Here is a 288358-nt window from a genome sequence, read left to right as displayed (position 1 = left end):
CCTTAGCAAGCATAGGCCTGGGTTAGAACGGCATCACCAATAAAACAAACTCAAATACAAAGTCTCCTTAAGATGGAATCTGAAAATTTCTACAGCCAGTTTGTAAACCAAATTATGACAAACTACACATACTCTCTCATTTCATATTTCCTATACTCAGTGAAAACATTATGGTGGCGAAAGCTATCTTATTTAAATTTGAAAACTGTAACACAATGGAGGAAAATAAGAAAATGGACCTTTAAGAGTCTTTTAGAATTCTCTTCCATTTTGAGAAAGGCAGAAAGGAATCAGGCTCACAGAGTGTATGAGAGAATTATCTGAATCAAAGTGTAGTTGCACCCATTAAACAATCCAAGAAAATGTATTTGAACTTGTAGATAGCAACCAGTTGTCTAGAAATGGCATACAGCTCTTTTGTAACTTACCCTGTACCCCTTCAGGGTTTCTGACACCGTAGCCCAGTCTGACCTCAAACTCATGGCAATCCTCTTGCCTCAACCTACCAAGTGCTAGGAAGACAGACATGAGCCACCAGGCCTGGCTCACATTTTATCCTAAACATTTATTCTTTAAGCATTTCTCACATAGCTACAAGACAAAAGCAAGTAGAACCACCAAACTAGAGTTTCTGCAGTCCTTAATTATTATAACATGTGAGAAAGCCAAAACTGATACTTACTGCAACTTATAAAAAAGTTAGCCCTACAGCCCTAGAGACAAAACTGTTGTTAAGTTTTCATTCGTATCATAACCTTCATCTTCAAAGTACTCTCAACTCTAACATTTAACTTGTTCAAGGTTAGTAAGTCAATCTATTAGTGTCTTGACACACAAGGTGAAAAAGACTTAGGCCCTTGGGCTGATAAAATGATTCAGCAGGACAAGGCACTTTGCTGCCAAGCTTGATGACCTGAATTCAATCCCTGGGACCCACATGGTAGAAGTATAACCAACTCCTGCAAGATGTCTTCTGACTTCCACATGCATGCTGTGGCACATATACCAAATGTAAAACAAAACAAAAAAACTCAACAAAATCCAAAAATCTTAGGACCACTAAAATTAAAAGTTCCTCAAGATCAATTATGAGTGTTAGCTAGGTATGGTGGTGCACACCTTTAATGTCAGGAGGCAGAGGCAGGTGGATCCGAGTTTAAAGCCAACCTAGTCTATATAGGGGGTTCCAGGCCAGTTAGGACTACATAGTAAGACCTTGCCTCAAATAAATAAATAATAAATAGATAAATAAATGAAGTCCATTATTAGTGAGTATGTTAAAGACATTGAAATCATCTTCAACTCTTACCTGAATCATCCTGCATCCTATCTTGTAGCTATCCAGCATTGTGTAAATCATATTATTAGCTATTTTTAAAAGAGCTCAGGCCCAAAGCAAACCCTTAACTGAATCTTAATTACGCTGTATTATATGATTCCATAGCCAAATAAGGAAGGAGTTTTAAATACTGAACCAAAACAAGACAACTCACAGAGCCCAGAAGTTCAAGGGCAGGGTAGGCAACTCAGCAAAGCTACACATCAAAACATAAAATACTACCCACTGTATTACTATATTTTCTCTGTATGATTATGAAATGTAGTAACAGATTAAGTTACCCACAGAAAAATGTAAGATCAGTGTTACTAAAGGGATCCCCCACCAAAAATGTTAAAAGGTCAAAGAACTCAGCATCACTGGGGAAGAAAAATAAAGCCAGTGTATTTTAAGTATTCAATCTTTGGCAGTCTTTTCTCAATCATGATGCAGCCATAACTAATTGCGTTTTGATATAGCAATTGTTGCATTATCATTCATACATTTTAAGATTCAAAAGTGCTCAGAGAAAATGAAGATAGAGGTAGCATGTATTCCCCTCAGGAAAAGAATAAACAAATAACTGCCTATTTAAATGCAAACATACCAGGGAAAATAATGAATAAACAATGCAATGAAATTGCTAAATTCTAATAGCTATTCCAATAAACCCTGAAATACTCATGGACCCAACCAAAACCCAGCTAAGTAAAATACTGCATTTTATAGGGGTGTTAGTAGACGTACAACAGCCACGTGCTATAGAACAGACCCAGTCAGCAGTACAGAAGTTCACAGCTTCAGCAAAGTTGTATCCCTGGTTAAATCCAGAGTGATAGGCACGAGGAAATGTCACAACGAACTCTCCAGCACACTGATTAGTCCTGTACACCTAAATGCAAATTAGGAACAGGGATTAAAAGAAAAGGAAAAAAAAAAAAAAAAAAGACAGGTCCACTCAGATAATTTTAAAACTATTTTCTAAAACTGGAAATAACAGCGCTTAACTTCTACATATCAGAAATAATAACAGGATTTAAGAAATAGCTAGAACTGCTGGGCAGTGGTGGCGTACACCTTTAATCCCAGCACTTGGGAAGCAGAGGCAGGTAGATCTTTGTGAGCTCAAGGCCAGCCGGGTCTACAGAGCTAGTTCCAGGACAGCCAGGGCTACACCAAGAAACCTTGTCTGAAAAAACAAAATGAAACAAAAAGCTAGAACTATTTTCTTAAAATTCTGATTAACATTACAATATATAACAAGAATTAGCAGCCAAAAGAAATTCTCAAACAGAAAATGGCACTCTCTTTCTAAGTAAAAAGCTAGAACTATTTTCTTAAAATTCTGATTAACATTACAATATATAACAAGAATTAGCAGCCAAAAGAAATTCTCAAACAGAAAATGGTACTCTCTTTCTAAGTTAAAATTTCTACACTTAATGGTGAATGTCTATAATCCTAGCACTTGGGAGGTAGAAACAGGAAGAACACAGAATCCACATCATTCATTGCTACAAGCTTGGGCCAAATAAGATCCTGTTTAAAATTATTTTTTTTCTTATCGCTTCTCGGCCTTTTGGCTAAGATCAAGCGTAGTATCTGTTCTTATCAGTTTAACATCTGATACGTCCTCTATCCGAGGACAACATATTAAATGGATTTTTGTAATCGGGAGTTGGACTAGGAGCTTGCTCTGTCCACTCCACGCATCGACCTGGTATTGCAGTGTCTCCGGGAACGGTGCACCCCTCGGGGGGGGGGGGGGGGATTATTTTTTTTCTTTAAAAACTAAGAAAATCATTTTTTTTTGTTATAAACAGAAATAAGTAATTAAATTTCCTACAATCATCATATAATTTTTAGAAACTAAATCTATCAATTAATGTCATGAGATATCTATCCCCCAATCAGTTTTCTCAAATGTTACTATGTTTTGTGATAATACTATGAGTATTGTTTAATTAATTTGAATACCAGTTTCTTTTTTATTTTATTTATTTATTTAGGTTTTTCAAGACAAATTTTCTCTGTATTACAGCCCTGGCTGTACTGGGACTCTATCTGCAGACCAGGCTGGCCTGGAACTCAGAGATCCATCTGCCTATGCCTACTGGGACTCTATCTGCAGACCAGGCTGGCCTGGAACTCAGAGATCCATCTGCCTATGCCTCCAATTGCTGGGATTAAAGGAGTGTGCCACCAAGCCCAATTTAATACTAGCTTAATTAGGACTTTCAAAAATATCTTCTGACATTATAACCAAGTGATACATGTCAGTTTTTTAATTCAGGCAGAATTAGTATGTAAAAATATGAAACCTATTTCAAGACAGTGGCAATAATTGTTTTAAGTAGGTTTAACTTTAATAGGCTAAGTCCTAGTCTAAGTACACCTTTGGAAGACAACAGTAACATAAATTATTTTATCTACCTTTGCATTACAAGTATATGAAATAAATGTGGTAGCATAAACTCAGAACCTGGGAGGCAGAAACAGGAGGACCACAAGTTCAGTGCCAAACCTGCACAAAATAAATAAGTTCTGAGGGAATGTAGCTCAGTGGAAGAACAATTGTATAATGTGTACAAGGCCCTGAGTTCCAGCCTCAGCAGCTCAAAAAATAAAGAAAAAGAAAAGTTATAACGAACCGCAAACTGTATGTAGCAAGCTTATATAGCAAATTCCAGGCCAGCTGCTACCCAAGACTAGGTCTCAAAACAAAGAAAAACTCAGTCACAAACAAACAAACAAAAAAAGAAAAAACAAATCTGAGTTAAAAGGAGATTCCACAGTACATTTTTGTCATTATCTCCCCCATATACACACAGGGTTTCTTTTTTGTTTTTCGAGACAGGGTTTCTCTATGCAGCTTTTGAAGTCTATCCTGAAACTTGTTCTGTAGACCAGGTTGGCTTCGAACTCAGAGATCTGCCTGCCTCTGCCTCCAGAGTGCTGGGATTAAAGGTGTGCAGCCACCACTGTCCAATTATTATCTTCTATATAAATACATAAGTTAAACAAAACAAAATAAAATATAAAACCTGAAATCTCTTGGGCATGGACTCCCTGACTGGCATGCAGTACCATGCCCAGCTTTAAAAAAAAAAAAAAAAAAAAGAATCCTTTCCTAGTTAGCTTTAACTGTCAACTTGTCACAACACTGTCACCTGAGGAGTGTGTCAACTGAATAATGTCCTAGAATAGACTGGCCTATGGAAGAGGACTGTCTTGATTAATATAGGCTGGCCAGTGCACTACCCAGCTCCTACCATGTGATGGTACCGTTCCCTGGGAAGATGGTCCTGGGCTATATAAAAAAGATAGCTAAGCATCAGCCTGTCTTAGCCAACAAGAGGTATCTTCCATGGTTTCTGCAGTATTTTTTAGCTTTGATTTCTTTGGCCAGAGGTAATGCTGTGTTGTAACAGCAGTGCAGGGTTCTCTTTAACTTCTTGCCTTGATTTCTCTCAATGATGAACTTTGTATGATCTGGAATTTTAAGTTGATATAAACCCTTTCCTTAAGTTGTTTTGATCAGTTTTTTTTAATTACAGCAACAGAATGAAACTAGAACAGCTATCACTTTAAAGAACTTGATTAGTCTAGTTATGTAGGGAGAACACAGAACATCTGGGAGTCATGAGATAGTTCAATAGGTATAGGCCCTTGCTACCACTACTGATGACCTGAATTCTCCAGGACTCACATGGTATAATTAGAGAACAGACTCCTATAGCTGTTCTCCAAACTACTACACATGCACCATGGCACAAGGCATGAAAGATGGCTCAGCTGTCAAAGGATAGGCTCACAAACAAAAGCACAAAAAGCACAAAAGAAAATGCAATTAAAAACAACAACAACCCAGCACTCGGGAGGCAGAGCCAGGTGGATCTCTGTGAGTTCGAGGCCAGCCTGGTCTCCAAAGCAAGTTCCAGGAAAGGCGCAAAGCTACACAGAGAAATCCTGTCTCGAAAAATCCAAAAAAAAAAAAGTTTTAAAAGGGGGCTGGAGAGATGGCTCAGCAGTTAAGAGCAGTTACTGCTCTTTCAGTTTCCACCACCTGTTGGCAGCTGACAACAAGCTGTAATGCCTATTCCAGTGTCCTCTTCTGGCCTCTAAAGGCATCAGGAATGCACATAGGGCACATACATACATGAAACAAAACACTCATACACATAAAATAAAATAAACCTTAAAAAAATTCCCAAGGGCTGGAGAGATGGCTCATTCATTAAGAGCACTTACTGCTCTTGCAGAGGACCCAAGTCAGTTTCCACCACCCACATGGTGATTCACAACCATCCTCATCTGCAGTTCCAAGTGATCCATCCAAAGCCCTCTTCTAACTTTCTCAGGCACCCGCCATGTACATGGTGCACATACATACTTGCAGGCAAAACATTCATATACATGAAGTAAATCTTTAAAAAAAAATTTTGAAATCCCAAACATTTGGAAAATATACACAATACACATTTAAATATATATATGTGTGACACAGAGAAACATGTGTGTGTGTGAAAACTGAATGTCTTAATGAAAACAAAAATGTATTTTAAATTGAATGAAAATGACCATACAAGATATTTTTAAAAACTTCTCAAAGTCACAAAGAGTTGGGCATGGTGGTGTACACTTTTAATGCCAGCACTTGGGAGGAGGCAGAAGCAGGTAGATCTCTATGTGTCAGAGTCCAGCCTAGTCTATACAGTAAGCCCAGGCCACACAAGAGAGAGCTACCAAGTAACATTCTATCTAAAAACAAACAAACAAAACCCAACAACAACAGAAGCTTAAAAAGAATAAAGAATTAACAGTTTTTATTAAAAAACAGCCTATTCAAATAGGTAGCTGTAAGACATAATATATGATTCATACTTTAAAGCATCCCTTCTTAATCAGATTAAAGTTCTATTCAAGGTATAAATTCTAATTCGTCTATACTACAGGGACTTTTACATAGTTACAACCCCCCTTCCCAAATCAAAACAAAAACACCCTTGTGATTATATCTAATCAAAAGCTAGAAAATCTTTGAAAATGCTGAAAGAAGACACAAAAAGACTCACAGGCACACCATGTTCCATGAGCACATTTGGGTTCATGATGGTTACTAACTGATGTAGGAGATCAGGCTGTGATTCAAATAACTCAGGGGCCAGCTCCCTCATCACCTCCTCCAGTTGTTCTGCAGCATGAGATGGTACACCATACCATGTCTTTGGCTCGCCCCTAGCAAAAGAAATAACTGTTTAGCTAGGTAGAACATGGTACCAATGAAGCCAGGGTCTTTCATTCAAATCCACTAAATTATAATTAACCTTGTCATATTCCTGGCCATAGGTTATATGACCAGAATCCTGGCAACCATCCCATAAATATATGCTACTATTAATAACAGGAAATAAGGCAAGACTAGATGGACAAGATACACACTCACTGCCACTGGGAAAATCATCCAAAGCACATGAATGGGGTCTAGTAAAAGTACCTTTCAAACAGAAAAAAAATACCACCCCTAAGCTGGTGGTAAGAAAGCAGGCTGAGTAAGCCATGGAGAGTAAGCCAGTAAGTTCATTTTGAATACTAAATAGTTATAAACTATTAGGAAATAGTGCTGACTAGGTTTTACATAAACCTAACACAAGCTAGAGTCATTTTTGGAAGAGGGACTCTAAATTGGGAAAATGACCCCACCAGACTGACCAGTGGGCAAGCCTGTGGTACATTTTTCTTGATTGATGACTAAGGTAGGAGGGTGCAGCTCACCATGGGTGGTACTACCCCTAAGCTGGTGGTAAGAAAGCAGGCTGAGTAAGCCATGGAGAGTAAGCCAGTAAGGAGTACTCCCCTACAACCTCTGAATAAATTCCTGCCTCTAGATTTCTGCCCTGACTTCCTTGAATGACTGACTACAAGCTGTAACATGAAATAAATCCTTCCCTCCCCAAGTTGCTTTTGGTCATGGTATTTTATTACAGCGATAGAAACTCTATTTAATTAATCAAGCTATTTACAAAATAGCTATACTTCCTAATTCTCTTAAGTCAGAAGACTTTAGATGTCAGATCCCTGTTCCCTATAGGATTTACTGCAATGATAAGAATGTTTGGAGCAGGAGACTAGAGAGATTGCTCAGCAGTTGAGAGTACTTGCTGCTCCTGCAAGAATACCCAGGTTCAATTCCCAGCATCTACATAGGGCAGCACTCAACTTTCTGTAACTCTAGTTCCAGGGGACCTAAGGCCCTCTTCTGACCTCCACAGGCACCTGTACTCTTGTGGTGTACGCATGTGCACACACACTCACTCACACATGCACAGATTCATATCCATACACATAAACAGAATAAAAGAAATCTTTTAAAAAGCAGTATTTTAAAAAATATATTTTGTAGCCAGGTGGTGGCGGTGCATGTCTTTAACCCCAGCACTCAGCAGGCAGAGGCAGGTGGATCTCTGAGTTGAGGTCAGCCTGGTCTACAAAGTGAGTTCCAGGACAGCAAGGACTAAACAGAGAAATCCTGTCTTCAAAAAACAAAAACAAAAAACAAACAAACAAACAAAATTTTGTTTGTGCTGGTAAATCAAATAGCTCCTAATCACATATGACCATAAAGCACTTGAAATGTGCCTACTCCAACCGAGGTAGTAATTTTCAATTTCACTTACTCTTAATTAGTATTAGAAATGAAGACAGACAGACAGACACACACACACACAAAGACAAAAAAACACAGCCAGTTAAAATAGTATTAATACTAGAAAAGAGATTGGTTAAGTGAATAAAAACCTTTCAGAGCCGGGCGGTGGTGGCACACGCCTTTAATCCCAGCACTCGGGAGGCAGAGCCAGGCGGATCTCTGTGAGTTCGAGGCCAGCCTGGGCTACCAAGTGAGTTCCAGGAAAGGCGCAAAGCTACACAGAGAAACCCTGTTTCGAAAAACCAAAAAAAAAAAAAACAAAAAAACAAAAAAACCTTTCAGATACAAAAACAAAAACAAAAAGAAATTTATTTACTGCTTATTACATTTTAGGCATTTTTAGAGGAAAAGTTACTAAAATGAAAAATGTTTCAAGTTCCAAATACCAAGTCAAATCTTTCAACTGTAAGTTTAAATATCCCATTTTGCCTGTCAAGATATATCAAAACTGGAGGAATGGAGACGAGTTAGTGGCTGAAATCACTGCTTTTTCAGAGGACCCAGGTTCAGTTCTAAGCACCCACATGGTAGCTCACAATCCCCGAAAGCTCCAGCTCCAGGTGATCTGAGCACTCTTCTGACCTCCACAGGCTTATACACACATAGTACAAATACACATACACTCAAGACACACACATATATACACATAGAATAAAATATAAATAATTAAAAATACATATCAAAATTTGGCTGGGGATATAGCTCAGAACTTCAATACTAACATGAACATGGCCTTTTAATCCCTAACAAGCAAAATAAAAATCATCATTAATTATTTTCTCATATACTACACAAGCATCATTTAATTTAAAACTTGGGGCTGGAAAGACGGCTCAGTGGTTGAGAGTACTAGATGCTCTTTCAGAGTGTCTGAATTAAACTCTCTGAACCCACGTGGCACTGCAGAACTGTAACTCTGGTTCCAGAAGATCCAGTGCCCTGTCCTGGCCTCTCTGTCACTGCACACACGTGGGTCCACAGACACACATGCAGGAGAAACACCCATATACATAAAATAAAAAATAACAAATAACATCTCAAAAAGCAAACCAAAAAACCAACTCTAGCCTCGGGTAATTAAACACATTTTCAGAGAAGATGGTCTGGGACAACTCCCCGCTCCTCCTCAATACACTATCTTGCTTTTATGTAAAAATACTTTTGAAGCCAGTTCTCTGTAATATATGAGCTATTATGATTACATCTTAAAAATAAAATACCAGGCCTAGTGTGGTGACACATGTCTACAATCCCAGTACTCTGGAAGTAGTAGAATCAGGAAATCCAGAAGCTCAAGTTGAGCTAAACCTAAATTTGAGACTAGCTTGTCTCAAAAAAAAATCAAAAATTAAACGACAACAACAACAAAAAAATCAGGGATCAGGGTATAGCTCAGTGGTAAATCAAGTAGTCGGCACATATGAGTCCCTGGATTTAATCTGTAATACCAACCTCCCCACCAAAAAAAAGTCACTAAGTACATATGATATAACAAGATTAAACATACCAATGCAAGTAGTTAATGGAATAGCTCCAGTGATCTTCAATATGCCAGCAAAAAGAAGAAAAACACATCCCCACATACAGCCATGGCACTTTCATACCAGAAATGTCCACATTAATATGTGCAAGAACAGACTGTTCCAGAACAGGCATGTTATTCAAATTCCAACCAGAAAGTGCATATTCCTATAAAAGAAAAAAAAATCAGAGTTTACAAGTGTTAAACAAAAATCTTTTTTTAAAAAATATTTATTTATTATGTATATAGTGTTCTGTCTGCATGTTTGCCTACAGGCCAGAAGAGGGCACCAGATCTCATTACAGATGGTTGTGAGCCACCATGTGGTTGCTGGGAATTGAACTCAGGACCTCTGGAAGAGCAGCCAGTGCCCTTAACTGTTGAGCCATCTCTCCAGCCCCTAAACAAAAAACTTAAGAGAATCTTTCGAAAAAGGCAAATATTTCATAATACATACTATCATCCAGTGCATATAATCTACTCTTTGTAACTCACAGCAAATCTACAACTCATCTACTAATCTAACTAATGCACCTACAATTAATTTAAATAAATATTTGGTATCTAAATATCTACACAAACTTTTTAAGGTTCTAAAGACATATCCCGTTATTTCTAGTTTACTCTGAAACACATGAGCAAAGTTACAGTAAAAAAGTGTGCCCCATGTAAGCAGATTGCTTTTATATTTCTACTATACCCCAGCAGCATAACTTTCCAGAATGATTATTACAGTATACAGAATGCTAGACACTGACAGGATATATAATCCTGAATTTATAGCACTGTATGAAGTTGGTATAATGCAGAATGTCATTATACTATCTTCCTTCACCAGAAATACATCAGGAAAAACTGGATAAAATTTAAGATTAACAAAGAAACTTATGGAGCTGGAGCAAAGGCTCAGTGGTTAAGACCACTGGCTGCTCTTCCAGAGGACCAGGTTCAATTCCCAGCACCCATATGGCAGTTCACAACTGTCTGCAACTACAGGTCCAGGGAATCCAACATCCTCACACAGACATGAATGAAGACAAAACACTAGTGTACAAAAAAATAAAAAACAAACACACACATGAAACTTATTTCATAGATGAACTTGAAAAACATGAAAATTCCTAGTTTCTAGAGACAGAAATGAAGCAAACACAGAATATAAAAGGTATTGTCAGCCAAGCATTGGTGGCACACGCCTTTAATCCCAGTACTCTGGAGGCAAAGGCAAGAAAATCTTTGTGAGTTCGATGCCAGCCCAGTCTATACAGCAAGACCTAGGAGATTCAGGGCTATATAGAGAGACCCCGCCAAACAAACAAACAAATAAATAAATAGTTGGTAATTGAATGTGGATATGGGTAGACAGCTATTATTTCTTTTCTTTTCTAAGTTTCTATAAGAACAAAAAATTTAAACTCTGAGTGAAGTGGCATATGCCTATAATCCCAGCATTTAGGAAGCTAAGGCAAGAGGATCACAAGTTCAAAGCCAAGAAAAACTGTATAGTGTAACCCTGCCTCAAAAAAAATAAAATAAAAAATAAAAAAATCCCAAACCCTTAAAGTAAGAGGGAAAATAAATTATCCATCACAAAGCTAACCAGAAAACTTGTCAACTCTAAGACAGGTATCAGAAAGTTACATATAAAACAACATAAAGAATAGAAACCAGGGGCTGGAGAGATGGCTCAGAGGTTAAGAGCACCGACTGCTCTTCCAGAGGTCCTGAGTTCAATTCCCAGCAACCACATGGTGGCTCACAACCATCTGTAATGAGATCTGGAGCCTTCTTCTGTATACATAATAAATAAATAAATCTTTAAAAAAAAAAAAAGAATAGAAACCAGGCCAAGCAGTGGTGGCACACACCTTTAATCCCAGCACTCAGGAGGCAGAGCCAGGCAGGTCTCAGTGAGTTCCAGGCCAGGCGCCAAAGCTACACAGAGAAACTCTGTCTCAAAAAAACCAAAAGAAAAAGAGAAAGAAAGAAAGAAAGAAAGAAAGAAAGAAAGAAAGAAAGAAAGAAAGAAAGAAAGAAAGAAAGAAAAGGAAAAGAAAAAAAGAAACCAGTATTATAGCAGTGCATGTTAGTAACTCCAGCAAACAAAGTATAGGTAAGATGAATCATATCCACATGGTGTTTTAAGTCACCCAGGAGTATATAGGGAGACTCTGGCTCCAAACAGAATTTTAAATGAAAATTAAGGAAACGACAAAAGTATACTTAAGAATCAAAGGGGATAGAATATGAAAGTCCTACATACATTTAATTAAGAATAAATCTCAGTGAGAAATATCAAAGAAGATGGGCAGTGGCATCCATACACCAGAGGCTGAAGCAGGAGAGAATCCTGAGGTTGAGGAACTACAAAATGGTGAGAAAGGCAAGAGGGAGTAAGCCATTTCTCCAGCACTACAATAAAAATTCTAATATGCTAAAATAAAAAAATAAAGAAAGGGAAAAAAGAAAAAGAAAAAAAGAAATTGGAGGCCAAGTGGTGGTGGTGCATGCTTTTTTTTTTTAATGATGTATTTATTTGCATTGGTGTTTGCCTACATGTGTGTCTGTGTAAGGGTGTTGGATCCCTTGGAACTGGAATTATAGACAGTTGTGAGCTGCCATGTAGGTACTGGGAATCGAACCTAGGTCCTCTGGAAGAGGAGCCAGTGCTCTTAACCACTGAACCACCTCTCCAGTCCCGGCACATGCCTTTAATCCCAGCACTTGGGAGGCAGGGAGTTCAAGGGATACTATTCACTAGTAAACCTAGCTGAAGAGAAAAAGTCTATAAAAAAAAAATTATTAACACAAGGCAATTAATTGGAAGAGAATATTTTATCTTCAAGAGTCAATGAAGAGTAATTAACATGGGTTTGAGGTACAGGAAAAAATCATGGAAAAGCAAGGACTAGAGTTGAGTCTTGAAGGATCTATGAAGTTTGAATAGGGGACTAGAGGCATTGTTTAGTGGTCTAACACATACTTACTTGTATATATAAGACTCTGGGTTCCATCTCCAGTATAAAAAAAAAATTTTTTTCAGTTACCATTATAGGAAAGAAACAGACTTTGTGTGCACAAAGTACTGATGTAATCACATCACTTGAGCTAGAAGGGAAGCAAGAGGATCTAGAGCAGTGGTTCTCAACCTTTCTAATGCTGTGACCCTTTAATACAGTTCCTCAGGTGTGATGACTCCCAACCATAACTAATTTTTCTACTGTTATGAGTAGTAATGTACATATCGGTATTTTCTAATGGTCTTAGGCGACCCCTGTAAAAGGGTTATCTGACCCCCAAAGGGTTTGTGACCCACAGGTTGAGAACCACTGATCTGGAATTTAAAGTCATCAGTCAGTTTCAAATTCGTGGTAAATATTGGTTATCTTTCTCAATTGCTCATCATCTCATCATATTTATTATTTATTTATTTATGAATGAGGTGAGGTTATGTAGCCCTGGCTATCCTAGGTCTTGCTATACCAGGCTGGCATTAAGTCAACACCACCACACTCTGTGCCACCTTATTTTTGGAGATGAGGTTACTTGCTGATCCTGGAGTTCACAGATTGGCCTAGACTGTCTGGTCATCAAGCTGAGGGGTCCTGCTGTCTCCACTAGTGGTGGAATTATAGGCACATTAAGCTATTTCCCCAGTCTTAAATTACTTCCTTCTAACTGAAGGCAATATGCTTAAATTATTGCCAACAATGGAGAAAGAGAAAGTGATCAGTTAAAAGGAAAAAGAAATGGATCTCAATTCAGTTTTATGAATCTTTATGGGGCAAAGATCTAAAAGTAAAAGCATACATGAAATCTTACCAAGCCAGCTCTTGAAAAAAACTTACTGCTGTGGGATGGTCTGTATGTCAAATGTGTTGTTGATTGGTCAATAAATAAATCACTGATTGGTCAGTGGCCAGGCAGGAAGTATAGGCGGGACTAACAGAGAGGAGAATTGAGAGAACAGGAAGCTGGGTGAGGGAGACACTGCCAGCCGCCACCATGACAAGCCGCATGGGAAGATCCCGGTAAGCCACGAGCCATGTGGCAAGGTATAGATTAATGGAAATGGATTAATTTAAGATATAAGAACAGTTAGCAAGAAGCCTGCCACGGCCATACAGTTTGTAAGCAATATAAGCCTCTGTGTTTATTTGGTTGGGTCTGAGTGGCTGTGGGACTGGCGGGTGAGAGAGATTTGTCCTGACTGTGGGCCAGGCAGGAAAACTCAAGCTACAACTTATTTCAGAAATTACCAATAAAACTAATTTTAAAAAATGTGTCACTTTCTTTTTTTATAAAATAATGTCTTACTATATTGCTGAGGCCAGACAAATTCCTAGTGCAAGCAATATTCTTTGCTCAAACGCCTAAGGAGGATTACAGAAGTGCAACAACAAGTACCCAATTACATGCATCTAACTTTCTAGATTTTATTTATGCATGTGTGCCTTCATGTATATATATATATGTGTGTACCATATACATGTCTGGTACCCTCAGAGGCCAGAAGAACATGATGGAGCTCTGGAACAAGCATTCTTAACCACTGAGTCATCTCTCTGGCCCACTTTCTGGATTGGAGAACAGAAAGGCACAAACTTTAAACTAGGGCCAGTGAGATGGCTGTGTGGGGAAAGGTACCTGATGCTAAACCTGACAACCTGAGTAAGAGCCTTGAAATTCTCTCTACAGAAGGAGAGAAGTGACTCTCGTAAGTTGTCCTTTGACTGCCCCACACCATCCTCCAGCATATGGCACACACAAACACAAAACAAAAATGTTTGTGTTTTGTTTTTCCTGGAACTCACTATGTAGACAAGGCTGGCCTCAGAAAGATCTGCCTACCTCTGCCTCCTGAGTGTAATAATTTTTTAAAAACAACTTTCAAATTAGATTAAAATTCTAACTAAATTAGCTTTAACATTTAGAGATAAAATAATTCTTAAGAGATATGTTGAATTTGCTTGTATATGACAGTCTCAGTATGTACCTCAAGCTGACTACTTACAACTTTCCTACCTAGGTTTCCAAATTACTATAATTCTAGGTATGTATACCCATGGCCAGTTCAAAAATCATTGTTTATAAAATCAGAGATTAGCCGGGCGGTGGTGGCGCACGCCTTTAATCCCAGCACTCGGGAGGCAGAGCCAGGAGGATCTCTGTGAGTTCGAGGCCAGCCTGGGCTACCAAGTGAGTTCCAGGAAAGGTACAAAGCTACACAGAGAAACCCTGTCTTGAAAAACCAAAAAAAAAAAAAAATAAAATAAATAAATAAATAAATAAAATCAGAGATTATTTATGTTGTCTAATATTTTTTTTTAAAGATTTATTTATTATGTATACAATGTTCTATCTGCACATATGCTTATAGGCCAGAAGAGGGCACCAGATCTCATTACAGATGGTTGTGAGCCATCATGTGGTTGCTGGGAATTGAACTCGGGACCTCTGGAAGAGCAGTCGGTGCTCTTAACTGCCGAGCCATCTCTCCAGCCCTATGTTGTCTAATCTTACATATATTTTAAACTGGCATTGTCCCTCAACATTAGAGAAAGAATGTTTTCTATGAAAATGCAAAATCAGCTTCAGAGAAAAAAGTTACAGAACGGTATCCACCCACACCTCTTCTTCTGGCAACATCTTTTTCTGACCATCCTTTACAGGAAATCCACTTCCAAAATCTTTTGAAGAGATATCAGCTCCATACTCTACAATAACATCTTCTTCAATGCTACTCACTAGCCGCCAGAATTCCTTTTCTACTAGTTCTGTAGGAACCATCTATAAAAAAAAACAAAGATGATAATTAACTCATTGTAACTATAATCCCCTAAAACATAAAATATACAGACCAACTGTACAAAAACATGATATAAACAAACGAATCACCACATATATCAAAGCAGAATTAATTCCTGTATTTCTCCACTGAGAAAAGGGAAAAGTAAAAGATAACTAAAATAACCAAAGATAACTAAAAAGCTAAAGATAACTAAAATTTAAACATCAAGATGCTTTTCATACTGGTTGTGGTGGCACACACCTTTGATCTCAGCACCAGGAAGCAGAGGCAGATGGATCTCCTTGATTTCGAGGCCAGTCTGGTCTATATAGTGAGTTCCAGGACAGCCAGGGCTACACAGTGAGACCTCTATCTCAAAAACAACAAAAAAACAAACCAAACCAAAGAGAATGAAATAAAAAAAATAAAAATAAAAATAAAAAAAACAGATTAGCAGGTCCCTAATTTTAAGATTTGGTGTTCTCTAACCTTTTTTATATTGTTCCTGATTTCTACAAAACCTGACAGAAAAAAAATCTTTGTTTCCCTCTAAATGACAGCTACTCACATGGACTGGCATATTGAAATAATCAGATTTAAAATTATCTGCCATCTCTCCAAAGCTTTGAAGTGTATATTCTCTTATAGCTTGCTCAAATCCAAAGGCTTCTCGAGGTTTGTTACATTCCTGGGGGTGAAAAGATATCTGAGGTAAACTCACTGAAATTAAAAAAGAAAGCATTAAAACCCTCACATACCAAAGATTTGAATGGTAGCTAAGTGGTATAATGCTCTCAGGTTCTGGGTTCAATAACCAGCAATACAATAAATAAATATGTCTCAAATATGGCTTTTCTTGATCATTTCTCTAGCTGAAATAAAACTAATCACCCTTACACAGCAAAACAAGTTATCAGTTACTTGCAACACATTAGTTACTTGAACCTAGAATTTCAACTGCATGTTCACTCTTCCAAGATAATGAGACTACTAGAGCTAGTATTATGCTTTGCCTCCAAGATAAACCCCAAGAGGAATACTAACTTGGAATCAAACATAAGGATGCTGACATTCTTAGCATTCATAAAGTAAATAAATACTCACAGAGGAAAGAAAGGCTTGTGTAATTATTCACTGGACTGGTAGGCTATAGCTTCTTCACACTACCAGTCACCAGAAACTCAAATGCCTCTACGTCTTCCGATAGTAATTGAAAGACCATAAAAGCCTCTGACTGCATCTAGATATCCCAAACATTCCCTCTCTCCAGAGACTTATATGACATTTTGTTAAAATAAATACAGACAGGGCATTTCCTAACAACATTATTATCTTTCAGTAAGGCCAGACATGATGGTGCATGTCTGTAATTCTAGCACTCAGGCAGGAGGATCATAAGTTGCAGGTCAGCCAGGGGTACCTAGAAGATCTTGTGCCACCACCACCCCGTTCTGGAGATTTTTTAACAATAACAAACAAGAGACTGGGACAAGCTGTTGGGAACATGTTTACATTACATGCATGGATTACAGTCCTTAGTTTTAAATGGATCTATAACGTTAAGTTTGTACCTCAGCAACACATTTAGGACACCTCCAGTCTCCTTTGGGGACATCAGGTAGTGGTGGAAGTAGACAAAATGTATGATAGCTGTCATCACATCCATCACACAAAAGCAATTTATCTTCATTGTTTCCCCGACCACAAAACATACAAACATAGAGATCAACCTATAAAGAGAAATAAAAATATTTTCTATAGTATATTGTATTTTTTCTCATGAACTACTCCTTAATTAAAATAAATAAAACAATGTACACTAAAAATTAAACAAGCTTAATCCTAAAAAAATCTATTTCAAACAATTCTCCCGAGAACTTCTACAGGTCAATTAGTAAAAATATGAGCAGGTATCAGAAGCTCCACAGTCGTGGCACATGCCTTTAATCTCAGCACTCAGGAGGCAGAGGAATGGATCTCTGTGAGTTTGAGGCCAGCCTGGTCTACAAAGCGACTTTCAGGACAGCCAGAGCTACACAGAAAAACTCTGTCTCAAAAAACAGAAAACAAACAATAACAACAACAACAAAAAAGGTGTCAGAATCAAGAAACACTATAATCTAGGGAATGGAAAATAAGTTTATACTTCAAAACCATCATTCATTCTACATACAAATACTATAATACAGAATGAATACTGAAAACTGCCTATTAAATACCCCACCTTAAGGATTTTTAAGAATCCTTGGAGGGGGGCTAGAGAGATGGCCCAGCGGTTAAGAGCACTGGCTGCTCCTTCGGAGGACCCAGGTGAATTCACAACACCCACATGGCAGCTCCCAACTGTCTGAACTCCAGTTCCAGGGATCTGACATCCTCACATAGACATACAGACAGGCGAAACACCAATGTACATGAAATAAAAATCCATCCATCAATCAATCAATCCATCAATCCATCCATTAATCCTTGGAATCTCCCAGGGTTATCCAACCACCATTAACCGCCCCAGTAGATACCAAAACCCATGGGTGCTTATATCCTTTTCATAAAATGGCTTAATATTTGTTTATTTCTGTACATAGCCTCCCTCAGAGTAAGTCATCTCTGGATTATTTATATAATTTTATGTAAATGCTTTTGAAATTGCCACACTATGTTGCTTAGTAAATAATGCCAAGAAAAAAAAAATTGGTTATGGTGGGCTTGTTGTGCATGCCTGTGATCCCAGCAGCCAAGACGTTAAGGCAGAATGAGTTCATGTTTAAGGCCACTTAGGCTTCACATTGAGCTCTAGGCCAGCCTGGGCTACACAGCCAGAACCTGTCTCATTTTTTTAAAAAGTCAAAGGAAAGAAAGCAAAGAAAACAAGCTCTGTATTGCTCAGCATAGAGACAATTGATTACTATATGTTTAATGTGTATGGGTTTTTTTGCTGTGAACCACCTGCATGTCTAGTGCTCTCAGAGGCCAAAGGCCGAAGGCGGCATCAGATCCCCAGCAAGTAAAATCACAAACAGTTGTGAGCTGCCGGGTGGGTGGGGGTAGTCAAACTCAGGTCTTCTGGAAGAGAACCCAGTGTGTTTAACCACTGAGCATCTATCCAGCTCCAGAAACAATTTTTAAAAGTTTTCAATCTATATTTGGTTGAACCCATGAAGGCAGAACCTGAAGATACAAAGGGCTAAACTAACTATATACAGATTTACATTCACTTCTTTAACTCAGTCACCCACAGGCGTATGAATTAGGGGAGTGTAGACAAAGCAAAGTTAAATGCTAACCTGAGATTTTCCACGTGTCTTCTAATCAAATGATCTAACTGAACACCATCTATCTATCCAGACACAGTAAGATTAAAAGAGACCCTCTCCCTCCTGACAAACCCCAAAGACTTACAAAGTTAACAGAGAGAGCTCCTTTACGTTGTCGCATCTGCATGTTAAAGGCGTCTGACCTGTTGGTAACTTTTCGTCTTCGGGTGACCTCATCTTGAAATAAAAAGTTATATAATAAAAGTAAAAACTAAAGCTGAGCACTTACTATGGACCACACATTATTTAAAATTATTTAAATTAGATGAAGTCTCACAACATTATGAGGTTGACTGTTACTGTCTGCAGCTGAAGATAAAAAACAAATCAGATAACTTGTTCAAGATCATATAGCCAGTATACAGCGGATTTGGAATTCGAATCTAGCCAAATCCAGGGAGTTAAATCTTGAATGACTGCCTACATGCAGTACTTACTACATACTGTCTGCATGTATGCTTTAGAGGAGCTCCCAAGTTAGTCCTAGCTTTTTCTTTAAGACCACCACAGACAAAACAATAATTTTAAGAATGGCACAGGTCAGGAATGGTGTGCACACCTTTAATTCCAGCACTCAGGAGGTAGAGCAGGCAGATTTGTATGAGTTTGAAGCCAGACTGGTCTACAGAGCAAGTTCTAGGACAGCCATAGCTACCCAGTAAAACCCTGACACAAAATACAAAAGAGTAGAGCTAGGGAACAGTGGCTCACATCTGTAATCTCAGGCTTGTGAAGAGGATTGCCAGAAAGAATAAAGAAAAGAAACCCACAAAATAAAACAAAGGGTTTTTTTTGTTGGTTTGTTTTTTTAAACAGGGTCTCACAAGCCAGTCGGCTTGGTCTACAGAGGGAGTTCCGGAACAGCCAAGGCTACACAGAGAAACCCTGTCTCAGAAAAAACAAACAAAAAACAAACAAAAAACACAACAAAAAAACAAACAGGGTCTTATAATGTCAGAAATTCTTAAATTCCTTTTTTTTTTTTTTTTTTTTTTTTTTGGTTTTTCAAGACAGGGTTTCTCCATGTAGTTTTGGTGCCTGTCCTGGATCTCTGCCTGCTGAGTGCGGGGATTAAGGGGATGCACCACTGCCTTCAGCTTGAAATACTTAATTCTTAAAAAGAGTAATTTCCGGGCAGCGGTGGCACATGCCTTTATTCCTAGCACTCAGGAGGCAGAGCCAGGCTAATCTCTGTGAGTTCAAGGCCAGTCTGAACTCTACAGAGCAAGATCCAAGACAGGCACCAAAACTACACAGAGAAACCCTGTCTCCAAAAAAACAACAAAAAAAAGAGTAATTTCAAAAAGTATGTCTGGTATTATTATACTGATTGCATGTTGTTGTTTTTTATTTTTTGTAGTACTAGAATTGATTTTGTATATGGTAGGCACATATTCTACCACTGAGCTACATCTCTAGCCTTTTTTAAACGCTACTTTGTATCTCCAAATTGCCCAGATTGGCTGAAAACTCACTGATCTACCTGTTGAACTCAGAGATCCGCCTGGCTCTGCCTCCTGAATGCTGGGATTAAAGGCGTATGCCACTGCTGCCCAGCCTCATTAAATTCTTATAGTCAAATATGCCCAGTATATTGTTCATTAATACAAGTTTTTAAATTAACATGTTATATAAGAATAGTACAACTTGATTTTTGCATCAAGAATTTTACTCACAAAAGTTTTGAATATGGTGCTAAATTAGGCTTTAAAGAAAATTTATTTCAATGGTATCATACCATATAGTGGACAAATTATTTAAAAATTTTAAATGATGGTCAGAGTTTAAAATTCTAACCTCCTCTCAGTATGTTTTCATACTAAAAGTCTGAGAATCCCTTTAATTTAAAAGTAACAACTTTTAGAACACTATGTGACAACCAGTAATCATTATTGAAACTTAACTAGCCTTTAGACACTAAATGAAATTTCCATGTTGTATGATAGACATGGAGGACGATTCTTCTAAAAGTCAAAAAATGCAATGTAATGTTTGTTTCTTACACATTAAATTTAATTATTTGTACCATTAAAAAAATCCAGTCTGCCTACAAACTATGTAGCAAGTTCACAAATGTTAAGAATTCCCAGCACAGAGTGAAATTCAAGCAACAATGTCACAGTACTTCATTTTATACAAGTAATAGATTTTACCTTCTTTATCTTTTGCTCCTACTGCCAGGCCCACAACTTTGGGTCCAGCCCCAAAAATCTGAAGTTTCTTCAGTTCTGTGTTCCTGTTTACTTCTCCAGAGTCTGACTAAAAAGAAAAAAAAAGTGAATATTAGCATAATTACTCTGAATCACACAACTAGTTTTCTTTAAGAGACAGGGTATCGGCCAGGTGGTGATGGTGCACATCTTTTTTTTGTTTTTGTTTTTTTTGTTGTTGTTGTTTTTGTTTTTGTTTTTTGAGACAGGGTTTCTCTGTGTAGCTTTGGAGCCTGTCCTGGAACTCACTCTGTAGCCCAGGCTGACCTTGAACTCACAGAGATCCGCCTGCCTCTACCTCCCGAGTGCTGGGATTAAAGGTGTGCGCCACCACCGCCCGGCAAGCATCAGGTACTCTTAACCTAAACCATCTCTCCAGCCCTAACCAGGCATCATCAGTGCAGAGGGCACTAGATCCCTTGGAGCTAGTTAGCACTGGGACCTGAAAATAAAAAACGATTCCAAGTCAGGGAGACAGACAACAATCTTCCACAATATCTAGGAAGAAGATGGCAGTTGTGGAAAAGGAGAGGGAAAGGGATCACACTAGAACAGCAGACTGAGAGTGTGGAAAAGCCACTGGCTGTATTTCTTTGATGGGAAGCTGTAACATATATGTCAGTAAACTTTCATGTATTGTTTGAGCTCACTTCTTAGACACTAGCTCTGGAAACAGGATTAAGTCATCCACTGCAAATCCAAATCCAATCACATTTGTCTCAGTGTTCTCTAATGTTCTGTCTGGGATGGGCTATCATCCTAACTCTGCGACAGTGACTGAAGAGAAAAGCAAACACCCCAAGAGTAAATCATGTCCTTGAAAACTGCCAGAAGAAATCTTATAAGAGATATTTATCTCATAATATAAAAGTACCTGCAGTAGGACAAAGTAACCAGAATTTCAACATAAGCAGCTCATCCATGGAGAGGGAGAAAGCTCAATCAGGAACTCCACCTGACTTGCTTCAACTTCCCCAGTCAGGTTCTCCTGGATGTTCTGAGCACCCAATTTGAGGATGCCATCTCTAGTTACTATTTGTTCTTTTCCTTGGAAACCTGACCTGAGGGGATACTGTGCTTTGAGATCCTAGATGGGTAAAAGCAGCTGCCTGCCTTAATGGGGCTTGCTCAGTCAGCTTTTTCAACACGTTAGGAAGTCCCCAATTTAACTCTAGTTTCTACTGTTATTTGTACTTTTACTCAGAAGCCTCACCTGAGCACCCACTCTGCTCTCTCTATTGGGAACTCCAGATGGCGGCCTCAATGGGGCTTCCCCAGTCAGTTCCTGATGGATTTTTTTTTTTTTTGAAGACTCGTTTATTTGTGTTTCTGTATACATGTACATGTACATATCCTGAGAGGCCATCAGAGGGCACTGGATCCCTTAGAATTGGAGTTACAGTCATTTATGGAAGCTGGGATTCAAACTCCAGTCCTCATGACTGAGCAGCAACCACTCTTAACTGCTGGATGTTTTGAACATCCAAATTCATGATGTTTTGCTATCAAAACACTTGCTGTTTATTCTTTTATTTTTGTTTGCTATATACTTAACAAACTGAACTCACTCAAAAACCGAAGCATGGACATTGTAGATCATTCTCAGGACCATACAGAACAGAAGCAAACCCCATCTCTGGGAGATAAAATCTGAAATCAGGAACCTGTAGCTAGTGAACGGCTTAGCACCCAGAGTAGGCTATCAGCAGGACTGAGAACACTGACCTAGCACCAGCTGATCACTAGACTGCAGCAATCTCTGCTTTCCTCCAGTGGCTCACTGCAGGCCAGGCTGGAGAGCACTGACATTAGCAAACACAAGAAGGGTTCTTCAGTTCTCTCAGGCCAATGAAGATCTCTGTGCTACTCGCTTTTCCCTTTTCCCAAGGAATTGACAGCACCCTGGCTTGTGATATAGACCATTCACAGTCAACCTTAGTCTCTGGAGAGAATGAGAAAGGTTCACAAAGGAGAGATGTTGCCCCTCGCTCCACTCCCTTGGTTTTTGGAAAGCATCTCACTAAACTGGCTTATAAATCACGACAAACTTCCTGTCTTAGTCTCCAAAGTAGTATATGCCACCATGTTTGGCTTAAAGAACTGCTGTTTGTCAATACTGGGTTTGTCAATACAAGGACCTCCTGCAGCATGCTAAGCAAGCACTCTGCTACTGAACTAAATTCTCAGCTCTGAGAAAAATGCAGCCCTAAGGGACAACTGACTCTTTACCATCCCCAGGTTCACATCAAGCCCGAGCAGTAGGTAAAACAAAACTCTGACTTCAACAACATCCCACCTCACCTGGCAGAAGCTACTCAGAAGGCTGAGGCAGAAGAATTTCAAGTTCAAGGCCTACTTGTGCTTTAGATATTTTCAATGCCAGGATAGGCAATACAAAAAGACCTAGTTTCAAAATAGTGAAAGAGAAGCTGGGAGAGAGATAGAGGCTACAGAGAAGGTTCAAAAGTTAAGAACACTGACTGTTCTTCCAGAGCACCTAGATTAGATTCCCAACATCTGCATGGCAGCTCACAAACATTTGTAACTCCAGTTCCATGGGATCCAACACCCTCACCCCACCTCCAAGGGAACCAGGCAAGCATGTGGTGCACAGATATACACGCCATAATTAAATTAAAAAGAAAATAGGTTCTGAGACCTAGGGAGGCTGGTTCAGTGTGTAAAGAGATTTCTGTACAAGAATGAGGATCTGAGTTTGGATCCTTAGCACCCATGTAAAAAACTAGGTGTGTTGTGGTGGATTCCTTTAATTCCAAGGCTGGAAAGCAAAGAAATGAGGATACAGGGCCTGCTGACTAGCTAATTTAGTCAATTTGAGGGCTACAGTTTCAGTGAGAGACCCTGTTTCAAAAGATAAAGTAGCATTTAAAGGTACTGATATACACCTTTAATCCCAGCACATAGAGGCAGAGGCAGGTTATGAGTTAGAAAGTTCTAGGAAAGTCAAGGATACATAAAGAGACCCTGTTTCAAAAAAAAAAAAAAAGGGTGATATTAAGTTAGAGTAACTACAGAAGATCCAACACTGGTCTCTGGCCTCCACATACTTGCATATCCACCAATATACATGAGCACATTCACACATATACATGCACACAGAAAAATATACCGCTTTTAAAAGAATAATGGGTGAAAAAAAATAGGGCTGTGTGTGGTGGCACACCCCTTTAGTCCCAGCACTAGGGAGGCAGAGGCAGGTGGATCTCTATCAGTTTGGGAGGTCAGCCTGATCTACATAGTGAGTTTCAGGCCAGTCAGAGCTACACAGTGAGACCCTACCTCAAAAAATAGAACTAGTGCACGCCTTTAATTTCAGCACTTGGGAGGCGGAAGCAGGTGGATCTCTGTGAGTTTGAGGCAGAGTTCCAGGATAGCTAAGGCTGTTACACAGAGAAACTGTCTTGAGAAACAAACAAACTAACTAACTAACTGACTAAACAAAAATAAATAAGTAAAATGTTCTTTTCTATTGCTAACTATGGAAATTAAGATATGTAAAAATTCATCAACATGGCGGGCTGGAGAGATGGCTCAGAGGTTAAGAACACTGGCTGTTCTTCCAGAGGTTCAATTCCCAACAACCACATGGTGGCTCACAACCATTTATAATGAGACCTGGTGCCCTCTTCTGGTGTGCAGGCATATACACAGAACACTGGATACATAATAAACACGCCTATGAAACTGGCAGTATAGTGACCCTTTGTCATCCCTGTCAAAAACTGCCAAAATTAAGTTTTCTAAGTCAAATCACACTGAATTTCACAACTTCTCCATTCACTTGAAAAGGGAGAAAATATGCCTTTTCAAGTATTAAACAACTGTTTATGAATGACCTTCTATGACCAGAAAATTACTCACATGGTCAAAATGCACTGAAAACTTAAACTTTAGCCAGGCGGCGGTGGCGTGTGCCTTTAATCCCAGCACTCGGGAGGCAGAGCCAGGCGGATCTCTGAGTTTGAGGCCAGCCTGGTCTACAGAGCAAGATCCAGGACAGGCACCAAAACTACACAGGGAAACCCTGTCTTGAAAAACAAACAAACAAAAAACAAAAAAAACAAAACTTAACTTTAGGCCAGGAACAGTGGGACATATCTTTAATCCTAGCACTCGTGAGGTAGAGACAGGTAGATCTCTGTGAGTTCGAGGACAGCCTGATTTACAAAGCAAGTTCCAAGACAGCCAGGGCTCTTACACAGCGAAGCCCGGTGACAAAAATCCAAACAGAAAAAAATGATCCATGGAGTCAGGCAGTGGTGGCGAACGACTTTAATCCCAACACTTGAGAGGCAGAGGAATCTCTGGGTTCCAGGCTAGCCAGGTCTACAGAGTGAGTTCTAGGACAATAGCCAAGGCTACACAGAAAAACCCTGTCTCAAAAAACCAACGGCAGGGCTGGAGAGATGGCTCAAAGGTTAAGAGCACTGGCTTCTCCTTCCAGAGGTCTCGAGTTCAATTCTCAGTTCACATGGTGGCTCACAACCATCTATAATGAGATCTAGTACCCTCTCCTGGTGTGTATACATGCAGGCAGAACACTGTATACATAATAAATAAATAAATCTTAAAAAAAAAAAGTTAAAAAAAAAAGACCCAAAACATCCCAACAACAACAAAGGGCCATGGGGGGCTCCTGAAGATGGCTCACCAAGTAAAGGCACTTCTCATCAGGCAAGCATGACAACCTGAGTTGTGTCTTGGGACACACATGATAGGAGAGAATTGACTTTCAAAAATTGTCCTCACATTATATACTATGGTATGCACGTGCACGCATGCACGCAAAACTTTTAAACAGCCCATGGACAGTGAAAAGTACCTGAGACTTGACGCGTCTTGTTCTCTTTGGTGGAATATTCATTCTTGTTCCCCGCTCTGGGGAAGGCTGGATATCAGTACTGAGAACCTCAGCCTCAACTTTTTCTTTAATATCTAAATCTGGCATTTGTACACCCTTAAAGAGAAGGACACAAAACGAGAGAAAATTTACTAATAAAACAAGTTTGAGAATGAGTGGAAAATTAGCAAATTTCCAGTAAGTCCCTAACACTACATTAAATCAGATGGCAATCCTGACCTCAAATTCAACTACAGGCTCAAAGCAATTCCTGACAAAGCCAACTTGTGTTTTGCTTTTCAGAGTGTCTTATGTATTCCATAAGGCACTGGAACTGGCCTGGAACTCTCTACGTAGCAGAGAATGATTCTGAAGTTCTGATCTTCTAGGATTACAGGCATGCACCAATACACCAAGCTACCAACGGGCTTTGTTTGTATTTTTCAACATGCCCAGCAGGATTTCTTTTTATGGAAATTGAAAGCAAACACTAAAATATATATAAAAATGCAAACTGTTTGAAAATAATGAAAAGGAACAAAATTAGAGAACTTACACTACTAGGTATCAAAATTTACTATAAAACAACAATACTAAAGAGAGTGCACTGGGGGCTAGAGATGGCTCTGCAGTTAAGACCATGTACTGTTCTTGCAGAGGACCCAAGTATGGTTCCCAACAACCACAGCTCTCAACTGCCTATGACTCCAGCTCCTGAAGGATCCAACTTTTCTGACCTCTGTGGGCACTTGCACTCATTTGCACATACTCACATACAGACATACACAAACAGGACTGGAGAAATGGCTCAGCCATTAAAGGCTAGGTTCACAACCATTACCGAACATGAAAAGACCTTTAAAAACAAAAGAGTATAGTATTGGTAATGGGGTAGACATATAAACAAAAGTTCCTCCTATCTATGGGGAATCTGTTTCAAGCTCTCAGTAAATGTCTGAAACCCTCTATCCTTTTTCTGTACATTTATACTTAGGATACAGTTTAACTTGCATTTTTTTTTTTTTTAATTTTATGTGTGCTGAATGTTTTGCCCTGCATGTCTGGTGCCCTTGAAGGCCAGAGAGAGCACCAGATCCCCAGAAACTGGAGTTTCAGATAGTTGTAAGCTGCCATGCAGGTGGCTAAGAACTGAAGCTGGGTCCTTTGCAAGAGCATTCTGTGACGGAACATCTCTCTGACCCCAAAACTCCAACTTGTAAATTAAGCACAGTAAGATAATGACTATTGCTGGGCATGCAGGCACAGAGGAAAGTATATCTCTGAGGTCTATAGAAGGAGCTCCAAGACAGCCAGGACTACACAAAGAAACCCTGTCTCAAGCGCGCACACACACACACACAAAATCTATAAAAGAAAAAGAAAGCAATGAATTAAATCTTCAAACAGACATCACTATAAAACTGTCAAACAAAGCCGGGCGGTGGTGGCGCACGCCTTTAATCCCAGCACTCGGGAGGCAGAGGCAGGCGGATCTCTGTGAGTTCGAGGCTAGCCTGGGATACCAAGTGAGTTCCAGGAAAGGCGCAAAGCTACACAGAGAAACCCTGTCTCGAAAAACCAAAAAAAAAAACCAAAAAAACAAAAAAAAAAAAAACAAAAACTGTCAAACAGCTACATTATCACAAAATATTTACAAATAATATATTTGAAAAAAAAAATGCATCCAGAATAAATAATGAATCCTTACAAGAGTAGGTCAACAACCCAATTTTAATGAAAAAAGGTATGAGGAGACACTTCATGAAGATTACAATAATGTGGGGGAGCTAGAGATGGCTCATTGGTTGAGAGTACTCTCAGCCACTTGCAGAGGACCTGAGTTCCATTCGCAGCACCTATATGGCAGTTCACAAACCTCTCTAACTCCAGTTCCAGGGGATCTAACATTCTCTTTGGGCTTCCACATGCACCAGGCATGCATGGTGCACATACATTTATATAAGCAAACACTACTACACATAAAATATTTTTTAAAATGTTTTAAAGAAGATTATAATAATAGCTAATATAAACATAAAAGATGCAGTGATATCACTACTCTTTGAGAATTAAAATCAAAATTGCAACCAGAGACCACTACATACACACGAGAATGTTTTTAATCCAAAAAAGTCAATCATAACAAATGCTTGCTAGAACATGGAGAACCCAGATGCCTCTACACTATTGGTGGATGACTACAACACAGCACAGACACTTTAGAAAACATCTTGGCAATTTCTTAAAGACTTAATCATAGAACTAGGGAGATATTTGTCAGTAAAGTATTACCTTTCAAGCAGGATAAACTGAGTTTGATAACCAGAGCTCTCTTTTTAAAAAAAAAAAAAAAAAGGCAGCAGCAGCTGGACAGGGTGAGAAGATAGGGACAGGGACAGGTGACTACTTGGGGCTTGTTGGCTAGCCAGTAAAGCCCACTTGGAAGGCCAATGAGGAAGAAGAGCAATCAAGATTGAGCCATCATACCACCTCAAAAAGTTTAACAAGTTAAAATAAGTTAGACCTGAGCTAGAAGCCTTCTTCGGTTGGCTGGTTTTCACAGTGCTAGAAGGTGCTATACATGCTGCTGCAGAGGCTTATCATCAACAATCATAGGACATGCTTGACTACCAACTTGCCAGACATGATGGGCCTACTAGTATAATAGTGGCATGACAGCTATGGTGGTAACCAATCACTTCATGCTTCACACTTTTTTTTTTTTTTGGTTTTTCGAGACAGGGTTTCTCTTGTGTAGCTTTGCGCCTCTCCTAGAACTCACTTGGTAGCCCAGGCTGGCCTCGAACTCACAGAGATCCGCCTGGCTCTGCCTCCCGAGTGCTGGGATTAAAGGCGTGCGCCACCACCGCCCGGCACTTCACACTTTTTAGAGGACTGTTCCACAGAAGGGAAATCACCTTTGATATTATACAGATAATCAGAACCCTATGGCTGGAAAGGTGTTAGATTTCCCTACTGAGGAATTTACTGCTGTTATTTTGCCAAATGGTCAGGACATGCCTGTCAAATTGCATTGTAAATGTTTATAATCATATATTAGTGCTGCTATCTGCTTTGATCAGAAAAGCTTCCCTTTGCAGTGTGTGGTGGTTCCTGCAAAGACTCATACTTGGTCAAAGTCCTGAGAATAGAGACTATTTAAGGCTTAGGCTCAAAATGAACCTCTGAAACGTCCACTTTAAGGTCTAGGTAACATTAGAAAAGAGGGGTTGGGTCTAGGCATAGCAGCTCACACTTTTAATCCCAGCACTCAGGAAGACAAGGCAGGTGGATCTCTATGAGCTAGAGGGCAATCTAGTCTACACAGTGAGACACTGTCTCGAAAAAACAAAACCAAACAAAACAGACGGAAACCTTTGTCCTGAAACCCTGATTATCTTAAATATGATGACACCCTTCATTGCCATTATCCTTTACCCTGTAAACCACTAGAAATAGGTAACTTTTAAACTTTTTCGTCTCAAAATTTGGTGCTTAGAGAAAGCTATTCTCACTTTGCTATGCATAAACCTATCACTTACAATGAATATCACTTGAAGTTTATACTTGTCAAATAAATTTATCCACTCTAAGAACAATGATGCATCTTACCATAAGGCTGACACCAGACTGGAAAAGCTCATATGGGTAGAGAATTCTTTCATAGTGTGACTTCAAAAGAGACCCAGTTCCTTTTCCTGGCAGATATCCCAAGCGGCTACCCACTTTAGACCATTTCTTCTCTTTGGTGACTATTTCAAAACCTCCTTTGCTGGCAACAATCTGAAAAGGAAACGGGAATTCTTTAGGAAAAGATGTTAGTTCCAAGCATCCCAGCTTCTATAATTTCAAAAAATAGAAGCTTTACCCCCAGAGCTGCTGGTAGGGTGTTTGCCTAGTATGCATAAGTATAGTGATATTTTACTTGTATTAAAATGTTATTTGTATGTTAATAAATAAAGTTGCCCAGGGGTCAGAGCTATTAGCAAGCCATAGGAAAGCAGGGCAGTGGTGACGTATGCTTGCAATCCCAGCACTTGGTAGGCAGAGCTAGGTAAGTCTCTGTGTGTTCAGGGATACAGCCAGTATTGGATACACACACCTTTAATCTCAATACCAACCATAGAAGACCTGGAGGTCTATACAGACAGGCCGTGACGAGGCAGTCATGTGGTTGGGTTTACAACCAATGAGAAGGCAGAACAGAAACTCTATATAAAGACTTTAAAACAGGAAGTAGCTCTGGTTCAGAGAGGTAGGACCACCGCAGGAGGAAGGGTAAGGTTTTAGCTCTTAGCTCTGACCTCTTGGCTTTCTTCTTTGCATTGGTTCTGTGTTTCATATTTAATAAGACGGTTGGTTACTTCTACACATAAGCCCTGAGTTGATCCCCAGTACCAGAAGACCTGGGTGTGGTAGTGCACATCTATAATTCCAGCTTTTAGGAGGTGGAGGTAGTAGGACTTTTGATATTCAAGGTCATCTTTGCCTACATAGTAAGTTGGAGGCCAGACTAGGATACATGAGATCCTGACTTTAAAAATAAAAAAGTAGGCCAGCAAGACAGTTCAGCAGGTAGAATCTTGCTGACAAGCATGTTGATCTGAGTTCCAGCCCTGGAACCCACATGGTAGAAGGAGAAGCAATTCCTACAAGTTGTCCTCTGACCGCCACAAACACTTCATGTCCACCATCGTACAGGTACATACACACAAAATTAATGTTTTAAAGTAAAGTTTCACCAAGTAAGTAAAATTCCAGCATCCTAATTCTATATCTTGTCTGCTAAATATAAAAATTATTCTGGACTTAAAAAATGTATATTTCCTTTTAGTAAACTGATACTCTGTTAACATACAAAATACAATGATTTTTACAAATATCAAACCTTCAAATTAGTGTTATTGGATCTACTTTCAAAGAAATACACTCAAAAGTATTTAATAAATTTTTTTAAGATTTAATTATTTATTATGTATACAGTGTTCCATCTGCATGTATGCACGCAGGCCAGAAGAGGGTACCAGATCTCATTAGAGATGGTTGTGAGCCACCACGTGGTTGGTGGGAATTGAACTCAGGACGACTTCTGGAAGAGGAGCCAGTGCTCTTAACCTCTGAGCCACCTCTCCAGCCCTGTATTTAATAAATTTATACATTGTATATTATGCTGAATGAAAAAAAATACACTAAACTAAAAAACTAATCCTACCCCAAAAAAAATCTCAACTGACAACAAAAAAATTATTTCTGAATCAAGCTATGAGGCTGGAAACATTTCTGTGGTTAAAAGAGCTTGCTGCTCTTGCAGAGGAACAGAGTTTGGTTCTCAACACCCACACTGGAAAGCTCACAAATGCCTGTAAACTCCAGCTGCTCTGGGGATCCACATGTGCATAATACACACAGACACAAACACACACATACATATATGTGTATATATGTATATAAATATATATACAGACACACGAGGGAGGGGATAGTATGCTCAAACTTTGAGCTTATCAGTTATGCATACTCCAACACTCAGGTAAAAGAATCAAAGTTCAAGGTTAACCTCAGCTACATAGTGAATACAAAGCTAGTTTTGAGTCACATAAGACTTTGTTTGAGTATAAATATATTTATGTAATAAAAACCCAAAAATCCTAAAAAAGAGGGCTGGAGAGATGGCTCAGTGTCAGTGGAAATAGGAAGATCAGAAGTTCAAGGTCATCCTGGGCTACTCATTAAGCTGGAGACACATGAGACTCTGTCTATCAGGGAGAAGGGGGGAAAAAAGTTAATATAAGGGACATAAAGTGTTCTAGATTTAAGGTCTTTTTATGCGGAGTATGGTGACATAGGCCTTTAATCCCAGCAGTGCTTGGAAGGCAGAGGCAGGTGGATCTCTGAATTTGAGGACAGCCAGGGCCACACAGAGAAACCCTGTCTTGAAAAACAAAACTAAACAATCTTTTTTATTTATTGGATTTTTCTGATAAAGGGGTGCATATGTACCACAGCACTAACATAAAGGTCAGAGGACAGCTTTGTGGAGCTTATTCTTACTTTCTACCTTCCTTCCTTCATTTGGGTTCCAGCGATAAAAGTCAGGTCATAAAGTGGCACCTTACCCAATGAGCCATCTCATTAGGCTATATTTATTTTTAAGATTTATTTATTTTATGTATACGAGTCCTCTATCTGCATGTACACCTTTATGCCAGAAGAGGGCATCAGATCCTACCATAGATGGTTGTGAGCCACCCTGTGATTGCTGAGAATCGAACTCCGGACCTCTGAAGAACAGGCAGTGCTCTTAACAGCTGTCACTGGGCTATATTTTTAAATATAGCCTGTAGGTCTTTTAGACCCACAAGTCAGAGTAAAAAATTACTATATTACATAGAGCTGAAAAGGGAAAAGCACCATAAACCATATTATTTGGAAACGTAAGAGTTCAAAACCAAAAACATCCCAAAGAACTGCAAGTAATTAGTATGAAGAATATGAATGGGTGTTGAGAAAGGGAATGATTTTCATTTTAAGTCTCATTTATTTTTGTAAAAGCCATCAAGACGGCTCATCACATAGAAGTACCTGCTGGCCTATGCCTAAGAGACTTTGATTACATGGCACCCAGAGTAGAAGGAGAATCAACTCCTGAGAGTTGGCCTCTGACCTCCTCATGTGCGTCATGGCACACAAAAACACGATTTTGTAAAGTAGTGACATTTTTAAAAAACTGTATTCTTTTTTAGAAGTATTACCATGACGAACATTAACAAAACGTTGAGGGATGAAGAGGTAGATGAGTGGTAGCAGGTCTGTCTAGCATGTGTGGTATTTGATTCTAACCCCAGTAACAAAAAAACAAACAAACAATGAATAAATTTGTTGTTTAAAGGGCTAAGGGGCTAGAGATGGATCAGCAGTTAAGACCACTTACAGGAAAAAACAAAACAAAAAACAAAAACAAAAAGCACCAGGGAACCACGGTATTTAAAAAACAAAAAACCACAGAGAAACCCTGTCTCGAAAAACCAAAAAAAAAAAAAAACCTTAAAAGGCATATACCTAACAACTTTGAAATTTATTGCTGGAAGTCAGTATTTTCTCCAGTTTTTTGTTTGAGCCTCTTACCAGAAAACATATTAATTAAATAATCACCCAATGATTGAAAAGAAACAAGACGTTGGACTTAAAAGAGCCCAGTAGAAGCTATAAAAATGTTCTGGATCTTGATCTGGGTAGTAGTTATACAGATGTGTAATACATGAAGATTTACTGAAATGAACATTTCACATCTGTGCACTGTGCCCTACGTTCCATTTAAACGTAAAAGAAAAAAGCTAATGTGGTGAGAAGCAGCACGTGAAGCAGCAGTCTCACAACAGCATTTAAGGAACAACTGTACTATAGCGTATGAACAAAACAAAGAGGGTCTACTTCTGCTTCCATTGTAAGCACTCTCAACGGTTAAGGGAAGACGTCCACTAGCACCTAAAGAATGTACTAAGTATTCTTTAGGTGGGAGTACTGGCTTCTTCCAGAGGCCTCAGGTCTGATTCCTAGCACACCCCCATGTGTTGACTCACAACTCTCTGTTACGGCAGTTCCACAGGATTGGAAACCTTCTTCTGATTTCCAGAGGCACTGCATGCACATGGTACACAGACTTACATGCAGTAAAACACCCAGATACGTAAGATAAAAATATTAAAAACAAAAGACAAAACCCCAATAAATCCTTACAAATTTAACCTTCAACAATATTTTTCTAGTAAGTCCTCGTCAGTATTTAAACAACATACATGAAGCCAGGCATGGTGGTATGGCAGCACATGCTTCTAATGCCAGCACTCAGGAGCAAAGGTGAAAGGATTACCATGAACACTAAGCCACCATAGGCTACATGGTGAGTTCCAGGCCTGTACTACAAAGGTTCAGGCTTTAAAAAAATAAAAAGGCCAAATCCCAAATATTTTATAAGATTTATTCCTAACAAAAGGAATTAGATTTCTCAAGATGCAATTAAAAAATATGAATGACAAATGTGACACTGGCATTCTGATTAGATTACCTCTAAAGAAGAAATGCAATCTAACCTCAGATTAAACCTAGTATTGACTTTTTAATTGGCGGGGGAGGAAAAAAAATCACTGGAAGTTAAATTAAATTTTTTGGTGGGAGTGTTTGGGTTTTTTTTTGGTTGTTGTTTTTCTACAAGATTTTTATTATTATTTTTTTTTTTCCAGGGCTGAGGACCGAACCCAGGGCCTTGTGCTTGCTAGGCAAGCACTCTGCCACTGAGCTAAATCCCCAACCCCTGATTTTTATTATTTTTTTAATCATGTGTATTGTGTGTATCTGTGTGTGAGTATATGCATGCACATGCAGGTGCCCAGAGAGTCTAGAAGAAGGTATCAGATCCCTTGGAGCTGAAGTTCTGAATGCTGGGAACCAAACATGTCCTCTGCAAGAGCAGGAAACTCTAAATCATCTCTGCAGCCTGTTTATTTTAGAGACAGTCTTACTATTTAATAGCCCAGACTGGCAAAGAACCCAATGTAACTCAGGCTGACCTTGAATTTGTAGCAACACTCTTACCTAAGCCTCTTGAGTCCTGGGATTATAAATGTATAATACCATACCTGGCTAAATGAGTGTGTGTGTGAATGAGAGAGACAGAGAGAGACAGAGACAGAGAGAGAGAGAGAGAGAGAGAGAGAGAGAGAGAGAGAGAGTGTGCAAGCGAGCGGAGAGAGCTCGAGGGAGGAAGGGAGGGAGGAGGGGAGGGAGGGAGGGAGGGAGGAGGGGGAGGTGGGAAGGATGGGGAGGGAGTGTGTATGTGTATGTTCCTTTTTTTTTTAAAGACAGGATCTCACTATGTAGCACTGGAACTCACTACTTAGACCAAGTTGGCCTCACTCTGAGAGATGTTATGAGATACTTGTACACTGTGTGAAGATGTATTTGCTGAGACTGGTGTAATAAAAAGCTGAACAGCCAATAGCTAGGCAGGTGGTACAGGTAGGATTTCTGAAGAGAGAAAGGAAGAGATGCACAGAAGATGCCATGGAGACGCAGGAAGTCGGACATTACAGAATAAAAGAAAGGTAAAAAGCCACATGGTAAAATGTATATTAATAAAAGCAGGTTAATTTAAGTTCTAAGAGCTAGTGGCACAAGCCTAAGCTAAGGCTGAGCTTTCATAACTAATAATAAAGTCTCCCTGTCACTTTTGTGAGCTGGCGGCCGAAAGAAAAATCTATCTACAGAGGGAGAGCTGCCTCTACCTCCAAAGTGACAGGATTAAAGGTATGGACCACCATGCCTAGAAAAAAGAGAACTCTTCTTTTTCTTTTTAATGATTTCATTTATATATTTTATGTGCATTTGTTTTTGTCTGCATGCATGTCTGTTGTATGAGTGAGTATCAGATCCCCTGGAACTGGAGTTACAGTTATGAGCTGTCATGTGGGCACTGAGAATTGAACCTAGGTCCTCTAGAAAAGCAACCAGTGCTCTTACCACTGAGCCATCTCTCCAGCCCCAAAAGAGAATTCTTAAAAGAAACTTTTAGGGGCTAGAAAGACAGCTCAGTGGTTACAATCAATTGCCATGCAACTGTGAGGACATGAGTGTGTTACTAGTACCCACGTAATAATCTAGGTAGGGTTTCAAGTGTACCTGTAACTCCAATGCTGTGGAGAACAGAGACAGGAGGATTGCTAGGGCTTGCTGCCTTCCAGCCTAGTCTAAAAAACTAAGTTCCAGGTTCAAGAACTTAGTTTTCAGGACCTTGCCTCAAAGGAGTAAGGTAGTGGTTCTCAGCCTTCCTAACGCTGCAACTCTTTAATATAGCTCCTCATGTTGTCTTGACCCCCAACCACAAAATTATTCCATTGCCACTTCATTATTTTTACATTTTACTACACTTATGAACCGTAATGTAAATATGTGATATGCAAGTTTTCTGGCACATGACTAGTGTGGGGGTTGCGATCCATAGGATAAAAACTGCTGGAGTAAGGCAGAGAGTGATAGAGAGGAACACTCAATGCCCTCCTCTGCTTCCAAATGTATGCACTGTCACACACACACACACACACACACACACACACACACACACAGAAATTTTATAGGTCAGGCATGCTTCTGTATGCCTATGTAAATTTGATGCCACTGAGGGCAGGGTTGGGGACACAGTTCAGTGGGCTGTGATGTGACCTCCACATATGTACTATCCTGCATGTGTGTGTACAAACACACACAGTCTGAGGCCAGCTTGGTCTAAATAGAAAATTTGAGGCCAGCCATATAGGAAGATCTTGTCCCCCCAAAAAAGAATGAATGAATTGATCTTTTAAATAAATAAATAAATAGGTGGTCGTGGCCCATGCCTTTAATCTCAGCACTTGGGAGGCAGAGGCAGGCGGATCTCTGTGAGTTCAAGGCCAGCCTGGACTTCAAAGTGATTCAAAGTGAGTTCTAGGACAGCTAGAGCTACTACACAGAGAAACTCTGTCTCCAAAAACAAAAAACAAACAAACAAAAAACAAAAAAAAACCCCACCAAAACCAAAACAAATAAACACGAAAAAGAAAGAAAGATTATTTAAAATTCTTAATTTAATGAATCACAAACCTCTGCTCAATTTCTTCATGGGAGGACCAGGCACAAACCAAGCATCTACTCACTATCACTGATCTATATTTCAGCTCCTGTTAAACTTCTAAGCTAAGTATTAGCCTCACCTTGCTTAAAGCATACAAATCCAGGATTTTTCTCTCCACCACGGGGATCTTCAATGTAGATCCTTGAAGTTCCCAAAACTTTGCCAGTTGATCCAAGAAGTCCAATCTCACTCTAGTCATTGCCTGACATTATTAAAATACAGAAATGAAAAACACAGGGCTGGGATTAGTGATAGACCATTTGTCCAGCATGCTCAAGGTCCTAGGTTCAATTCCCAGTACTGGGAGAAGGGAGAGAAAAAGCAAGGCCAGCAAGGGGGCTTAGCAGGTGAAAATGCTTGTCACCAAAACCCGATGACCCAAGCTCAACATTTAGATCCCCAAACTGAAGGAGAGCAGATCTGAGCATTGAACTTGGGTTGTTTGGCTGCCTGAAAAGATTTGGTAAACTAAATGTTAGCAGGCTTGGACACAGAAAACAGCCAACACAAGTGGAGCTTCTACTAAGTACAATGACAACTGTGAATAATGATAAAATAGTGAACAACGATCAAGTTGTAACACTTCAACACCTCACTGGCCAGCAAAAGGCCTGAAACCTTTTGTTATCTTTGCCTCCAATCCAGAGAAAAGTACCAGTGCCTCAGTTATTTGTACCTCAGTTTCACCTTCTTCCCCATCACCCTGTGGTGGCTGTCTCTCTTACTTTAAGCTATCTATTATTATTATTACTTTATTATTATTACTATATGTTTTAAAGATTTATTTTTATGTACATTGGTATTTTGCCTGCATATATGTCTATGTGAGGGTATCAGAACCTCTAGAACTGGAGTTACAGACAGCTGTGCGCTGCCATGTGGGTGGTGGGAATAAACCTGGGTCCTCTGTTAAGAACAGCGAGTACGCCGGGCGGTGGTGGCGCACGCCTTTAATCCCAGCACTCGGGAGGCAGAGGCAGGTGGATCTCTGTGAGTTCGAGGCCAGCTTGGGCTACCAAGTGAGATCCAGGAAAGGCGCAAAGCTACACAGAGAAACCCTGTCTCAAAAAACCAAAAAAAAAAAAAAAAAAAAAAAAAAAAGAACAGCGAGTACTCTTAACCACTGAACCATCTCTCCAGCCCAAGCTACCCTTCTTTTTTTTTTTTTGGTTTTTCGAGACAGGGTTTCTCTGTGTAGCTTTGCGCCTGTCCTGGAACTCACTCTGTAGCCCAGGCTGGCCTCGAACTCAGAGATCCGCCTGGCTCTGCCTCCTGAGTGCTGGGATTAAAGGCGTGCGCCACCACCGCCCGGCTCCAAGCTACCCTTCTTAATAAAATTCTTTGCTAGATGTTAAAAGAAAGCCTCTCAGCCGGGCGTTGGTGGCGCACGCCTTTAATCCCAGCACTCGGGAGGCAGAGCCAGGCGGATCTCTGTAAGTTCGAGGCCAGCCTGGGCTACCAAGTGAGTTCCAGGACAGGCGCAAAGCTACACAGAGAAACCCTGTCTCGAAAAACCAAAAAAAAAAAAAAAAAAAAGAAAGCCTCTCTTTCCATTTAAGGTCCTGTTTATGCAGTTTTGGTTCATTTTTGTTGTTACTATTATTTTTAAAGTGTATGGTGTAATGCCTACAGATACTAACTAGAAGAGGGCATCTGATTCCCCTGGATCTAGAGTTCTAGAGGGTGGTAAACCACCATGTGGATGTTGGGAATCCAACCCAGGGCCTCTGAAAAAAACAAGTGCCAGGGTTCTATCCCTAGCATCATATGAACTGGGCACAGCGATGCACACCTGCGATTCCAACAGACAAGAGAGGCAGGAAGATCAGGAGATTCAGGGAGGCCTGGGCTATATATCAAGCTAAATGACATCTTGGTCCATATGAGACCTTGTTTCAAAAGAGAAAGACTTCCACTTCTCTGAAGGTAAGCCCTGGATTTTCTATTATGAAAATATGTTTTGCAAGTGGCATACACCTTTAATCCCAGCACTCAGGAGGCAGAGGCAGAGGCAGAGGGATCTTGGTGAGTTCCAGGACGGCCAGGGCAGCCAGGGCCATACAGAGAAACCTTATCTCAAAAAACTAAAGGGAAAAAAAAAAAAAGAAGAAAGGAAATATGTTTTAAAAAATAGTTTTCTATTATCCCAGTTAAGTGTAGTAACTACTTGAAACAGTCTTAAAGATACTTTTCTCAAAATATCAAATGACTGTTATTATATTAAATCCTAGTTAACATAAACTCTGGGCCCTAGCACACGAGCTTTTCAAAGTTCTATTTAAAATCCTAAGGCAAGCAATCAGGAGGCTGGAGCTATAAAGCCATGGTAGAGCATTTGCTTAGTCTGTGTGAAGCCCTGACTCCCAAACACCACCACCACTAAGAAAAAAAACAAAACAGAAAGCAGGAATATTGGTCTAATACTCACCTCAAGTTCATTCAGGCGCTGGACTCTGGGAGTGAAACGGAAGGTTTTTACTTCACATGCAAACGGAGGTTGCCAATCCTAAATGAAAATAATTATTCTGGTAATTTAGCATGGAGTTGCCACAATTAATAGTGACACTACATTAGAATATATGAGTCTTCACTATAAAGACAGAAAGAGCAATATTCTTATAGAAAGCTTTCGTTTTAATGATACTTGGAAAAGCAATTCTCAAATCTCACAATTACACTCGCCAAGGTTATCCAGAAAGAACACAAGATAAACACACGAGTTTACCAAGTAAAACTTAAAAAAACAAAAAAGAACTCAGTGACTGGGTATGGCACATGCCGGTAATCCTAGTACTCAAGAGGCAGGATCAAGAGTTCCAAGTCAGCCTAGACTACATAGCTTGACCATCTCACCAGCAACAACAAAAATCACCTTCTTACTTGCTAGAAAAGAAAAACAGACTGTAAAATGTTCACACTCAAAACTGGTTCTACTCTTAACGGCACAGGATCTCATTTGAACAACATCCAATTGACCCTGGTGCTGACTGTCCAGCAACAATTGGACAAGGTTTTCCTCCCATGTTGCTGGGGATCGAACCCAGGGCCTTGTAGCGCTCTCCCCACTCCAACGACATTTGGAAAGCACTGGTCTAATGAATAAAGGAAAAAAACTTTTGACCTTGAGCATATAACTTAACCTCTTGGGGAATTAATTCCGCACACAAGGTATTATCTGCTTTCCTAACCTTAAAAGGCGAGGATAATTAACCAACTTACAGGCAAACTTGTTTATTTATATCACAATTCTGAAATCTTTGTCCCTTACTTTCTTACATCGAGATTTCAACGTTGTCCTCCATGCCCATTTATTGACCAGTTCTCCCTCAACCTCTACATTTTAAAAAATAATCAATGAATGCTCTTTTATCTTCCCAAGGATGCCTTCTCTAGTTGCTGTAGTAATTAGCTGGGGGCGGGGGCGGGGGCGGGGGGGGGGGTCTAGTCTAGTGACATCATCATGGGGTCAAGTACAGCTCGGATGACATTTTAAGAAACCTGAGCAGTGGCCTGCAAAGGTCTGATAAACGGAGCATTAGCAGGCGTGGACACAGAAAGAGCCGACTGAAGCGGAGTTTTAGTACGCAAACACAATGATTGTGCATGAGCGTACGACGTGACACGTCAAACACCTTTCCTAGAAAGGGCCTGAAGCCTTTTGTTACCCTTACCTCCGAGCCAAAGAACAGTATCCGTGCCCAGAGAAGTTCTGAAAGGAAAAGGCCCCAGAGACACTACCTTCTCTCGTTCGAGGGTGGACCTGAGAGCTGGCGAGATGGCTCAGTCGTAAGGTCCAAGCCCGACGATCTGAGTTCGATCCCTGAGACCCACACAACGCAGGCGACAATCGACTCCCACAAAATGTCCTCTGACCTCTCCGCGCGCACGCACACGCACACACACACACACACCCCAATAAATGTAAAAGTGGACGTGAAACTTCCTAAGAAACCAAGGCGAGACATCCTCCAACGTGGCCTCGGATCACCAAGACGTGAGGGAAGGGCCACCTGAAGGCCCAGAAGGCCCGAACCAGGAAAAGCGACAGCAAGAGCAACGACCCTCCCGTCCCGTCCCGTCCGTCCGTCCGTCCCCCCCGCCGCCACACACGCCTCCCCCGACTCCGCTACCTTGGGAGGACGGATTTTGCAGATGCCCGTTTTCTCAGCCAATGGCCGGATGCGGCCGATGAAGCTGAGGGGGTCTGAGAACTCCTCCCAGCTGGGCTCAAAGACCGGGCACTCGGGCGGCGGCACGAACTCGGCCGCGTAGCCCCCCGGGCCCGCGCCCGCCATGGCCCTGGCCAGGAGGGGGTCCCCGAAGTGCACAAGCGGGGGCGAGGCTGGCTGACGGCCACCGAGCCCGCTCACGTCCCCTCGCAGGGGCCGCAGAGCATCTTCTCGGGAGAGAACGGTTCCTCACAGAAAACCCCGAAGCGCTTCCTCCGGTCGTTTGTTATTGTTTCCTTCAGGGCTTTTCCTCTCAGGGCCAGGACGCTTCCGGAAGTTAACGTACTGCCAAATCAGTCCGCCGCCGCAGGAAACAGAATCCCGCCCCCCCCCCCCTCCACACCCCGCCGCGACGTCTAGTCCGGGCCTTTCTCCCGCCTCCCTTTCATGGCAGCCTGGCGTGGCTCCTCCTCGGCTTGCCCGCCAAAGTTCTGCGCCCTCCGTCCAGGCCGGGTGCGTGGCCTCGGAAGGCTCCACGACCTCGCCTCGGGGGACGGCGAGCGAGAAGCCAGCCCGCAAGGCGGAACGCGCTCTTCCGGCGCGCGGAGGAATGTGTAATGCCTCGGAGAGCAGAGGTTCTGTTTCCGGGGAGGAGGTTCCTCTTCCTCTTTGTGTCGGGCCGCGGCGGGGCCGCTCGACCTCGTCGGCTCCCGAGAGCTGTGTTTTAACACCGTTGGCTCGCGTGTGGCCAGGTCGCTGACTCTCGACGGAGTTCCCGCGTCCCCAGTCTCACCAACGCTAGTCCGTTACGGCCAATCTAACCCGGTCTCTCTCCTACGCGGCTCTCGCTTCGCCATGACCGGTTGGTTGGTTTCAGCCCTTGTCCGTCGTCGTCAGACCCGCGGGCCGGCCGGAACCAGCAGCGGCGAATTGCTGTTCTCACCACGCAGGGAACTATAGAGCCCTTGGCCTTGCTTGGCTAGCTCTTGGCAATCATCCTCAAAGCTCTTATCTGAGAAGTAAGCAGGACCTGAAAACACCTGCTCTAACTCTTTTTTTTTTTTCCAGTTTGCTATGAAACTGGTCACCTTGTCAGGCCGTGCATGACTGCGCACGCCTAGAGTTCCGATCAGCAAAGGCTGAATAGTGAAACCCTGTCTCAAAGAAATAAAAGCCATGTTGCTGGTATACGCTCCTCTAATTCCTTTGTACGTTTAAGCTTGTTTCAATAAGATGGAAGGCAAGAACGGGCTCCCAAAAGGTGTCTTGTGGCCTCCACGTGCCTGGTGTGTGTGTACATAAATAACGCCCACAACAATGATAAATGATTCAGGAGCAGTCCGAACTGCATATGAATTTGAGGCCTGGTTGGAGACCTTGTCTAAATAAGAAAACACCCTGTGTGGTGACACAGGACTATGAACTCAACACTGAGGAAGGAGATGTAGATAGAGTACCACAACTCCAAGGTCCACCTGCTACACATACTGAGTTCCAGATCAGGCAGTTCGTGGCAAGGGCCAGAACAATGGCTCAGCTGGTAAGGGCAGTTTGCCGCTAAGCCTGAAAACCTGAGTTTCATTTCTGGAACCCACATGGTTGACTTCTGCTAATCAGAAGACTGGCCCACCTTCTCAGGAAGGTGGTAAAATGGACTCTAGTGTATTCACTTATTTATCGGGTACTAAAAATTGAACCCAAGTCCTTGAACATACTAGGCAAATGTGCTCCTGAGATTAACTCCAGTCTGGTCTCCATTTCTTGCTTAAAAAAAAAAAAAGTGATGTACAGATATGGACACAGGAAGGTATGACATTGTATACAAGTAATTATTTTATAACAAGACTTAGATTGTTTAGTACTTAGTCTGGAAAACCAAACTATGCACATAAAATAGTGGAATTCAAAATTTAAAAGTCATCAAAATAATTGCTTTCATTAAGCATGCAATTAAAGTAGTTTGTTAGTGAGGTTTGATCCCCAGCAGCACATAAACCAGGTCAAGGCCACCCTGGGATAAAAGAATGACAACAAAAGCAACTTTTTTTTTTTTTTTTTTTTTGGTTTTTTCGAGACAGGGTTTCTCTGTGTAGCTTTGCGCTTTTACTGGGACTCACTTGGTAGTCCAGGCTGGCCTCGAACTCACAGAGATCTGCCTGGCTCTGCCTCCCAAGTGCTGGGATTAAAGGCGTGCGCCACCACCGCCCGGCAAAAGCAACTTTTGAGGAAAAATAAATCATATCAAGTGCCACATATTTATCTGTAATTTGCTTTATCGTTATTAGAGTAGCATGAAATAAATATCGAAGTCTGGTAGTTAGTTGGCAAGATTGTAAAATATGACCTCTGATTTATTTTATTTTTGAGACAGGGTTCTACCTGAGTCATCCAGACTATTATTGTACTGGGACTCAAAGGATCTCAGCCTCCCCAGTATCTGGGACTACAAACATATACCACTCCTGAATTAATTTTTTAAATTAATTTTTTTTGAGGCACTGTTTCTGAACCCACTCTGTAGACCAGGCTGTCCTTGAACTCAGAGATCCATCTACCTCTACTCCTGTGCTGGGATTAAAGGCATGTGCCACCACTGCCTGGCCAATTTTTATTTATTTTTCTGAACTTATTTATTTTTTAATATAATAAAACCTCAAAAAATCAGAATAACAGGTGAGATAAATCTCACCGTATAACAAAGGTTTAAAAGTACTGAATTTCTGCTGGGCAGTGGTGCATGCATTTAATCCCAGAACTCGGGAAGCAGAGGCAGGCAGGTCTCTGAGTTCGAGGTCAGCCTGGTCTACATAGCTGGTTCCAGGACAGCCAGGGCTACACAGAGAAACCCTGTCTTGAAAAACAAAAAACAACTGAATTTCTGAAGAAATGCCTTTAATTTCAACAGTACTGGGGTAATTTGATTTCATAATTCTAGGGATTAACTCAGGGCTCTTACATGCAAGCACTCTGCCACTGAGCAGTAAAAAAAAAAGAAGAAAAGAAAACATTATTATGTTAGTGTGTGTGTGTGTGTGTGTGTGTGTAGCGCACCGTGCCAAGATGCACATGTGGAAATCAGAGGACATCTTGCTGGAGTCAGTCCAGGAACCGAACTCAAGTCATCAGGCTCGACAGCAAGTGCCTCATTGGTTAAGCCACCTCAGCAGCCCCTCACCCCTTTTTTAAAACTTTATTTTTGAATCAGGGTCTGGCTAAGTTGCCTGTGCTGTGTTTGAACTCAATTCCTTCTGCCTTACTTTCCATACCTGTTTGGTCCTCAAACATTTTGCTAAGAGCCCATTATAGCCAGGCAGTGTAGCCTTTAATCCCAGCACTTGGGAGGCGGAGGCAGGCAGATCTCTGGGAGAGTTCCAGGACAATGGGTCTACATAGAGAAACCCTGTCTCAAAAAAAAAAAAAAAAAAAAAATCCCATTACCCACACTGAGTGGCTCACAACTGCCTGTAACCACACCTCCAGGAGATCTAATGCTCTCTTTAACCTTCTGAGGGCACTTGCACACCTGCAGCAGATACACAAATAGATATGTAAATAAATAATACTTTTTAAGACCTCACTATAAGATGGTCATACCTGATAATCAGGCATTCAAGGTCCTGCTCTGCTAAAAAGTAAGTTCAAGACCAGCTTGGGCTACATGAGATCTTGTCTTAAAAGTGAAAATAACAACAAAAAGACTCCTTTATACATTTTAAAAGTATTGAAAGACCCAAAAGTTCTCACTTATATAGTTTATGTGGATGGATATTGATATTCTCCATATAGTAGCAATTAAAGCTAAGAAACATGGCATGGCAGAATAGCCAATAATTCCAGTAGAGTAGCATGTAAGACATGAGGATCCTGGGTTCAAGACCAGCCTGGGCCACATTGAGAGTTTAAGGCTCCTTCTCCTTTTTTTAAATTTGGAAATGTATAGGAATGACTGACTCATACTTGTAAAAATTAGTATTTATACTAAATTACACTAAAATTTTACTTTTAGATTTATTTTAGGTTTATGGGTGTTTTGCCTGCATGTGTGTATGTAAATCAAATGTGTGCCTAACACCCAAGGAGGCCAGAAGAGGGTATTGGATTCCCCTGGAACTGGAGTTGGGAATGGTTGTGAGCCACTATGTGGGTGCTAGGAATCAAATCAGGGTCCTCTGCAAGAGCAACAAGTATTTTTTACTCTTTTTTTTTTTTTTTTTTTTTTTTTTTTTTAAAGATTTATTTATTTATTATGTATACAGCATGTATGCCTGCAGGCCAGAAGAGGGCACCAGATCTCATTACAGGTGGTTGTGAGCCACCATGTGGTTGCTGGGAATTGAACTCAGGACCTCTGGAAGAGCAGCCAGTGCTCTTAACCACTGAGCCATCTCTCCAGCCCCGTATTTTTTACTCTTAAGCCATCTTTCCATTGAGTGTGTGTGTGTGTGTGTGTGTGTGTGTGTGTGTGTGTGCGCGCGCGCGCGTGCGTGCTGGGCAGATTCTGCAGGAGGATCTCTGTGAGTTCTAGACTAGTCTGGTCTTTATAGCAAGTTCAAAGCTGGCCTGACTACATAGTTTTCTCAAAACACAAACAAACAAACAAAAAACCCCAGAAAGAAAAGCATACACACACACACACACACACACACACACACACACATACACACACACACACACACACACACACAGACAGAGAGACAGAGACAGAGAGACAGAGACAGAGGAGTCTGCCTCCCAAATTCTTGGATTCAAGGCATAGGCCTAGCACATGGGAGGTAGAGGCAGGCAGATCTCTGTGAGTTTGAGGCCAGATTGGTCTACATAGCAAGCTCTAGGACAGAGCTACACAGAGAAACCTTGTCTTAAAAAAACAAATTAAAAGACAGCCCATCACCCCTGATGCAAAACACATTTTAATGGCTATTTGCTTGTTTGCTCATTGGTTGGATACAAGCTGGGACTGAATTTAGGGCTCCAGGAATGATGAATACCAAATAGCAAGCAAGTATTCTGCCTCTGAACTATACTCCTCACTCCAGCCTGACTCCAAGAATTTCACAGGGACTATGCAAAATAGAGTAACAAAGATGGAAAAACTATAAACTTTCCCTTTATCCTTTCCTATGATATGGATAAGAAAATCAATGTCATTTGAAATATCACATTGAAAATCTGAGGTTCCACTTATCAGTGAGCCATTGAACTTGACATAGACATGAAAGCTTCAAATTTTAAGCTTCCCAAAGTTTAAGGCAATGTTAACATGCATTGCAGAATTAATCCTTTTATGTATCCTCTTTTGTTTTGAGACCCTCCCCTCCAGTGCTGGGATTAAAGACATGAAACACCACTCTCAGCCCTTCATATATCCTCCTGATGTTTAAATGAGACTGGCTAGACATAACATTTGAATACGTAATCCTGTGACTGGAGACATCTAAGCTACCAAGTCATGGAAGTTTCTTTCTCCCTTCCTCCTGTTTTGGCTTTTTGAGTCAGGTACTTATATAACCAAGGGCTCTAAATTGCTATTTGGCGGAGGATGACCTTGAACTCCTGATTCTTTTTAGTCCCCTTCCCACATGTTAGGATCACAAGCTTGGATCACGATTCCATCGGGTTTTTGAAACTTTTCTTAAGCTCACCTGAAACGAAATTGAAGGTTACAATATATACAAGACACTCAGGTATTCCTGTGAGCCACTCCGTGATTATGTATGTCACTTATGCAACAGATTTCATTAAAGAAAAACAGTTAAGTGTGAGTTTAGACCAAGTTATCAAAACCGATGAGTTCTAACAGGCAAGAGCTACTTATCCGCCCACACACACATCCTGCCTATGCGGAATGCTATGTGCAGAAGAAAAACTACACTCCCCAGGAACCTCTGCCTGGTGAGGCGCAAGGCAAGATGGGAAGGGCTGCGGGGTGAACAACCGTCCTATTGGTGGGTAACCCAAAAGGCCGCCTAAGCTCGTGAGCGATTGGTAGGATTTTGTGGACGCTCGCCGATTTGAGTTGTTTTTCGGTTGCCTTGTCGGATTCCCAGGTTTAGCGTTTGGTGAGTGTGGATTTCGGGGTAAAGATGAAGGGATTTTAGGACAGACATTGGGAAGAAAGAAAATCTGGTGGGGAAAAAAGCTTTCATAATCCGTGCAGAAGGGAGCAACAGAAGACTAAACCTAGGTCTTTAGGTGACTTGGGGACCAATCATGGAAAGTTTGTCTGCAAAAGGAGAGGTCTCCGGGACGCGTAGCTAAAGTCTGGTCAAGAACTGGGTGAACTTGCAAGAGGAGAACCGAATCCAGAAGTCAGGGAGTTGGATGGAGTTCCGGCTCCGCCTCCCTCCCGCTCTGTAAGCTTCGATTTCCTCGTTTGTAAAATAAGGTTTAATAAAAGTACTTCAGAAAGTAGTTATGCGAGTAAATACCACATTTTTCGGAACAGGGTTGTGGCCAATATGTGAAGTGTTTGCTTAGCATGTCCGTGGCCTTGAGTTCGACCTCTACACCTCCAAAAAAGAAACCCGCTAACTTTTTCTTTCTTTCTTTCTTTCTTTCTTTTTTTTTTTTTTTTTTTTTTTGAGAGACAGGGTTTCTGTGTAGCCCTGACTGTCCTGGATCTCACTCTGTAGACCAGGCTGGCCTCAAACTCACAGAGATCCGCCTGGGTCTGCCTCCCGAGTGCTGGGATTAAAGGCTTGTGCCACCGCCGTCCGGCTCCACTAACTTTTATATAAACAGAGGCATCCCTGCCTTGGAAGGTAGTGTTAAGAAGGCTTCTGTCTGCCGCGAAGACCGGTTATCATAGTAGACCTGTAAATGGAATCACTTTCCAGTGAAAACATTTGTTTTCAGTTTTTGTTTTTTGAGAAGGGAATCTTAATCTGCAGCCCAGATGGGCTTGGAATTCACTATGTATTAACTGGTCTTGTGGCAGTACTCCTGTCAGGGCCTTCCAAGTGCTGGGAGTACAAGTGCACAAGCAATGGCTGGATCACTCTGACAGATCATTTTATGGGTTTTTTGTTGTTTATTTGAGACAAGGCCTCGTTCTGTATCCCAGGCTTGCCTGGAACTTAACTCTGTACCCTAGGCTGCCCTCAATTTTGGGTGATCTCCCCTCAGCTGGGTTTTACTGACACAAGCCACCACAATTGACTTGGTAGATCGTTTTGAATGGAAAAAACTCAGAGAAGAGATAAAGGAAATAGTATTTAAGATAAATTTTACATACATAATAGTCTTGATTAAGTGACTTTAACAAGGAGCTGAATTATAGCTGAAACCTTGTCTTGAAAAAAAAGAAGAAGAAGCAGAAGAAGCAGCAGAGCTGGAGGATAGTTCAGTGGTTAAGATTGTTTGTTACCTTTTTTTGTTTGTTTGTTTGTTTGTTTTGAGACAGGCTTTCTCTGTGTAACAGTCCTGGCTGTCCTGGAACTCTCTCTGTAGACCAGGGTGTCCTTGAACTCACTGAGATCCGCCTGGCTCTGCCTTCCAAATTCTGGGATTAAAGGCCTGCACCACCACTGCCTGGCTGTTACTTTTGTAGAGGACCTGTGTTTGGTTTTCAGAACCCATATCAAGTGGTCAAGCTATAGGGGACCCAGCACTCCCTTCTGGCCACTTTAGGCACCCACCTTCATGTGAATACACACACACACATGTAAAAATAAATAAATCTTTAACCATACTGAGTGTATAGTGGCACCCACCAATTACCTCAGCACTCGGGAAGTTCAGGTGGGAGGACGGGCCAGTCAGTCAGGTGCGGGCCAGTCTGGATTACATAATGAGCTCCACACCAGCCTGGGCTACATTGCTAGATCCTTCCTTAAACCAACACAATGAAAACAAACAAACCAACCCCCCACAAGGTTAGAGACAGCTCAGTTAGCAAAGTGCCTGCTCAAGTGTGGAGCCCAGGGGTTGGGTCTTCAGCACCCAAGCCTTGCACAGCTGTTCACAGCAGTAACCCCAGTGCTGGTGAGGAAGTGAGAGGGAAGGAGGCGGGAGGGAAGGATTGGGGAATGTGCTTTTCTGAGAAGAGGATCACTTGTTGCTCTTGCAGAAGATCACAGTTTGATTCCCAGCACCTACATGGTGGCTCACAGCTGTCCATAACTCCAATTCCAGGGTCTGTGACACTCTTTTCTGACTTCTTCAGGCACCAAGCACCCACGTGTTGCACATACATGCAGAAATACACTCATACACATAAAAATGAGATAAATCTTAAAAAGTTTTGGGGGCTGGAGAGATGGCTCAGTGGATAAGAGCACTGACTGTCTTCCAGAGGACCTGGGTTCAATTCTCAGCAACCTCATGGCAGCTCACAACTGTCTGTAATTCCAGTTCCAGGGGATCTGACACCCATGGCAAAATATCAATGCACATAAAAGAAAAATAAATTAAAAAACCAAAAATATTTGAAAAAAAGTTTTGGGTTTTGTTTTGTTTTGTTTTCCTTTAATTACAAATTGGAGAAACGGTTAAGATACCCAGTGTTGGTCTAAATGCTACATTCCCTTCAGGAGTCAAATGTGGTAATGTTTAGAGGGAACAAAGATGTATAGCCTATATATATAGGCTTTATAAATATAATACAAATATATAATATAAATATGTATTTTTAAAACTCTTCCTGGCCCTCATTATCAATTTTGTGTATTTGGTAGGTGCAAATGAGACAGGATGAACTTTACTCCGACACACACACCTGTCTGCAGAAAGTAAGATATTTGCTTATTTTTAAGTTAATTAATCAATACTTCTATAGGTTTCATCCAGTCAGTATAGGGACGTATATGCTCCAGGGACAGCATACTTTTGAAATCTTAGTTCTCTGTTCTTATTCAGAATCTAGAGTTTAAAAAAGTTTACCAGTGGTGGTGGCACACACCTGTAATCCTAGAGGGAGAGGACAGTGGATCTCTTTGAGTTTGAGGCCAGCCTGGTCAGCATATTGAGTTCCAGGATAGCAAGAGCTACCAAAACAAGAAGACAAAATGTGGCCTCTCTGTAGAAATGCTAGTTCTCATTCGGTGTGAATGGAGGAGCCACAGTGCTGGTAGATCTTGGGTCATAGGGAGCAACCAATCTGTAAACATGAGATAGAGTTGCTATATAGTGCTCATTCCTCACAGCCATAGCTCCCCTCCGTCTGTAGAATGCAAGAGTTGTTCTATTTTTTTTAATTAATTTTTTTATTTAAAATTTTTCTTTCTTTCCTTTTACATACCAACCCCTGTTCCCCCTCCTTCCTCTTCTCCTGCTACTTCCCCACCTACCCTTAGCCCACCCCCATCCCCTCCTCATAGAGGGTAAGGCCTCCCTTAGTAGTCAACACAGGCTGGCATACCAAGTTGGGGCCAGAACTAGCACCTCTCCCTGCATCAAGGCTGAGTAAGGCATCGCACCATAGGGAATGGGCTCTAAGAAGCCAGTTTGTGTACCCAGGATAAGTCCTGGTTCCATTGCCAGGGGACACACAAACACATCAAGCCGTGCAACTTTCACCCACATTCAGAGGGCCTAGTTTGGTCCCATGCAGGTTCCCCAGCTGTCAGTCCAGAGTCCATGAGCTCCCACTAGCTTGGGTCAGCTATTCCTGTGGTTTTTCCCATCATGATTCTGAACCCCCTTGCTCTTATAATCCCTCCTCCCTCTTCTGCTGAACTCCAGGATCTTGGCCGAGTGCTTGGCTGGAGTTGTTCTAATTTTTTAATCATTAATTTATTTTTATTTTATGTGCATTGGTGTTTTGCTTGCATATATGTGTGAGGGTATCAGATCCTTTGAAACTGAAGTTACAAACAGTTGTGAGCTGCCATGTCGGTACTGGGAATTGAACCTGGGTCCTGTGGAAGAGCAGCCAGTTCTCCCAACTGCTGAACTGTCTCTCCAGCCCAGGTTGCGCAAATTTTTTTTTTTTTTTTTTTTGTTTTTGTTTTTGTTTTTCGAGACAGGGTTTCTCTGTGTAGCTTTGCGCCTTTCCTGGGACTCACTTGGTAGTCCAGGCTGGCCTCGAACTCACAGAGATCCGCCTGGCTCTGCCTCCCAAGTGCTGGGATTAAAGGCGTGCGCCACCACCGCCCGGCTTTTTTTTTTTTTTTTTTTTTTTTTTTTGGAGGTTGCGCAAATTTTATTAGCCTCTTTCCCAGTCTTTTGTGTAGGATGCTAGGGATGTGTGCCCTGGGGTGTTGGCATTGTGTATGCCAAGCTTGTGCTGATGCTGAGCTATAGGTCTAGCCCCTAAAAGCTTTCAATATTTGAGGAAGTATCAGGTTTATGTCTTCATGCTAGTTGTAAATAGTTTGTGTGTGTGTGTGTGTGTGTGTGTTGAGGATTTAAACCAGCAATTTGTCACATATTCTACTGCTGAGCTACATCCCCAGCTGATAGTTTATTGCTCTTGCTTATTTACAAATGAACCTGCGTATTGTCCACATTCATTAGCTCTAACTCTGGGTGTCTTGTGCAAAGTTTCTGCACTCTGATGTCTATTTTGTTTTGTTGCAATTTTTTATGTGTATAGATATTTTGCCTACATTTGTGTCTGTGCACCTTTTGCACAAGGTGTTAGATCCCTTGGAACTGGAGTTACAGGTGATCGTGAGCTGCCATGTGGGTACTGGGAATTGAACCCGGGTCCTCTGGAAGAGCAGCTAGTGCTCTTAACTGCTGAGCCATTTATCCAGCCCCATATATTGTATATTTTAAATGCCAAACTAGATTGGTTTTCATAAGAGGACTTCTACACAGTTACTTTTATTTTAATTAACTATTGTTTGTTTGCTTGGTTCTTTTTATGGAGAGGTGCTTGGTTTTGGTTTTCTTTTTAGAGAGAGTCACATTAGGTAGCCCTGGCTTGCCTAGAACTTGCTCCATTGACTAGGTTAGCCTGGAACTCAGAGATATACCTGCCTCTGTGTGTGGAATAAAGGTGTGCACCACCACACCCAGCTCACTATTTGTTTTCTAGCTCTTACTGTGCTAGCTTAAGTCTTGATTATTAAGAACGAAGAAGCTAAACTTTCTTGTTCAGTCATTCCCTTTTCTCTCCCCTGGCCCCCATTTTGGACACAGGGTCTCCTGTATTCTAGGCTGGCCTGGAACTCAATGTAGCCGAGGATGAGCTTGAATTTCTGACCCTCCTTCCTCTACCTCCTGAGTACTGGGATACGTTTACCATTTATGTCATCGTCCCATATGATATGCAGTTCAGTTTCAGAAGCTAGAGATTAGGATCTGATGTTGTTCCTGTTGCTATGTATCTCTCTTATACTAGATTTTCTTTTTCTTTTTTTTTTTAAACTTTTTTTTTTTTTTAAGATTTATTTATTTATGTATACAGTGTTCTATCTGAATGCATGCCTACACGCCAGAAGAGGGCACCAGATCTCATTATAGATGGTTGTGAGCCACCATGTGGTTGCTGGGAATTGAACTCAGGACCTCTGGAAGAACAGGCAGTGCTCGTAACCTCTGAGCCATCTCTCCAGCCCTTATACTAGATTTTCTAATGGGCACTATGCAGTATCCACTCATATTGTATTTATTTATTTATTTATTTTGATTTTTAGAGACGGAGTTTCTTTGTGTATTCCTGGCTGTCCTGGAACTCGTGCTGTAGACCAGGCTGGCCTTGAACTCAGAGAGACACCTGCCTCTGCCTCCTGAGTGCTAGGATTAAAGTCGTGTGCACCACCACGACCTGGCCTTTTTAATTTTTCATATTGTTTTTAAAATGTTCTTTTTAATCTCTAATGTTTATTTTAGATAGAGTTTTAATCCATTGATAGTTAGAAAATAGTTCACAAAATTTTTCACTAACCTTTTGAATCAAACTTTCTTTTTTTTTTTTTTTTGGTTTTTCGAGACAGGGTTTCTCTGTGTAGCTTTGCGCCTTTCCTGGAACTCACTTGGTAGTCCAGGCTGGCCTCGAACTCACAGAGATCCGCCTGGCTCTGCCTCCCGAGTGCTGAGATTAAAGGCGTGCGCCACCACCGCCCGGCTGTTTGTTTTTTGAGACAGGGTTTCTCTGTGTAGTTTTGGTACCTATCCTGGATCTCGATCCACAGACCAGGCTGGCCTTGAACTCACAGAGATCCACCTAGCTCTGCTTCCCAGGATTAAAGACGTGTGCCACCACCGCCTGGCTTGAATCAAACTTTCAATGCATAAGAGTGCTTTAATTATAAGCACGTTAAGAGCATAAACTCACTGTATGTGGTGGTTCATCCCTGTAATCCCAGCACTTGGGAGGCAGAGACAAGTAGATCTTGGTGAGTTCAAATCCACCCTAGTCTACATACATAGCCAGTTCTAGGCCAGCCAGAGCTACATAGTAAGACTCTGTATCAAAAAAAAAAAAAAAAAAAAAAAGACCCTTTTATTTCCAGCAAAGGTGCCAAAGCTACACAGAGAAACCCTGTCTCGAAAAACAACAACAACAAAAAAGCTTTTATTTTAAAAAATTATGTTTTACAAGTGTTGTATTACAAGAGGATTTAATATGTGCTTTCTGATTTCACATAGAATAACATTTGCTTCCAAACGTGGTGCTGCCTCTGGCTTCAGTGATCCCAACAGGTGGAAGAGTATGGCAGACTCGGTGGAGTCAACTCCCTTGCCTTCAACCCAGGATCGGCTGGCCGTCCTTTGCCCTTCTCAGGAGCTCCTGGAGTATTATCAGAAGAAGATGGCTACCTGTGAGGCAGAAAATGAAGACCTGTTGAAGAAGTTAGACCTCTATAGAGAAGCTTGCGAAGGACAGGTAAAGAAAAGAAGGAGAGGATCCCTATACTGGGAATAGGGTCCCAGAGCTTGCTGAGCAAGCCTTACTGAATTGCTGAGCTCTCATGGTAGTGAGAGACCCTATCTCAAGTGATAAGTTGGAGATGCGATGGAGGAAGACACCGAGCATCAACTTCTGGGTTGCACATGTACCTGCATGCACACATGCACACACACACACAGAACAGGTGAGACATAGGGCATTCCTGGTGCTGTTGTATGTGAAAGGAAGGCTTAAGGGCTTTGTTGTTAATGTGTGAACTTTCTAATCACACTAATCCTGTAGCTTTGTCTGTCTCTACCTCTCTCCCTCCTGCCCTTCCTCCTTCCTTTCCTTTAGTGCTAAATATTGAACCTAGGGCTTCATGGCTGCTTACCAGATGCTCTACTACTGGGCTACGCCTCTGTCTCATCCTTTTGCTTTTTAGCTCAAATGTGTGCACAACCCAGTGCTGCCACTTGAATTCCGTATTGGTGAAGCCATCAGTTAGGAATATCCCTACATGAACTGACTCCTCTATATCCACTAAGAAGTTTTCTTTGAAACCTAATATGTTTTTAACTACTCTGTTGGTTTTTTTTTTTTTTTTTTTTTTTTTGAGACAGGGTTTCTTTTGTGTAGCTTTGCGCCTCTCCTGGAACTCACTTGATAGCCCAGGCTGGCCTTGAACTCACAGAGATCCACCTGGCTCTGCCTCCCAAGTGCTGGGATTAAAGGCGTGCACCACCACCGCCTGGCTCTCTGTTGGTTTTTTTGCAGCATAAACTTGAATGGAATTTGCAGCAGAGGGAGGAAGAGATTGCTGAATTGCAGAAAGCCCTGAGTGATATGCAGGTCTGCCTCTTCCAGGAACGGGAACATGTTTTACGACTCTACTCAGAAAATGACCGACTGAGAATCAGGTACTAAATAGAAGGAGGGAAATGTTAGAATTATAACTCTGAGTTACACTTAAAATGATGAAATTTATTGACAGTCATTCTCTTTGGTTGTGTCCCTGGGAAACAAACTTTAGGTAGAGATTTACCTGAAAGGCAATTACTGGAGAGGTTCTTAGAAAAAAACACCAATGAGCAAATTAGAACTATGATAGGGTGGTTAAAGAGGCCAGCCCCACAGCAAGCTCTAGGACTAGGGTGGTCGTTCAAAGGCAACGGATTCAGACTTTTGTATCTTGATATTGACCAGTTGTTGGCTACAGACGGCACTCATGAAGAAGTCATAAACTTGTGAGAGAAAGCCTTTATCCAATCATAATTCCTTTAAAACGAAACAACTTATTTTCTTTATTATTGTGTATGTATACCTGATGTTTGTGTGGGGGATGCGTGATTGCAACTGAGCACAATGTGGAGGTCAGAGGACAACTTTGGACACTTGGTTTTCTCCTACATAGCAAGTGCCTTTATCCCGCTGAGCCAACTCACCAGCCCCCAGTGATTTTTTTTTTTTTTTTTTTTCAAGACAGAGTTTCGCCGGGCACTGGTGGTACACACCTTTAATCCCAGCACTCAGGAGGCAGAGGCAGGCAGGTCTTTGTGAGTTCGAGGCCAGCCTGGGCTACCAAGTGAGTTCCAGGAAAGGTGTAAAGCTACACAGAGAAACCCTGTCTCGAAAAAACTAAAAAAAAAAAAAAAAAAAAAAAAAGACAGAGTTTCTCTGTGTAACAGTCCTGGCTGTCCTGGAACTCACTCTGTAGACCAGGCTGGTCTCGAACTCACAGAGATCCACCTGCCTCTGCCTCGAAAGTGCTGGGATTAAAGGTGTGTGCCACCACCACCCAGCTTAATTTTTAAAAATTTTTATTTTATGCCTATGGATGTTTTGCCTGCCTGTATGTCTTGCTTTCGTGGTGCCGGCAGAGGCCAAAAGAAGGCCTCAGGTCCCCTAGAACTCAAGTTACATGTAGGTGCTAGGAACCAAACCTGGATCATCTGGAAGAGCCAGTGCTCTTAACCAGTGAGCCATCTCTCCAGCCCTTTAATTCCATTTTTTTCTGACAGCATCTAGGCTAGCCTCAAACTTGCTTATGTAGCTTTGAATGTGTTGTATCATTTGGTAATTCTGTTTTTAACTTTTTGTGGAACTGCTCTACTGGTTTACATGGTGGGTGAGTCTTGAAGTTCCCCCCTGTGACTACTAGAAGAAATGTCCAAAGACCCTGTAGCGAGGTACTTGTGGAGACACAGGGTCTTGTCTCCTGGGAGAACAGGCTCTTCTTCAGCTTATAATCTAGAAAATTGGATAGAGGCTGTAAATGGGTTGTGTAGCCCTGCCTGGCCTAAAACTTGCTATGTAGACCCGGCTGACCTCCAACTCACAGAGAGTTGTCTGCCTCTGCCTCCCAATCCTGGGACTAAAGGCGTGCGCCACCGTGCCGGGTGTGATTGTTTGTTTGTTTATCATTGTGAAGTGTATGTGAGAGAAAGCACTCAAGCAGGCGCATGTGTGCACGGTGTGTATGTATGTGTGGAGGTCAGAGACAACTTTTGGGAGTCAACTCTTTCCTTCTATCATAGGTTTCAGGGAATGAACTCAGGCGCCAAGTTTGTGCAATGAGCATCTTAACTCACTGAGTCATCATGCTGGCCAGAGACTGTGGATTCTTGTTCATGTTTTTGTTTTTGTTTTGGAGGAGGGCAGTGGTACAGTCCCCAGCCTCATTTCCTTCTTGATTAGTCTAATTGTTTAAGCTGTCCCCACTACTCCTCACCTGTCTTGCTCTGAGGAACAGGATCATCATCAGTCATTAGCTCGGAAAAGTCCCTTTGTAGAGTTTGCTTCCTTGGACTCTTCCTGACACTAGCTGTGTTGGGTTGGATGCCTTGGGAAACAAAGTGCACAGTGAAGATCTTCTGGAATGTTTGGGGAGCACGCTAAGGAGGGCTGCCTCTGAGAAAATAAGGGGAGTCTGGTTGGGCAGATGGAGAACTTCTACTGTGATTTGGTTACAGCAGGTCCCAGCCAGTACCATGGGGACTCTGAAGCCGAATGGCTTTTCAGAGCCATGTGCATTGAGGCAAAGAGAACGAACTCTTGTTCCCCTTGAGCCCCACTGAGAAGGCACTAAATGCAGACTGTCCCTGAGGAATGGGAGGTATAAGCAGGGAAGCAAGTTTCTGTTTGAGCAGTTCTGAAGGGAGAGTGAACTGTGAGCCATGAGCGGGCTATATTCCTTATTGCTGAAGAGGAAGACCCACTATAGTTCCCTTCTAGAAACAGCCAAGAAATTATTCCCAGGCTCCTTCTCTGGATTCCTGAATTGAAATACCTAATGTTTTATTTATTTATTTATTTATTTATTTATTTATTTATTTATTTATTTATTTATTTATTTATTTTTCTGAGACAGGGTTTCTCTGTGTAGTTTTGGTGCCTGTCCTGGAACTCACTCTGTAGTCCAGGCTGGCCTCAAGCTCACAGAGATCTGCCTGGCTCTGCCTCCCAAGTGCTGGGATTAAAGGCTTGTGCCACCATTGCCTGGAGAAATACCTAATGTTTTAATAGCTGGAGTTGAGGTATAGATTGATCTTTTTCAGTATCTTTTTCATTTTTAACTTGTGGTTACAGTCATTTTTGAAACATGAGAAGCTGGGGATATAGCTCAGTTGTAGAGTGCTTACATAGTGTCTTAGTTGGGGTTTCTGTTGCTGTAGAGAGACACAATGACCATGGCAACTCTTGTAAAGAAAAACATTTAATTGGGGTGGCTCACTTACATTTTATATTTTTATTTGCTCACCTTGCTCCTTTTCATTATAAATCTTCATCAGAGTTAACACTAATAGCCATATGACAGAGTCAGTACTAGGCTGTTTTGAGATTTTCTCTGCTAATAGAATTAATCCAAAACTCTTCACTTTAGCCTCAGGCAGACTCTTAGTCAAGGGCAAAAAGCAGTCACATTCTTGACCAAAATATCACAAGAATGATTTCTAGGCAACATACTAAAATTCTCCTCTTCTGAAACCTCTTGAGCCAGCCCTGGACAGTTCAAGTCATTGTCAGAACCATTGTCTTCCATGCTCCTATTATGGCCCATTAAGCAGTGCTTTCCTAACCCAAAGTGCCAAAGTCCAAATTCCTCCAAACAAAAACATGGTCGGGGTGCTGGAGAGGTGGCACAGCATTAAGAACACTGGCTGCTCTTCCAGAGGACCTGGGTTCCATTCACAGCACATACATGGTAGCTCACAGCTGTCTGTAACCCCAGTTCCAAGGGACCTGGCACTCATGGCAAAACACCAATGTACGTGAAATAAAAATAAATAAATTTAAAACAAACAAACAAAAATGGTCAGGCCTACTACAGCAAAATACCCCAGTCCCTGGTACCAACTTCTGTCTTAGGGTTTCTATTGCTGTAAAGAGATACCATAACCACAGCAACTCTTATAAGGGAAAATATTTAATTGGGGCTGGCTTACAGTTTCAGAGGTTCAGTCCATTATTGTCATGATGGGGAGCATGGTGCCTGGGAATATGGCAACATGCAGGCAGACATGGTGCTGGAGAATTCTACATCTTGCAGACAAGAGGAAGTGAACTGAGTGTCACATTGAGGGAAGATTGAGCAAGAGACCCCACAGTGACACACTTCTTTCAATAAGACCACACCTAATAGTGCCACTCCCTTTGGGGACCATTTTCTTTCAAACCACCACACATAGCATGCACAAAGCTCTGGTTCAGTTCCTAGCACTGCATAAACTGGGTGTGGCATAGGCCTGTTATCTCAAAGGCAGACAGCAGGGTGAAGGATCAGAGTTATGTTTGGCTATATGACAAGCTCAAGTCCAACCTGGGATATGTGAGACAATTTCAAAAAAAAAAAAAAAAAATCAGAGAGGAAATCTTTTGACTCTTGTCTTTTGTTGTTATCATTGTTGGTTTTGTTTGTTTGTTTGTTTTTAGACTACTATGTAGCCCTGGCTGGTTTGGAACTTACTATGTAGACCAGGCTGGCATTGAACTCATAGATCTTCCTGCCTCTGCCTCCTGAGTGCTAACATTAAAGGTGTGTGCACAATTGTCCAGAAGGGAAATGTGTGTGTGTGTGTGTGTGTGTGTGTGTGTGTGTGTGTGTGTGAGTGTATGTTTGAGACAGGATTTTTCTGTAGCTTTGTAGCCTATCCTGGAACTCGCTCTATAGATCTATAGACCAGGCTCCCCTGGAACTCACAGAGATCCACCTGCCTCTGCCTCCCAAGTGCCACCACCGCCTGGCTCTTTTTTTTTTTTTTTTTTAGGTTTTTTAAGACAAGGTTTTTCTGTGTAGCCCTAGCTGTCCTCACTTTCGTAGACCAGGCTGGCCTCGAACTCACAGAGATCCACCTGCTTCTGCCTCCTGAGCTGGGATTAAAGGAGTGTGTCACCACCACCCAGCCAGAAGAGAAATCTTTTAAATAGAAATGGGTTACTTACCTGGGGTATATAATGTCTACTTTTTATGAGAATTGCAGGGAACTGGAAGACAAGAAAAAGATTCAGAATCTGTTAGCTCTTGTGGGAACAGACACCGGTGAAGTGACCTATTTTTATAAGGAGCCTCCCCACAAAGTAAGTAATCTTTGCTGCTATGCTATGATGAGTGTGACTTTTACAAGACATGGGTGAGGGTCTATAGTCAGAGCATCTCTACTTGTTAGAGATGCTGCGTGGAGAGTAGTTAGCAACCAGTATCTACTGGAAGTTTAAAGCTTTTCTCTGCAAAAAACCTTTTGAAGATTTTTTTTTCACTATTAAAAAACCATGCTTGGGGGCAGTGTGGTGGTGGCTGTAGAGATGGCTTAGAGGTTAAGAGCACTGGCTGCTCTTCCTGAGTTCAATTCCCAGCAACCACATGGTGGCTCACAACCATATATGATGAAATCTGGTGCCCTCTTCTGGTGTGCAGGCATACATGCAGGCAGAACACTGTGTACATAATAAAAAAATAAATCTTTAAAAAACAAAACAAGCTGGTCGGTGGTGGCACATATCTTTAATCCCAGCACTGACCTACAGAATAAGTTCCAGGACAGCTAGGGCTACACAGAGAAACCCTGTTTTGGAAAAAAACAAAAAGAAACCTATGAGGGGCTGAAGAGATGGCTCAGTGGTTAAGAACACATTTTGTTCTCCAGAGGACCTGGGTTTGGTTCCCAGCACCCACATGGCAGCTCACAACCATCTGTAACTCCAATTCCAGGGGATCACACACCTTCTTCGACATGTACACGAATGCAGAACATCGATACACATAAAATAAGTAAATTAAAATTTTAAAAGAAATCTCTGAATGCTCTCTCAAGGTATAACACATTTTCAGTGCAAAATGAGTCCTAAATAGTCCCAAAGTCATTTCAGGAGGGCTGTTACTTTACTGGGAGACCTGAATTTTTTTTTTTGGTTTTTTGAGACAGGGTTTCTCTGTGTAGCTTTGCGCCTTTCCTGGGACTCACTTGGTAGTCCAGGCTGGCCTCGAACTCACAGAGATCCGCCTGCCTCTGCCTCCCGAGTGCTGGGATTAAAGGCGTGCGCCACCACCGCCTGGCAAGACCTGAATTTTAAATTATGCTTCCTGTGTAGTTCTTTGTCAGTGCTACTAAATTTAGTACATTTTCTTCTTCCCCTTTTTTTGTTTTTGGGTTTTTTTTTTTTATAACAAGGTTTCTCTATGTAGCCCTGGCTGTCCTGGAACTTGCTCTGTAGATCAGGATCCTTATATTTTCTTCTTTAAACAAGAATTTTTTTGCTATTCAAAATAGGGATTGTGAAGAGAATATTGTTAGAAGGATCATATTTTGAAAACTCAGAATTCCAATGGATACTGATGTTTTTTTGTGTCTTTTTTTTTTTTTTTTTTTGGTTTTTGGTATTTTGAGACAGGGTTTCTCTGTGTAGCACTGGCTGTCCTGGAACTCACTCTGTAGATCAGGCTGGCCTCAAACTCCAAGAGACCCTCCTGCCTCTGTCTCTGGAGTGCTGGAATTAAAGGCGTATGCCACCACTGCCCAGTCTTGTCCCTGATTCTTAAAAAAGTAACTTGCCAGGAATTTGAAAACACTCAGAAGTGTTTATTTGTTTTCATTGTATGCTTTAATTCCACATTGTATCACTGTTGATGAATAAATGTACTTTTCTTTTGATAAAAAAAAAAAAAAAAAGAAAGTTAAGCCTGGGCTTAGGCCTTATCCAGAGTCCTTGCCTTGCTAGTGAGAGGCGCTTAGTTTATCTCCAGCACTACACCAGAGAAGAACAAGAAAACTAAAGCTTAGAGGGACAGAGGTTGCTGCTGAGATTAGAGAAGAAAGCAGTGTAGTCTTTGTGAAGAAGACATTTCAGTTCTTAATTTTTTTTTTAAATCTTTTTTTTTTTTTTTCTGGAGCTGAGGACCGAACCCAGGGCCTTGCACTTGCTACGCAAGCGCTCTATCACTGAGCTAAATCCCCAGCTACTTAAATCTTTTTTATACTGATTATAAATTAATAATGGTCTTTATCAAGAACACACAGATGGTGAGACATACTTTAGTCCCTAGCACTCGGGAGGCAGAGGCAGGAGGATCGCTGATTTCAAGGCCAGCCTGATCTATATAGCAAGTTTCAGGACAACCAGAGCTACACAGAGAAACCCTGTTTTTTGGGGAGTGGGGAGTGGACAAGGTCTGAATATGTAACCCAAGCAAGTCTCTGACCTCAATAAGTACCCCAATCTGGCCTCACACTTGTCATCTGCCTGTCTCAGCCACCCAAATATGGGGATCACAAGGGCACACCATCTTGCTTCTCTGCCTTTTCGCATTTGTAAAGAATTTCTCGGTAGCATTATCATATATATCTAATGTGCATATTTTTACTATTAATGTCCTTGTCAGAGAACACCTTACTTTTGTTTTGTTTTGTTTGGGGTTTTTTTGGGGGGGGTGGTTGAGACAGGGTTTCTATGTGTAACAACCCTCTCTGGCTGTCCTGGAATTCACTTTGTAGACTAGGCTGGCCTTGGACACAGAGATCCGTCTGCTTCTGCCTCCCAAGTGCTAGGTTTAAAGGTGTGCGCCACCACACCTTCCTCACAGAGTACTTCTCAAAATATATTTTATTAAGTAGCTCTGTGTTTTTATTTATTGTTAATTAGTTTGTATTAACACTGGATTTTATTCAAAAAATTATTTTGTACATGTTACTTTTCATATAAATGTCATGTGTTTGCATGATTATATCAGTTTTGAGCAATTTAATTTATAAATATTGGATCTGTAGAACTAAGGCTAAAAACTACAATTTCACACATATTGAGACTACTTCTATACCTTTTTTTCTTCTTTAGGTAAGCATTCTCCAAAAGACTATCCAGGGTGTAGATGTGTGTGAACAATATGAGCCTTCCGCTTTCAAAGCAGGTAACCACTGTTCTAGAAATTTTCACTGATGTTGAATTGAAAATCCCAATTAAAGTGATTAGAAGATTTTCCCTACTAGACAGAGATAGTAGTGTTCATAATGATGCCTCTGGCAGTCTAATACCATACATCTCTAGAACTATGCAAAGAATAAACTATTGTTTAATGTAAGGAGTTTTGTTGTTTTGTGTGTGTGTTTGTGTTCATATGGAGGCATGTGTGTATGGGTGTGCATTTGTGTGGATGCTAGAGGTCTATGTCAGGGGTCTTCACCTTTTTGAGACAGAGCTTCTCACTGACCCTGGCGTTCACTGATTTGGCTAGACTCTGTCCAGTGAGCTGTAGGGATCCTCTTGCTTCTGCCTTGCTGGTGTTGGGGTAACGGGTGTGTGGACCTGGCTGCTGTTTACCTGGGTGCTGAGGATCTCAACTTGGGTCCCCTTGTTTACACAACAGGCACTTTACTGACTGAGCCGTCTCCCTAGCTCCTTAGAACAACTTTCTTTTGCTTTTTAAAAAATACATTCTTGCTGGGTAGTGGTGGTGCATGCTTTTAATTCCAGCACTTGGGAGGCAGAAGCAGGCGGATCTCTGTGAGTTTGAGACCAGCCTAGTCTACGAAGCCAGTTCCAGGACAGCCAGGACTATACAGAGAAACCCTGTCTCAAAAAACAAAAAACAAACAAACAAACACAATACACTCTTACTAATTAACTCGACAGTTACACATATTTGTAGAGTACAGTGTGGCACTGTAATGTGTATATACATTGTGTTAGTGATCAGGGTAATTGGTAGATAGCCATCACATTTGTAAGTACTATGTAGCCCTCTCTGCTTCTAGCCATTTTCACATATACAGTTGTAGTTACACTATTGTGTCAGAAAACGTTAGAAGTTACTCCAGCTGTCTGGCAGCACCCCTGCCCATCAGCCATCCTCCCCGACCTTTCCTCCTCTGTACCTTCCCAGGCTCTAGTGAATTCATTCAATTTTTGTTATTTGTTACCCTTTCTTTTGAAAATTGTGTGGTATGTCATAACCAAAGTGTTTAAATTGGGCTTTTACTGAGAAAATATTCACAACTCCAGAGGAACATTTTGCCAGAAGATGAATATGATTACCAGGTGAAATGCTGCAGAATTCCCGTAAGAGATTCTGCCTGGGACTCAAGCGCTGTAGGTCTCCAGTGTGTCCTTTTCCTTCTTTCTCCTGCAGGTTAGTGCTGACGCTTGAGGAGCAGGAAGAAGAGCTGAGCAGAGTTTGATGACCTTTTGTTTTCTATTTTAGGTCCTAAAGTAAACAAAAAAAGAGTAACAATAAAAGAAAAGGAAGACATAACTGAGCGTTACCAGAGGGAAGTACAGACACTCATCCTGCAGGTGATACATTGGTCCGGACAGACCAAAGTGGTTTCTCTCCACACATTTAGCTGTGTGTAATGCACCTTTGCTATCATGAGAACTGTCTCTTTGCACTTGCATTGCGTTCAGGCATCCTGGGGCCAAGAAATTTGAGATTATTCTTAATGTTTGAGCACTTTTTTTTTTCAAGCAAAGTTAGAGATATTTTGTTGTTGTTGTTGTTGTTGTTTTGTTTTGTTTTGTTCTGTTTTGTTTTGTTTTGAGACAAGGTCTGTCTACACAGCTCTGGCTGTCCTGGAGCTCACTATGTAGACCAGGCTGGCCTCAAATTTAGAGATCCACCTGCCTCTGGGATTAAAGACATGCATCTCCACACCTGGTTTAGAGACAGTTTTAAAATATAGATTTAAATGTGAACATTAATTTCAGAGAGAAAGCCCTAGATAGTGGCATATTCCTGTTAATCCCAGTACTTAAGAGGCTGAGGCAGGAGGATTGTCATACATTTGAGGCCTGCTGGGCTCTATGTAGGGAACCCCAGGCCAACTAGGGCAACTTAGCAAAACCCTATCTCTGTATCTCCCCATCCCTCTAAGAGAGATGATGTCAGAGCGAGGAGTTCTGTTGTATGGCATACCTGAAGAGAAAAACTCCTGAGATACATGAATAAGTCATATGGAGACTTTAGTCACTGCCTCCGATTTGTTGGAGTTTTTAAAGGCAAAAACTGCAATTGTGACATATACAGAAAGGCAGTGTAGACATCTGCAGCAAGCAACTGTTGTTTACAGAAGTGGAGATACAGCAGTTCAGTGGTCAGGCAGTTCTCATAACCTTTAGGTTAGGGACACATTGTGTAGAATTTATGGCTGGTCCAGAGACCAGTTTACGCTAGGAATTTATGGTGAATTTATGGTTGATCTGAGTGACCATAGTCTAGTTTACCCAAGATAGTTTTAGCACTTAAAGTATTCTTAGGAATACTTTCACAAGATGGCATAACTATAGTTCAGTAGCCCATTACACTGCCTCTGGAAACCTAATACTGCACAGATCTGGAACTGTACAGAGGGGTTTTTTTTTTTATTGTTGTTAGTGTGTGTGTGTGTGTGTGTGTGTGTGTGTGTGTGTGTGTGTATGTATGAGATCATATGGACGTGGTATATGGTGCATATTTGGAATTTCTCAGGAGAGAATAGCCTCATAACACTTATACTTTAAAATCATTATTGTCTATTTGAACATTCTAGAATGCTTCTGGCAACCTTTGGTTTACATGCTAAACCCTAGCTAACAAAACCATCCTAAAGTAAGAATTCCCATTTGTTTTGTTCTTGTTTTGCAACAAGATCTCATCATGTAGCCTTGGCTAGTCTGGAACATGCTGTGTAGACCAGGCTGACCCAAAACTCACAGAGATCCTCCTGTCTCTGCCTCTGCCTCCTGAATGTTGAGATTAAAGATGAATACCACCATGCTTGGCTAGAATTTACTTTGTGATTGGCCTGAGGACTATACAGAGAGTAGCACAGGAAAGTTTGTCTGTATGACAAATCAACATTTGGGGTTATATTAATTTATTTAGTGCATATGTTCTAATCATTTATTTAGTGCATATGTTCTAAAATCTAGGCAAATATAAATCCTTAACTTACTACTGGGTATAGACAGATTTTTCTTTCACAAAAAACAACACAGAGACTTATTATTAATTATAAAAGCTCGGCCTATAGCTTAGGCTTGTCCCACTAGCTCTTCTAACTTAAATTAAACCATATCTTTTAATCTATATTCTTTTACGTGGCTCAGTTACCTTTACTCTGTAATGTCCATCCTGCTTCCTCTCCATCTGGCTGGTGACTCCCCCTTTCTTCTTCTAAGAGCTCTCTCTGTCCAGAAGTCCCACCTATACCTCCTGCCTAGCTACTGGCCATTTTGCTTTTTATTAAACCAATCACAGTGACATGTCTTTAAACAGTATAATCAAATATCTTGCAGCATTTCCCCCTTTTTGTCTGAATAAAAAGGAAAGAATTTTAACTCTAACATAGTAAAACTACATACAATAAGAATAATTATCAGGTAAGAATTAAACATTTACAATGTCCAGTCTATTTGCATTTGGCAAATTCATAGAAAATACTCCATTATTAATACTATATGGTGAGTCCAAGTTTTGTACCTAATTTACCTTCTGTCATAACTAAGGAAAACTATAACTATCTAGTCTTCAACTCTATCAGAGACTCCAGGAGGATATAATATTACCTGAGTAAACAGAAAGTGCAGACCAAGCAACTATGAAATGACAGAGACACTACAGGCCTAGAATATCTGACAGACTTTACTGTGAAGCAGGAAATTTTTGAAGGATTATCCTACCCTGTTTTGACAAAGTTTGGCAATCACTTTGTGTGTCCATATGGAGGTTCTTTGATGCCCATCATCCTTTTTTAAAGTAAATTGGTGCTGCCAGTTGCAGATGTGTCTGACTATCATGAAAAGCCATACATTATTAAAACATTTAAAATGCCATATTCTGTAGGTCTTTGGAGTGTTTAAAGATCACCTATCTCTCTAAAATATGTATCTGTATGACCTTGAAAAAATACCTAACATGACTATACTTTTGATAGTTATAGTTGACTAACTATTAACCTGTATTACTTTTTTTTTTTTTTTTTTTTTTTTTTTTTTGGTTTTTCAAGACAGGGTTTCTCTGTGTAGCTTTGCGCCTTTCCTGGAACTCGCTTTGGAGACCAGGCTGGCCTTGAACTCACAGAGATCCGCCTGCATCTGCCTCCCGAGTGCTGGGATTAAAGGCGTGCGCCACCACCGCCCGGCCCTGTATTACTTTTTTATCCTAAATAGCTTTCAAGGACTAAAACTTTACATTACATTTTTTTTTTTTTTTTTTTTTTTTTTTTTTTTTTTTGGTTTTTCGAGACAGGGTTTCTCTGTGTAGCTTTGCGCCTTTCCTGGAACTCACTTGGTAGCCCAGGCTGGCCTCGAACTCACAGAAATCCGCCTGGCTCTGCCTCCCGAGTGCTGGGATTAAAGGCGTGCGCCACCACCGCCCGGCTACATTACATTTTTAAATGAGCTGCATAGGTATAATACCTTAAATAAGAATAGAAGCATACATAAAGTATAACAAAAGTAACCTTAAATTTGTATGAATATACAAAAATATCTTTTTTTTTTTAAAGATTTATTTATTACATATAGTGTTCTGCCTGCATGTATCCCTGTGGGCCAGATGAGGGCACCAAATGTCATTACAGATGATTGTGAGTCACCATGTGGTTGCTGGGAATTGAACTCAGGACCTCTGAAGAGTAGAAACATATATATAGTATAACAAAAATAACCTTAAATTTTTATCAATATACAAAGATCCATACCAAAGTAGACGCAACAACCCACCCTTTTATCTCATCATTTCTATATTATATCTCCCTTTTTCCCTTTAGAAAGAGATCCCTGAATCTAATCTTATTTGTTTAGCTTTTTCTCTGACCATGACTAGTAACAATTTGTAACCAACCTCCCTAAATGATGACAAACATCCATAACCCACCAAACAACTAAAAACCATCCATCCCACCTCTTGGAAATGTGGCTGTTGTGTTCTCTAGAATGCTTTCTGTTGTCTGGGGGCAATGATAACTTCTGAGAAAATTGGGATAATGATCAAGCTCTGGGAGAGCTAGCTATTGTCCAGTCTCTGTGTGATGGGAAAGTGCAAGGCTTATCTGGAGTTCTGACTGGACAGTCTTTGAGGCTGGACCATCTTAGCCAGTGGCCTTGAAGCTGTTCTGGATGCAGAACTCCGAGGAAACTGCAATAGAGGCACTCTGAGAGGCTGAATCACCGGGGCCACCCATTTTCATTACTGTCTGGTCCCCTTGCTCTGAGAACATACAAACTTTCAAAGGTAACATACATATTTGCATTAATACAAGTATGGGCTATGTGTTGTGCACAAGCCAGTGAAAGGTGAATTTTTCGTTTTGTGTTTGAGCAGGTAAAATATACGTCACCTGTCTTGTAGTTTTTTGTTTTGTTTTGTTTTGTTTGTTTAAGGTTTCTTTCTTTCTTTTTTTTTTTTAGATTTATTTATTTATGTATACACTGTTCTGCCTGCATGTCTGCCTACAGGCCAGAAGAGGGCACCAGATCTCATTACAGATGGTTGTGAGCCACCATGTGGTTGCTGGGAATTGAACCTGGGAATCAGGACCTTTGGGAGAGCAGCCAGTGCTCTTAACCTCTGAGCCATCTCTCCAGCCCAAGGTTTATTTCTTTATGTCTGTAGCCAGGATTTTCAGGAGGTCTTCCCTGAACAAACCTGATCCTCTTTAACCTTGAATGAACATTTTGTTTTCTGTGGAAACAAAAGCATAACCTCTTCCCCAAAGTAATGCATTTTTTGACTTCTATTTTAAAGTTAAGACGTTTCTAAAGTATCTAGGCTGCTTAATTCAGCAGTCCCTTTCACAATCCAGTGTCTCTCAACAGCTGTCATTCTGTTCATTAGCAATCTGTTCATTAGCATTTAAAAAATTCAGAATCAATAAGACATCATATAGGGTCCAGACTCTCTGTGTATTTTCCATCTTTACATGGCTTATCTTTTTTATATTATTTTATTCTCTTTTAAGACTTTATCTTATTATTTATAAACTATTTTTTCTATGACTGTCTATACCCATTTTCTTTTCTTTTTTAAGCCTACACACATTTTAAAACATACTATACCTTTTTAGAGGTTTTATGTGTCTGGATCTGTCTTTACTTAGCATCTGCAGCATTCTCTGATCCTGTGAGACAAATTATAAACCATGTCAGCTGCCAGTGCTGCCCAGCTTAGCACATGTTGCTGGTGGCTGGCTCCAGCCCACAGGCAGCCGAGCCTACCTGGGAGACCTTAGTTACGAGGAAGTTGCATTTGATTTTGTGTTCTGAACTTTTTTTTTTTTTTTTTTAAGCTTTCTTAGGCCTTATGTGGATACTTGGTCCCACATTGGATGCCATGTGTAGACAGATTTTTCTTTGGTCCATCAGCTCACAAAAAACAACATGGAGACTACTATAATTATAAATGTTCAGCCTGTAGCCTAGGCTTGTCTTACTAGCTCTTATAACTTAAACCATATCTTTTAATCTTTGTTCTTTTATGTGGCTCAGTTACCTTTACTCTGTAATGTCCATCCTGCTTCCTCTCCATCTGACTGAAGACTCCGTTTTTCTTCCTCCCAGAGTGCTCTCTGTCTAGAAGTCCTTGCTATTCTTCCTGCCTAGCTATTGGCCATTTCTTCCTCCCAGAGTGCTATCTGTCTAGAAGTCCTTGCTATTCTTCCTGCCTAGCTATTGGCCATTTAGCTTTTTATTAAATCAATCACAGTGACACATCTTTACACAGTATAATCAAATTATCTCAAAACAAGTTATTTGTATGTTATATGAAATGTTCCTATCCTTATTGGAGCAGTGGTCCGTTGACTTGAAAATTTTCTGCCTTTGGCCAGTATCTCAAAAGTCCTAACAGCCAGACCCCAAGAAAGAAATTACATTACATCCATTTTGCTCTACATTTTCAAACCAAAACTGGAAGAGTCGCCTTGTTTCTGTATAACTAGGGCATCCTTTTTGTTTTGTTTTTTTGAGACAGGGTTCTCTGCCTGTCCTGGAATTCACTCTGTAGACCAGGCTGGCCTTAAACCTCAGAGATCTGCCTGCTTCTGACTCCAGAGTGCTGGGATTAAAGGCGTGCGCCACCACTGCCCGCCTAACTGGGGCATCTGAAAAGGAAGACAGTCCTCTAAGTCCAGAAGGAGACAGTGAGAAGTGAGAATAATGGGGTAGAGAGAGGAGACTACAGCTCTTACTTTGGGTGGTGTAGATGAGGGGCTGAGTGTGGACAAAGAGGTGGTTCTTGTATAGCCCGGCACCATTTATAAGGCATTAACTAAAGAGAACTAGGAGTTAGGAGATGGATCAGCTGGTAAAGTGCCTGTCAGAAAGCAGGAGGACCTGAGCTCAGATCCCTAGCTGGGCTGGGGACTGGAACAGTAGCTCAGCAGTTAAGGACACTGGCTGCTCCTGCAGAGGACCCAGGTTCAATTCCCGGCATCCATATGGCTGCTGATAACCTCCTGTAACTCTGATGTCCTCTTCTGACCTCCATAGCAGGCACCAGGCATACACGAGACAAACATATGAGCAGGCAAAGCATTCATACACACAAAAACAAACAAACAAAAATAAAATATATATTAAAAGAAAAAAAAAAACTGGCCTGACAAGACATGTCTGTAATCCCACTGGGAGAGTGGGGACAGGCAGGTCCCTGGAGCTCACTGGCCATTCAGCTTAGGCAGTTGGTTAGCTTGAGATTCAGTGAGAAACCATGCTTTAAGATAGAAGGAGGTGGGGAGTGATTGAAGGAGACGCTCCACTCACTCACATGTACACACACATGTGAACACAGCACAGGCACATACACACACACACACATAGAATCAGAACTGAGATCTGTCTGTTTTGCTGCTGTTTCAGGTTTTGCCCCCACCCCACCCCGTTTTACTTTGTTCCTAGGAAGGGCTCACCTTCAGAGATCTGAAGTCACAGAAGCAGGAATGGCTGACTAACTCACTCCTCTCGGCCAGTATAGGTAGAAGCCCTTCAGGCACAGCTGGAAGAGCAGACAAAGCTTTCCAGAGAACAAGTGGAAGGGCTCATGGAGGACAGACGGATCCGAATTGAGGAGATACAAGTTCAGCACCAGAGAAATCAAGACAAAATCAAAGAGCTGACTAAAAGGTGAGGACTCAAGAATTATGGTCCTAACAGGTATCCTGTTTTTCTGAATGTCTTAGGAGATGGCTCTGCTTACTGTTAAGAGCACATCTGGATTCAGTTCCCAGCATGCACATCAGGTGGCTCCCAACCATATGTGACTCCAGTTCCAGGGGATCTGGCACCGCCCCACAGACATATGTGCAGGCAAACCACCAACGCACACATAAAAGAGAAATAAATTACTGAAAAAAAAAAAATTGGTGGTTATGGGGATGGAGAGATGGCTCAGCAGTTGAGAGCATTCGCTGCTCCTGAGAAGGACCCTAGTTCACTTCCTGGCACCTGTGGCCTCAGCCCCTCCTATGTTGCTTCAGTTCAGTTTGTGCTTCAGTCAGACTAATAATTTGAGGAACAATTGTTTTAGCAAGCACGTCACTAGGCGCAGTAACCCCTGAACTGAAGACTTACTCAGACCAAATCCACATTCCCGTAATGATTATAATGATTAGTGTGCCTTTCTTTTCTTTTCTTGTTTTTTTTCGAGACAGAGTTTCTCTGTTTAACAGCCCTGGCTGTCCTGGAACTCACTCTGTAGACCAGTCTGGCCTCGTACTCACAGTGATCCACCTGCCTCTGCCTCCCAAGTGCTGGGATTAAAGGCGTGTGCCACTATTGCCCAGCTAGTGTGCCTTCATGATGGCCCTCCCACCATATATTGTACTTACATCTTTGTTCCCTAGGGTTTTTCTCTTCAGTCTGTCCTACCCTAAGTCCTATAGTAGCCACAAGATAGGCACGTTGCATACTTGATGATCCTTGCTAAGTCACACGTAACCATCTCCTTTCCCCATTAAACATGCTTAATTGGTTTTTATTTTATTTTTATTTTTGAGACAGGATCTCACTGTGTAGCCCTGGCTGGCCTGATACTCTATTTAGTGGAGGTTGGCCTTGAAAACACAGAGAGAGACCCTTCGGCCTCTGCCTTCCCAAGTACTGGAATTAAAGGTATCCATCAGCACGCTGGCCTCGTGTTTAATGTATGTGTGTGTATAAGTGTGTAGGGGTGTGTGTGTGTGTTGTATGGAGGCCAGAGGTCAGCCTCGGGTGCTGTTTCTTGTTCTTGAGACAAGGTCTCTCACTGGCCTGGAACACAGTGACTAGCCTCAGGGATTTGCTGTCTTTATCTCCCCTGCACTGGAGTTGTAAGTGTGTGCCACCATGTCTGGCTTTTTCATGTGGACTCTGGGGAGAAGTTCAGGTTTTCCTGCTTATACAGCAAGCACTTTACCAACTGAGCTGATATATATATATTTGTGTGTATGGGGTTTTTTTGTTTTGTTTTTTTGTTTTGTTTTTGTTTTTGTTTTTTTCCAAGACAGGGTTTCTCTGTGTAGCTTTGCGCCTTTCCTGGATCTCACTCCGTAGACCAGGCTGGCCTCGAACTTACAAAGATCCGCCTGCCTCTGCCTCCCAAGTGCTGGGATTAAAGGTGTGTGTCACCACTGCCTGGCAGGGTATTTTGTTTTTTTTTAATAAAAATTTATTTATTTTATGTATGTGAGTGCTCTATCTGCATTTATGACTTTATGCCACAAGAGGGCATCAGATTCCACTAGTGATGGTTGTGAGCCACCATGTGGGTGCTGGGAATTGAACTCAGGACCTCTGGAAGAGCAGCCAGTGCTCTTAACCATCTCTTGAGCTCCACATATGGGTGTTTTGCCTGCGTGTTTGTCTGTACACCACATGCATGCCTAGTGCTTGAGGAAGCAGGAAAAGGATGTCAGATTCCATGAACTGGAATTACAGATGGTTGTTAACTGCCTTATGGGTACTGGGAATTGAACCTGGGTCCTCCAGAAGAGCAGCAGATACCTTTAACCATTGACCCATCTCTCCAGCCCCAAATTTATTTATTTTTTGAGACAAGGTCTCTAGCCAGGCTGGTCTCAAAAACCCTATATAACCAAGGGTTTACCTTGAACAACCTAGTCCCCTCTCTCTACTTTCCAAGTGCTAAGCTTATAGGAATATTCCCCTGTAGCCCATTTATTTGGTGCTGAGGATTGAACCCAGGACCTTGTATATGCTGGACCAACTGAATTACATTCTCAGCCCTAATTTTGTTCATTTTTGGCTTTTTTTTTTTTCTTTAAGATAGGGTTTCACTATTTAGCTTTGGATGGCCTTAAACTCATAGAGATCTGCCTGTCTCTACCTCCCAAATTCTGGGATTAAAGTCGCATACCACCAGTCCTGGCTATTTTGGGGTGGAGGGTGGTATTGGTATTGGGTATTAAACTTGGGGCTTCATGCATGCAAGACAAGCACTATACTACAAAGCTATACTCCAGCTCATAATATGTGATTTAAAAATAAACAAAAAAGATTCATTTTAGTTATTAATTATTTGTGTATGGATGAATCTGTGTATGTATTAGTGTAGTTGCCCATGGAGTCCAGAAGAGATCAGAGCAGTGTGTTCTCTCAGCCACTGAGCCATCTCCACCCAAATAATGGTGACTTTATATTAGTTTTCCAGCATGTAAAAAGCCATCCTGTGTATTGTACAGTCTGCTCAGTTCCTTTTGTTAGATGCATCATTCTAAGGCTATTGAGTGGTCTGAAACCCTAGGCCATTAATGACTGTCCTTGGGTGTCACTTTTTTTTTTTGCTGTTATTTTATGTATGTTTACAGTGCTTGGTTTTGAATCTAGGACTACATACAAGCTAGGCAAGTGTTCTAGTGTGAGCACATCAGCCCAGCTGTGATAGTTTAAATGTATTTATTAGCATATATTAATTACACAAATTATATATAATGAATTTCATTCTGGCATTTTCATTCATATACATAATATAGTTTGATCATATTCATCCCCTTTACTTTCTCTTGTCCCCCTCCTACTCCATAATCTAGGTTTTTTGTTTGTTTGTTTGTTTGTTTGTTTATTGTGTATACAGTGTTCTGCCTACATGTATGCCTACATGCCACAAGAGGACACCAGATCTCATTATAGGTAGTTGTGAGCCACCATGTGGGTGCTGGGAATTGAACTCAGGACCTCTGGAAGAGCAGCCAGTGCTCTTAACCTCTGAACCATCTTTCCAGCCCCTAATCTGGATACTTTCAAACCAGTTTGTAATTGTGAACATAAAAGTTGCATATGTGTGGGGACTGGAGAGATGGCTCAGTGGTTAAGAGCACCGATTGCTCTTCCAGAGGACTCAGGTTCAATTCCCAGCACCCACATGGCAGCTAGCAACTGTCTATAACTCCAAAATCTGACACCCTCACTCAGACCTACTTGCAGGCAAAATGCCAATGCACATAAAATAAAAATAAATAAATTTTAAAAAAAAGTTGTGTATGTGCCCTGCTACTCAGGAAATAGCTATTATTTGATCAGCCGGGAGTTATAGTGATTGCTCTATGGTATTTAATGCTCTTGCAGGCAATTGCATCATTTACTATAGTAAATACTTTTCTAGATGTTGGTGTTAACCCAATAAAGTTGCCAACTTCTGAGGATATTCTTTTTTAGAGATACAAACATCATTTTTTTAAAAAATTATTTATTATGTATACAGTATTCTGCCTGCATGTGCCCTTGCAGGCCAGAAGAGGGCACCAGATCTCGCTATGATGGTTGTGAGTCACTATGTGGTCACTGGGAATTGAACTCAGGACCTCCAGAAGAACAATCAGCGCTCTTAACCACTGAGCCATCTCTCCAGCCCCAAACATCATTTTTTTTTTTTTTTTTAAATTTCAAGTATCAAGAACAGTCATCAGGACTAGTCAGTGCTTTTGTATTTCCAGTAGTTGGTACTGTCCTTGTTCTGGTGGTAAGGAAAAAATTCAGCTATCTTTTGCTCAGGAAAAATATGCTGTGTGTCTTTTTAAAACTGCTACTATTTGGGAGTTCATATTGTACAGTTTTTAAAGAAGCTGTATTTCTCTTTTGGAATAGTCTTGTATTTCAGCTAAGCAGTGTGAGCACCTTCATGTTCACAGTTGTGGGTTTTTTTTGTTTTTTTCATAGTCTCCATCATACCCAAGACCTGCTCTATGAGAGCACCAAAGACTTTCTACAGCTAAGATTTGAAAACCAAAATAAAGAGAAGGTATGGATGCTTGAAAAAGATCTCTTGATGTCCAAGATTAAGCAGTACAGAGTGCACTGTAAGAAGAAAGAAGATAAACTTGGAAAAGTTATTCCAGTTTTACATGAGACTCATCATACTCAGAATGAATATATTAAGGTAATGCCATTATTTTCTGGAAGAGTTGAAAACCTCTGGATTCCTTGGGGTTAGAATCGAGGCTCAGTTGGTGGAATGCTTGCATAGCTTAGAGAGACCCAGGGTTTGATCCCCAGCACTGCATAAAGCCAGATGTGATGGCTCATGCCTCTAATCCCAGCATTTGGGAGATTAGAGATGGGAGGATCACAAATTCAAGGTCATTGTTGGCTGAATAGTGAGTTTGAAGCCAGCCCGAGCTACACAAGACCCTGTCAGAGACTTGGAGAATTTCAGAGAGCCTATAAATTGTTATATAAGATCCATTCAGTTCCTGAAGCTAAGTAGCAATAACGTCATGAAATAGATAACAAAAAGTAACTGATCATGATGATATTTGAGGATTTGAAATACTAAGCTAGACAAGATTTAAGACCAGACTATGGAGTGAGACCCTGTCTCAAAACAAAAATATTACACTTCATTTCCTAATTCAACAAATGGACCAGACTCTGGGGACAGCACTGTTTTAGTAAGTTAGACAGAGTGTTTTCTCATTGTGTTTATATTTTAGTGAACAAGGAAAAATCATAGTTTATCAAGTAATTTTATATTAATAAGAATTATGTAACAATTGTATTACTTGTTGGAACCCCACTAGAAGGGGACCTGGGGGCACCCTCTTAAGTCTGGTGCTTTTGCTGAGACCTGCAATGTAGATTAGGGGGAGGGCATCCCTGGCAATGTTTAAGCTCCCTGGAATAGGTTTGAGGAAAGGGATGTTCTCATGGTTGTGAAATAAACAAGGAGAAGGGAGGCCTGGCAGTGTAACTCACTGGTAAACATCTAGTGTACACAAGGTCCTAGGTTTAATCCTTAGTACCACAAGAGAAAGAAAAAAACCCGGAGGAACTGACATGTGAGCCCTGGAGGGCTGGCAGAAACAGTCCTAGATGGCTGTGAGGAATATAAACATAGTTCTAGTGATTATGTCTTGGAAGGATTATATAAGGAAGTAACATAATCTGATGTAAAGGTTGTCTCTTATCTTCTTTTGGCCTCTTGAGACAGGGTTTCAGGTAGTCAGGCTAGCTTCCAACTCACTGTAGCTGAAGATGGCCTTAACTTCTGATCTTGCCTCTGCCTCCTGAGTGCTGGGATTCTGGGTATGTGCTACCACACCAGCTTATTATTTTGAAGTGGGTGGTTCATTGCTGTTTCCTGGGCAGAGCTTGAACTCCTGGGCTCCAATAATTCTCCATCTGCCTCCAGAGTAGTAGATTACAGGTGTCACTTGTGCATATGGATCTGATTTGGGGTTTTTTGTTTTCTAATTTTAAAAATTGCATTTATTTACATGTTATGTTTATATGTATGTGTTACTCTTGTGACACATGAACATACCATGACGTGAATATAGAGGGCAGAGAACTTGCAGGAGTCAGTTCTTTCCTTCCACCATGTGGGGCCCAGGCAGCGTGGCAAATGCCTTAGTCACTAAGCTGTCTCGCTGGCCCCTGGTTTAAGGTTTTGAAGGACTGATTTTTGGTTCCTCCATGGAGCATGTGTGATACATGTTGTTAATGCTTCTTTTCAAAGAGTTAAGACATATGATGTCTTACTTAAAACGAATTCTGAGCTCCATTCTGTGGTTCTTCTCAGCCAAAAATACTTGTATTTTTTGAGACTGGGTCTCATGTGCCCAGAGTTGGCCTTTAATTGACTATGTAGCTGAGGATGTGGTCCTCCTGTCTCTACCTCCAGAGTGCTAGGATTACAGGGATGAGCACTACATCTGGTGGGCTGTCTAGTTTTATGTCAACTTGACACAAGCTGGGGTTATCAGATGGGAGGAGGGGAACAGAAGGAGCCTTAATTGAGAAAATGTCTCCATAAAAATTGGGCTGTGTAGCTGGGCGGTGGTGGCACACGCCTTTAATTCCAGCACTCGGGAGGCAGAGCCAGGCGGATCTCTTTAAGTTCGAGGCCAGCTGGTCCACAGAGTAAGATCCAGGACAGGCACCAAAACTATACGGAGAAATGTTGCTAGAGTTTTTATCTCTGGGTCTCTTTATTTTATCTCTTTTTTTTTATAAGTGGGCCAGGGGATTGCCAAGCCCCAGCAATCCCATGGCCCACTTATAAAATAAACATACAGACGCTTATATTATTTAAACTGCTAGGCCATTAGCTCAGGCCTACCATTGTCTAGCTCTTACTCTTATACTCAGCCCATTTCTGTTAATCTATATGTTGCCACATGTTCGGTGGCTTTACCTGCTGCCTTTACATGATGATCTCTGGATGGCAGGCCGGCATCTCCTCCTCTCCGCTTTCCTGTTCTCTCAATTTTCCTCTCTGCTAGTCCTGCCTATACTTCCTGCCTGGCTACTGGCCAATCAGTGTTTTATTTATCAATCAATCATCTACAGCAGAGAAGCCCTGTCTCGAAAAACAAAACAACAACAACAAAAAAAATTGGGCTGTAGGCAGCAAGGTTGTAGGGTATTTAATTGTGATTGATAGGGGAAAGCCCATCCCATTGTGGGTGGGGCCACCTTGAGCTAGTAGTCCTGGATTCTATAAGAAGGTAGGATGAGCAATCCATGAGGAGCAAGCAGCACCCCTCCATGGCCTCTGCATCAACTCCTGCCTCCATGTTCCTTCCCTGCTTCAGTTCCTGCCCTGACTTCCTTCAGTGGTAGACTATGGTGTGGAAGCCAAATAAACCATTTCTCCCCCATTTGTTCATGATGTTTCATTACAGCAATAGAAACCCTAACTAGGACATCTGGGTTGTTTTATCTTAAAAATATCTACTTATGTACACTTGAGACAAAGTACAGAGAGGAAGTATGGACACGGCAGGGCCCTGGGTGTCTCCTCAGATCTGTCCCTCATATTTACTCTGGAAGTCTTTTCCTCCCTTCTTTACAAACACAGTGTTATTTTGAATTACCTGATGGGGCTGGAGAGATGGCTCAGCAGTTAAGAGCACTGACTGCTCTAACAGAGGACCTGGGTTCAATTCCCAGCAACCACATGGCAGCTCACAGCTGTCTGTAACTCCAGAATCCAACACCCACACACAGACGTACATAAACACCAATACACATACAATAAAAATAAATAAATTAAAAGAATTACCTGATTATAGATAGGGCTGAACGTTAAACCTTTTTGTCCCTTTGGCCTACAGTCTCTAAAGGATAAGCTAATACAAGAGAAAAAGCTGTCCAACATGTACCAAGAACAGTGCATTTCCCTAGAAGAGGAACTTGCTCGAATCCGGGAGGAAGAGGGGGTGAGGAGAGAGATCTTCAAGGTACGTAGTGCTCTCACACTTGTGACGACATGCAGGCGGCTCTGGGGAATGATTCTCTTCATAAACTCCTCATCACCCATTTTTAGGATCGCTCCAACAAGATGGCGAAGCGCTTACAAATAATGACAAAGCGCTACGAGGCCCTGGAGCATCGACGCATCCTGGAAGTGGAAGGCTTCAAGACGGACATTAAGGTTCTCCGACAGAAGCTGAAAGACCTGGAGCAAATGCTCTATAAGGTACTTTTGCTCCTTATAGAGTTAGGAGAAGGAGATGGGGGTGGTCAGGAGGGTTCCTCAGAAGATGGCCAAGGATGTGGTGTGGATTTCAGTAGAGTGTGTGTGTGAAAATAACAAGTCAGTGGCACTACAGAAACCCAGAAGGATGTGCCCTGGCCTTACTTGGACACCAACAGATGAGTATCCTTGAAATCCTTGAATCCTCTGAACATCAGTTCAACAGGAACACTCTGTTGGAAAAACAGACAAACTTACAAATTACCACTCTTCCCAGTTCAACCAGATGAAAGGAATTAGGTCTGTTTGGGGGAGGGGAGCTGGGCAGATGGCCCAGTGAGTAAAGTTGCTGGCTGTGCAAGCGTTAGGACGTGGGTTCAGATCCCTGGCACCCCTGTGAAATCCAAGCACAGACACACATCTGTAACCCGGTGCTGGGAGATGAAGACAGAAGGAACCCAGGATGTGCTGGCCAGCCAGTGTAGCCAAAGCAGTGACCTCCAGGTTCACTGAGAGACCATCTCTCAGGCACACACCTTTATTCGAGACCAGTGTGGTCCTCATAGCAAATTCCAGGGCAGCCAGGACTGCATAGTGAGACCGTGTCTCAGAAACAAAACAGCAAAGGCGGAGAGTAATTGAGGATACCCAGTGTCATTCACTGACCTTCACTCTCGTGTGCATGGGTGTGCACGGGTGTGCACACACACTCATTCTCTCAAAAAAAACTGTCTGTTTTTAAAGTGGGGAAAATAATTGAGTAATGATGTATTTTCCCAGACACCTTTTAGCATCCAGTATCTTGAGAGCTTTGGTGGAGATTTAATAATCACTGTAAGTCCTAACTAGTTGCTATGTTCTGAACAAAATTGATAGAAAAAAAAAAAAAAAGAAATGCTTTCTATCATTTTTGGCAAAATTACCAATAATGTTATTTATTGGTCATGTTTTTTTATTATTATTAACATTTATTTATTTTTGTGTGTGGTATGTATGCCATGGTACATGTGTGGAGGTCGGAGGACAACTTGTGGAAGTCAGTTCACTCCTTCCACCATGTGGCTCCTGGGGTCCAACTCAGATCCCCAGGCTTGGCAGCAAGTGCCTTTACTAACCAGAGTGATGTCACGATGCTGTTCCGGTCTTTCTGCCTGGGGTTAGTTGTTTATGAATCTCTATCCCAAAGCTTCACTGCCCTTTTATTTTATTTTGTTTTTGTTTTTGAAATGGTGTCATGTCACCCAGGCTGTCCTCAAACTGCATAGGTAGCCAAGGATGATCTGAACTCTTGATGGTCTGCTTTCTTCTCTGAAGCCCTTTGACTAATTAAACATTTTCATTTTAAAATTAGTCACTGAGGAATTTAGGATTGCATTTATCATATGTAAAAAAGGAGCCAGCCAGGATAGCCTGTTCTTTGTGACTTGATTTCTCTCCCTTAGCTGATGCCATAATTCTTTCTTTTTTCTCTCTTTGCTCATCTCCGTAGGCAACAGCGAATGCCCAGGGAAACCAGGACCTTGCCATTCTGTGTGAAGTTCGTGACAGCAATAGAAGAGCTCATAAGATACAGGGAGAGCTGAAGGAGCTCAAGTCTAAAGTGTTCGGTCTGGAGAACGAGCTCAGGCTGTGTTGATGTCTACTTTCTGGGGAGGTCGGCTTCCTGGGACCTGAGGCCCGGTCACCTGTTCCCAGGCAGTGGACAGGGAGTTAGCCAGAATAGTGGTATTTATTTTTATAAAGATGGTGTTAAGGGCATGATGGCTCACATCTGTAATCCCAGCTCTTGGGAGGCAGAGATTGCCACAAATTCCAGGTAGAAGCAGGTAGAGCTCTGTGATTCAAGGCCAGCCTGGTCTACATAGTAAGTTCTAGGCTATCCAAGGCTACTTAGTGAGACCCTGTCTCCAAAAAACAATAACAACAACAACAAACATCAAAACTAGAAAGGGAAAGAAACAAAACAAAACAGGATAAATTGGGATGCTGAAAGTCTGGGCTTGCACTGACCTTGCTGTTTCACTGTTGGACCATCTGAACTATAGCCTGGGTTATAGGAGACATTCCTGCTTTTCTTTTATATATTGACAGGCTTTTTGCTCTTTAAAAAGACAGTAATGGGGGCACTGGAGAGATGTCTTAGTGGTTAAGAGTACTAGCTGCTCTTCCAGAGGACCTGGGTTCAGTTCCCAGCGCCCACACGGCAGTCTGTAACTCCAATTCTGGCACTTCTGACATCCTCACACAGGCATACACACAGGCAAAACACCAGTGCACATAAAATAAATAAAAGGACAGGGGTAGCATGTAGCTTAGCTGGTGAAGTGCTTGTCCAGGGGACAGAACCCTGGGTTCTAGCCCGAAGGATACATAAAGCCAGGTGTGGTGGCTCATCTGTAATCAGCACTGGAGAGAGGTATAGGCAGATCTGCAGTGCACATTCACCCTGGGCTATATGGTGAGTTCCAGGCTAGCCTGGGCTACAAGAGACCATGTCTAAAAAACAAACAAACAAACAAAGATGACAAAAATTCAGGAAGAGATGTTTTGCAGAGGTTAGCTAAGTGTCAGTGGAAGAACGTGTTTCCTGCAGGATCAAGAGCATTCATTGATGTGCATTCCTTCTTGGCGGAGCGGGAAAGAGGCAGCAAATTACATACCCAATGGCAGTTATTGAGCTGTGTTTTAGCTGTGTGTGAGCATGTTCCAACTGATGACCACCAGGAGGCAGTACAGCCCCGGCTCTTAAGTAAACATGGTCATTAAGACAAAGGTGCTACTTTATCGAGAGTGGGTAAAACCAAAATGATACTTAAGTCAAAAAAGTTTGACATTTTATCATTTTTTTTTTTCAAAAATATGATTCAAAATATTTTCAATAAAATCTGTAGTTTAAAATATTTCAGTGTTCCATGATGTCTTATGCTTATGCCTTGGATAAGCATTTATCTCAGTTTACTTTCTTTTTTAAAAATTATTTTTAGCCTGGTGGTGGTGGCGCATGCCTTTAATCCCAGCACTTGGGAGGCAGAGCCAGGCGGCTCTTTGTGAGTTCGAGGCCAGCCTGGTCTACAGAGCGAGATCCAGGAAAGGCGTAAAGCTACACAGAGAAACCCTGTCTCAAAAAACAACACAAACAAACAAACAAAATTATTTTTAATTTATTTATTTAGGGTAGAATTGGTGAGTGCTATGACGTGTGGAGGCCAGAGGACAGCTTGAGGGAGTTAGTTCTCTTCCTTTTCCTGTGTGGGTTTTGGGATCTAACTCAGGTTGTCAGGGTTGGCAGCAAGTGTCTGCCTGCTGAGCCATCTTGCCAGCCCTTGTTTATACCATTTTTAATGTATAGTGTGGTGCCTGGAGATAGTGGACAGTCAGTTACAGTTAGCCTATGGTCTCTGCTCTGGTTTCAATTGGGTTCCTATAATTGCCCACTACTATCAGTCAGATTTCAAGACGTATTTAATACCATTCATTCCTTCGGAAATGTATTTAATTAAGCCCAGCATGGTGGCTCATACCTGTAATCCCAGCACTCAAGAGGCAGAAACAGGATGATCACCACAGAGGCCAGTCTAGTCTATACAACAGGTTCCAGGTCAGCCCAGGGCTGCACTGAAACTTTGTCTCTTAAAAAAAAGAAAAGGCCGGGCGGTGGTGGCGCACGCCTTTAATCCCAGCACTCGGGAGGCAGAGGCAGGCGGATCTCTGTGAGTTCGAGGCCAGCCTGGGCTACCAAGTGAGTTCCAGGAAAGGCGCAAAGCTACACAGAGAAACCCTGTCTCGAAGAAAAAAAAAAAAAGAAAAGAAAAGAAAAAGGGTATAGAGATGGCTCTGGGACCTGCCTGGGGGAAGGGGGAGAAAATGAGCAAAAACACCAAGATGGCATCTAATAATCAGGCGTGGTGGAGCAGTTTCTAGGTAATAATCTGAGGAAAGATGAGAAGCTATCAGAAATTCGACAGACACTAGAGAGCTGGAAAGGGAGCCTTGAACTCGTGATAACAGCAGCAACAGCAGCAGAGACAGCCGGGAACCCTCAGAAACGAGAGCCATTCTCAAAAGACATTTCTCACAGTTCAGCAGCCAGAGACCCTCGGAACCACACTCACAGGTAACTAAGTGGAAGTAAAATGCTACATGCGAGAGCCTGACAAATAGCAGCTCTCAAAACATTCAGGAAGCCAACAGTCTGGTGACATCTGAAAGATACACCAGAACTTTCACGGACTCCACATGCAGCATGCGGGACCAGAGGCTGAGGGGATTAACAGGCTTGAGCAGATCTGTGGTCCCTCTTGTGTGCACTGCCCACAGACTGGACAGCACTGGCGATATTATCAACCAAAGGAAGACTGAGAGCCGAACGGGACCGCCCATCACAGAGCACCCCCATCACAGAGCATCCCCCATCACAGAGCATCCCCATCACGGAGCACCCCCCATCACAGAGCACCCCCCATCACAGAGCACCCCCCATCACAGAGCACCCCCATCACAGAGCACCCCCATCACAGAGCATCCCCCATCACAGAGCACCCCCATCACAGAGCACCCCCCATCACAGAGCACCCCCATCACAGAGCACCCCCCAGCAGCAGGGAGGGATGTGAGAGACGCCAGTCAGTTTTTATGTCCTCTATCTCCACCCAGCAGGTTAGCGGCTGGCTTAGCCCTTCTTGCCCCATCTTGCTTTTGTCTTTGTACCTCCCCCCTCTCCCCTGCAAGAGCCTCCACCCCACCCTCCCCTGCAAGAGCCTTCTCTCCTTTTCTTTCCCTTGCTTTTTCTTCCTCCAGCGGATGCAGTCTGGCCTGGTTCGTAGAGTCTAGCTGCCTCAGCCTCCTGAGCGGTAAGACATTAGCTCGTCTTTTCCATCTACCTTAAGCAAAATTCTCTCAACCTCCCCCAACTTCCTTTGTCCCTGAAGTTCCCCCTTCTGTGACTGTTTCTCTCTTCTGCTTTCTAAAATCCCAGTACTGATTACGAGTCTTACTGTGTTTGTTTCTTCTGCTTCCTTTCTCTTTCCGTGTATACCCATTATCCTGGCTAGATCTGTTTGTTTTTAAGATCATTTAAGGGATGGGTGTGGTGGTGCATGCCTTTAATCTTAACGCTCCAGAGGAAGAGACAGGTGAAACTGAGTTTAAGGCCTGCTTGGTCTACATAGTGAGTTCCAGGCCAGCCAAATATACATAGTAAGACCCTGTCTTAAAAAAAAAAAAAGAAGCCAGGCTGTGGTGGTACATGCCTTTGATTCCAGCACTTGGTAGGCAGAGGCAGGTGGGTGGGTCTCTGCGAATTTGAAGCCAACCTGGACTACAGAGCTAGTTCTAGGACAGCCAAGGCTACACAGAGAAACCAACCCTGTTTTGAAAAAAACAAAAAAGAGAAAGAAAGAAAAAGAAAACCCAAAGAGATTATTTCTTTATTCATTTGTGTGTCTGTGTTTGTGTGAGTATATGCATGGATCTATAAAGGCCAGGAGAGGATGTTGTATCCCTTGGAACTGGAGTTACAGTCATTCATGAGCTGCCCGACACAGATGCCAGGATCGGAACTCTGGTCTTCCGGTTGAGCAGTACGTGCAACAGTCCCTGAGCTGGTTAGCTTTAATTGTTGACTTAACACAGTGTAGAGAGAGTCTCCTGAGGAGAAGCCACAATTGAGGAATTGCCTAGGTCAGATTGGCCTTCGGGTGGTGGTGGGGGAGTGCCTAGCCTACTGTGAGAGGTAATATCTCTAGCCAGGTTGGTCCTGAACTATATAAGAAAGCTAGCCTGCCTATGAGCCAGCAAGCAATGTCTTGTTTGGTTCCTGCCATACTTCTTTGTTGAGTGAGTTCCTTGGTTGGAAGTAATGCTATATGGAATAGCAAGTAGGCATGCCAGGAGTGTGGCCTGGAGTTGTATGCAAAATAACCTTTCCTCCTATAAGTTATTTTGGTTAGTGTTTTATCTCAGCAACAGGAAGGAAAGGAGAGCACCCACAGGAACTAAGAACTGGTATTAGTCCATTCAGTGCTATCAGTGTCTCTGTCCCCTAAGATCATTAGTCCTTAAAGGATGGTTGCTGTACTATTACTGTTTCCATAGTAGCCCTACCCCTGGACAGTGATAGTGTTTTATAGGCAGGGGAAGGCCGAGGATAGAGCCTGGTGCACTGAATAACCAGTTTATTAGGGGAAAACAGCACTTCAACCCTGCTCAACATATCCCTTCCTGAACATTGCAAACAAACACACTGAAAGATGATCTCAAGAAAATTCAACTAGCAATTTAATTTTTTTCCTTTTTTTTTTTTTTTTTTTTTTTGTGACAGAGTTTCTCTGTGTAACAGCTCTGATTGTCCTGGAATCTGCTTTGTAGACCAGGCTGGCCTCAAACTCAGAGATACTCCTGCCTCTGCCTCCCAAATGCTAAGATTAAAGGCATTCACCACCACTACCCAGCAACAATTTAGCTTTTTTTTTTTTTTTTGCAATTTAACTCTTGATGTGCAAGTTCCTATACACATACACACACACACACACACACACACACACACACACACACACACCATGAAAAACCAAGGTTTTTTCTCTGAAATCTAAAAACCCCAGATTAATGGCCCCCAGAGTCAATGTAGGATATACAAGTGGGATTAAATAGAAAGATACAAATACTGAAGAAAACCCAAACTGAACCGATGCTAGAAATAAAAGTTCAGTAAATTGATGTTAAAATGGCTCAGTAATGGCACACACCTTTAATCCCAGCACTCGGGAGGCAGAGGCAGGCATCTGAGTTTGAGGCCAGACTGGTCTACAGAGTGAGTTCCAGAACAGCCAGAACTGTTACACAGAGAAACCCTGCCTTGAAAAACAGCAAAAAACAAAACCAAAAAGGGCTCAGCAAGCCTGACCGTGGTGGAAAGAGGGAATCCATTCCTGAAAGTTGTTCTCTGACCTCTACATGTGTTCTGTGGCATATGCCCACCCCCATCATACACGCACAGTAGTGATCAATAGTGCAGGTGAGATGGCCCAGCTGGGTGCCTGCTGCCAAGTGTGACGACCTGAATTTATCTTGGGACCTACAGAGGAGAGAACTGACTCCTGCAAGTTAGAGTTTGACTGTCACATTTTTTAATAAACTGTTTTCTTCATTTTAATTATTACGTGTGTGTGTGTGTGTGTGTGTGTGTGTGTGTCTGTCTGTCTGTCTGTCTGTCTGCCTGTCTATGTAGGAGGAGGTCAGAGGAATGTCACATCTGGAACTAGAGTTACAGGCAGTTGTGAGCTGCCTAATGTGGTGCTGGGAATCGAACTCTGCAAGAACAGTATGTGCTCTTAACCAATCATCTCTCCAGCCCCCATGTGTATATATTGGCATGTGTGTGCACACATACAAATACAGATACCAAAGACATAAAAGCAATTGAACTGTTTTTAAATAAGTAAGTGATATGGACCAGCTGGTTGTTCTTCAGTGACAGTCTTCTGAGATGAAGGACCAGGAGATCAGAAAATAAAGAATATAGGAAAGTTTGGGATCAGGCGGTCTTGCACAAGCTTGCTAAGCAAGTTTATGAAGAAGCACAGCATCTTATGCATGGTCTGTAGGGGGGATGTGGGACCAAATCTGCAGAAAGCTTTCATACAGGGGGATGGAGTCAGCAGGAAGCTAACTGAGGCTGTTGCACAACAGAAACACTCCAGCCTTCAAGGGAAAAAGCCAGGTTCCTAGGAATCTAAACCTTAACTCCTTTGAGGCCCTGGCTCCAGCCCCAGACCAGACCTTTCCAAGACTGCCCCTGGGCAAGGACACAAAATTACCCTTCTCTTTGTCCTTTCATCAGGGCCTGGTTCCCAACAAGTAAAAACTCAATAAGCAAAATAAAAAGTCTCATTGGAGAGTCTCACCAATAGACAATAGAATGGCTCACAGGAAGGACGGAGTGTCAGATCTTGTCTTTCAAGGTTTCCACAATGAATTGGTACATTTAGTCAAGGGTGGTAATTTTTAAAAAACATAAACATGCCAAGTCTTTGGACACCATGAAAAGAGAATATCTATAAATCATGTGCATAGAACTCCATGTCAAGGGCATAGAAAATGCTTGCAATACAATTATAGTAAAGAAATCCCAAGGCTGATTGAAGCAAAAAAAAAAAAAAAAAAAAAGCATATATAATACCAAATAGACAAGACAAAAAAGAAACTCCACATTGTGTTATAGTTAAACACTGAGTATACAGAACAAAAAGAGAAACACCAAGTTGCTTTGCTCAAATAAACCTGTTGTTATACTTTTTCAGTTTGGCTTGATCTGGCTTGCTGCGTGGGTGGAGAAAACTATTATCAGGGGACAAAAAACCTATTATCTTGGTGCGGAAACCCAGGAGTTCTTCACCCATCCATTTTCTTTGAAGGAGACAGGTGCTGTCAGGAGCTGGCATGTCTTATTGAGGGTTAGGTCAGTAGATGCTGCAAGGGGGAACGGGTGTGTGCTGGGCACACAGTAGCTGGACTCTGGCTCTGACTCCCACATTGCAACAAATGTATGGACCAGACATTTAGGCAGTTTAGGGTAGGAGAGCAGATAGACATAAACAGGGAGAGTGGATTTGTTTTTGGGGTTTTTTTGTTTTGTTTTGTTTTTTGTTTTTTGTTTTTTCGAGACAGGGTTTCTCTGTGTAGCTTTGCGCCTTTCCTGAATCTCGCTCTGTAGACCAGGCTGGCCTCGAACTAACAGAGATCCACCTGCCTCTGCCTCCCAAGTGCTGGGATTAAAGGTGTGTGCCACCATGGCCCAGCCGAGAGTGGATTTGTTGCAGGTGGACCGGGTAGGTAGGATCCCAGCATGGTAGGGCGGGAGAGCAGACAGAAACAAACAGGGAGATTAGATATGTTGTGGGTAGAATGGGAAGAGTAGGATCTCAGCATGACCCGACCAAATACCAGGAGAGCCTAGTGAGTCTTTGGCACCAATGAAAAGAATTTAAAAAAAAAAAAAAAAAAAAAAGCGAAGTTGGTACCTTTCGGTGGGCCTCGCCAAGGTATGCACTAAGAGAGCACACCACATGCAACAGTGTTAGTGCAAGAGGTTTGTTGGGGGAGGGGAGAGTGAAAGAGCAAAAGGCTGTCTTGGAGTGGGGACCTGAGAGAGGCAGGTAGACAGAACAGGGAAGAGACAAGAAGAGAGGTGATGGGGGTGCCCGTGACTCTGGAGGGCTCAAGGTCAGTCTCTGGGTGAAAATGCTAAAATCTGTCTCTTGTTCCCCAGACCTCCCCGACTGAAACTTAAACATCTGGAGAGCAAGACTCCTGACCCCACAGGCAAAAGTGTCATCTGTGGCATTTAAGGTGTGCCAGGGAAGAGATCAAAAGCCCGAAAACAAAATTGCCAAGTGCTGGCACTCGCTGACTTCCGAAAGCTGTTGGGTCCCTGTTTTAAGTGAGGAAAAAGGCCAAGGGCTAGCGAGTGCCCAGGCAGGCCATCAATAGCCTTGTTGAAAGTGCCACCTAGAAAGACAACCGGTCAGCTGACTGCCGCAGGCACCAAGACGCATGGGAACATCAATCTAAGACCTCCAGCAGACCTAGGCTTGGCTACAGGCTTGCAGGAAACCCAGAACGCAGCAGGGAAGCGATCCATTTCTTTCCTTCTGGACACCAGAGCCACTGACTTGGTCCTGGTAGTTTGGGGATGTCACCTCTCCTCATTTCCCAATTGTCGGGGTAGGGAGGACAGCCTTACCCACCTCACCAGATTTAATTGCACTTTCAGGGTTACTTAATGGGAAAAGATTTCCAGCTAATATAGGAGCTTTCATCTCATTGCCTCACTCCAGACCTACTTGCCTGTGTTTCTCATATGCACACAGACAGGGCCCTGATCTTTGCCCTGTCCCTAATTCAAAAAAAAAAAAAAAAAAGTTCTCATGCACCACAAGCTTTTCTCTTCCCAGTTCCCTGTTCTAGCTCACTGTTAAGCTAATGGTACAGGACCACCACAGAACTGGAGTCTAGAGATCATCAACTCCAGAAAACAGCTTAAATTCATCTGAACAGGTCGGACCTACATCAGGCTTTTCCTGTCTCACCAGCATCCTGTCAGATACAAAAGCAGCCAGAGTGCCAAGCCAAGAAAGATGCACGGCTCCAGAATCACAGCCCATCATCCAACAACACCCATCTACCTCAGAAGAACCCCCCTTCCCTATTCCCCCAAGAGCCAACCGACGCCCTCCAAGTCAGCTGGAAGTATTTTTTTCTGGGAGAAATTACTCCCCTATTCCTATCTACTTGCTTTTTTTTTTATAATAAGCAAAAGTCTGGAATGTAAGAATTCTGGTATGCGCAGCACAGGGTCTCGTCTGGCACCTTATTATGTCGTCAGTGGGTGACTACATCCCAGCCTAAAAGACAGATGTGCACGCGCACGCCCTCTCTCTGCATCTCTCTTGGTCTCTCTGTCTGTCTCTGTCTGTGTCTCTCTGTCTCTGTCTGTCTCTGTCTGTCTGTCTGTCTGCCTCTCTCTCTCTCTCTCTCTCTCTCTCTCTCTCTCTCTCTCTCTCTCTCTCTCTCTCTCTCCTTCTCCTAATAAAGCTCTAAAAGGTACCACTGGGTTCTGTTGTGACTGTGACCTTTCTGCCGCCAACCAAACCAGCACCGCGGTAACCAGCGCCAGCCACCAGCGCTGTATACCCTTTCAGCTGTTACACCCTGGCCAACAAAACCTGTGCCACCGAGCACTAGCTACAGAGGGAGGGGCAGGAGTGCAGAACTTAAAAATCCTGGACATAAGTGAACTCAAACCATTTGTTTTGGGGCATATGTTGTGAGATAGCCCCAATTTGGATAAATTTCACAGCAGACACCACAGGGATGACTGAGTTTAGACTCGTCATTGTCCATTTCCAAGCCTGTGCCAGAGACCAAAGACCAGGGGGAGGTGTCCCATTAGATAGCCTGGGGTTGAGCAGTGGGGTGGGGTAGCCCTTGGGAAGGACATCTAACACAAAGACACCTCCGTCCCCACCCTGAACAGAGACTGTCTCTGCTCCGGAAAGGGATTGGGCTTGCCTGGCACAGTCATGGCTTGGCAGGGGATCCCAAGGGTAGTACTTGGTACTGCTTTAGGCGATGGCAAGGAAATGCATGACTTACCCTGAGTCGAAAGTCAATCATGTCTGGCGGAAAGAAAGATAAAGGGAGAGGAGCAGCCCCCCATGTGGCCAGAGGACCCGCTCCACTGGGTGGGAGAGCTCAACTCCTCCCAGGTTTCAGGACCAAGGTAATAGATTTTCTGTCCCCTGATGCAGATAATAGATTTTCTGTCCCAATAATAGGTTTCTCTGCCAACACAGTAATTCAAGCCAAATTGAAAAAGTGTAACAACAGGTTTATTTGAGCAAAGCAACTCCTGGGCAGGTTCTCCAGTCCCAGAGATTGGGGCCAGAGAAGCCACATCCTCAAACTAAAGCAGGGAGATTATATAGGTTGTAGGCAAGGGGTGATGGTGTGTTCACCACAAGCTGGGTTTCTGCCCAAGTATGGTCAAAAGCTGTGCACTTTAGGCAGGGCCTTGGGCGGACACAACTTCAGGGAAGGAAGCCGCAGTAGCCAAGAATGTGGAACTGGGCCTTTTGGTGCCTTCCCTGTGTTCGGAGATTCTCTGCGTGGGCAGAGTTTGGAGAGAGGGATAGGAATGAGTCTGGATCATGTAGGGGTGAGCTGGAGGTTCCAACCAAGGACAAGTTACATATAAAGACAGCCCCACCTGAATAACAGCTCATTTCACAACAGAAACTAAATAAAAGCCGGAACATGGGAAAATAGACTTCAGGTTTGGAAGACAATAATTGCCAACCCAGATTAGTATTGTAAGTAAGGGTTCAGTGAAACCACCAAACTGGACCACTCAGTGGGTAGAGAGCAAAGTTTATTGGGGGAGCAAACTGCCAGTCTGCCTCCAAGAGCAGAGGACAGGAGCTTGGCAGGAAAGCGAGAAGGTTCTACAGTCAGCAGGATGGGGGTCTTTGAGCTGATGCTGGCTGTTAGGATTAATTAATCAGGAAGTAGGTGCCCTTATCTAGGTAGTTGGGAGCGGGTGGATAAGGAGATAAAGGAGGTCATGGGTTTTCCTGGTGAACAGAAACCTTCCTTGGGAGACTCCTGAGGAATGCTGAGTTTAGGCTTCTATTTACCCAATAATAGTCCTTCTATTTACCTGCTCAGAGTCCTTCTGTTTAGGACATTGTCACACTACCAGTTTTAGGGCCTGCTTTGAACCTAACAAGTATACCCAGGAAAACTATCTGTTAAGAATGATAGAAAAGAACATCCTCTAATAAAAGCAGGCTAAGGTATTTATGGCCACTAGACCAGATCCTAGAAGATACTGGAAGGGATTCTTTGGACTGAAGAGCATGGTGAGCACATCTAAGAGGCTTTAGATGCTACAATGATAGCTAAACAAATAAGAATTTGGAAAACACCAAACACTACAGAATCAACAAAATGACAATAATTAATACACACCTTCCAATAATACTTCTGAATATTGATGGTTTCCAATCATAAGACACCGACTGGCAAACTGGATTTAAAAACAGGATCCATCTATTTGCTGCTTCCAAGAGACTTCTCACCATCAAAGGTAGATACTATCTTAGGATAAAAGGTTAGAAAAGGTATCCCAAGCAAATTAAACTAGGCATTGCTCCTCGAAAATATGACAAATAAGTAAATAAATAAAGGAACAAGCTGTCAAGAGGACATTACAATTTTAAGCATATATGCACCAAATACACAGTAACCTTAAAAACTAAACAAATTGGAATAAACCTAACCAAGAAAGTAAAAGGCCTTTTGTTTTGAAACAAAAGAGCTTTTTCTTCCAGTATTATACCAAGGTGCCCTTCCTATAAAAAGACTCTGACATGTGCTCCAGTAAACAACTCTGATGAACACACACACACACACACACACACACACACACACACACACACACACACAGAGTGTCACGGTGTTTGTACTCAAAAGTTTAGTGGGAATGTAAATACAGGGAAAATCAATCTGAGGAGAAAAGTAGTGTGCAAGGTACAAACAGCAGAAATTTAAGATGCTCTATTTGAGCTGATTTGGGGAGTGGGGAGCAGTTTCAGACAGGGTTTCTATGTGTAACAGCCTGGCTGTCCTGGAACTCACTCTGTAGACCTGGCTGGCCTTGAACTCACAGAGATCCACCTGCCTCTGCCTCCCGAGTGCTGGGATTAAAGGCATGCGCCACCACCGCCCCACTTGAGCTGAATCTTAAAAGCAAATTCACAAGAGAGGGTCTGAGTGTTAGAAATAGAGGGACAGCACATGTGAAGGCCTGGAGAACAGTGTGGGGGAGGGGGACTACAAGCATAGCAGAAGAATAAGTGATATAAAAAATTGTATGAAATCCATTTCATTCAATTATGAAAAGTTTATGAATTTTTGTGTGTTTCTGTATGTGTGTGTGTGTGTGTGTGTGTGTGTGTGTGTGTGTACATGTGAAGGCCAGAAGACAAATTTATGTGCTGTTCCTTACATGCTATTAGCCATGGCCACTCCATTTTGAAAAGCTATTCCATTTTGGCTAAATGGTGATAATTTCCTGAAGCCGCAGTAATTAGCCATAGGTAGACTTTTCTGTCCCACCAGCCTATTCCCAAATAACCACACAGAGACTTATTATTAATTATAAATGCTCAGCTGATAGCTCAGGCTTGTTATTAACCAGCTCTTACATTTTAAATTAACCCATATTTCTCATCTACACCCTGCCACGTGTCTTCTTTGCACTCTCTTTTTGTCTGCAAGTCCTGCCTTACCTCTGCCTGCCCAGTTGTTGGCCAGTCAGTTTTTTATTAACCAATGAGAGTAATACATATTTACAGTGTACAAAGATTGTTCCATAGCATTTCCCCTTTTTTGTCTAATTAAAAAGGAAGGTTTTAAGCTGGGCGGTGGTGGCGCATGCCTTTAATCCCAGCACTTGGGAGGCAGAGGCAGGTGGATCTCTGTGAGTTCAAGGCCAGCCTGGGCTACAGAGTGAGTTCCAGGAAAGGCGCAAAGCTACACAGAGAAACCCTATCTTGAAAAACCAAAAAAAAAAAGGAAGGTTTTAAGTTTGACATAGTAAAATTATATACAATAAAAACACTTATCAAGGAAGAATTACAGTTACAATATCCAGTTGATTTGTATTTGGCAAATTTAAAGAAAATATTATCTCTCTTATCTTTATGAGTCTAAAAGTTTTATACCTAATTTACCTTATCATAATTAAGGAAAACTTTAAGTCTAATTATTTAGTCTTTAACTCTATCAAAGACCCTAGAAGAGTATAATGGTACCTAGCGACAGGGACATCTGGCTGCTTGGATAGTCACCCAAAGTTCTTCTAGTGTTGGGGCATCCATCTTTGGCCTACAGGCCTAGTATATCTGACAGACATTTCTGAGAATCAGGGAAATTCAAAGGACTGTCCTACCTTGTCTTGGCAAAGTTTAGCAGCTGTGTTTTTTGTTTTTTGTTTTTTGTTTTTTGTTTTTTGTTTTTTGTTTTTTGTGTGTGTGTCTTCTACTGGTCCACTTTGGATAATACACTGTCAGCAATTGAGACAAGGGCAGTTTCTTTGCCCAAATGGCTAGTTTTTGCCATAAAGAAAGTAAACTCCATATGGAAGTATTTTGATGCCCATCATCTTCTTTTGAAGAAACTGGTGCTGTCAGGAGCAGATGTGTCTCACTGTCATAGAAGCCTTAGGTTACTAAACATATTAAATGCCATATTCTGTAAGTCTTTGAAGTATTTGAAGACTATCTATCTAAATATATCTGTTTAACCTTGAAAATATACCTAATATGTTTATTATAGATGACTAACCACTAACCTGTATTTTTTAATTATAATTACATTTTAAAATAATTTACATAAGCATAATACCCCAAACAAGAGTAGAAACATACATATGGCCAGGCAGTGGTGGCGCATGCCTTTAATCCCAGCACTTGAGAGGCAGAGGCAGGCAGATCTCTGTGAGTTCAAGCCCAGCCTGGTCTACAGAGTTCTAGGACAGGCTCCAAAGCTACACAGAGAAACCCTGTCTCAAAAAATCCCCCTCCAAAATAAAGAAAGAAAGAAACATGCATACAGTATAACAAAATTAACTTTAAATTTGTATTAATAAACCAAAATCCATACCAATGTAAACTATTTTGAGATTAATACTTGTCTTTGGGATTAAAGAAAATTCAATAATCTACCCTTTTATCTCATCATTTCTATGTCATATCCCCCTTTCTTCCTTTAGAAAGAGATCTTTGAATTTAACTCTTTTGTTTGGCTTTTTTTTTTTTTTTACTATGACCAATAAGAACTTACAACCAACCCCCCTTAAATAATAACAAACATCCATAATCCATCTTTTGGGAATGTGGGTGTTGTTTTTTCTAGACTGCTTCCTTTTGTCTGGGGGTGCTGGCATCTTTGGAGGAACCTTGAGAAAATCAGGATAATTGTTAAGTCTTGGTTGGAGAAGTTTGTGAGGCTGGACCAACTGAGCCAGCAGCCTTGAAGCTGTTCTGGATGCAGAATTTTGAGGAAACTGCAACAGAGGCATTTTGAGATGCAGGATCACCTGGGCCATTTGTTTCCATTGGTGTTTGGTCTCCTTGTACTGAAAATACATAAACTTTTAAAGGTAACATATATTTCTGTATTAATACAACTATAGACTGTGTGGTGTACACAAGTTAGCCAAAGATGATTTTTTTTTATTTTATGTTTGAGCAGATAAAGTATACGTTACATGTTTTGTAGTTTTTCCAGTTTTTTTTTTAATGCCTGTAGCCAGAATTTTCAGGGGGTGTTCCCTGATCAAACCTGATCCTATCAATCTGAAATGAATCCATAGGCTCTCATTTTCTGTGGAAATAAAAGCATAACCTCTCCCCCAAAGCAATACACCTTTTGACTTCCATTTTGAAGTTGTGATATTTAAAAAATATATAGGTTGGTTTAATCTAGCAGCTTTCAGTGTCTCTTAGCAGCTATTGCTCCTTTATCAGCAGTCAAAAAATTTAAAGAGAGTAACACACAGGATCCAGACTCTGTGTATTTCCCATATTTACATACACATTTTATTCCATTTTAAGGGCTTTACTTTATTATTTTTAAACTATTTTTTATTTTATAACTGTATATATCCTTTTTCTTTTCTCTCCCAGGCCTATATATATTTTTAAACACACTATAACCCATTTAGAGGTATTTTTTTTCCGTCTAGGTCTGTCTTTACTGTGTATCTGTAATCTTTTTTGTCTTCATGAGCCGAACTTAAACTGCTGTACAACTTAGCTCATGGCATACTGGTAGCTAGCTCCTCCCCCCTTGGTTCCCTGAGAGCCTAGACTCATGGCAGAAGTACTGGGGAGCCAAGTTTACTGCTTCCACTCTGGAAGGTTTTGGGTCCACGCTGCCACCAAGTAGTGTGCCACCTGCTGCTCATAAACCCCATTTAAATGTTTGGTAGCAGGGCCTCTTAAGAGAGCCACACCTGTGTGTGCTGCTAACACCAAGCCAGAAAGCCACTATTGAAGGAGCTGTGCTTCTGTTTGTTGCTAGCACTGAGCCTACCCAAGAGAAGGCAGTTACCAGGAATCCACTTTTGACTCTATTTTTGTGTGTTTAGAACCTTTTTGTAAAGCTTTCTCAGGTTTTGTGTGGATCTACATTACTCCATATTGCATGTCATTTGTAGGTGGACTTTCCTGTCCTGCCAGCCAATTCCCAGATAACCACACAGAGACTCATTATTAATTATAAATGCTTGGCCAATAGCTCAGGCTTGTTTTGAAAAGACAGAGAGCCTCACAAATGTAGTGAGTGTACAATACCCGAGAAGTGCAGAGAAAAAGACAGGCTGTCAGTGTACAGAAAAGAAGGTTCCTGGGTAGGGGAGAGGGGAAGTAAGATGGGTACCCTTCTGATAACAGACGGCAGTCCCACCCTCAGGGCAAGCCCACGACCCTCAGGACCAGTTGAGAGCTTTTGTGAGACAGACTCCCTTGGTCAGTAGGTGGCAGTGAGAAGGAATCTTATAGCACACACACACACACACACACACACACACACACACACACAATTATTATTAATAATAAATCTAAAATGTTGATGTACTACTGTCAAAGTTCAGTGGATCCCCTATTGCTCCCCAATCTTTACAGCATCCCAAACAAGGTCACTAAATTTATCATATTTTATAGGAATTTAAGAAGCCAGAAGCAAAGATAAAGATGAGAAACTCCACTTGAAACTTCCAGAAGGCAATGGACCCTATCAACTTAGAGGGTAGGGACCTCTGGACTACCCATACCTAGAAACATGGAGTCACATGTGTGTAGGTGAAGCCATGCCAGGAAGAGACTTTTTTGTTTTTGTTTTTTTTGGGGCAGGATTTCTCCGTGTAGCTTTGCGCCTTTCTTGGAACTCGCTCTGTAGACCAGGCTGGCCACGAACTCACAGAGATCCGCCTGCCTCTGCCTCCCAAGTGCTGGGATTAAAGGCATGCGCCACCACTGCCTGGCAGGAAGAGACTTTTATGACAGAAGCCCTGTGCACTGTGAGTCTAAAGCCTGCTGGCACAATCTTAATGGAGGTTGCAGGTTATGTTGGGAAGATGTAGTCAGGCAACAGGTGATAGGATTACTATGAACATTTGGATAAAAAAAAATCGAGGTTTAAAAATTTATTACATGTATTTATATGTGTTTGCATTTATGTATGGGCATATATTCAATTTTGTGTGCATGGAGGTCAGAGGACAGCTTGCTTTGTTATTTTACCATGTGGGTTTGAGGGATTCAACTTGGGTTATCAGGCTTAATGACAAGTGTCTTCTTTATCAACCAAGCCATCTCACTGGCTGAAAAACTGGGATCTTTGAACATACTTTGCACAAAGTAGCTCTGTTTCCTTTATGTAGATTTTTAAAGAAGATTTATTTATTTTATTTTATGTATGTTTGGGGGTGAGTTTCAAGACAAGAGTTTTTCTGTGTAGTCCTGGCTGCCCTGGAACTCACTCTGTAGACCAGGCTGGCCTCCAACTCAGAGCTCTGCCTGTCTCTGCCTCCCGAGTGCTGGCATTAAAGGTGTATGCCACCACTGCCTGGCTTGATTTCTTAAAAGAAAGGGAGAAACAAGATAAGGGGCTGTCTTTTCCACAAGTGCATGTTCACATTCAACTTGAGAGACATAGTGAATAAATCCTTCCACTTTTCTGGGGTACCTGGAGAAAAGAGGTAGGGGAAGGTGTTGATGGAGCTACTGTCCTGCCCCGGTCCCCACCACCTCCACTTTCTTTTTCCCTGTCCCACAAAGGCATCCCTTGTCTTAGTTTGGCTCACTATTACTGTGATGACCAAAAGCAAGTTGAGAAGAAAAAGATTTATTGGCTTACACTTCCACTCATAGTCCATCACTGAAGCAAGGTAGGACAGGAACCTAAAACATGACAGGAACCTGGAGATAGGAACTAACGCAGAGGCCATGGAGGAATGCTCTTTACTGGCTTGCTCCTCATGGCTTGCTCAGTCTCCTTTCTTATGGAACCCAGGACCACCAACCCAGGGGTGACATCACCCATAATGGGATGGGCCCTCCCACATCAATCACTAATTAAGAAAATAGCCTCCAGCCCAATCTTATAGAGGCATTTTCTCAGCTGGGGTTCCCTCTTCTCAGATGGCTCTAGCCTGTGTCAAGCTGACATGAAATTAGCCAGCACATCCCTGGACCAGTGAGGAAAACGTAGGTGTTGCAGGCAGAGGCAGTTTCCAAGCAGGAACCCAGAACGCTACATTTGAACCTCTAGTCAGAATTCCTAAAGGGCAGGTGGGCCAGTAATGTGGTAGGAGAACATTTAGCTAACACGTATTGAGGTCCTGCCTTTGATTTTTCAGCACCAGAAAAAAAACCCAAAGTCTAAAGAGGTGGATTGTGACTTTACAATGTGTTTGGAAGTTGGGGCTAAGGGAAATGCCATTGTAGTGCCTGCTGGTTGGGTAACCTCTGTAAATGGGATGGATGGAGAATTTGCTAGGTTGCTAGTATGGCCACCAGCAATCAGGACCAGCACAGAGACTGAACCCAAGGTTCCTTCCAAAGGCAGAGAAGGTTGGGTGTGAGTGAAAAGAGGAGACAGTAGAAGATAAAAGGGAAGGCAGAGCCAGTCGGATCTCTGTGAGTTCGAGGCCAGCCTGGTCTACAGAGTGAGATCCAGGACAGGCACCAAAACTACACAGAGAAACCCTGTCTCGAAAAGAAAAAACAAAAACAAACAAACAAACAAACAACTCCAGAAGATAAAAGTGAAGTAATGAGGGGCCAGAGAGGTGGTTCCGCAGTGAAGAGCACTGGCTGCTCTTCCAGAAGACCCAGGTTTGTTACCACCACCCACATGGTGGCCCACAACTGCCTATAATTCCAGCTCCAGGAAATCAGACACCCCCTTCTGTTCTCCGAGGGCACTAGGCTAGTGAATAATGACTGGGTGGGGTACTAGTAATGGAGCAGTATTTTATGAGTTTCATATACCTCTTCTATTTTTATCTTCTTGGCTTTTTTCTCTTTTTATATTAATTTTTATATTAATGGTTATGTGTGTGTGTGTGTGTGTGTGTGCAGGTGTCCATAGAGACCACACATCAGATCCCCTGGAACTGGAGTTACAGGCAATTCTGAGGCACCTGATGTGGGTGCCGAGAATTGAACTCTGGTCCTCTGACAGAGTAGCAAGCACTCTCAACCACTGGGACATCTCTCCACACCCATTTTTTTTTTTTTAAGATGGGATCTCGCCAGGCAGTGGTGGCACATGCCTTTAATCCCAGCACTCGGGAGTCAGAGCCAGGTGGATCTCTGTGAGTTCGAGGCCAGCCTGGGCTACCAAGTGAGTTCCAGGAAAGGCACAAAGCTACACAGAGAAACCCTGTCTCGAAAAACCAAAAAAAAAAAAAAAAAAAAAAAAAAAAGATGGGATCTCGTGTAGCCCGGGCTGGCCTGGATTTCCTGACCCTCCTGCTTGCACCTCAGGAGTACTGAGATTCCAAGCATGTACCACCACATCTAGGGAGTTACATATGCTTTTGATGGAACAGAATAGTGTTTGACTATCAAAGAGAGGGCAGTGATCTATTTTGTTTTTGTCTATGGTTCCTGGATCATCATTCCCTCCCCAACGAGAATCATAAATGTTCTAATCTTGTCCTGCCTTCTTCTTCTTCTTCTTCTTCTTCTTCTTCTTCTTCTTCTTCTTCTTCTTCTTCTTCCTCTTTTTCCTTTTCCTCCTCTTCCTCCTCTTCCTTTCCCTTCTCCTTCTCCTTCTCCTTCTCCTTGGTTTTTGGTGTTTCAAGACAGGGTTTCTCTGTAGCCTTGGCTGTCCTGGAACTTGCTCTGTAGACCAGGCTGGACTCAAACTCAGAGATCTGCCTCTGCCTCCCAAGTGCTGGGATTAAAGGCGTGCGCCACCACCGCCCGGCGATTTTATTAATAAGAACTTTTAAGATTCATGCTACCGAGGAGAAAAGGAAGAGAGGAGGACTTCTGGGGCTAGCCACTTAGCTACACAGCAAGGCACAGAGTAAGAAGTAAAGAAAGTTATGTAGAAAGGTAAAATCTCAGAGGCAAAAGATAGATGGGATAATTTAATTTAAGAAAAGCTGGCTAGAAACAAGCCAAGCTAGGGCTGGGCATGCATAAGAAAGAATAAGACTCTGTGTGGTTATTTGGGAATTGGGCCCCACAAAGAGCCAAAAGAATTTAAAAAAAAAACAAAACTACAGAAGAGTTAGAGTCAGTTCTCTGACCTATCTTGACCCTAATAGTAGGTCAAAAGTCCTTACTCTAGAGAGGTCCTTCCTGTACCCCTGAGGAAAAAAAATGCTGCACAAAGAATCTGAACAGACCAGTCTTGCTGGGTTTCCCCATCAGTCTGGTGGCAACTGTGCTTATGCAGTGGTGTTCAAAACACCAACCAAAAGGTAAGATTTGAGATTATAGAGGGCTGAACACGTGGAGGCTACAAGAAGGCTACTGAAAACTCAGCCACATGCCAGGAGGTGGTGTGTGTACCCCGCCTTTATGGACATGATAGTCCTACTTGGGACCCCCTTCCAATTTTAGGCTTCGGAAGACAGAGTCTCATTTGTAGCTTGAAATGAAAAGGCCAGAGAAAGGAATTTCAAGATAGAAGAATAACAGGAACTATTGCTGTGAAAGATAATGGAGCTAGGCAGAGGTGATGCATGCCTTTAATTCTAGCACTTGGGAGGCAGAGGCAGGCACATCTCTGTGAGTTTGAGTCCAGCCTGGACTACAGAGTGAGTTCCAGGGCAGCCAGGGCTACACAGAGAAACCCTGTCTTGAAAAAAACAAAACAAAACAAACAAAAACTGGAACAAATGAGATCAGTGCTGATAGAGACAGAATAGATGAGTTAGTGATCTAAAGGAGTCAATGCCCATATCTCCTAGAGAATAGATCAAGCTGTCTACTGAAAGAAACATGGCCTTTGAGATGATGGAGAAGAGTGAATGAGTGAGTGTTTGGATCTCTCTGTCTCTGTCTCTGTCTGTCTCTGTCTGTCTCTGTTTCTGTCTGTCTCTGTCTGTCTGTCTGTCTGTCTGTCTGTCTGTCTGTCTGTCTCTCTCTCTCTCTCTCTCTCTCTCTCTCTCTCTCTCTGTGTGTGTGTGTGTGTGTGTGTGTGTGTGTGTGTGTGTTTCTTGATTCTGGGACTGAGAACCAGCGCCTTGCACATGCTAGGCAAGCGTTCTACTACTGAGCCACAGGTCTTGATGCAGACTCTATTGAGTTGAATTGGTAGCCAGTGAAATCTGTCTGGGATTGCAGCATGTCACGGTTGGCTTCATCTGCCCCACCGAGTGGAGGGCACAGAACCAAAAGAGGTCCAGATGAGGCAAGATGAGGGGCCCGGGAGAAAGGATAATGATGGAGGGAAGACTTGGCTGCCATTTGAAAAGAGATGCTGCAAAAAAATGTTGTTTTTTCTTTTCTTTCTTTCTTTTTTTTTTTTTTTTTTTTTGGTTTTTTGAGACAGGGTTTCTCTGTGTAGCTTTGTGCCTTTTCCTGGAACTCACTTGGTAGCCCAGGCTGGCCTCGAACTCACAGAGATACACCTGGCTCTGCCTCCCGAGTGCTGGGATTAAAGGCGTGCACCACCACCGCCCGGCGAAAATATTTTTAAAAGAGTGTTAGATCTCCATATGAAAACATGTGAAACTCTCCACTTCTGACTGGGCTGGTGGCTTAGTTTCAAATTAGCCCTATACACAGCAACTGTGAATCCACCCTGGACTTCAGGAGCTGTTACTTAATCACCTGATACCCTAGTGATGTCACAGCATAGCCAAGTGGTTGTGGCTAGACTGTTCCTCATTTAGAGATGGTACACTGTGCCTTGGGATGACCAGACCATAATAAGCACATTTAAAGTGGCATGTAAGGGTATATGGAGTAAGACTGATCTGAGAAACACCAAGGTTTTTGCCTCAGTGGCCTTCAGGGAGCTTGACCTTCAAGTGGCATCTATGATTGTTTCTATTTGGTGACTTTCTTGACGTCTTGTCTTCTTTGCATCTTGGCTGGCATGGTCTCTCTCTCTCTCTCTCTCTCTCTCTCTCTCAACTGCTAGATACTCCTTTGCATAAGGTCCTGAGTTCAATCCCCAGCACTGGAAGAAAAGAAGTGTTGCTTGGCTGTGGTACAGCACTGTCTAGCATCCAAGAGGCTCTGAGCTCATCTCCAGCAACACACACACACACACACACACACACACACACACACACGCACACACACAGAGTTGTATTTTATCCACATATTAATTAAAACCAGATACTAGGTTATTATGATACAGGAATTTTATATTGATGACTAATTTTTTTTTTTTTTGAGACAGGGTTTCTTTGTGTAACAGAGTCCTGGCTGTCCTGGAACTTGTTTTGTAGACCAGGCTGGCCTCGAACTCACAGAGATCCTCCTGCCTCTGCCTCCTGGGTGCTGGGATTAAAGGTATGCGCCATCAGGCCCAGCTCCTAAAATTTTTTTTTTTTGGTTTGGCTAAGTATATATTTTATTATGCTTGATAATTCAGCTCGTTTGTCTCTATCTTTTAGATAATTATATATTTGTATCCAGTTGTAGTAAATAATACAGTGGTCCAGTAGACATTTTGCCCATTATCCCTGAGTCTGTGACTTCCTTCTTGCTGTGGGATGTATGGCAAATGTGTTGCTTATTAATCAATAAAACACTGATTGGCCGTTGGCTAGGCAGGAAGTATAGGCGGGGCAAGGAAGAGAATAAAGCTGGGAAGTGGAAGGCTGAGTCAGAGAGACACTGCCAGCCGCCACGATGAGAAACAGCTTGTGAAGATGCCGGTAAGCCACGAGCCATGTGGCAAGGTATAGATTAAAGGAAATGGATTAATTTAAGCTATAAGAACAGTTAGCAAGAAGCCTGCCACGGCCATACAGTTTGAAAGCAACATAAGTCTCTGTGTTTACTTGGTCGGGTCTGAGAGGCTGTGGGACTGGCAGGTGAAAGAGATTTGCCCTGACTGTGGGCCAGGCAGGAAAACTCCAGCTACACCTTCTGACATAGTTAGCTGCAGTGATTTGCATGCCCAGTGTTTCCTGTTGGCCTTAATGTTGGATTTGTGATATTGTTTCCCTTTTAACTCCTCACTGTCATATCCACCAATCACCTCAGCACTTAACAATTGAAATGCTAATCTTAAGTTAGTACAACTTTAATATGAGAATGCTGACTGCCTTAGAGCCTTTTAATTGTCAACCTTGCCTTGACATTTGGAGAGACAATTAAATATTAAATGCAGGACCCAGAATCTGAATGAGCTGAATGTCATATCATCACATAAGCTTTAATAAGATTTCATTTGGCTTCAGGCTCCGTGATATGTCTAGACTGATCTGTCTGGAGCTCTTTGACTTAGATTAGCGTGTTGGCCCCTCTAGCCCTGCGTCTGCTCTGTGACTTCCCAGACGAGCCCCTGATAGCTTCAGCGGGAAAGAGCTCTGTTCTCTGTGCCAGCATGTTCTCTTTCTTAGTTTATGTCAAAGCAATAAACCCTTTCCTTCAAAAACAACGTGTGAGATTCTTCCTTTGCTCTGTGTTCTCTTCTTGTTTCCTGAGGCATATTTTGTTCTCATCTGTGAAGTTCTGTGGTTCTGCCAAAGGCAGGCTGCCCGGTTGTCTCTCGGACCCCCCACCCCTTCTCCAATGCAGGTGCGTCTCTCCTGGTCTCTTTGCCCAAGCACTGACTCCTCCAGACTGCTGCCTGCATCATCTGGGTATGGACATGGACTCTGGCTCTTCCTGCACCCTAGACTGCTCCCTGGTCTCATCTCAGCATCTCTTGTACCTCCACACTCCTTGCTATTGACACCTTTTCTAGTGTTGGTGTTCCTGGGAATTTTTACCTGGGACATTTAAAATAAGATTTATTTTTTATGTGTGTGAGTGTTTGCCTGCGTGTATGCATATTCTCATATATGTCCGATGCCCTCAGAGGCCAGAAGAGATCTAGCACCGGAGTTCAGATGATTGTGAGCCACCGTGTAGGTGCTGGGGACTGAACTTGGATCCTCTGTAAGATCCATTATAACCTTGGATTTAAAAACAGATATTCTTCTTGGCCTACTCCTCTTAGCCCTCCGCCTTCTTTCTCTCTGTATGATATATCTGTGTGAGAGAGTGTAGCTGTACGTGTGCATGTGTGGATGTCAGAGAACAAGTTTTCGGGGTCGGGTCTATGGACTGTGGGTTCTACAGATTCAATTCAAGTCACTAGACTTGAGAAACAAGTGCTTTTATCCACTGGACCATCACACACGTGTGAGAGCACACGCACACACGCCACACACATGAACTGACTTTCTGTTACTATAACAAATGTCTGAAGCAACCAACTTACAAAGAAAGAAGTTTAGTTGGGGTCACTGTTTTGGAGATTTGGGTCTATTGTCACTTGGTCTTACTGCTTTGGATCTGTGGCAAGGCAGGACATCATGGTGGTAACTCATGTCAGCTGGGCATGGTGGCACACACCTGTAACCCTAGTACTTAGGAGGTAGAGGCAGCAGGGTCAGAGTCCAAGTCCAGCCTCAGCTACATGGTGGGTTTGAGACCATCTGGGGCTACATGACATTGTCTCAAAACAAAACAAAGCAAAACAGAAGAACAGGACTCAAAAAAAGAGCAACCAGTAACCCTTTCCATGACACATCTCAGTGACCTGAAGACACTCCAGTAGGCCTCATCTCCAAAGTCCCAGCACTGGACTTTTGAGGAGCATTCCAGTTCAAGCAGTAAGTTACCCACATTCTCTCCCCAGGGGTTCTCATGCTTTGACTCTGCTTACTGATGCTATGATTTCTTTTCTAAAAAGTCAGGGTTTCTTTTTTGTCTCACTATGTATCCCAGGCTAGCCTCAAGTGGGTGATTCTCTTGACCCAGCCTATGGAATGGTGGATTATGGGTATGTACTACCATGCCCAGCTTCCTAAGAGGTCTTCAAAGAAGCAGCAGTCTCCCTAAAGGGTAGCATGGCATTTAAGGGAAGGCTAAGACAGTGCTCAACGTGAGTGCCAGGATATCAGCGCCATTCTGAAATGCAGAGCAAACAGGCAGGCAACCCATGTGAGAAAGTAGTGCAGAGATTTCTGAGATCACTTTACATCCTTTGAAGAAGTCAGAAAGAGAGGCACACACCTATGATCTCTGTTATGGGGAGGCTGAGGCAGGAGGATTTCTGCAAGTTTGAGGCCAGTGTGGGCTACATAGCAAGTGTTAAGTACCAGGTCTGTTAGGAATACAAGATTCTGTTTTTTGTTTTTGTTGTTGGTTTTTTGAGACAGGGTTTCTCTGAGTAATAGCTCTGGCTGTCCTGGAACTTACTTTGTAGACCAGTATGGAGACATATTGTGTACCCTAATAAACTTCGCCTGAAGATGAGAGAACAGAACAGCCACTAGATTAAACCATAGAGGCCAGGCAGTGGTGGCACACACCTTTAATCCCAGCACTCGGGAGGCAGAGGCAGGCGGATCTCTGTGAGTTCGAGGCCAGCCTGGTCTCCAAAGTGAGTTCCAGGAAAGGTGCAAAAACTACACAGAGAAACCCTGTCTTGGAAAAAAAAAAAAAAAAGCCGGGCGGTGGTGGCGCACGCCTTTAATCCCAGCACTCGGGAGGCAGAGCCAGGCGGATCTCTGTGAGTTCGAGGCCAGCCTGGGCTACCAAGTGAGTCCCAGGAAAGGCGCAAAGCTACACAGAGAAACCCTGTCTCGAAAAACCAAAAAAAAAAAAAAAAAAAAAAAAAGGAAAAAAAAAAAAAAGACCATTTAAGATTTGAGCAATAGACCAGGCTGGCCTCAAACTCAACAAGATCAGCCTGCCTCTGTCTCCCAAGTGCTTAAAGGTTTCACACCACCATGACTGGCTTCCTTTGGTCTGTCTGTCTGTCTGTCTGTCTCTACCTCTCTCTCTCTCTCTCTCTCTCTCTCTCTCTCTCTCTCTCCCTCTCTCTGTCTCTCTCTCTCTCTCTCTCTTCTCTCTCTCTCTCTCTCTCTCTCTCTCTCTCTCTCTCTCTCTCTCTCTCTCACTCTCTCTCTGGCTGAGGACAGAACCCAGGGCCTTAAGCTTCTAGGCAAGCTCTCTACCACTGAGCTAAATTCCCAACCCCTGTTTTCTTTTTAAAAACACAGGATGATAGAATACAAGGCCCCACGATACACATCTGTCTTTAGCCTGCCCTGACAACCCTCGGAGGGTAAGACTCCTGGAGGAATAGCAGAAGCCTCAAGACAGAAGAATGTTTTGGGAGCTCCAAGGTAGCAAGTGCTAAGATGAACTCGGCCCTCCACTTTCTCTGGGAGGCCTCTGCTTATCCTCAACACATACAGACCAGCCTCCACTGCCACCCCCCCACCCCCCGCCCCGCCCCCACTGTGTATGCAGCTTGGTGATGAGGGAACAAAGTGATAGCTAAAGCCACCTCATTTCTTCAAACCTTCGCCAGATGCCGATGTCCAGTTTCAATGGGGACTTTCAAACTGACTTTACAGTGGACTTCCAGGGGCTGGGGTGTGGCTCAGAGATACAGCTCTTGCCTGGCAATGTAAGAGGTCCTAAATTCCATCCCTGTACTTCAAAGCAACAGCACACACTCTGTCAATCCTGACTTTTTCACTCGGCATCTTACTCTTCCCCTAGGAATGAAACGGGAGCCTCCAACTCTGTTGACAGGGTGGGAAATTTTGTCTTACCCCTGTCTCTTCCCCGCCTTGACAAGGCTTTAGTGGGGTTTACTGCCTGCAGAGGGCGTAGGGAGTCGGAGACCAATGTTGTTCTCTAATTTTCCCTCTCCAGGGCCAAACTAAATTCCAGAAAACCGCATACAGTGGGGATTTTTGTTTTTCTTTCTTCCATCCCCAGCCCTGGTGGCGGCAGGGCTCAAAGAGCAGTCTGTTCTGGGGCGAAGCCGGCGTCTGCCTCTCTCCCAAACCAGCCCTGATCAAATCCCAAGCAGCCAGTCCTTAGATAACATGGCTGAGAAACCCTAAACCAGCCGCTCCGACTTGCATCAGTGCCCAGCTTCGCTGTCTGGAAATGAGCCCCGCCGCTGAGATGCTGCTCTGATTGAGCGTCGAGCGGCACAGCTGGGCGCTCTTACTGGGTTTACAGCCCGGACCAGCGGACCTAGACAAAGAAGGTTTTCAGAAAGTCTGTCCAGGGCTTGAGCGTTGGTGCTGTTTTGTGGCCCTTGGCACATGTACTGGGTTTTAGGACCTTTGTCCATCCCCAGCAAAGCAGAAGGTAGGTTCATGTAGCAGTGAGGGGGCTGTTTGTCCAAGGTGCCTACAAGATCCTGGCAGAAGAGTGGGTGCAATTGTGTTTGAGGAACAATGTGAAAGTCAGAAAAAGAAAAGCAGGAATGGAGTATAGATGTGTTCCTTTCCTTACTCATTTTCTTTCTTTCTGTCTTCTTCTTCTTCCTTCTCTCCTCCCTATCCTCCTCCCCTTCCTCTTCTCCTTTTTCCTCCTCCTCCTCTCCTTTCCATTCTGGAATTTGAGTCCAGATCTTTGAACGCATTAGGCAAGTGCTTAGCGACTGAGCTATAGCTTCTATCTGGACCATTTCTGCTTTACTAGGGGAAGGCATTAGATGGGTAAACTGTCGAGGAGACAGGGACTCATGTGAATAGAGATGAAGCATAGTTTCCACTATTACAGAATGTTTATTGGTGCTGGGCAGTGGGGGGCACACCTCTCTAATCTCAGCACTGGGGAGGCAGAGGCAGGCAGGTCTCTGTGTTCAAGGCCAGCCTGGTCTACAGAGTGAGTTGTAAGAATGAAGATGTAAGAATGAAGAATGTTTATTGAATGATTTTTCAGCTGGATGCTAAAGAGGCATGCAGGTCACAGGAAGTAGAAAACAAGGTCAGAAGCCATGCCCATAATTGCAGCCTTTGGAAAGCCGAGGCAGGAGGATCGATGAGCGTTGAACTCCACAGAAAGCTACACAGTGAGTTCCAGACCAGCAGGGGTTAAGAGAAAGATCTTGTCTCAAACAAAACCAAACCGGAACAAATAGAAGATGTGCTCAGGTGACAGAAGATTTGCCTAGTATATGAGGAAAGAGTTTCTTTCCTCAAGATGAAAGAGTGGAGATAGGAAACACCAGAGGCCCAGTGCCCTCCAGTCTATTCTGAAAATTCTGGGAACATCCTCAGCAATGCAGAAGGTGGTGCCAGAGAGCTGAAGTGTGCCAAGGAGTTGCTTCTGGGTCCACGGTCTGTGCTGCTCCCTAAGGGGGAGTGCAAACTCATGTGATGAGCAAACTTATGAGAACTAAACCTGTGAAATAGGTCCTTGCAGGACAAGAAAAAAGTGTCAAGTCCTCACTGGAGGCTGGGAAGTGCTTAGGGGAACGGTGAACCACATAGCTCAATGGTAGATATGACTCGGGAGCATGCAAGATTCTGCTTAGAGTTGCCTCTCTTTAGTTTCGGCTTTGTGATTCCCCGCCATTATCTGTGGCGTCAGACTGCAGGATGCAGGCAGGAGAATGTCTTTCTGGAGAAAGGTAAGGGAGTGTCTTTCAAGTAGGGTTTAGAACTCCCGTCACCTCCCAGCCCTGCCACACACACACATACACCAGGATGGGACCCAGGGCTTCAAGCATGCTAGGCATGTGCTCCTCACTGGCTATTACCTGCAGCTCCTGAGGTAGGGGTTAATGATCAGAGAAACAGAAAGTAGAGCTTCAGGAGAAGCTCTTCTGACTTACATTTCAGCATCAGCTAAAGAGAAATCAAGAGTTTTTCTGTCCTAGGTGAAAAGATAAAGTTTCAATTGTAGTATAAAAAGAGAAAAGAGAAATCAAAATGACTTTTCTGGGGGCTAGGAGTGTAGCTCAGGGGCAGAGCTGCTTGCCATGCATAACCTAAAGACTTGGTGTCCATACCCAGCCGTAAAAAGATGAGGGTGGGTAGTGGGGGAGGAGAAAGAAGTACTTTTTACCTATATCCTCTGGGCTTCCTACCAACAAGGCAAACTTCAGTGGAGGAAAAAAAATTGATATTATTCTATGGAAAGCCTAAGCAAATAAAACTGTACTGCACCCCCATACGTGTCTGGTGAATTGCTGGGGAATCCCTTTTACTGGTGGAAGGCAGAAAGCATGGTTGTCATGATTTGGAAGCAGAAGTGCACAAAGTTCATCCAAACAGCACATAACCAGCCATGGTGGCATACTTGGGTCAAACTTGGTCAGCCAGAAGAGAAAACGTGGGCGTGTGGCTCAGTGATAAAATACTTGTCGTGTGTAGGCTCAGAGTTTGATCCGTAGAGCACAGACTAGTGAACAAGCCTGCCAGGGACACAAACCTATAACCCTAGCGTGCCAGAGGCTCAGGCAGAAAGACCTTGAGCCAGCCTGTTACACAGTGAGCACAAACTGGGCATGGTGGAACATACCTGTAATCTTAGCACTGGGGAGGGGAAGGCAGGCGGATCAGATGTCTAGGTCATCTTCATGTACACAGGGAGTTAGGGGTCAGCTTGGGCTACATAAAATCCTGTCTAAAAAATAATGGGTGTGTAGGGTGCATTCTCACTTTGGACTGGAAAAGGAAGTATGTCCAAGCAAAGGATTGCTCAGTGGAAAACTTCCAAGCACATACTTCTGCTCTGGGAATACCTCCTTACCATTCCCTGAATACTGTGCTGAAAACTGGGCCGGGGATATGATAAAGTCATGATCTCTTAGTATGTGAATTGCTGAGGATTTCCCCTAGCCCATGAAGTTTATTTTGATGTGAGGATAACATTATCACCCTTTCTTCTTTTCTGTAACTTCCTTTGTCTGATTTCTTTTGTTCCTTTTTCTAAAAGTACAGATTCATGCCAGGCAGTGGTGGCACCTACCTTTAATCCCAGCACTCAGGAGGCAGAGGCAGGCAGATCTCTATGAGTTCGAAGCCAGCCTGGTCTACAGAGTGAGTTCCAGGACAGCCAGAGCCACATAGAGAAACCCTGTCTCGAAAAACAACAACAACAAAAGTATGGATTTATTTATTCGTTTTTTGTTTGTTTGTTTGTCTTGTTGTCTTTTGTTTTTGAGACAAGGACTCATTCACTATGTAGTCCTGTTTGGAACTAAGTAAACTAGACTGGCTTCGAACTCACAGAAGTCTGCTTGCCTTTCTTCTTGAGTACTAGGATCAATAAACTGCCATTATGCTCAGCATCCTTTAACTCTTTATGACTTAATCTTGCACTTTATTTTCAGTGTTGGGGATTGGGTATAGGGCCCACACATGCTAGGCAAATCCTCTGGCTTTAGTCTTTTTCTTCATTTAAGAAAAACATTGAGATAGGGTCTCGATAAGTTTGCTGAGGCTGCCTTTGAACTCAGTCTGTAGCCCAGACAGACCTTGAACTTGAGATTCTTTTGTTTTAGCCTCCTTACTATCTGGGATTACTGGTCTGCACCACTAGACCTGTTACTCTTGCACATATTCATCCATGGAGATGGTAAACACTCATCACTTTTCCTATCTAGTAAGCAAACCTGTGTAAGGTCACAGCCATGGGGCATCAGCAGAGGTCCTGCTATTTATTCCATCATCCAGATGGAATGACCTGACCATACCAGAAAGGAAGAGAAGAAGCCAGGAAGGACGGTTCAATCCTGGTGTGGTGAAGCATGACTATGGTGCCAGCTGCTGGGGGGTGGGGCCAGGCAGAAGGATTATTTCAGTCCAGGAATTGAGAGACTAGCCTGGGTGACATTCTGAGACCCTTGCAATAGCACAACGAGAACTGTTAATTCAATCAGGGTTTCTCCCTGTTCCTAGAAACGATCCTGTAGAGGCAAACTCTGTAGAATTACTTGCAGATAATGGACCCAGGAAAACACGGATGGAAATAAAGATGTCCTCACTAAAGGACAGAGCAGGTAGCACTGATGAGGACGGGGAGAGGAAGGGTGAGGAGTAGAGCATGTCTGAATGAGTTGCAGATGTGCTGAAAGAGAGCTCAGAGTTTCCAGGGTGAATTTATTTCTCCAGGGGAACTTCCGTTTCCTGGAAGCAGCTAGTGCAAAGGATAATAAAAAGACACTGGACCTCAGGGCTTGGGTTACAGCTCAGAGTAAAAGCATTTGCAAGGTCCTGGGTTCCATCCCCAGAACTACAAAAACAAAATGTGTACAGGACCTGAAGTTAGAGCTTCTGAGTTGGAGTCCCATGTAAGATACATATGGGGCAAGGGATGCTGTTCAGTGGTGTTTAGCTAGCATTACAAGCCCTGAATTTGATTCCTCATCTCTAGCATCAGATTTTTTTTTTCTCTCAAGACAGGGTTTCTTAGTATAGTTTTGTACCTTTCCTGGGACTCACTTTGTAGACCAGGCTGGCCTCGAACTCACAAAGATCCGCCTGGCTCTGCCTCCTGAGTGCTGGTTAAAGGTGTGCGCCACCACCGCCTGGCCCAGATTTTTTTTTTTTTTTAACTCAAGACTCATGAGTTGCCTATACAACATCAAGTATTTAATATCTTTGAGCCCACTTCTTTTATCTGTAGAATGAACCAGTGAAATCTTTTGCTTCTCTGTAAATGATTTGCATGAGTTGAGAGAAAAAAAATGAAGCTTTGCCAAGACGAATAGCACTCTAGCACAGTTATTTATTTACTTACTTATTTAGTTTATTTTGGGTGACGGGGGTTTGAGACAGGCTCTTGCTATGTCGCCCAGGCTGGCTTCAAACTCACTATGTAGCCTAGGATGACCTTAGATGTCTGATTCTCCAACTTCCGCCTCTGGAGTGTGGGGATTGCAGGTTAGTTTTGTGTAGTGCTAGGAACTGAGCCAGGGCTTCGTGAATGCTAGGTTACCACTCCACCAACTGAGCTACATCCCTCGCCTGGTGCTTAGTGTATCTCTACGGAGTAGAATACTAATCATTCTACAGGGACTGGAGAGATGGCTCTGTTGTTCTTCCAGGGACCCCAGTTCAATTCCCAGCATCCACATGGTGGGTAACAACCACCTGTAACTCCAGGTTGCCCTCCTGTGACCTCTGAGTTACACATATGGTATACTTACATGCAGGCAAAACATTCACATACATATAAAGTAAAATAAATCTAAAATATATATCTTTCAAAAGAATTGTTCTGTATTAGGCATTGCTGCTACCCTACCTATAGGTTATTGGGCATCCTTTTCATCCTTTTTTTGGGAGGGGCTGAGTTTCTCTAGGTATCCTTGGCTGTCCTGGAACTTGCTCTATAGACCAGGCTGGCTTCAAACTCACAGAGATTCACCTGCCTATGCCTCCTGAATACTGGGATTAAAGGTGTGTGCCACTACCTCCCGGCATTATCCATTATCCTTCTCCTCCTTTTTAAAATAATTAATTTTTTTAGAGTTTAGTATACCAAGTGATGAGCTCTATTATGCTACACACACACACACACACACACACACACACACACACACACACACACACACGGTTCATTATGTTTGCTCTTATTCAGCCCTCTCCCACACTGACTCTCCTCATCACTTACTGCTCCTCTCTTACTCTTCCTTCCTAGTTTTCTTTCTGCTTTCACATCATATGTATTCCATCACCTTCTTTTTTTACCCTTCTTACTTTAGGGATTATTTTTTGGGGGTGGGGGTGCCTGTGCATGTTTGTATGCACACATGTGCACATTCATGTGTTGTGGGATGATCCTTCTGTATACTGTGAATATGTATTACTCTCATTGGTTAATAATAAAGCTGTTTGGCCTAAAGCAAGGCAGGATAAACTTAGGTGGGACAAAAATCAAACTGAAGACTTGGATGAAGGAGGGCAGAGATGGGAGAGATGTGAGCGAGCTACCCAAGAAGCAAGATGCCAGAGGACTGGTAAAGCCATGGGCCATGTGGCAATACATTTAATAGAAATGGGTTAATTTAAAAGTAAGAACTAGTTAATAAGAAGCCTGAGCTGTTGGCCGAGCATTTTGTAATTAATATAAGAATTTCCTAGTCTCCTCTACCCCCACCTCCATCTTTATCAGGAAGTTATAAGAACAGAACACAGGGCTAGGGTGCAGCTCAGGTGTAGCTTGTGTTCAGCATTCACAAGACCTGAGCCCAGTCCTTAGGAAGGAAACAAAGCAGAGAAAAAAACGAGATGAGGAGGGCACAAGGCTGAGAGATGCAAGGTGATTTCATTCTTCTTCTGAATTTCTTGGAAACTTATGGCTTGGGCCAGAAATTTGACCTTTAAAGTGTCTGATTTCTTTTTCTATGAAATATCTTTTCTCCTCAATGAGACAAAATGCTTCCTGTTTCCCATCTCTCCCAGTCCACCTACAGGTACTTTTTTGCACGAATCCTAAATGGTCTTATAATAAAAACCTGGAGCCAGAGATCAGGGTGAAAGTGAAAGATCAGAGAAGCAGAGCAGCCAGCCACCACCTCTTACCTCACCAACTTCTCAGCCTGAATGAGAGAGTTCCTGTCTCCTCCCGCCTTATATTCCTCTCTCTGCCCAGCCATATCACTTCCTGTCTCAACCTTCCTAGTGCTGGGATTAAAGGTGTGTGATCCCAAGTGCTGAAATTAAAGGTGTGTGCCACCACTGCCTGGCTCTGTTTCTCTTTTAGACTGGATTAATCTCATGTAGTCCAGTGTGACCTTGAATTCACAGAAATCCAGATGGATCACTGCCTCTGCCTCCAGAGTGCTAGGATTAAAGGTGTGTGCTACCACTGCCTGACCTCTGCGGCTAACTCTGTGGCTGGCTCTGTCCTCTGATCTTCAGGCGAGCTTTATTTCCTAGATTACAAATATATCAGCACAGTACTTTTAGCGTATGATCTATTGAAATGATTGCCAGCTTTCAGGAGAGAATCATAGGAGGGAACAGGCTACCACCCATTTCCATGACTAAGTGCTACAAGTGACTCAGTCTGCCGTCCAGCAGGGCCACTGCCAGTAAAAGAGACTTTCCAGGGCTCAGTCCCTTCCCACCAGACTCAGGCCAGCTTGAACAAGCTGCCCTTCTGCTGTGACTTTTGGTAAACAAACAAATGAACAACCATCCAAAGCTTTAGAACATCACACGGACACTTTCTAGGGAGTGGCTACCTACCCTTTGGATTCACCTTCTACTGGAGAACTAGAGTGAGGAAATACGCTTAGTCCGGTAGACTTCTGCCCTGTACAGCATTTGCATGGTATGTGCTTGATTTTAATGTCCTGGAACACATTGCGTCCTTCCACTTTTCCTCCTCTTCCAATGTGGTTTTTTTGGGGGGGGGGGCATTTTTATGTATCTTAGGCTGGCCTCAAATTCGACTATGCAGTTGAGGATGACATTGAATTTCAGGTCCTCTTTGCATTTACCTCTGATCCCTGGATTACAGCCGTGTGTCACCATGCCCAGCTCTCTCTACATTCTTCTGACTTGTTTTCTCCACAAGAGTGAAAAATTGAGCCTCCACCTGCTGGGTGACCTCTGACAATTCACTCTGCCCTTCTGGGTTTTTTAACTATCTCATTTAAATCAGATAATACTGCTTTCTCTGCCTAAAGTCAGGGCATTGGAATGTGGAGTATCTGGAGGACCCTTTCAACCCTAAGTGATTTCCCCCCTCCTTTTCAATGTGTGTGTGTGTGTGTGTGTGTGTGTGTGTGTGTGTGTGTGAAGTAGAGCTCCAGATTTTATTACAGGTATTTTAATAAAGACAGTGCATGCCCAGCAGTGGCATGGGCTCCTTAAGGAAGAGGCGCCTCTCCTTTTCTTTTTCCCCCTCTTTTTAAACTATTTTATTATAAATTATGTGCATGTGTGTGTCTCTGTGTGGGTATATACACGTGAGCAGAGGTTGCAGCAGAAGCTACAAGAGAAAGTTGGACTTACAGGTGAACCCAGCTCAGGTCCTGTAGAGAGCATTATGCACTCCAGGGATGAGCTGTCTCTGCAACTCCACCCTACCCTTTTCATCTTTTCATTTCCTTATTTCTTTTATAGTTCCGGGAATGGAACCCAGGGCCTCTGACATGCTAAGCACGTGGTCTACTATTGAGTTGCCTCTCCAGTCTTTCATTCATTCATTTATTTATTTATTTATTTATTTATTTATTTATTTATTTATTTATTTATTTATTAATTCTCCAACATCTCTTCCACTCAAAATGGGGGAAACTCTTTATTAAGGCTCCTCTGGTGTAGCTGTGGCCAGGAAAGAACGGTATTCAAATTTGACTTGGAAGACAGAGTTAAAGGCTAAGTGTCCATTGGGGCTAGGGTCATTTTAGGCAGAGAAAGACCCGGAGGCCGGCCGGGCGGTGGTGGCGCACGCCTTTAATCCCAGCACTCGGGAGGCAGAGCCAGGCGGATCTCTGTGAGTTCGAGGCCAGCCTGGACTACCAAGTGAGTCCCAGGAAAGGCGCAAAGCTACACAGAGAAACCCTGTCTCGAAAAACCAAAAAAAAAAACCAAAAAAAAAAAGAAAGACCCGGAGGCCAAAGTCACCGAGGTCACTCCAACAAAAATGAGTCTCAACTCCACACCAGCTTCGAAGGAGCACCGTCAAATATCTTGGCGGTGACTGGGTTTCCTTCGGTCACAGAGTCCACGTCTTAACTCACATCTTCCTGCATGCCCACATCTCCCTCATCACACATCCCACACTCCCTCCCACATAACCCCAAGGGGTGGCTGCGTCAGGGACCGGCTCTCTGGCCCCACCTCTCGCCGGCCCTCGGCCTCTAGGGGGCAGGGCCCACCTGTGCCTGGGGGCGGGGCCGAGGCGGGGGGCGGGGCGGGACAGGTAGGGTGTAAGGTAGTGTTTGGAGCCGAGAGAAAGCGCCCAAACTGCAACAAGCGAGCGCAGGAGCCGGCGGGCACTTAGGAGAGCCTCCTGGGCAGGGTGCAGGAGCGAGCGAGGAGGGAGGGAGGTGGCGGGCCTGGGACGGGGAGAGGCGTGGAGTGGACACTTGGGGAGGAGGAGCCGGGCTCCGCGGCCGGAGAGAGACCTGCGAGGCGCCCGCGCAGCCGAGGGACCCCAGCGCGCAGAGCATGAGCGGCCAGCCGGCTGGAGAGCGACCCGGGGAGACTGTTTGCGCGCTACGCTGAGCGGCGGAACCGGGTCGGGGCGGCGGGTGCGGGGTAGCCAGTGCTTGGGCGGCGGGCGGGGCGCAGAGCCATGGGGAGCCCCCGCGCTGCGCTGCTGATGCTGCTCCTGCGCCCCATCAAGCTGCTGAGGAGGCGCTTCCGGCTGCTGCTGCTGCTCGCGGTGGTGTCAGTGGGACTCTGGACTCTGTATCTGGAGCTAGTGGCGTCAGCCCAGGCTGGCGGGAACCCCCTGAATCGCAGTAAGTAGCGCCGGGGGCCAAGGAGGTGGCGGAGGTGGGCGGGCGCCCCGGGGCGGGGATCCGCCTCTCCCAGCAGACTTCAGGTGCCAGCGCCGCCCCTCGCTTCCCCGGGGACCCTGGCCGGTGGGGGCCGCCGTGGGTCGCTAATTCTGGCCTGCCCCGGGTAGAGTGGGACCAGGACTCTCTCGGGGCTCCCAGAGCTCTAGCAGAGGTTTGGAGCGCCTTCCACCGTGCAGAATTCGCAGCATCGTGGACAGAGACGCGCGATTAGCGAGCGCGGGCTCCCGAGCTGCGGCGCAACTCGGCCGCACGCTGCGATCGGCGCCGCCCCAACTTTGCCCTCCACTTGCTGGTTGTATGGTTGGCTTCCTGTTTCCCCTCCTGCAGATCTTTCGGGGGTTCTTTTTCAATCGCACCCCCGAGAGAGCCTCCAGGCCTTCCCGCATTGGGTGCGCTACTGTTTCCAAGTACCCACCTCCTTGAATTCTTAGTTCTCCGCTCATCCGGACTGCCACCTCCAGTGTTTGAAGCCCTTGCAGAACCCGCGGATCTAACAAACTCCCGAGATCCCGCCCAAGGCGACCACGCCATGGGTAGATTCCTACTTACATTTTTATTCCACCAAAGCACTCAAGTTTCTGCTTAGAAAAACGGGAGGAAATGCCCTTTCCCCTCTTCAATGGATATGATTATCCACAGCGACTTTCAATATACTTTTGATTGGCCTAACAAAGTAAAATATCATGTGGTAGCCAGAAAGGAATGGAGAACTTTCCAGAAGGGTCAGGTACCCTTCCCCAGCCTAAAGAGGAAGTTCTCATTTCTTCTCCCTGGGTTTTACTTTTCCTGTTTTAAGAGTCTCAAAGAATACCTTTCTGGTAGATATTTTGGTCAACAGCTTTGCCCTTGCCTGAATGTGGTCTTTTGTGGCTCAGAAGAAGAAATTATTGTCTCAGTAACTAAGCAGGTTTGGAGACATGAGCTTATAGCCCATCCTCTCTGTGGCAATGGACATACATAATTCTGGCTGTGAGCTAGGAGACTAGCTGTCACAAGAGATCAAGCTACTGTATGTAGCTAGAGATCAAGAGGCATTTGGCCTGCATGATCTCCAGGGTCCCTCTCAGTTGGGGTAAGAGACCGTATGGCCTCCGCCACTTGGGCATTTCCGAGGTGAGAGAGAGGCCCGCATCTAGGGAAGCAGGTTGCCCTTGGCCACAAGCACGTAACCCTGCATAGAGTCCTTCCTTCCCATGACCCCAGTCTTCCTCCTCGGGGTTTGTTTTTTGTAGAAGCCTTCACACTGTGGCCACGCAGGTGCAGGTAGCTGAGCTTTCTTGGAGTGCGTACAGGTGGGAGGCTTGAGTTCATCTCCTCCTTGGAACACCCTTTGCCAGCATGGTTAGTGGGATACTGCGTATAAATGCGACAGGGAGGCAGCTGCTTTGTGATCCCGAAGTTAGTGGTTGCTGTCTGTCCTCTTCGCTTTTCCTCTACCTCGGGTGTGCTTCCTCGTCCCAGACCAGGCCCAGCTGGCCACAATAAGCTTGCACTCCAGCTCCTACCAGCCTCTGGATCTTGTTGACTTCCTCATACCAGTTTCTGAATCTTATGTGTTTCTCTCCTCGGTGGATCTGACTTGTGGGTTTTTATATTTTTATTAAAAAAATTATTTCTTTTTCCAAACTGACCCTTCTCCAAAAAATGTTCCCAGCTTCTTATTCCAAAATTGACTTAGTGCTCCTTGTGATTTTTGTTTTTTTTTTTTTTTTTTTTTGAGACAGCCACTCGCTCTAGCCCAGGCTAATCTGCGGCTTGCTGTTGCAGGCAGGGCTTGATTTCAAGATCTTCCTGCCTCAGTCTCCCAACTGCTGTTCGTGGGCATCTGCCACATAGCCTGTCTTCTTCCCTGTGGCTTCTTTCTTTTCTTTCTTTTGTTTGTTTTTTTGAGACAGGGTTTCTCTGTGTAGCCCTGGCTGTCCTGGAACTCGCTTTGTAGACCAGGCTGGCCTTGAACTCACAGAGATCCACCTGCCTCTGCCTCCAGAGCTGGGATTAAGGGCATGCACCACCTTTTTTTTTTTTTTTTTTTTTTTTGTCGTTAAGATGCCCAGATGTTTTGCATCAAAATTCCCTCTTGTGCTGTGTCTTACTTGCAGGTCAGAGCTATTCCTCTGGGAATAGAGTAGGGCATTAGGAATGGAAAAGTGGGCAGAGGTTGCTAGTGTTCCCTCCTCCTGCATACCAACAGCTACCAGAGTAGTAAAGCTAACCCTCCCAGCTGTGCCCAGGACTTGACCACAGCAACCAGAGCCCCGTCTTAGCCCTGTTTCCCAGTGAGCCAATCTCTGCCAACTCAGTCCACCACCCGCCTTCCTGTCATCTGTGAGGCTGGCCTCCACTGCCCAGAACCTGTCATTTGCTTGTCCCTGTGTGAGGGTATATTGGTTTAGCACTGGAAAAGTGTATAGGGAATGGCAGTCACAAACTCTAGGGTGGCAGAGTAATGACAGGGGAGCAGACTTCCTGCTCCATCTTCACAAAATAACCTGGTAGTTTAAGATATGGATGGTGTGCAATTTTGGGCTCCATATGCAGAAAAAGCTATAACCAGGATTGGGATAGCTTTAAAAGAAAACAACTAAAATTATTAATACATAGAAAAGGGTTCTTGGCTGCAATAATGACAGCCATTCACTCAGTCATATTTGTTTAATGCATAGCTCAAACAAAGCACTGTGCTAGGTCATTTAGATATGATGACCAAGATATGGTGTCTTAGGTGTACTGATGCTATGATGAAACATTGTGGCCAAAAGCAAATTGGGAGGAAAGGGTTTATTTGACTTACGCTTCCACATCATAGTCCATCACTGAAGGAAGTTGGGCAGGAACCTGGAGGCAGGAGTTGATGCCAAGACCATGGAGGGGTGCTGCTTACTTGCTGGCTTGCTCCACATGGCTTACTCAATCTTTCTCTTTTTCCTTCCTTCCTTCCTTCCTTCCTTCCTTCCTTCCTTCCTTCCTTCCCTTTCTTTCTTCTTCCTCTTCTTCCTCTCTCTCTCTCTCTCTCTCTCTCTCTCTCTCTCTCTCTCTCTCTCTGTTCATTGGTGTTTCGCCTGCATATATGTCTGTATGACAGTGTCAGAAGCCCCGGAACTGGAGTTACAAACAGTTGTGAGTTGCCATGTGGGTGCTGAGAATTGAATCTGGGTCCTCTGGAAGAGCAGCCAGTGCTCTTAACCGCTGATCCATCTCTCCAGCTCCTAGCCCGCTTTCTTATACACCTTAGGACCACCAGCATAGGGATAGTACTACCCACAATGGACTGGGCCCTTCCACATCAATCACTAATTAAGAAAATGTCATACAGGCTTGCCTGCAGCCTGATCTTATAGAGGCATTTTCTCAATTGAGGTTCCCTCCTCTCCAATGACTACAGCCTGTGCCAAGTTGACATAAAATGATGAGCCAGCACATAATGGTTTCTTTGTTCTATAGCTTTCTGTCTAGGAGTGGAACAAGGTGTTGATATGAAACAAAAACAAAAAACAGGCTGGGTGGTGGTGATACACACCTTTAGTCCCAGCATTTGGAAGGCAGAGGCAGACAGATTTCTGAGTTCAAAGCCAGCCTGGTCTACAGAGTGAGTTCCAGGACAGCCAGGGCTACACAGAGAAACCCTATCTGGAAAGCATTCATTACATTTTTCAAAAGTAGAAAGCAGATGTTCTTGTGATATTTCTGAAAATGGGACACAGCTTTCAAATAATTTCATAGAAGTGGAGACATTTAGGGAGGTGGTGAGGAGTTGGTTAAATTCTGATGAATTGGGGCTGGAGAGATGGCTCATTGGTTAAGAGACCTTGCTGCTCTTGAAGAGGATCCAGGTTTGGTTCCCAGGATCAACATGGTGGCTCATAATGATTTTCGTCCCGGTACACAGGATCCAATGCCCTCTTCTAGCCTCCATGAGCATGGCATGCACACGGTGTACTTATTGATGCAGGCAAAGCACACACCAAGTAAAAACAGACTCTGATGAATTGAGGCTGGGGATGCAGCTCAGTTGGCAGTATGCCTGCCTAGTGTATATGAAGCTTTGAGTTTTATCTTCAAGACCTTATAGAACTGGATTGGTGTACCCCTGCAGTCACAGCATTCTGAGGTGGAGACAGGAGGATCGGAAGTTCAAGGCCAGCCTGTGCTACATGAGACCCTGCCTTAAAAAAAAAAAAAAAAAAAAGCTGAAAGAAGGAAAAAGAAGATTCTGATGGAGGACAGGAAAAAGGCTACTCACAGGAGCCAGGAAAAAGCTAGTGTTTGGGAATGTGAGCAGCTGAGTGTGGTGACACAGAAGGTATGTAGGTAAATGAAGGATGAGGCTCAACTGTGGAAGACTCTTGAGCTACATCCCAGCTCTTGTGCAAGACTTTGAATAACAGGAAAATGTGGCATCTGGTTCACTGAAAGCAGAAAAGCAGTTATGGGTTTTAAGGTAGGATAGCATTGCTGTGTGGAACAGGCAATCTTTGTAATAATACTTTGAGGATGGGTAGTGGTGTTGGAATAGGGTCTTCAGACCTCCTTGCTGTGCCCCCATAAGTCCTTAAGTTGCTGGATGGTAAAAGCTGCTCTGGAGTGTGTCATCACAGCACTGGTATTGCTCAGAGAACCTGAGGTGACTATTGTATTCAGATGTGCACCTAAGTATTTCAGTATTTTAATAACTGGTACAGCTATGTTGATGCGTAGTGGCTGAATAGCAGCCCTGAGAGCAGACTATTCAAGGTTCTCCATTCAGGTAGGCTTTAGCAAATTATATCCATTTGTCCACATTGTATCTGGTAAGGTTCTGCCAGAAGGCAGAGGTTGCACTAAAATGCTTTCTGTATTCTTTGCTACATAATGGACTTACAGTTGGGGGTCAACTTGGTGTCTGAGCCAATAGATGACATTTGGGTACAAAGCCAGCACAGAGAGACAGTGTTCATAGTGTATCCTGGTTTTATTTCAGAGTTGGGCCTGGCATGTTCCTTCCCAAGTACCAGGTTTACCTGCTGGACACCAAAGCCCTCTCAAGCCTAGGAAACTAATTGTCCTTTGCTGCCTCTAAGGTCAGCCCCACATTTCCAGTTGGCCCTTATCATTTTTGATTGGCTTGAGTAGACAGAGGGAGGGACACCCACTGATGTCGGACAGACAGGTTGCTCCCATATCACTACAGCAGGTCTCTTTGAAAGGATACAAACTTCCTGTAGCAGAGGTAACCCAGGGCAGAGCTGTAATCTGAGAAGTGTGCTTGGCAGGGAGGTGCAAATGAGGCAGATGTGTGGGCAAAGGAGGGATAGGATGGCTTGGAGAGGAACCTCACAGTAGAGTAGAGCAGAGCACACCACAGCTCCTGCTGCCTGCCGCGCTGTTCTTTCCCAAGAATCCACTGGCTCTTTTTCTTCTGCTCTGCTTGCCTCCCTGTACGTTGGCATTTGTTATAGTGCTTGGCTGCTGTGGGCCCCTTCAAATTAGGATTCAGTTCTGGGCACATACTAGGCGCTCTGGGGACTCTCCTAAACACCTCTGGTAACCACTGGGCAGTTGTAGATTTCAAAGCACCTGATAATTTCTATTAGCAGACACTAACTTATCAGTGACTAATCCAAAAATAAAACCCAGGAATTCTTGTCCTGTGTACCATCATACATGTACTCTCCAATGCCTTTGAATATGAATGTCAAAGATAAGAATTGAGCAGTCTGGGGCTGGAGAGATGGCTCAGCAGTTAAGAGCACATAGTCTTCTTGCAGAGGCCCTGAGTTTTTCCTAGTACCCTTGTTGGGCCACTCACAATGTTGTAACTTCAGCTCCGGGGGATCAGGGCCTCCGAGGGCACCTGGACTCATGTGCACATACATAGACCTATACACATAATTGAAAATAAAAGAATTATTGGGCAGTGGTGGACCATGCCTTTAATCCCATCACTCAGGAGGCAGAAGCAGCCAGATCTCTGTGAGCTTGAGGTCAGCCTGGTCTACAAAAGCGAGTTGTAGGACAGCCAGGGCTGTTACACAGAGAAACCCTATCTTGAAGAAGAAGAACAACAACAACAACAAAAAACAACCCCCAAACAAAAACAAAACAAAACAAAACGAAACAGGCAAAAACAAAACTAACAAAGAAAAGAAGAATTAAGCTGCTTATGCTGTTTGTGAGTGTTTTCTAGCAGGCGAGTGGTGTTTGACTAGAGGACACTCTCCTTATTTGTTTCTGCCATTTACCTGGACTCCCTGTTCCTGTCCTAATGGAGCCAGAGGGTATCTTGGCAAGACATGCCCAGCTTCATTCTGTTCTCCACCCAGGGATCCTCAGTCTAAGTTGGTGGCACTGGAGCTGCCAGACACTCCCTGTCCTCGGGGTTGTTCAGGGCACGACTCTCCTACTTCACGGTGCAAGGGCTTCTGAAATAACCAATTTGGTGCTGGTTCAACTGGAGGCTGGACGGTGCACGGCAGTAATTTTCCAGGCCACAGAATCTGGCCTGGCCCTCTAGTGTTGAGCTTTATGGAGCAGAGCAGAGCAGCCGCCATGGAGTTTGCCTTGGAAGGGGGCCTGGAGGCTGTTCTTGGAGTTGCTGTACAGTACCGTCTACCCAGTTCCACTAGGTCTCAAAACCCTCTCCTTTAAAAAATTTTCCACAAGCATTTCCCTTATATCCCAAGACAGTGAGGTCTAAACTAGGCCAGCCATATATTTACTCTTCGATGCAGTCCTCCTCTGACCTTTTGATCCACCTGATTCATAGATTTATAGATTAACTAACACAAAAGGATACTGCTGGGACAGATAAGTTTGGATGGTGTTATATAAAAGGTATTAGACCGAATGAATAGGTTGTGTATTCTGAGCAAAGCATGATAGGTCTTTAATTTTTTATACTTACAGGTTCTGCTTTTCTTTCCCCCTTTTTAGACAGGGTTTCATGTATCCCAGGCTGGCCTCCAACTCCCGATGTAGCCAAGGATAACCTTGAACTTCTGATACTTTTGCCTTTACTTCCTGAGTGAATTTGATACTTGGGATTACAGACATGCTCCACTATACCCGGTCCTTTTATGTGGTGCTGAGGATAAGCCAAGGCTTCCTGCTTGGTAGACAAGCACTTTACCACAGCTATATCTTTGGCTCAGGTTCTTCAAATGTTGGAAACAGCCATTAGATAAGCAAAAATGAGTATCTTAGTTATTTTTTGCCATGCTGAAGTTTGAGCTGTGACTTTGTACCACTGCATCCATATTCCTAGCTTAAAAAAAAAATTATTAGCCGAGTGGTGGTAGCTCATGCCTTTAATCCCAGCACTTGGGAGGCAGAGGCAAGCAGATCTGAGTTCAAGGCCAGCCTAGTCTGCAGAGCAAATTCTAGGACAGCCAGGGCTACACAGAGAAAACCTGTCTCGAAAATCCAAACCAACCAAACAAAAAGATTATTTATCTATATATCTATCTATTTATTTATTTATGACATAGTTTTACTATGTAACTCTGGCTGGCCTGGAACTCACTGTGTAGACTAGGCTGGCCTTGAACTCAGATCCTGCTGCCTCTGCCTTCTAGGTACTGGATTAAAGGCGTGTGCCACCATGCCCAGCTATTTTTATTATTTTAAGTTATAACTGTGTATGTTTGCTTGTGTACTTGTGGATGCCAGAGGTATTATACCTCGCTGGGAGCTGATGTGGGTTCTGGGAATCCAACTTGGATTCTCGGCAAGAGCAGTATACGTGCTCTTAACTACTGAGCCATCTCTCCAGCTCCCAGTTTTTAAAAAACCTTTTGATGAAAGACACAGACAGACAGACAGGCATGGACACATGCACGCACGCACGCACGCACGCACGCACGCACGCACGCACGCACGCACGCACGCATGCTTGCATGCATACCCACACACACATATACACACACAGGGCAGGGAGTTGCTCTATAAATGTACAGCCTGGTAAACAGTGTATCTGCATAGCCAATCATGGTGAAGAAACAATTCTGTAAGACACTTTGGACTTCCCTTTGAATCACTGGCACCAGCACAGATGAACTTAAGACTACTTTTATGTGTTATAAATGGAATCATTCAATATGTGATTTATTATACAAGTTACACAAACACAGTTTTTCTTGAGGCAGTGTTTAATGTAATACAGGCTGGCCTCAAACTCACTGTGAACCTGAAGCTGACCTGGAATTCCTGATCTTGCCTCTTACCGAACAAGTATTAGTATTACAGGTGTGTGCCACCATGCCTGGCTTTAAAATACAGTTTATGATTCTAAAAACAATGAACATTCCTTGTCCCGGATGACAGCTCTATAGCTGGACCATTAAGCTACAGTCACAGCTTTACTATTCTGTGCTTTAGGCACTCTAGCATATCTGATGTAACGGTCATCAGTGGCTAAGGCGAGGAGCCCAGCTACCGTGAGACAGAGCCCTGAGGATGTCCCACCAGAGCTGCTGTGAGACAGAGCCCTGAGGATGTCCCACCAGAGCTGCTGTGAGACAGAGCCCTGAGGATGTCCCACCAGAGCTGCTGTGAGACAGAGCCCTGAGGATGTCCCACCAGAGCTGCTGTGAGACAGAGCCCTGAGGATGTCCCACCAGAGCTGCTGTGAGACAGAGCCCTGAGGATGTCCCACCAGAGCTGCTGTGAGACAGAGCCGAGTTGGAGGCTGTTGCTTTTATTGTGTGTGAAACTCCCCAAAATGTTTCTTTCCAGTCTTGACACTGGAATAATTGTGTTTATCTTGAATAGTTTAGTTTTTATTGGTCAAATCAGTTGTGTAGCTACCCTGGTTTCTCCCTTTGTGTTGGCATTAGAAAAGCCTTAGAATTTAATTTTCCACCGGGCAGTGGTTGTGCATGATTTTAATCTTAGCACTCAGGAGGCAGAGTCAGGCGGATCTTTGTGAGTTCAAGGCCAGCCTAGTCTACAGAGCTAGATCCAGAACAGGCACCAAAACTACACAGAGAAACCCTGTCTCAAAAAAACCAAAAAGAATTTAATTCTTCCTTCACATGGAGAAAAGCAGAAGAAATTTTATGATTTGTAGCTTTTCCTTCCTTTCTTCTTCTCTTCCTTCCTTCCTTTTATAGGTGGAACCCAGAACCTCACATGTTAATCTAGTGTTCTACTACTGAGCTATGCTCCCAGATCTGTATTTTTCTATTAATTTCTTTCTTTGTGTCCTACAACTACTTCCAGTTTACACCATCTTAACAGCTTGTGGTTCTTACAAGCCATTTAACTTAATCAAGAAATAAATAAAAGTGCAACGGTATACATAGGAACTTTGAAAAATTGCCTCGGATCCACTACTCTGGCCGAGAGATTACTGTAAAGAAACTGCAAAATAAGTAAATAAAGTTCAATAAGCTGGTTGGCAACACTGCTAGTCACACAATCCAGGCACTATCCAGCAAGGCTAGAAAACTCATTTGTCACATGGGCACTAAATATTGAAGAAGAAGACCTGAGAGGGACAGAGAGATTGTGGAAGTGAAGCTCTGGGTCTGCAATGCAGCCTGTGGCTGACAGATCCACAAAGTCACAAACATCAGAGGTCCCTGCCTATGGACAGCTGAGAAAACAGGCGGGAGAAGAACCTTTGCTTGCTTCTGCCTCCAATTCCTTATCCTGTTTATTATTATTATTATTATTATTATTATTATTATTATTATTATTATTGCTTTGTTTTCTGAGATAGTCTCCCCATATAGCTCAGGCTGGCCTTGAACCTGTGATTCTCCTGCCTCCATCTTCTGAGTGTTGCAATTACAGGTTTGTATCATTATATCCAGTGCTGCTGCTGCTGCTGCTCCTCCTTCTCTTCCTCCTCCTCCTCCTTCTCTTCCTCCTCTTCCTCCTCTTCCTCTTCTGAGGAAGAGGCTCCCACTATATAGCCTAGGCTGGCCTTAGAATCAGAGAAATCCTCCTGCCTCTGCTGCCTGAGTGCCGGAATTAAAGGAGTGCAACATCATGCTTGGCCTCCATTTCTTTTAGACCATGTTTGTGTGTCACCTAGCAGAGGCTATGCTGTGTCCTGCTTTATAGTAGGTAAAGTTATGCTTTGTAGAATCAGGCCATTAGAAGAGGGATGAAGGATGGGAAAAAGAAGAAGGAAGAAAAAAAAGTATCACTGAGTGGTGGTGGCGCACACCTTTAATCCCAGCACTCAGGATGCGGAGGCAGGCAAATCTATTGAGTTTGAGGCCAGCCTGGTCTACAGAGCGAGTTCTAGGACAGCCAGGGGAACAAAGAGAAACTCTGTGTTGAAAAACAACAACAACAAAAAGGTATGTGGTTGTGTACACCTTTAACCTGAGTTCCAGGCCAGCCTGGTCTACATAGTGACTTCCAGGCCAGCCAGAGCTACACGGTGAGACTTTGTCTCAAAAACAGGAAAAAAAAAAAAAAATGGAGGGGCTGCTACTGGAGAGATGGTTCAGCAGTTTCAGACCTGTGTTCAGTTCCCAGCACCCACATGGAGGCACACACCTGTCTGTAACTCTGGTTCCTGGGCTTCTGAACTCATGCACATACAGGCAAAATATCCATGCACATAAAATAAAAATAAATAAGGAAGGAAGGAAAGAGAGATGGGATGGTGGAGGGTAGGAATAGAGAGAGAACTTCCAAGAGATTTTCTGTATAAGCACCCAGGAAATAGAATAATGTGTGTTTTTCAATTTTCAATTTGCAAATCTTGAATGGTAGCTGAGATGATTCATTTTAAAGCTTAAGGGAAAATGTCTATGGAACATTTACTTTTTTTTGGTGGAGAGCTGAATGGAATAAAGCCTTGATAGTTCCTGGAAAAATGTGGAATTTGAAGACAAGGCAGGGTTTTACTCCCAGTTCTGTTACTCACCAATTTAAGACCTCATGTAAGGTAATTATTCCTTTCCAAGCCTCCGATGCCTCATCTGGGTCAGAGGTCACACTGCTTGGTGTAGTAGAGCTTTTCTTCTTCCAGCCAGATTAATGAGTCTGCCACGCACAGGTGCTTAATTAGAGGTCGTAGAAGTTAAGTGCTCAGTGAATGGTGATTCCCACCTCTTCCTCCTTGAGGTTTCCAGTCTGCAAGAAATGTACAATGCCCAGGCAGGCATGGGTCAATAGGCTGTGTTCCTCAGCTGGTCCTTTGGCCAAATGCTTCTTCAGGTTAGCCTATGACAAACATGTGCCCAGCTCCAAGCATCTGCTAGATGGGCAGATGTTTGCATGGAGTTGGGAGGTAGGTCAGCTGCCAGAGACTTCTGAGAGACCGCACTGTTTGGCTGTAGTAGGACAAGAAAGCACAGCAGACAGAATACACCAGCCTGTCATCATGCTACATGCTCTGGAGTACATGTTGAGGATGGAAGGCGCTGTAAGGCAGGAACATGCACAGTAATCGTAATTTAAATTTTAGCATGGTAGCACATGCCTTTGTTCCCACCACAGGCAGAGGCAGGTGGATCTTTATGAGTTCAAGGCCAGTCTGATTTACATAAAGTGAGTCACAGGCCAGCCAAGGCTATATAATGAGACCCGGTCTCGAACAGTAAAATCAAATAAAAAAAATTTAAATCTTAGCTCTGATTTGCTATGGGTAATAGATTAGATAAGATAAATTTAAATGATTCAAAACAAAGGAAAACAAAATTTCAGAAGGAATTGTATTAATTCCTTTTCTTGTTGCTATGACAGAATCCCTGTCAATGCAACTTAAGGAAGTTTGGTGGCTGTCAGCTTGGCACAGCCGGGGAGAGGGACCCTCAATCTGGGAACTGCTTCTATTGGCTTCCAGCAGCTGTGTCTGTGGGGAATTTTCTTGCTTCGTGATTGAAGTAGGAGATGGTTTCATCTCCAGACGTGAGCCTGGGATGTGTGAGAAAGGTAAATAAGCAACCAGAGGGGACAAGCCAGAGAGCAATGTGCCTCTGTGGTTTGGCTTCCCTGCGTGATGGACTGTGATCTATTGTTGTTAGCCATAGTGTTTATCTTAGCGACAGGAAATAATAGGATAGCAAGTGTTTATTTTGGCTAATAATTTGGGATACAGTCCATCATGCTGGGAAAGGTCTGGTGACAAGACTGTGGAGACAAGTGGTCACTTGTGTTCCCACTCGAGAAACACTGAGAGATGGCTGAGGTTCTCCACTCAGTCTCCTTTGCACTCATTTCACTCATTCACAAGCACATGAGACGGGACCACCCATAGTCATTTGGGCCTTTTCCTCTCAGTTCAACCTTTCTGGAAACACTTTCATACCATGCACAGATATGTATGTATCCACGGTGACTTCAAATCTGGTCAAATTGACCTTGAAGATTAACCATTAAATCGAGGCAATAAATGTAAACAAAAACCATATAAATCTTGAAGGCTTTAGCTTTATCCTCCTTGGGAGTAGGTTTGGAACTCTTCTATGTTACTTAGGAGCTAAGGGGACAGTCATCTTTTTTTTTTTCAATGTTCTGGTTATAGTCTTGAAGACTTAACTGCCTAAACTCTTAGTGGTGGCCATTATCCCAGGGCCTCTGGCCGAGGTCATCTCTTATGTGGTCTCAATACAAGCAGTTGCCTTGAAGATTCAAGGTCTCTCTCTGCTGAGATCCCCTTACAAATACCTTGATCCACCCTTTCCAACTTGTCTGCCAGCCAGAGTTCACAGATGTGTGGCACTGCTCACATGCACCCTCCTTGTGCAACTAGCTCGGTGTCCTGGTCACTACTGAGCCAGAGATTGGCACAGGGAGTGAGGACCCTGAGGACTTCCTCCAGAACCAGAGACAAAGCCCAGCACTCGTTCTCAGTTCTTGGGTCTTTCTTCCCATTTTGGCTAAATGGGAAAAGGGAGAAGGAGAGGGGAGAACACCCAGTGGGTGACTTTTAGCAGTAGCGGTGAAGATTGTACAAGGGAGGAAGACTGAGCAAGAACCCAAGGGGGAGGATTTTATTCTTTTTTCATTCTAGTGACTTTTGTTTGTCTAGAAGTTTTATTTGATTCTATGTCAACAATTTTAGATCCTTTTAAAATGCTATATTAATTGTATGCTTTTGACAATTGTAAACAACTTTATAATCTAATATTGTTGATTATGCCCCAAACTAAGGGACCTGTATCTGCTGTTCTGATTGTCATACCTTATGTTTTGATCCTTGGATATTTCTTTTCTTTTAAAGATTTATTTATTTATTATGTATACAGAAGAGGGTGCCCGATCTCATTACAGATGGTTGTGAGCCACCATGTGGGTGCTGGGAATTGAACTCAGGACCTCTGGAAGAGCAGTCGGTGCTCTTAACCTCTGAGCCATCTCTCCAGCCCCGGATATTTTTTTTTCTATTATGAAGGGCTTAGCTGTGTCCTTAAAAAGAGGCTAGTAATATTGTATGCAGTACTTGTTAACATTTTGGTATGTTTTTCCAAAGAAGTCCTTTGGCTTAAGTGCCCTTTTAAGAGTTTTTTGTTTGGTTTGTTTTTTGTTTTTTTAAGGCAGGGTTTCTCTGTATAGCCCTGACCTGTCCTGGAACTCACTCTGTAGACCAGGCTGGCCTCAAACTCCCAGATCCACCTGCCTCTGCTCCCTGAGTGTTGAGATAAAAGGCATACACTGCCACCACCACCACCCATTGAGATATATTTTTATTAATTTTTTGTATGTGTGTGCCTGTGTGTCCATGTGCCTGCTGGTGCCTAGCGAGGCCAGAAGATGGCTTCGGATACCCCTGAGCTGGACTTACATGTGGCTGTAAGCTGCCTGATGTGGGTGCTGGGAACCAAACTTGGGTCTTTGTAAGTGCTGAGCCATCTCAACTTCCTCCTTTAGCTTGAGCGTCCAAGTGTCCTACTGTCTGATCTTGTGTGTGCGCGCGCATGCGTGCATGCAGAGGTGACTATTTCTGTGGAAGGCAGATAGCATTAGCTAAGTGTCAGTTGAGGGAACCAGCTTGTTGAATTGAGCCTGTTGTATAGAAGTTACCTGCGGTGAGGGAGATGAGGATGAGCAGCCACATGTGAAGCCTCTTGATGCCACACTCTGCAGAGTTCAGGCTTGGCCGCGGATAGGGTAGCAGCATAAGTTCTGTTAGGCAGGAGTTGGAGATAATGTAAGTCCCTTTTTAAAATCCACTAATTTAGCTGGGCGGTGGTGGTGCACACCTTCAATCCCAGCACTTGTGAGTTCAAGAACAGCTTGGTCTATAGAGCGAGTTCCAAGAACCCAGGACTACACAGAGAAACCTTGTCTTGAAAAAAAAAAATCCACTAATTTGTATTTCAATTCTTCAGACATTTATTGAATTTTTGAATGTTCCAGGAGCTGTGACTGTAAGTAAATAAAGCTGTTGGAAGTTTGCAAGGTGGCTTGTGATGGACATTTAGAGCTGATCATGATACCACATGTCTGTAATTCCAGTTCTCGGGAGACTGAGACAGGTAGCTACAAATTTTGAGGCCAGCTTTGCCCATGTGGTACAACTCTGTCTTTTATTTATTTATTTATTTTAGACAGGGTATCACTGTGTATGCCTGGATGTTCTGGAACTCATCATGTAGACCAGGCTGGCCTTGAACTCACAGAGATCTCCACCTGCCTCTGCTTCCATCATGCCTGTCTACAGCCCTGTCATAAAATAGCCACGTATGTGGCATGGGTCTTTAATCCCAGCACTCAGTAGGCAGAGGCATGTGGATCTCTGTGAGTTCCAGGTCAGATGGGGCGACATAGTCAGACCCTGGTCGAATGAATGAATGAATGAATGAATGAAAACAAATGACCTCCTCAACCCCAAACCACCTCTGTGTTTACTATAGTGATTCTAAGGGCAGGCAGTGAGTGTTTAGCTTGAAAGGGAGGCAGACAAAAGCTGAGCCATCTCAAGGAAAGATGTGATAGTTTGGTGGCAGAGTTGATGTAGTAAAGGAGAAAATATGAAGTTATGGGTTTCAGACAAGATTCTCTGTCTCCATTCTGTCATGATCATTTTTATTAAGGGATGCTGTATCAATCCAGTATCTCAAAAGTGTTCTTGTGAGAAGGAAGTGTTGCATTTCTTCTCCTGTTTTTGTCTCTGGGACTTGAGTCCTACAGTAGTCCTGGAGAACAGTGTTAAGGGATCAGGAGACAAATCAGCATTCAGCAGATGCTTCTGAGCACTTGTGAAATACCAGGCAAAGCCCTCGGCGTTGGGAGCATAGTATGGCTCACGAAATTCAAGAGTGGCCCGAAGAGACTGCGTGGAGGTGGGAGAAGGGGCTTCCCAAGCGGTGACATTCAGAAAGCAGGTGTCTTAGTGGTCCAGGGTGATTAAGCACCCGATGGATGGCGAGATTTAAGCCCTTTAGTGATTCAGTCAGTAGGAGCCCGGCAGTGGGTAGAACAGAGTTGCGGGTGGTTTTCTCCTTTCTACCCTTCCTGCCGTCCTTGAAGCTTTACCCTTTTACCTCCTGGCAGGAAGAGCCAGCCACTGCCTCCGAGCTCTCTACTCAAGGTTATTCTGGGCCTGGAGAGAGACCCATCGTAGCGTAAACCTGGATCCCCAAACAAATCTGGGTGGGGTTGGGTCCTTCGTCTCCTGCTGAAAGCCTGGCAGGAATTAACCTCTGCTCCCCATCCCCTCACAGCATTGTTTTCATACCTCCATTAGTGCACTTATCAAAGTCTGCTTGCATCAGAGTTATTTCTGTCTGGGTTTGTCTTCCCCCAAGAGATTGTAAATTTCTAGAGTGCTGAACTTAGCCATTGCCCCCCTTTTTAGCTCCCTGGGACAGAGATTTTTAACACTTTGTGGATTGTGTATACCTGTAAGAATCTCATAGAGAAATGCAGGCCCTTTCTCCAGAAGTTTATTCACCCCTTAAATATTTCCCATACTATCAGTCCCCCGACCCCTATCTCAGAATCCCGAGGCAGTCATTTTCCAAAGTGTTTTATCCAGTGCTCTGGTAAGCTCTCAGGGTCTGATTGATGGGAACTTCCTGCCAATTAAACCTCCTTTGGTTGCAGAGGATATTAGGTGGTCGCAGGGAAGCCAGGAAGAGCACCTCTGTACAAGGGAGCATGTAACCGGATGCGCCCATGCAGAGGGAAGGGCTGTTCAGAGGCTGTGGCTATCCCAAGCCGGGGGCAGGCCTTCTCCCACATCTTTGCCATTGTTATGCTGTGTTCTGTTATCAGTTCATCCCTTCCGCTTGATTCTCAAATGCTGCCCACCTTTGATATCATCCCGTCCTGAACCACCTTTGACTATTTCAGAATCAGCTGACCTATCCTCCTTGGAACTTGGTTGCAGTTCAGTTATGTGAAGCTTGTCCTCTGGGTCTGTCTCCTGTATCCACAGCCTGAGAGACTCCTGAGTGTCTAGTTAGGGCAGCTCACGGCACTGCTCTATAAGCGTGCGTGGAGCACCTGAAGAGGCAGCTGCTGTAGCTCATGCGTCCTCTGAGGTTGCTGTGATGCCGACCATACCATTGGCTATCATTGTGTAATAGCTCCTTTAAACTCACTCTATAGTTGAGGGTGACCTGAACATCTGATCCTCCTGCCTCTGCTTCCCAAGTACTGGGCTTGCAAGCACGGACTACCCAGGGCTTTGTGCATGGTAGGCAAGCACTCTACCAGCCCAGCTGCATCTCTAGTCTTGGGGGTTTTAAATCCCTTCTGTGTCTCTTTTGATTGGTTTCAAGGCGTTGCCTCTAACATATCATAAGGATACCTGTCCTCCAGCCCCCAATCTTAGAGTTGTTGAGATGGTATCACGTTTTTGTTCTAGACTCCTGGCAGACATCCACAGGAGAATGTGAATGAAATCCGTTGAGTGAGCCTCTGTGCAATCTGAGAATCTTTCAACATGATTCACCACGTCATTACTACAGTTGATCTGAGTTACTCTTTAAAATGGAATCTGTTCGCCCAACTTCAGGACTTGACCAGTGAAGACTGTTAGGCCTACAGAATTTTAATTAACTTGTACAGATAGCAGAACTGGGCTCCGAACTCCTGATACATTTTTTCACTCCTGCCAATTACCAATTATTCTGCCTGCTCATTCATTCCCCTTTTCTTTGCTAATGCTTTATTCTTCCTCCCCTTAAGTCAACAGTTCTCAACTCGGGGGTCACAACCCCTTTGGGGGTCGAACAACCCTTTCATAGGGGGTCTCTGAAGACCATTGGAAAACACAGATATTTACATTATGATTCATAAAGTAGCAAAATTACAGTTATAAAGTAGCAATGAAAATAATTTTATGGTTGGGGGTCACTACAACGTGAAGAACTGTATTAAGGGGTCTCAGCATTAGGAAGGTTGAGAACCACTGCCCTAAGTGATATTTTATTTTCTCAGTGCTGGGGATGGAGCCTAGTACATCATGCATGCTAGGCAAGTACTCTACTATTGAGCAACACCCTCAGCCTGTGTTTATCTTTTCTTACCAGTGAGGCAGCTGAAGTGATTGCCACTTAGTTGCCGGTGGATCGTGTTTCCAACTCAACTACTGTTAGCGGTAATCTGTGGCTTTCCTGAAATTTCTCTTGTGACACCTGCTTTGATATTAGTGGTTGAGAGTAGCCTGCAAAGATGTTCTTATTGATGTTGAATTCTCACATTGCAAGGGGCAGGTCAAGACTTGACGTTCTTCATTGAACAGATTCCTTTGCTTTAGGCTCCCGTCCTGAGAACAGAGCCCATTCAGTATCGAGCTCCTCCTCGCCTCCTCCTCTGGTCATTGTCTCCTCCTCCTCTGAAAGTTTTTTTTAATCATTATTTATGTGTGTGTGTGTGTGTGTGTGTGTGTGTGTGTGTGTGTGTGAGTGACAGAGAGAGAGAGAGAGAGAGAGAGAGAGAGAGAGAGAGAGAGAGAGAGAGAGAGGGAGAGAGGGAGAGAGGGAGAGGGAGAGAGGGAGAGAGGGAGAGAGAGAGAGAGAGAGAGAGAGAGAGAGAGAGAGAGAGAGAGAGAGAGAGAGAATGCACATGCCACAGCACACATGTAGAGATCAGAGGACAACTTGTGGAAGTTGGTTCTCTCCACCATGTGGGTCCTGGGAATTAAATCTGGGTCGTCAGTCTTGGTGGCAGATGTCTTTACCTGCTGAGCCATGTCACTGGCCCCTCAACTGGTCCTTTAATGGCAGCTGTTACCACATGTAACTGCAGTGGGCCCTGGAGTCTGTTTCAAGCAGTAATAAGATGGGACTTACATTCAGAACTGACTTAAAAAAATAGTGTGCCGGGCGGTGGTGGCGCATGCCTTTAATCCCAGCACTCGGGAGGCAGAGCCAGGCGGATCTCTGTGAGTTCGAGGCCAGCCTGGACGGTACCAAGTGAGTCCCAGAAAAGGCGCAAAGCTATACAGAGAAACCCTGTCTCGAAAAACCAAAAAAAAAAAAAAAAAAATAGTGTACACCTGTTATCCCAGCTGCCAGGGAAGCTGAGGCAGAGGAATTGCAAGTTCAAGGCTTGCATTGGGCACAAAGTGAATTCAAGGCTAGCCTGAGTAACTTAAGGAGACCCTGTACCAAAATAAAACCTAAAAAGAAGAAGAAAAAAAAGAGGCTGTGGATATAGTTCAGTGATAAAGCACTTGCTTGGTATCATGCTTGAGGCTCTAGTCTCACTCCCCAGTACTGACCCCCAAATAAATAAGAAAAAGGGGGGCAGAAAAGCACATAAATCTTTTCTCTTTCCAGCACATAGTAGAACTGGGCATCAGGGGATAGATTTTCTGTCTTGTTCTGATATGAACTGGCTGTACGTCTTTCAGTAAGTCAATTCTGCTCTTTGCTGTCTGGGGCTGAGTCTTTCTTTGTCAACACAGAGCTCTGACTATGATCCCTGGTCTTACTAATTCTGACATCGTCCTCAGAGAAATGGTCTTTGTCTCAGCTTTCAGTCTCCTGAGTTGAATGTGGCCAGGGAAAGATTAGCAAAAAGGAGACGAGGGGAGATGCCTGGGTTCAAATCCTGGCTCCTTACAACCGTTAGCTCTACTCAAGGGAGATGGGAGGCTGGGCTGGGGCCTGATCTTGTCCCTGAGACAGCGGCTGTCCCCTTCCTTCCCCATTCCCACTGGGGAAGGAAGGGTTGACCCTCTAGGTGGGGGCTCTGAGGGAGGCTAAAAGTTGGATGATGATGTGGGGAGCATTTGGGGGACATTTCCGTTAAGTCCTGGTCACCATTGTCATCAATCTCGTAGCCCTCCCCTAAACTTCTGAGCTACAGACGGGACTGGGTCCTACCCTAGGGCCTCACCCTCTCTTCCTCCTGCCTGCTGGGCAGCCATCACAAACACTGCTGTGTGCTTAGCTCAGGAGTGGGAAGACTGTTCAGGGACTGGCTGAGGAATTGCCCACTAATCTTGGCAGTTGCTGCCACAAGCTTGACCAGACCATCAGAAGTGGGGGAATCAGAAGTAGGAGCTAGTGAGTCATAGGTGCAGCCACGGGGAAGAAGCCCTTGGCAGAGGTGCCCATCCAGGAAGCCAATTTCCCTTGCAACTCATGGGGAGTCATAGTTCTGGATTCTTCCTTCCAGGCTTGCTCACTTAGGTAGCTGTTCTGGTGAGCATCCCTGTGGTGGTCCATTTAGTAGTAATAATAATCCTGACTGCCCAAGGTGAAACCCTGGCACATCTCAAGTGTTCAGCAAGCTCCTTTTCCCTTGGTTCCAGTGTCCGGAGTTCAGGACAGGGCTGAGTGCGACACCCTGTGAAGACGTGGAGGAAGAGTAGCAAGAGGGCTGACAGACTCCAGGTGGCCTGCTTCCCTTCATGACCACCGCGGAAGGGTGGGAGGTTACTTTGTGTGTCTCTCCTAACCCCTCGTTGTCCTGGGGCAGGGCAGACAAGCTCCCAGTCATTACCTCACCGCAAGGCCCTGTTTGCCAGAGCTGAGAGGAACTGCCTGGGTGGAGAGCTCCAGGCTAATTTTAGACTTGGAGACTCCCAGGCAGCTGGCCCGGCTGGGACAACTGGGGTCTGTGTCCTAGCAGGGAGCTGTGCCTATGGCTCTCCAGGTCTGCTTAGGGGGGCACGTTCCTGACTCAGCCTCTGTTGTAGAGAAAGCCTGAGGTAGGGTTCCTGTGTACCAAAGGTAGGCCCCGGAACCGCCACTTACTCCAGTCTCCTTTTTACTTGTGTTAAGATAGTTCCAGCTTTCTCATGCTGTGTCCAGGTGGCTTTGGAGACTAGAAACTACTAATATAGCGCCCCAAAGCGTGGGCCTTTGAGACTCCAAAAGCAGGCAGGAGGGGACATGAGAAGAGTGCACATCCAGGCTCCCACTCGTTACCGATCTGAGCATCTAATTGTGTATTTTTCTGTCTTTTTCCTTTTGGCACATATAGTAAATGGGGAAAAAAAAAGAAAGATTGGGTCACACATAGGGATACAGCCAGCTCCTTGCCTCTGCTCCCCCAGGTCCCAGGATTGGCTCCATTGTACTTTTACCCCCCATCTGAAGCCCACCAGTGAGCTGGGCACTCTGGTGGGGAAATCCCAGTGTTGTTCTCAGATATCATCTTGTCAACTTTCATCCCAGGGAACACTGGAAGGGAAGTCAGAAAGATGGAGCCTCTCTGGTTTTTTGTTTTGTTTGTAGACAGGGTTTCTCTGTGTAACCCCTGGCTGTCCTAGAACTCGCTCTGTAGACCAGGCTGGCCTTGAACTCACAGAGATCCACCTGCCTCTGCCTCCCAAGTGCTGGGATTAAAGGCGTGTACCACACCACCCATTGAACCTCTCCAGTTTTACAAACGAGAAAACAGGCCCAGAGAACTTTGTCCAGCCAAACCTGGTGCTTGTCTGTGATCCCTGCACTCTGGAGGCCAAGGTAGGAAGACTATGAGTTAGGGGTAAGTGTAGATTACACCTGTAGTGAGAACATCCCAGAACAAGAAAAAAGCCGGTTCTGGTTCTGCTCAAACAGCTACTCACACCCTCGTTCACCCAACTCCATCAGTTTATTTAGAGATGTGTGTAGGTCTCAGTATTTTGCCCTAGCTGGCTGCAAAGTCCTGGCCTCAGGCAAAACTCCTGTTTCAGTCGCTGAAGTACCTGGGACTATAGTCTATCACTCTGCACGCACCGTTTATCACTCTGCAGATACAAACAAAGATCAAAACTTGATGCTGGGAGCGTGGCCCAGTGGCTGAGTGCCGGTCTAGCATGCGTGACACCCTGGGTTGATCTCCAGCACTGCAAGCAGAATAAAACAGAACAAAAATCCAGAAAGCAGAGTGTTTGGGGAGGGGCCGTTTCTGGGAAGAGGGTTGGGAATTTGGGAATTTGAAGAGATGCAAAAAAGTTACAAAGTAATGTTATCTGGTTGGTAAGCAGAGGGGTAAGCCCCCGGGGTCATCCTGTCGGCCCTCTCGCTCTAGTTCTTCTGATGTATTTCTTTGCAAAAGTCGTGGAAAATTTGAGGACGTTCACAGGTTGGAGAAAGTGGTCTGGTTAGGTAAGGAGGAGAAACCTAAGTGAGAGGGAAAAGAAACGTAATTAGCAGGCAGGGTGCTAAGGGCTAGGCAGAGCCATATTAATAAGTCCGCCTGTGTGTGCTTGACACGTGAGCTCGATGGCCTTTCTAGTCTCGTTTACAGAGGACAGAACTGAAGTTCACAAAGGTCCCTCACCTTGTTCAAGGTGTCGTGTCGAATTGCCTGGGCGGTCAGCTGTGACTGCAGCTGTGGTGGAGGAAAATGAGGTGACAGAGGGGGCTGGTTGGGAGGGGGCTGGGCGGAAGGAAGGAGAATCCCTCACCTCTCCGAGCTTGTTTCTCAACTTACAAAATAGAGCTGTATTTTATTTCTCACTAATTTCTTACAAGTTATTCCTGACTTCAGAAATGATACGAGGAAGAAGAGAGTAGCATGGACTATTTAAAGGGTTGTCCATGAAACTTCAAAGGCAAAGAGGAAATGTCCTGTCTCGGATAACTGCAAAGTGAGGCTGCTGTGCCTATTTGTCTGCCTGACAAGACATTAGACGTTCTTTTAGAGAAGAAAGTGATAGATCAGAAGGTTGAATCTACATAAAGGCAGAGCACTGGAGCCTCAGTGAAGGTAAAATAAAAGCTTTTGTTTTTAGTTAGTTTAACTGATGTTAGGAATAACAGTGTATTTGACTCCACATACATACTTGTACTTGTGCATGCTTTTACATAAATAAAGTGAATGACAGCAGTAACACAAGCAATACGGGGGGGGGGGGGGAACTGGAGACATTTTATTCGTGGAAAGGCATAATTATAAGGGTCAGCATTGTTTAAAAGTGGATGTGGCCGGGCGGTGGTGGCGCACGCCTTTAATCCCAGCACTCGGGAGGCAGAGCCAGGCGGATCTCTGTGAGTTCGAGGCCAGCCTGGGCTACCAAGTGAGTCCCAGGAAAGGCGCAAAGCTACACAGAGAAACCCTGTCTCGAAAAACCAAAAAAAAAAAAAAAAAAAAAAAGTGGATGTGCGTTCATTGTAAATATATTTTGCAAACAGCAGGACACCACTCAGTGTAAGGAAAGAATGAAAGGTAGATGTGGGGACACAGGTCTGTGATGTCAGCACTTAAGAGGCACTGCTGTAATTTGAAGCCAGCCTGGCCTACATAGCAAGACCCTGTCTCAATCAAAAAAGGGACAGCGAGACGGCTCAGTCGGTAAATGTCCTCTGCACACGCATGAGGCCGTGAGTTCTGATCCTCAGCACCCATGTAAAAGCGGGGCTCAGTGGCACATGTGTTCAACCTCAGCACTGTGGAGACAGAGGTAGGAGGACCCTCTATCAATTAGCAGATAGCTGAATCATTCAGTGAGGGACCCTGCCTCAAAAAGTAAGGAAGATAACTGATTCATCCTCTGGGCTAGAATGGAATATTTGAAACTGCAGAAGGGGGCTGGGAGTAGTGGCACGTGATTCTAGTTGTAGTTTGAGGTAGGAGGCTCATGGGTTTGTGGCTAATCTTGGTTACCTAGTGAGTTTCAGGCCAATAAAACCCTGGTCAAAAAAAAAAAAAAGAAAGAAAAATTAAAAAGGAGGAAAAAACCCCATATAGTTATATAATGAAAAATAAAGCACTCTAATGTTGACTAAAGCAGAAATAGCTGCATTAATTTCAGATAGAGCAGATTGCAAAGTAAAGAAACTCATCAAGGATAAAGTGGAACAATACATAATGACAAAAGGCCAGTATTCTAAGAAGATGTGACAGCCCTTAAAGGCTATGTGCTTACTGGTGGTGTCAAAATACAGGAATCAGAAACTGATAGGCTGCAAAGAGAAATGAATGAGTCCATTGTTACAGTTGGAGACTTAACCCTTCTTTCAGAAATGCATCTATCCAGCAGGCAGAAAATCAGTGAAGACATAGTTGAACTCAGAAGCACCATCCATCAACTGGATATGATTGACAGCTGTAGACTGTATCATCCAGAAACAACACAGCACACATGCCTCTCAAGGAGGATTCAGCAAGATAATTCACATAAAGCACACCTTAACAATTTATGAGGCTACCATCATATATAACATCTGCTCTCAGGCCATATAGAATTAAACTAGAAGCCAGTTACAGAAAGATAACTGGAAAGTTTTCAAATATGCTGAGATTAAACAACAGACTTTCAAATTACACATGGATCAAAGGAGAAATGTCAAGAAAATTTTAAAATATTTTGAATAAAATGAAAATGAAACTTTAACTTACCGAAATTTCTGGGATACAGCAAAAGAAATACTTTGAGAGGAATTCGTGGCACCAAATGTGTAGATGAAAAGAAAATCCTGACGTGTATACTCTGTGCTCCCACCATATTGGAAGCTAGAAAGTGTAACACAAATCAAGTTCCAGGTAAGTAGAAAGAATACTGAAGGTTGGAGTAAAAGTCAGGGGAACTGAAGGCAGGAAAGAGAAAATCAACAAGTCCAGAAGCTGGTCCTTTGAAAATGTCAATAAAGTAGGTAAGCGTCTAACTCAGGCTCCCTAAGTAAACAGAGATGACAAATTCCTGACGTTCAGAATAAAAGAGGGTTGAAGAGCACATGCCTGACGGCGTTAGGAGGGCACTGAAAAGGACTGTGGATATGGCTCAGTGCTTGCCGGGCTAGCAGGAAGACCCAGATGGGGACCCCTAGCTCCCCGATAAAATCCGGACATGACAGCATGCATCTGTAAACTCCAGTGCTAGAAGCGGAGTAACAGACATGTGGATCACCCACCTGAAGTGTAGGGAGTGTCTGTGGGTCAGCTAATTTACCTGAAATGGCAGGTTCCAGGTTCAGGGAGAAACCCCGTCTCGAAAAATAAGATGGCAGTTGAGAGATGGGCTCACCTATTAAGAGCACTTGCTGCTTTTCCAGAGGACCTAAGTTCAGCTCCCAGTACCCACATCGGGGAACTCACAATTGCCTGTAACTCCAGCTCCAAGGCTTCTGATGCCTCTGGCCTCCAAGGGCACTGTACTCATGTGCATATACCCAGATTCAGACATACAAAAATATACATAATTACAAATGTTTTGTTTTGAGACAGGGTCTCTCTACATAGCCCTGGCTGCCCTGAACTCATTATGTAGTTCAAGGCTGACCTCACAGAGATCCACTTGCTTCTGCCTCCCTAGTGCTGGGATTAAAGGTGTGTGCCACCATACCCAGCAATACAATAAACCTTTAAAGAAGAATATGTACAGTTCTGTGCCCATAAATACAGAATACGCTAATATGTGAGAAGAACTAGATCATCTGAATAAGCTGTAATAGATATGTAGATCATCTGTTAAAGACACTGAGTCAATAACCCAGAATGAAAAGCACCAGCCCCAGGTTGGTGATATGTAAAGACATTGAGTCAATAATTTAAAGACATAACCTAGAACAAGAAGCACCAGCCCCAGGTTGGTGATAAATAGGACCAGACATTTAAGGAAGATTCCAGCTTCTGGAAAACAGAAGCAGAGGGAACACTTGCTTATCTCTTCCTGTGGGGCCAGCATCACACCAATCTCTAAACCAAGACATAACACAAAAAACACAAGTGAGGAGAATCTAAACTCCTACAACTCGATCAAGAATATAAAAACTCAGCCTTTAATCCCAGTACTTGGGAGGCAGAGCCAGGCCGATCTCTGTGAGTTCAAGGCCAGCCTGGTCTACAGGGTGAGATCCAGGACAGGAACCAAAACTACACAGAGAAACCCTGTCTTGAAAAACCAAAATAAATAAATAAATAAATAAATAAATAAATAAATAAATAAATAAATAAATAAATAAATAAATATTAAAAACTCTGCAGTTACCATCACACCTAACAGTGTGAAGCAGAAAGGTTTCCCACTCACATCAAGAACTTTAAAGCATTGAAACCTCCTTCCCTAGCCCTTTGTCCTAGAAGTCCTAGCTAATGGGATAAGACAAGACAAGGAAATAAAAGGTGTAATGGATGGCCAGGAAGAAATAATGTTCATTGTTCACAAATTCCAGGATAGCTGATGTAGAGGTGAGAAGGATTCCAGAAACTACTAAGGTGAGCAAGGCTGCAGAGCACAAAGTAATATGACTGTCAATCACATTTTTCCCTTTTTGAGCCAGGTTTGCTGGCCTTGCTATGGAGATCAGGTTGGCTTCTGTCTCCCAAGTGCTGGGATTATAGGCGTGCACCGCCATGATCAGCTGCAGTCTTCTTAATTACTCAACAATGAACAAAGGAAATTTGAGATTAAAAACACATTAAGGTTTATGTTATCACTTGTCTAAAATGAAATATTTAAGTATAGATACAAAGAACATGTATAAGATCTATATGAGGAAAATGTTTAAACTAAGATAAAAAGAAGTAAATTGATTTTCTATGTTTGTAGATAAGCCAATGTCACTCCTTTTCTTGGGTCTCCTATCCAGCCATAAAAAATCTTGCCTATTTTATCTTCACAATGACCATGTTAATTTGGAATCTTTTTGTCTTCTGTCTCCCTCTCTCTCTATTTCAGTGTGTGTGTGTGTGTGTGTGTGTGTGTGTGTGTGTGTTACTGAGGATTGAATCTAGGACCTGGGATAGTTGCTCTATCCCTAGGATAGATGCTCACCCCTGTCTTATTTTTATTTTGGGACAGGGTCTCACTAAATTGCCCAGGCAGGCCTTGAACTTGTGGATCCTTTTGACCCACCACACGCATAGTTGAGATTTCAGTCTATGCCACCAGACCCAGCAGAATCCCGATACCTTCTTACCTGAGTCTCTGTAAATAGCTGAAATGTTCTAGCCTCTCCTTCTGTCCTCAGGATCATTTTTATTTTCTGTGTATGGGTGTTTTGCCTGCATGCATATCTGTGCACCACTTGCATGCCTGGTACCTGTGGAGGCCAGAAGAGGGCATCGGATCCCTTGAACTACAGACGGTTGTGAGCCACCGTGTGGGTGCTGAGAATCAAACCCAGGCCTCTGGCAGGGAAAGCTGTGCTCTAAACCTCTGAGCATCTCTCCAGCTGGCTGCGGGTGTTGCTGAGGAGGCGTAGCGTTTGACTCCTTCAGAGGCTCTGGTGCAGCTCCCTGCTGCTGTTGAAGATGCTGCTACTGTCGCTACAACACAGCTGTTGACTGTCTCTCACACCTAAGCAGGCTGACTGTAGGTGAACACTTGACAAACACCATATTCACACGCTAGCACGTGTGGGAACATGGTTTAAACCATCGTGGCCAACGCTCCAGTCTACTTGCTGTATCTTGAGAGAGTTTTCTGAAATAAGGGTTTCTTCATGTTAGAGGCCCTGGGTAGTGCTAGAAGCAGGGACATTGGAAAAGGAGTATACAGGACCCACAGAGCTGCCATTTTGAGAAGCGCTAGCTGGTTTGAGAAGCCAGGGATAAGGTGGCCAGAGTGGACTACAGGGCATCTGAAGGTGGCAGAGGGGGAAAGTCGGTGGATGGGCAGCAATTCCTGATCAAAGCGGTGACAGGTGAACATCCGGAGTCCTCTGTGTGGTGGGAGCAGTGTGAGAAGCTCTTGGCTCTTTTGGCATAGGAACTAGGAAATCCGAGGATGCAAAGGTCATCTAGCATTTTGGTTGGCTTCTGACTGTGCCACAAATGTCATAATTGTCATGCACGCCTTTGTAGGACATCTCTTATGACTCTTTGTCAAGTAAATTTTATTTTTCCTTCATAGGTTAAGTAAACTAAGGTTGAGAAAGGTTAAGTGACATGTCTCAGGATTCACAGTCACACTAAATGCATTCTACCTGACTTCTTCTAATTGCTTGGGTGTGTTGCCTTCCGAAATGGTTTGTGTTGGGACTCACCTGTGGAAGGCTTTTCTGTTGCTCTTTAGAGGTTTCTCATTTATTTCCTGTAACTCTAGTACTTTCTCCTAGTCCTCAGTCACTTGGCTTTTTTGTTTTGTTCTTTTGAGACAGGGTTTCAGGTAGCCCAGGCTGACTTCCAATTTGCTATGTATCCAAGGATGACCCTGAACTTCTGATCCTCCTGCCTCTACTTCCAGAGTGCTGGGATTAGAGGCATGTGGCAGTTGTGTTAGGTTTAGCAGTTCTGAGGATCCAACCCGGGGCCACTGCATGCTAAGCCAGAATTCTGTCAACTAAGCTGTATCTTTATCCTGGCTTTTTGTTGCTTTATGTTATTGTTTGTTTTGAGAGAGGTTCTCACTCTGTAGCCTAGACTGGCCTGGAACTCTTGATGTATCCAGATTGTTCTCATATTTGTGGTAATCCCTTTTGCCTCAGCCTCTGGAGTGCTGGGATTACAGGTCTGAGCCACCACACCTGGCTCATCCTGATTTTTGAAGTGAGTTTTAATGTAGCTGGCCAATGCCTGTTTTCCAAATGCTCCTGCTGAAGTAAGAAAGTTAAAGGTCTTTTTTTTTTTTTTTTTTTAAATGAACTGATGTTCCCCTTCGTGGTTCATTGCCTTGTGACTGGTATTCTCTCCATAGTCAGTAGATTGCCAAATGCTCACAAGTAACTGTGAGGGCAAATGGAAGGTTTCCCACACGGTCTGAAATGGGCGAGTAACTATGATTAGCAGCGAAGGATGTCATGGCCACAATGTGCATACTGACTAACCTGAATGTCTCACCAGTCTTAGGGAGAGGTGTAGAGATATTCCTGTGAGTCTAACTTGACATTTTTGTCTTCCTCTCACTGCTAGTTTTTTGAGACAGGGTTTCTCTGTTTAATAGTCCTGACTGTTCTAGAACTCGATTTGTAGACCAGGCTGGCCTCGAACTCACAGAGATTCACCTGCCTCTGCCTGCCAAGTGCTGGGATTTAAAGGCGTGCGCCACCACTGTGCAGAAAGTTAAAGGTCGTACTGTAGGCCTCTACAAGTAGTAGGTGAGCTATGGTACCTGTGAGCTTGCTTCTATTTTCGGCTCAAGGTGTACCCACTGGGATTCCAGGCCCATGCTCAGGGCCACTGGGCACAGCTGTGCAGGTTGTATTCTCCACAGATGTCCCTCCTCCTGGGGATGAGTGAGAACTGTAATTCGGTGTAAGTTCTGTGTACCGAGCAGCATGTCTGTGCAGAAGCCCAGAGACGCTCTTGGGGTAGGTGGCCTTGACTCTTCTGGAGCAGCTCAGAGTTAGTTCTCTTGCTCTTGCCTAGCATTCCTCTCATGTTCAGAGGAGGCATCTCTGGGAAATAATGGGAACCCGCCACTCACTGTCTCACCTTCCAAAGACTGACAGATTGCTGAGCCTGGCGACCCGAGTTTGATCCCACGTGTTGGAAAGAGACAGCTGACTGTTACAAGTTGTCCTCTACCTCCACACACATCTGGTACATATCTCCCCGCACCCCATGATAATAAATAAAAATGTCCAAGTCTAAATGAATGAGTGGGGAACGGGCACTGCTTGGCCTCCGCCCCTCTTTTATATATGGTTATGGACACTGTTTTTCCACTTCGCTCTACTTCTCAAGAGCAAGTAGAGATGGTAGTTTTGTGTAAGGTTTTCTGAATGTTAAATGTTGCCTCAGATTATCTAAAGCACCGTGAGTTCTGAGGAGATTTGTAGCTCCAAAATTAAGGTTATGCTCTCTAGCAGGTATATAAACTTTTAAGAGAAGCAATTTAAATATTATTCTCAGGCCAGGCATAGTGGAGCAAACCTTTAATCCCAGCACTAGGAACCAGAGGCAGGTGGATCTCTGTGAGTTCAAGACCAGCTTGGTCTACAAATCGAGCTCAAGGACAGCCAGAGCTCAAAGAACAAAACAAAACAAAATGTGGCACGCACTAGATGAAGACCCCCTATATTGACCTCTAGCCTCCTGCGTGCACCCAGACATACCTGCATACACAGGCGTATACCACCACCCCTACACCCCCCACCCCGGCCACTCACACCTTATCCTTCTCTTGTCAAAGATAAACAAAAGCTCATGAGCAGACTTAATTTCAAGCTTTATGGAAGAAGGCAAAAGAGTCTGACAACTTAAATGGTGCTTGTGCCACATATGGTGGTTTCTGCCATGTCTTTTAGGTGAATCAGGGCTGTCTATAAAAGCTCTAGTATTTCTGGGCGGTGGTGGTGCACACCTTTAATCCCAGCACTCGGGAGGCAGAGGCAGGTGGATCTTTGTGAGTTCGAGGCCAGCCTGGGCTACAGAGCGAGATTCAGGAAAGGCGCAAAAGCTACACAGAGAAACCCTGTCTCGAAAAACCAAAAAAAAAAAAAAAAAAACCAAGAAAAAAAAAAAACCCTCTAGTATTGATAGTGTAAGAGGGGATGCACTAACTGACCAGGACAAAAGACAGTGGTAGGAGTGTATGCGTTAGGTGTGGACATTCAGCGTATGTACTGAAGTGATCGCATTACTTACACTAACCAATTGATGGATGCTCAATGGTTGCTTTGAATTCTTTCGTTGCCCATCCCTGGATCCTCGAGCCTTCATATCAACACAAAGCAACGCCTGGGTAATATCTGTTTTCAGGGGTCAGTGTCCATGCTGTGGTGCTGGGTAGGGACTTTGAACGCAGTCTTGGATGAAACTGAACGTCAAGCCTGACTCCTTCCCAGGTGGAATGATCCTTAATAAGTAACTTAAGCTAGGAAGCTTAATTTTCTTTATCCTTAAAATAGAGATCGACACTGCCAATATTTTGAAGGGCAGTTATGAAGAGGATATGTGGATATGATTAATTCCACACCTTCATCAAGGAAGCATCATCCATTTATATATGGGGATTGAACCCAGGGTCTTGTGCATGCCTAAAAAGTGTCCTGCCACTGAGCTATTCCTGACTTACCTTGTCTTTTACGCAGAGGCTTAGGGGCAGAGGATTGCTCGGTGACGTAGCCTACTGGTCCCCAAAGTTGTCGATGTCCATTTAGCTGCTAGTGAACTGCCAAGCAAGCCCGGGACATCCTAACTCAGCAGCTCTGGGTGGGGCCCAGGAATCCTAATTACCAATCCGATTTTGATGATCTCCGTGGACCGGTGACTTTGGGAGCCATCCTGTTCTGTCAGGGGCAGAGCTGGTCCCTTCTGTCACTGCCACCTTTTCATTTAGAGCAGTGGCTCTCAACCTTCCTAACGAGGTGACTCTTGAGTACAGTTCCTTGTGTTGTGGTGACCTCCCCAACCATAAAATTATTTTGTTGCTACTTCATAACTGTAATTCCGTTACTGCTATGAATTGTAACATTAAATACCTGATATGCAGGATATCTGTCTGGTATGGGACGCCTGTAGGGGTCATTACCCACAGATTGAGAACCACTGACTGAGACTATGCTGTAGGCAACGTGGTCCTTCTGGCAGGAACTCAGCGCAGGAGGGACTGTTGGACTAATGAATGCTTCTGAAGCAGCTGGGTAGGCCCCACCCTTTAGAGACCTGTCCCATGCCCTCAGAGGGAGCTAGGTCCCCCTAAGGCTAAGAGCACAGGGTAGAGGAGACTGCAGGCCAGGCCTCTTGGGCTGCATGGTAAACAAACAGGTGTGGCTTGGGTTTCCTGATCAGGATGGGGAGATCTGCTATAGGCTGATGAGCTTGTCCATCACATTCCCTAGGACACAGACCCAGTAGGGGGCTGACCTGTGTGTGCCACCTGTTGACAGGGCTTTCTGTGTCCTAAGCTGAGCCCGGCTCCTTCTGGCCTCTAGGTGTCAGGTGCTCTGCCCTGCTGCAGCTGTCACGGGTGAACCCTCTGCTGCTTGGCAGCCATGGTCAGTGCTTCCTTACTACACTCCGGGGCCTCCCTTGGGGGGAAACTATTTGATTACAGACAGAGGTAACGTTCCTGGCATTGCATCCCAAATGATAAGGACATGGATGATAGGGAGATAGTGCTGGAAGACATGGGAAGAAATGTGTTGGCACACACCTATCACCCAGGACCGATGCAGAAGGATCTCTGTGAGTTTAAGGCCAGCTTGGTCTACATAGCGAGTTTCAGGCAGTGAGACCTTGTTTCAAGACGGGTGAACATGAACATATGAAAAGAAAGGAAACTAGTAAGGGGAAAAGAAAGTGTAAAGACTGAGAAAGAGAGGGGCCAAGAAGGATATATGTAAGGCAGGTGAAGCCAGATTTGGATGGCAGGCCTGGAGGATGGGGCTTAGTAGTAGATTGCTTACCTCGAACGTGCAAGACCCTAGCTGACAACCTCAGGGTGACAATGAGGAAGTCAGATGATCCTTGCCATTGTTTTACTGTGGTTGTGACATCCTTGTGACATGGCATCCTTGATCACCCTGTTTGGTTAAACGAGTTCCTGGGTAGGAAACCCGACCAATAAAGTAGAAAGTTTTGGACTTGCATTCCCAGCCAGGGTTTCCCAGCAGTGAGATCCCAGGGATTGTGGGGTGTGTGCACATGACTCACCTGACCGCAAGACTTCCCAGGTTTACAGCCCTGAATACCTGTTCCTTTTCACTTACACACCTATCACCACTTAGCAACCACACCCTACAGTCTCCCTGCTCTCTGCTTTCTCCACCGCCAGGCAAGGGCTGCCACTCATACCCTCTCCCCTCAGATCGCCTCCTCCCTGCTGCTGCTGCGGCATTTCCTAAGAGCCAGAGTCCTCTGCGATCGGCTGACAAATCCTCCCTGGGCTCTCGTACAAAGCCTTTTTCCTGTCTGTGTCTCAGATTTCCGACCTATAAAGTGAACCTCGGGCTCACTCCTTGCCGTGTGGAGCTGTGAATGAGGTCTGTTTCTTGTCAGATGAGAGATGCCACAGTGAGATCCACACAGACCCTTCTCTCTCTTTCACTCTACCTGCCCTCCTGCCCCAAGGCCTGCCTCTCCCCTCTTACTATTTACCATACAGATAAGAAAGTCGTGTAGGTCTGTGAACCCCGAAGACCTCACTTTGCAGATCCACCAGCCTCTTACAATCTTCATCTCACCCACTCCTACCCTAGTAGAAACTGCGGAACACCTCCTTCCATCCTTGAAGAAGCAGAAATGTAGCACGTGCTCAGGGAAAAGGAAATTCAGCCTGGGGTGTAGCGCTTGCGTAGATGTTCAAGGTTCTGAGTTCTGTCTGCAGCACCGTAGAAAGAGAAAAGAAAACCTAACATTATAGACTAGAGTTTAGGTTAGACATAAAAGCCGCTCATTTCTGCCAGGTGGTAGTGGTGCACGCCTTTAATCCCAGCATTTGAGAGGTAGAGGCAGGCAGAGCTCTGTTCGAGGCCAGCCTGGTCTACAGAGCAAGTTCCAGGACAGCCAGGGCTACATACAAAGAAACCCAGTTTTGAAAAAACAAACAAAAAGTCGCTCATTTCACACACCAAGCGCAGTGGGAGCAGCCATGGCCGACAGTCCTGTGTAGGAGCTGTTACTATGGCAGCTGGAGGCAGCTAATGGTGGCCTAGACGGTGCAGCGGAGCTGACTATGCAGGGCATGGAGCACCAGGTGGTGGTGGGTGCAGTGAAGAGCCCACAGGCTCTGGGTGAGGTCACTGAGGCTGAGCTTCCTTCCACCAAGTGCTGGGAGCTCACTACTGAGGATGAGGAGATGGCCTGGGAGGGCAGCCATGAGGCCCATGTGTTTTGAAGCATTCCTCTTGAAGGCTTGGTGCAGAGTGAGCTTATGCAACTGTCCAGATGAGCAAGATGGGCTTCAGCAAGGCCATGTCCAACAAGTGGATCCAAGTGGACAAGAGTGTAGTCCATGGGCCCTGGGTGTTCCAAGTGGTGGACAGCGTAGAGGATGAAATACACAGGCAGGTATGGCTGGTCCAGGCAGGCCAGCCTGAGAGGCTGCCTGAAAAGGAATGAGCTCAGGAAGAGGAAGCTGCTGACTGAAGTGATCCTGAAAACCTACTGGGTGAGCCAGGGCGGGGCCTTCAGCACAAGTGCGTCCAAGTGGGAGGCAGAGCTGAGCCCAGAGATGATCTCCAGCGGCTCCTGGAGGGACCGGCCCTTCAGGCCCTACAGCTTCTCTGCCCGAGGTGTGCTCTCAGAGAGTGGCCACCTTCTCCCCTTGCTCATGGTCCTCTCCCAGTCTGGCAGATCTTCCTGGAGATGGGGTTCTCTGAGATACCTACAGACAACTTCAGTGAGAGCTCCCTCTGGAACTTGGATGAGTTCTTCCAGCCTCAGCAGCACCCGGGACGTGACCAATACGACACATTCTTCCTGTGAGAGCTGGCTGAGGCTCTGTAGCTCCTAATGGACTACATCCGGCGGGTGAAACAGACCCACTCCTAGGGCAGCTATGGCTCACAGGGCTGCAAGTATACCTGGAAGCTAGATGAGGCTGGGAAAAATCCACTTCACACACACCACAGAAGCCAGTGCCTGCACCCCTTACGGCTTAACCCAGAAGGAACCCTTCACACCAGCAAGCACTTCTCCATTGATCATGTGTTCCAGAATGAGATGCTGGACGCCACACACCTGGCCAAGTTCTACCAGATCAAGGGGTGTGATAACCAACCACGGGCTCACCCTGGGTCACCTCATGGGTGTGCTGAGGAGTTCTTCACCAAGCTGGTGATCACCCAGGTGTGCTTCAAGCCAGCCTACCACTCTTACTAGAGCCCAGCATGGAGGTGCTCGGCTACCACCAAGGTCTAAAGAAGTTGGGTAGGAGTTGGCAACTCTGGGGTCTTTTGCCCTGAGATGCTCCTGCCCATGGGGCTCCCTGAGAATGTATCTGTTATGGTTCAGTGATCCTGCTGCTCTTTGAGAGAGGGAGGGAGGGAGGAGAGGTGGCTGGTCTGCCCTCAGAGAGCTCAAGGTTTGCCTGGGGAGAGAAGCCAAGCTCTACCCAGTGGAGCTGAAGTGGAGATGCTGAGCCCAGGGGCAGGCCTTAGGGACAGTGTATTAGGAAGGCCCAAGAAGGGAGCCCAGGGGAGGATGTGGAATTGTACAGCTGGGTAGTAGTAGAAGAAGGAAACTGTGGACCAGCTTCTCTGGGCTCCCATAGGATACTTGGAAGCATGGCCTCATCTGCTCACTCTTCCCCAGGTCTCCACTGACAGGTTGTGATCCAGTCTGCCTCAGTGGTTCTCAGGAAGTTTTTCCCATGCTCCTTTCTGTAGCGGCTTGTGAGGCCCAGTTTCAGGCAGGAACACCTAAGCTGAGGAAGACAATGTGAGCCTCAAAAGTAGCAAAGCTCAGAGTCAGACTCGGTTCCTGTGGTGCCAGTGCCCACCCTCTGAGTCAGGGCTCTTTCTCTGGGGCGTTGGTCAGCCTCATTAGGCCACTCAGGGATGATCATTAGGTGTGGCCCATTTCTTTATGCTCCTGAATATTTTGTCAGAATGACATTACAAACTGCCTCCTTTTGTTCAGTGGCGCAAACCTGAAAGTTGAGCAGGCAGCTTCCAGAGGGTGAGATTTTTATGTCACATCCCACTATAAGCAGAGTTAGTTAAGGAGAAAAAACTACGGGAAGATGAAGTGACCACACAAGGCCAAATTGTTGTTGTTGTTGTTTTTAAGCACAATAGACTGAATTAATTTTATTAATATGCACAACAAATTTTTGAATGGTGACTTCATGATGCTTTCCTCTTAAAGATGGTACAAAAATGCTGAGATGTCTACATACTTGAGATGCTTGCTTGACGAGATTCTTCAGCGGCAGTTTGATAGGAGATTTCATCGTCTAGGTGGGGAGGACGTGCTGACAGGCTGCTGTCCGCACCGGTGGTATTTTGAGCACCTCCTGACAAACGGGGCAGCAGAGATCATCTTTCATGCAGGATGGGGCCACCAAGAGCTCCTCTGTGAGGAGGAGCTGGGCAAAGTGATGAAGTGGTGGAGGTGGTGGCCCTGCGCCTGACTCCCTGAGGACACCCGGAGCGGGAAGGACAAGGCCAAATGTAAGAAAACAAAATAGTGCTCCCATCCCACTGAGGGAAGGATGATAATCCTCCTCCTCTTCCCCTTTCTCCTATCCCCTTAGCCATAAGCTGGGGGAGACAGTCTCTGATACCCCCGTCCCTTTTTATAGAGAGGTCTTCCCGTCTCTTGGATAGGAAGTCTTGATTTTATAAAGTATGTAGCAGATTGAAAGTTGTGAGGAAGAAAAAAAATGTCAATAAAAGGAAGGAAAGAAAGCCAGAGAAAGGATGAGTCTGGGAAGGGAAACAACAGTACAGGAGGAGGGGACTTCTAGAGAAGGCTGCAGTGGCCTCTGGTCTGGGAGCGCTGACACTCACAGCCACCCAGAAGCTGCCAGAAGGCCTCGGTGGGGATTAGGGGTATGCCAGTTCCAGTTGAGGAATCATGGCAGTGGGAAGGGAAGGGTGGTCTGCTGCCCTCACAGTAGACGTGATGTGAGCTGAGGTAAAGACGAGCACCCAGACCTGGACAGAGCTGGTGTCTGCCTGCTCTGTGCATTCCCCTCTGTGCCAAGTATGATCTGATGGAGTTGTGCACCTGATGTGTGCATAGGCAGGAATGGAGTTCAGACTGTTAATGCTAAGTCAGTTTTCCAGATCCCTGTTTTTGGAAACTAATAAGCAGAGTGGTGTAGTTAGAATTCTAAATGGTCTTATTAAATAAGAAACACAGAGCCAAATGAAGAGTTAAAAGTTCAGAGATCGAGCAGTAGCCAAGAGCTAAGACCACCTTATCTTACCCCTCGCTGTCGTCACTTCCCCTGAGAGACCTTCTTCCTGTGTCCTTTTTATTGCCTTTCTGTTCTGCCTTCTCATTGGTTCTAAACCCAACCACATGACTTCTACATCACTGCCTGTCTATACAGACCTCCAGGTCTCTATGGTTGGTACTGGGATTAAAGGCGTATGTCACCATGCTGGCTATGTCCTTGAACACACAGAGACTCTGCCTGCCATGTGATAGGATTAAGGGCATGTGCTACCACTACCAGACTTCTGCTTAATGGCTTGCTCTTAGCTCTGATCCCCAGGCAACTTTATTAACATACAAATAAAATCACATTTCAGCACAAATAAAATATCACCATAGAACAGGTTTGAAGTGGGGTCCCCTCTTCCCCTAACCTCAAATCACACATTAGAAAGTATATCTAATATATGCACCCGGGTGCGTCTGACATTTACCATGCAGGCTGCCTTTCTGTTTGAACTCCACTCTCTTCTAATTACTGCATAGCTGTTGTTTACTTACTAGTTTATACTGTATCAATTTATGTCTGATGCATATAAATCTATCACAGAAGTGCTAAATTTAGCCAATTAGTGTATTTGTGACTTCACACCATTTTGTGTGTGTATGTGTGTGTGTGTGTGTGTGTGTGTGTGTGTGTGTGGTTGAGCACCAAACACCCACTCCTGGAGAATATTCTTGGAGAATATTTTGGACTAGGGTATATCTTAGTGGTAGATTGCTTACATGAGGCCCTGGGTTTGCTCTCCAGCAACACACACACACACACACACACACACTCTAATATAGTGACTGTGTTATTAAATCTTCTATTTCTTTTCTTCTTTTTGTTTTTGTTTTGTTTTATTTTGTTTTTAAGATAGGGTTTCTTTGCTTAGACTTGGCTTTCCTGGAACTCTCTCTGTAGACCAGGCTGGCCTCAATCTTACAGAGATCCGCCTGCCTCTGCCTCCCAAATTCTGGGATTAAAATTGTGCACCACCACCTCCAGCTTTTCTATTTCTTTTATAGTGGTCTGCCCTCAAATCCAGAATCTCCCTCCTTCCTCAAATGCCCTCTGTTCACAGGCAGTCTTTATGAGGAACTCACTACCATTGATATGTAATGACTGAATTATTTTGTCAGCTCTGAGGTGACTTGAATTTTAACTTTGTTTCTTGAAGGAGTTAATGTCTAGTGGATGAATAAAAGGGTGGATGGACACCAAGCTGATCTCACCTAAAGAAATGACAGCAAGTAGGACATGATGACGCACGCTTTTAATCCCAGCGCTCGGGAGGCAGAGAGGGTGGATCTCTGTGAGTTGGAGGCCAGCCTGGGCTACAGAGGAAGGAAGAAGGAAGGAAATAACAACAGCAGCACAGCGGCTCTCCTGACCCCCCTTTCCTCTGATCTTCATCGTTGGGCTAGGCTACCCCCCCACCCCATTGGAGAAGTTTTTCTTTTTCTTTCTCCCTTTCTAGTTTTAATTTTTTATTTTTTGAGAACGGCTTTGAATGAACCCCAGTTCAAGAACTGGCTCTTGCTGAGATCTGTGTGGGCGGAAGTCTGCCCCTTGGTTGGCTTGGCTTCTGCAGTTGCAGGCCTTTCTCACGCTTTGTCCCGTTCTTTGAGACCGCTCCCACTGCGTGAGATGATGGTGTCTGCCTAGCACACTTCATTGTCACGACGGGGAGTGTCCAAAGACCCTTGTTTCACATTACCCGGGCTTCGGATTGCTATCTGCCGGGAGATAGGGGTCTGAATAGGTCTGCCTCTTAAACTGTCCTGCATCTGGATTGTTAGGAAGAGAGGACAAAGACCTAGAAACAAAACTGTGTGGAGCCTGCGTGGGGCTTCCAGCCCTCTCCCACGAAGGGACCCAGATCAGACAAGCAGAGCTCCGCCATGGGCAACCTCAGCCGTCCTTTTCTCTTCGTTCATTTGCATAGATCTGAGCCAGTTAAGCTGCAGCCTGTGCTCTTCTTAGAGACCAGACTGTAGCCCAATCTCTTTTTAACCTCTGGCATGCTGCAGGGTGAGGGGAGTAAACCCCAAGGAGATGCAGCCCTGAGAAATTCTATGTGATTCAGCTTTTAGGGGCGGAGCTATTTTGACTATACTAGGGGTGCTTGTTACTTTAAAGGAAGTCATGCCAGGTCTGTTAGCAACACGAGGTTTTCATTTGTGTGTGTTTAGTGCACTTCTGTAACCCCAGCCCTGGGAAGGCTGAGGCAGGAAGATTGTGGGGTGAGTTTGATGCCAGCTTGGGCTACAGGAGAGAGACCCTGTCTCAAATGGAAAACCAAAAAAACCCAAACCAAAAACAAACAACAAACAAACAAACAAACAAAAAACCCACCACCACCACCAAATAAAAAATAGAGCATAATAATTGCAGTGGTCCATAAAGTCATCATTTTTCCAGATAAAACAGGACCAGATCACAGAGCTACAAGATAGAGGGCCTGAGCCCTAGACTCCCGTCTCCTAGCCTCATGCTTACTTCAGTCATAGCGATGATGGGACTCGGCAGAATTTTCCAATCTTGAGTCTCCTATTTTTTTTCTTTTCGTTTCTTTCTTTCTTCGACTTAAAAACATTTTTGAGGCTAGATGTGGTGGCACATGCCCGTAATCCCAAGCACTAGGGGCAGAGGCAGGACGATTATAAATTCAAGGCTAGCCTGGGCTATATAGTGAAACTGTGTCTTAAAAAAAAAAAAAAAAAAAAAAAAAAAAAAACCAAACTGGGCCAACAAAATGGCTTAACAGGCAAGCGCTTGTGGCTTTAAGTCTGGTGACCCAAGTTTGACCCCTAGAGCCTGTGATTGAAGGAAAGAACCGTCTGACTTACACACATGCACCTTGACACAGGCTTGTCTGTACTCACCCATACATACATGATGATAATAAAACAAAGGCCAAACTGCTGGGCAATGAGGTGCAGGTTTGTAACTCCAGCTACTCTGGAGATTGAAGCAGGAGGATCACAAGTTCAAGGCCTGCCTAGGCAACTTAGCGAGACCCCTTCCCACAATAAGAAAGGACTGAAGCCGTAGCTTAGAACACTTATTAGGCCTGTATCTCTACTACCAAAAAAATTTTTTTGGAGCCAACCAAAATAAAAAACTGTTTTTCAAGGACTGGAAGGATGGCTCAGTAGTTAAGAGCCCTGGCTGCTCTTCCAGAGGTCCTGAGTTCAATTCCCAGCACCCATGGTGTCTCACAACCATCTATAACTGTAGTCCCATGAAACCCAATGTCCTCTTTTGGTGTGCATAAATGTAGACAAAACACCCATATACATAAAGTACATAAGTAAATAAATCTTTTTAAAAAAGATTTTCAGGTGGACATATGTAGGACCAGCTACTCAGTAGCCTGAGGCGGGGAGATTATGAGTTTGAGCACAGGGCTGGGGTGTAGAAAGATGGTAGTGTGTGAGCTTAGCATGTATCTCGGCTCTTGGTGCCAACCAGGACCATTTGCATGAACACACATACACAGTTTTTATTTAAGAATGTATTCTAATGCAGAAATGAAAAAGAAAACAGTTGTCTGCATGTCAGTACCCAGGCAGCTGAAGCAAGAGGATCTCAGGGTAACTCCAGGGTGGATTCCACAGCAACACCCACTTCAAAAACCAAACAAGCAAAATTCTCCGAACCACATAATGTAAACAAGTGGTTTTCCAGAGGTTTCATGCACTTTCTTATAGACCCTCCTCCCTTTCTCTTTTCTTTCTTTATTCCTACCTCCCTTTTTTCTTTCTCTTTTAAGACAGGGTCTTTCCATGCCTCCCCGGCTGGCCTAAAACTTGCTGTTTAAACCAGGCTGGTCTGGATCTCACTGTGTAGACCAGGCTGATCCTCCTGTATCTGCTTCCCCAGTGTTTACAAGTGTGTACCCTCAATCCTGGCTTCCAGATTTTCTATGATTATATATAACACTCACATTATAGACATAGGTATATTTTGAAATACCCTTAATTTTAGAGTAATTTTATGTTTACAAAGACATTACAAAGATGCCCTAGCCAAGGAGATCTTATATCCCTCCCAATTTTCATGTCATTTTACTTTAGTAGATGTTGCTTGTCACAGTTGATGGTCCAGTATCAGAGCACTAGTGTTAATTGGAATCAGGGTAGGGCTATAGCTCAGTTGCTAGAGAGCTTGCCCAACATGCACTAAGTCCTAGGATGGATGCATTTTTGGCTCACAATTCAGAGGTGGAGGCAGGAGGATTAGAAGTTCAAGGCCATCCTCATAGAAGTAGGGAGTTGAAGCTAGCTTGGGATATATCAGACCCTGTTTTAAAAAGTTGAAGTTCACACTTGTTTGTTTCGTTTCGGTGATGCTGGGGCCTGGGCCAGGCCCTCATACGTGGAAAACAAGGGCTCCACCACTTTTCTACACCCTGCACTATACTTACTTTGTTTACTTATTCTTGTGTATAAGTGTGTTGCCTACATGTAAGACTTGTACCACATGTGTGCCTGGTGCCTCAGGAGGCCAGAAGAGGGGATTAGATCTCCTGGGCCTGGAGTTACAGAGCATTGTGAACTACCATGTGTGTGCTGGGAATTGAACCCAGGTCCTCTGGAAGAAGACCAGTGCTCTTAACCACTGTGCCATCTCTCCGGCACTCCTCCCCCATATTTTATTTTGATTTCCTTTCCAATATTTTTTTTTTTCTATTCCATGATCTCATCCATTTAGTCATCATGTTTCCTTGATGGTTTTTTTTCTTTTTTTTGGTTGTGATAGGTTTTTTTTAAATTATTTTTATTTTATGTGCATTGATTTTTTTGCTTGTGTGTATGTCTGTGTGTGGATGTTGCAACCTCTAGAACTGGAATTATAGGCAGTCTTGAGCTGCTATTGGGTACTGGGATTGAACCCGAGTCCTCTGGAAGAGCAGCCAATGCTGGTAACCTCTGAGCCATCTCTCCAGCTCCAGGGGACAGTTTTAATTATTTGCTTTGGAGTTTCACTTTTGCTATATATGGCAATTTCCCCCATATAACTGTTTAGAACACCTCTGGGGTAGTGTATAAGATGTATACTTTTGTGTGTGTGTGTGTGTGTGTGTGTGTGTCTGTCTGTCTGTCTGTCTGTCTGTCTGTTATCTGTTAGTCTGTGCTTTGTATGTACTGGGGGGTCTAACCCAGAACTTGTATCTGCTAACTAGGCAAATGTTCTACTCTGAGCCACACACCAGCCCCTTACACACTTTAACTCAACTGCCATGTTGAACTGAGGGGGCCTATCCCATCATTACACTGCCCCTGGCAATAATAATAATAGTCCCTACTCTAAAAGAATAATAATAGATAACAACAACAATAAAACCAATAGTAATCCCTACTATAAAATAATAACAAGAAACAACATTAATAAAAACAATAATAATCCCTACTATAATAGTAACACTGGGCCTAAATGCTGTCTAGAGAGGTCGATGCTTCCTGCTGCCCTGGAGCTTTGATGCTGTCACAGGCAGGAACAGCTGATGTAGGTGATCCCACACAGCTCAGGGAAAGAATCTAGTGGCCAGGGGCTGGAGAGATGGCTCAGTGGTTGGGAGCACTGTCTGCTTTTCTGGAGAACCCGGGTTCAATTCCCAGCACCCACATGGCAGCTCGTAACTGTCTGTAACTCCAGTTCCAAGGTACCCAACACCCTCATGCAGGCAAAACACCAATGCACCTAAATTAAAAAACAAAAATTCTAGTGGCCTGAGGTACTGCTGTTGCTCTTCCCCTCACAAAAGGACATGTCTTTAAGACTGCGTGGTCGAAAACTTACTCATGAAAACATTGGGCTTGTCTGAGGAAACCCTGCAAAAAAAAGAACTTGGTCTCCGTGTGTCCATTTAACAATGGGGCAGAACATTTCCTGACAGTCGGATGCCTGAGGACTGAGGCTCAGGGTGTAGCCCTGCATGCTTAGTGTGTGAGAGGCCCTGGATTCAAACCTTGCTTAGTACTTTATCACCATAAAAGGAAAACTTTTGGGGCCAGGTGGGGTGGTTCCGACTTTAATCCCAGCAGAACCAGACAAATCTCTATGAGTTCAAGAACAGCCTGGTCCACATGAGTTTCAGGTCGGCCAAGACTACATAATAAGACCCTGACTCAAAAAAAAAGGAGACGAGGGGGAGGAGGAATCTTCTGGTGGTCATCATTTGTAACTAGAAGTGATCTGGGAAATGACTTACCGGAGGTTCCACCCCAGTATAGCAGGTTGTTTTCTGGCTATCCTGGAACTCACTCTGTAGACCAGGCAGGCCTCAAACTCACAGAGATCCACCTGCCTCTGCCTCCCGAGTGCTGGGATTATAAAGGCGTGCAATACCACTGCCCGGCCGGTTGTTTTCTTTAATTGCCTCTTCTCTGCCCATCTCTCTAATCTCAGACACCTATTTATGGCAGCGTCCAATTCTTACTAGTTAATGAAGATAAAACTTCTAGATCCCACACATTCTCTGTCACCACAGAACAACCATTACCTGTTTTGAAACAACTTCCTTTATAAATTTAATCTTGGATTTAGGCCTCTCTCTGTTCAAGTCAGAGCCTCTGACCTACTTAAACCCTCAGATTAACCTCCACCATTCTCCAAGGCCCAGGTTTACCCTCTCAGCCTTCCCTTTCCTCCCTCTGACCTCTGACTTACACAGGCCCAATACCACCAGGACTGTCCTTTGGGGATTAACCCTCCTAGACTCTGGACTTGAGAGCTAGACAACAGAGGAAATCACCTCCTAGAGAAGAACCAGGAAGCAAGGTCCTTCCCTTGAATACAGTCTTGTGAGTTGTCAGGACAGTATAGGCTTGGGCCCCAAGAGTCTTGCTAGGCATTTATTACATGGAGGGAAGGTAGAACCTGGGTCTGAGCATTTCTCTCGCCCAACACAGAATTTCTGACGTTTCTTGCAGGCATTTGAACCAGGAACATACCCGAGACTCTGCTTCCCCTCCAGTACTTCAGAGATGATGGACAATTTGTCCTGAGACCTCCTGGCCATTGCCATAACTGAGCCTGCCTCCCTTTTAGAACCTCATTTCCAAGGGGGTGGTCAAGTTCATCGAACAAAAGGGCTGACAGCAGAGAGATACTTTGCAAAATGCAAATGCTTAATAATAAATGAGCATTAGAAGCCAGCCTGAGGCCCCTATGTTTTAGGAAACCCATCTGCTGGGTTTCAGGGCAGGAGGGACTTGAGGCAACACAGAATGGTGAATGGGGCAGCCTCCTGAGGGATTTACATGGTACGGAAACCCAGATAGAGAATTAGAGAGGAAACAACAGCTTTGCACAGGAACTCTTCACTCTCCCAAATGTTGATTTCATTGACCTAAATCAAGCCCCTGCTCCTGTGTGCTGGGACCTATTTTAAGAGAGTCATAAATATACAGACTCGGAAATGCCTGGTGCGGGGTGGCAAGAGGATGTGGTTGCACTCCAGGACAGGATCCAGCTCAGATCACACTCCCCGCCCCTGGATTTCAGGCAGGCTGGAGGGATGGCACTGAGCTCGTGTTTGCAAGAAGGTGCCGGGAGGTTGTTCTAAACACAACCTAGAGAGGTCACTGGCTAACATGTGTTCCTGCTTCCACTCTCGGTGGTGGGAGCTGAAAAGAAAGGGGGCTTAGGGACCTCTTCTCCATCACACCCCTTTTTACCCTCCGTCCCACTGCACCGGAATTACCCACTTGTCTATAGGCTTTCATTAGATCTGCTGCTGTTTCCCAGGATCGAGACCGCTCCACACACCTGTGTTCCCTGCCCTGGCTCAAGAGTCCAGTCCAAGGTTATTGAGTCAAAAATACACTGATCTTTAGCTTAGAGAAAAAATTTAGGCCCTTCTCCTTACTTTTCAGGTAAGGCGAGTGATGGGCTTTGAGTGCCCAGGCTGGCCAGGGCATGCAACGTGTCTACAAGGCCTCTAACTCAAACGAGGTTTTGTCAGGGGTGGAACACCATGAGCCCAGCTCTGGGTGTTACTGGGTGGGGCTGAGATGTGGCAGCATTGGGCAGACCAGAGGGCTCTGGATAGCTTTGCCCACTCAGAGCTGGTCTTGATCCTCAGTGATAGAGCCCTTGCCTAGCATGTGAGACCCTCGGTTCCTTTGAAGCACCAGGAATTTGGTATGAGTTTTCCTGGCCTGCTGTTTTTGTGAGCCCCGGAAATAAGAAAGCTTTTGTGTCAGTTCTTTGAGGAGGTAGTGTGGTCTTCCTTGGCGTGACACAGCTCAGGGATGGAGTGGCGACTTTCCCCAACTCCGTGGTCCTCCAGTTTCTCCTTCTGTGATCTGAGAAGTATTTGGAGAGAGGGAGCTCACCTGAGCTTTCAAGAACAAGTCAGTCTCTAGTGAGATATTTACACCAGCTCATGCCCAAGGGTGCAGTATGAGTCATTTAATCTAATTGGTTTAATAAGTAAACGATCTGTGCACAAAGAGGAGGGGGGTTGGGCACGAGAGGGAGGGACTCCCGCTATCTACAAATCCGAAGGAGTCAGCTTTGAAGAGAAACCTGTTACCCGCTCTCCAGGGATCTGTGGCAATTAAGCTGGGGGTGGGGATGCTTTGGGAAGGAGGAAGAATGGAGACCTAGATGTCCTGGTGGCGGGAGAGGTAGGTCGGGTTCTCAGTGCCCATCCTAAAAAAGAAAAAGGAATCATTCATTGAAGTACACAGTTCCCGTAGGGGCTGGGGGTGTGGCTCAGTGCTCAGTGGTAGAGTTCTACCTATCATGTGCAAGGTGGAAGTGTAACCTCCAGTACCATACAACCCCCCCCCCCCCCAGTACAATTCAGTGCAATAACTTTAATTTCAAAACTTTTTTTTTTTTTTTTTTTTTTGCTCTGAAAAGGAATCAGGTACACAGTGGCAATCACTCCATCTTCTCTCCATCCTCCAGTACAGGCAACCACAAGTCTTCTCTTGGTTTTTTTTTTTTTTTTTTTTCTCGAGACAGGGTTTCTCTGTGTAGCTTTGCGCCTTTCCTGGGACTCACTTGGTAGTCCAGGCTGGCCTCGAACTCACAGAGATCCTCCTGGCTCTGCCTCCCAAGTGCTGGGATTAAAGGCGTGCGCCACCACCGCCCGGCCTTCTCTTGTTTTTTTAACCTCAGGGAATTTGCCTATTCTGAACATTTCGTATGAACGGCCCATGTAATAGGTACCCCATTGTGTCTGGGTTTTTCCTTTCACTTGACAAACAGTAGTATTTTCAGGTTTAATGATGTAGCATGGGTCTCTCAGTATCCACAGGAGATTGGTTCCAGGGCCTGCAGGTACCCTGAGGATGCCCAAATCCAAAGATGCTCCAGTTCCTTATGTTCATGCAACCTAGTACATCCTCCTGTATACTAGAAGTCATTCTAGATGGCTTGTGGTATCTGGTATAGCATAAATGTGATGTAAATAATTGTTAAACCATATATATATATATATATATAATAATATATATATATAATGATGTTCCATGCATGCATATATATTTTGTTTCTTTTTCTTTTCTTTCTTTTATTGGGAGGGTAACACATGGTGGCATTTAGCCCAGGCTAGCCTCAAACTCACAATGTAGCCCAATAATGGCCTTAAACTTCTGATTCTCCTACCTCTATTTCTGCTGAGATTAAGGCTTATCCCACCATGCCCTGTTTATGGGTGCTGGGAATTGAACCCAGGACTAAGGATGTGCTAAAAGTGTTCTACAAGCTGAGCTGCCTCCCTAGCCCGTTTTGTCTTCTCTCTCTCTCTCTCTCTCTCTCTCTCTCTCTCTCTCTCTCTCTCTCTCTCTCTGAGACAGGGTTTCTCTGTATAGCCCTAGCTGTCCTGGAACTCAATCTATAGGCTAGGCTGGCCTCAAACTCACAGAGATCCGCCTGCCTCTGCCTTCTGAGTGCTGGGATTAAAGGCGTGCACCACCACTGCCAGCTGTTTTGTCTTTTGAGATAAACTTTTTTCCTCTTGTTTTGAGATAAGGTCTCACTATGTTTCGTTGCCTGTCCTGGAACTCATTATGTAGATCAGGCTGGTCTCAAACTCAGAGAGATCCACCTGCCTCTGTCTCCCAGTGCTGGGACTGAAAGTGTACACCACCACCCTGTTCTGTTTTTGTTTTTTGAGACAGGGCTTCCCTAAACAGCTTCAGCAGCTATCCTGGGACTCACTCACTGTGTAGCCTGGGCTGACCTTGAACCCCACTATCTGATCCTCCTGTCTCACCTGCCTCCCAGGTGTCTTCATTAATTGCTGATAGACTTTGGGGCTGTCAGAACCGACTCTGCTCTGGTGTTTTTACTTCTTTTTTGTTGTTTTTGTTTTGTTTTATATTGCCGGCCTAGAACTCATGGACGATCTTCTTACCTCTGCCTTCAGAGTTTTGGCTGTTTTTCCTTTGTTTGAGGGTTCTAATTTCTCCAACTGTCTTCACCAACTGTCTGAGATATGTACATACACACACACACACACACACACACACACACACACACACACCCCCTATACTAGTGAGTGTGAAGTGGCCCTGGCCAGGTAGAGTAGATGGACATTGTTATTCTCATTTGTCATAGTCCCGTGTTTCATGTGGGAAAGAAACACGCATGGAGGGGAGCTGTATGGCACACACAGCAAAAGTGTGCAGCTGTTAAAAAGTGCTTGTGACGGTTGAGGAGAACTGAGCAACTTGCAGGAATACTGGGCCAGCTAGTTATTATGTCAGTGTGACACAGGTTAGAGGAGGGAGCTTCACTTGAGAAAATGCCTCCATAAGATCTGTCTATAGGCAAGCAAGCCTGCAGGGCATGTTCTTAATGACTGATTGATAGGGGAGGGCCCAGCCCATTCTGGGTTAGGGCCACCCTTGGGCAAGTGGTCATGGGTTCTGGGTTCTGTAAGAAAGCAGGCTGAAGAAGCTATGGGCAGCAATAGTAGCACCCCTCCATATGGCCTCTGCATCAGCTCCTGCCTGCAGGTTCCTGCCCTGTTTGAGTTCCTGTCCTGACTTCCTTCCATGATGAGGGGTGATATGGAAGTGAAAGCCAAATAAACCCTTTCCTCCCCAACTTGCTTTTGGTCATGGTGTTTCATCATAGCAATAAAGGCCCTAACTAAGACACTAAGACACACACACACACACACACACACACACACACACACACACACACACGTTATAAAGCCATCTGTGTTTTGAGTCAGTTTTAAATTTTCTTATTCCATTTATTTGTTCACTGTTTAAGTGTCTGTGTGGTTGCGAGTCATGGCACACATATGGAAGGCAGATGACAACTTGGGGGAGTCAGTTCTCTTCTTCCACTGTGGGGATTGAACTCAGGTCATCAGGCTTGGTGGCAAGTGCCTTTATTGTCTAAACTATCCTATATCCTAAAACACACCTAAATGACATAAATGATGATGAATTGCTAATGTCTGTGCTTCAGTTCTAACACATGTATACCCTGTGACCCAACAGTTTCACTTTTGAACTCAGTCTGGAAATCAGAGCAGCTATATATGAACCATTGATTGAAGACAGTTAAATGGCCACTGGTTGAGAAGTACTTTGTTCAAATATACCATAAAACTATTTTCCAGTGTTGGGGGTTGAACCCGGGACTTGCACACACTCAGCAAGTGTTCTACCACCTAAGCTCAGTTATAGATTCTTCCAGAAAACTTTACTACTCAAGAACTGAGAACCAGTAGCCCCAACATTCTTGAGAGCTTGCTGGATGCCGGTTCTTAGGTCTCCCACACACCATCAACTGCCCCTCACACCTTACCTCCAGCGCTGGACATGGAACTCAAGGCCTGATGCATGCTGGGTAAGTATCCCACCACTGGGCCGTGTCCTTAGCCCCAAAGATGATGGACTTGGGATGCTACCATTTACCAAGATGCATATCTTTGGGGGACCCAGGTTTAGAAGCAAATATCAAGTTTGGTTTTTCTGAGTTACTGCAAAGATGTTCACACAGGGACTGGGTAAATTTAAAAACTACATATAAAGAAAAGTCAGAGCAAGCGTAGGGAAGTGGATGATAGCAAGTAGTATTCTACAGGACTAATGAGTAAGGTGGAGTGTCACCAGGAAGAACAGTCCCGGGACAGAGCCAGCCACAAAGTTAGAGTGGTTTGAGGCAGGAGAATGAGTTTTTAGCAAAAAGACAGAAGAAGGCCATGTGAGAGCTAAAAGAAAGACTATCAAGGATCCTGGGTTCTGCCTGGCAGGTTTCTCTGCTCTGGGATCCAGGGAAGGATTCAAGGATGTTTCTGTGCTAGTTTTAGTTCAGAAAACTACATTATGGTTCCAGCCTGGGACCCATGCGTAGGTGGGGGCAGGCCTTTGAGACGCAGAAACTCACCCACCTCAGAATACCTGTTTGGGTCCTCTTCACAAAGAGCCTTTGTGTTTCATTGTGTACCCTGTTCTCTCACCACCTGTCCTGGGTGCTGTGGAAAAAACACAGTTGGGGGGGGCAGGATTGACTGTGGAAAATGCAGCCAGCCCCATGTCAGTGGCCCACAGGGACTTCACATGTGACTTCCTGCTTCCTGACAGGTTTCCTTAGCTTCTGTTCTCCATTAACGAGGAGGTGATATAAGACCAGCTTCTCAGGGCTGGGTTGAGGATCAAGTGAGCAGCCCATGGACTTTGACACAGAACTAGTTTGAGTCTCAGCCTTTTGTGAGATCTGGAGCAAAGCCTATGAAATCTTATCAGTAGGCTGGGGAAAGGAGTACCTCCCTGGTTCTGCGCTGGGAATGAATGAATGAATGCACAGTACTTGGCATAGCATGGGAAATCAGTAAACCATAGCCTTGAGTGCTGAGTGGGGCCGCCCAGCCTCATCTACATTGAGCACATATTGGCCGAATTTGTTCAAGCCTCTGAATGTTGGAAGATGAGGCAGTAGAGATCTTGAAATGATAACAGACTTGGCAAAAGGCATATAGCAAAAAAGTAGTAGGCAGGGACTCAGGCCAGAACTTTCTGACTCTTAACTTCATTTGTTAGACTGTACTTGACCACCAGACAAGGCAGCTGTGCCCCACACAGCGCTTGGTAAATCTAGCCTGTCGACTGAATGCACCTTTCTTTTTAAGCACCTTTTAAAAGCTTTATCTCCACTATGAGCTATTCTATGCAACCGTCAGAACTCTAATATACTGGTCCAAGAAGCCAACTTAAAATAGGTAACAGACTGTAGTCTTTGTGAGAAAGCCGTATCTGTTTTTGTATGGTGGTGAACTCTGGGGAACCTAGCTTAGTGCTCCTAGCAGCCCAAGGGGATAAATTTGCATCTTGCCCAATAAATTGCCTACAACAGACTCTTTGAAACATGGAAAACATATTCCCCTAAGATCCAGGAAGGCTCGACAGTTAATAGCATCCCAAGAGTTTTATGTATTACTAGGATACAGTGATCAGAGATCATTAAACATCAAAGTTTATGTTCAAGAAGGGAAAAAATAAAATAAAAGGTCCAAGCCCTCTGCCTTAGTTGTCTTTACAAGAACTCCAAGTAGGAGAAGGCTCCAGAGCCCATTTAAAGTTATCAGGTAAAATGAGAGTGGGTGAGATCCGAAAGGAGCAGTGCCTGCCTCAGGAAGGCCCCCTCTTGCCTTTCATCTTTCATATCATTGGTTCTCCACAGCACACTTAACTTCCTCCTCCCTTTTCAGGGTAGGGACCAGGGCAGTCTGACCCATTTCTGAGCAGATTTTATCAGCTCATCTTCTTTGGTGCCCTTGATTTTCTCTTTGGTTCCACTAGACTTGGCATTAGAGGTTCCTTAAACCAGTTAGACACTGGCATCCAGATGAATGCCTGCAGTTTCTCAGGGCCAGGGTGAACAGAGTTGGGATAGATAACCTGAGATGGTCACTCTGAAGGTGCCCTCTGATCTACCTGGCCTGCCGCTTTCCTGCTCCTTACTAAAGTCCTGTAGTGGGCTGAGGATTTCCACGTTTATCCGACCTCAGGATAGTCCTACACTCCCAGCTCTTCGTCCGAGTGTTGCACCTGGAGCCAGCCCTGGCTCAGGGGAAGGAGTGATGGAGAAATCAATGAGTTGTGGGGACCGTACATGGAGTACGAGAGTCTCCGAATGAACCATCTGTGCATGTTTTAGTCAACATCTGTATTGACTCAGCTCCAGGTGGACCAGAGTGGTTTATAGGTGAATTCTAACACTCATCTGAGGAACTTAGGAACTGTGTAAGGCTAAAGACAACAGAGAGCTTTGAAAATAAAAAAAATAAAAAAAATTTTTTTTTTGAGACAAGGCCTAACTTCAACCCAAGCTGGCCTAGAACTCACTAAGCCTGGGTGGTCTCAAACCTGCAGGATAATCCTACTTTAGCATCCCACTATGTGCTGGGATTACTGAAAGTGATAATCGACTATTGAACAAGGTGACTAGGTTGACATAGTAAGAACACATATCATTATTATTTAGATAAGAACACATAACTGAGCCAGGCGGTGGTTGCACACACCTTTAATCCCAGCACTCAGGAGGTAGAAGCAGGTGAATCTCTGAGTTTCAGGTCAGCCTGGTCTACAGAGTGAGATCCAGGACAGACACCAAAACTACACAGAGAAACCCTGTCTCGAAACCCTCCCCTGCAAAAAAAGAACACATATCATTATTATTTAGTCAGTGTATAAAATAGGTATCATTATAGCATTTTCATGTATATTTATCATTGTGCTTTGTTTATACTCATGCTCCACATTACCCCCTCCTTATCTTCCATCCCTTGGTCTTTAGACTCCTCCCCTTCTACGTAGGCCCCCTTCTGCTACTATGTCATATGACAAGAATACATATATATGTGATGTATGTATTCAACATAGGAGAAAACAAACGCAGCGTTTATCTTTCTAATTTACCTTGTTTAAAATAATCTCCCATCCATCCATTTTCCTGCAAATGACATAATTACATTCTTCTTTATGGTTGAATAAAACTCAATTGTATAACTACATATTTGTCTGTCTGTCACATTTTCTTTTTTTTCTTTCTTTCTTTCTTTCTTTTTTTCTTTCTTTCTTTCTTTTTTTTTTTTAGAGACAGAGTTTCTCTGTGTGACAGTCCTGGCCGTCCTGGAACTTGTTTTGTAGGCCAGCCTGGCCTTGAATTCAGAGATTCACTTGCCTCTACCTCCCAAGTACTAGAATTAAAGGTGTGCGCCACCATACCCAGCTTGTCAGCATTTTCTTTACCTGTTCATCCGTTAAAAGGCATCTCGGCTAATTCCGTGTCTTAACTATTGTGACTAATTATCCAGTGAACATGGATGTTCAAATACCTCTGTTGTGAGCTGACCTGGATTCCTTCTGGTATATACCAAGGAGTAATATAGCTAGATAATATGATATGTATTTATGTATTCATTCATTCATTCATTCATTCATTTAGAGACAGAATCTCACTAAGTAGCCAAGGCTGGCCTCAAACGTACTGAAACTGCTTCAGGCTCCCAAGTGCTTAGACCTGTCTTGGCGGTTCTGGTGTTGGTTTGTGGGCATCTCTGTAGGGTTTTGTAGTATATATCTTGATTAGGGTTCAGAAAATACAATGTCTAACATACCAAATAACCAGTTGAAATTCTCACTTTAGAGCCATAGAGTTGGGTCCTGTGTGTGTGTGTGTGTGTGTGTGTGTGTGTGTGTGTGTGTAAAATTATTATTATTATTTGTTTTTTGTGTAGCCCTGGCTGTTCTGGAACTCATTCTGTAGACCAGGCTGGCCTCGAACTCAGAGATCACCTATCTCTACTTACTGTGTACTGGGATTAAAGGCATGTATCACTATGCCTAGCTAGAGCTAATTTTTTGACTGTAGAGAATATAAAACTGTCATTCAGTAGTTTAATCAGCCATCTTGAGGCAAGGTCTCATTGACTTTGTGAAGGTCAGAGCAGACCAGTAGAAGTCATCTTATGGAGTTGTAATCAATGGCATCTGAGCCAAAGTAAATATTTATACTACAGCCCAAGGGACTGATTCTTTCTTCAAGATTTAGAAAATTACATTGCTTTATTTACTTTATGTGTGTTTTGAGTGTGTGTGTGTGTGTGTGTGCATGCACATGTGTGTATGTGTGTGTGCATGCATGTGTGTGTGCATATGCCATACTGCAAATGTGGAAGTCAGAGGACAAGTTGTGGGGGCCGCTTTTCTCCTTTCACCATGTGGCTCCAGCTCAGGTCATCAGCTGCCCCCAAGGGACAGACTCTTACGGTGAAGGTAGAGAACAGCAGTATCGGCTGGACTGTCAGTATCCACTGGACTGGCCTTCCGAGTCCAAGTCCCTTTCTCACGTATACTTGCAATTGTTTATCTTACTGATTTGAAGATTCTGGGGAGGCCATTGAGTAACTCAGCGGGTAAAGGTGCTCATGGCTGAGCCTAATGACTTGAGTTTCACCCCCAGGACCCATAGGATAGAAGGAGAGAACAGACTGCAGAAAGCTGTGTCTACTGTTGTCGTCCGTCCCCCTCCACTATAAAATAAAATAAGTGTAATTATTGAGGCCCTGGATTTGATTTGTAGCCTCACACATACACACAGACTAAATAAATACATACATCTATGCATACATGCCACCTTTTTAAACTTCTGGGTCTGGAATTTAGGGCCTTATGCATATGAGGCAAGTGCTTTGTCACTGGGCTACACATCAGCCCTTATTCTTTATTTTAAAATTTGCTTCGCAACCTAAAGAAAGGATCTTTTTTTCCCCCCTCTTCTATTGTGAAATGTTAGGAGATTAACATGTCAAGGAAGTACTTAGTGTGTTTCTGGGTTTTTCTGTGCTTGTAAGGACGGTAGAGGAAATCATGTAGGGAGGCTTAAAAGTGGTGTGTCAGTCAGGTCTGACATCACTTCTCAAGCACTCACCATTCAGACTGAGGCCACAGGTAATGCCCAGCCTTGCCGAGCTCAGAGCCTTCTCCACACGGTATCAGTCAGATTTAGGACTGATCCTGCCCTTCGCTCACAGGCTCAGATTCTCAGGGAAACGTGTTCTCCAAGCTGCCTCTGTTGACCTTATTTCCACAAGAAGGCTTGTGTTCTTAGAGTCCAGACTAGACAGGCCCAGCAATATTGGGCACCTGCCGTCAGACTCAGACTAGATGCCTCGCTTGTTAGTAGACTAGGAAGGTGCTCTGAACCAGACAGAGACCTGCCTTTTAGTCGTGGGTCTTCTCTGAACTGGCTTTGTGATCTCAGACAACAACACCTTTAGCTTCCTAATGGAGACCATATTTGAGCTTGTAGCAATGATTTCTCTGTTTCCCTAGACTGCAACAAGCTATTTCGTTTGAGACAAGGTCTCTCTGTGTAGCCCTGGCTGTCCTGGAATATGTACACCAGGCTAGCCTCAGACTCACAGAACTCTGCCGGCCCCTGTCTACTGAGTGCTGAGATCAAGAGTGTGCGCCACTGTGCTCAGCTTCAGCTGTTTTCCTGTTGTTGTTGTTGTTGTTGTTGTTGTTGTTGCTATTTGTTTGTTTGTTTGTTTAAGACGGTCTCACTACACAGTCCAGGCTGGCTTTGAACTTGAGATTCTCCTGAGTTACTCAGTCTCTAATGTGCTGGGATTGCAGGCCAAAGCCGTGATACCCAGCTGAAAACACCACTTTCTTTTTTTCTTTTTCTTTTTTTTTCTCTGTGTAGCCCTGGCTGTCCTGGAACTCACTCTGTAGGCCAGGCTGGCCTTGAACTCATAGAGATCTGTCTGCCTCTGCCTCCCAGCGCTGGGATTAAAGGTGTGCACCACCACCGCCCAGCAAAAGCATCACTTTCAAAGTCTGACTAATGACTGTTTTTACCTTATCTTTTCAAGAAATCCATTTAGAACACCATCTCTGTATAATTGTTGTGGGACAATCTTTTTGCACAGTGTGAAGATGTGTCTCTGCCAAGGCACCTTCTGATTGGTTTAATAAAGAGCTAGGCAGGAGAGGATAGGTGAGACTTCTAGGCAGAGATAGGAACTCTGGGAAGAAGAGAGGCGGGAATCGCCAGTGAGACACAGAGAAAGTTGCACATACAGTACTGAGGAGAGGTAACGAGTCACGTGGCAGAGCGTAGATTAATAAGTTTTAAGAGCTAGTTGGGAACAAGCCTACGCTAAGGCCAAGCTTTCATACTTAATAAGAAGTCTCTGTGTCATTTGGGAGCTGGCGGACACAGAAAGACTGACTGCATGTAATAGTCTAAATAATCAATTCCCCCATTTTCCAGATAGTCTGTAAAGTGTTACAGTGTTTGTGTCTTTGATACATTTGTGTACCCTTGCTTTAAAAATAGAATGACTCTCAGGAAAACCTCTTATCCTTTAAAGAATCAAGTCGATTATGTACAGCTAAACTGTTTTCACAGGGAAGAACACCTCCCACCCTGCCTATATTTGAATGGAGTTGCAGGGTTCTCACAGGCAGTACTGGGGTTTGAATTTTAAGCAGACATCAGGGGTGTTGAGAGATGAAGTATTAAAGATTTCAGTTCTTGGCCTCTCTGGGGCCTGGTGGTGTGATTCTCTATTTTATTTGCTTTGTGGTCTTTCCCCAATGTACCTTAAAATCAAAACAAACAAAAAACAAAAGCACCGGGAGGTGATGGTTCACGCCTTTAATCCCAGCACTCGGGAGGCAGAGGCAGGTGGATCTCTGTGAGTTCGAGGCCAGCCTGGGCTACAGAGTGAGTTCCAGGAAAGGTGCCAAAGCTACACAGAGAAACCCTGTCTCAAAAAACAAAATAAATAAATAAACAAACAAACAAAAAATAACAAAAGCATGGTCTTGTAGCCTGGCTGGCCAGAAATTTACTATAAAGACTAGGTGGCCTCAGACTTCCATTGATACCTCTGCTCTGACTCCCGAGTTCTCCATAACCAGCTCCCAAGTTACGTGTGGCTTATGTTGAGGCTAGAGAGAAGGCAGGTAGGCCTATGGTTCTAACCAGATCAAACCATAGTGGAGAACTAATCTTCCAGTCTTTGTGTTTAGTTGCTGTTTCACTGACTGGTACATGGTCATACTACAAACTAGCAGTGTGCATCTGTGCACACATGACTTACCACAAGAGTTCAAAGTATCTAGAACCAAGCATGTGGCACATGTCTGTATTCCCAGCACGTGGGAGGCTGAGGCAAGAAGATTACAAGTTTGAGACCAGACTGACCCCATCACACACACACACACACACACACACACACACACACACACACCACACACACACACACACACACACACACACACACACACACACACAGGTCTATACCATTGTGCTAATTCCACTATCACTCTATGTAGCTATAATGTCAAACAATTGGACTAAAAAGGTTCTAAACGGTTACTCTGAAATACCTGCTTCTTGGAGGATAGGCAACTAACAGTCTCCACACATGCTTCCTGAGCTGCAGACTGTAAGGGACCAGAAAGTTTAAGTACTCCTGGAAGCTGGGCTGTGTTGAAATTGGTGCTTTCACACTGTCTAGTATACTAGACATGAGTGCCCTGGGGAATGCCCCTCCTTAGGCACTCATATCTTCTGCTCTTTCCTTGTTATGGGCTGGGAGTGGTGCAGCCTGATCATACCAAAGTACCACTCCTCTTCCTATCCAGGGCTCCACAGGTTTTCTGCATCCTCAGTGAAACCCAGGTGTTACTACCATTTATTTCTCTGAGATAACAGCCTGGTCCCCTTGGTCTTCAGGACCTGCTAGATTTTTAATTAATTAATTAATTTGTTTGTTTGTAGTTTAGTAGTGTGCCTTCCTGGAAGATTTGAAAGCAGGGTCCTAAAGAGACACCTGAACATTTATGTTTTGCAGCCTTTAAATTATATATATATATATATATATATATATATATATATATATTATATTTTATATATTATAAAATTTCTATTTTATTTTATATAAATAAATACCCTAGTGGTAGAAACAACCCAGCTTTCCATGATGGATGGATAGATAAACAAAATGTGATATATACCTGTCTCTGACATTTCTAGAATTATGCTTACACTGCACTTCCTCTTTACTCAGATAATATTATATTTTTCTGGGATCTTTGATGGAGTTGAAGACTAGATAGTTATAATTAGTTTTCCTTGGTTATGATAAAAGGTAAATTAGATGTGAAACTTTTTTGGAGGGGGAGGGGTTTTGAGACAGGGTTTCTCTGTGTAGTTTTGGTGCCTGTCCTGGAGCTCGCTCTGTAGACCAGGCTGGCCTCGAACTCACAGAGATCCACCTGGCTCTGCTTCCCAAGTGCTGGGATTAGAGGTGTGTGCCACTGCCATCTGGCATTAGATATGAAACTTTAGACTCACAAATATGGAGTATTTTCTTTAATTTTGCCAAATACAAATAAACTAGATATTATAGTTGTAATTCTTGTTTGATAACTGTTTTGTTATATGTAATTTTACTGTTAAAATGAAAACCTTCCTTTTCGATTAGACAGAAAAGGGGAAGTGCTGTGGGATGGTCTTTCTGTATGCTGTGAATACATGTTGCTACCATTGGTTAATAAAGAAGCTGCCTTGGCCTATGGCAAGACAGGTTATAACCAGGCAGGAAATCCAAGCAGAGAAACAGGGAGAAGTCAGGGCAGATGCCATCCAGCTGCCCAAGGAACAAGATGCCAGCAGACCAGTAACACCATGGCCATTGGGCAAAATATAGATTAATAGAAATGGGTTAATTCAAGATGTCATAGCTAGCTAGCAATAAGCCTGAGCCACAGACCAAACAGTTTGTAATTAATTTTAAGCCTCTGAGTGCTTATGTTAAAAGCAGCTGTGGGGCTGTGGGACTGGAGTGAGACAGAGAAAAGTGTCTGACTACATCTACCCATATACAGTGGCATATTGCTCAGCCTTAGGAAAGGAAAGGTATTTTGACACATGATACAACTTGGTTGAACTATGAAATAATGTTATAATTATGAAATAAGCCAAACATATAATTATGAGCCAAACATATAATTATGAAATCAGCCAAACATAATAACAAATATTGTATGATTGCATGTATATGAGATACTTAGTATGGTGAATTTATAGATAGTAGAGTTCACAGAGAAAGTAGCATAGTGGTTCCCAGGGGCTGGGAGGAAAAGAAATAGAAATTACTTCCTGTATATAGAATTTCAATTTAGAGTGATAAACTTTGTAGGAAGGATGGTTGTATAATAGTGTAAATGTACTTAACTGAATGTGCCAGTGAACTGTGCACTTAAAAATGGTTGAAGTGCTCTGACAGTGTAGCTCATGGAAGAGCACTTGCAAACTTGCACTTTGCGTTGTGAGCATAATTTTTAATGGCTGAACCATTTTGGGTGGGAGGTTGTGAGCCTAACATTTAATGGCTGAGTGCTCTCTCCAGACCCACTTGCAAATTTAGAAGTGGTAAGTTTTATGTTATGTATTCTGCTAGACTTTGCGTTACTATACCAAAATGCCTGGCAGAAACAACTCAGTGGGGGGAGGGGCTGTTCTTCACTCACGTTTCAGAGGGTTCGTTGCATCATGAGGAGGAGTACATGTGGCGATGTTCGGATTATGAAGAGAAATACAGAGAATCACAGATAGTGGTCTCAGAGAGCATGTCTCTGTCTGACAGGCATATCTCTTGCAGGATCCGCCTCCCACAGTTCTGCTACTTCAGGAGCCTATTCAGAGTCTAAGTCTATCAGTTGATTAAAACATTCATTAGATAGAATCTTCATGTTAGTTGTTCGGGAGCATCTTACAGACTCCCTAGAAGTACACTTCACCAATCTCCCTATTGCCTCTTAATCTTACCAAGTTGATAATCAAGATTAGTTCATCTTCTGTGTATTTCCAATACATAAACACACCTCAAAGTTACATTTAGAAAAGAGACAGAAGGCTAGGCACGGTGGTTAATGCCTTTGGAGGCAGAGGCGGGTGGACCTCTGTGAGCTGGAGGCCAGCCTGGTCTACATGGTAAGCCTCAGGTCAGTCGGGGCTAAATAGTGAGGTGATAGAGATGGGGTGGGAGGAATGGGTAAGAAAAGGAGAGAGAAAGGGAAAGGGAAATAGTGTGTGCACTAAAGCAGCAGCAAAGCTTCCTTAGAGACAGACCCTTGGGCTGTGACGTTGACATCTCAGCCACCGTGAGTGTCCGCAGACTACTAAGACACCTTCAGCTGGTGTCAGTTTCTCAGAATGTCAGGGCCAGTGCCGGTCAGTTCATCCAGTCTCTAGTCCAGAATTATGAGGAGGTGCTGCCTAAGTAACTCTTCCAGCTCCTCACACCAATGCCGTTTGTCATTCACTTATCCACACGTATCAAGTGCTCACTTGATGCCGTGGGAATATAATAACGGGAGAGACATGATCTTCAGCCCTTCCTGAGGATCAGGCTCGGGTACTGTTTAAACACTATGATGGCATACTATGCCTCTGGCAAGAATCAAAGACTGATTTCTGACATCCTTAACGCTGGCTCCCCTTGCGTATTAGACAAGTCAGTGAACTTGCCTTTAGGTCTCTCTGCCCTTGTCAACAAAATGGAAAAGGTTTGTGGCACCGGGCTGAACATAATAAGAGTGAGACCGAGAATATGAGATATTGACTCTGGGATGAGGGCCTGACCCTTATGGCCCGTCTGTTGCCCTCGGTGTGCATACAAGCCCTCAAAGTTTCATTTAGATGGCATTTGTGGGGAGGAGAAAGGTAAAGCTTACCCTCACAATAACCTCCCTGTAGCCTTGGCTGGCTGGAACTCTGTGTAGACTAGGCTGGTCTTGAACTCACAGGGATCCCTGAGTGCTGGGATTAAAGGCGTGCGCCACACCTGACCCCGATATTCCCGCCGCCACCGCTGTCCTGTATGCCGTCCTGTCCCATTCCTTCTCTTTCCCAGGAACAGGTTACAGCAGCCTCAGCTGGGTTTTGGCAAGTCACTTGACTCAGACGGTGCAGGTCTAGCAGCTGGCAGGCACCCACATCAGATAATACGCCTTATTTGTTTTCCAGCCAGATGCAGAAAAGAGGCCCCAGCTGCTAAGAGGAGAGTGTGTTCAGTGGCTCGATGGTGGATCGCTTTCCTGCCTTGCTCTAAGCTGGATCCCCACACTGCAAATGTGTGCGGTGTAGGGGTGGGGGTCGTCTGATATCACTGATATCAAGTGAAATGGGCTGGGAGACTTAAGTCTCTAGACTGCTGGTCCAAACCAAGGCCCCGTGTGGCCCAAGAAGATGTGCTCGGCTTCAAGGATCCTTCCTCTCTTTGCTTCCCTTGGATTCTGTGGCCTTTTTGTACAACACACAGAAGGTCCTATGTAAGATGCTTGTTAGGAGATCTTTTTGAAAAGCAAGCAGTTTTTCAGTGCCATTGTCTGGAGGCTGTGAGGACCTCAGTCTCCCCATCTGTACATCGGGAATTGTGTTCATGTGATTGCTGTGGGAGTGAACTGAGACAATGTATGTCAAGCGTGTAGCCGAGACGAGCCTGGGCAGATGTCTGTCTGTAGCTCTGGTGGTTTTCTCTGTGGGAAGCCCGTGCTAACCTGTTGGTGGGTGGAGTGGGGTTATGCGTGGAGGAGAGGTTTCTAAACAGAACCCCTCCTGGGTCTGTGTCGTCATCATCTGTAATCATCCCGAAAGCCCAGGCTCTTCGTTATTAGCAGTTAATTGGGACGTAGCTCCTGCTTGTCCCCTCTTGTCTTTTAAAAAAATGACTTAAGAGCCACAGTCTTGCCTCCTGTGTGCGGCTGTGGTGGGGGTGTGCCGCTGTGCCCAGTTTCCCTCCTGTCTCCTCAGTGACTAGCTGATGTGCGTGCTGGCTTTTCACAGACACACTCCTCACTATTTCCCTCCCCAGGTCTGCCCCCCACCTTCAGATGGTGATGGCTTGGTTTGTTTGTTTTTATCCTGGCTCCCACTTCTTCCTATCAATGATGCTTCTGTCTCTGCAGGTCCTCCAACAATGGAAACCATTTTTCTCTCTCTCCTACTCAGGAGAGAGAATCCCTGTTTCCTCCTTTGACCTGGAAGAGCCTAGGGCTTTAAGGTTGTATTTGCTTTCTAGTTTTAGGATTTATTTTACGGGCATGCATGTTTTGCCTGCATGTATGTCTGTGCAACATGTGTGTGCAGTGCCCACAGAGGCTCAAAGAGGGCATCAGATCCCTTGGGGCTGGAATTAAAGATAGTTGTGAGCCATCTAGGGTGGGTTCTGGGAACCAACCTTGGTCCTCTGAAAGAGCAGGTGCTTTTAACTGATGAGCCATCTCTCCAGCCCCCAAGCCCAGGCTGTTGACTAACTACTAAAATTCTGTTTTATGCCCTCCAGAGCCTCTGTGGGCAGCACTAAACCTTCATCTGAGATCTGGTAATGTTCTTGCTGAAATCCCTCCATTGCTGTTACAGAATCAAGATTTTCCTATATTGTCGCTTCTCCTAGACTCGTTAGGACTATGAAGACAAGTTTTTTAATTACAGAGAATTTGCTCATAGTCTTGCCTAAGTCTTTGAAAATGGAAAATCCTTGAGCAACATTATGTCATCAACATCCAGTGAGCCCAGCTGCTGTGTCTGTCTGCTTGTATCCAGCAGAACTGGCTTGCACGTGCCCTGCATGTGGGCACAAGTGTGAGGACCAGGCCATCTCCAGTTCTTAGATAAGTGGGTCCTTTCATTAACCATGAATGCCTGCCCTGTCAGCCCCCCAGAACGGAAAGAGCTAATGTCTGTCCTTTTCTCTCTGTCCCAGCTGTTAGTAGGGTATATACTCTCAGTACACACCAGGTGCTCAGCAAATGCCTGGTGACTGGATAGCTCACTGGTCCATTTGCTCATTTTTCCCCAGGCTTCTGATTGATCATTCTTAGCTACTTATTCTGCATGTTAGACAAACACCTTACTACTGCAGCCCTGAACTCCCTATTTGAAAGACCCCTGGAGAGGTGAAGGGTAGTTGCACATTCTCCTTGAAGAATATTTTTGTTCCATTCCACAAGAAGACAACTGTAGGTGGAATTTTTTGTCAGGACTGACAGTCAGCTCCCAAATAACCACACAGAGACTTATATTAATTATAAATGCTTGGCTGGTAGCTTAAGCTTGTTACTAACTAGCTCTTACAACTTAAATTAACATGCCGTCACATGGCTCTTGGCTTGTGACCTCATTTTCTATACATCCTGTTCCCTCTGCATCTGGCTGGCGACTCCACCCTTCTTCCCAGTGTTCTCTTAGCCTGGCTCTCCTGCCTGAGCTCTCCCTGCCTAGCTATTGGCCAGTTGGCTCTTATTAAACTAATGAGAGCAGCACACCTTCACAGTGTACAAAAAGATTATTCCACAGCAACAGACCTAGTGGGTCCAGAAAAGCCAACCCCACTCGAGGATCCTAAAAGAACCTAAGTGGCTTTTCTTGCCTAGGTGTCCTCGAGGATTAACGTGCAGGCTGTGGGCCAGTCTTCAAAATCCAGGACTCTGTCAGCTCTAGGTTTTCCCAAAGCTGTTCCATTTCATTAAGGGTCTTAAGTTCACACCCCCCTCGCATGGAACTGTGACTGTCATATCCCTGACTAGTAAATGGACCCTGAAATGTTATGGGTTGTTTAAATTTTTGTAATGATGGTAGCAATAATGATGATATCCTCAAGGTGACCCAGGCTGGGCTCTGTCTTCTGGAGACTATGTTGATCACCACCCGTGCCTGAAGAATGGAAACTTCCTGAGCTGGGCTATGGAAAGCAAAACCCACATTCCAGCAGCAGCAGCAAATAGAAGGACATGGAGCTTTCCTTCTCTTTTCTCCTCATCTGCTCCCTTGGCTTTTTTTTTTTTTTTTTTTTTTTCCCTGTCTGGCTGTTTAGGTGAACAGGGAGCCCCACAGCAGCCGTACAACAGGTGCATCCCTGGCACCGGCTCAGGTGCCCTCTTTTGGCCCCTTTTAGGCTGCACCCTCAAGGGCAGTAGGTGCAGCTCCCATGTCACTGGCTGCAAGCCTCAGCCTGCCTGCAGTCACAACTATCCCAACAGCTCAGGCGCTAGCCTGGCAGGAAGTTGAGGGTACAGCTGACTGCTCTTCAGGCCCCTGGGGCTGGCTGTGAGCAGGCTTGGAGGCCTGTCAGGGAGGAAAGCTCATGAGAGTCCCACCTGTGTTTATCCGTTCATGAGTGGGAGCCAGGGAAACCTTAGGACTCCACCTCCCTGTCCTCAGCTCTCAGCCCTTCCCTCCTCCTGATGAACTGGGCCGCCACCGGTGGTCCCCAGGGCCCTCGTGAACACTGCATTATGTCCGTTGAGAAGAAGGTGCTGAAAGCAGGAAGAGAGCCTTACACTCCGCCCAAATGCTCTTGTCTAGTATGATGGGATTGTGTATTTGGGGCTCCACTTCCCCCCTGGCATTTCTTTGGCGCTTGCAGAGAGATACTGGTTAACTAGTGACCAAGTTGGAAAGAGAAAGGAAATGGTCTGGCATGTGTGTGCACATGGGATCAGCAGAAGGGAGTTTGGAGACGGTAGGAGAACAGGCAAGGGCTGGTGAATAAATGGGCACATGATACCAGGTGATAATTGTGGAAGTGAAAACTCACGCACATTTAACAGGGAGTCATAGAATTAAGAACACAGACTTTTGTTCTGTGCTCAAATCTTGACTCAGTCACTTACTGTCTAAAGTAAAAATATATTGTATAACATGTATGTAATTCAAAAAGAATAAAAATGTATGTGTATGTATATATTTTTTTAAAAATATGAAAATAAGGTTGGGAAGAAAGGTTTCCGTGGGAGAGAGGATGAGGAGAGACAGGGAAGGCACCAGGAGATAAAAGGAAAATGACCAACATCCGTTAAATACATGAACCTGTCTGAGCATAACAGCTATATACAGATTCGGTGTCTACATACATGAACCTGTCCGAGCATAACAGCTATATAGATTCAGTGTCTATATACATGAACCTGTGCAAGCATAAACGCTATATAGATTCAGTGTCTATATACATGAACCTGTGCAAGCATAAAAGCTATATACATATTCAGTGTATAAACACATGAACCTGTCCAAGCATATACGCTACATACAGATTCAGTGTCTACACACATGAACCTGTCAAGGAAAAACTGAAAACTAAAAAAAGTGTCAGACTCAAGGAAAGAGATTGTTGAGAGACAGTGTAGCAGTGTTTTGAAAGACATTTCTGGGTTTATAATCTGATTAAACCTCTGGTTCTGCCAGGCCTATACCTTTCTCTTACCCAGGAGGTATAAGCCAGTGTTAATTATACTTCAGCCAGTTCTTGCTAAAACCTCAGTTTACTTGCTTTTGGGTCTGTAGTGTCATAGATTATTTTCTTTAAATTGTATTTATTTACTTATTTATTGATATTTACTTCTTTTACAATATGTGTATAAGTGTTTTGCCTATGTGCGTCTGAGAACCACATATGTGCCTGGTGCCCACAAAGGCCAGAAGAGAGTATGGATCTCAGATCCCCTGGAGTTACAGATGGTTGTGAGCCACAATGTGGTGCTGGGAGTCCAACCTGTGTCCTCTAAAACAGCAAGCATTGTATAGTTCTGGCTGTCCTGGAACTCACTCTGTAGGCCAGGCTGGCCTCGAACTCAGAAATCCGCCTGCTTCTGCCTCCTGAGTGGTGGGATTAAAGGTATGCGCCATCTCTCTAGCCCCATCTTATAGATTATTAAGCACTACAAAAGAGGATTGCTTATATAGTTTACTTATTAGAAATTACAACTAAATTTAAAAAAAAAGAAAAACAGAGTAATCTGTGCTTGTGTTAATATATAGCAGGCCTCTGTACAAATAGACATGTATATATGTGTATATTAACATATATATGTGTGTATTCATTCATACATGTTCATTGTTATGGTTATAGTAATAATAATTTTTATTGCATCAAGTTCCCTGGGGCATTGGAGAGCAGGAAGGAAAGACTATCACACTCTCTACCATCAGAGCCCTAGGCATGCCCTGAAGGCTGTCTCCCAGGTGACAAGTCCTTTGCTTCATCTGCCTGTCTGTGACATGCTGCTTCCATTTTCTGATCTGGGCTAGACCCTGCTGGCCTCAAGCCTCCCCAGGCTCTCTCCTCAAGCTCTCCCAAGGGACAGAAGCCTTTCATCCTGTGGCTCAGGGCCAGTTCCTGGCTCTTGTGAATCCATACCGGAGTGTCCTGGCCTCCTGTCTCCTCGTCACCCTCTTGTTTTCTCATGGGACCAGGACTCTGTCTCTTCAATGTCACTGTGTTTCATCATCACTCCCCCTCTTTGCATTTTTAGTCTCTGGAGAGAGTTTCTGTACAGACCCCAGGGCTTCTTTTCGAAGTCTACATTCATCCTGGATCTTCAGGTCTGTGGTGTCCTGTGGAGCAGCCCTTCTCCTAGGCTGCTCACACTCTTTTCAGAGTCCTGGGAGGGCCAGGCCTTCCCCTCTCAAAAGTCCTCCCCTGTAGTCTAGGGAAGGAGAAAACCTCTTCTACTGGAGACCAGTCCCAAGGCTGGAAGCAACGCTGTGAAGATGTCTATGCCTGCCCTGGTAACCCCGTGTGTTCATCTGTTTTCAGGCAGTACCCCAGCTCCTTCTCTCCTGGGAGCATTCTTGGGCTGCTTCAGTTTTGCTGCTGATACATTGAGCTGTCAGGTTTCTTTCTTTCTTTTCTTTTTCTTTTTTCTTTTTCTTTTTTTTTTCTTTTTTCTTTTCTTTTCTTTTTTTTTTTTGGTTCTTTGAGACAGGGTTTCTCCGTGTAGTTTTGGTGCCTTTCCTGGAACTCACTCTGTAGCCCAGGCTGGCCTAAAACTCACAGAGATCCACCTAGCTCTGTCTCCCCAGTGCTGGGATTAAAGGCGTGCGCCACCATCGCCAGCTCTTTCTTCCTTCCTTCCTTCCTTTCTTTCTTTCTTTCTTTCTTTCTTTCTTTCTTTCTTTCTTTCTTTCTTTCTTTCTTTCTTTTTTGGGAGGAGGGAAGGGGTAGGTAACCTTGTTCCACTGTTTAGCCTTTATTTGGTGGTAAACTGGCATCATCCACTGTGTTGGACTGCCTACATCCAGCTCTGTCTACCCTCAGGCAAACTCTGCTTCCACATAAGCGAGAAATAGAGTGTGGAGTACAGAGATGAAGTGACTCATTGTCTCAGGCTGACACAGTGGTCACAGGACTGGAACAGCTTCTGTAGGTCTCCACTGGGCTCCCGTTGTTCACGTTGAAGTGATGTATGTGCGTGTGTGCTCATGTTATCTGTCTTTACATGGCGAAATAAAACTAGCATGAGTGAGCAGGGTGCTGCACGCTTTTAATCCCAGTACCCGGGAAGCAGAGGCAGGTGAATTTCTATGAGTTCCAGGCCAGCCTTATTGATATAGCAAGCTCCAGGCCAGTCATGGCTACATAGTAAGACCCTGTTTCAAAAATAAAAACAAAACAACCCAAAAGCCAAAACCACACCTCCTAGCATGGTGCTTTGCATATAATAAGTGCGCATTAATGTTGGCTGCTATTGGTATCATTCTTATAGTTACTTAGAAGCAAAAGCAATACACATTTCCACAAGCTTGTAAGAAGTCCGGTTGAGCACTGGTAGAGGTTTGAACACATTTTCTTTAAAGATTTTTATTTATCTATTATGTTCACAGTGTTCTGCTTGCATGTATGCCTGCAGGCCAGAAGAGGGCACCAGATCTCGTTATGGATGGTTGTGAGCCACCATGTGGTTGCTGGGAATTGAACTCAGGACCTCTAGAAGAGCAGCCAGAGCTCTTAACTTCTGAGCCATCTCTCCACCCCCCCCCACCCCCCCCACCCCCCCGAGCACATTTTTATGTGGTGGGCTGGAAGGGAGTGTGCTTTGGGTCAGCCAGTTAGTTCAGGGTCTTTATTAACAGGCTTTGGGAATTTATACTGACCCGCAAATTTAGCATTAACTTTTTACTTCCTAAGTTGTTCTGGCCTGCAGGCATACACTCAGACCAAATGCTGTATACATAATACAGATGTTAAAATTGTGCTGGGGATGAAACCCAGGGCCTTGTACGCCTCCGGCGAGGGCTCTACACTGAGCTCTACCCTGGCAAGCACTTTGTTCTAACTAAACTCCGCCTCCAGCCCTTAACTGTTAAGTGAAAATACTTTGAAGTGTTTTCAGCCCCTGAGTGGAGTCGGAGCTCAGGCCTGCCGTCCCACTGCAGAATCTGCAGTATCAGTGGCAGCCTCAGCTGAGAACGGCCTTCCCCGTCCTCCCATTGACTGGCCCTGACGTCCACATGCTGTACGGGCAGGAGTATCAGATGAAGGGAAATGAGCGGCAGTTCCTGCCCTGCAGCACCAAGTGACCTAAGTGATGCTGAAGATTGAGTGGTCACAGGCACTGGCTGCGTCACGTGGTTATCCTTTCACTGTGTGACCTGGGGCTGATAATCATACCATTTTTGTTGTTTTGTTTTTGTTATTTCTGAGGGGAAGGTTGAGAGGAGGCGATGGAGTTAACGTATGTTAGAGTCTTTGAAAAATGATACCGAGGGATATATGTGTGCTATAGTGTCACAGAGAGCCAGGATGATAATCTCCGGGCCTTTGAAGTCTATTGCCCCCAGGAGGGATGTTGGCAAAGCTCTGGCTGATGGTGAACTTGATAGCCCAGCTTTGTGAGGGCAAAGCATGAGGCCCTCAGTGGTGCTTTGTGTGACACCTGAGATCTGGGTGTCTGTCTCTGACACCTGCTGTAGAAGCGGGCCCTGGCAGCTGGCGCTCGGGAAGGAGAGTTCAGCCAGAAGCAGGAGGAATCACTTGACAGGGGACGAGTGACAAGTGCCAGTCATTCAATCAGCACATTCTTCAGCTCCAATTGCCCCCCAAGGGGGGGGGGGGGCGGGCTAAGCAAGGACTGGGTACCCACTGGCAGGATTAATGCAGATGCAGAGATGGGAAAGATCCAAGCAAAGGGCCCAGTGCCTAACATAGAGTGTTTGCCTAGTGAACACTGGCAGGGCCGTGGGGAGGTGATAGAGGACCACAAAGTCCGTGGAGCAGAGAGGATACATCTGCTGCTATGCTACCACCAAGTCCTTGCCTTCCTGTCTGCTTAAGCAGAGGGGAGAGTCAGAGCTACTGACTCTTAACAGTTCACACAATTCAAAAGAATTTGGGATTTCTATCCCCCGACTCTCAAACCCAAACCCCTAATTCAGGAACTGTTAGGAGGAAGGGACTCGTATCAAGCAGCTTGTGAGTCAGACACATATAATCACTGCTCACAGCAGGCCTGGCGGATGGAGAAGGCCTGGTGGATGTTCTGATGAAGAAAGCAAGGTTAAAGAGATACAGTGACTTACTCAAGCTGTTACAGCTGGAAGGGGCATGTATACTTGGACCTGTCACTCACAGCCCGAAGACTACACTGTTGACCATCCAAATCTCATATTTCAGAACCGTGTAGACATACCTGTGACCTTCAGGTGAGGGCCTGGTTAGGTTTAATTTTACTGAGTTTCCTGTCTTTTCCTCAATAGAACTATCCTTGGCCACAGAGAGAGCCTTCAGTTAAAAATGAATAGAACTGGTGTCAATGACAGTTCTTCACTTAGTATAGACCTGAGTTCAGTTCTGAGTACAGCCAGGAAGCCAGGGGGTTAGAGCTAATAAGTGGATTAAGGCAGCCAGCCAGTCAATGCTCGGTTAAAAGAAGAGACATCAAGAGCATTGTAGCCAAATTCGACCAACAGGACTCCTCTAAAAACAAGGGGGTTGGGGCTGGAAAGATGGCTCAGTAATTTAGAGCAGTTGCTGTGCAATCATGGAAACCAGCGTTCAGATCCCAGGACCCAGGTAATAAGCTGGACACGCTGCGCATGTGCAGGGTGACTAAGAAGGAGCATGGCTGGGCTTACTGGCTTTCGGTCTAGATGAGAAAACATGAACCTCGGGTTCATGGAGAGACCTGTCCTCAGAGGGAGTAGGTATAGAGTGAATGAGGGGCATTCCCAATTGTAGCTTGAGTTTTTCTGCCTGGCCCACAGTCTTAGACCCAATCAAGTAAACACAGAGACTTATATTGGTTACAAACTGTATGGCCGTGGCAGGCTTCTTGCTAACTGTTCTTACAGTTTAAATTAATTCATTTCCATAAACCTATCCCTTGCCACATGGCTCGTGGCTTACCAGGATCTTCACATGCAGCTTGTCATGGTGGCGGCTGGCAGTGTCTCTCTGACTCAGCCTTCCACTTCCCAGCTTTATTCTCCTCCTTGCCCCGCCTATACTTCCTGCCTAGCCAACGGCCAATCAGTGTTTTATTGATTAATCAGCAACACATTTGCCATACATCCCACATCCAATGGTCTCCATGATGCATAACACACACAGACACGCACACACACATACACAGACACACACACACACACACACACACACACACACACGCACACACACACGCGCACACACACACGCGCACACACACACACGCACACACATGCACAGTGTGAGGGGCTCATTTTTTGAGATTTTTTTTTTTAAAGTATGTGTCTGTCTGGGCATGTGCCCTTGGAGGCCAGAAGTCCTCATAACTGTAAGTGTGACTGCATCTCTGTGTAGTAACCTGCTGCAGGCCGCAGGAATATATCACAAGAACTCAGCTGGTTATGGCAAAGTCACTACCTGGAGGGATCAGGGAATTCCTCCAGAGGAAGCCAAATCCCAAGGAGTTTTTGATGTTACTTGGCTTGTTGTATATCAGCTGTATTCTGTTATGAAAATCATGTGTGCCTTCATAGTTTTCCCAATTGACTTTTCCCTAAGAAGCGCTAACAATGTGGACTGATCACCCTCTGGACATACACATTCCAGGTATTTGGAGAAAGCCTCAGGAAAGGCTTTCTCTGGAATCAGATTATCTCCCTTAGTCACTTTCAAGGACTACAGGAAACACCACCCAGGTGGGCCCCAACTTCCGAGGACTAACAGTGATAGCAGCCCACATGCAAGTCTCCTGACTTACGGTAAATTCCACAAGGAGACACCGCCTAGGAGAGGTGGACGTTAAGTAATAGCTTTACACAATTTAGCTTGGACCCTCCCTTTATATACCGGGACTTCCAGGGCACAAAGGGGGAGAAGAGAAAAGAGAATGGAAGAACTAGATGGGTAAGAACTTGAGAGGAACAAACTGAGATAGGGAAGAACTAGATTGAAGGGCTAGAAGAGAGGACTAGAGGAACGAGATGGAAGATGAGGAAGAGCCAGATGGGGAAGAACAAGATGAGGAAGAGCCAGATGAGAGAGAAGGAGATGGGAGAGGAGCTGATAGGGGAAAGAACTAGATAGATGAGAACCTAGAAGGGACAGAACTAGATGAAGGAATTAAGATAGAACCTAGAGGGGACAGTAGATAAATATAGAGAGAAATCAGGCAAGAGCAGAGCTAGACATGAGAGCAGAATAGAAGCTGTGCAGAGAGAGAACTATCACAGAATAATGAAGTGTATGAACTAAGGAGTTTCGTGTACATAGATTCATTTCTTTTCATCAAAGATTAATTATCAGCTGGTTGTAGATTCTTCCCGGACCCTGGGAGGGGACTATCGAGGGGCTGGACCCCCCAAGTCCCCGATAGTAACCCAAGGCCCAGATCCATAGCTAAGATCTCTGACTCCAGGACTCCTCTAAGCTCTGCTAAAGAGTGGCCACAGGGGAGAGCGTAAATGATGACAGACATTGGCTTGTAAGGGCTATCTTCTCTAATCTTGGGTGACAAATAGATCTGTGGCTCAGAACTCCAAGCTCCTCTTTCCCCTTCTGTAAGTTGAGAATGATGGCCTCTGACCTGACTCCAGCATCTTAAAAGGCTCACACGATGCCACGCCTCTGAGATGCTTTCTCAACACAAGCCCCATAAGAAAAGTCCAGCCCCCCAGGGCATGCTCCAGTCTGTGACCCCATGCCCACCCCTCCAAGCATCAGCACATAAGGCACGGGATGATGTCTACCTTCTGCGTGGTTCATACTACTTGTACTCTGTGACTGTTTTTGTTTTGCTGGGACTTGGTCTTGCTGTGTATCCCAGGCTGGTTTAATCCTGCCTTAGTTCCTTTAGACTTGATGTGTTCTAGGCATCTGCCACCACACTTAGCTGTTTATTCTGGCTTTATTTAGTTAGCTATGTCCCTGTTGGTGCTCACATGGGGATCCCGTGACACTTCTGCCCTCTGCCAACTGTTGATTCCCAAGGGGGAGGGGGATGACTGCCAAACTCCTTTTACGTGGAGTTTTTTTCCCAAGTGGTGCATCCATCCGACTCCTCCTAAGAGTGCCTGTGTTGAGCCTGCATGAACTCCAAGCTGAGATGCAGCCCAGCCCCACCAGGGCATCTTAGTGAAGCAGCCCACTCCGGTTCTCAGCTTAGCCTTGTTCCTGTTCGTTCTGTGACTCTAGAGTAGTCATTTCATCAGCCTTGGTCCCTGTTTTATTTTGTTTTTGTTTTTTTTTTCCTCTGAGACAGGGTTTCTCTGTGCAGCCCTGGCTGTCCTGGAACTCACTCTGTAGACCAGGCTGGCCTTGAACTCAGAGATTCGCTTGTCTCTGCCTCCTGAGCGTTGGGACTAAAGGCATGGACCGCTAGCACCCGCCTGGCTTTAAGGACTTTTGTTGTTGTTGTTTTTCCCATTTTTCGGACCTGGAGTGAGGATGGAGTGAACTTAAGAACTGGGGCTGGAGAGATGGCTCAGAGGTTAAGAGCACTGGCTGCTCTTCAGGAGGTCCTGAGTTCAATTCCCAGCAACCACATGGTGGCTCACAACCATCTGTAATGAGATCTGGCGCCCTCTTCTGGCCTGCAGGGATACATGCAAGCAGATCACTGTATACATAATAAATAAATCTTTAAAAAAAAAAAAAAAAAAAAAAAAATGGGCTGGAGAGATGGCTCAGAGGTTAAGAGCACAGGCTGCTCTTCCAGAGGTCCAGAGTTCAATTCCCAGCAACCACATGATGGCTCACAACCATCTATAATGAGATCTGGTGCCCTCTTCTGGCATGCAGGCATACATGCAAGCAGAACACTCTATATATAATAAATAAATCTTAAAAAAAAAAAAAAAAAAAAAAAAAAAAAAAAAAAAAGAACTGGCCTGATGGTTCACGGCTCTGATTTGTGGCCTACAGTGTTGTAGGCTCACTTATTTGAAGCCCAACCGATCTCTTTATTGTTGAGAAGGCACTGGCTTCTAGTGAGTTACGGACTGACCTGGGCTCTGACTCTTCCCGCCTCACCCCCTTGCAGCCCCTCACCTCTTTGTTGTGGGAATGCTTGCTTGCACATCAGCAGTTTCCTGTCCCCTCCCTCCCACCATGGTCTGTCTTTTTTGCCTCCTCAGATGCATGTGAGCTAACCTGTTCCAGAGCACAGTGAGTTCCAGTGAGTCACAAATAGCCTTCAGATCAGATCAGGACTAGCTAGCCCTCTAACTTTGCTTGACAGAAACCAAGTCCCTGGCTCACTCTTTCCTGCCCCCTTCAACTCTAGTTCTATCCAGCAATCCCATGGTTAATGAACAGAGAGAAGTGTACCCCTTACCTTTACCCCACCTCCCACAATCCCCTTGCTACCCTGGAAATGGCCTTTGCCACCATTTCTTGACTGGGCCTTTTGTGAGAAATCACTCACTCTGTGCAACTGGGTAAGAATCATGCTGTAGTAGGTCCCCACAGTGTGTGACAGTAGCTGAGTTCACCAGGCAGAGTTTCTTCTCTGATTGAGGGACGGTAAGAGGTCTTTCCCACTCTCTGCCCTGTGGACTATGGCTAAATTTGTATCTGCCCCTGCCTCGCCCACTTCATACCTACCTTGTGAGGTGGGGTGAGGAGAAGAGAAGCAATTCCCTCCCTTATCTCTGCCTGCCTAACCTTACAGACTTACAGGCTCCTGAATTTAGTTGACCTTGTTTTTCTCTTTCCCTCTCCTAGGATACGGCAGCTGGAGAGAACTGGCCAAGGCCCTGGCCAACAGGAACATCCCTGCTGTTGATCCAAATCTCCAATTCTATCATCCCCAGAGGCTGAGCCTCAAGGTATGCGGCAGGTCCAACTTTCCTTCCAGCCTCCTGCTGCTGGATCAGCAGGACCTTCAATTACCCTCAGTTGCTCCATGGCCTTAAGGGAAATCTTCTTCTCTGTGGTGTATGCAGAGGGGAGAGAGCTGGGAGAACCCCAGTTTAGCCTCTAAGAAGTTCTAGATGATCACGGCTATTTGCCTCCCTCAAAGCCAGTGGTCCTCAACCTTCCTCATGCTGAGACCCTTTAATACAGTTAGTTCCTCATGTCGTGGTGACCCCAGCCATAAAATTATTTTGTTGCTACTTCATAACTGTAATTTTGCTACTTTTACGAATCGTAATGTGAATGTCTGATATGCAGGATATCTGCTATGTGACCTTTGTGAAAGGGTCATTCCACCCCCAGGGATTGTGACCTACAGGTTGAGAACCATTACCATTGCTCAAAGCCTCAGTGGGCCTAGTTGTCTTGTTTCTGCTTTTACAACATTGTCTAAACTATCTGTGAGCTGTTCCAGGCATGTGGCCCCCATCTCAAGACAACACACCCTAAAAGCTAGGCTTAGAGGTAGAGCCTTTGCCTAGCTTATGTGAGGCCCTGGATTTCATATTTCACCCCTCTCTTTCTCCCTCTCCCTCTCCCTTTCCCTCTCCCTTTCCCTCTCCCTCTCCCTCCCTCTCTCTCTCTCTCTCTCTCTCTCTCTCTCTCTCTCTCTCTCTCTCTCTCTCTCACACACACACACACACACACACACACACACACACACACACAGAGCATTTTCTGCCTATTAACCAGCATATCTATCTTGGAGACAGGACTGTATCTGATGAATAGTGCCGGAGGTGGTAAAGTAAACCAATGCACTTCCCTGCAAACAGCTGGGGTGTAGTTTGTCATGGAACATTTCCTTATAGTGCTATCAGGTGGTAGATTACGGAAACTAAGGGCCATTCCAGTTTGGAATCCCACCCCTGCAACAGTTGAGCCAAAAACAGACATGGATCCTCAAAGCCAGGCGAGACCAAAGTAAATCTATAGACATGTATGTCGTAGCGAGGACTTGGGGTGTCTTTGAGGGGCTCCTGTTTGTTGAGACCAGTGACAAATCTAGATAGCACTTGGGGTAGGGGGTGTTGGAGGAATAAGAAGTCACAGTTCCTGTCCCAAGTGGGTCCAGGGTCAGTTTTTTTTTCTCATGGAGCAGGTTGAAGAAATTCAGAGATGTGAACAGACCTCAGGAGTGCATGTTGACAAGCCTGAGATATTCTTGGGGATATGATGTAAATAATGAATGAAAGAATCTCTATTTTAAAAAAAAAATATTTATTATACAGTGTTCTCCCTGCATGTATGACTGCACACCAGAAGAGGGCACCAGATTTCATTACAGATGGTTGTGAGCCACCATGTGGTTGCTGGGAATTGAACTCAGGACCTCTGGAAGAATAGCCAGTGCTCTTAACCTCTGAGCCATCTCTCCAGCCCCCTGAATGCTGACAAGGTTCCTCGGAGCAGGGACTGTGTCCCAGGACCCCCTACTTCCCCAGGGGCATCTTCAAGGAGCCCCAAATGCTGTCCTATCTCCAATTTTTTTAACAATGTACTCACCAAGTTCATTCTTTGTTCTGATAGGACCAAGAAATTTCCCAAAGTAGGAGTAGGAACAATAGCTACCTGAAGTGGAACAAGCCCGTCCCGTGGCTTTCAGAGGTAAGGAACTCTACTGATCCTGGTCTTTCAAGAAGCTTAAACCGATGAAACACAGAAATCTCGAAAACTCTCTTGTGATTATTGCTGTACTAAAATGTTTCCCTCTAGGCTCATTAGATTTTTCTCCATTAGAGAGTACAAGCATTTGCTCCATTACAGAGCACAAGCATTTGCTGCAGGCCTAGTGGGTGCCAAGCTCTGCATATCAACTCACTACAGCTATCTTGCTCCTGTAAGGTAGTGTCATTGCGTTAACTCAGCTTTCTGTCACGATAGCAAATGCCTGGCACAGTGGACTCCCGGTTTGGCTCACAGTTTCAGGGGTTTTCAGTCATGGTTCTTTGGGCCTGTTGCTTTGGGCCTTTGTAGCCCAGCACATCGAGGTAGAGCTAGAGGAGGATTATCCTAGCTTCAGGATGCCTGGAATAAATAAAGAGGGGAAGGGCCTGGCCCTAATACCCCTCCAGCAGCAGGACCTGTTTTCTTTAGGCTCTGTCTCTTTTTTTTTGTTTGTTTTGTTTTGTTTTTCGAGACAGGGTTTCTCTGTGTAGTTTTGCGCCTTTCCTGGAAGTCACTTGGTAGTCCAGGCTGGCCTCAAACTCACAGAGATCCACCTGGCTCTGCCTCCCGAGTGCTGGGATTAAAGGTGTGCACCACCACCGCCCAGCTATCCTTTAGGTTCTGTCTCTTAAAGCTTCCACCTATCCACAATAGCACTGCACCCTGTGGGCATTTCAGGGACATTGTAGATCCAAACAGTAACAGTTGTTATGCTTATTTTATAGGTGGGAAAACAGTATTTGGGGAAGTTACATGACTTTCACGGCCTTGCCAATCCCAAGTCTTAAAGATAACAACTTCCCCAGGAGTGCTCTCTCAAACCATTAAGTTCTATAAGATATTCCAGGAAGAAAGGAATTCATTGTTAAATAAACTTAAAAAAAAAAAAAACCAAACAAATCAAAAACCCACTTTGCAGGACAACTGTTCTTGGAAATTCACATTAGCATATGAAAGCTTCTGAGAAGTCCTGGGGAAATCTGTTTAGCCTGGTTTAGCTCAGCATGTCCCAAATTTATTTGCCCCTGAATTGCCTTTTCCGTGAGTGCCTGTTAATACTCTGAACTACCAATGTTCTAAAGGAACATGCATTAGGAATCTGCTTCAGAAAGCAGTTATTATGGGACCAAAAATCACAACCAGGTGTACTGGCACAGCTGAGCAATCGCTTGAGCCTGCACGGAAAAGAAACAGCCCGTCTCTCTACAAAATCCCAGCCATCATGATGTATTTACTAATAGGCATTGATAGTATTTTCTTTCTTTTCTTTTCTTTTTTTTTTTTTTTTTGGTGAGCATGTACAAGTTACCTTGAGTACATGGTTGTACCAGAACTGTGGAATAGTGTGGTGCTTTGGGGAATCATATTTTACAGTGTGTTTAGAACCCAGGGTCTCCATCCTGGAGCCTGTGGTAGAGACTACTTCTCTTAGCTGTGCAGTGTGGGCCGTCTATTGTCTTTATTGTTCCTATTACAGATAGATCTTGCAGCTTGGGTGGTTTTGTTTACAACCCACCCACTCAAGGGCAAGAGAAAAAGAGACAATGTTAGCTCCTCTGCTCTATGAGACTGCCTCTTTTTAAAGCCCAGAGTGAGGATGGATTACAGTGCTGGCATAGTTGTTCTAGGTGACATCATCAGGCAATGGAGAGAGTATGCTGAGCCGTGCTTTAAAGATCGGTTGGTCCTGGTAATCTGGCCTTCTCTCTAAGGGCAGCTTGGTTCATTTTCCTTTTTTGTCTTTTTTCTTTTTCTTTTTTTCTTTTTCTTTTTTTTTTTTTTTTTTTTTTGAGACAGGGTTTCTCTGTGTAACAACTCTGGCTGTCTTGGAACTCACTCTGTAGACCAGGCTGGCCTTGAACTCATAGAAATCCGTCAGCCTCTGCCTCCCCAGTGCTGGGACTAAAGGTGTGCACCACCATCCCCGGCTTGTTTATTTTTGAGACAAGGCTGAATTTGAACTCACTGTATAGTTGAGAATGGCTTTGAACTCCTCCTAATCCTGTGCCTTCACCTCCCAAGTGCTAGGATTACAGGCATGTGCCTCCACCTCTAGCCATGTTCTCATTTGTGTTCTCTCTCTCTCTCTCTCTCTCTCTCTCTCTCTCTCTCTGTCATTTTGGGGATAGGGTCTCTCAGGCTAGCCTGAAATTTATGACCCTCCAGCCACAGCTTCCTGAATGCTGAGATTATAGGCATGTGCCATCACCATATCTGTCCTGGAATTGACTTTTTTTTTTTTGAGAAAAAGAGGTCTTGGCTGGCCTGGAACTCACAGAGCCAGGCTCTGTCTACCGAGCACTGCGGCCAGGATTGACCTTTTTAAAGAAATAATTGGTATCTTAGTACATTTGTGTGACCTTTTAGTGGTAAAATGACTGAATTCCATGGATTTCATCTTTAAACATTAAAAGATTTAAAATCCTCAATCTCTATAGACCTTTAAGGAATCTTTGATTTCCCAAGATGAGTAGCATCCACTCCAGCCCAGCTTCCTGTCCCTCCCGTTATGGGGACTTCTGTGTGCCCAGCTCAGTGGCTCTCAGATTAGGGTACTCACCCCTTTGTAGTCAGTGTGTCCGAGAAGTTGCAGAGTTAGTGGAGAGCCTTATCCTAAGTGAACAAGGACTAAAAGTCGAGACATTTCTTTGTTTCCCCATCTCAGGCTTTGCCTGTCTGCTCTGAGGCCAGAGTCATTTGAAGAGGCAGCAGCCTTAGCTGCTGTCCTTGGTGTGAGAGAGGACTAAGCGGATTGGACAGCTGGGGCTGGGTGCATGGAGTAGCTGTCTTAAAACTTCCATGTCCGCTAGCAAACTCCAGTGCCAGCCAGTTCATCTGTTGGTCAGTGTGCAGGTCTGTTGGTACACTCTGTCTACCTGGGTGTACCCCCAAAACAAAAATAATTACAAGCGAGAAGCTTGGTGAACACAGCTGACCTAAGCAAGTCACAGTGTTCATGTTACTATCCAACTTTGGTAGGCGATGCTTCTCGCCTGTGGATAGGCCTAGGCCATAGACTCAAGGTTTTTGATTTATTTTGTTTCCAGCACTTAATCCAGAGCCCCACACATTGATTCAGGATTTTTTGTCTTTTTTTTTTTTTCTCCTGTTCCCTTGTTTTGGGTTTTTGAGACATGAAGCCTAAAGCCGCTTAGAGCTTATATATTAGCTCAAGATATCCTAGAACCCACGGTGATTCCTCAGGGTTGTAGGCTTGTATCACCGCACCAGCTTGTTACTATTTCTGGGGGAGGGGGGTCGGCGGGGGCAGAAGACAACTTTTAGGAATCAGTTCTCACCTTCCACCTTATAGAGGCAGGGTCTCTTGTTTCTGCTGCACAGTGTGTTCTAGGCTAGCTCTGGGCGATTCTCCCATCTCACAGTAGGACTGCTGGGATTGCAGACTTGGTCCACCGCACCCAGCTTTTTATGTGGCTGAAGATGGAGCTCAGGGTGTTGGATTGTGGGGCAAGCACTTTACCACTAAAGCATCTCCCTGGCCCTTGTCACTGCAGGTGGATTGCTCTGGGTTTGAGAATAGCCTAGGCTACATGTTGAGACCTTGTCTCAAAAACAAAACAGAACAACAGAAATGTCATTGAAATCTAGTTCATGTTCCTTACAAGTCACTCACAGTGTGCAATCCAGTAACTTTCGGTATATTAATAGAGTTTTATGTCATCAAAGACTCTAGGACTTTCTGGCTCAGTCACTCAGTGGTAGAGCATTGAAATTTGTGAGGCCTTAGATATAATTCATAGTACTGCAAAATAAATAAATAGATAGATAGATAGATAGATAGATAGATAGATAGATAGATAAGGAAACCAGGGCTGGGGATATAAATTGGTTGATAGAGTACTTGCCTAGCATGGACAGAGCCCCTGGCTGGGTTCAGTCTGCAGCACTGTATAAACTGTCCCTCTGTCCCTTTGCAACAGCTCCAGACACAGGTAACACCATTTTACACTTCTCAAGTCTTGGTCTTTGATTTGAGCTCTGTGTGTGTGTGTGTCTGTCCGTCTGTCTATCTCCCTCTCTTTCCCTCCCCACTCCGTCCTCTCCCTAGGGAAGTGCTGTACCACTGAGCTGCGCTCCACCTTCCTTAATCTTTCTGCACAGTGAATGCATTCACTGGTAGGTAGCACTCGGGCAGAATGTATTGCTCTGAATTCAGCTTCTACAAGCATCTGTTCATTCAGATAATTCAGATGCGTGGGGACACAGGGGAAGGAGCTCTTAGCTCTTCCCAGGGCAGACACAGAGGGCCTCACAAGTGTCTGAGAAAACTTTTGAAGAATAAATAGGAGCCTGCCATGTGGGGAAATAAAAACAGGGCCTGATCAGGAACCAATATTTGGGAAAGCGTGGGAAGTCGAGAGTTGATGGTTTGGGGCAAAGGCTGGAAGTTAGATGTGGGTAGGTAGGGCAGGGAGGGTGTGGTGTGTGGTGAGGGCTGGGCAGGCAGGTCAGTGGTAAAGATCACAGTGAGGTTTTATTCTGCAGCCACCTCAGGGTTTCAGCCGCAGAGTGACTTGCTCTGTCACACCAGCTGAGCTGCTTCAGAACAGTCCTGGAGGCAGTAAGGGGACTCAGTGCAGGGGAGACGCTGCCATCCACTCAGGCTACATGCTGCGCTGCCGGCCTGGCCAGCCCAGTGAGGCCGGCAGAGGTGGGGTATTGGAAGGGACGGCAGTGGGGCAGGCCTTACTCTATTAAATACTCCCTTCTGCCCCTCCATGTCCACAGGGTAATTGCTGTGTGTTCTCAGGGAGTCACATCCAATAGATACATTTTCCACTACAGCTAACTGCAGGTTACAGACCATCCCAACTAAAGCTTGGAGGAAACTCTCCCCTTCCTGGCCTTCTGCCTATGCTAGAAAGGGAGAGGGTGGTGTGCCAGAGTGCCACATCCTTGCTAGTTCAAAATCCCTAAAATGGAGTAACACAAATCCTGGTGTAGTTGTCAATCTGGGTCTGGGGAGGAAGACAGTGTCTGCAGGTCTCCAAGACACCCCCACAGCCAGAGGTTGGGGACAAAGGTCTGAGACTCAGTCAAATGCTGGGTGAGGTTTACCCCAAAGAAAGGGCTAATTCTCTCATTCACTCTTGGTCTGCCCTGCTGGCTTTCCATAGCACCTCAGGCTCCCATGGCCAAGCTATATAGCCTGGGGAGAAGCTGTGAGGGAGGTGGTGTCTACCTGCCCTCAGGCCAAAGCTGCTTTTATGCCAAACCCATTCTCATGCTGAGGCTGACATCCTAGCTCCAGGTTTCACACAGACACCTCTCTGGTGGCTGTGTTCACCCTCTAGTCCCCTGCTCTTCCGGGGACCAGAGCTCTCTGACCTGGAGGTCTCCTGGGGAGGGCCAAGAGGCAGACCACTTGGAGGAGACAACTGAATCTTTTCAGCTGGACTTGAGGAATTTCCTCAAGCAGCATAATGTCCCCATTCTTCTCTTCCTCGAAGTCGCAACCCGCCTCCCACCTTCCAGCCCACACACTTTCTCACCCACCCCAGCCCCCTGCTTGCATTCCCCTGAGTGATGGCTACTTCCCAAGGTCCTACAATACCAAGTGTTGGCCCAGCTAATGCACTTAAGGCTTAGAGAGTGACAAGGGGGCTCTGTCTTCAGGGTCCAGAGTGGGACGGTGTCCGTGAAGCCCATCATTGCGCCTGACTTAGACCCTCAGCATTCCTGTAGAGCACTTCCCCTGTGCCCACACCCCTCTTTCAAAAAGAGGATTGTGTGTTGGGGGTGTACATGTGTGCTGGTGCCTGTGGGAACGAGAAGACAACCTCTGGTGTCATCCACCCTGAGTTTTGAGATAAGGTCTCATTGGCCTGGGGCTCGCCCATTTAGGACTGGCCTGGCCAGAGAGCTCTAGGGGGCGTCCTGTCTCTCCCCTGCCTGTGTTAGAATTCCAGTGACTTCTGGGGATGGAGCTCAGGCCCTTGTGCCTGTGTGGAAAGCACTATATTAACTGAGCCATCCTCCCAACACCCCATCCTGCATCACTGCACAGAGGACCCAGAAGGAGTCCTTCAGTCTGGGTGCCTCTTCCATCCACTCCTGCCCACTTTTTTCTTAAGAGTGACTCAGATTTTGGATCTGACAAGCTCCAGCTGGGGGTGGGGGGCAGGGCAGGACCTGTTTGTGTGTGTGGATGGGGCACCACGTGGAGTGTGCTCAGCTCTGGTAAACGGCTGTGGAAGGAACTGGACGGGAGTAATGTGGAACTGTGGGTCAGCTGGGACCGTATCCCTGCTTCTCTTCCCTTCCTAAACATGGTCCCTCCACTCGCCTGGAGTATGGCTGCCTTCGGCGAGAGCCTCTGCTCCAGGCCTAGGCCTGTCCCCCTCCGATGCCACAGCAGAGAGGGACAGAGAAAGGGCAGACACTTCTGCTTCTGCCAATGTAGTGCTGCCAAGAGCCTGTGGGCTGCAGGAGGCCCCTGGTGCTGCACCGCCTGGCGTGGGGGAGGGGGGCCCAGAGACCTCCATAATCTTCCTCAGTTGCTTCCCCCAGCCAGAGTGGGAAGACTACTGTGTAGATAAGACTTCCTGACAGGCAGACTGCTGCAGGGCCTTCCATGGGGAGCAGGGGAGGCGTGGTGGGCAAGCCCTTGGCTGGAACCTAGCCAAGCCCCTCCTACTTCCCCCGCCATTTTGCCACGGCTGTTATGCCCCTCTCCCACGCCTGCGGGATACAAGGCAGCTCCCTTCCTGCCTGGAAGGAATGAGGAGTGTGCTGTGTGTATGTGTAGGCATGTGTGCATATATGACCCCATCCTTAGAGTCAGGCCATGGGGCTGGTGGTAGCTTTCCATCGTGACACACGTGCCTGAGATACCCAACTCACAAAGAGGAAAGGATCACTTTGGCTCATGGTTCCAGAGGTTTAATCCTAGGCTCGCTTGGCCCAGCTGCTTTGGGCTTCTGGCACTTAGTACATCATGGTGGCAAAGGACTAGAAAATCAAGTAAGACAGAAAGTAGCTGGGATCCCAATATCCCCTTCAGGGGCACATCCCAGTGACCTAATTGTCCCCTGCAATGTCTCCACCTCCTAAAGGTTCCACCATCTCCCAGTAGCACCACACACAGGCTGGGAGCCCAGCCTTCCATAGACTGTGCAAGAAGCACTGCCCGTCTGCGTGCTCTGCCCTGGAACTCCCCTCGCAGGGCGGAGTGTGTAGGCTGCTCCAGCTCACTCACCGTCCCTTCTCTGCTCCACACAGTTCCGGGGCCATGCCAACCTGCATGTGTTTGAAGACTGGTGTGGCAGCTCCATCCAACAGCTCAGGAGGAACCTGCACTTCCCACTGTACCCCCATGTAAGTGCCTGTGGGGTGTCTGCTCATCATCCCCAGATCATCTGTGTCTCCTCCATCTCATCCTCCCCATGCCTCCTTCCCGGCCCCTTCTCAGTCCGCTACAGTCTATATCATTCCCCTGGTCTCTCCGGCTCCCTCGTCCTCTGTTGAGAATATCTTTCTTGTCTTCTCCTTCCTAAGCCTCTTGCCACCTGCTGTTCTGTGGCGTTTCGGTTTAGGCTCTCTTGGTATTTATCCAGGGCCAACCTGTACAGATGTGCAAGAGCTGAGTGGGACCTGACACTTGTCTTGAATGCCACACACCACGCCACATCCCTAGTGTCTCATCTCCTGTTCCCCTCCTGGTCTTCCCACCAGCCCTGAGAGGCTCAAACTCAAATTCCTTAAATTCTTCTTCCTGATTCTGAGTAACAACAGTTCATCTTTCTCGACATAGATCCGCACAACCCTGAGGAAGCTGGCTGTGTCCCCCAAGTGGACCAACTATGGTCTCCGCATATTTGGCTATCTGCACCCTTTTACCGATGGTGAGGCAGCCCTAAAGCCTCATCCTTCTTCCTGCTCTTGAGTTCTTCAGGGAGGTCCTGGAAACATACGCCCGAACTAGGAAATATACCTGCAGTGAGCCCCTGTTAGCCCATCATTAAGGGAGAGGGGAAACTGAGGCATGGTGAACTCTCATCCAGTATCTTCAGGCTGCTGCCTCTCTCTCTTGCAGCTGGAACTGGCTGGTCTTCATAAGTCTTTCCCATCTTCATATTGCTACCCCAGAATGTAGAGGTTCCCTGTCCCCCATGTAAAGGTGGGAGGCAGTAAGGCACTATAAGTGAAGGGAATTAATGCCCAGGCATAATGTAGGCTTTCAGCCCTGGTGCCAAGGCCCTCCTTGACCCAGATACTCTGCCGTTGCCCAGGGAAGATCCAGTTTGCCATCGCTGCCGATGATAACGCTGAATTCTGGCTGAGTCGCGATGACCAGGTCTCAGGCCTTCAGCTGCTGGCCAGTGTGGGCAAGGTAGGGTCAGCTCGGCCCCTGGAGGCAGTCAGTCATGTGGTATAGGGGACTATTGGGAGCCGCTTTGACCATTAGCATCGCTGATGTGAAGAAGAGACAGAAACCGCACACGCTGCCCCTCAGCTCTGCCCTATTCTGCAGAGGGCATGCGAGATGTGGGCAGAGTGGGGGCCCAGCCACATACATCTTTTGGGGTCCACGGTCCCTTAGCCCCATGCTGAAGATTCATGCTGGGCTGATTGCCTGTGGGAAGGCTCTCTTCCACCAGTGGGAGCAGATGTGTGTTGGCTAGCCATCCTCCCTAACTCCGTCTTCTCTCTCTCTCTCACCCCTCCTCTCCCTTTCTTCCCCTATCTTCTCTCCTTCCCTCTCTCTCCTTCCCTCCCCTCTCCCCACACTTCTAGACAGGAAAGGAATGGACAGCCCCCGGAGAGTTTGGGAAATTTCAGAGTCAAATTTCCAAGCCAGTGAGGTGAGTGGGGAGGGTTACCACCCATACTCTTGTGAGCCCCTTCAGCACCAGGCCTGCCAGCATGAGAGAGCTGGGAGGGCCCCTCCTCACCATCTCCACCAGCTTGCTGCTCAGGGTTACTGTGCCTGAGCGCCTGTCCACACGGTCTGCCTAAACAGAAGCCATCTGCCCTGCCCTTCATTTTATAAATGCTTTTCTAGACTCTTTTTCTTTTTTTTAATGAGTGTGTTTTGCCTACACGTATATGGGTGTACCATGTGTGGGTCTGGTACCCTCAGAGGACAGAAGGATTATTGGATCCTCTGGGACTGGTTTTACAGGTGGTTGGAAGCTGCCCTGTGGATGCTGGGAACCAAACCCTGGTCCTCTGCAAGAGCAGTGCTCACTCTTAACTTCTAAGCTATCTCTCTTTTAGATGAGGCCACTGAGGCCCAGGGAAGCTTTGTGACTGATGGCAGGCCACACAGATATTGAGTGACACTCAAGATTAGAAAACAGGTCTCCTTTTTACCCGTCCTTGCCTTCCCGTTTTCTCCAGACCTGGAAATGCTCTCACACATAACGACTGCCTAGTGGTTGCTCTGGGGTTTAAGAGAGGATCCCTACAGGGAACTGGAAGAATGACTTTGAAGTGATCCTGGAGAAATCAAACCTTTTCCAGCCCGCAGCAGCAGCGGGAATGGCCTTAAGAGTTGGGCTGTGAACTTAATCCAGCTTCAGCCCGCCACCTGGTGGCTGACACAGTCACAGGCGAGGCCATATGCTGGCTAGAGGTTGCCTTGAGCAGACCTAGTTTGCAAAGAGCCCTTGCTGCGGGCTAGCACTAGTGTGAACACTCTTGAGTCCTCTCAGTGGTTGGCATGGACCCTAAAGCAAGGCTGCCTGGTCCAAATTACAACTCCACTGCTTACTACCTGGGTGACGTTGGGCAAATTACTAAAGAGTGTGGTGCCGTCTCCTTACAGCCAAGGAGTGTCCGTCAAAGCAGAGGATGGTCCTGGCGTGCAGCAACTGCTCACTAAGGCCTGACTCTGAGTGCTCTTTTCCTGGGTCCCCAACTGACTTGTGAACCACTTATATCTGGCCCTTGCAGAAAGAAAGCCGAGGTCAGCTGTCAGGGGTAGGTGGGTATAGTTAAATGGCAAGCTCTTGGAAAGAGAAAGGAGCACCAGGGAGCTTTTGGGTGGGAGATGTGGACCGAGGGGACCAGCTGAGGAGAATCCCATTTCCTGTCTCCTTCTGCCAGCTTGTCGGCCTCCCTCAGGTACTACTTTGAGGTTCTGCACAAGCAGAATGGTGAGGGTACCGACCACGTGGAGGTTGCGGTGAGTGACTGCTTCATCCCACTCCCCTCCAGCCCAACCCCCAACCCCACCTTTCCCAGCATTCCTTTCCCCATATCTCCAACATCTGTGCCCTTCCTCTGATTCTAGTGGAGACGCAATGACCCTGGAGCCAAGTTCACCATCATCGACTCCCCTTCCTTGTCTCTCTTCACAAGTGAGTAGGCTCTGCCTGCCTGGGAGCGCCTGGGGCTCCAGTCAGGAGAGTGTGGCCCAGGGTGAGGTTGGAGGGGTGGAGATAAAGTTCTGCTTCTTAGAACATGGGTGTGAAGTAGGTCCAGAGAGGATAAGAGCCTGGGGGACCTTACAAATAGGGGTCTTCACTCTCCAGGGTCAGAGGTCTGTTTAAGAACATGCTAGACACAGGTGTGGTGGCTTTGGGTTGGTTGGTTTGGTTTTTCAAGACAGGGTTTCTCTGTGTAGCCCTGGCTGTCCTGGAACTTGCTCTGTAGACCAGGCTGTCTAAGTGTTGCCAGCACTAAGGAGGCTATGGCAGGAGGATCATATGTATAGTCAAGGCTATCCCATGGGGACTTAAAAATAGACACAAAGAGAAAAAAGGGAGAGTGGGGGCATTCTGGAGGAAATATGTTCAATGTATAATATATGTATGTATGTATGAAGAAAATATAAAAAGAAAAATAATACAAACAAAAAGAACCTGCTAGAACCTCTCTGAGCCCTACCTCCGAAAAATGCCTTTGCCCACCCATGCCTAACATTTTGAATATAACTACAAGGGATTCTGGGACCATGAGGCTCACTTGACAGCAGACTCAGCATGTTATATTTGTATATATATATATATATATATATATGTATGTATGTATATGTATGAATGTAACAATAATAATCAAAGACAAAGAGGCTGTCAATTTGAGAATGGAGGTCTTGGGAGGGCCTGAAGGGAGGAACGAATGGGAATGTAATTCTATTTTAATTAAAAATGTATTTTTAGCCGGGCGGTGGTGGCGCACGCCTTTAATCCCAGCACTCGGGAGGCAGAGGCAGGTGGATCTCTGTGAGTTCGAGGCCAGCCTGGGCTACCAAGTGAGTTCCAGGAAAGGCACAAAGCTACACAGAGAAACCCTGTCTCAAAAAACCAAAAAAAAAAAAAAATGTATTTTTAGCCAATGGTGGCGCATGCCTTTATTCCCCGCACTTGGATGCAGAGGCAGAAGGATCTCTGTGAATTTGAGGCCAGCCTGGTCTACAGAGCAAGTTCCAGGACAGCCAGGGCTACATAGAGTAGTACTAGTAGTAGTAGTAATAATGATAATAGTAATAAATGTGCTGGGGTGTGGCTTGGTGGTAGAATACTTGTCTAGCGCATGCAATACCCTGGTTTCCATCCTCAGTACAGAAAAGAGTTAAAATTAAAAATAGCATCTTTAGCTGGGCGACAGTGGCGCACACCTTTAATCTCAGCACTTGGGAGGCAGAGGCAGGCAGATCTCTGTGAATTCAAGGCCAGTCTGGTCTACAAAGCAAGTTCTAGAACAGCCAGAGCTACACAAAGAAACCCTGTCTTGAAAAACAACAAATAGCATCTTTAGGCTTCCATGGCAAGAGTATGGTGAGTAGCAAGTCCTGGGGAAGAACAGGAAAGTGAGATCAGAGAGACAGGAAAGTGAGTGTGCTGAAGGAGAGAAGATGGGGAAGGACCATCTGGGCTCCCAGGAGAGGCCGGAAGTTGTTGTTGGTCAAAGTAAGAGGTGCAGAGCAGAAGGGACAAGCTGTGAGCTGCTGGATGTCAGAACCCACAGATTTGGGGGCTGGACAGACGGCTCAGTAGTTAGGAGCACCTGTTATTCTTACAGAGGCGCCATTTTCAATTCCCAGCATCCACATAGTGTCTTCACAACAATCCTTTCCTCCAGTTCCAGGGACCTGACACCCCCTTCTGGCTTCCACAGGCATTGCACACACATGGTACAGGTAGACATGCAGGAAAAACATTCATAAACATAAAATAAATACATTAAAAAAGTAGAACCAGACGGTGGTGGCACACGCCTTTAATCCCAGCACTCAGGAGGCAGAGACAGGTGGATCTCTGTAACTTGGTCTATAGAAGCAAGTTCCAGCCCAGCCAAGGCTACACAGAGAAACCCTCTCTTCAAAACAAAACAAAACAAAAAGAGTAGATAGAATCCACACATCTGAGATAACATCTGCGGCTGAAGACAGAACCCAGGGGGCAGAAGGAAAAGGCAGGCAGTCAGCTCCCCTGGGGTCTCTCTGGAGCGGAATTTCTTAAACATCTCCCAACAGTAATCCCTTTTAGCCTGAGAAATCTGCACACAACTCCTGGAGTATGGGTCCATAAAGTAGGTATACACACTGAACATTTACTGATAACAAATCATATGGAAATTCATTTTCAATTTTTTTAAAGATTTATTTATTTATTTAGAAGAGGGCACCAGATCTCACTACAGATGGCTGTGAGCCACCATATGGTTGCTGGGAATTGAACTCAGGACCTCTGGAAGAGCAGCCAGTGCTCTTAACCTCTGAGTCATCTCTCCAGCCCCGGGAATTCATTTAAAAATAATGCTTTTGAAATACCATTTATCAAAGACAAAAGAAAATTTGCGCATTAATGAAATATCTATGCTTTATTTTTACATAAAGAATTAAATCTTGGTTCTGGGGAGATGGGTCAGTGGTTAAGAACACTTACTTGTTGCTCTTGCAGAGGACCTAGGTTCAGTCCCCAGCACCTACATGGTGGCTCACAATCATATTTAACTCCAGTTCCAAGGGACCTGATGTCCTCTTCTGATCTCTGTAGGCACCAGGCAAGCACATGGAGCACATACATAGATTTGGGCAAAACACTCGTACACATAAAATAAAATTTAAAAGTATAAAATAAGCTTTTTTTAAAAAAAGAGCACTTATGAGCTTGGTGGGTGGTGCACACCTTTGATCCCAGAACTCAGAAGGCAGAGGCAGGTGGATCTCTGTGAGTTCAAGGCCAGCCTGGACTACAAAGCAAGTTCCAGCACAGCCAGGGCTGTTATACAGAGAAACCTTGTCTTGAAAACAACAACAACAACAACAACAAAAAGAGCTCATACTGCTCTTCAGAGACTGAGTTTAGTTCTCAGCACACACATCAGGTAGGGCTCAGTTAACCTGTCATTACCAGCTCCAAGACTTCTGATGCCTTCTTCTGGCCTTTGCAGGCACCAGCCCATATGGCATATACTCACATAGACAGACATACAAACAAATAAAAATAAGCCTTGGGCCAGATGTGGTGGTGCACGCCTTTAATCTCAGCACTCAAGAGCTGGAGGCAGGAGGGTCTCTGTGAGTTCAAGACCTGTTTTGTTTTGTTTTGTTTAAGATTTATTTATTTATTATGTATACACTGTTCTGCCTGCATGTATGCCTATACACCAGAAGAGGGCACCAGATTTCACTACAGATGCTTGTGAGCCACCATGTGGTTGCTGGGAATTGAACTCAGGACCTCTGAAAGAGCAGCCAGTGCTCTTAACCTCTGAGCCAGCTCTCCAACCCCCAAGGTCTGGTTTATATAGTGAGTTAAAAGATAGCCAGGGCTACATGGTGAGACCCTGTCTCAAAAAACCAAAAACATTTATTTAAAAGATTAAACTTTGGCTGAATATTTGATCCGTAGGATATGGAGCATCTTCCAGTTTATTTCAAGTAATCGATATTGTATGTGTATGCATGTGTGCGTGTGCGCATGTGTCCGGGCACATGTGCAGAGGCCAGAGAGGACACCAGGTGCCCTGCTTTATTGCTCTTTATCTTATCCCCGTAAGACAGGGTCTCAGTGAAACTGAAGCTCACTGTTTTGACTAGGCTGGCTGCAAGTGGGCCCCTGGGATCTACCTGTTTTTGCTCCCCAGCACTGGGACTACAGGCTGTGCCCAGCTTTGATGTGGGTTCTGAGGTTTAAAGTCATGTTTGTGAAGCAGACACGCTTACTCACTGAGCCCTATCCTCAGCCCCTTGATCAATATTTTAATTTTATAATCACCAGTGCTGAGAGCACTGCTTTGCATGAATCATTGCTGAGATCACCATTTTCAGAATACATAAGTGGTACAAACTAGAAATTATGTTAAGGGCCATCCTGGAAATTCTGTCCTAATTCTAAGCCAAAATTCACTTAACAGCTTTTCAAAATGCTCATGTTTTTGTTTTCTGTCATTAATCTGTTACGTTTCTATAAGAATGTAAAACTTCATGTGCACATTAAAAACACCATATCATAGCATACAGTAGTCTTGAACCTGAGCCAAGGTGTTTCAGGGATTGTTCACTGGCATTGCTAGGTGTGTGGCAAAGTGTAGTCAGAAGATTTCCTGTGTCCCTCCTGGCCCATGGTTGGGACAAATCTCTCACCCACAGTCCCACAGCCTTTTATAAAATAATCACACAGAGGCTTATTTTTATTTTCTCTTTAAAGACTTTATTTTTTAAAACTACTTTTTTTTTATATAATTGCATATGTTCCTTTTTCTCTCTCTTTTAAGCTACGTACATTTTTACAAACATTGTAACCCGTTAAGAGGTTTATTCCATCTGAATCTGACTTATTGTGAATCTATAATGCTTCTCTGACCAGGAGAGATGTTAAATTGTTAAACTGAGTGGCTAATACTGAAGCAGCAGCTGACTCCGCCCATTTCACCTTTTCAACATGGCAGAGGTAATTCACCTCCAGCTCTGGGAGTCATGCTCACCGCTGACTCTGGGAGGCAGTGGGTCCATGCCTCCATCCAGCAGCATGTAGCCCAGAAACATCTTTTTTTTTTTTTTTTCCTGTACTAGCAAAAGCTAAATCCACCACACAGTGTGCTGCGGGGCTTGGAGATGCCTCTGTGCACTGTGGTGGGAATAGGCCACGCTGCTTAGCTCATGGCGGCTGGTGTCTAGCTCCATCTCACAGTCAGCTGTTAGGAGACAAGTGTCTATGCTACTGCTGGCATGAGACTGTGAGACTAGGAAGCCTGGTGTGGCTCCGTTTCTGTGCGTTCAGAATCTTAAGCTTTTTTAGGTCTATGTGGATCAATGCCCAATGGTGAGTGCCAAATGTAGTCAGAAAGTTTCTCCGGTCCTGCCAGGCCTCCTCAGCCCCATGGCCTGCTTATAAAATAATCACACAGAAGCTTAATACTAATTATAATTGCTTGGCCATTAGCTCAGGCTTATTACTGACTAGCTCTTACACTTAAATTAACCCATAATTCTTATTTATGTTTAGCCACGTGGTTTGGTACCTTTTCTCAGTTCTGCCTTAATGTCTTGCTTCCTCTGTGTCTGGCTGGCGACTCCTGACTCTGCCCTTCCTCTTCCCAGAATTCTCCTTGTCTGCTTGCCCTGACTATATTTCCTGCCCAGCTACTGGCCAATCAGTGTTTTATTTATCAACCAATCAGAGCAACACATATTCACAGCATACAAAACAACATCCCACAGCAGCAAAGGCCTCATATTGTATGTTCAGAACAAGACTAATATTGTGTGGTATAACCAGAAACCTTTTACTATTGACACATTTTTTTTCACAACCCCCACTCAGTTACACCACCCCATGTGGGCACTTGACCACCAGCTTAAGCTGTGGGCTGGAGAAGAGCGAGGTGGTGTGAGCAGATTTGAGGTTAGTCTCAGCTGTGCTAAGCAGTACTGTAGCTAATGGGGAGTGGAGATAAAGGAGGACCACTATAGTACTGTGGATGCCTAGGGGAGCCTGGTTCACCATGTTCACATGGTACTCACAGATGGTATATGATAGGCTGCCCACGCTGGAGGCTGGAACTAGATTGCATGGGTGGTAACATCTTTCTGTCTTACCAGAGAAGGCCCAGGTTCAAACCCCAGCACTGCCAGGAATGCCCAAGAAGTACTACGTAGGTGTACACTAAGTGAAAGTAAATAATATGGCTGAGTGTAGATTTCTGTCAGGTCAGCAGTAAAGCATTTGGGGGAGGAGGTATCTTTTTCTAGTCTATGCAAAATCATGGTGTGTGCTGGCCATGAGGTGAAGCAGGCTCAAAATGAACCGGCTAAATCCACAAGTGACTGAGCATCTGAGGGCAGGGGCTCCGCACAGCTCAGACTTTACCTGAAGGAAAAAGAGGCCATGCCTGAGCCCTACCCGCCCCGCAGAACACACTCGGTTCTGTAAGGACCTACAGCTTCCTGCTGTTCTCTCCTCCTTGGCCACAGATGAGACCATCCTAAGGATGGATGAGGTGGGCCACATCCCACAGACAGCAGCCAGCCACGTAAGCTCCTCCAACACTCTTCCCAGGGATGAGCAGCCCCCAGCTGACATGCTGCGGCCTGACCCTCGGGATACCCTCTATAGAGGTAAGTCCTTGGTCACATTCTGATCACCACATGGAGGGTCTACACCGGCCAGGTTCTCTGTGTTGATGAAAAGGACTCAGAGGACCTGTCTATGCTACAGTAGCCCCAAAGTCACAAAATCTTTTTCCCCATTTGAAGTGTAAAACATAGCATACATACCAAAATTACAAGAGCGTTTATGTTCAGTTTTATGATTTCACAAATCATTATAGAGTGGACATTGTCTAACCAACACCCAAGACCAGAAATGGAATTAGATTCAGATGTCTTCACACAGTCCTAGATGGCCACAAATGTCAGCCTCTTTATGGATCCCAGCTCTTATCATCCAGTAAGGAATGACTATGTTAGTCTTTCGATGCTGAGGACGGAGTCTGGGACCTTGAGCTGAGCCTGTGCTCTAGCCTGGAGTGCATCCCCAGCTGGTCATGTCTACATTTTAAAAGCTGATGGTGCGCCCCTTTCCTTCCCTTTAAAAGAAGGCGGTGGCCAGATGTGTCACCTATCTGCAGTCCCAGCAGTCAGGAGGATGGGGCAGGAAGATCCTGACCTTGTGACCATGGCAGACCCTGTCTATCTCAGAAAAACAAAACCAAAAAGTAGTGAAAACTGGACAGCGGGAGGAAGGAAGGGAATCCGCTAAGGGAAGTATGCTGAGGTGGAGCCTTGTGGCCTCTTGAAGTGTCGCTAGACAGTGATCCAGTTGTACTGTCCCTGTGTCTTGGAGTTCTCTTCCTGTGGTGACAGCCTCAGCCGATAGACATGGATTGGGACCACAGCTGTCACCAGTGACTACAGTGCAATTGGAGGCTGCTCTGGTGGAGGACACCAGGTCTCTCCCTCAGCCAGAGGCCTTTGTGGCCCTCACATGTTTGTGTTCTCACCTCTTCACACACTTCAATCCTCCTCTTCCCTTCTGTTCTCAGTGCCGCTCATCCCCAAGTCCCGTCTGCGCCATGTCCTGCCCGATTGTCCCTACAAACCCAGCTACCTGGTGGATGGACTCCCCCTGCAGCGCTATCAGGGCCTCCGCTTTGTAAGTCACGTCCCTAGACCAAGGAGGACTGGAGAGGCCTGTTGCCTGTGGCGGGGGGTGTGGGGGATGGGAGATGGACCAAAGCTGACTCTGTGCTTCCTGTGTCCTAGCCCAGCACACAGGATGGCCTCTCAGGTCCCTGGGCTGCATCCCTGGATGGGCTCACTAGGGTGAACCGTCCTGCAGAACCTGCAGATAGATGCTCTGCCTTCGAATCTGTCTCTTCCCCCCGTCCTACAGCCTGGTGACTCTGCTCCAAGGGCCACACAGACCCTGTCCTGCCTGCTCAGTCCCGGCAACTGGGTAGCCAGTGGCATTTTAAACTCACAGACAAGATGCTTGGGAAAATGTACTAGATGTGGGTGGTAGCTTTATCTGTGTGGAGGGTGAGGGAGCAGAAAGAACGTGATACACCCAGGTCTAGAGATGAAGATAGAGGACTGGAGGCTTGAAGGAAGTGGTCAAGAGTCATGGCCAGGCCAGAGAGTGCGGGCCATAATTGAGGACGTTTTTGGTGGCGGTGAGCTCAGGCTGTGTTCAAGAGCACAGGAAATGGAGTGTAGAAAGGACTCAGCGCTGAGAGAGGGAGTGGATAGAGAGAGGTTCCAAGATGGGGGGGGGGTCAGGTGGCAAAGGGAAGAGGAAATGGTCTTGGTGACAACTAAGGGGGACAGATGGCCCAGGGAGGAGCCCACAAGGGCAGCCGTGAGAAGATGAGTCAAGAGTTACTAAGTGTGACATTCAGCACCGTGGCCCCTCCCCCGGTCCGGTGCGGCTCAACCCAGGCAGGCCGCGTCCTCCCCAGGAGTCTCCCTCTCATGCATGCCCTGTTTTCTCTGCTTCCAGGTTCATCTGTCCTTTGTTTATCCCAACGACTACACCCGCCTGAGCCACATGGAGACCCATAATAAATGCTTCTACCATGAAAGTGCCTATGACCAGGACAGGTGTGTGGCACTGGATGGGGCAAGTGGAGGGACTTTCAGGGGGCCCCGTGGGAGTCAGGAGAGCTGCCTAGGCTGGAAGGGCCGGCCCCTCCACACTGAGGAGTCCTGGGCCCTCCTCACACGCACATGTGTGGGTATTCCTGCCCAGAACATACTGTTCCAGCTCCTTTCTCCACTCCCTCCCAGGGAGAATCTGTGAGGAATCCGGTGCCCATCCACATGTCCTTCCTCCTACAGGTCCAGCTTCCAGGAGTATATCAAGATGGACAAGCCAGAGAAGCAGGGCCTGGAGCAGCCAGGTACAGAGGCAGTGCAGCTAAGGCTGTCAGAGCGCACCTAGCTGCGGGTGGTGGTGGTCTCTTTTTAGGGAACATTCTAATCACTCAGCCTTGCACCGGAGGAGCTTAGCATGCAACCCCCCCTGATCGGATCCCCTCATCACAATCCAGGGAGCAGAGCAGTACCCACGCCTTCCATTTCAGTCCACGTAGAGAGTGATGCTTCTCACGAACTGGGGCAGCTGGAGACGTGGGTGCCCGTGGGACCCTGGCTCTCTACCCTGCTGGGAAGCATGCTATAGAGAAACCCTGTCTTGCTGTGGCCTTCCTTCATGAGGGACAGGGTATGGCTGAGCTCACTTGTTGAGTCCTAAATGGTGCTGGTGCTTATAAGGTATTTTATATCACTGGGCTTACAATCTTCTTTTTTTTTTTTTTAGATTTTTATTTATTTATTATGTATACAGCATGTATGACTGCAGGCCAGAAGAAGGCACTAGATCTTGATACAGGTGGTTGTGAGCCACCATGTGGTTGCTGGGAATTGAACTCAGGACCTCTGGAAGAGCAGTCAGTGCTCTTAACCTCTGAGCCATCTCTCCAGCCCCCGGCTTACAATCTTCTAAGTGGTTGTGTTTTGTTTTGATTTTTTTAAAGCTTTCCTTTGTTTGCATATATGCTTTTGCTTTTTTTTTTTTTTTTTTTTTTTTTTTTTTAAGACAAGGTCTCACCGTGGCATTCAGGATAGCCTGGAACTTGCTGTGTAGCCTAGGCTAGACTCAACTTTGTGACAATCCTCCTGTCTCTCCCTTCTAAGTGCTGTGATTACAGGCCTACACCACCATGCTGCCTGTCAGCCTTGATGTAGATAACAAAACAGGGGGTAACTGAGGTGGAGTAACTTGTGCAGGGTCACTCAACAAACGGCCCCCACCTGGACCCCTCGGGATGTCACATGTGTAACCATCTGCCGTTTTGTGTCTTTGGGGAGGAATTGAAAACTCCTGAAATGAGGGATGATTCTTAACAGGTTTTGAGGATGGCCTTCTAGAAGAATCCCAGTATGAAGAAGCAGAGGAAATCCCTGCCTCCCAAGACCAGGATCCTGGGACACAAGGAAGAAAACAAAGGACTACTTCCACCCCAGGGCTGGGTGTCACTGACTACCACCTCCGGAAGCTCTTGGCTCACCCACAGAGTGGCCTGTTGGCACCTTTTTCCAAGCGGAACTCTACACCTCCCTTTCCAACAAGGACTAGTGACAGCCCAGGCCAGCAGCCAGAGAAAAGGAAGGCGAAAAGTAGTCCTGTGCCCAGCCAAGATTTATCTCATTCTGACAAGGGGACCCTGAGGAACCTGCCTCTCCTTCAGAGAGCCAGACCCACTGGGGACAGTCCCGGGAAGACGCTTGAGCAGTCTCAGTGGCTGAATCAAGTGGAGTCCTACATTGCTGAGCAGAGAAGGGGTGACAGGATGGAACCCCAGGCCCCCAGCAGGGGCTGGCATGGGGAGGAGGACGTGGTGGTAGCAGCAGGCCAGGAAAGAGAAGTGGAGGAAGAGGAAGAGGTGGAAGAAGAAGAGGAAGAAGATGTGAGTGAGGTGTTCGAATACGTACCTGTGTTTGACCCAGTGGTGAACTGGGGCCAGACCTTCAGTGCTCAGAACCTCGACTTCCAAGCCCTGAGGACTGACTGGATTGATCTGAGCTGTAACACATCTGGCAACCTGTTGCTTCCGGAGCAGGAGGCCCTGGAAGTCACACGGGTCTTCCTGAGAAAGCTCAGCCAGAGGACCCGGGGGTAAGGTAAAGGGCTTCCCTGGGGCTGGGGCTGGGGTATATGGTAACGCTGTCTTCAGGAGGCCCTGACCTGCGGACTGAAAGCAGGGTTCCTGCTGCAGGAGTAGCGGACCTTTGCTGGTATTCTGGGGTGTGAGAAGGTTGCGTGGCTTCACCCTGGCTGAGCTGAGGACTAGCAAGGCTCGGTAGATGGCATCTGCCCTCCGAGAAAAAGCTTGGGAAGAGAGAAGCGTGCAAAGCAGGCTGAAAACATCAGCCACAGCCTCAGATGGGGGTTAGAGGGCGTGGCTAGAGCTCTGCTCTCCCTCACCTCTCCCGCTTTCCTGTCTCTCATAGGTCCTCCCCCTCCTCATTATACTGTCTCTTCCTTTATACATTCACTTGTTTAGTCAATCAAGATCTTTTCAGCGAAAATTCACATACTATTAAACTCAGTATGCTGGGTTTTTTTTTTTTTTTTTTTTTTTTTTTTGAGACAGGGTTTCTCTGTGTAGCTTTGCGCCTTTCCTAGAACTCACTCTGTAGCCCAGGTTGGCCTCGAACTCACAGAGATCCGCCTGCCTCTGCCTCCCGAGTGCTGGGATTAAAGGCGTGCGCCACCACCGCCTGGCCAATATGCTGGTTTTAAAAGTACCTTCCCAGTAGAGTTGAGCCGTCACTAGTGGCTAATCACCCAGGGCATTTCCATCCCCTTCGTGTTAGCTTGGGTTCCTGCACCCACACCAGCTGGGCAAGTGCTGCCCTACGAAGCTATGTCCCCAGCCCTTTCCTTTTCTTTCTTTTCAAAATAGGGTCTCAATGAGTTATTGAGGCCAACCTTGAATTCATGGTTAACTCAGGCCTGGAACTTGAGATCCTCTTGCCTCAGCCTCCAGAGGAGCTGGGCTTACAGGCCTGCACCTCACGACCTGAGGACAGGGAAGGGAGAGGAGAGGAAAAGGCCCTCCCTGCTAGTTACGATTGAACAATTCCTTCCCACCGTGGTTACCTAGTGTGCTATAGAGCAGAGCTGCCCCACCTACCCAAGTGCATCCTGCACCTGTAACTGTCCTGCCTCTGCTCCTCCCACCCACACATTCTTGCCAGGCTCTGGTACCCACTGTTCTACTCCGTGCTTCCCTGAGAGACCTTCATTGCTTCCACATACAAATGAAGACACATGGTATTCACCTTTCTGTGCCTAAGTTATTTGTCCTACAATTCTATCCACACTGCTGTGAAAGGATTCTGCTGTTGATGGCTAGATAATATTACATCCTATATGTAACCAATGTTGCTTACTCATTCGCTTATGGGTAAACGCTTTGGCGCTTGTGACTGGAGCTGTGGTGCGCACGTGAGGGCGGGTGACTTTAGCATGCTAACTTTTGTTCCTTGGATAGTAGGATAGCTGGATCATAGGTAACTCTAGTTGTAGTTTTTTGAGGGACCTCTGTGATTTTTTCCTTTAGTAGCTGTACAAACTTACACTCCCACCAATGTGGAAGAGAGTCACTGTTCATCTGCATCCTCCTCTCTCTAATGGCTGTAACTCTGTTATTTTATTTTAGTCATCTTGACAGCTGTCAATCTTGCTGGGGTGAAATGGTATCATTTTGATCTTACCCTGATGGTTAGTGATACTGAATATTTTTTTCATATACTTGTTAACCATTTTAAAAAAGATTTATTTATTTTATATGTGTGAGTGTTTTATCTGTCTGTATGTAAGTGCATTGTGTATGCGCCTAGTACCCTAAGGAGCCAGAAGAGGGTGCTAGATCCTTTGGAACTGGGATTATGGATAGTTGTGAGCCACCGTGGGGCATTGGGAAGCAAACCCAGGTCCTCTGGAAGGTCAAGTGCTCTTAACCATGAAGTCATCTTTCTAGCCCATCTACCCCCACTTTTGGATCTTGTTTGGTTTGGAGGGTTTTTTGACATAGAGTCTCACTGTGTTGACTAGGCCAGCCTTGGTTTGTTTTTTGTTTTTGTTTTTTGGTGGCCCTCCTGTGTCCTTTTCCTAAATGCTAGGATTACAGCCTTATGTGCTACCATGCCTGACTTTTTGTTTTTGTCTGTGGCCTAGAACTCACTATTTGGATGGGGCTAGCCTTGGACTCATAAGCAGAACTCCTGTTTCTGCCTCCCAAAGTCAGGAATTATAAGCAGACACCTGGCTTTTGGTGGGTTTTGTTTTGTTTTTTAGATGAAGTCTTGAGCCCATGTGGGCCTGGAATGTAGGTCGTGCCTCACTGTATACTTTGTTATCTTTGAAAAGGGTAGCTATCTGTTTCCAGATAGAGAGAATGTCTCAGTGGGCAAGAGCATTTACCGTGAAAACCAGGGCCTGAGTTGAGATAAAGCCTGGCATGGCATTGCATGCCTGTAATCCCCGCGTTGGTGGACAGAGACAGGGAGAGCTGTGAGATCTCCGTTCACCTGGATGTGTGCTGCTTCCTCTAGTTTGGCGGGGCAATACTTGTTCACTTTGGCTTTTTGTTGTCTGAGCTTTGAGGCTGGTCCAGACAGTCTCTGCCCAGAGGAATGTCCTGAAGCATTCATTACCTGGGTGTTTTCTTTAGCAGTACCATCATTTCTGGTCCTAAATAGAAATGTTTGAGACTGACTAAGTTGATTTTTGAGTGAATGTGGGCTTCGTTCTAGTCTTCTGCGTATGCAGTTTCTGCTTTCAGAAGGCACTGTCCCCTAGACAAGGCATGCTCTGCTGCCTTTGCTGCCAACCAGTTGGCTGGAAATGCTTGACTTATTTCCAGGTTCACTCGTCTCCTCCATTGATCGACATCTGTGGGTTGTTGTTTTGAGTACCCTGTGTTGGGTGAGTGTGCTTAAAATTGTAGTATCCTCTTGGTGGATTTTTCCTTTAATCAAAGTGACCTTTGTCTCTTCTGACAGCATATATTATATTATATATATATATATATATATATATATATATATATATATATATATATATATAAAATATTACACCTGTTTTCTAGTTCATTTGCTCAGAGCACCTTTACTATCCTTTCACCCTAAGGTAGTGTCTTTATTTGATGGAGAGGTGTGCTTCTTGGAGGCAGCAAATACGTGAATCCTGTTTTTTTGTTTTGTTTTGTTTTTAAGATTCATTTTTATTTAAAACGTTTTTAACCATTATTTTTATTTTATGTGCATGGGTATTTTGCCTGCACGTGTGTCTGTGAATCACATGTGTACAGTGCCTGCAGAGGCCAGAAGAGGGTGTTTGGTCCCCTGTGGCTGGTCTTACAGATGTTTATCAGCTGCCATGTGGGTGCTGGAACCCAACACAGGTCCTCTGGAAGAGAAGCCAGTGCTCTTAACTGTGGAGTCATCTCTCCAGACCCACGATTTATTTTAAATTGTTTGTGTATGGGGGGGGGGCATGTATAAGTGTAGATGTCCTCAGTGTTTAGAAGAGCCTATCGGATGCCTTGGGGCTGGATGATTGTCAGCTACCTGATGTGGGTGCCGGGAACCCAACTCAGGTGCTCTGAAAGAATAGCAATCACTCTTAACCACTGAGCTTTCTGTCCAGTCCCTGTATCCATATTTTTTTTTGTTTTTAGACAGGGTTTCTCTGTGTAGCCCTGGCTGTCCTGGAACTCACTCTATTGTAGACCAGGCTGGCCTCGAACTCACAGAGGTCCACCAGTCTCTGCCTCCTAAGAGCTGGGATTAAAGGCGCATGCCACCACTGCCCAACTTGTTGTTGTTGTTGTTGTTGTTGTTGTTGTTGTTGTTTTCCCTTAATGTGGGTCAATTTCTCAAGGAATCTGTCCCAAGACCCCTTGTATTGAGTCTTAGTGCTATAAAAGGCCTTAAAAACCATTCTACATTTAAAGATGAAGGAGTGAGTCTTAGGGAGGTTGTATCTCTTACATGAGCCTCTACAGCTAACCAACTGCAGAGCAAAGATGAAGCTAGGCCCTCCTGCCGACTGGCCCGCAGGCTTCTGCCACACGCCCTCCGCTCACTCTAGCACCCTCTGTACCTCAGGAGATACCAGCTGCAGCGCATCGTCAATGTGGAGAAGCGCCAGGACCGGCTGCGTGGAGGGCGCTACCTCCTGGAGCTTGAGCTGCTGGAAGGCCAGCGCCTGGTGCGCCTCTCAGAGTACGTGTCCACGCGAGGCTGGCGGGGGAGTGACAGCACCGGTGGGGAGGACGCCGAAGCCCGGAACCTGCAGGGCCTGGTCTGGAGCCCACGCCGGCGTCGCAGACACGTGCTGAATGTCCAGGATCCAGAGCCAAAGCTGTGCTGGCCCCAAGGTTTCTCCTGGAACCATCGAGCTGTGGTCCACTTCATTGTGCCTGGTAAGCTTTAGCAGAATGGGGGTCTTGACGATCACCACGAGCAATGGGTCTTTTTCCTTGATTTGACCTCCCAAGGATTTGTGAGTGAAGCCACCTCACCACTGAGGAAAAACGCAAAAGAAAACAGGTTGAACTGTTGTTGTGCCATTAGCGAACAGTGGAGCTGAGATCACTGCTTTCTGTCCTGCTAGGTCTCAGGGTTGGGTGTGAGCGTCAACTTGGGTTGTTGTTGAAGAAATAAGAGTGAGGGTATAATACAGAGTGGGTTTTGTTTTGGTTATTCTTTGTGGTGCCGGAGATCAAATCCAGGGCCTGGCACAGGCTAAGCAAGGCGTGGAGCGGCACCTCCAGCCCTAGAGTGGTCTTTTCCAGTGAGAAAGGAAAACACGAGACAGTGTGTAAGAATGAAGGAGAAGAGATGAAAGGTGGGAGTAAGACGGATAGGTAGCATGTCTGTTAAAGCTGGGCAGGGTTGCTGCCATGAGTCCTGCCCACGACTGTCTCCCAGATACTGCCTGGGAGGTATTCAGGGAGCTGTAGAAGGGGCTGGTGAGCCCTGCCCCTCCCTAGGGTCTCTGTGCTTCATGCTAATGATTCCTGGAGTTGCATTATCCCCTGGCAGAGGTTGATGGGACTCCTGAGTTGAGTCAGAGCTGAGAGATGTTCGCCTTTCCTTAACTCTGCTGTTTTCTCCCTGCCTGACCTACCTGGGTAGTGAAGAACCAGGCTCGCTGGGTACAGCAGTTCATCAGAGATATGGAGAGCCTGTCCCAAGTCACTGGTGACCCACATTTCAACGTCATTATCACCGACTATAGCAGTGAGGACATGGATGTCGAGATGGCGCTGAAGAGGTCCAGGCTGCGGAGGTGAGGAAGACCTGGCTGCAGCCAGCTTGTCACCTTTTCCACATCCCAGGACTGCTGGTCAGGGCAGAACCGGAAGTTACAGCCAGCTTTCCTGAGTCCCAGTGTCCAGCTTTACGCCCCTGCCCACAACCCAGGATCACCCACAACCCAGGAGCACTTACTCTCTCTGTTTTGTGCCTTCCAACTTCCTTCAGGGACCCCACAGCTGAATCCTCACACACCTCCTTCTCTTCCTGCAGCTACCAGTACATGAAGCTGACTGGAAACTTTGAGCGCTCCGCTGGACTGCAGGCTGGCATAGACCTGGTGAAGGTAATGGGCCTCAGGGAGGCTTGGGAAGGTGCTCAAGAGTACTTAATAGACAGAGAGGCATTTGGAAGGTATAAGGTAGTCAGCTCCTTAGGAAAGGGATTGGGTCACAGGCCCGTGCTTGTCACTGTCCATCACTGTAACAAGATAACCTGAGCGTCCTCATCTGCTTTCTATTGCTGTGATAAACACCGTGACCAAAAGCAACTTGGGGAGGAAAGGGTTTAACTGGTTCACGCATCTGGGTCCCGGTGGATCACTGAGGGAGGTCAGGGCAGGATCTCAGGCAGGGTCCTCAGGTCCCGGTGGATCACTGAGGGAGGTCAGGGCAGGGTCCTCAGGTCCCGGTGGATCACTGAGGGAGGTCAGGGCAGGATCTCAGGCAGGGTCCTCGGGTCCCGGTGGATCACTGAGGGAGGTCAGGGCAGGATCTCAGGCCAGTGGATCACTGAGGGAGGTCAGGGCAGGATCTCAGGCAGGGTCCACGAAGGATCCTGTGCTTACTGGTTTGCCCTTCATAGCGTGCTCAGCTTCCTTTCTCTTCATTTTACTTTTTTAAATTAAAAACCATTACAGGAGGGCTGGAGAGATGGCTCAGAGATTAAGAGCAGTGGCTGCTCTTCCAGAGGTCCTGAGTTCAATTCCCGGCAACCACATGGTGGCTCACAATCATCTGTAATGAGATCTGGTGCCCTCTTCTGCCCGCAGTGTGGGCATGCAGGCAGAACACTGCATACTAAATAAATAAATAAATCTTTAAAAAAATTACAGATGGTTGTGAGCTGCCATGTAGGTGCTGAGAATCAAACCCAGGTCCTCTGGAAGAGCATCCAATGTTCTCAACCACTGAGAGCCATCCACTAGCCCTCCATCTTGCTTTTTCATACAGAGGTGGCACCGTTCACAATGGTCTGGACCCTCCTGCATCAATCATGAATCAAAATGCCCCACAGACTTGTCCAAAGGTCAATGTGATGGAGGCATTTTCTTAATTGAGGTTCTTCTTCCTAGATGACCCTAGCTTGTGTCAAATTAACCAAAAACAAAACAAAACAAACAAACAAAAAACAAAACCAATCAGCTCACTGAATTGAATTAAGCTAAGATTTGTTTGTTTTTTATTTGTGATGTTGGGAATTGCACTCAAGGCCTTGTACATGCTAGGCAAGCACTCTCCCACCCAGCTCCTTCCCAGCTCTGAGGAGAAGGTTCATTTGGTCTGTGGTTCCAGTCTGTGGTCATTTTGCCCCAATGCTTTTGGGCCTGTGGTGAGGAAGTTAATCACGGCACAGAACACGTGGTAAAGGACATCGTACTTTGTGGCAGCCAAGAAGTGAGAGGGGGGCTAGACTCCCAGAATCCACACTCCTCCTTGTGACTTACCTTCTTCCCACTAGGCCCCACCTCCTATGGGTTCCCCAAGCTCCCAGTAGCACCACAGGCCGGAAAGCAATCCTTTGTCATGTGGCCTTTGGGGGATACTTTGAAACCTTAGCAAGGAGCATCCTTGGCACTGCATTGCAGACCCAGAATGCAACAGGACTAAGTAAATAGCAAGGACACGTTTCCCTAGGTGTCAGAATCCTCAGACTCCATTAAACATGGGACAGAAGTCAGTATTGTGGTAGATGCCTATAATCCCAGCTCCGAGGAGGCTGAGACAGGAGGAGCATGGGTTGAGGCCAACCTGGACTACACAACAAATCCCAGACTAGTCTTCCAAGATTCTGTCTCAAAAGAAAGTGGGGAAGGAGTCTGAATTCACCCTGTGTGATGTGAGGACTCAGCCCTGCTATCCAGGGTTGTGGAAATATGCCTAGTGTTTAGCTTCGTGTAAGTTGCCCGTCACTCCAGTAGGGGAGAGCCCAAGGATTCCTCTAGAGCAGTTGGTTCTCAACCTGTGGTGACCCCCTTGGCAAACCTCTGTCTCCAGAAATATTTACATTATGATTCATAACAGTAGCAAAATTACAGTTGTGAAGTAGCAACAAATAAGTTTATGGTTGGGGATCATCACAACCTGAGGTACTATATTAAAGGGTAGCAACATGAGGAAGGTTGAGAACCGCTGCTCTATAGAGAGTGGCCTCATCTCCCAGCTCCGGTCCAGAGCTCTGCTGACCTTGCCTTCTCCATCCCCAGGATCCACACAGCATCATCTTCCTCTGTGACTTGCACATCCACTTTCCAGCAGGAATCATCGATACCATCCGGAAGCACTGTGTAGAGGGCAAGATGGCCTTTGCCCCCATGGTGATGCGGCTGCACTGTGGGGCCACCCCACAGTGGCCTGAGGGTGAGCCTTGCCCTGGGTGAGGGAGGAGGAGGAGGCACCCTCTGACCTTGGTGTTTAACCCCACGGCTGGAAAAGTTTATACCTAAGCATCAGCGTCTTCCCCGTCCTGCCTTCCTGTGTTCTCTGAACTTTGGGCAGACCCCAGGCTCTACAGTGGCACTTGCCCCTCTCCCCAGCATGCGTTCATCCGACAGTCATGAAGCATTTGCTGGACCCTGTGCCCAGGAAGATGGGAAGGGGGAGAGATGAAGCAGAGGAGAAAACCAACTCACAGCGGCCAGAAGGGCTGCTGGGGTCACATCCTAATTGCCAGGCTATAGTGAGGTTGTGACATCAGTCTATGGTCACTGCTGTGTTTGCTGAACCTCAGGCCTTGACAGGGGGGCTTCCCCCAGACAGTCCTTAGCTGCCAGTCTTCTGCCTCTGCCGCCCAACTCTCTACCTTCAGAAGAGCCTGTGGGAACCCAGCATCCAGCTCGTCTCAGCAGAGTGTCTTGTCTGTCCACAGGCTACTGGGAGGTCAATGGATTTGGACTGCTTGGCATCTACAAATCAGACCTGGACAAGATCGGGGGCATGAACACCAAGGAGTTCCGAGACCGCTGGGGAGGCGAAGACTGGGAGCTCCTGGACAGGTGACACGGGAGCAGGGCGCAGAAGCAGGGCACAGGAGCAGGGCGCAGGAGCAGGGCGCAGGAGCAGGGCCTTTAGGGATCTGCTGGAGTTCCAGGCCCAGGGCAGTGAGGCCAGAGCTGCAGAGCACGAGAAAGCACACTGGTCTGGGAGCTCCCAGAGGCTGGCTTCGCTGACACGCAGGCCTTGTATCCAGCAGAGGGGATGATACTCCTGCTGTGTGTCACAGTCTGAGTGGCCGCTTGAGTTGTCAGAGGTAAAGCAAGAGATTGGAGCTAAACAGAGAAAATGATGATGTTCTTAGGACCAGGTGAAGCACTCAGGAGCTTTCTCCCCAGCCAGGGATGGACTCTTCCCAGACACAGCTGCCTGGAGGAGGGGCTAAAAGCTGTGAGAGGACATGGGGAGACGGGCCAAGGGTTAGGAGTGAGTCGGGAGCCACGAAATAGGCAGTGTGGACCATTAAATGGCAACAGGCTATCTAAGGGGGTCTGGATTCCTGGAGGTGAGAAGGGAGGTGTTTTGAGAAGAGTAACAGCTCAGAGAAGGGGAGGGCTGGGCATATAGAGCACTCTCGCCTAGCGTGAATGAGGCCTTAGGCTCAATCCCTGGTACTAAAGGAGGGGATATGTGTGTGTGTGTGTGTGTGTGTGTGTGTGTGTGTGTGTATGTGTGTGTGTGTGTATGGTCATCACTTTTGTCGTCACTGTGACAGAGTACCTCACTAAAACAACTTGAGGGAAGAAGAGCTGGCAGCAGGTTCATGGCAGGGATGGCATGGTAGCATTCGTAGAGACGGGAACTCCTGACATCTTGGGCAAACTAGGAAGCCGAGAGAAAGAAACTTAGCCCGGAACTAAGACAGACTAAACCACATAACCCAGGGCATACCATGTGTTTGCATATACTCGTACATTTGTATTCTTAGCCTGGTGTGGTGGCATATGTGACTAATCCCAGCACTGGGGGAGGCTGGAGGCCAGCCTGGTCTACACAGCAAGAGCCTGTCTCAATCCCCCATCCCCCCAAAAAGGAAAGGAAAAAGAAAAACGAAAGGACACAGTGGAGTGGACTTAGGAGCAGTGGACTTGGCAGGTGGGCCAGGAAAGTGTTCTAGCAAGAAGCAGGGTTGTGTGGATGCCCGTGGATGTCCGTGGCCTCCCGTGGACACTGGGCTGCAAGAGTGGGAGGAACCTGCTGCAATGAGAATGTTTCTCCCTGTGTTTGCTTGTGAGCCCTCTTTCCCAAGAGAAGGGGAAGGAAGAGGATGTTACCTTGAGATGTGACCTCAAGGGAGGAACTAAGAGGGAAAGGAAGCCTGTAACTGCTGGAAGGGTGTCCACAGAAGGAGGAAGGGACGAGGCAGGGGCACCAGGGACATGCTACTTCCTGAGAGGGAGGCCAAGGTGCAGCCACCAGCCTCTGGGTTATTATAATTGGCAGGTGAGGTTCAAGCCCAAGGCTTCATTCATCCTCCTCACCAAACACTGTGCTCGGTGCAGCTGTCTCTATTTCTCAGAGGGGAAACGGCTGTGAAGAGTAGTTAATTACTTGTCCCTTCTCTTCCTGTAAAGCATCAGAGGCCTGAAAATCAGACCCATCTCTGATTTCCCGCTGGAGGGAGAAAAAGGAAGAATACTGAACTACTGAGAATGAAAGGTGGGGTGCGGAGAGGTTCAGTCACAGGAAGCCACATCACAGTAGACCCCAAAGCGGGTGGGAGCCCAGTGTGGCTGTTACTGTCACACGTGACCTTCATGCTGGGCTCTGTGCTTTGATGCAGACCTCCAAAATAGTTCTTAACCCTCCCGCTGTCTTTGAGACCCGAGGAAAGAGCTGCTCTAGTTCCATCTAGTTGCAGAGCTGTTTGAAGTATAGGCCTCCTAGAAAAGGGGCCTCTCCCCTGGTGGCTGTGCAAAGGAGAACATTGCCTAGCCTTGGGTTTGATCTCCAGGACTGCCAGAAAAACAGCCAGGCTGTGTGACACACACCTGTAATCCCAGTTTTCAGGAGGCTGAGGCAGAAGAATCTTGAGTTAGAGGCCAGCCTGGGTGTGGTGATATATTGTGCACCCCAGTAAAACTTATCTGGGGATCAGAGGACAGAGCCAGCCCTAGATTAGACATAGAGGCCAGACAGTGATGGCACACACCCTTAATCCTATCGCTCGGGAGAAGACAGATCAGTTTGGATCTCTGTGAGTTCAAGGCCACACTGAGAACAGAGCCAGGCATGGTGGCACGCAGCTTTAATCCCAGTACTTGAGATCTCATGCCTTTGCTTGGGAAGCACACACGCCTTTAATCCCAGAAAGTAAGATGGCAGGGCAGAGAAAGGTATATAAGGCATGAGGAAATGGAAACTCACTGTCTTTAGACTGAGGATTTCATAGAGGTAAGAACTTGTGGCTGGCTTGTTCTGTTTCTCTGATCTTTCCGCTTTCACCCCAATATCTGGCTCCGGGTTTTTTTATCAAAAGACCATTTAAGATTTGTGTTACACCTGGGTACCTGGGTTACATAAGATGATTCCCCCCACTCAACAAACAGACAGGAACAGGGAAAGTCTGTGGGTTGTTTGTCCAGTTCCAGTCTCCTGATACTGTAAAGCAACTGGTGTATGCTGGGAATTGTGCTGAGTGCTGCAGATCCATCATCGTGTGTGTGTGTGTGTGTGTGTGTGTGTGTAATTAGAGAGGATAGTGTGTCTATATAGATATCCACATTTATAAGATTATTGCCCTCTTCTAGAGAGAGGGGCAGCGTGTCTTTGATAGGCAACTTTCTGAGTCACACAGCTGTGACTGCAGTCAAGGCAGGTTGGCTCCACTGTACCTGGCTTGCTTTTTACCCCAAGGGAAGTGACCAGAGGAAGGAGGGCAGGATCTGATGAAGATGTGGAAAGGTGGGTCCCTCAGGGGCCCGGTTGCCCCTGGATGCCTGTTGCCTGGGTGCCTGTAGCGTTCCCGCTTCCGCGGCTCACACTGCCCTCTCTCCTCCAGGATCCTCCAAGCAGGCCTGGAAGTGGATCGGCTCTCCCTCAGGAACTTCTTTCACCACTTCCATTCCAAGCGAGGCATGTGGAACCGCCGCCAAATGAAGATGCCATGACCCCCAGGGACAGCTGCTTCCAGCTCCTTGACTTGCAGTTGACCTCGAGGAGGGAATACGAGGAACAGAAGCCTCAGCGCTAATTGCCCTCTCCACCAGGAGCTGTCCCTTCATGCAGGGACGAGTGCTGAGGCCCCTCTGCCACTCACTGAGTTGACAGATGCATAGGATGGGCAATGAGGTCAAGAAGAAAACACCTGCTTGAATAGAATACCATCGTGTCCACAAAGGTGCATTCCTAGGCCCCGGCGCTCCTCACGGGGAGTGCCGACCATGAACCAGAAACTTCAACGGGGCAGATTTTATTTGGGGTGGAGGTGGGGGGGGGGATAATTTTTAACAGAGTATGAAGACTTTTGTCTAGACCCAGCGCTGACTGGGAGTGAAGCTGTGCATGGCTGACCTCAGACCCACTGAGGTGCTGGTCCCATGCGGAATACCTCAGCTCCAGGCTCAGTCTGTGCCTTCCAAACACACACATTTCTCATGGTAGCCACTGAACAGCTGGCCACCAACTGGGGTATTAGCCCAACTCCTACAGATGGAGAGTTCTTTGTGGAAGGCCAACATCGGTGGCATCTTCCTTCTGCCACGGGGTGCAGGGTGAGAATGAGTGGGCATGGGCCCATCCTCCCGAGAGTCCGACATGTGGGCTGTGTGGAGGAGAGGTCGTACAGGCGGAGAAATGCCCTTCCTCCTTTATCTGACCTGCCAGGGAAGACCTGGAGATGATAGGGAGGTGCCACCAAAGGTGGCATAGATAGGCCCTCAACTGCTTACGTGAGAATTTGGGAGAGACTCAAGCAGGGGGAGAGGAAAAGGGAAGAAAATGTATACTGTAAGCTTAGCACTCCGGTGGCCTCGCCTTCCTGCGGAGAGAGCCCCAGCCTCCTGACCCTGAGAAGAGGAGGTGAAACCTGGCCATCTGATAAGGGGCAGGGTAATGTATGGGGGGCGGGGCAGGAAGAACTGAAAGGTGGTGAGTTTCAGGGGACAATAGCCGTAACCTTTTCTGTCTTTGGCTATCCCTTCTGTCCCCTGATGTCACATACTTATCTTGCACTAATCGTCCCATTGCTCCGTGGCTGGGACTTTCTACTGTTACTGCTGATGATGCTGATTCGCCAGTGGTGCGTTGGATGCTCGGGTATTAAACCCAGTCTGTGAAGAGGGCTCAGCGCAGCGCCCTTGCTGCCTCGAGAAAGGGCAGCACTCCGCAGAGCCTGCCTACCATGCTGTGAACGAAAGCGCAGCATTTGGAGCTGCAGGACCCACGGGGTGGGCTCTGTGAGTGCCAAGAACTGTTTGGCACATGCAAAGTGGGGCCCCCCCGGAAACCCACCGGGCCTTGCCCTTAGGCAATCAGAAGGACAGGGTGGTTCTGTTTATGGGTTGCGGCTCTTTCTCAGCCCCGCTCAGGCCTTCTGCCCTTTAGAAAAGGCACATAGGAAGCAGGCTAGGGCTGCTGTTGGACAGCTGGAGTGCCAGGCTTCTCTCTACAGCCATAGATTCTTGGAATTGTGCTGGAAGGCCAGAGCCAGTCCCAGCAGCCCTCCTGCTCTGTTTCTGAGGACTGGAAGCCCCCTGGGCCTTCCCCCCCACCCCTGTGCATCACCTCTCTCCCAGGTCTAGTGCCTTGTGTTTGATGTCTGTTACCTCCTTACCATCTGCCTTAAGGGAGAGGATAATGCTGTGGGGAAGGGGAGGGAAGAGGGCCTAAACTCAGCATCGCAGGAAACAGAGGCTGTTTTCCTGTTGCCCAAGAGACAGGGAACCACACTCTCGTCCCTCAGCTCTCTGCTCCATGACAGGCTAAGGACTGTCCGTGGCCTTCCGCCTTGGTGCTTGCCGGCAGAAAGGACAAGCTTCCTGTGCTGCAGTGTGCTTGGGAAGGACACCGCACTGTCCTGACTGTGTCACGGTCTCAGCAGCCCAGGTTAGTGGAGGTCGCAGCCTCAGCTAGAGAGGCTTCTCCCTGCCTGAAGAAGGCTGGCTGGGACCGTGCAGCTGTAGTCCCAGCACTCGGGAAGCTGAGACATGAAGATCAGGCGTGCAGGGCCAGCCTAGGCTACTTAACAAGATGCTGTCAAAATAAATAAACAAACACAGGAAAAATCTTTTCTGAGTGAATTGAAGGTGCCCTGTTAATGCTTTGCAAGTATGAGTTGGCCCTCCTAGTTGCCTTTCACCTAGGCAATTTTTTAACTTTTTTTTTTCAGGATTTTTAAAAAATTTTATTTTATGTTCATTGGTGTTTTGCCTGCATGTGTATGTCTGTGTGAAGGTGTAAGATCCCCTGGAATTGGAGTTACAGACAGGTGTGAGCCACCATGTGGGTGCTGGGAATTGAACCCGGGTCCTCTGGAAGAGTAGCCAGTGCTCTCAACCACTGAGCCATCTCTCCAGCCCCTATTTTCAAGATTTTATTTTATGTGTATGGATATTTTGCCTGCATGTATATCTGTGTACCATCTGAGTGCCTGGTGCCCATGGAGGCCAGAAGAGGGCATCAGCTCCCCAGGAACTGGAGTTGCAGATGGTTGTGAGTCACCATGTGGGGGCTGGGAATTGAACCCAGATCATCTGGAAGAGCAGGCAGTGTTAACCACTAAGCCATCTCTCTAGTACCCCATTTAAAAAAAAAAAGTTTTAGGCAGGTTTAGTGGTGCCTTTAACCCCAGCACTCCAGAGGCAAAGGCAAGTGAATCTCTGTGAGTTCAAGTCCGCCTGGTCTACATAGTTACATGGTGAGGCCTTGTCTCAAAAAAACAAAAACAGAAAACAAAAATTAAAGTTAAACTTTTTCATTGAAAGTGTGTGTGTGGCGTATGCATGCCACGTGCAGGTCAGAGGGCAGCTTCCAGTGGTTGGGTCTCCCCCACCCCATACCATATGGAGTCCTCAGGCTTGGCAGCAAGCACCTTTACTCACTGAAAATTTGTATTCTTGAAACATTACACCATTAGTGTGAAAAGTACAGTAGGTTTATGGTAGAGTCTTTCAAAGCCTGTGTGTGTGTGTGTGTGTGTGTGTGTGTGTGTGTGTGTGTGTGTGTGTTCATCAGTCCAGAGCTCAGTGACCTGTTTGACGAGAGCATCAACACACCAACATGACTCGGAGCCCATGTGACTGAAGACAGCAACACTAACTTGGTGGATTTTCAGATATCTTTATAGATAGATTCCCATTTTGCAGAAAGGGGAAACTGAGGCTTGGAGCAGAGGGTAGGAATGCAGTGGAACCAGAGTCTGCAGGCCATGTAGACTCTGATTAGCAGACCCAATTGCTGTTGCTGGAGGAAAGGTAACTGTTGCAGAGGCTGAGCTCAGGCCTCCAGACCAAGATGCAATTACGTCACCCAGTAAAACTGCACAACTGAGTTCAGGTCCTGTGGGCAGGAAACAGGGGCATCTTCATTGCTCTTGAAGCTCTCCTGGAGGATGTGGAATGTGCTAGCTAGCCTGACCGGTCAGGGACAAGGGTTGAAGCAGTTCCAGACCCTGTTCCTGTGGAGAAAGACAAAGACAAAGGGCGGGGCCCAATGAGGCTCCTCCGCGGACCTGCACCCAATCCACCAGGAGAAGTGAGCACAGAATAGTGTCATTCAGCAGTTTCCAGCCAGCTCCGAGGGAGCCTTTGGAGGCTGCTGCTGGCTCGTGCCATACGGCAGTATCAAGCACTGTCAAACACCAAGTCGAAGCCACAGCTCTGTCTTTTTCTTGCCAACAAGCCACAACAGCCATGAACCACATTGGCCCTCCACCCCATCCCCAGAACTCTACCTAAAAACGGGCTGGGTGTGGCACACCTGTCATCATTGGTTACATAGGGAGTTTAAGTCTAGCCTGGGTTACAAGAGGCACAAACAGCAGAAGAACTGAAGGCTCATCACTCCTTCAGAGCAAAGGCCTCGGGGCAGGCCTCACTCAGTCCCCCTCACAGTACGTGTACTGACTTGTGGGAGGCTCAAGCCTTTAACACATCACATCACTCATGGCTCATGTACTGTGGGAGACTCAATCATGTAACATCACATCACTCATGGTGCATGTACTGTGGGAGGCTTACACATGCATCCCAGCACTCATGGTGTATGTACTGTGCAAGGCCTATCAGCCCTTCAAGAACTCCGTTGGTGTGGGGAGGGAGAGCCCTCTTACTCCAACTGCCAGAGGCAGAGGAGGTCAGTTGTAAGCCCGTGGATCTCACCTGGGACCTAGGCAGGGGTTAAACAGGATTGCTGGAGGTCCTGGCAGCCATGGAGCCTGTCTTATGTGCCCCGAAAGCAGTGATAAAAATGTTGATGACCACAGTAATGAAGACCAGGGTGGTGGCAGCGTTGTTTAGCTGGTTTAGACGCCATTGGTTTGCTACCTCGTTCAGGTTCAGCCTGGCTGTGGAGACAAGGGGATCAGGGTGGGTCCGGGTGGACGTAGTGGGGCTGAAGCCTGGAGCTTCCCTCTCTCCACCCGTGAATTTGGAGACAGCATGGCTTGTGTGTGTGTGTGTGTGTGTGTGTGTGTGTGTGTGTGTGTGTGTTCATCAGTCCAGAGCTCAGTGACCTGTTTGACGAGAGCATCAACACACCAACATGACTCGGAGCCCATGTGACTGAAGACAGCAACACTAACTTGGTGGATTTTCAGATATCTTTATAGATAGATTCCCATTTTGCAGAAAGGGGAAACTGAGGCTTGGAGCAGAGGGTAGGAATGCAGTGGAACCAGAGTCTGCAGGCCATGTAGACCGGGAAGAAATCACTGGACTGAAATGTGTTTGGGTCTTCTGACCAGCACACGAGGCATCCCACATGTGCTTCACAGAAAGGGGATTGGGAGCCAAAACATCTAAGAGGGGAGGTGTGCTTGCTGTATAGAAGACTGCCGCCAGCTAGTGGGGTCACCATTCAGCAGCTGTCGAGGAGTGCCCACCCATGGGATATGAGGAGAAAGAGGTGCCCTCACTGTAGCTTCTGTTACTTGGAGGTCTAGAGAGGGCTGGCTCTGTTAGGTGTCTATAAAGTTTCATGTGAGATGCAGGGGCCTTTCCTACCACTAGGGGGCACCAAGGCGTCTGACTGCAGGCTGGGCTCCTTACCAATGACCACAAGAAGAATGCCAATGACTACTTGCAGAATCAGAGACAGACTGATGAGGGTGATGAGGGTGGTGTAGTACTCTAAGGACGGCCCCTGCTCCAGCACCACTTTCAGCCGCGTGGCATTGGACATAAAGAGCGCCACATCCAGCATGCTCTCTGCCACACTCTTCTTGGTGGCATAATGGTTCAGGTTGAGAGGTTGGTTCCCCCGGGGGTTGGCATGCCCGCGCTGTAAGAGAAGAGATTCTGTTAAAGGGGCTGTGAGGGATTGGAAAGAAGAAAGGGGTTTTAATACACTTCCCACAGGAGATGGAATGTCCTCTTGGGTGACAGTGACGGCCTCCCTGCTCAGCTTATGACCCGAAACCAATGAAGGGTAGGATGGATGAGCAGGTGAGTAGTAGATGGACGGTTGGATGAACGAATTGGTGGCTGGAACCTCTTTGGACTGCTAAGCTCCAAATTAATTAACGCTTCATTGTGCTATCTACTTCACAGGGAGTCACTAGTCCCTCACACCTTCACATAGTCAGATGAAGAGGGGCAACAGAAGGAGGGCTGAGTGAAATGGCTGGCCCTACCCTAGCCAGTGCCTAGATCAAGAGTTCTAGAGCTTCAACCCCACTCCAGCATGCCCTGATTGGCAAACATGGGCTGTTAGAAAACTCATGTTCACAGCAATGCACACTAGTTGAAAGCTCTTAATTTCAAAAATTGTTCTTGGGAGACTGGAGATGTAGCTCAGTAATACAGTGCTTCACAGCATGCCCAGGCCCTAGTTTCAATTCTTGCCCTGCTGAAATAAATTATTATTATTATTATTATTATTATTATTATTATTATGTTTTTTGTTTTTCGAGACAGGGTTTCTCCATGTAGCTTTAGTGCCTGTCCTGAATCTTGCTCTGTAAACCAGGCTGACCTCAAACTCACAGAGATCCACCTGGCTCTGCCTCCCAAGTGCTGGGATTAAAGGTGTGTGCCACCACTGCCTGGCCTAAATTAGTTTTTTTTATTATTATTTTAAAATACAATTATTTTTGAGGTATAAAATAAAGATCTTGTTCTCCCTAAGCCACTAATTCCAAAAGATGAAACCATAATATAGGCCGTACATGAATTTCTGATTTAGACCAGGAAAGTCAGAGGGGATGCTATAGGACCTCTGTAGTCACTCAAGAGGACTTGGGAGATCAATTTGGCAATGGTGCTTCAGGCATATGGAGCTAGAAGATACCAGAAGCAGGGAGACTATTGTGGTGTGATCTCATAAGGCATGACGGTGACCACCTGTAATCCTAGAACTAGGTAGGAAGGCAGGGTGTCTTAGGTTTCTATTGCTGTAAAGGGACACCATGATCACAGCAACTCTTATAAAGGAAAACATTTAATGGGGTGGCGTATACTTCAGAGGTTCAGTTCATTATCATCATGATGGATTCATGGCAGCATGCAGGCAGACATGGTGCTGGAGAAGGAGCTGAGAGTTCTACATCTTGATCTACAGGCAACAGGAAGTGAACTGAAACCCACACTGGGCATAGCTTGAGCACAGGAGACCTCAAAGCCCACCCCCACAGTGACACACTTCCTCTAACAAAGCCACACCTACTCCAACAAAGCCACACCTCCTAATAGTGCCACTCCTTTTGGGGACCATTTTCTTTCAAACCACCACACAGGTAAGAGGAGCAGGAGTTTGAGGCCAGCCTGAACTATATGAGACTCTGTCTCAAAAACACAAGGGTCAGGCTGGAGAGATCGCTCAGAGGTTAAAAGCACTGGTTCTTCTTCCAGAGATCCTGAGTTCAATTCCCAGCAACCACATGGTGGCTCACAACCATCTATAATTCGATCTGGTGCCCTCTTCTGGCCTGCAGGGATATATATTGGCAGGACACTGTATACATAATCAATAAACCTTTAAAACAAAACAAACAAAAACCCCCACAAGGGTCAGTGAGATGGCTCAGTAAGTAAAAGTACTTGCTTCAAAGCCTGACAGCCCAAACTCAGTCTCCAGGATGTAGTGTGGGTGGATGGATGATTGGGTGGGCTTGTAGATAAATAAATGTATGCGTGTGCAGGTGTATGGACTGGGAGGGGCGGATGAGAGAGACAAGTTTCAGGGAGTTGGATGTGTCTTGTACTCAGCATGATTCCAGCAAGTTGTTCATATCCCTTCACATCTTCACATTACTCAGGTAATTATGTAGAGCACGTTTGAGAGGGAGAAGCATGTTTGGTTACTTTGGGCTTTAAAGGAAGCCAGATGTGGTGATGTGGTAGCTCACATCTGAAATCCCAGCACTTGACAAGCTGAGATAGGACAATTGCCATGAATGTAAGGCCAGCCTGGGCTAAATTGTGTCTCAAAAATAAATTGGGCTGGCTAGACGGCTCCACAAGTAAACATACTTGCTGCACAAGGCCTGAGGAGTTTGATGTCTGGAACCCGCCGTGGAAGGAAAGACCCACTCCCGAAAATTGTCCTGGGCCATAGTAGGCATAATAATAGTAACAAAAATTTAAAATAAACACTAATAAGTATACCCAAGATGTCCTAAAAGTCTATTTGGATTTGAATACGGTGGCTCAGGTCTATAATCCCAATATTCAGGAAGCTGAAACATAGGCTCACTTGAAATTCAAGGCCAGCCTGGGCTACATACAAAGTGGCCCTGACTCCACAAAGAAACAAAAAAACTGCACACACACATTCAAACCCTCTATTTTTGGGTTTGTTCTGGTTTGGTTTTACACACACACACACACACACACACACACACACACACATATATATTAGGACCTCTCTATTTATAGCCCAGGCTAGATTCAAACTCACCATCTTCCTGCCTCAGCCAGTCAGCAGAAGTATGCACTCCAGCCTTTGGCAAGTTAGGAATGCATGAGAAGAGGTGAGGGAAAATGAGGTGTGTACCTTGGTCAGGACATGAGACTGGAGAGCCATAGAGACTTCTCATTAAATATAGACAGCACACCTGCTGCCAGGAAGACTTGAAGCTGAATAACCCCAAAATTAGAGGAGGCAGTCACTCTCCACTCAGCCCCTGGTCTTGACCCACTGTCCTACAGGCTGCTCACACCAGGCACTGATGACCAGTTATTTCTCATGGCCATCAAAATCAGACTGAAGGCCCTATGGGCGTAGTTCAGCCGGTAGAGAGCTTCCCTAGCATCCGTAAAGCCCCAGCACAACACAAACGGATCCTGGCGACACACGCTTGTAATCCTAGGGATGTACAAGAGTCTTGACGGGTTTGTTTTCTCTGCCAGTTAAAGGATGAGAAGGAAACCAGGCAGTGGTGGTGCACACCTTTAATCCCAGCACTCTAGAGGCAGAGGGAGGCGGATCTCTAAATTCAAGGCCAGCCTGGTCTACAGAGTGAGTTCCTGGTTTATCCATTCCCTGAGCTATGTGGAAGAGTTGGCAGAGAGATGCACTGTTTGAAGACCCTGCCTAGGGGTTAAAATAGCACCCTGCCAGGCGGTGGTGATGCACACCCTAAACCCAGCAGAGGAGGCAAAGGCAGGCAGATCTCTGAGTTCGAGGCCATCTTGGTCTACACAGGGGGTTCCAGGACAGCCAAAGCTCCACCGAGAAACTCTGTCTCAAAACAAAACAAACAAAAAAGCACCCTAACTCACAATTGTTAGAAAATAAGTTAAAGTCCTTGGCTCCCCTTGAACCTCTACGCTAAAGCAGTGACTACTACCTTGGGTTGCTGGCTTTCTTTTGTTTTCAGGGGGGTGAGGAGGAAGCCTTTGTTTGGTTCCCCCCAGCACGCTCCTCTCTCCCTTCCTGTGCTGTGCTCTTCTAGTGATAATACTTACTTTGTAGCCACGGCTGATAACATTGTATCAATAACTAAAACCGCTAGAAGCTGCCTGAGGAAGGACCAGGGAAACTCAAAGGCGGTGAGCCTGTGCCCAGAGCTGTTTTAAAGCAAGGAGTCCACAACAAAGGTGAGGCTGTCTTCCTTAATGGTAAAGCACTTTATGAAACTCACATCTACAAAACGATAAAGTCAATTCAAACCCCCAAAACTAAAACATAAAATTGAAAACCAAAACCCGGAGGCTGGAGAGACGACTCAGCTGTTAAGAGCACTTGGCTGCTCTTGCAGAAGACACAGGTTCAGTACCTAGCACTCATGTGGTGGCTCATAACTGCCTCTAACTCCAGACCCGGGGGACCCAGTACCTTCTTCCAGACTCCGTTGGGAGCCTGCAAGCACATGATGCACTTACATACATGCAGACAGACAGACAGACCACTCAGATTATATATATGAAACCACTCAGATTATATATATGAAACAGTCTCACTACCTAGCCGCTGCTGTCCTCAGACTACCTATGTAGGCCAGGCTGGCCTCAAACTCACAGGAATCTACCTACTTCTGCCTCTGGAGTGCTGGGATTGAAGGCATGTGCCACCATGCCCTGCCAATCTTTAAAAAATAAAAATAAAAATAAAAACCCAACCCAACACCCCAGAGAGAAAAGAAAAGTTCCAAGTCATCATCTGCTCTGTAAGTTTGAGGCCACCCTGGTCTTACACACCCTACCTCCCCACGAATCAGGCTAGGGCTTCAAAGCCTAGAGAATAATGGAGGAGAGCTGTAGACATGAAAGGCAGCCATGGGCTATTCCTCTCTCTCTCTCTCTGACTTCTTTCCCCACTGGATTTTTCTGGGGCCTGGCTTGCAGCCAGTGCTGAGGGTGGGAAGGATGTAACAGAGTGGGGGGAGGACCTGTTGGATCTGGGAAGCCATCCCCTCCCAGACCCACAGCTTTTAGAAATGAGGTCCAAACAAGTCTCTGTGTGGGGTCAGGGGGCCTGGCTAGTTAAAAGCCAAGGATCTCAGGGCGAACCCCACAAAGGCCAATGGTCACTTGGAACACAAGGTTATAAGGCAGTGCTGGCCCATTTGATGAAGGTCCGTTCTGAGTCACTAAAAACAACAGATGGCCCCCCCAAATCAATATTCTCCTACAGCCCCCGCCACCACTACCACCCCCACACACTGAGCTGATACCCACCTCCTCCCAAGCCCCGCCTTACCCATCCTCCAGGACCTTGCTCCTCCTTCCAAATGCAGCTCACTTGTGAATCAAGAGTTGCTAGACTGGGCTAGCTCTAAAAACTTGCAGCAGGCAAGCCTTAATTCAAACCTAGCCCTGTGTTTGAACATTGACTGTAGGTGAGGCTAGGCGGACAAAGGGGTACTGGAATGGGTGAGTACCTGGGAAACAGATCTTTCTAAATCTCTGCAAAACGTGTAATTTCTCAGTTTTCCCTCTCCCTCCCTCCCTCCCTCCCTCCCTCCCTCCTCTCTTCCTGGTGCTTGTCTCTGTATTACCAGGACTTCACACGTCCACATCATGCATTCTGCCATCGAGCCCCACCTCCAGCCTCCCAACCTTTTGTTACTGTCTCTTTAAGAGCCTGTTTTACAGAGGATGTGGGACTCACTATAGGAGGTGTAGGCCTCACTGAATTCAGGTCTCTCGCTTTCATTTTGCTTTACTGAGGCTCCTCTCCAGAAGGCCAGTTCTCCTGTGTCCACAGGGTGGCATGAGAGGTTCAAAGAAGCTGCTTGGGTACTGGGTGTCAGGTTGACATTTCAGCCCCAAGGAAGTACCCACCACCATGTGACAAGCTGGGATTGTTGAGGACCTGAGCCAACACAAATCTAGAACTTTCCAGACACAACTCTGAAGGGACAGTTAAAGAAAACCAATGCTAGCTGAACCTGATGCTATTTATTGCCTGTAATGCCAATACACGGGAGGCTGAGGCAGGAGGAATGTGAATTTCAGGCCAACCTGGGCCACGTGGCAAGATACCAAAACAAAACAAAGAAATATAAAGAATCCAGGTCTGGGTGGGGTGATAGGTGTGGGAACTGCCTTGGTCCTGGAGCCCGGGGCAGGAGGAGTGATCAGAGGTAGCTGCTGTGAGACCCTGGAAGAAATTGCTTTGAAGAGGGTCCCCTCTTTGGACCTTTGCAAGTGAGGAAAAGATTTTTCCAGCCTTCCCAGACCTGAGGATGGGATTGGCTGTTCCCCTAAATCCTACAGTAGAGCATCCTCTTCTCCTTAGCTCCAAGCCCACTAGCAACTCCATCAGCGATCTGGCTAAGGGAGGGGCACAGGATGACAGCCAGTGGTGCCTCAGAAGATCTGGCCCTTTAAGGTCAGAGCCCAGGCGGGTCAGAACAAAGGCCCCGGAATGTGGGCTGGATCAGGGAGCAGAGCCATCCAGTATGAGTCATTCATGTTTCATGGACTTAGAATTCCTGGCTCCTACTTGCCTCAGCCTTTCCCATGGCCACGGGACAGCATGCAGGGCCTGTCTGCAAAGCTTGTACCAGGTGACTGGAGGCTCCCATCCGACTCAAACCCTGCTAGGGAGGGGGGTCCATGAGCCTGGGCTCCCGGCTTTGGGGCTCAGTTCTACTCAGAGTGTGGGTGCTCAGTTTCCTATTTATAGAACACAAGGAAAACCAGGCCCCTGGAGGAGAGGCAGAGTGACTCTTCTTCCCCAGAAGTAAAGACAGAATCCAAGTTGTTCTCTTCCTTTCTTAGTCTGAAATCTGTCTTACAATGCCCATCTCTCAGGGTCTCACATAGGGCCTGCTCCCCTTAGTCCTGTATTTTCATTCAGTAACGGCGGGACCCTGAGTCTAGGGTCCAAGAGGCCCTGTTTAATATGCACAGCCCCAGAGACTTCTGCCAGCCGGGGATGCCTGGGAACCTGAAGGCCACTGAAGTTGGTGTGAGTTGGAACAGGGGGGTTGCAGAGGGAGTAGGTGGTAAACTCAGGTCCATTCTGGGCCCAGAGAACCTTTAGGACCTAAGAGTACATGGGTTTGGTGATTGGAGTGGGTAGGTAGAGGGTGAGCACACCAAAGATCTGATTTCCTTACCTTCCCCACCCACTCCAGCTTACAGCTCCCTGAGCTCTTTTGCCAGGCCCTACCCGACTCCCAAGACTGGGGATCCCACCCCTTCAAGTCAGCTCCCATACTGAGCTCTTCATCTTCACTGTTCTGTGTTCCTGCTTCTTTACAAAGCTAAGGTGCTCAGGAAGGGACTGCCTTTTTTAACAGAAAAGTAAACATGTTGTCACGTTGTTTATTGACACTCTGGTTATCAGGGACCGTGATGTCCACTGGCTCACTCTGCTTTTTCTTAGAAACAGGATTACAGGGATGCTGTCTCACAGGGGGGAGGGAGGTGTGTGTGTCATGGAAGCAACTGTTCTAAGAAGAGGCTACAGAGGCCTAGAGCCCAGCACAGTGGGCACTGCCTGGAGGTGCAGACCCAGGAAGCTGAAGGTGGAGACCTGGGTCCTGTCCCTGCTCTATCGAGCTGAAGTGTGAGCAGGCCAGCTCTCCCAACCTGGGCCTCGTCTGTGGAAGCAAGGCGCTCAGTCCTTTTTAGCAGAGCTATCTAAGAACAGGAAGGCCCCCTCCTTTGGGTGGAGAGTCTCGGGGTTGAGGCTATCTGCTGGGAGGAATTGAGGCCAGGCAGCTGTGGGGCCAGGCCAGGGTAGAGACAGTGAATCACTCTGCCCTATGCAGCTCCAGGCACCGGTGACCTTTGGGTGAGTCACTGCTGTCAGTTTTGAGAAAAGCCATGTGGGCCGTCTTTCTGTGTGTCAGCTCAAACCCAGGCGCTACACAGAGTAGCTCTAAAGGAACCCTGACCAATGATGACCTTTCAGTTGACCTCCAAATGGCAGTCTACCTAGGAGTCTAGCCAGGAGCACCTGGAAAGCTGGTGGTGAGTGCCACACTTCCACAGTCTAATCTTCCACCCCAGGACAGGGTGGGTCCAGCCCAGGCAGAGCGGTGTTTAAATAATGACACCAAGAAAACTATTCTACTAACGGGTTTTAAGTAGGTGTTGGAGTGCTCTGCTGCCCTGTCAGAATCCAGCTTGGGAGGGTGACGGGCCTGCCCACGGTGTTGGAGTACACATACTGGAGCCATGTAGCCCCAACATACTGTATAGCCATGTGGCCCCAACATCCTGGAACCACGTAGCTCATGGTCATGGAGGACATACCTGGCATCTGGCACAGCCTTAAATACAGGACATGAGTCAGCTTAGTCCTCTAAGCTCTGCAGAGTAGGTGAGAGCGTCACCATCTAGTGAGCAGAATGCAGAGAGTGCAAGTAACTCACCCCAAACCACACAGAAACATTTCCCTGTACTCTGTTCTCTCTGTACTGGAGTCTGTAGGTTAACCGCTCCCCTACAGTGTCCCAGAAGCTCAAAAATACTTCGGATCTATGATAAACATATGAGTGATGCATGGTGGCACATGTCTGTAACCTTAGCACTCCTGAGGCTGAGGTAGGAGGAAAGCAAGGAACCTGGGAAAGAAATGAAACAAAACAAAGAACCCTGAAGATGAAATATGTGGTGTGAGATGGAAAAGACAACTCGGTAGTCTGGCAGGGGCACACTGCTCAATGGAAATCTAGTCCTCAGCCCCGGCGAAGCTTGCTCCAGGCTTTCCTGAGTCTTCTAGGGCTGTGTCCCCCAACCCCTGCACTGCTGTGGGAAGATAGAACACAGACATGAAGGTAAACCTTGGATTCAAATGTTAAAAGGAAGTTGGGCGGTTGTGGCACACACCTTTAGTCCCAGCACTCAGGAGGCAGAGTTCAAGGCCAGCCTGGTCTATAGAGTGAGTTCTAGGACAGCCAGGGCTACACAGAGAAACTCTGTCTGGAAAAACAAACAAACAAATAAACAAAAAGCTAAGAGGGGACTGAGGAGAGAATCCGGAAGAATAGAGTTGACCGCAGCTTCTTTGGCTGTGAGATGGGAACATCTGCCCTGTTTGCTGTGAGCGGCTGTGGCTGGATCACCCCTGTACAGTGCTTGCCTGTTATTCATGAGGCCTTGGATTTGGTCCCCAGCAACAAAGGGGAGGAGAGGAGAGGAGAGGAGAGGAGAGGAGAGAGAGAGAGAGAGAGAAAGAGAGAGAGAGAGAGAGGAAGAAAAAGGAGAAAGGGGAAGAAGGCAGGCCCTTGAGAAATACTGAACATAGACAAGACAAGCGGACAACCCCCCCAATTCAGGATTACCCTCCCACATGGTCCTATTTTAAAGAATCTGCTCTGCCCCAGGGCCTGTCCCAGCCCAACTTTCCATGTAGGCACCGGTTAGCTTTTTCACAAGCCCCGGGGACTCATAATGCCTCTCTCTACCATGACTCTCCACACCCAAGCCACGCCATACTACACCAACGTCCCAAGAAAGGAAATGTTCACACAAGCCAGATGACACTGTGTGTCTGCGGTCCCTGCTCCTGCACTTGGGCTGCGGCCTTCTCCCTTCTGGGCCACTCATCGGCCTGTCTCCCTACTTCTCTCCCCACCCTTCCCCACGGGGCAGGCTGACGGCTAACCATCTTGAAGGCTCTGCCTGTGCCCCAAGCAGGATGCTGAGAAGCTGTGCCACACATTACTCATCATCCCCTGAACACACTCCACCCTTCCCATCTGCCTCTGGAGGCCTGTCTGTCCTACGCTCCTGGGGGAAGTGCCCCCTCTTTTCTAGACCCCTTCCCCACCAGGTACACCCCACCAGGTGACTGACAGGCTCTGCTCCCCAGTCCGTGCTGGCCTTTGGCCTTCTTTAAGCCTCTAGATGGCTCCCTCTGCTCTGTCGTCCCCACCCCTTTGGGACAAGGTCTCACTGTACAGCCCAGGCTGGTCTTGAACTTAGGACCATTCTGCTTCTGCTACTTTAATGCTTGGAAGGCAGGCTTGTAGCATCATGGCCAGCTACCCTTTAGAGCCTCTCCTGCATATTCTAAGATTGCAAGGTGCTCAGCTCGGTGCCTTGCTCGTGTTGGTGTGCAGTGCATTCTGGGATCCTGGGGAAGGGACTTAGTGTCTCAAGGAAGCTACACAGTGCTCATCCAAGTATACTCCCAGCCCAGTATTAGACTATTTTACTTTCTTCAGGTTTCTTTCCCCACAAACAAGAAAAGATCTTTAGGGTGAGGCATCGGGGACATCACCTCCGGGTCAGGGCGTGGCTTGGGACGTGTGTTAGAAAACCGGCTCCACCCTAAGGACTGTCTTCTCTCCTCTGGACTCCACTCAGCTAGGACCCTCATGAAGGGTTGATAGGCCGGGTGCTGTCACTATCTTCAGGCCAAAAACCCACAAAAGCGCAGACTCCTGTGGCCCTCTGCCGGGGGCAGGCCGGGTGCCTCCACCATGCCGCCCTTGGCCTCCCATGCCAAGAGCAGCGGTCTTGCCCTTAAAAATCAACAGCGTCTAATCCGCGGTAGGGCGGGGTGTCTTTTGCGTGTTATTCTGGTGATAATCCCTGACTGGCCTTGAAAGCTCCCCTAGCCTTGGGTGCAGCCTCAGTGGGAGGCTCCTGTTCTTGCTCCAGGCAACCAGCCTGGGCCTCCACGCTGCTGCGGCACTGAGAACCAGGGGCGTGGCCTTCGGGGAAGGGCTGTGGTGTTGCGGTCGTCCAGCAGGGGAGGCCAGGAAACAGCTCAGCGAGGCCCAGGTTAGCTCAGCTCCTCCCGGGCTGGAATCCAAGTCCTCTGATGCCCAAGTGACAAGGGGCCAACAGGGTTGGTCCTTCACAAGAGGAGGCGGAATGTGTAGGGAGGCTGCAAGGGAGGGCTTGCATGGTCGGCAGGGCCTGCTTACTCTTTCTGGGGAGCTTGTCCACTTCCCCGGCAAACAGAACTTTGCCTGTGGCCTTCAGGAAAGACTACTCAAAGTGCAGTTAACCGTAGATTTACCACACACAAACTGCCCGAGAATCCATCTGCTCTCCCACAGTACCCACTACACTCCAGACCAGAGCACTATCTGAGGTTTCCAGACCCGTTCGGCATTTAGTTCTCTTTGGCTCTGGGGTTCCCCCAAAGCAGTATTCCCCAAGTCCACCCAGCCCACCGCTGCTGACTAGGTGGAGCCACTTTTTAAGAGTCAAGTGAAAGAGTTAACATGTAAACAGTAATAGTCAAATAAAGAGAGTGCTGCTTGCCAGGCATCGCTTTCATGGTGTGGGTAACTAGTCCCCCGTTTGTAAGTGAAGGAATTGAGGTTCCAAGAAATTAGCTTCCCAAAGCCACCAGATCTAAAGGGCCGAGTGCCCATATGGACGTCCTTAAGCCTGGGTTCTGTCTTGTATACGGTTCTCAACATGTGTGGATTTGAAGTAGAGGCAATGGCAGCTGGGAGCACACAGAAATGAAGGTACTGGGCTGGAGGTGTGGCTCAGTGACAGACCACTTACTTCCCTTTGGTGTGTAGGCTTGATCCCCAACAGGGGTGGGGGCTGGGTAGGCAGATTCTCACGGCTGAATCAGACACTCAAGGGAGATGCACCAGGTGATGCTGGTGCAAGGCTGGGTACGAGGCTCACTGTCCTATCTCTGACTCCTGACTACACTGGAGGCCTCCTCCTTTCAAAGTGCCTGTGCTACACAGTTTCATTTTCCTTTTAATTCATCTAAAAGCACCGATTTTTACAGAAAACCAAGGGTCAGAACAGTTCAGTAATGTTGCCCAGCTTTCAAGTATTAGAGTTATTGGGATTTGAACCTGGGCAGGTTCTAGGACCTGGGTCCTTAAGCCACTATACCATACAGCCCTGGAAACAGGTTTCAGAAGCCTGGAAAGGCCTTGTGTAGAGGCTCACACATTCAATCCCAGTGCTTAGGAGTCTGAGGCAAGAGGACTGTTTAAGTCTAACCTGGGCTACAGAGAACTGTTTAGTTCTACCTGGGCTTCAAGAGTGAGACCTTGCTTCAAAAAAAAAAAAAAAACAAAAAAAAAAACCCCAAAAAAACAAAGAAACCCTCAAAGATAGAACCAGTCTAAAGTATTTTAATGTAGTATTTCTAGGTCTTTCCACAGAAAAACAAAGAAAACCCATGTTTCGTTTTACGCTATCAGTCACTGTGGTCTGGCAGCTTCTGTCCCCTATACTCATTATTGCCACACTAGTGCCTTGCTTAAGAGAGCCTGAGGCCCCTTTTGTCTCTTCTTCTCCTCCCCGCATGGGCACTGAGGCCTCATGGGTGCTGGGGAAGCGCTTTATCACTAAGGTGCATCTCGAGCCACTGAGCCACCTGTTTGCTCCAAGCCTTAATGGAGAACCTAAATCCAGATAGAAGCCTAAATCCAGAACAAAAAAAAATAAAATAAAATAAAGAAGAAAGAAAGAAAGGAAGAAAAACAAACAACAAACTTAATACTGAGTCTCCAAAGAACAACAAAACCAGAAGTTAATTATGAAGCCAAATGTCAACACTGCACACGATGGCGAAGAGTGAGTTTGGTGTGTCCCCACTAGAACGCACATTTCAAAAGGCAAGAATTATTTGCTTGGAATGTAGGGCAATTAGAACAAGAAGTAATAATAGTTTCTGGCTGTAGTCCAGGTGACAGGGCCCCATGAAGGAGATGATATCTGACAGCTAGATGGGAAAAGGGGAAGGTGGTGAATTTCCCACCCCGCCCGGCCCTGCGAGAGCCTGCCAAGGTGCCTATTTAGTCCGGTTCAACAAACACACGTCCAGCTCCTATCATGTGCAAGCATCAAGGATGCAATAAAGATCCCTGCCTGCCTCATAGTCCTCTCCTCCTAATCTCCCAAAATGGCAAGGTTTAACAGGGAATAAAGTATATAAAGTGGGAAGCCAGGAGACAAAAGACCCTTCATCCCACCCCAATGGGAAAGCTGTAGAGACTGTGGACTTGGCCTCACTGCTGTAGCACCTCACCGGACATGACAAATGAATGAGTGAATGAATGATGCATCCATTCAGAAAAGGCTTAATAGAATGAAGAGGAGTTGAGCTCCAAGACCCTCTCCAATGGAGCATCTTGCTTGCTCATCAAAGAATATGCGTCTACTGCAGCATCCTTGGTCCTGGCCCTAGATGAGACAGACTATAGATGAGACAAAGAGAGGAGGGTACTGGGAGCACTGAGTCAAAGCAAGGGGCCCTTCTGATTGACGTGCCAGCTTCCATCAATTAGAAGAGGCCTCTGGGGACCCAGACCCAGCCTAGGTGGATGGCCCTCAGCCGGCACCCATCCCTTCCCTTCCTAGAAGTGCAGCTAGAGACCTCACATGGTGGCTCTCCTCCTTCCTCAGGGTTCCAGGGCCACCGTGAGATGCAAAGACACAGTCACTGAGCCCACACCTACACTCTGTGGAGCACTCGGATGCAGCAGACAAAGCTGAAGAAGATCAAGGGGGAGTGAACAAGCGAGCAACCGCAGAGTTGTGTGTGGAGCCAGGGATCCGAAGGGAGCCTGCCTTCATGTATTTGCTGGGTGACCTCAGGCCGCCATGAAGCCTTGCTGCTTCTCGGCTTCCTGGTAGGTGAAGGAGTCTTCTGGAAGACTTCGCTCTCACCAGAAACTAGCATAGGCCTAGTCTGGATTTAGCAAACCCCTAACACAGTTTACTAACCCCATGGGAAACAGCCCAGCATCAGGCTCTGGCAAACTGGCCACTTCCCTGTATTCCTCGAGTCATGGACAGAAACAAAAGCTTGTGCATGGGGCAGGCACCCTCCCACCCACTGAGCTACATCCCCAGCCCATTCCCTGCAACTGAGACGGTCTCCTGTGGCCCTGGCTAGCATTAGTAGCTGAGGATGACCTTGAACTCCCGATCCTCCTGCCTCTACCTTGCAAGTGCTGGGGTTACAGGCGCTCATCACTATGACTGTTACCTAAAATTTTCTTCGTGTCCCCATAAGATACAGCGCCCCCCTCCAGCAGGAAGTAGTAAGAGAAGCTACGCCCAAATTCCCAAATATACCAAGCTGGCTTTAGAGATGGAATTGGCTCACTCCCCCTCTAAACCCAGACATATTGCTCAAAAAAAAAAAAAAATGGTTAAGAGATTCTTATGTCCCAAATCAGAAGAGCCCTCTGGTGTGGGACAGACAAAAACCAATATTTTCATTTAAAGCAGGTTGATTATAAATACAATCTCTTTCTAAAGAAAAAAAAGGGGATAGTTTAGATATGATAGGATGAAAGGGTAGATTAATGAACCTACTTTTAAAGAGTAACAACTTGTTTAAAATGTTTTACATTGCTATAGATTTTAGTTTATTGATACAAATTTAAACTTAATTTTGTTATACTGTATATATATTTCTATTCTTGTTTGAGGTATTATGTTTATGTAACTCATTTAAAATTGTAATGGATAATTAAAAAATAGATTAATAGTTAGTCATCTATGATAATATTTGTAGCCATGTTAGTTAAGTCTTCTAGGTATACATAGATATATTTCAGATAGATAGGTAGTCTTCAAACACTTCAAAGACCTACAGAATATGGCATTTAAAATGTTTTAAAAGTTTAGACTTTTTGGACAGTGAGACATGTCTGCTCCTGACAGCACCGATTTACTTCAGAGAGGAGGATGGGCATCGAAGACACTCCATATGGAGTTTATCTTCACCTTGACAAAAATAGCCATTTGGGCAAGAAACTGTTCTTGCCTGGACTGCTTGATCAGCTGGACATGCAGGACCCATAGAAAGGTGACCACTGAACTTTGCTTGACAAAACGGTCCTTCAGGTTCCTGCTTTGCAGAGAAAACTGCCAGACATTCTACAAGACACAGGAAAAAGTGAATAAGAGACTCTAGGCCTGTGGGCTGAAGACAGATGCCCCAACTTTACAAGAAAACTTTGCATGACTGTCCAGGCTCAGCTGTCTCTGTCTACCCTGCAAGACTCCCAAAAGTTGCTTGCATCCTTCTCCCATTTCTCAGGCAGTGTTATATCCTTCTGAGGTCTTTGATGTGGTTAAAGACTAGATACTTACAATTTTCCTTAGTTATAATAAAAGATAAGTTAGATATAAAACCTTAAACTCACAAATATAAGATAGATAGGATCTCTTCTTTAATATTGTATCTGTAATTCTTGCTTGATAATTGTTTTGTTATATGTAATTTTACTATGTTAAAGTTAAAACCTTCCTTTTTAAGAAAAGAAAAGGGGAAGTGCTGTGGGATGGTCTGTATGTCAAGTGTGTTGCTGATTGGTCAGTAAATAAATCACTGATTGGCCATTGGCTAGGCAGGAAGTATAGGCGGGACAAGGAAAAGAATTCTGGGAAGTGGAAGGCTAAAGAGAGACACTGCCAGCCGCCATCAGGACAAGGAAGATGTAAGGTACCAGTAAGCCATGAGCCATGTGGCAAAGTAAAGATTAATAGAAATGGGCTAAATATAAGAGTAAGAGCTAGACAATAACAGGCCTGAGCTAATGGCCAAGCAGTTTAAATAATGTAAGAGTCTGTGTGTTTATTTTATAAGTGGGCTCTGGGACTGGCGGGACTTGGTGGCGGGAGCTGGAGAGAAATTCTCCAGCAACACTCCTCCTTCCTCAGGGTTCCAGGGCCACCGTGAGATGCAAAGACACAGTCACTGAGCCCACACCTACACTCTGTGGAGCACTCGGATGCAGCAGACAAAGCTGAAGAAGATCAAGGGGGAGTGAACAAGCGAGCAACCGCAGAGTTGTGTGTGGAGCCAGGGATCCGAAGGGAGCCTGCCTTCATGTATTTGCTGGGTGACCTCAGGCCGCCATGAAGCCTTGCTGCTTCTCGGCTTCCTGGTAGGTGAAGGAGTCTTCTGGAAGACTTCGCTCTCACCAGAAACTAGCATAGGCCTAGTCTGGATTTAGCAAACCCCTAACACAGTTTACTAACCCCATGGGAAACAGCCCAGCATCAGGCTCTGGCAAACTGGCCACTTCCCTGTATTCCTCGAGTCATGGACAGAAACAAAAGCTTGTGCATGGGGGCAGGCACCCTCCCACCCACTGAGCCACATCCCCAGCCCATTCCCTGCAACTGAGACGGTCTCCTGTGGCCCTGGCTAGCATTAGTAGCTGAGGATGACCTTGAACTCCCGATCCTCCTGCCTCTACCTTGCAAGTGCTGGGGTTACAGGCGCTCATCACTATGACTGTTACCCAGGTGGCCTTGAGTTCCTGGTCTCAACAACCTTCCTTCCTCTACCTGCTGAGTAACTGGGATCATAGGCAGGTACTTCCATGCCTGGCCAGGCTGAGGCCTATTAAAAAAAAATCATTTTTTATGGTATGAGTGTTCTCCTTCATGTATGTCTATCCACCAAGTGCATGTCTGGTGTCCTCAGAAGCCAGAAGGGGGCCTCAGATCCCCTGGAGCTGGAGTTACAAATGTATGTCAATCACCATGTGGGTGCTAGGAAACGAACCTGAGCCCTCTGGAAGGGGATCAAATGCCCTTAACTACTGAGCCATCTCTCCGGCCCCAGTATGCCTTCTTTTTAAATAAATAAATGTATGTATTTATTGGGGAGGGATGTGAGGGTGGAGGTCAGAGTTCAGTTTGGGAGTTGGTTCTCACTGTCCACCTCGTTGAAGCAAGGCCTCTCGTGTTTTTGAGCTGCACCTTGTTCTCCAGGCTAACCTTCGAGTTTCCTTTCTGCCTCCATCACACTGTAGGGATGCTGGAATTGCAGATGTGCACCATTGCATCTGGCTTCTTTCCCTGGTCACAGGGATTGAACTCAGATCAGCTGGCCCACAAGACAAATGCTTTACCTGCTGACCAATCTCGCCAGCGGCTCTTTATACCCTTGTTAACCTAGTGTTATGTCCTTCCTTCCTTTCTTCCTTGGATTGTTTTGTTTTGTTTTGAGACAGGTTTTTCTGGATAGCCCTGACCGCCCTGGAATCCTCTCTGTAGACCAGGCTGGCTTCGAACTCAGAGATCCGCCTGCCTCTGCTTCCAGAGTGCTGGGACTAAAGGCGTGTGCCACCATGCCTGGTGCATTATGTTCTTTCAAATTCTCCAATACATCCTCTCATTCATCTTTCATCAAAACCCTCGGAGGAAATCTTAGATTAACTTGCCCAAGGTCGCACAGCTGGGAGGTAGAGTCAAGATTTGAACCCAGGTCTGTTTGAGGTCAGTGTTCCAAACTCCTAACCTCTGAACTGTTCTGGCCACCACTCACAGCTCTTGCTCTTTTGCCCTGGTCATGAAGGCTGGAGCTCCGGGGAAGTCAGTTCTCTAGTGTCCAGAGAACATATACATATTCTGTATGTGTGTTGTGGCCGGCATGTATACTAGGTGTGGATAGATGGGTGGATGCAGAATCACCTGTGCATACTGATCCCACCTCAGCACTGGCATTGTCCTGTCTGGAGGTTTCTCTGCAGCCCAGAGCAGTGCCCCAGGGTAAGGAGTCAGATGTCAACCCTTCATAGCCTCACCTTCTAAAAATACTAGGGAGAATGAGCTCCGCTTGTCACCACACAGCTAATCTAGTTGTTCCCTGTACGGTCCCTGTCTGCCACCTAGCATCTGCTCTCTCGAGCCTTCTGCCTGACAGCTACTCCTGTTATCCCACGACTTTCCTGTAAGACCAAGGCCAGAGAACCCTTGAGCACCAGGCCAGGCCAGCTCCTCGGCTGGACTTGGGGACACCAGGCAGGTGTGGGCTTGAAAGCTGTTCTTTGCCAGGGCTCTGTTCCCAGGTGTGTGTCCTGCTGGTTTATGTGGAGTTTGAGGGCTGTGGACGTTCAGGACACTGGAGTGGGGACTCAGCACTGACAGTTGCCATGTGACTTGGGACCTCTGTTAGTCACCTGTTAAAAAGGGTATAATAATATTACAAAAGAGTGATGTTATCATCCTATTTATAAATGTATCTATTTATATGTATATCTAAGCCTGATAGGACAGAGAGTAAACTGTAACAGCCTCATCTCTAGGCTATCCTAAGACAGATTCTTTTTTTTTTTTTTTTAATTTTATTCTTTCATGTGCATAAGTGTTTGCTTGCATGGATATCTGTGCCCTACATGTATATCTAGTGCCTTTGGTCCAGAAGAGGCATAGGATTCCCTGGAACTGGAGTTTCAGACAGCTGTGAGGCACCATGTGGGAGCTGGGAATTGAACCTCAAGTCCTCTGAAAGAACAGCAAGAGTTCTTAACCACTGAGCCATCTCTTCAGTCCCCATGGACAGATTTTTTTATTCCTTTGCTTTCTCTATTTTTCTTGTTTATTGGTTGGTATTGGGAATTATACCCAGAATCTTGTGCATGCTGGGCACCTGCTCTGCCAAGCTCCCACACTGTATTATATAGTTACTTTTCTTGTTGACCAAATACCTGCTAAAGAGCAGCTTAAAGGAGGGAGGCTTAGTCCTGGCTCACAGTTTGAGGGCATGGTCCATCATGGCAGGGAAGGCTTGGCATCAGGACCACGGCACAGCTGGTCACATTGTGTCCACACTCAGAAAGCAGAGAAGCCGGATGCTTAGTAATTCAGCATTCTGTCACCCAGCATTCATCCGAGACCCAAAGCAGCTGGCCGGCGAGAGGCTCAAGGGAGCAGGTGCTCGGCAGCAGACAGGGACGGCCCAGGGACAACTGGATAGCTGTGCGGTGACAGGCAGGGCTCAGTTCCTCTGTGTTTTTAGAAGGTGAGGGCATGCAAGGTTGATATTTGCCTCCTTACCCTGGGGCACTGCCCTGGGCTGCTGGGACCCACGTCTGGTGCTGCCTGCCTTTGAGGTAGGTCTTTCCAACTCAGTTAAACCTTTCTGGAAACACACTCACAGATGTGGTAGCGGGTTCCATGACAATTGTAAAGTCAGTCAAGTTGACAGACAAGATGAACTCTCTTACATGCTTTTTCCTCAATGAGTGAGTTATTTATTTACTTACGTGTGAGTGGAGACATTGAAGGACAATTTCCAGGTGATTTTCTTCTTTCAACCACGTGGGTCCCAGAGAGCCCACTCAAGTAGTTAGGCCTGGCAGCCGTACCTTTTCCCACTGAGCCATCTTGCCAGCCTGATGTTTTGATTTTAAGTGGCTAAAAAAGCCAGATATGGGGCTGTTGATATAGCTCTTGGGTAAACCACTTATCTAACATGTTTGAGGCCAGGAATGTAGCAGCACTTGGAATACCAGCCCTTAGGAGGCAAAGAAAGGAAGACCGTGAGTTTGACAATAGCCTAGGTTGCAACTTGAAACCTTGTCTCCAAAAAGAAGAAAAAAAAGTGAAGGCAGCCGGCACTAAACCAAGTGTGGGGTCTGTCTTAGGGCGGCCTTCTTGAGCAGGTCCAGAGACGCCAGCAGGCCTCTTGCAAGTACAGGAGACACGGATTAGGGATCTCTGGCAAAGAGGCCCACAGGTCCCAGGTGTCCACTCTGTGTCCTGGCCCAAAGTTGTTCTCTAAATACTGAGATTTCCCAGCCTCGTCTGGCTTGATCCTTCCGTTTGGGGTGAGTGGGGACTCTCTCCTCTCAGGCTGTGGTGCCAGCAAGGCTAAAAGGTCTCGGCTCATTTCTCAAGAGCCAGGATTAAGGAGCAGTAAAAAGCACAATTTTAGACACCTTTAGAGCTGGAGCGCAGAGGGGAAATCCCTTCTCACTGGAAAGGGCTAACCCCACTTCAAGGCATTTGGTTTTAAACTGTGGGCACTTTCCCTGCAGCGGGTATTGCTTGCAGCCTGTGTCCAGCCTTGTTCTATAAACAGAGAAAGAACTCAAAAGCGAGAGAACCTTCTACCATCACCAGCAGTATCCTCCCCAGGCTGGGGCTGCAAGGCTCCGATTGAGACAACCGTCTTTCATCTCTGGGACTGTTCTCAGTAAGGAGTCACTGTGGGACACGGTTCCTTGGGCTCTAGAGGTGTGGAGAGGCATTCAGATCTGCATGGAAGGGACCTACCCATCCCAACTTTAAGCCCTTATTGCCTGCAGACAGTAGAACTGCCTAGAATGGAGGTGCCATAGCAACGGACAAATGTAACCAAAGGGGAACTGACATTATAATCCTCTGGAGACTATGTCAGGGTAGAGTGGGAGTGGAGTAAGTCCTGGCCTGGCTCCACGGCGAAACCAGAGTGGGTCAGGGGTCAGAACTGGATCACCAGGTGAGGCTGCACACCCTGACATCTGGATTTGTGTGTGTGTGTGTGTGTGTGTGTGTGTGTGTATGTATGTGTGTGTGTGTGTGTATGTGTGTGTGTGTGTGTGTGTGTATGTGTGTGTGTGTGTGTGTGTGTGTGTGTGTGTGTGTGTAAAGGGCCTTGTGACCGTGGCTGGCTGCAGAACCCTAGGTATATAGACATGCTGAGGCCACTGCAAAGCCTCAGAGACAGAACAATTCCAGTTACGTTAGCAACTGAAAACACACAGAGGCTGTCAAATATGTGACGGATTACTCAGGAAAGGGCATTTGCACGTGAGCAAATTTACAGAGTCAGTCACCTGGGACCTGGGGCCAGGCTGCCTTTAAGGATAAGCGAAGCCTCGACCTGGGAGAATGCAGTCATTCTCGGGGCTGTCTGGCCAGTAATTTCTGGAACCAGAAGGAGAGGTCCCTGGGCTTTCCAGCTCTGCTGTTTGGAGAGCCGACCTCTCTTGGTTGCTTTCTACCTCCCTATCCTTCCTCTTCCTCTCTGGGAACATCCCAGCCAGCTCTCCAACCTTGGGCCTCTGCAGCGAAGGGCTCAGGCATGTCACAGGCACGGAGTACGTATTTGTAGGATAGACAGCCGACTCGTTCCCACTCTTTGGGATGCTCTTTTTGTCCTTTGAACTGTCACAAGCAAGTGCTTCCTTCCTGGAAGGAGGTCCTTTCCACCATCAAGTTTTTGGAGATATGTGTCTGGTGCCAGCGGGTCAGTTCCCACCCTGGACCTCCCGGGTGGGCCAGTGTGTTGATACAATGTTGCCACTTACTGACAGCTAAAAACATGAGAAATGCGAGGCATAGCTCACCTTTCTGGTTCTAGTCTTTTTGAGAGTCTCAGTATGGAGCCCAGGCTGGGCCCAAACTCTCCATTCTGTCTCAACCTCCTCAGATTACAGGCTTGAAAACTACCTTGCTAGCTCCCAGGCCCACTCGTTAGACCTGAAACGGTGCCTTGGAGGGTCCAGTTCATTAAGGGGTGCCTTGGAAGTAGCTTTTCCTAGGCTTTCATATGATGCGGTAGGCAGGCCTCTGGGGTTGGGGGCGGGGATCTGAGCCTGTGAAAAGTCAAACTAACTTACAGACAGTAAAATAGGGAAGTGAAGGGAAGTCCCAGTGTGAAAAGACCCTGTCTTTATTAACAGTTTTCTTTTTGGTGCTGAGACTCAAAGGCTGCCCCACCTTCCCTCCAAAGAGCCTTCAAAGTAGCAGCGTTCTCTAGGAATATATATTTTTAATCTTAGGATAAAGAAAATGTTATAAGCATGACATGAACTTCATAAACCTTAAAGCAGTAGTTCTCAATTTGTGGGTCACAACGCCTTTGGGGTCGAATGACCTTTTCACAGGGGTCACCTAAGACCATCAGAGAACAGACATTTACATTAGGATTCATAATAGTAGCAAAAGTATAGTTACAAAGTAACACTAAAAATAATTCTATGCTTGGGGAGGGGGGTCACCACAACATGAGAAACTCTATTACAGGGTTACAGCATTAGGAAGACTGAGAACCTTTAAGCCTAAAGGATCCTGTTTATTTCTTTGTTTTTGAAACCGGATATTACAATGTAGCTCAGGCTAGCCTGGAGCTCACTGTATAGCCCAGGCTGGCCTCAGCTGAGTGGTGGGATTACAAGGCTGTGCTACCACACTTGGCTTCAACAACAATAAAGGTTTTTTTTTTTTTTTTTTTTTTTTTTAAGAAGGCCTAGCTACATTGCTTAGGAGGTCCTTGAATTCCTGGACTCAAGTGACCCCCCTGGCTCAGCCTGTTAAGTAGCTTGGACTACAGGAATGTGCAATCGTATCTGGATAAGACCAAGAAGTGTCACTGCACAAAAATGAAAACTATTTGAACGCAATATTTTATGGTAAACACTGTGCAGACCACGAGCTCATTTTGTTTCATAATAATCCTATAAGGGTCTGAGGAGATAGCTCAGGAACAAGAGCTCATCTTATAAAAACATGAGGATCTGAGTTCAAATCCCTACCCCGCCCCCATGAGAAAATCCCAACGTGACTTTGTGTGCCTAAGAGGTCATGCCAGCCAGAGAGTGAGTTTCCAGCTCAGCAGAAGACTGTCTTAAGACAATAAGATGGGGAGCCGTAAAGGAAGACACCCAGCATCCTCTCTGGCCTCAGATGTGTGTGCACAGGCCCTGACACCCACACTCACATGCATGCACCACACACACACACAACATAAATGTGTGAGCATGCGCAAGCACACACACACACACACACACACACACACACACACACACAGCAACTTTCATGTACTACCTTCCTCCGCAGTTTGTAGACAAAGGACCTAAATTGGTAATTCCTCTGGTTAAAAAAGTCAGAGATGAAACCAAGCTATCAAGCAGTTTGCTGTCTGATTTGGTTTGGCTGTGCCTTATGCTGCCACACAGAAGACTGGCTGGGGTGCCACTCAAGGCCACAGCACAGCTCAGCTTGCAGTACTCCATGGTTCCATACCCAGCACCCCCCTAAAGTCAGAGGACAGTGACAGATGGGAAAACACTGTCACACACAGATTAAAGGACTGATTTCCCTGCTGTGTATTGAGGGTTTAAAAAAGAGGCCAATAGCTGGGAGGTGGTTGTGCACACCTTTGATTCCAGCACTCTGGGAGGCAGAGGCAGGCAGAGTTCGGAGTTCGAGGCCAGCCTGGTCTACAGAGCGAGTTCCAGGACAGCCAGGGCTACACAGAGAAACCCTGTCTTGAAAAAACAAAACAAAACAACAAGAACAGCAACAAAAGAGTACTCGATACAATTGCAGAGTACGCACATTTGCTTCCCAGCCTTCCAAATATTTTCTATAACTACTTGGCTGAATCCATGAGTATGAAACCTGTTGATCAAGGAAAGCGAGGATGCTCAGCCCAGAACAGACAGAGATGGAAGACGAAACCAAGTAGGCCATTGCCTGCGGCAAGCTGTGAGAAGCATTCCTGAGTGACATGCTTTCGGTGGCACTGTATTTCCTCAGACACTGGGATTTGAACCTAAGCTCTCACATACATGCTACTACTCAACTGTATCCCCACTCTTCTCCTTCTCTTCCTTCTCCTCCTCCTCCACCTCCTCTTTTCTTTTCTTCTTCTTCCTTTTTTACACACCCCTTCTTCCTGTAAGATAAGGTCTACTAAGTCGACCAGTCTGGCCTTGAACTTACTCTGTGTCCAATAGGCCTTGAATTTGTGCTCTTCCTGCCTCAGCCTCCTCAGTGGGTATTACCAACCTGTGCCTCCTGCTTCATCACACAGTAGTACTTCAGAAGGAACATGGGGGCAGCACAGACTGGAGAGTCAGTCTAGGCAGCCCTGTTGGGGTGGTGAGTATGGAAATGAGGCTGTCCACAGAGGGATCGAGAAAGTAGAAGAGGCAAGACAGCGACTCACTGGATGCTGAGGATGTGCACAGAGGAGAGAGAGTGCCCTGCTTCTGCTTGGGAGACGATCTCTGTGTGTTTTGGGCTAGAATCTCACCCCACCCTGCTCTGCAACCCAGCAGGATGCAATTCAGGAGCAACTTTCCAGGAATGTGGCCTCGGTGTACAGAAAGGGCACTTTGGTAATCTGTGTGGGCACATTTGCCGGGTCCTGATTCTGACGACCTGCTGGCCCCCGGGCCAGGCTGTGGAGAGGCCTGCCGGGGCCATGGTTGCTTTCATTTGACACTCATTGCTGAACTGAACCCAGGACAAAGCCATTTTCCACAGAGACAGAAGAAAAGACAGCGAATGTTGAGGGACTTCTCTTTTCAAAGTGGATGATGGGTCCATGGTTCCTGGCTCCTGTCTCCGGATCCAGAGCTGTGATGGCCCCTGCCATCCACTGTCTTTGTGAACAGTGAGGGCAGCTGTGGGTCCTGCAGGGTGTGGGGCCCAGCAGTCCTGTGCCTGGTGCCAGGGCTTCCTGTAGCATCTCCCTCACCTCCTGCCTGCTGACTGCCCTCCAATAGGGCAAAAATAACCCTGCCACCCTCCCATTCCTGCTTCACCACACATGTCAACAACTTGTCTTGGCATTGGCCATCCCCCCCCCCCCCCCCCCCCCCCCCCCCGTAATAGCTAAGACACCACTGTCAGGGCTGAATACAAACTCATCTGCCACCTTGGCCAGAGTTTGCGAGCAATTCTGACTATAGAAGTTTCTGGGAGGGCAGTACTTGGGGGGCTGGATAGGGCTGGTCGTAAAACCAGAGGCCTTTGGGCCGAGCCCTGAGTATTAGGAGGACCGTGTCTGCTGTGGATGGACGTCACTCAGGGAGTGGCAGGGTGTCATGGGTCTGGCTTTTCTCCCTCAGCTCCGCTTATCTTAACCTGCAGCTGGCCTGGGGCTTGGTGGGAGTGGCTTTGGAGGGGTTTCTGCCGGCCTGTCTCCATTCTAAAGGAAAACCTCTGGGCAGAGTGAACCGGCTAGTGGCAGGTGGGGCCTGGGAAATGACTGGTTGGTTCCGAACAAAGAACCTCCCCCCCGTTCTTACCAATCCCTGTTTCCTTTGCCTAGTCCGCCTTCCAGGGCTCTTTAAACCTGAAGGCTCAGAGCCTCTGCCATCAGCCAAAATGCTACCCCGTTTACGTTAGTGATGAACTTCGGTTAATCTGTAACCAATGAAAAGAGGCGGACTTTGAAATGAGAATGGGGTCAAATCCAGCTTTACTACTTACTGGGCAAGTGAAATTGTCCGTCTCCATAGATGTCAGGCTCTCCCTCACGAGGTGGTTCTGACAGTACAGATGCTACATTGTCATGAAGCCACACTGGTCTTCTGGGTGACGGGGTTATGTGTGTGGGGGTGTGGGGGCGGGGGTCAGTGCCAGCAGAGCTCAAGGGAGTCACTGCTCATCTGCTTCTACAGTCCTGAGGAAGGAACCTAGGGCTGTGGGCTGCCAGGCAAACACTCCACCACTGAGCGATGACCCCAGTCCTGTTTTTGGATTTGAGACAGTCGTACTGAATTGTCCAGGCCAGCCTCAAACTTGCAATCCTTAGCTTCCCTAGTGGCTGGGATTGATTCCATGCCGCACAGTCACACCCAGCTACCCTGACTCACTACAGGAACAGCCTACAAATGATCCTGAGCAAAAGGACAAGATCCGGCATTCTGTAGAATGACTGGCTTCTGGGTCCAGACCTTCAGGGAGGCAATGCTTGCCGAACCACATGGATTCGTTCTTAGCTCCGTGGCTGTATCTGTCTGTTTCATTTGAAATGGAATTTCACTGCATTGCTCAAGGCTTGCCTCAGACTCCTGTGCTGGAGAGAACCTCCTGCCCTTGTCTCCAGGGAGCTGGAATTAGAGGTCTGTACTAGTGGATCCAGTCAGGAGCTCTAACAAAAACTAATTTTTAGGCAGATGTGGAGGTGCATGCCTATAATCCCAGACCTTAGGAGGCTGAGGCAGGAAGATTATGAATTTAACATCAACCAGGACTGCATAATAAAACTCTGTCTCAATCAATCAATCAATCAATCAATAGATAAATAGACAGAAGAGAACAAGTTGTTATAAAAGAGCAAGCCTGGTTTTTCCTCACTCCCTTCAACTCTTACTGTGTGAAAGCTCTCTCTCCTCTCCTCTTTCTCTCTCTCTCTCTCTCTCTCTCTCTCTCTCTCTCTCTCTCTCTCTCTCGTGTGTTCTTTTGCCATGACACCATGCCTCATCAGAAGCCCTGCCCATACTATGCTTTCACATATTCACAGAGTTGAGTCAGCCCTGTGTCTTTCTTTTCTTCATTCTGTTTACAAGGCTGGCTTCAGATTCACTAAGCAGCCAGGCTGACCTTTAACTCCTGGTTCTGCTGCCTCTGCCTCCAAAGTTCTGGGATTACAGGCGTGTGCCATTACTCTACAAAACCGTTCTTCTCTATAAAGTGCCCAGCACCGGACATTTTGTTACAGCAACACAAAACAGCTCATGATATCATGCCTCTCCACTGTAAAATTACTTTCCTCCATCTATATTCTACTTTTGGGGAGTAAATTCAGCACACACTAAAGAAAAGGGGTGAAGACTTTTTAGAATAACATCATCATACAACTCCTAAGAATGTTCACAACAGTCGTCTACCATGATCTCATGTACAGTCAGTGCTAGCCACTCACCCACACTGCATTTGGTTACTATGTCTCAATTCCCCTTGCAATTTATGTGTTACACAAGCCAAGTCACTTGTCCTGTAGAGCCACTCATGGTTTCAGGAATTTAGCCTGCAAGATGACCTCCTGGGGTTCACACCCTGCACTGTCCCTTCCCACCCGGGCTCACCGGCTGGAGCAGCAGGAATGCTGTGTTTCTGGTGCCCTGCGGTTTCCAGGGCAGTGTCTTAGAAGACATTGTTGCCATTTGCTGTCTTTTGAATTCCTTGCTCTGGGAACTGGCTGCCACATCATCAGTCTAGCATCCTATGGAAATGGCAGGAGACTGGGGCTTGAACAGGAAGCAGCAGTTCTTGGCCAACCAGCTGGCTGTATGCATGAGTCTTTCTTTTCTCTGTTTCTAAGTTGGAGTTTAGCTTTGCTGGACATGCTTTCGGTGGTACTGTATTTCCTCAGACACCGGGATTTGAACCTAAGTTCTCACCTGCATGCTACTACTCAACTGTCTCTTCACAGCAATAGAATCCCTAAGTAAGACAAACACTAACTTGACCCTGACCTTACAGGTAATGGGGACCAATGAGGGAAAGCAGGCCAGAGAAACAGTGTAAAAGCAAAAAGGTATCATATTACATAAAGCCAAGGAGATATTTTACACAATAGGTTCCTGACTTAAAATGACTCAGTGTATGGTTTAATTTTTAAAAAGCGTTTCTTATTATCGTTTGTGAATACGATGTGTGTTTGGGCACACATGGCACAGGGCACCTGCGGAGGTCAGAGGCCAGCTTTCAGGAACTGGTTTTCTCCTTTCCTCTGTGGGATCCAGGCTTAGGCAGCAAGTGCTTTTCCCTGCTGAGCCTTCTTGCTGGGCCTCAGCAAGACAATTTGTTACTTCATGTTAGTGCGAAAAGTCGTAAGTATTCAGTAGAAAACACCTGGAATTTCGCTGGGCTATCACCACATAGTCTGCATGTTCTGGGGGTGCTGGACCGTGGCCAAAGGCGGCCCCGGTAGCACAAGAGTAGCAGCTGGCAGAGCTGGGGTGGTCAGTGAGTTCGTTACAGGAGACACATTTTTACTTCATGAGATTTCCCATTAAACGGTGGGCCATGGGGCTGTAACTTCCTGGAAAGTAGGGGTGCATCAGAATAAAGGATGAAGTAAAGAAATTCTACTGGAAGATGGGTGTCCTAGCAACACACCTGTAATCCCGGCACTCGGCATGCTGGGGAGTGAATTCAAGGCAGCCTAGCCTCCTGCACAGTGAGACTCAGTCTTCAATGGATGTGTGTGTGTGTGTGGGGGGGGGGGGGCTGGTTCAGACAAAGCAAGGCAGGTGAAGTTTTTTCCTCTTGACATTGACCAAAATTCCACAGAGACGGGTCTCTTATTTTGGAACTGATAATGGTGTTTTGGGATTTATAACGGAGCTACCATTAACAACACACTCATCTCTTTTGATTTGATTTTTACTTTTGCCAGAGTTGGGGACAGAACCCATAGCCTCACAAATGCCAGGCAAGTGTCCCCTACCCTGAGCCACAGTCCAGCCCCTGACAGTTCACACGGAGTGTGGCAGGCACGGGTGTCAGTCACAGGTATGGGGTGAGCGCTGGACTGTTGAGGTGGGAGGGTCCCAAAGCCCTGGCCGTGGGGAGCCCTCTAGTGCAATGTCCTTCCGGTGTGGACATTACAATATCCTTCTGTTTTTCCAGCAGGATTTCTCTTTGGAACTGCTTCGTCAGGTGTGAGTGGGAGGTCCCCTCCTGAGACAAATTAATCTTCCCTATATAAAAGCATTTCACAGGCATCTACAGACAAGTTTCCTGTCGAGAAATGAGCTTGTTAATAAATGGGGGGGGGGATAAAGGGCTGCTTGCAGGGAGAGCTCATGCATGGCTGCAGTGTGCAAGCCCGTAGCTGTCGCTCTAAATGTGTGTAGATATGTACAGACAGAGCTTTGCCAACGACCTGCCTCGAGCGTGCTTAAGGTTCCCTACTTGGCTGTAGCTCAGGTGTTTTCCCTCGTTTCCCTCGGGACATGGGTAAGGGTGCCAGGTCCTCTCTTTGTTAGGGAGCAATATCTGCAACTACTTTTGTGCCCCCTTCTTGTTCTTCTTCTAACTGGAGAGAAGAACCGAGCAGTCGACTCCACAGAGGACTGAGTGCACTGGTCAATGGTACCAGCCAGGGTATACAGAGAGTGTGAGTGGTATGGACCTGTCATAGGCCACTTCAAAGAAGGAGTTCATTAGAGACTCAGCCCCACTGGGGAGGAATGAGGAGAAAGTGGGGGAGACATTCAAGCCACTCCGTCTTCCACTCATGACAAAACACCCGATGAAATTTTCTCACAAGATGGAAGGTTCATCTTGGCTCATTGCTTCAGAAGTTTTAGTCCATGGTCACCTGCTCTGCTGCAGTGGTGGAGCATGGTGGCCAAGAAAGAGGGAGAAAGATGCCAGGGACAAGACAGACAAGACATAGTCCCCAAGGACACACTGTCTTCAATTACATCCTACCTCCTAGGTTTCTGTTGCCTCCCAATGTCAAAACCAAGAAGGGTTCATTAACAAATCTGTCCACTGATGAGGCCAGACCTTCCCAATATGGTTACAACCATGACTAAGCATTCACATGTGAGTCTCAGGGGACACTTCCAGTCTATCCTACAACAGCACCCAAAACATACTCTTCTGCTACATCCTTATCTCTAATGATGGACACCACCGCCTTAATGGTAAGTTTAACTATGTATATGCCCATATTTTTAAAAAATATTTTGGACAAGACTGTATCCTTTCCTATAAGTAGAAAAATGTTAAAATAGACAAAAATATAAACTTCAAAAGTATTTCCTCTTTATTTAATTTTTCAGTGGTCTTGAAACCCTTAAGAAAACTGGATTTTTCAGGCTGGATACGGTGGCACAAAGCTGTTCATCCAGCAAGCAGGAGGGGAAGACCAGAGGATTTTGAGTTTAAGGCCAGCCTGGGCTATACAAGTTCCAGCCCAAGTTATCCTTTCCATTTGAAGCAGTTAGCTCCATTGTAGACATTGTTCTGGGAAAAGAATCAGGGCCATGTGTAAACAGACACTTTCAGAAATGTTTATTATGACAAGTTTACTGGCTTCTGTTTCTGATTTGAGAAGGAGTCTCCTGTAGCCCAAGCTTGCTCAAGCTGACTTTGTATCTAAGGCTATCCCTGAACTCCTGATTCTCTGGCCTCCATCTCCCAAGTGCTGGGTGTCCCACCATACCCAGCTCATATGGCATTTTACAAAAATGAAAACTGGGTAGAACTAGTAATAGGGATTGATTAAATGAATTCTATTGCAGTCATGATGGGCTATTGTTATTGGAACCCAGTCCTTACGTATAGCAAGCTCACATTTTACCACTGAATGACACTGTCAGCTTGCCTAGTTATTATGAATGGTTCTATAAAAGATTTATGATGACATGAGTATTGTCCAAATAATTTCATTAAATTCCAACTATCATCCAAATAATTTCAAATTGTCCCCAAAGTGGGACTCCATAATGCAGTGTATGTGGAGCAAAGGCTAAATGTTTAAGCGTTAGCTATTGTTATTTCTGAGGAACCAAATTATAGATTATTTTGATTTTGTATTTCTTTTCTAGAATTGTCAAAGATTCTCTAATGAACATATAATATTTTGTTGTCACATTGTAAGATAAATATTTTAGAACAAAAAAAAATCCCTTACCAAGAGATACAATAACAAAGCTAAGTAGATGTTTGTGGGGCATCCTGGTCCTAGGAACAGGGCATCCTAACCATCAGGCTTTGGCCCTGCATCATGCTCTGCTAGACTTTACATGACCTCTGAACCTGGCAGAGTCTGGCAGGTGGGACTGAGTAAATCCACTCAGACACGAATCCATGGTTCAGAGAGGAGCTTCCAGCCTGGTTATGGCTTCATTGAAATCTGAGCCCTGACCTCAGCAGAGTTAGAAGACTTAGGCCCCTTGAAGTACACTGTGGTATGGAGTATGGGGCCCTGCACCAGAGTGCCAAAGGGGCCTCATTTCCCTGTGTTACTGGCATCAGGACTGCATGGCTGCCTGGAGCATGCACCAGTGCCAACACTTACATACCCCAGGCATCGTTCCCACCTTCTCGCCCACCTGGCAGGGGGTTAGTATTCAGCCCATGCTGCTCGGTGTCTGAGTCTTAGGGAATGTGCCAGAAGCAAGTTGGCAATAAAGATTCGCATTGATCTGTCCTCCAGCTTCCTGAACAGCTGGGGGGTCTTGGCTGCTGTCACTCAGATCTGAATTCCTCTACGCAAAACTTGGAAGGTCTTTAGAGATGGGTCCTTCCAAGACACTTGTAGTGAAGTGGCCAAGGCTGTATTTGTGAGAAGATGATCGGGCTTGTAAGAGAGGTGGGGGTGGGGAGGCATGACTTGAAATTAGATTGATGGTGAGACAGATAGTAGAACTGTTAGATTTCTTAGCCTTTTCTCCACTCATTAGGGATGTCCTTATATTATGTAATTTTTTGTTGAGACAGGTTCTCCTAGCCCAGGTTGGCCTTGAGTTTGCTATGTAGCTCGGGCTGGCCTTCAACTTTCCATTATCCTGCATCCATCTCCCAAGTGCTAGGATTTGTAGGAATGCCCAGCCCTAATATTTACGCCATTAAAAACACCTCTTGAGTTCTCAAGGGGTATATAAACAAGGTATCGCACTTCCCTGAATCCTCCCTAAAACATCCATCTAGCAGGGAGAGCTCTGTCTGTTGGGAGATGTGGTCACAGCGACCCCAATGCTTGTCACTTGCTCCTTTGCAGCTGGCTTACCACTACATTATTGGAGGCTGGCAGAGTGATCAGCGCATTGAAAGCACTCAGTATCGTTGACTGAATGAACTGGGTTTATACCCTCACTTTCACTTGCAAACAGATGTATGTTTTTTGTATTATTTGCTACCAAGGAAAGTTGTTCTTTGCTGTGGATATTGCTCTGTATAAATAAAATGCTGATTGGCCAGTAGCCAGGCAGGAAGTATAGGCGGGACAAGCAGAGAATTCTGGGAAGTGGAAGGCTGAGGCAGAGACGTTGCCAGCAGGCGCCATGAGAAGCAGATGTTAAGATACCAGTAAGCCACGAGCCACATGGTAACTTATAGATTAATAGAAATGGGTTAATTTAAGATATAAGAACAGTTAGCAAGAAGCCTGCCACGGCCATACAGTTTGTAACCAATATAAGTCTCTGTGTGTTTACTCGGTTGGGTCTGAGCGGCTGTGGGACTGGCAGGTGAGAGAGATTTGTCCTGACCGTGGGACAGGCAGGACCAGGAAAACTCTAGCTACAGTTCTTTAAAAAAAAAAAAAAAATTAAGCTTTAGAAAGAAACAAAACTATTTCTTTTTAAAAGCTATTATCACTTTATTGGTTTTTATGTGTATGGGTGTTTTACCTGCATGTGTACCTGGTGACCATGAAGGCCAGAAGAAAGGATTAAATCCTCTGGAGCTGGAGTTACAGATGGTTCTGAGCTGCCATGTGGGTGCTGGGAATCAAATCCAGATCCTCTGGAAGAGCAGCCAGGGCTTTTAACCACTGAGTCATCTCTCCAGCCCCCAAAATGATTTCTCTTTTTTAATGTTTTATTTTATTTAGTCTTCAAATTTGTGTGTATATATATGCATATGTGAGCACCCGAATGCATGCATCTAGTGCCTCTGGAGGCCAGAGAGAATGTTGGGTCCCCTGGAGCTTGAGTTTCAGCTGGTTGTGAGCAGTGTGACCCGGGTGCTGGGAACAGATCTTTGGCTCTCTGCAAGAGAAGCGAGTGCTCATGACCTTTCCTCAAGAGCCATGGGAAATAAATCAATGCTGTGGGAAGAAGAGTGCAAAGTCAAGGCCAGCTCTTTCATCGGTCTGACTTGATAACCAGCAGTGAAGATATTGACGTCCCCTGACGAAGCCAGTGACAATTCCTTAAATGAACTACTTTCAGTTAAGAACACACATGTCACTCAGATGCAGTCTCCTAATGTGGTGACTGAGAAGTAGTGTCATAGAAATGCCAAAGGCTTCTAAAGATAGTGACACTGGGGACCTGCACTTTGGCACAGTGTCCCAGCTGCAGAAACTCCATTGTCAAGACTTTATTGAGGTACAACACAAGCCATGACTCATGCATTAAAGCATACAATTCAGCAACTTTTCCTCTGGTCACAGAGTTGTGTAAACATTCCCACAATCAACTGTTCTGAATATCTCATATCCACAGCATACCATATCAATGGTAGGATGACCTTTAACCTTGTAAGAATCGCATACAACGTGAGATCCTTTGTGTTGTCTTCTTGATATATTTTCAAAGTTCAACCATGCCATGCTACATATGAATATTTCATTTCTTCTTTATATATTTTTGGTAGACTAGACTGGTCTTGATTTGGTTAATGTAGCCAAGACTTTTCTTGAACCCACCTTCCTGCCTATGCCAAGTGCTGGGATTATAGGCTCTGGCTATCACACCAGCCGTGCTTGGCTTTCTTTTTATCTCTAAACAAAACTATTCCACTGTAGCGGGTTAGTGGTGGCACACACCTTTAATCTCAGCAGTTGGGAGGCAGAGGCAGTTCGAGCTCTGAGTTTGAGGTCAACCTGGTCTACAGAGCAAGTTCCAGGACAGCCAGGGAAACCCAGAGGAACCCTGTCTCAAAAAAACAAAACAAAACAAATTCGAGGAAGAACTTCATCCCATGAAAAGCCCACAGTAAGGCCCAGAATCTACTCAAACATCGGGCTGTCAGTCAGAACACAATCACAGTCTCCTCATAGTCAACATCTATTGGTGTTACTGAGGAAACCCATAAGTAATCCCTCTGATAGCTTTTGTAGATGTCAGTTGACTAAAAAATCCACTGATTCATTCATTCATTCATTCATTCATTCATTCATATTCTCTCTCTCTCACAGACATACAGACACACACACATTCAGCTATTTTGAAACAGGATTTCACTACGTAGACTAGGCTGGCTTTAAACTCACTATGCAGTCCCAGGTTAGCCCGCAAACTCAAAGCAATCCTCTTGTCTCTACCTCTCAACTGCTGGGATTACAGACACATGGCTGGATCTTTGCCTTACCCGCTAGGACTCTGTGTAAGTTCTTACAGACTGGAAAGGAAGAGCTGGTCCTGGTCAGGTTTGAGGATACACATTGGGAATCTCAGCATTTGGAAGGCAGAGGGAAGAGAAGTAGAAGTTTAAGATCACCTCTACCTATTGTGTTCAAGCCAATCTGGGCTACACGATACCCTGGGTAACCAAGAAAAAAAAATGCTAGTCTTTCTTTTCTGATGGTTGAAGAAGGGATATAGAATGCGTGACAGGTGCAGCTGTATGGTGGTCGGGTTGGGGCACCTGGCTCAAAATTTGCAATCTGAGTAGTGCTCCACTCTCTTCCTCCAATCTTTCAGTGTTCACCCCAATATCTGGCTCTGGGTTTTTTATTAACAAGACAATTTAGCAACTCGTGCTACAACTCTCATTCTAGAAAACTGGTTGTTGGGTTTCTCCCTTACTCCAGTATGGATCCAGACAGCCGTCTAGCCAGAAACATTAGCTAGAACTGGGTCTGGTAGCACAGGGCTGTAATTCCAGTTACTGGGAGTGGAGGAGGGGGTGGGGCCTACACTGGAGGATCCCAAGTTCAAGACCAACTTGAGCTGCACAGTGGCACCCTGTCTTAAAAGAAAACCAAATTTTTGCAAAAAAGGAAAACAAATGTAAAGACATGGGGAAATTGGATACAAATTATAAGAAAATGGAACAATCCATTCAGAAGGCTGAAGAGCCTAGTAATGGGAATTCCACATAACTTGACCTGAGAAAGAAAGGGCAAGAAATTCTTATATAATTTAGATCTTTTCCCACTAGAACAGAGGTTATAAATTTTCAGGTGAGAAGTCCCGCCAAGTATGCATTCCAGTGAATGAGAAAAGATGTGCCCACCCCAAGGTACATCACGCTTGCCTCTTAGAACCAGATGGAAGAGTCCTAAAGCCTTCAGATGTGAGGTGCCAAGGATAGAAGACTGCTGTAGGATGGTCTGTATGTTAAATTGCTCTGATTGGTCAATAAATAAAACACTGCTTGGCCAGTGGCCAGGCAGGAAGTATAGGCAGGACTAACAGAGAGGAGAATTGAGGGAACAGGAAGAGAGACACTGCCAGCCGCCGCCATGACAAGCAGCATATGAAGATGCCAGTAAGCCACGAGCCACGTGGCAAGGTATAGATTTATGGAAATGGATTAATTTAAGCTATAAGAACAGTTAGCAAGAAGCCTGCCATGGCCATACTGTTTGTAAGCAATATAAGTCTCTGTGTTTACCTGGTTGGGTCTGAGCGGCTGTGTGGATGGCGGGTGACAGTGATTTGTCCTGACTGTGGACAAGGCAGGAAAATTCTAGCTACAGAAGACAGGCATCGGTGTAACCATGGCTGCACTAGAAGCCGAGTTCCAGACTCAGCCACACACGTGAGCCCCAATGTAAGGGTGAATTTGTTTGCGCTAATGTGTAAACACTACACTGTCTTTGCCTGCTGTCAGAGGGAGTTACTAATGTGCACCACAGAATCAAGGTAAACCAAGGAAGGGCAAGACAGCAATCTGCAGGACCATGGGCAGACTTACCTTGGCACTGGGAGGTCAGAGGGGAGGAAGAAAAGAGAGGTGAGGAGGGGGTGGAGCATTGCAGGGGTGGGTGGGGATGACTAGGCCTTGAGTTAAGCGCATGGGAACCCCGAGTCAGTTGACCAAGAGGGCCCTGTGGGTTTGGTGAAATTGTTCAACAGGAAAAGGTACTTGCTCTTTCGTTTAGTGACCTGAGTTCAATCCCTGGGACCGACAGAGTGGAAGGCAAGAATCAACTCCCATAAGTTGTCCTCTGAGACACCACACACACACACACACACACACTCCTGTTTCCAGTCCTTCATGAAGCCCAGCTACACTCTTGCCTCTCTGGCTTTATGACACTCCGTCTCCCTGCAGTCAGTTCTTCCAGCTTCCCGGTAGATTTTAACCACTGGCAACCAAGACTCCTCCAGAAAACTCTGCCACTCAAGCAACTTGAACCACCGACCTCAACATTACCTGGTTGTTAAAAATGCTGCCTCTGGTCTTCCCCGGACCCATCCAACCGGAATCTTTTTTTCCTTTCTCTTTCAGTGCTTGGAATAATTCTGAGCCTCGTCCAGCTGGGCAAGCACTCTACCACTGAGCCGCATCCCTGACCCACAGAACCTGAACTTGTTTTTAGATTTATTTATCTATGTTTTGCCTGCATGTATGTCTGTGTACCACATGAGTGCCTGGTGTTCACGGAGGTTAAAAGAGGGCATCAGATCCCTTGGACCTGGAGTTATTGAGTCACCTATGTAGGTTCCGGGAACTAAACTTGGGTCCTCTGAAAGAGAGATAAGTGCTCTTAACCATGGAGCCAACTCTTCAGCCTCCAGGACCTGCATTTGAACAGGAACCAGGGTCTCAGGACATTTACACATCTGTCTAAGAAGCGTTGTCCTCCTACATCTACTTTGTAAGGTAGCATGCTGAGCATACTAGAGATAGCATTTAAGACCTGACCCTGCTGGGCACAGTGGTGCATGCCCCTAATCCCAGCTTTTGGGAGGTAGAAGCAGAGGGTTCTAAAGTTCAAGGTTACCCCCCCCATCCCACCCCCACCCCACCCCTACCTAGCAAGCTTGATGCCATCCTGGAGCTACAGGAGACCCTGGACTGCAGGGGTCCAATGACAGCCCTGTGCCAAATCGCTAAAGCCGGCACACAACCGAAAGAGCAGAAAGCACATTCTGTCGGCACAGGCTTCGGCTCTGGGCCAGGAACCCGTCAGGTTAGTCGGGCCGGGTGTCACTGGGAACCATTAAGTAAAATCGCCTCTCAGGTGTGGCAATTGGCTACGAGTGAATGACCAAGCGACTGTCAACGTCCTGGCTGACGCAGGCCGGGGTGCCGGGCTAGCGCTCTCTTCTTGGCGGAGCTCCCCTTCTGCCCCTGTGATCGGGAAGTTGGCAGGAGGAGACAGCCTGGGTTAGCCACTGCTAATTGCTTTTTCAGGCAGAAACCTGTGGCCTACAGGACGAGGGGAAAGAAGGGGACAGAGAGGGGGCTGGGGGCCCCTGCGGGGGTGGGTAGGAAATCCCATCCCCATTCTTGCCAGGAGCTGGTTGCCTCCCACCTCTTTTCCTGGTTGAGGTCCTTTGGCAGCCAGCCACGGTCTCTGTGCTCCCTTCCACCCCTCTCCAACGTGAGCACATTTGAATGGAAGCCAGGGCTTAGAGACAGACGGCAAAGGCAAGAGGAAGTGGACTTGTGGACAGCTGAGGTCCCAGCTCAGCCCTCCGTGTGCTGTGACCACAAGATGAGAGAAAAGAGGAGGAGGAGGAGGAGGAGGAGGAGGAGGAGGAGGAGGAGGAGGAGGAGAAGATCACCCTTAACCCTCCAAAATTTTACACGGGAGAGTCCTTGAAGGTGTCTTTAGAATCTTACATTATTCAGCAGTAGCAAACCCCTCCACTGAACGTCTGTTTTCACCAAGGCTTGTTGTCATCTCTGGAGCCACCAATGCAAGCAGCAGTCAACCACAAACCTCCAAAAGTAGCCAACACTTACAACTGTGCTAGGTGGGGCCGCTAATCCCAGCCATTAATGAGGCTGAAGCAAGGGGATTAAAGGTTCAAGGCCAGCCTGGGCTACTGAATGAATCTAAGGCCAGTAAACAAAGGATGTGACCTCATTTCAAAAGGAAATGCATAAGGAGGGCCAGAGGTACAGTGTAGTGCCAGCCTAGCGTACGTGAGGTCCTCAATTCAGTCCCCAGTAACACACACATGCAGAGAGAGAGAGACAGACAGACAGACAGAGAGACATACAGACGATAGATAGATAGATAGATAGATAGATAGATAGATAGATAGATAGAAAGATAGACAGGCAGGCAGACAGACAGAGCAATCACAAAGTGTCAGGCACTTTTTAAGTATATATTCTAATTCATTTAATTCTCAGAACAACTTCTTGGGGATGACTACCATTAGTCCCCACTTTACAGGAAAAGCTGAAGTGTAAAGAGAGGTGATGAGGTCACGAGGTAGTGTCAGTCAGCTTTTCAACGCTATAACAAAATCCTCGAGATGACTGAAAGGAAGACAGATTAAATGGAGCTCATGGTTTCTGAAGTTTCAACCACCGTGGCTTGGTCTTGTCACATTGGACACATCACTGTGAGGTGTAGATGTTGCAAGGTTGCTCACTTTATGGAGGCCTGGAGGCAAAATGAGGGAGCAAGGGGTCAGGGTCCCACTTCCCCTTCAATGACCAAACCTCTTGTCACAAGGTTCTACCTCCTAAATGTTCTGCTGTGATTGAGGACTATGCCTTCCACATACAGCCTTTGGGGGACTGTTATAATGCGAAGCACAACCCCAGTAGAACTGGGGTTCAAATCCAGGTAGGATAGCCCCAGAGTGCCTGCATTTTAACCAAGGTGCTTAATCCGTGACACAGGAGCCACATGGTGGGCAAGATGCCCATAGCAGCCTCTGCTAGTGAATCCTACCCCAGTCTTAGTGAACGGCTTGCTTCAGCTAAGTAATTCAGAGGCAATGTGGAATGGGGGGCAAGAAGTGTCATATAGACCTGGTAGCACAGGCCTGTAATACCAGCTCCTTGGGAAGCTGAGGCAGGAGAGTGGTATATCCAAGGCCTGCCTGGGCAGTTGAGACAAGAGTCTAAAATAAAAAGTGAAAATGGAGCTGGGTATATCCTGCAGCGGTAGAGCGCTACCTGGGTTTGGTCCCTAATGTCTTGAAAACAAACAAAACAAAACAAAAAGCAAAGGGGGTGGGGGCAAGTGACTCATGGTGCTGTCACTTAGAAAGGAAGGACTTCAGTGCTGAGTGAGCACTGAGCACCTGTCACATCCTGGGCACTTTCTAGGCTGTCTTCCTGGCAGTCCTGTGCAATGTTATGCAATGTCCTGCTCCTCACTGGGTCTCTGAGAAGCAAAGAAGCCCAGAAGATCCAGGGACTCATTGTCATTGTCATTGTTCTACAGCTGAGGATGGAACCCAGGGCCTTGTGCAGGCAGGGCAAGTGTTCTGCCACCGAGTCACTCCCAGCCCCCATCCTTCCCTTTTCTTCCTTTTCTATTTTGTTTTGTTTTCCCTAAAGTAATGGGAACTGAACCCAGGATCTTGCTGGGAAGGCTCTCTACCACTGAGCTACACCCCAGCCTTTTTGTTTGTTTGTTTTCCAGATGGAGTTTCTCTGTGTAGCTTTGGCTGTCCTGGAACTCACTGTGTAGACCAAGCTGGCCTCAAACTCAGAGATCTGCCTGCCTCTGTCTCCCGAGTGCTGGGATTAAAGGCGTGCACCACTACGGCCCGGCTCTTACTTTGTTTTAAATAATTGATCTGAACAACACTCACCAAAGACATACCGTGTGTGCAAACAAGATCCTACACCACGTACCGGAGGCCACGGGGATGCCTGGGAGCTGCTTTTGCCTTTGTAAGACTCGCTGGCAAAATTTCTTTTCTGCTTTGTAAGTGCTTTTTAGTTGACTAGGGCATGAGCCCTCCCCTTTTTTTCCCTCCCCCCTCCCTTCCTCCTTGCCTTTCCTTCTCTTTTATTTTCTTTATAAATTCTCCCTACTGAGCCCAGGCTGACCTCAAACTCACAACAATCCTCCTGCCTCAGCCTCCCAGGTCCTGGGATTTCCAAGCATGTGCCATCACACTCTGCTTCCCTCACCCTCCTTTTTTTTAAATAAGGGAAATGGTGGATGGACGTGAAGGTTTTACCATTCAGTTACAGCCAGAGCGTGACCCCAAGTTGACTCCTAGTGCCGGACACCTGTCCCCATCTCTCTCCCTTCATCTTGACATTGCTGTGACTACAGGCTACAGTCCACTTTGACTTCTTCTCCCCAGTCACTGGTACCCCGCCCCCAACCTGTGTGTCCATCTTCCTTGTCTGACAAGTACAGACATTCATTCAGAGACGAACCCCCAAAGACATAGGGTCAACACCACCAGGTGAGTGCAAGCTGGTCCTTTGGAAGCTCTGCTCTTTGGCCTAAAGCCCCACCTGGTACATAAGCAAAGAGCTACACCATAGGCATCATGACTCATTCCCCCATCTGCTGACTCGGGAACTGAAGCCTTTGCCCCACCGTGTAATTACTGGAGAAGAGGAAGTGCTTGAAGATAAAGTGACTCTTGTTGCTCACAGGAAGGAGTCAGAGCACACAGCATTCTAGTTCTATTGTTGCTGGTTTATTATTTATTTTAGCCAGGGTCTTACTATATAATCCAGGCTGGCTGGAAACTTGCAATCCTCCTGCCTCAACCTCCTGGATGCTGAGACTGCAAGCCTGGACTACCACGTCCTTGCAGTATAGCCTTCGCTTTGGTTCTCTTTTGACCTCTGGGGGCTCCACCGCTGCATCCAGCAGGCACTGTGCCGGGAACAGAGCTCAGTGGGAGAGCACTTGGCCAGCAGGTACTCGCCAGCTTGGCCAGTGCCTCAGCTGCCTGAACATCTGTGCTCAGCACAGCTGCAGGCAGGGTTGCTAGGCAAGGATCCACATGCGAGTGTGGAGGAAATGACACAAGTACTTCTTATTTAGCAGAACTGGGCCACAACAAGAAGAACCACAGCACAGACAATCTGTTCTTTAAAGAACTCTGTGTTATCAAATTCACTTCTGTGGTCTGGCCCAAGAACTTCCCTTTTTTTTTTTTTTGTACTCTAAGTTAGATAGAGGAAGAGGCACGTATCCCTTGTTCCCCCACCCCCACCTCCTTCCTTGCCTCCTTTTCCTCTTCTTACTGTTTTGTTTTTTGAGACAGGGTCCCATTGTGTAGCCTTGACTGATCTAAACTCACTCTGTAGACCAGGCTGGCCTCAAACTCATGGAGATCCACCTGCCTCTGTCTCTCAGCTGCTGGAATCACGGGTGTACGCCACCACACCTGAGGCCTTTCTTAAAATGCTGTCAAAGTGCAAAATGATTTTTGAAATAATTTTAGCCTGAGTAACTCTGACCACACTGTCTGAAGTATTTTCCTGACCATATTCTTCCTGTGCCCAAAATATCTCCTCCCAATTAACTAACAATAGTCTGCTTTTGAGGCTATGGCCAGCAGATACAAAGGCTTCTGGGAGTTCCAAGAGACCCAGACTCTAGGGATACCTGCAGAAAGTTGTTCCTCAAAATCTACTCGACTTTATTGCAGATAACAGAATTTTTGGCTGGACACAGACCACCCAGCTGATATCAATGTTTTCCATTCTTACTTGCGTGTACAAGTAAGGCCTAGTAGTGTGTAAGAACTCAAAAGGAACAATTGTGGGGGCTGGAGAGATGGCTCAGAGGTTAAGAGCACCAACTGCTCTTCCAGAGGTCCCGAGTTCAATTCCCAGCACCCACGTGGTGGCTCACAACCATCTGCAATGAGATCTGGCGCCCTCTTCTGTGTACATAATAAATAAATACATCTTTAAAAAAAGAAAAGGAACAATTGTGCCCCTACAAAGTGTGTGCTGGGGCTGCAGAGATAGATCAGTCAGTAAAGTGCACAAGGAAAAACAAAAAAAAGAGAGGTCGGGGGTGGTCAAGAGCACTGACTGCTCTTGCAGAGGACCCAGTTCAGTTCACAGAATCTACATGGTGGTTCACAACCATCCCTAACTCCAATTCCAGGGGGTCTAATGCCCTCTTCTTACCTCTGCAGGCACCAGGAATACTCATGCACACATACACAGACATATATACATACCACATGGGCGCCAGGAACACACAAGGCACACACATATGTACATACGGAGAAAACCTTCATAAACACAAAATAAAATAGTTTTTGGGAGGGAAAGAATAAGAATGAATATATGTCCAGCAGGCCTGGGGAAAGAAGCCACCATGCCGGTCTGTATGCCATTAGGTTCTTTTCTGTTACCTGTAGTCAAAAGTGACCATGTCCCCTCACAGCACAGTCAGGGACCCACGCCTCTGCAGCACGCCCCTTCGCACACTGACTACTTCCCATCCTTGAGATTAAGATGATCTAGATGAGTTAATAGGTTGACTCCCCAATTAATTGGGTTTAGGGTGGGTCATCAATGAATTTTCCGGGAGATGCTAATCAGGAATGTGGACTCATCAGACTAGGGGTAAAGGAGGACCAAAGACACCAGGCAAAGCATGCCCAGACAGGTTAGTGATGTGCCCAAAGGCATGCATTTCAGGTGGCAGACCCTGGCCTGGATCCCTAGGCTCCCTCTCTCCTCTTGTTCTTGGCGGACTTGTTTGGAGCCACACTCCAAAATAGCAAGGAAAGCTTCCCCTCTGCTCACAGCCAACTCCTTATGACCCGTGTGCCAAACCTGCCATTCCTATGGCACCTGTGAAAAACATCAACTCACCCTGTTTCTGGAATTTACTCTCTCATCCTAACTTAACACATTTAAAAAACAAACAGATTTTTTTTTCCCCACAGAAAGAGTGATGTACCTCTACCATGTATCAGGTGTTGTGCGCGGCTCTCTGCTGGGTGCTATTTAACCACAAGACCCCTTTCCAGGGCAGGAATGTGGGAACTGCTGGGAAGAGCAGAGTCAGGGAAGAACCAGGCTGGCCTGTCTGGAGAGCTGGTGTCTTTCCCACAGCACTGTCTTGCCTCCCACAGATCTATCCTGATCATCCTTGCTTTCCTCCCCAGCCCTCTCCGTGGGCACCTGGCCAGGAGGGCTTGATCTGAATTGCCAGCGGGCTCAGACCCAGGGGATATGGTGTGGGAGAGATGGTGTGCAGGGCAACCCCCATGGGAGGCCCAGCAGGTGGCATTTTTCCCCACACTGCCTCCTCCCAGGCCTGTCCTCCCTGCTCCAAATTCCCCCTTGCCTGTGCCCACATCACCATCTTCCATTTCCAGAAACCTTTTAGTGCCTGTGCTGAACATCCTTCTTACCCTTGACAAAGCACGGCTTGGTCGTTCCTCCCAATGCCACTCTGTCCACAGTCATCAGCTTAGCTTTGTTTTTAATCCCACAGAGGAGAAGCAAAAGGCTCTCAGCTCAGGCCTCGGCTGGCCTGGTTTGGGGCTGTGTTTGTACCCAGAGCTGACTGTCTGTCGAGCTCAGATTCCCAGAGGCCTGAGGGCAGGACTGTGTCTTCACATGCTGGGTGGCAGGTAGCGTGCTCTGTCAGCTCTCCATGAAAAACAAACAGCTGTCATGCAAGACAAGGAAGCTGCAAGGCTTAGGGAGGCTCCTGGGAGATTGGAAAACGCAGGCTCAAGATCCTGACCTCTGGGGACACCACCTACAGAGGCCATGTGGGGATACCCTGATGATGGGCTCCATGAAGAACCAGGGTCATGCAGTTGAAGGGAACGTGTGAAGGCAGGGGGTGGGGAAGACCCCTTCTGACTTCATTGTGAATCCTAAAAACAACCTGTGGTGTTCCTTTTTCCCCCAAAATGAGGGGTTCTCCAAGGAGAGCTGGGGGCCCAACTAGGAAGCAAAATCATAAGCGCCACGCTCAGATTGGGGTGGGGTAGGGGGATAAACAAGACCATGTTACATTCACCCAAAGGAGACAGAGTTTTTAAGAAGTAGGCAGGCCTTGGGAAGAATTCCCATTATTTTCTCTCCTTAAAGAGCCTGTTCAGCTTTCAAAGCCCAGCTCAACTGCCTAGCCGCCCAAATTCTAGGCCAGCCTGAGCTAACATGAGACCCCGTTGAAAAAGAGAAAGAGGAAGGGAGGAAAGGAGTCAGTTTGATGGGGTTAAAGCTCTTTGGAAGCTTAAGGACTGGTTGGAGGACATTTAAGATGGGAAAATTGGGACCACGTTGTCATCCCTACAGCCCTAGAAGACCTCGGAGTAGACTTAGGCTTGAGAAGCCTGACAGGAGGAAAGGAGACGGGAGCAACAATGACAAGCTGCAGGCCTTCAGGTTAACTGTGACAAGCTGCGGAAGTACCCAGCCACGCACCTCTAATTCACTAATCCCTTTGGGGCTCATGCCTCCTGCTTTCTTGTGTCCTGTAGATGAACGATGGACTTCGTGAATGAGCAAAGGCCTGTGTGAATGTCCCAGGGCTTGGCCTGGGGAGGACATAAGTCTGGATCCTTTGGTGGTAACAGTACAAAGACTGGACCACTGAGATGGATCTGTGGGTAGAGATCTGACATCCTAGTTCAATTTTGGGGGTGGAAAAAAAGAACAAACCTCCACATTCATGCTGCAGCACACACACACACACACACACACACGTACACACACACACCAATAAATTTAAAATGTAATAAAATTAATAATGGTGATATAATATTGTTTTAAGTTCATTTTTATTTTTTTAATTTATCTGGTGTAAATATGGGTGCAAATGTGTTAGGGTCCATGTGTGGGGGCAGAGGACAACTTTGGGGAGTCACTTCTCTCCTTATACCATGTGGATCCTAGGGAATTGAACTCAGGTTGTTAGGCTTGGTGGCAAGCACCTTTCACCCTCTGAGCCATTTCACTGGCCCTTGATTTGGTTTTATTTTTATTTATTTATTTATTTATTTAAAGATTTATTTACTATGTATACAGTGTTCTATCTGCATGTATGCCTACAGGACAGAAGAGGGCACCAGATCTCATTACAGATGGTTGTGAGCCACCATATGGTTGCTGGGAATTGAACTCAGGACCTCTGGAAGAGCAGTCAGTGCTCTTAACCTCTGAGCCATCTCTCCAGCCCTTTATTTATTTTTTTAAGATTTATTTTATGATTTTCAGTTGTGTGTATGAGTGTTTGCCTGTATGCAGGTGCGTGCAAGGGCCCACTGAGGCAGGAAGATGGCAGATTCTCTGGATCTAGAGTTACAGGCAGCTCTGAGTCCCTTGACATGGGTACTAGAAACAAAACTCAGGTCCACTGGAAGAGCAGTAAGTATTCTTAACAATTGAGCCATGGTTCCAGTCCCTGGTTTTGTTTTGTGTTTTTAAAGAAGTATTATAGGAGCTGGGTTTGGTGGTGCAAGCCTTTAATCCAAGCACTCAGGAGGCAGAGGCAGGGCAGACCTCTACAGAGTGAGTTCTAGGACAGCTAGGGCTACACAGAGAAACCCTGTCCCCCTCTCCACAAAAAAAATAAATAAATAAATGAATCAAAGCCTTGCAGGGCTGGAGGGATGGCTCAGGAGTGAAGAGCACTTGGTGCTCTTGCAGAGGACCTAGATTTGGTTCCCAGCACCCACATTGGATGGCCTGTAACTCTAGCTCCAGGGCACTAATGTTCTCCTCTGGCCTCCGCCAGCACCTGCACTCAAAGGCACGGACTCCCATGAAGACACATACACATACACATAATCTAAAAAATAAAATAAATTATTAAAAAACATGATCCAAAATAATCCGTTCTTTCTTTTAAGGACTTATTATTTTTACTCATGTGTACATGCATGTCTGGTGCCTGCAAAGGCCAGGAGTGGGTATTAGATGCCCTGGGGAACTAGAGTTATAGAGGATTCATTGTAAGCCACCCTGTGGATGCTGGGAACTGAACCTGGGTCCTCTGTAAGAACAGAAAGTGCTCTTAACTGCTGAGCCATCTCTTCAGGCCCAGTCCCTTCGTCCTGGGAAATTGATTATTTTAGCTATTTTGTTACAATGACAGAAAGCTGATGAACATAATTTCATAATAGCCAAGCATGTTGTCCATGACAGAGACTTGCTAGACCTCCATGTAGCTGAAGCCATCCATGTGCTGAGAACTTCCTTCTGATACTTTCCCCCTGTCTGGGTCATCACTGCAGCTGCTGTTCCCTGACAGTCGTCCTCCCAGAAGCCAGTGAAGCAAAGTGCCCTGGCCAGAGCACAGCTTGTTCTTTCTACTTCTTCCTAGGCTTATAATTAGGGGGTGGGAAGCTCATGGGATCCTGGAGATAAAAGGCCCATTGGGCTCGATGCTTTTTCTCATGGTTCCCTGAGCACTCACGGACGTGAGCACTGAAGGGTCAGTCAGCCAAGAGCTCACCAGGGTTCACGGGGCATCCCTGTATGCAGCTCCCCACTCCACATCAGCATGTTTTCTGTTCTCTTTGCTCATTTCTCAGGATGTTCTGGTTTCCTCATTTGAGTCACAGAGGTTGGGCAACTAGCATTGGGCAGTGGGGTCATGACCCCGCTTCCCAGGAAACAGTCCTCCTGCAAGGTCACTCTCTGGTCACCTGTTTTTCAAACGTCTTGGTAGCTCCAAAGGCCCTGGCACTCTGGTGCATGTCCCATGTGGAGGCTGTGCTGGGCTCTGGCCAGGAGTGCAGGCTCTGAGGTCATTTTCCCAAAAGGAACTACAGGGCCAGCCTTAGGCTAGCCTGTGACCTTGACCTTGATGCTCTCTGCAATGGAGTTCAGCGTGGCTCTTTATCTCACGGAGATCTGAAGATTGAATGTGATGATCTGTTTAAGTGCCTGGCTTGGCAAGTGTGGGCTGTCATCTGGGCCTATCATACCCTGTGGATCCAGGGCAGAAAATCTTCCCTGGATGCTTCTCATGCCTCCAGCAGGACCTCAGAGCAGCTGAACTCTGGGCCTGGGCCTGGAAACAGTATGTGAAGTCACAGAATCAGACTTCACTGACTGATCTCTATAGGCAGGAGCCGGCTGTGGGACAAAGGTCTTGGTTCACCTGCCTAAGGATCACTTTACTTTTCTTCCTTCAATTCCAGGTATGATAGAGTCTACCTCAGGCACAATTTCCAGTCTTTTCCAGAAGAATCTCACTCTCCCACTCTGGCAAGGATCCTCTCTGTTTGTGACAGGATGTGACTTGTGTGCCTGGGAGACCGGCAGCTGGGGCCTGTGGTCCGTTCCCACTCTCTCCCAAGGTGATCCACATTTTTATCCTGCTAGTCCCAAGCCAGGATCTGGGGCTTTGTGAAGCAAGCTGAGAACCCGAGTCCTCGGGAGAGCTCCCTTATCCTAAGCCTGCCTCCCTGACTACTCTCACTCCCACAAAAACTATCAGAAGTGGGAAGCGCAGTGGTAGACGGCTCACCCAGCACACTCAAGGTTCTGGATTTCATCTCCACATTGAAGAAAAAAAAAAGAACTGGAAGGAAGAATGCCAGCTGGAAGCTCCTTGATCCTCTCCCCATAGTCTCCTCTTCCCCAGACTGTATGTATAGGATGGAATGTCACTTTGCAAACGTCTAGAGCAATGGTTCTCAACCTGTGGGTCATGACCCCCACAGGGTTGTATACCTGATATCCTGCAATCAGATATTTGCATTATGATTCATAACAGTAGCAATACAGTTATGAAGTAGCAACAAAAATCATTTTATGGTTGGGGGTCACCACAACCTGAGGAGCTGTATTGCAGGGTCGCAGCATTAGGAAGGCTGAGAACCACTGCTCTAGATTGTCTGGCCTTTTCCTGTGATCATCCTCATAAGGTCCACAGTGACGTCTTTCAGTAGCACAGAACGCACCTGGGAAGGATGTGCATTTGTTCCCAGTTTCTGGGCCCCTGTGGCTTTTATCTGGGACATACACATTCCCTGTTAGCTTTACCACAAATAAGTCTTTCAGTCACCAGCCATGCCACAAGGAGTCAGAGGGTAGCTGTGGGGTTCTGCAGCTGCTCCATTGTCTTAGTTTTTCTCAATGATGGCATCAAACCCAGGGCTTTGAAGTGCCAGGCTGCTGCCTGGCTTCTGAGCTATCTCCCCAGGACTTTGTGAGGATTCTGCTTTTGTTTTGAGAGAAGATCTCACTATGCCACCCAGGCTGGCCTCAAACTTGTGACAATCCTCCTGCCTCATCCGCTCCAGTGCTCAGGTATGTGCTGCCATACCTGACTGAAGTTTTTTTTAAAAATATTTATTTACTTATTTTTTTATTGTATGTGCATTGGTGTTTTGCCTGCATGTATGTCTGTGTGAGAGTGTTGGATCCCCTGGAACTGGAGTTACAGACAGTTGTGAGCTGCCATGTGGGTGCTGGGAATTGAAACTGGGTCCTCTGGGAGAACAGTCAGTGCTCTTAACCACTGAGCCATCTCTCCAGCCCCTGAAGATTTTAAAATGAGCAAATAGATGTAAAATAACTTCCTAAACTATAAAGAACAGGTAACATTTCCAGATGATAATGATGATGATGACCGTGATGTGAAAAACAGCTCTTCCGGTAGTCTTGAAAGTACTGTACTTTCAAAAAGGGTACAAAGAGTCTGATTTCCTCAGTTAAATGTCAAGTTCATCAAAGGCCCCCTCTGTCTAGGGCACTCCATTCTGTCAACAGGCTTGTCTGGTCCTGCAGGAACTCCTAGCTGGATAATGCTAGGGGTCAATCCTGACCTTACTGGGGGTCGGGGAGTTTGGAGTATTGGGAAGGAAGTGCATTGTTCTAGAACCCCAAAGAGGCTTGGGCCATTGGACGTTAGGTCAAAAAGACATTTGATGCTGAGCCTGTCCATTTCACGGATGAAGAAACTGAGGTTCTGAGAGGCACATAACTTCAGTCAGCAGTGTGGGCTGTGCCCCAGGGGCTGCCTGGTCACAATGGTAAAGTCTGGGGCTCCTGAGAAATTGTGTTGTTACACTGGGAGCTGAACTGTCTCTCACACCAGACTTTCTGTCTCACTTTGCAGAGAAAAGCGGCTCTTGGCCTGCAGGGGAGCAAAAAGCAAACACACTTGGTTCCCAGGAAGCCTTGAGTGGAGAGCAACACCACATGCCCTCCTCCGTTGCTTACCTTCAGCCCACTGCAGGGACCCGGGAGGCTTTCAAAGGCAGAACTGCCAAAGCTGTAAATAGCCTCTGCTCCTCCTCGGGAGCCTTGAGCAGGTGCGAAACACTGGCGTGTGCTTCCAGGCACAGGCCCTGTGTCTGCACACAAACCATCCCTCCAAAGGCCATGCCTCCAGACAAGGCAGCAAACCAGATCCCAGCCCTCTCAATGGCCAGGAGCCTTGTGGGAGATTGGGTGGGCAGAGTAACCCAAAACAAGCGGTCCAGGAGGGAGGGGGTTTGTCTACAGACCGTGGATTTAACTCAGAGAACATTTATTAGGTGGTGGAGTTTGTGCTCAGCCTCCATGGGGGGGGGGGGGGGGGAGGGAACAGAATATATGTAACACTTGACCCCCAGTTTTCACACTAGTCACAGAGAAGAAAGGTAGGATCTGTGTTAAAGGCCAGAGAGAACATGTTCCAGAAGGAATACGAATTCTCAGGCTGGTCCCAAAAGGTTCTGAAGGGCAGAGAGCTTAGTGGTTGGGGGTGGGGTGGGAAGGGAGAATCTTCTGGTGGCCTGGAGCATATTGGGCTGTACCCTTTCCCTGTGCCTAGTCCAAGAGCTTGCCCCCCCCCCCCGCTTTCTTCTCTTTCCCCCCTCCCTCCTCCCTCCTCCTCCTCCTCCTCCTCCTCCTTCTTCTTCTTCTCTCTCTGTCTCTCTCTCTCTCTCTCTCTGTCTCTGTCTCTCTCTCTCTCTCTCTGTCTCTCTCTGTCTCTCTGTCTCTCTGTCTCTCTCTGTCTCTCTCTCTCCCTTTCTTTTTTTAAACTGGTCTCTCTATGTAGCCCTGGCTTTTCTAAAACTAGCTCTGTAGACCAGGCTGGCCTTGACTCACAGAAATCCACCTGCCTCTGCCTCCTTAGCACTGGGATTAAAGGTGTACATCAGCACCCAGCCAGGAGGGAAATTTTAAAGACTGTTCTGCCCCACAGGATTGAGGGTACTACACGTCCTCCTGACCCTGGGAAATGTAGCAACCGTGCTTCTCCACCAGGAAGTCTCCTGGGAGACGGCCTTACACATTTCTGTAAATTGTGGCTGAGTTCAGAATGATTCTTTGGGCAAAATCACATAGTCATTAAGAAAAGCCAGGAATCCTGAGTCTGGTATTAGCAGTGCCATTTCAGGGTCTGGATTTAGTCTGGACTTTAGATCCATTCCAGAATCCCTTAATAACGACGTGACTTTGTCATTAACCTGAACATCAATATCCATAGCTATAAAATGAAGGTAACGATAATCCTTGACTCACAGGCTCAGAGGAAGGACTGAATGAAGTCGGGTTAACCCCTAGCTTGGCATTCTCTGCTAGAACAGTGACGTCATTGCTTTGTGCTGCTCTCTGTTGCCAAGGCCTGGTGTGGTGTGTGGTTGGCTCTCTTGCCCGACCATTGATCAAATCAGGCAAGCCTGAATGAGTCCTTTCTTCCCTCAGGTGCCCTGTGGACACCTCTCGACTCAGGGGTGGGAGTGGGGTGGGAGTGGACCCGGATGTCCTTTATGTAGCTGTTCTCAAAGCCTACCTGAGCTAGGGAGCTAGTGAGGACAAAGGTGTTACTCTGCCTTCCTAGGCTTCATTGGCTAGAACAGTTTCCTCATCAGCAGAGAGAAGCTAAGGATGGCAGCCCACAGCTCTGCTCTTAGGATGGGGAAGGCAGGAAGACAGAGATTCAAGCCATCTTTGGCTACGAATCAACTCTGAGGCCAGCCAGGACGACAAGACTCCCTCTCAGAAAAACAATAAGTTAAATAATAAATCCATGGTGAAGACCTTAAAAGAGACCAGTGATTTCTAATTTGTTGGGAGAGGAGAGGGTCCTCCATTACAGGGGGAGTCTGAATTTAGATATACATCAAAAATTGCCTACAGACAAATAAATAATGCTTTTCACACAATAGATGCTGGGTTCTTTTTCACACACTCAGGGATGTTGTTACACATTACATTTTAGATGACTGCATAGTAGCTCTTTACTGGCATGCATTTTTCATGTGTGGATTCTTAGAATGCAATTATAATTACTTGCAGGAATGCAAGATTGAGTTTGAAATTTAAAGAGGCACTCCAGAGGTTTGGCACCTTCTGTATCACATGAAAGGCACATTCCACCTTTCTTGGACCAGGGCTTCTAATGCCAGCCTGACAGACAAGCTCCACCTCACCCCCCCACTCACCCTCCCACCCCCGTCAGCCTCAGGCCTCCTCTTTTTTTTTTTTTTTTAAAGATTTATTTATTTATTATGTATACAGCATGTATCCCTGTAGACCAGAAGAGGGCACCAGATCTCATTACAGATGGTTGTGAGCCACCATGTGGTTGCTGGGAATTGAACTCAGGACCTCTGGAAGAGCAGTCAGTGCTCTTAACCTCTGAGCCATCTCTCCAGCCCTCAGGCCTCCTCTTGACAAACAACGCCCCTAGCCTGGGCTCCCTGTGGCCCTGAGAACAGAATGGAAAGATGAAGGGTAGGCTTGGAAGACTAGTGCAGCCTAAGCAGAGAAGGATGCTTCTATCAGAGTTGGAGAAATCAGGCTTCTGCCCACGGAAAGGTCTTTTAGGAAGGTGACAGTCCTGTCACACTGTACTGTCTGTCATTATTTCCACTGCACATGTTTATCCACAGCACATAGGAAATAGGAGGAGTTGGGACGCCCACCCCATCCCATCCGCAGCCTTTAGAAAATGTGTTATTTTGTTTTGTTTAACATTTCAGGAGGTCAGACTCTTTCACACCCCAGGAAAGGTTCTGGACCCTCATACCAACTCCTAGGACACAGCCCAAGACCATTGGGGCTTATCACACAGTTCCAGGAAGCACATCACCCTGCAATCCATGTGGTCTCTGTGATGATGACTTCTGGACCCAGAGATAGGAATGTTTGCATTTGAGGAAATACTTTGACTTAGTTTTCCACAGATAACTTATGAGTTCCAAAAGTCCCACAGGGCCTAGGACTGTGTTATTTCCCAAATGGCTATTGTTGGAACTCAGGTTTTGGAAGCATCAGGCTGCATGAGCTAAGGTGGAGCCTTGGAGGAGTACACTGAGCTTCAAGAGGCAAGTGGAACCCAGAGACGAACACAGAAACAGAGTTTATTGGAAGTCAAGAATCCTTTCTGTCCACGCAGTTTTGTAACTGTGGAAGCTGCTCCCATCTCCAGTCAGCATCTCAGAACGCCCTGTCTTCCGCCTATACCAGCTGACAACACTCCTTTTACCTCAGGTCCCATGTGAAGGCACCTTTTCCTAGGCCATCCTCCTGCTGAGTGAGCCTTGTCACCCAAGCCTGAGTGAAAAAGCCCGGAGACTATTTATCACTTGGACCCATTAACAAGTGTCTCAGGGTAAGTGAGAAAGCAGCAGGTCTGAAGGGAACAGAGGCAAACCGACAAGTTAACCCGGGGCAGGGAGTCTAGGCAAGTGGGCAATTTGTACCAGGCAAGGGAGGCAAATTCCCCAAATACCAGGATGTTGAGCAATATTCAAAGAATGAAATTCATTGCTATTCCAGCCCTTCCTCTCCCCACCCTGTACTCTGTGTCCCATCCTTTTCCTCTCAGAAGCGACTGTGCCAGTGACTCATGGTGCCCTGTGAGCTTCCCCTGCTGGCTTCCAGTCTGCCTCAGCTTCTACACACCTGAGCCACCATGCCTGAGACGCCTTCAGAGCTGTGTCAGGGCGTGAAGGTTCAACGTGTTCAAGTCACTCTGCTTAGCTATTTCTTTCTTCATTTTGCAGTGCTGGAGCCTGACCTAGGAGGTTTTCCAAGCCGGGAAAGCGCTCTACCACTGGATTATACCCCCAGCAATCCATTTTCTCCATTTCAGGTCATCGTTTTTTGTTTTGCTGTAGTTTCTACTACAATTCTAGGTTCTAGGGCCTTGTACATACCAGGCAAGCATTCTACTTCTGAGCTAACCCAGCCTCTCAGTTTGTAAAGTTAATATATCTGACAAATTGTTATGGAGCTCTAATTAGGATAAAAGGAGATGGGCAAAATTAAAATGTGCTAGATCTCGGTAGACAGGAAAATGTACAAATGAGATTTCGATTCTGTTTTTAAGGAGATTGCTGTCTACCAAAGACAAAGGACACACAAAAGCATGGCACCTGGTAGAACTTACACACGTGTATGTTTTGCACTAGCCTAGTAACTCCACCGTGCAGCAAGCGGCGTCTAGCTGGAAGTCAGACTGAACAAGGAAAATGCCTCCCCAGTGGGAGGAAGGCGTGAGAAGAGCCTCAGAAGCAAGAGAAGTGGATCACATTCAGAAGACCAAATACTTTTTGTTGGTAAGAACCTTAGAGCCAGGCAGTGGTGCACACCTTTAATCCCGGCACTAGAGGCACATGGATCTCCGAGTTCAAGGCCAGCCTGGTCTATAGAGCAAATTACAGGACAGCCAGGGCTGTATAGAGAAACCCTGCCTGGGGGAAAAAAGGGACCCGAGAGAAAGGGGCTGGAGCAGTGGCTCAGTGGGTAAGAGCACTGGGTCTCTTCCAGAGGATCGAGTTGGATTCCTAGCAGCCACGTGACAGTTCAGAACTTTCTGTAACTCTAGTCCTAGGGCATCACGCACATTCTTCTGGGCTCTGTAGACACCAGGTATGTGTATGTACACAGACATACGTGCAGGCAAAATATCCACCTACCTCTGCACGTACACATACACAAAACATGGAGAAATGGAGAGACAGAGGGTGAAAAACCAGAGAAGGGACAGCTAAGCAGATGACTTTGAATGGCAGACTTTAAGAGTGATCTGGGGATCTGGCTCAATCAGTACAACACTTGCTGTACAAGCCTCAGGACCTGAGTTCCATTCCTACACCAGCATAAAAAGTCAGATGCATCCTGTAATCCCAGCTCTGGAGAGATACAGACAGGGTAATCCTGGGGAGCCTGTCTACCCTGTCAATCCAGCCAAACTGGAGAGCTCCAGGGTCAGTGAGAGACCCTGTCTCGAACACCACAGGGGAGGACTGGAGAGGGAACTCAGTGGCTAAAAGCACTTACTGTTTGTTCTTCCAGAACCTTAGTTTAACTCTCAGCCCCCATGTCAGGAGGCTCACAACCACCTGTAACTCCAGCTCAAGGGGATCTAATGCCTCTGGCCTCCGTGGGCCTCTGCACTCACATGGACATAGCCATACTCAGACATACATACAATTTTTTGTTTTGTTTTGTTATTTTGGACAGGGTTTCTCTGTGAAGTCCTGGCTGTCCTGGAACTCATTCTGTAAACCAGGCTGGCCTTGAACTCACAGAAACCCACCTGCCTCTGTCTTCTGAATGCTGGGATTGTAGGCATGTGCCACCATGCCCAGTCAACATACACATAATTTTAAAAAATGAAAATAGGACAGGAGAGACAGCTCAGATGTTAGGAGCACTGGATGCTCCTGCAGAGGACGTGGGTTCAGTTCCCAGCACCTGCTTGGTTGTTCACAACTGTCTATAATTCCAGTTCTGATACCCTCTTGTGGCCTCCATGGGTTTTATATGCATGTGGTGCACATACCCACATGCAAACACTCATGCACATAAAATAAAAACAAATACAATCTTCTAGAAATAATACAAATAAATTATTAAAAACAAACAAATAAACCAAGGTGGAGGGAGACTGAGGAAGAAATCCAGTATTGATCAGACATCCAGTGTTGACCTATGACCTCCACATGTACATGCATGGGTGCATGTATCCACATACATTCAAACATATATACATATATATGTATAAACATATATACAACAGAGAGAGAGAGAGAGAGAGAGAGAGAGAAGAGGAGAGGGGAGAGGGGAGGGGAGAGGAGAGGAGAGGAGAGGAGAGGAGAAGAGAGGAGAGGAGAGGAGAGGAGAGGAGAGGAGAGGAGAGGATGTGGGGAGGTCTGGGACTTTTAGGGAATCAATTAAGGATGCACGGTGTGTATTCGTGTTTGTTTGAGACGGGATGTTTCTATGTAGCCCAGGCTGACCTTGAACTCACTCTCCTCCTCTCTGTGAAGTGGAATCACAGGTATGTAGCAGCATGCCCGGCTTTATTACAGACTCCAGAGTAGAGGCAGTACATGCTTACATGCTGATCATGATGGCAGATCTTAGAAAGACTGATTAGATCATTCTGTGAAGGTGAGATTGGAGAAAAAAGCAGAAAAGCTGGTGGAAGAGACCGTATAAGAGGGAACTTCTACAGGAACCATTCCCAGCAAGCTACTTCTAGCCAAATAAACTAAAGAGGCTTTGACTGATGTTCTCAATGGTCCTCATGACGGACTCTCTTCCAGAGAACAGGACCGTGTGGCTGTGGGGAAAAGATTTTGAGATCAGACAAACCAAGGTTTAAAGGACAAACGATGTGGATACAAACTCTCTCTCAGGATCTACCTATTGTATATGAAATGGGGCCATCATATTCTGATGTTTTGGTAAGGGTTAAATGATATAAAGTCTGCTAAGACACCAGGGGTGGGTAAGTGACTGATAATCACTGTTGGCATGACAATCTTGACTTCATGATTCATGTTGTGGATATGTGTATGTAGAACTAGAGTTAAGGGCTGATGAGGCACAGTGTCAACATGCTTGCCTGGCATGTATGAGGCCCTGGGTCCCATCTCCAATGCTGAGAACCATCTCCACTACAACTGTCTCCATTATTGGACTGCTGGTGGAGGGCAGAAAGCACTCCTCAGTTAGTTTCCTATACCAACGAGGCAACCGGTAACCATGAAAGAAATGGATGAAAGAAACAGTAGGTGCATGTAGGAGTATCTGTCTGTCCCCAAGAAGAGGGTCTGACATTTTCTTGCTCCATGTGCTCCTTCTACTCCCTAGTATGGTCACTCTAAGTTGGCAGACGTGATGAGAAATACCAAGAGATGGACGAGTCTGTCCTAAAAACAGGACAAGAAGTCCAGCTCCAGAAAACATTTAGTGCTCACTGTTCCTGTAGGTGTTAATCCCAAGTCACCAAGGCCTGTTCCTAACTGGACAATGTCCATGATGCAGCTGTATTTGCAGAGAGCCTTCCTGAAATCTAGCTGGCTGCCTTCAGGGTAACCTTGGTCCAGCACAATGATTATCAATCTTCCTGATGTGGCACCCCTTCTATACAGTTCCTCATGCCGTGGTGATCCCCAACCATAAAATTATTTTTGTTGCTACTTCATAACTGCAATTTTGCTATTTTTATGAATCGTAATGTAAATGTCTGTGTTTTCCAATGGTCTTAAGTGACCCCTGTGAAAGGGTCATTCAACCCCAAGGGAGTCACAACCCATAAGTTGAGAACCATTGTTCTAGATCAAGACCTGGGTTTGTGCAGTGGGCCGCAGGGATGTATTCTAGAGATTCAGCTGTATGTAAAAGCTATACCTAGAAAAGTCAAGGCATTTTTCTAGAGGAAGCCATTTATCAAGGAATATTTGGTGTTATTCAGTTTTTAATATATATCAGCTGTCTTCTGCTATGAAATTCTTGTGGGCCCATATACTACTAGGCCATATGGCAAACAGTTTAGCTTCTCAGATCTATTGCTGATCCACTAGGTAACTAACACCCCTGCAGGGCCTAGGAGATAGGCAGGTAGCAGATGCACAGCTTTGTTTCTTGTGCAAATGAAGCTCAGACCATCCCCCTGCCTTCAGACCTAGAAGCATTGCAGAGCTATTGACTGAGAAGAACAGGGGATTTTGCATAACTAGGTTCAGTAAGGACTGGGGCAGGATTTCTGGCCAGAGCAGAATCATGTGGCCAGAGAGAAGAGAACAAGGAAAGTTTCTGTAGAAGGTAGGCAAAGCTGTACAGTCGGAGAGAAGAGGAGGAGCAGAGTTTCTTATAGCCAGGGGTAAGGAGCAAGGAAGGAAAGATGGAGGGTGAAGGAACAGAGGATGAAGATGAGGTCAAAAGCGTAAGCTTAGTTAGGACTATGAGAAGACAGGGAAAGTAGGTAAAGAGAGGAGCTGAATGTGAAGACGGAACTGAAGCTGTATAGATAGAATTTTGTCTTAGAAAAATAAAGTAAACAGATGAAAGAGCATGGTGTACCTAGATTCTTTTCCCTCAGGTAACCCCACGCCAGACTTAGTGTCTTCCTCAGGACCCTGGGAGGGATTTTCTCAGGGCAGGCCCTTGGGAAAATTCCATTAGGTTTGAAAGGAGACAATGAAAACTAACACAACAGTTACCACACAGCAGAGTTTGGGACCTCCTCTCCAGGTTTCATCTCCTGTCCTTCCCCACAACCTCCTCATCCCCTCAGGACCAGTGGTGGAGACTAAGCCCAAGGCCTTGACAAATCCAGGCTTTCTTTTCTCAGTTCTTTGCCTATAAGTGAGAAACCTCAGACAGCCCCATTTCCCTGCTGCAGGGTCTTTTACTCAAGGCATCCAAAGTTTTCTGTGTAGTCCTGGCAGTCCTGAAACTTGCTCTGTAGACTAGGCTGGCCTTGAACTCACAGAGATCCTCATGCCTCTGAGTGCTGGGATTAAGGCATGAGCCACTACCACCCAGCTCTTTTTGTTTTTCTACTAGCATTTTATCATGTTGTATCTGTCAGTTATATAACACATTATGTATTATAAAAACATTTTATCTATAAACATAAATATCGATCTTAATAATCCTATGCACATATACACAGGCCTGGTTAAGTTTTAAAAGGGGACAGCCTGCCAATAGCAAGCTCAGAAGCCACTGAAGATGAAGTCCCTCCTTCATAATCCCCTTGGACCCTGTCTCCATTTTTTTGAGTAATACCTATGACTAGAGAACCATTACAATCTGAGGTTTATCTCTGAGTCTAGGTGGAGACATAGCAATCCAACCTGTCCAAGGTTTTATATATACATGTCACTGTCCCTCCTCAACGGCTACATTAAGCTGCTTGCCTGCCTGTCTTCTCTCCCTTCCTTCCTTCCTTCCTTCCTTCCTTTCTTCCTTCCTTCCTCCCTCTCTTCTTCTCTCATTCCCTACCCCCCTTTCTTTCTGCTTTCCTGTCCTCTTGTCTTTCTGCCTTTGGTTTTCTTTTAGGAGAAAATGAGGATGGTGATACAGGGAATGATGGTGATACAGGTATTCTGCAGGCCAGAAGAGGGCACCAGATCTCATTACAGATGGTTGTGAGCCACCATGTGGTTGCTGGGAATTGAACTCAGAACCTCTGGAAGAGCAGTCAGTGCTTTTAACCTCTGAGCCATCTCTCCAGCCCTGATACAGGATCTTAATCTGTTGCACTTGAACTTGCTATGTAGCCCAGACTGGCCTTGAACTGGAAACAAATCTCTTGCCTCAGAGCCCCAAGTGCTGGAATTACAGGTGTCCACCACAGTGCCCAGCTCTGACTGCTCTTGGAAATCTCCTGGCAGTCTCCTTGTGTCCTATAATTAAGCAGGTATTCACTTTTTGAGATTATAATGAGTCCCATCTCTAATTTCTAAGTGAATAGATGACCAAGAGACTTAGGACCATCAGGCAATATGGGCTGTAGAGTCAGGGAAGGCTTCGGGAGGAGGTGACATTGAGGTGCGCTTCAATAGACTTGGATAAGAGGATTCAGATTACAAAAGCTTAGAATAAGGTGCAAGTTCAAGATGGCAGAGAGGTCACAGGCATGGCACATGTACATGCATGGTGGCACCCATGTGTCAGAGCCTGGGCCCTAAGTACAGGGCTGGGAGGACAGGTATGTAGGTGGACAGAATTGTATGGACCAGTTGTAGGCCCAGAGATAAGGACCCTTCAGCTGTCAGTCTTCATCAGCAAGGTCACCACACCCCATCTGTCCTCTTGGCTCTTCTTTTATTCCCACTGCCCACAGGAGGCCTGCAGGGAGGGGACTGGCCAGGACAGACAGGGAGCTAGGGAGTCCTCCGATTAGGACAGCATGTCAGAGGCTGCATGACCCCTCCCCAGCTCCTCAGACCTCGGGGCTGAGCTGAGACACTGCTCTGGGTGGAGAAGGGACTACATGTCCCCATTCCTCTGACAGGCCTCTGTGCCACAGCTTATTTTAACAAAGGTAACGGGGGCTGGGGATTTCCAACATGCATGAGTGCCTGGATCCCAGCACAGCAAACAACAACAGCAAAACACCTCAAGAGGAAAATGGGGGTGTAGATATTTTTCCCCTTGGAAAAAAATCAATTCTTTTTTCTGGGCAGGGAGATTCTTGCTTGTAATTCTAGCATTCGTGAAGTTGAGGCGGGAGGATCAGTGGTTCAAGGCTAGCCTCAACTACATAGAGAGTTTGAGGCCAGCCTTGGGGACACAAGATGCTGTCTCAAAACATTTTGTTGGGCTGGCAAGACAACTCAGTGGGCAAAGCTCTTGCCGTGGGAACCCGACAGCCTGAGTTTAATCCCGGGGACTCAGGTCAAAGCGGAAAGAGGAGCCCAGTGTGCACACGCCTTCAATTCTAACACTCAAGACGCAGAGCCAGGCGGATCTCTGTGAGTTCAAGTACCAGACTAGTCTATATAGTGAGTTCCAGGCTAGCTGGGGCTGCACAGGGAGAGCCTGTCTCAAAAACAAACACAAATAAACCAATGGGACCGCTGACAGGGCAGGGAAAGACACCCTCACGCTATGCTCACGGTCCTGAACTTGACCCTCGCAGCAAGCCTGTGGGGGGGGGGGGGGCTGCTGCTATCCCCATGTCACATGGGAGAAAACTGAGACTAAGGTTGAGGAACTTGCTGAGCTCACACCAGAGGTGGGCAGGTCCCAGCGTGAGTCACCTCAAGAGAGGAGGAGGCCCTGCTTCTTTTTGGTGTCCCTGAGACGGCAGCACAAGGGTCGGATGGAAGGGGAGCGAGACACAGGCCTGCAGTCCCGTCCTCAGGACCCCAGTCCTACTCATGACTTTGGGTTAGGCCCAAGACAGAAGGGAATTTCTCAACCCCTCCCAGCTCCATGCTGGCAGAGTGCTCTGGGGGCCCCACCTTTAGGCACCCACCCCTCCCTTTTCTCCCATCTCGTCCCTTTTTATTTCCCTTTTCTTCTTTTCCCCTTTCCTTTCCTCCCCATCTTTCTTTCTCTCCTTTCTTTTCCCCCTCCTTCATCACCCCCATCCTTTTTTAAAGAAAGCAGTAAACACCTGAAACACAGTTTTGGAAAAAAGGAGTCCTCAGTTATAATTACAGGCAAAGAGAGCCACTGCTCATTCCACGCTGGGAAGCTGCTTCTAAATCCAGGCTGAAGAATGAGGCTTCCTGCAATCACCCTCCCTCCCTTCCTCCATCCCTGCAGGGCTAGGGCGGCCTGTAGGACCAGGCTCCTGGAGAGGCCCTGACTCAGCCTCACCATGGCCCAGCATTGGGAGCCTGGTCCACTTATCCAAGTGTGCAGGGGAGGAAAGGGGATTGGTGTTCTGCTTAATGTTGTGGAGGAGAAAGAGGAGCTTCTGAGATACATGTGAAGATCTACGCTGCCTCTGAAACACTTAAAAATCCAAGTCAGGTATGACAGCACACTCTTGAGATCCCAATGCTCAAGCGACCAGGCAGGAGGATCATGAGTTCAAGGCCATCCTAGGCTGCAAGTGAGACCATGTCTCAAAGAGAAACAAACAAGCGAAAATAGATTTCCTTTCATCCTGGCTGAGGTAGGAGTCAAGGCCTTGGTTCTGGAGGGAAAGGAGAGATGACTGCAGACTAGGAGGGCTGTGGAGGCGGCCTCAGCAACAGCCCCTCTCAGCCTCTGGACCCTGCCTACTGGTTCCGGTTCTATTTCTAAACCAGCAATTTGGAAATGACAGTACAGGATGCTCTCTGGACAGAAGTTTAGAGAAAAACAAACAAACAAAAAAACAAAGCAGAAGACTATCCCTGGAACCTCTCTTGGGCAGTCTCTAATGACCTGAGAATGTGTTGGGCATGCGCAGCCATCTGGGAAGTTACCTGAAATGAGAAATGCAAAGATTGTGTGTGTGTGTGTGTGTGTGTGTGTGTGTGTATGTGTATATGTGAGTGTGAGTGTGTGTATGTGTGTGTGAATGTGTGTATGTGTATGTGAATGTGTGTATGTGTGTGTGTATATGTGAGTGTATGTGTGTATGTGTGTGTCTGTGTCTGTGTATGTGTGTGCATGTGTATGTGCGTGCATGTGTATGTGTGTGTGTCTGTGTATGTGTGTGTGTGTGTGTCTTTTTAATCATTCTGTTCACAACCCCTTTCTTGTTCTTCACTCTGGTTTCAGTTTCTGGTGGAAAAGGAGGTAAAAATGACAGCAAAACTAAAAACTGAATGAAGAACAAAGAACAAACAATTTCAGGAAGTTCTTGAAGCTCTTGAAAGACTAAAATTAAGTATAAACAGGGCGGAACTCTGTTTTATTCACTGTTCCTTTGGGGGTTGAATTTATGGCATGGCTTTGAAAATCAGAGATTTTTATTTTTCACTACTTCGTAGTTATTCCAGAGAGGCACACAGATGAGAATGTAACCAGATTCTGAGGAAGCAAAAGAGACGTGGCAAGGATGCTCAAGTCGTGGGGAAGGTCGGCTGAAATAGCAATTTGTGGGTGGAATATCAGCAGGCTGCAGAATTAATCATCAATTAAAGGAACAGGAGGGGGATGAAGACAGATCTTAGGCTGGGGACGTGGAAAAGGATTCAGTACAGACTTCTGTGTTCTCAGAGATTAAAGTCCTGTCCAGATGTAGATGTCTAGAGCACAACCAGCGAATAGAATCAGAGATTCTGTTCAGCAAGAGAAGACAGGAGAACAAATCTCTCTTCTTTGTTTTCCTGGTTGAAAACCAAACACAGTGGCCATTTGAGGAGATTCCAATGTCAAGAGTGCCCAGGCAGGGAAGGGAGGGTGAAAGTCAGCCAGACTATGACCACAGTGGAAACAGGCCTGTTGGCTCATTCACAGGCCATCTGCACTCTGCACCCTGGAATGCTCACTGTGGTCGGTGCAGCACCCCAGATTCTGATTCAAGCCCACAAGTGACTTCCTGCTTCTTCTCTCTTTCCTGTGACCCCAAAATATTAAGTGGTGAGGCCTGGCGTCTCTGTCTGGGACAGAGCAGCTGAAGCCACTGGTATGAGTCACAGGTAAGCTCAGCTGCTGTGGGAAGGGCTGAATGAAGGCAGGACAGGGGGCCCTCATGAAGACTTTGGCTGGGGGGAGGGGTGTAAGTGAGGAAGAGAGTCTCAGGTGGTCTGTAATGTTTCCTAATGCTCCTGCACTTTCACCAGCAGAGGCAAATTCCAGCTAATCTACCAAGATCTTTAGGAAACTTGACCTTTGTGACAGTGAAGGAACTAAAATTATAGTCCTGCCTGTAGCTGAGAAGCTTGGCACACTGAGGATGTGCCAAACCCAAACCAGAACCAAGCATGGAAATGTCACGCCATTAGCACAAAAGGTTAGTGGGCCACTTTGCATTTGGGTAGGATCTCCAGGATTTTAAATCCATTTTGTTCCCTGACAGTAGTAGGTTCTAGTCAGAACTCACACTGGTCTCACACTGGTCATAAAGATCTAGAACTTTCCTTTCCAGAGAAGCCCCCCAAGACCAGTTTCCTGTCTCATAATTAATCCTCTGTTCCCTCTGGACCACACTCTGTAGAACAGTGCCCCATTTCTCCACTAAACAAAATTGGTCATGGTGGGCATAATGGTGAGTGTTTGTAATCTCAGCACTTGGGAGGTAGAGTCAGGAGGATCAGGAGTTCAAGGGCAGCCTGAGCTACCCTAGGGCCAGATGGGCTACATGAGAGTTGCCTTTAAATAAATAAATAGATAACCATTTAGGACATTTTAAGGACTTGCTACTATCTGCTAAGGTGACACCCATTCTTTTGCCAAATTATTTCTGAGTCCTCTGTTTGGTTACACCACACCTATACACTAGTACACCCCCACACCCTCTCCTGGAGTCGGGCTGGCTACACTGTTCTCAGAGAGCTTACTCATTTTGGCCTTTGCTTTAATACTTAGCATTCTTCACCTTCACCTCTGAATCGGAATTCTGTCTCCAAGAAATCACTAACTCATTCCTTGACACGTATCCCTTTCTCAGTGGATGGAAAGTCACCTTGAATTGTGTGTTACCATGCCTCACATAAATTGTGCTCAATAAATAATTTATTGCAATTCTTCTCTTACAAGTCAAAACCTAAACACACAATTACTCTGGTTCCGAATCCCATGGATTTCAACACAGCATGACACAGGACCTCTAAGTTCAGCAACTCAAGAAGAAAACTGATTGTGCCCAAGATAGTGAGAGAGTGAGTTCAAAACAGTATGAAATGCTTGCTCAGCCTGACATTTTCAATGCCTGTCTGAAAACTGGGCACTTGTAAAGTGTTGTATCCTTCATAGCACTCAAGTTTGGGTTTCTATAACATAAAAATCCCTTTGTGTCACCAGAAGAACAAGTTGAGAGAAACCATGTATATACTTCTCA

At 45.6% G+C, this 288358-nt stretch overlaps 4 protein-coding genes, 1 non-coding gene and 1 pseudogene across 8 annotated transcripts in view; 4 read left to right on the top strand and 2 right to left on the bottom strand.

Moving 5' to 3' along the window:
• The window catches only part of Kdm5a (lysine demethylase 5A), an 85614-nt gene extending 44448 nt beyond the window's left edge, over positions 1-41166 (bottom strand). Inside the window, exons 1-13 of the mRNA XM_059258497.1 lie at positions 40519-41166; positions 38817-38894; positions 36468-36590; positions 29338-29508; positions 25708-25842; positions 20808-20913; positions 18740-18831; positions 16912-17070; positions 15909-16028; positions 15181-15339; positions 9535-9716; positions 6394-6556; positions 2091-2210 (exon numbers count right to left, since the gene is read on the bottom strand). Of these exons, the coding sequence (XP_059114480.1) occupies positions 2091-2210; positions 6394-6556; positions 9535-9716; positions 15181-15339; positions 15909-16028; positions 16912-17070; positions 18740-18831; positions 20808-20913; positions 25708-25842; positions 29338-29508; positions 36468-36590; positions 38817-38894; positions 40519-40683 (1773 nt within the window). The 5' untranslated portion in view covers positions 40684-41166. The remainder of the gene's footprint in view (positions 1-2090; positions 2211-6393; positions 6557-9534; positions 9717-15180; positions 15340-15908; positions 16029-16911; positions 17071-18739; positions 18832-20807; positions 20914-25707; positions 25843-29337; positions 29509-36467; positions 36591-38816; positions 38895-40518) is intronic.
• Positions 2882-3072, top strand: LOC131907585 (U2 spliceosomal RNA). The gene has a single exon (XR_009378484.1). It is a non-coding gene; the product is annotated as a U2 spliceosomal RNA (small nuclear RNA).
• Positions 41167-46477: 5311 nt separating the features above from the next.
• On the top strand, positions 46478-80614 carry Ccdc77 (coiled-coil domain containing 77). Of its 2 annotated transcripts, none has more exons than XM_059258495.1 (12): positions 46478-46616; positions 49233-49286; positions 53095-53332; positions 54113-54255; positions 58816-58912; positions 61664-61736; positions 63027-63118; positions 69777-69925; positions 73955-74174; positions 77353-77478; positions 77565-77717; positions 79204-80614. In XM_059258495.1, exons 2-12 carry the CDS (start codon positions 49249-49251, stop codon positions 79348-79350), a joined length of 1476 nt encoding a protein of 491 aa, XP_059114478.1. In that variant the 5' UTR covers positions 46478-46616; positions 49233-49248; the 3' UTR covers positions 79351-80614. The 2 variants fall into 2 exon arrangements, with proteins under 2 accessions (XP_059114478.1, XP_059114479.1); XM_059258496.1 differs by lacking the exon at positions 46478-46616 and adding an exon at positions 46673-46910.
• Positions 80615-114547: 33933 nt separating this feature from the next.
• Positions 114548-221077, top strand: B4galnt3 (beta-1,4-N-acetyl-galactosaminyltransferase 3). The gene is made up of 20 exons (XM_059256871.1): positions 114548-114716; positions 186803-186906; positions 188525-188602; positions 195905-196000; positions 196437-196527; positions 196915-197015; positions 197420-197487; positions 198734-198812; positions 198921-198987; positions 205050-205193; positions 206120-206229; positions 207076-207176; positions 207414-207475; positions 208485-209253; positions 213255-213571; positions 214287-214440; positions 214680-214752; positions 216892-217045; positions 217554-217680; positions 220680-221077. The coding sequence occupies exons 1-20, from the start codon at positions 114548-114550 to the stop codon at positions 220786-220788; spliced, it is 2973 nt and encodes a 990-aa protein (XP_059112854.1). The 3' UTR covers positions 220789-221077.
• Positions 147526-148892, top strand: LOC131905571 (phenylalanine--tRNA ligase alpha subunit-like; annotated as a pseudogene).
• A 2864-nt stretch (positions 221078-223941) lies between the features above and the next one.
• On the bottom strand, positions 223942-267794 carry Ninj2 (ninjurin 2). Of its 3 annotated transcripts, none has more exons than XM_059256867.1 (4): positions 267659-267794; positions 225886-226117; positions 224998-225182; positions 223942-224294 (listed from the first exon to the last, which is right to left on the bottom strand). In XM_059256867.1, exons 1-3 carry the CDS (start codon positions 267665-267667, stop codon positions 225016-225018), a joined length of 408 nt encoding a protein of 135 aa, XP_059112850.1. In that variant the 5' UTR covers positions 267668-267794; the 3' UTR covers positions 223942-224294; positions 224998-225015. The 3 variants fall into 3 exon arrangements, with proteins under 3 accessions (XP_059112850.1, XP_059112851.1, XP_059112852.1); XM_059256868.1 differs by having other exon boundaries at positions 267665-267794; XM_059256869.1 differs by lacking the exon at positions 267659-267794 and adding an exon at positions 233989-234167.
• Positions 267795-288358: the final 20564 nt, after the last annotated feature.

Source organism: Peromyscus eremicus, chromosome 3 (assembly GCF_949786415.1).
Source record: "Peromyscus eremicus chromosome 3, PerEre_H2_v1, whole genome shotgun sequence".
Taxonomy (NCBI): Eukaryota; Metazoa; Chordata; class Mammalia; order Rodentia; family Cricetidae; genus Peromyscus; species Peromyscus eremicus.
This window is presented reverse-complemented; position numbering and strand designations above follow the sequence as displayed.

Excerpts from the sequence above, each read along its gene's own strand:
- Ccdc77 (XM_059258495.1), top strand. The coding sequence starts at position 49,249 with ATGAACTTTACTCCGACACACACACCTGTCTGCAGAAA. Across the intron at positions 58,913-61,663 it reads ATAAGGAGCCTCCCCACAAA|GTAAGCATTCTCCAAAAGAC; the intron begins GTAAGTAATCTT and ends TTTCTTCTTTAG. Across the intron at positions 74,175-77,352 it reads CTCAGAATGAATATATTAAG|TCTCTAAAGGATAAGCTAAT; the intron begins GTAATGCCATTA and ends TTTGGCCTACAG.
- B4galnt3 (XM_059256871.1), top strand. The coding sequence starts at position 114,548 with ATGGGGAGCCCCCGCGCTGCGCTGCTGATGCTGCTCCTGCGCCCCATC. Across the intron at positions 198,988-205,049 it reads TTCCTTGTCTCTCTTCACAA|ATGAGACCATCCTAAGGATG; the intron begins GTGAGTAGGCTC and ends CCTTGGCCACAG. Across the intron at positions 207,476-208,484 it reads GCAGGGCCTGGAGCAGCCAG|GTTTTGAGGATGGCCTTCTA; the intron begins GTACAGAGGCAG and ends GATTCTTAACAG.
- Ninj2 (XM_059256867.1), bottom strand. Across the intron at positions 225,183-225,885 it reads CATTCTTCTTGTGGTCATTG|CCAGGCTGAACCTGAACGAG; the intron begins GTAAGGAGCCCA and ends TTGTCTCCACAG.